General features: G+C 38.2%; 6 protein-coding genes across 21 annotated transcripts; 1 reads left to right on the plus strand and 5 right to left on the minus strand.

Moving 5' to 3' along the window:
* Positions 1 to 4,397: 4,397 nt before the first annotated feature.
* On the minus strand, positions 4,398 to 115,996 carry ARHGEF3 (Rho guanine nucleotide exchange factor 3). 6 transcript variants are annotated; one of them, XM_039734375.1, is made up of 13 exons: positions 115,977 to 115,996; positions 100,220 to 100,315; positions 77,296 to 77,362; positions 55,277 to 55,339; positions 18,446 to 18,553; positions 13,178 to 13,348; positions 11,370 to 11,432; positions 10,981 to 11,077; positions 10,806 to 10,882; positions 9,213 to 9,470; positions 8,875 to 9,045; positions 7,734 to 7,920; positions 4,398 to 6,605 (listed from the first exon to the last, which is right to left on the minus strand). In XM_039734375.1, the coding sequence occupies exons 1-13, from the start codon at positions 115,979 to 115,981 to the stop codon at positions 6,280 to 6,282; spliced, it is 1,689 nt and encodes a 562-aa protein (XP_039590309.1). In that variant the 5' UTR covers positions 115,982 to 115,996; the 3' UTR covers positions 4,398 to 6,279. The 6 variants fall into 6 exon arrangements, with proteins under 6 accessions (XP_039590309.1, XP_039590308.1, XP_039590310.1 ...); XM_039734374.1 differs by lacking the exon at positions 115,977 to 115,996 and adding an exon at positions 111,560 to 111,710; XM_039734376.1 differs by lacking the exon at positions 115,977 to 115,996 and adding an exon at positions 111,278 to 111,382.
* Positions 115,997 to 116,816: 820 nt separating this feature from the next.
* On the minus strand, positions 116,817 to 160,117 carry IL17RD (interleukin 17 receptor D). The gene is made up of 13 exons (XM_039695550.1): positions 159,927 to 160,117; positions 137,285 to 137,342; positions 133,980 to 134,105; positions 132,041 to 132,159; positions 131,259 to 131,379; positions 130,177 to 130,221; positions 129,931 to 130,082; positions 129,483 to 129,548; positions 128,380 to 128,434; positions 127,336 to 127,446; positions 125,509 to 125,693; positions 122,341 to 123,277; positions 116,817 to 120,075 (listed from the first exon to the last, which is right to left on the minus strand). The coding sequence occupies exons 1-13, from the start codon at positions 160,050 to 160,052 to the stop codon at positions 119,960 to 119,962; spliced, it is 2,217 nt and encodes a 738-aa protein (XP_039551484.1). The 5' UTR covers positions 160,053 to 160,117; the 3' UTR covers positions 116,817 to 119,959.
* Positions 160,118 to 172,879: 12,762 nt separating this feature from the next.
* HESX1 (HESX homeobox 1) lies at positions 172,880 to 177,222 on the minus strand. Its single transcript, XM_039695371.1, has 5 exons — positions 177,138 to 177,222; positions 174,658 to 174,916; positions 174,344 to 174,549; positions 173,932 to 174,033; positions 172,880 to 173,052 (listed from the first exon to the last, which is right to left on the minus strand). The coding sequence occupies exons 2-5, from the start codon at positions 174,869 to 174,871 to the stop codon at positions 172,954 to 172,956; spliced, it is 621 nt and encodes a 206-aa protein (XP_039551305.1). The 5' UTR covers positions 174,872 to 174,916; positions 177,138 to 177,222; the 3' UTR covers positions 172,880 to 172,953.
* A 2,071-nt stretch (positions 177,223 to 179,293) lies between these two features.
* Positions 179,294 to 204,704, plus strand: APPL1 (adaptor protein, phosphotyrosine interacting with PH domain and leucine zipper 1). Of its 2 annotated transcripts, XM_039695512.1 has the most exons (22): positions 179,294 to 179,431; positions 183,560 to 183,658; positions 184,134 to 184,193; positions 184,920 to 184,991; positions 185,768 to 185,855; positions 187,403 to 187,444; positions 188,256 to 188,314; positions 188,786 to 188,932; positions 190,297 to 190,379; positions 190,482 to 190,640; positions 191,391 to 191,579; positions 192,066 to 192,108; positions 192,734 to 192,790; positions 193,319 to 193,410; positions 193,973 to 194,155; positions 196,538 to 196,587; positions 196,965 to 197,139; positions 197,243 to 197,279; positions 198,300 to 198,446; positions 198,657 to 198,707; positions 199,050 to 199,139; positions 199,331 to 204,704. In XM_039695512.1, exons 1-22 carry the CDS (start codon positions 179,378 to 179,380, stop codon positions 199,475 to 199,477), a joined length of 2,124 nt encoding a protein of 707 aa, XP_039551446.1. In that variant the 5' UTR covers positions 179,294 to 179,377; the 3' UTR covers positions 199,478 to 204,704. The 2 variants fall into 2 exon arrangements, with proteins under 2 accessions (XP_039551446.1, XP_039551447.1); XM_039695513.1 differs by lacking the exons at positions 179,294 to 179,431; positions 183,560 to 183,658; positions 184,134 to 184,193; positions 184,920 to 184,991; positions 185,768 to 185,855 and adding an exon at positions 186,070 to 186,538 and having other exon boundaries at positions 187,372 to 187,444.
* A 7-nt stretch (positions 204,705 to 204,711) lies between these two features.
* ASB14 (ankyrin repeat and SOCS box containing 14) lies at positions 204,712 to 213,897 on the minus strand. 10 transcript variants are annotated; one of them, XM_039695515.1, is made up of 12 exons: positions 213,793 to 213,897; positions 213,349 to 213,388; positions 213,117 to 213,187; positions 212,447 to 212,587; positions 211,865 to 211,920; positions 211,347 to 211,478; positions 211,092 to 211,250; positions 209,137 to 209,382; positions 208,282 to 208,453; positions 206,813 to 207,356; positions 205,876 to 206,029; positions 205,588 to 205,781 (listed from the first exon to the last, which is right to left on the minus strand). In XM_039695515.1, exons 4-12 carry the CDS (start codon positions 212,572 to 212,574, stop codon positions 205,588 to 205,590), a joined length of 1,785 nt encoding a protein of 594 aa, XP_039551449.1. In that variant the 5' UTR covers positions 212,575 to 212,587; positions 213,117 to 213,187; positions 213,349 to 213,388; positions 213,793 to 213,897. The 10 variants fall into 10 exon arrangements, with proteins under 10 accessions (XP_039551448.1, XP_039551455.1, XP_039551457.1 ...); XM_039695516.1 differs by having other exon boundaries at positions 213,117 to 213,202; positions 213,793 to 213,886; XM_039695514.1 differs by lacking the exon at positions 212,447 to 212,587 and having other exon boundaries at positions 204,712 to 205,781; positions 212,976 to 213,187.
* Positions 213,898 to 213,960: 63 nt separating this feature from the next.
* On the minus strand, positions 213,961 to 274,205 carry DNAH12 (dynein axonemal heavy chain 12). The gene is made up of 75 exons (XM_039695524.1): positions 273,875 to 274,205; positions 273,662 to 273,735; positions 272,508 to 272,674; positions 272,205 to 272,295; positions 271,913 to 271,936; positions 270,787 to 270,976; positions 269,444 to 269,522; positions 268,450 to 268,608; positions 267,582 to 267,777; positions 266,986 to 267,174; positions 266,040 to 266,190; positions 265,840 to 265,931; positions 265,408 to 265,586; positions 264,017 to 264,152; positions 263,135 to 263,260; positions 261,352 to 261,486; positions 260,319 to 260,512; positions 259,257 to 259,467; positions 258,542 to 258,727; positions 257,978 to 258,178; positions 256,743 to 256,937; positions 256,225 to 256,346; positions 255,800 to 256,082; positions 255,060 to 255,179; positions 254,521 to 254,677; positions 254,127 to 254,299; positions 252,666 to 252,818; positions 252,022 to 252,261; positions 251,309 to 251,554; positions 250,879 to 250,998; positions 250,065 to 250,174; positions 249,388 to 249,571; positions 248,483 to 248,623; positions 247,492 to 247,575; positions 247,220 to 247,408; positions 246,461 to 246,580; positions 245,504 to 245,692; positions 244,694 to 244,845; positions 243,851 to 243,989; positions 243,598 to 243,764; positions 242,282 to 242,537; positions 241,796 to 242,095; positions 240,908 to 241,086; positions 239,168 to 239,360; positions 238,886 to 239,047; positions 237,395 to 237,589; positions 236,461 to 236,594; positions 236,076 to 236,238; positions 235,544 to 235,624; positions 234,308 to 234,484; positions 233,805 to 233,936; positions 233,288 to 233,377; positions 232,163 to 232,303; positions 231,788 to 232,029; positions 231,301 to 231,448; positions 230,243 to 230,388; positions 229,627 to 229,841; positions 228,547 to 228,739; positions 227,541 to 227,733; positions 226,933 to 227,105; positions 226,290 to 226,430; positions 225,012 to 225,170; positions 223,869 to 224,013; positions 222,875 to 223,025; positions 222,379 to 222,632; positions 221,691 to 221,831; positions 220,758 to 220,895; positions 219,670 to 219,903; positions 219,083 to 219,268; positions 218,447 to 218,550; positions 217,143 to 217,347; positions 216,829 to 216,966; positions 216,280 to 216,371; positions 215,984 to 216,051; positions 213,961 to 215,135 (listed from the first exon to the last, which is right to left on the minus strand). Exons 3-75 carry the CDS (start codon positions 272,672 to 272,674, stop codon positions 214,945 to 214,947), a joined length of 11,850 nt encoding a protein of 3,949 aa, XP_039551458.1. The 5' UTR covers positions 273,662 to 273,735; positions 273,875 to 274,205; the 3' UTR covers positions 213,961 to 214,944.
* Positions 274,206 to 274,489: the final 284 nt, after the last annotated feature.

Here is a 274,489-nt window from a genome sequence, read left to right on the forward strand (position 1 = left end):
ATACAAATTAAAGCTTTAAGGATGTTGCTGTTTGACAGGAACTTTCTGCTTCCAGCTAAAAATAGTTTTGCAATAATAACCTTTTGAAGTATAATTTTAGAATATTGCTTGTAGTAAGGATCTTTGAAACTATAGCTTTAGAATATATAAGAAGGAAACATGCTTATCTTGATGCCTTAACAAAACAGTGAAAAGCAGCTTAAAAAAGGAAGATGAACTCAAGGACTGATAGTTTTGACCAAGGGAAGCTGGACATCACTGTTATGAGATTTATAGTCCTTGCAATTAAAAGGTGAACCCACATCTGGAATCTGGACCTCACCAGCTGGGAGACCTCTTTCAGAAGCTGGACCCCACCATCTGGGGATACTCCTTTCTGGGATACATCCTGAGAAAAACTAAATCACAATAGTGTATAAAATTGTGACGTAAAAATGTGGAATAGAAACTGCTGAGAACGCTTATGACTACCCCTATAAATATCTGTAAACCTCAACTATCATGTGCAGTTGGAGGAGAGGGAAAATGTCCCCCCGCTGTACCCAGCGCTGTATTGCTCATACTTTACCATATTAATTAATAAATTGATTGCTGCTTGAATATCGGCCTAGTCAAGCTTCTCATTTATAACAGCTTATAATTTGTTTTCTTTGTCAAAAGTATACTAGTGCTGTAGTTGTTGAACAGACACATATACTCATTAGCTACTTAAAGATTTACCTTCCATCTCCATAACTGTAGCTCTTCATATGTCATCTTGAAACCAGACACTGACCTTAAAAATAGGAAGTTTTCGTGCTTTCAGGGTGTGCAAGGAACAGGTAATTTAATCTGGCCCTTTTATTAATCTCTTTTCATATAAACTGTAGATCCAAAAATATAAATAACCTATCAGCTCACAAATGGCCTGGTGCTAGTGGTAGCCTCCAGGGTGTTAAAAGAAGATAAGCTAATAATTATTAGTAGTTCTTAGAAGTATTTGGGGATCCAGCAAGTTTTAAACAGGGTAATTAGTATCTGTAACTGTAATTTACATAAATTACAGAAACATAACACCCAGTATTTATCTAACTGCAGAAACATAATGTTCCATTATCTAGAGGTAATGAACACCACAAATGCAGTGTTCATCCTGTGGATAAATTAGGACTGTTTCCCTGAGAATCTGATGTCTGGGAATTTGATGTCCTACCTCTCTGTGAGGATTCAGTGCTGGTGAAGAGAATATTACAGATGTGTTGGCATATTATTGAAATTATTTTGCTGTGTTTTACATTATTTAAATAGAATTTCCAAATACAAGAAAAAAATGGAAATACCAATCTGGTCCAATTTAAGGCTGTGTTGATCCATTATATAGATCTCCAGTCATGTCAAATTGCTTTATCAATTTTGAATTGGCAGAGCTGTTAAAATCACTTTCAGACTGTGCATGTCTTCAGTACATAAGCAGTTCAGTTGATTGGTGTTTGGACCATACAATCTCTGAAGTCTTGCTTATTTACCAAGCAGCACACAAAGTTCTCCTCATCACTTGCTTTAACAAAATATGTCTTTGCAGTTGTCCAGAATTATTTTTCTGTATTAATTAAGCTAAGTCTGGGAGAGATCATCACAAAAATTACCCAGTACTAATTGATAAATGCTCCAGCAATTCCAGATCACTGCACCACACTGTGCATCTTAAATCCCAATAGATATCAAACAGGTGAAAAGAATTCCAGTTCACAAAACAGCAAAAAACCACCACAGGAAGAGGTTACTTAAATAATCTGAAGTGAAAAACGAGGTTATAAAATCTGTCACCTTACTCTCTCTAGTTTCTGGTTTCTGTGGTTTTTGATACTTGCCAAGCATTCCACCATGACTCCAGGGCTTGCACCAAGTGGTTTTCCACCCCAGTACAAAGATCCCTTTGATTCTGAAATCAGATGACTTTAACACATTAGTAATACAGATTAAGATCAGATTAAGAGCCACAAAGTAAAGAAGGGAGGCTTGCATGCTCAAGGAGCAAACTTGGGTGCTTCCTCCAGACATTACTTCAGTATCCTTTTATGAATGTAAATTTAAGAATTTGAAAACTAAATTAGAAATTTGAAATTAATCAATCTGAGTATATCATTACAATTTAAATAACCACAAATTACTATTTTACTTTCCCTTAGTACTGTAATGATGCAAACCACATCTAATTTCTTCAAAAGCTTAACAGCTAATTTTGTGCCAACTAAATTTCAGGTTCCAGGAGATCAAGAATAGAAGAACCGTATAATTAATCTTTCTTCCTAGACCATGCAAAGAGAAAAATCTTTGGAAAACTCAGAAACAAAACCTAATTTACACACTTGGAAAGAGCTTTAGTATCATTTACCAGCCATGGAGAAAATATGCCAATGATATTAAAAGGTGAGACAAAATGGGGCAGTAGTCGACATGGCTCTGTAAAACCAGGAATTAGTAGCAGAAATTCAATTAGTACTTTCTTTTTTTCCTAACAAATATGTGATCCTCAGGTAAAAGACTGAAAATATCTACTTGTATTTTTTAATACTTTCATTTCATAATTAATACATGTAATATCTTAAAATATTAAAATATTCCTTTAATCAAATCAGCTGTGAACTACATTATTTCCAAGAGATGGCAGCACCAACCTGTAGAACACATTACAGTATTTTAAAATCAGTATTCATTAATAAGCATTAAATATGGAAGAGCTGCCCATCCTGGATCTGAAACCCCCTTTTAAAAGGAAACAAATAATCTTCCATGTATGTGGAACTTGGTTTCAGACTTTGTTGGATCCTGGGAATCAAGATTTGTCTAAGTGCCGGGCAGTGTCACCATAAAACTTCATTTTTATCAAAAAGTGCAATGCATTAAACTGCTATCTGAAAGTTCTGATACAGCTTTCCATTCTGGAAATTCTGTGAAACTTCAAAAGACCTGGTTTCCACTGTCACAGAAGCATCCCAAAGGCAGCAGCCCTGGTTCAGGTGGGTCATGCTAAATAGGAGAAATACTTTTTGTACCCTGCAATTTTGCCCCTAGCCTTACCCAGATTCTAGCAACTGTTCTTGGCACTGAGCTTCATAATCTCAAACTTACTGTTCCTGGTGTCTCATTACAGACCTTCATGTTCCCATCATCATCCTGGCTTTGTTCTTTCCAGTGCTGCAGAGCAAATCTAGGGAAACAAAGGCCACAGACAGTTCAATTTTGTGTTGCACTCTCAGAGGACCCACACAGTTCAGAGTCCCGAGGCCATTCTCTTTGCTTACCTTTCCTTCTCAGTCAAGACAATTTCTGCTTTTACCTTTATTGCTTCTGGTCCATCAGGTGTTGCATAAGCTACAGCTATACTGACTCTCCTCACTGGGAGCAGAAGAGCAAAAGGATTTGCCACAAAGGGATGGATCTGCCCCCTCAGACCACTGACATGCTGCTCTTGAGAGCAGGACAGCTCGTCACTCACCCTTCTCCCCGAGTGGAGGTGCAGAGTGCTCGTGCCTCAGGTTCAGATGAGTGTCTGTGTCCCTCTCCTCATTTTGCCACCTCCTCGTGGTGATCCTGGAAGCACCTGACACCTCAGGCTTTTCACTCACTGCCTCTTGCCTCTTCACTGCTGCAACCTCTCAGACTCTCCCCTCTGGACACCAGAATTACTAACTTTGACATTCACTTGAACATATTTATGTATATGATTCTTCCTCTTCACACTCATAATTTTACATTTCACCCATCCTTTTTGGTACATTTTATAGTCCAAGCCCACCCCTCCACCACCATCCTCCTGCCACAATCAAAAGTCATCCTTTCAAAAGCAGTGGCATTTAAAATGCACTAGAACTAAAACAAGCTTAGCAAATCCAGCATGATATCAGTATTCTTAAACTGGAAAGCTTAATCCTTAGGATCATTTGAGGAGAAAAACCCAACATCATTAGGATTTATTAGATCAATCAGTAGCTAAGTGCTACAAAGCACAACCACAACACTTGCACTCCAGAATGCTGAACAGTGAGTGGGTGGCTAAATTATAGTAAACAAATGTAAATTAATCTTCTGAGATCTCCTAGCTGGTTGGAATACCCCAAAATTAATAATTTTAATTGTGACCCACGAGGAATTATGAGAGAGAAACTGATGACAGGACAGTACATTTTTGTTCCACCTACTTACTAAATTAATTATGCCATACAGAACCTTGGGGAATGTGGTGAATTGAGTCCAGTGACTTGCTTCTGTTACTACTGTGCATTTAGCAAATTAGATCCAAATATGTACCACTTTATAAGAAACAAAATACAAGCTTTGGTCACTTATGTTAAACCCTCACTGCATGTACCACTGAAATCTATTTGTCATCTTTTTCCACAACCAACCAAACCAAATTAAAATCAAAATGGTTTAATGTAATTTATTTGAAATGCTTCCAGAAAAGTTTAAGGCCATTAATAAAAAAAGTCAAAGCACGCATTCCTTTTTTTCTTCTCTACCTGAACATTTTACATGCTTTTTGCTCTTTTTCAACATTTTTGCTTAACAACTTCCCTATGCCTGTTCTTTTGCAGATTTTTCCTTTCATCTTCACTCATTCAGCTCTAAAAATGAAGCAGTTGAAATAAATTACAAAGCCTGAAACAGAAAAGAAAATTGATTTTTTTTGAAAAACTATAAATACAGAAATATGTTCTATAGGGTAAAAATGCCATTTTTTAAAAAATAAAAATACCTTGTTTTATATTGTTTATCATCTCGTCACACTGATTTCTGTAATGCACATCAGCATATATATATGTAAGATAACTAGTAAATTTTATGTAAACTTGTAGAACACAAGAAAAATATTTTTGGCAATAACTTAGCAGTTTTTCTACTTTTGTTGTTACAAGTACTTTGCACAGGTTATCTTGTGTAATACCAAGAATCATTTAAAATTTGTAATATATCATTTTCATAGCTTGCCATACAGCACTGGCATTATTTCTTACAGTAAGAAATAAAATACTACCCAGGGATTCCTGAAAAAGAACAGGATGATCACTACGTGTTTTAGACTGCATTTAAGTGACTCATCTGCTTCTCATCATAATGAGTAGGTTAAACCAGCCACCAGAAAACACAGTAACATTTCCAATTACAGTACGAAATGAAATGCAACAAAAACTTTTAAAACAAAACTTGAGGAAAGTAAAAAGGATGTAATACATCCTAAAGGACAAAAAATTCCCTTTTTGTTTAAACTCTCTCTACATAATCCCACAGGGTGTATATGTAGAGCACCGTTTGTATAAAATCATCACTTAGTTTTAAAAACCAACTACATGTAATTGTAAACAGACATTTACAGAAAATTAAATGTTTTAACATTAGTGGTGCTTAAAACCAACAGTGGAGGTCAGTGGAGTGCAAAATGCTGAAGAGGGCCTATTCACAAGCAAAAGCTCCTTTCCATTCTTACTCTGTTTGAGACAAAATACATATATATATGGCACTGAAAGCAAATTACCAGCTTATTTACAAACATCCAGTATTCTCAGCATTTCATTTAATTCAGTGCTGGCTGTAAAGGTTTGGTTGTGGTTTTTTCAGTTAATTCTTTTTAGCATTACATTCTTTGAAAAAGAAACCATCTTATTATGCTGACCATTTGATATGTCCAGATTTTACTAAGTTTGGCTGCTGCATCTTAGGACAGTGCTTCATTTTGAAAAATAAATCTCTAAAAAGTCCCTGGTTCCATGGCCCGCTGTTTATAGTTCTTGCTGATTTAATACCACAGGAGTTTGGATAGCTTATTGCAAAATAGTTTTCTTTTTTCTTCTAAGAAACTACTTTTTCTTTCCATACCTTTAAGAAAACTTATTATCTTGAAACCCATCCTGAAATTCTACATTAAATCCACATCTTCAGCTGCCCCTTTAAAGGGCAAATAAAGTACTTAAAAATTAGGAAAAGGTATTTATGTAATGCATATATAAACAGTAGTTTAGAGATTCTGTTTACAGCAGGACATTGAGAATAACTGGTCAAGTACCTCTTTCATCCACCTTGGGTGTTTATGGAATATAATCACAGGACATGAGTTGCAAGAGATTCCAGCTTATACAGATGGGCAGTTACAGTACGACACTCACAGGTACAAATACAAGAACTGCATTGACATTGTCACAAAAAGTATTCTAAAAGTGCTTCTCCAAATGGTTCCATGTATGGAATGCAAATACTGTACAGGTAAGAGATAGCCTTTCTTCCACGAGCCGTAAGCTTTTGTCAAACGTTGGTTTCTATTTGCTTTTGGCTCTCACAAGAGTTCGTCTGCTCCATGCGCTCGCAGTCGGCGCCGAGCTCGCTGGTGTCCATGCTGCAGTCTGACTCGCAGTCCGACTGCTCCATCTGCTCCAGGGCCTCTCCCTGGGGCAGCCTGCAGCCCTGGGGGCCCCGCGCCCCCAGCCCGGCCGGGCCCGCACACGCCGCCTTCTCCTTGGCCTGCCGGATGCAGTTCAGCCACTGCTGCTTGTTGAAGGAGTCGTTGGCTTGGAGAGAGTGAGTCTGGCTTTGGGATCCATTTTTGAAGCTGACTCTAAAGAAGTTTTTGACTGAAAGAAACAATATATATCAAACTCCTGAATGCTTTGGCTGAATGGATTTTATAATCAAAGAGTACATTTAAGTAACAAAATCTGCACAATCTTTGCCTTAAGGTCAGACAAGACCATGTGAGACCAGAGAAAAGAGTCTGGGTATCTTCTTTTTTCTGGGAGTAGACCAAAGAACACCACAACTAGTTACTTCTAGTAACTTCATATTGCTGGATTAAATAATTTTGGCTCTGCCATGCATGAGCTAACCATAAAGCTTAAGGTGAATCAGCAAGATTAAGGCTTCTCCCACACTTTAATGCCTCTCCTCCTACTTCTCTGAAAAGTGAATTTCCAGAACCTTCACTGAATGCAGCATTTTTGTGCCAGCCAAAGACTGCCCCATCTCTTCCTTTCACTTCACTAATACAGTGGATGCATACAAAAACCTCTTGAAGTTTTGACCAGATGAGATTTAAAGGACCCTTGTAATAGAAAAGCATCTTCATAAGATACTTAACTGGAAGGCCCATAAACATGAATAGCTGCAGTCTTGACCCTGAGTACTACAGCATCTGCCAGCTTAAAGAGTTATTCAGTAGCAATCAGCATCTCCAGTACAAGGAAAGGCAAAACAGCTGAAGCTCAAGATTTGAAAAACACTTGCTTATAACTTTGCCTTGCAAAGTTTGCAAAACTGCCACTACAGTCTGTATGTTCTCCCCTTCTCAATTCAGTATAGGGGATTTCAAAATACACTTGTTTATAACTTTGCCTTACAAAGTTTGCAAAACTGCAAAGCTTTGCACTTTTGCCACTCCAGTCTGTATGTTCTCCCCTTCTCAATTCAGTATAGGGGCCGGTGTGTGGAGAAATTCTGTTATCAATATAGTGAGCTTTGAGGAAGAATCAAAAAGAAACAACCTAGAACATAACAAGTCTGAAACAAAATTCACTATATCGGATGGAGACAATGTTAATTTCAGAGACACTATTCTGATGTCACACTGGCAGGTATCTTACAGTTAGGTGGCCCTACGTTGGATGGAGACAATGTTAATTTCAGAGACTATTCTGATGTCACACTGGCAGGTATCTTACAGTTAGGTGGCCCTACAGGAGCAAAGAGAAGAAGCTGTTCCGTACTTCTCTCGTTGTGGCTGAAGGCTCCCCGCAAGGAGCCGCCCAGGCGCACCTCTCCGTCCTGCAGGTCCTCCAGCAGCAGCTCCCTGACGGGAATGGGCTGCCGGTACAGCTGGTAGCACAGCTGCTCGTTGTGCGTCACCGCCCGGGTGATCACCAGCACCTCTTCAAAGAGGAACACGTGCAGCTTCTGTTCAAAGATTCAGAGATTACACAGCATTATTCCTTGATTGGAATATCATTTAATCAAAGGGAATAAATAAAGTTGGCCAGAAAGATGAAAATCACCAGTTTCTTTCCTGGTAGTTTGGTAGTGAGCTGCCTGCCTGACCTTCATCAGGTGAACCAGGAAACAGCACCTGTGTCATCTTTCCCTGTGTGGTGAAACTGGACCCTTCCACTGTAAGCATAACCAAAACAGTTCCAGAGCTGAAAAAATGCTCTGCGTACTTGGTTGCTTTCTAAAATAAATTTTCCCAAAGTTTTATCTACTTCCATAAGTGTCATACTTCCACTAGTGTCAGTAAAGTAAAAAGATCTTTTTTTATTGTTTGTCCATTCAGAAGTTCTATTTAACATTGAGGGGGGAGGAAAGCTAGGAAAGACTGAGTTCTCTTCTACTAACCTAATTTTTTTCCCTTTGTAACTGAAAGCTCAAACTGTGAAACTTATCAGTAGTGCAGTGTCCCAAAGACTGGAATTCAAAGTACCAAATTTCTCTAGTCAATAAATTAACCTTGATCTCAACAAAGACTCAAGTAAAGCATTTTGAATAACCACAGCCTTTGACAAATGTAAAGTCTGTTGGTACATTTTGTGTGTTCTTTATAGACATTAATATCACATCTTTGAGACCAGAAATTTAGGGGTTTTCCCTGCAAGTATTGAAATTGATCAGATTTACAATTTGTCCAGGATACTGTTAGGCTCCATAAGAGACAGAGATATATAATCTTATTATCTCCCTATACAGATACTTAACTACTAACAAAAATATTAGTGTTATATATAAATAACTAATATTTATCAACTTCCTATATATTAGAGAATGATGTTTCTCTATGTGCACTCACAGCTCTTTTAGCTGTAATGCAAAATGAAGATATCTTTTAAAGTTATTTATGACAAAATATTTATTCCTTACCACTCCCCTGTTGTTCTTCAGTTCCCCATGACAACACACAGCACGTGAATTATCAATCAATGAATCCCTTTGGCCTTCTTCGAGATAAATAAGTCTCTCTTTGTAATACTGGCATTCAGATTCACCAGTCTTTACATTGATGTCAGCCACAATGCCCTGAATTATATTTATCTGCAGAAACACAATGAAAACACATGAATTTTAATTACACAGTCCCCTATTCAACTGTTCATATAAATATTTGCACTTTTTTATATTTTATGTAGTTTCCCTTAATTCACTAATAAGGTAAAACTACTATAATCTCCTAAAAAACCCCAAACCCAACAGTAACTCACAGCTTCTTCCAGATGCTGTTGATCTGGATGATCATTTGGTGTGTGTCTTAAAATTTCTCTGAGCAGTAGTGGGTATTTAACCAAACGGCTCCTGGGGATGTCAAGGAAATTCCAGAGGTCCAGCTTGCGGCTGAAGGGAGACTCCAAGCAGCGCTGCAGGAAATCCTGCACTCTGTGATCTTGTTTCTTGTGGTCTAATAAAGCTTTGGCTGCTACTTGATTGCTGCAGTAACTGTCATAGGAGTTCAGGCATGGCAGCTGAGGAAAGAATAAATTATTCTGTAGCAGGATTTCCTGCACTGAAAGGTTCAGGTGATTCAGGACATCAGAATCCCTGCCGAGACTCCTTCAGCTGGAGATTTATCCAGAGTTTATTGATGTAATGTTTCCAACAAATATAACCTCTACAAGGGTCCTCAGACCACCTTGTTCAACATTTAAGTAATTTAGAAGCACTTGCTCATCACTCAGATCCTACAGATCTCTGTTACTATTGCAAAGCATTAAAAATATAAATTTCTTAAGACTGAGCACTATTTAGTGCAGACAACACTTGCACACAGAAGCCTGGCTTTAATTATGAATGGAAATAAAAGCCTAGGAATGAGTACTCCCAAACCTGGCCTTTTTCAGATCAGCAAATTTCTACAATCAAACTTCTATATTGCCCACAGGAACCTTGACCAAACTAAGATGACAAAACTGTACATATATAAATGTGTAATCTAATCTCTGTTGATTAGAGCAATATGTACATTTACAAAATCTGTTGTAGTAACAACCAAATATGCAAAATCTTTAAAAAAGGAAATTAGACTTGAATATATTTGAACCAAGAGAAGTTCACTGATGTTCAACACACATCAGAAAATACATTTTAAATTAATTTATGCAAAGAAAACTGAATTTTTTTATTATTTTTGACATTTAGAAATTATTTATCATTAACTATTTGCATTATATACATTATATAATTCTTCCTTTGTGGACCATAGGCTACACTTTCACATACAGCTGCTAAATATCATTACTTAATTCCTTTAAAATTTCAAGCCTTTTTTACCCTGCTAAATTTCATTACTTACATTTACTTAAAAGCATACTTCTCACATTTATAAAACCAAAAATAACTCTCTGATAACAATGAACAGTTTTATCAACAAAAAAATTTCAGTGTTTATGCTGTTGAATGTTAGTGGACATGAACCTATCTACTTTATCTTTTATGAGGCAGCAACATCTCTCTTGTATCTCTGACTTTCCAAAGAAAGCATAACAGAAAGAGGGGCAGATTCTTAAAGGATCTACATGAGAAAAACTGTAGTCCGACTCTTAATTTTTATTTAAAATATATTAAATAATGCTCAACTCCTGAATAGCAAAAGCTTTAAAGACAATATCCCAGTCTAAATCTTTTCATGGAAAATCCCTGAAAAGAGAAAATACTCTATTTTGTCCCTAAATAGTTGTTTTACCTTTTAAAGGCATTTGAAGAATATATTTTTGACACGTTATAGAAAGGAAATTGTCTGAGAAAAACTACATTACAGCTCCAGACTGAAGTGCCAACATTGGTTACAAACTCTGCCTTACCCAACCCACGAGGATGTGGCCAACATGATCTGTTGATCCATCAGGCTTCCTGACTTCTTGAAGTCGCCTAAGAAGATCTGAGAGTGAATAGAAAAAAAGAGAAACCTCATTTTAATAAACCTGACTGTAAATCTATGTGCTGTAATTATGCAGCCAAAGACTATTTGAGTTTTACCTTCATGGAGAGGAATTAGAGAGTCCAGTGTTCCAAAAATTTGGTTCAACTCTTGCTCTGTCATTATGGAAAGCTTAAGCATTGGGTCATGATAAGCCTGAAATGAAAAACAAACATTTGTGGTTTGGTGGTTGCAAAATTTGTAATAGAATTTAGTGGTCTCTGTAAGCAAGTTTCATAACCATATATTAAACTATCAATTTCATATTTAAAAAAAGGCAGCAGACTTAAGTGTCTCAGAAAGAATAGGAAGATTGAAATATGTTTTGAATTTTTTCCTCTTTTACTATCTTAGCAATTATAAAAAAACAAAGATTGTTTTAAATGTGTTATGAACCAATTAGTATTCTTTGTTGTGGTTTGGTTTTGGTTTTGTTTTTTAAACAGACCTTTTTTGCCAACTTCAGATCTTCTATCAGGTCTTCTTCTCCCTGGGAAAGTTCAAAGATAGCCTATAAAAACAGACACAAATATTAGAAAATATCTTTATTTAATCTATGCTCCACTTCCTGGGTTGATGTTCTATTTTGAACAGCTGCCTTAACACCATGTAATAGCATTTCTCTGCTAAATCTACAGAAATAAAGTAAGGCTTTATTCCATAACTACAGAATCAAGTGCATTGATTTTTAAAACAGTTCATTAAAAGCTTATCTCAAATAGACAAAGAATTTTTTTTCCAAAGGGATGTGTTCCCAGATGTAGGAAACTACCTTATTTTTGTGGTGTTTTGACTTTGACTTAGCCACTTACCCAATTGCTTGCATAGGAGTTTGCTGTGTTCCATTTTAGCACATGCAGTGGCAGAAGTCACAGGGGATTCTACCAAGTAGGAGACAGATCTTACTTAAAGCATTTCATGGTACTGAGCACTTTTATTTTGGTACCAGTTCATTTTTTTGTTACCAAGGCTGAGCTCTAGATAACTGTTGGCTGATGTTAGTTACTCCTCTTAAAGCACATTTGAGACTTTAAAACTGGCAGATTAAAAATAACACCATGGTAATTCACTGGTTTATCAAACCCCCATTGTTATTAACTTTTTGCATGATTTCCTCCTTAAACTGGGGTACAGGAAGGGTTAAGGACATTTTGGGCTAGAATTCCTTGCTTTACAGTCAAAGCTTTCAACCAGTATAAACCATGAAAGCCCATTCCCAGCTGGAGCAGATTCCTGGGGCTCAGAACACCCATTCCTGCCAGGTTTGCCCTAGTGCAGCTCATGGGCAGCAGGTCAGCTGTCCCAGCAAAGCACACAGGATGGGAATAAACACACAGCAGAACCCCCCTGCTACACCAGCTGGGACACAGCTCACTTATTCGGGTTGTACCAAGGATCCTGGCTCCTGCCCCCACACAGCAGTGACTGCTATACACGGTGCAAACAGTTTCTACAGTTTAGTTTTCAGTAAGCTGCCTTTGAAGTTCTCAATTACAAATTTATTTCCTATGAATTCCTGTACAATGTTAAGATTTGCACAAGAAATGCCTGACACTACTGTTGTTTGATTTATGACTCAGTCCCTGAAATATTCTCCGGGAGATTGTTACAAGCTTTGTTGATACTGTTAGAAATTTCTTTAGGAAATAAAAATACCTTGATTCTGAAGGAGCTCTGTGTTGACTATGATATCAACTATTTAGACTTTCTCTTGTCTGACACATTAAAACCCCTGGCACGCTTCTGTTTTGCTTTGGAAGACACATCTTTTGATCAGTGTGTCATCTGTCTAGCACTGGAACCTTCTTCAAACACAGTCTTATCCAAAAGGGAAATGATGGTGCATTTTTGTGTGTCTGTATCACCTGATGAACACCTGTTCCTGGCACAGCATGCTCACCTCACATTACTAGAACAACAAAATGAAACACCAAAATATCAACCATGGCTACAGGAAGTGTCAGACAGAATATGCACACACATGCAGCCAGTCACCAGACATCTCAGTGACTTCGTGTTTGTTAAGGAAATAAGATGAGCTGGATTGAACAAAGAATACATTAATCTAATATAGCCTGGGTCATAAAGACTAGAGGTGGAATTCAGCTTCTAGTGGAGGTGGTGACACATTTGAATTGCAGGACATCATCAAGTGCTACCCCAATGCCTGTGAGCATTCCCAACTCTGCGCTTTAAAGGCGACTTTTGAACATGAAATTTATGGTTAAAAAAACATATCCATATCTATATCTGTACCTCTTGCCTCTTGATTTCCTTGGATGTAAGCATGTGATTGACACAGACATCGAAGGTCTCGCTCCAGAGTTTGCTGTCTCTCCTCTTGGTGTTGGCAGGGGGCACATTGCGAGCCCACGGCCGCGGGCTGAGCAGGTCGGGGCGGCTCTCGCTGCGGAAACTGATGGAGCGCTGGCAAGAGACAATTGGGCTCCTGTTACATCAGCTGCACGCCACACCCTCACTCTGCTCATTTCTAAGGTTCAGTACAACAAACAAATGTTCTCTGATCAGTTTTTACTTTGAACTTCATAGCAACGTTTAGTACCAGGAATGTATGAGAAATTATTTCAATATGTCCTCATGGAAGGGCAGGGCCTCCATTCCTGCAGTGAACTCTGTCCGTGTCCTGCCCTCAACATGTACAAAACTTCTGCAATGCATTCCCATACAGCAAGCACCAAGAGTGCACTACAGGGACAATGCAGAATGGTGCAGCACACTGAACTAACAGAACTGACCAAATACAGGGTTTCAGTTCAGTGGACAGGAATTACTCGTACATTTCACTTCTGCTTCACCAAAAATTTAGAATTAATGCAAATATTAGACACTCTATCAAATACAGGGTTTCAGTTCAGTGAACAGGCAGGAATTACTCGTACATTTCACTTCTGCTTCACCAAAAATTTAGAATTAATGCAAATATTAGACACTCTACCAGGGTGTACCAGCATTTCTGTATCTATTATGTGGTCTGGTCCTAAACTTCAATAAAACCAATTTCAAGTTTAGGAGAGACTTGAGAGTTTTAATTGCCTGTAAACTCTTAGAAGAACTTCAGGCTAAGGATGGATACTTTATGCTCTTACTATTCTATTTTGAAAAGGTTTCTTCTTTGCTTCATTAGAATGAGAGGCTTCTTTTTGAGGTCATACCTCTGAAATGCTTAAACTCTCTCACATAGCTGAAATACTCTACATTTTTATTGTTATTTAAAACCTGCCTTACATAACAAAATCATCTTTCAATTGCCTTGGGTAAGAATATTTAAAACAAAATAAATTCTCTCAATTTCCAGGTTGAAAGCAGCATATACAAAGGACAATGTTTGGAATTCTTCTCTTAAGAAGAGCCCATGAAATGCAAACAGAGCCTACAAATACCATGTTTTTACCACAGCAGAAGATATTATATAAATAAAAAACCTGTCCTTTAGCAGAGGCCATTCTGAGCTGTACTTGGAATTGACAAAGACCTTAACAATAAACACACATCACCCCCCACTTCCCCTTCCAAAACTTTGCAAGTCAGGTGCTAGTAATCCTTCAAGAGTTAAGAAGATACAGAAACACATGTGAAATTACATACTTAACTTACACTTGCTATAATGAGGAATCATGGAGCAAACTCAAATTAGGCAGCATTTTGGGAAAAGTGACCTTTCACAGGCAGTGACAGAATGTTCCTCCCTGCTGCAGGAGAACACTCCATACAATCCTCCCCAGCCCTGAACTGTCCTCATTGGGCAGAAGGGGCACAGAGGGGCTAAAAGACTCAGAATAAAACCAAAATCCCCAAATCCTGCTTGCTTATATGCTTAGCATCCTTGCTACTTAGACACAATGAGTATATATTCAATTGATTTCTCTCATCCATCAGCCTTTCCATGAACCATACAAAGTGTACCTTGCTTAATAAGGGACACAGAACTGAGGTTATTTATTATTGGAATACAGCCCTAAACTGAAGTTCTACCAAACAATTCTAAAAACAATCTTGAAGATACTCTGATGCTATCTTCGCTTTGTATTTGTCAAGAAGGAAAAATTTTAAACAAGCCACAAAATAATCAGTCAGGTAATAGAATCCCATGAAGGAACTGCAGTAATGTCAAAAGAGCATTTCTAGATCTCCAGTCTTTTAAAATATTTTCCTATAAGGAAGTTTCTGGCTTCCTTAAAAAGCATGTCCCACACACTGTTTAAAAATTATGGCCTTGTGGGATGATTAAAATTTTCATATAATTCCAAAAACTAAAGGAGCTGGGGAAAAATTCAGCCACAACCTCTCGTTTTGTTTACCATATTTCTCTGGTGGCAACAAACATCCCTGGCTGTTATAAGACTGTTTCTTGAAGGGTCTGTGTGTTACCAATCAATGCAATTAAGAACCCTTAATTAGAGCTGCACTAAAGCAAACAACTTCATATACTGGGCAAAGGCCACTACTGATGAAAGCTGTGGCATTCAGAACTGATATTAAAAACAATTTTCTTCTTGGGGATTTTTAGAAGTGTTTGGTGTCCTAAGACAGAAAAAAGTAATTTGGACTCCCTACTTAAATTCAAGACACACTGATTAAAATGGAAGTTGCAGAGGAAGCCAGGCAGACTCCAATTTCTTTCTTCAGCATCAGCTGGAGTTCTTTTTCTGATCCTATTTTCTGCTTTAAGCCAAACAGCACAGCTGTGAACAAGACCAGGCAGATCATCACAATCATCAGTGTGGCTTGATGGAGACTGGAAATACAGCTGAAATAAACTGGCTTCCCAGGTGGATTAACAAGTAAGAATACCTGCTTGGCACTGGGAATCCTGCAGCTGCACAGACACAGTGTGGCTGGCAGAGATGAAGCTAACAGCATTTTATTATATATATATATATATTTTATATACAGCTCAGCTGCTATACACTGCCCTGCATGACAGGACAGAGTGACTACAAATAGCCAGTAACAAAAACAAACCAGCAAACCAAACAAAGAAAAAACAAGAAAGAAGGCCCAGAAAAAAAAAAACTGAAAGAATTCAAATATTTTTTACTTGGAATCCTTATGGAAAAAAGTACTGAAAATAAGTGGAAAGTTGGAATAAAGTGAAGTAGACACAAAAAAAATCAAATACTTCTGTAATCAATAAAATATGCAAAACATAAAAAGTAGCTAAGAATGTATCTTATAAAAAAAAACTACACAAATCCCAGGCAGAAATTTTTCTCCTCATGCTGCACACTGAAAGTCCATTAATGTTAAGTGGAAGTCACATGTACAGAGGTAAGGAAAATTATACACAGTAAGTTGGTTTGGTTTTTTTTTACTCTTACATGTATTTTCCATTTAGAAGAATATCTAAGAAGGTTTGTTTGAAATGCCATAAAGGAATCTCAGAATTTTCTAACTCATTTTACTGATGCTGTTGGAGTGGTCTTTTTAGATGGATGTTCTGTTGACTTTGTTTTGTTTTCTTCCAGGGGAAGAAGTTGTTTGTTCTGCATGTTGTGGTGATGACAGTAGTTTTCTTCATTTTACAGACACAGAACATCTAGCAGCAATGCAAGAAGAAACATGGGGTTTGATTTAAATAACCATGAAGATACATAAAAGTTCACTCAGTAAGAAAAACCAACTTTTTTTTTTCTTTTTTACAGGAGATCACATGATGAAAAGAAACCTATACTGTTCTCAAGACACAGTGACAGCTATCTCAAAACATAATCAAGTGAAATAGCTATATGTACTTCCCAGAATGTTTCTAAGTAATTCCAAGTGGGACACCTGAGCACAAGGTCAGTCTTTTTTGTCCCTGCTCTATAGTTATTAAGAAAATCAGATAAGACATCAATTTACAGCTGGGACATCACCAGCAGGATCTGGAGAACATAGAAGCTGATTTCTCATTCCAGCTCCTTCAAGCACATAGTTAGAGGGGATGGTATAAATAACATCACTGTTTCATCTGCTAATTAAAGTATATTCTTATGGGCAGTATGAACAGAGCAAAAGAGAAATGCTTGCAACAGTAGGACTTGCAACAAAGCTGTTCTTTTCCCTCCTATTTTTGTCAAAAATTATCCACATTAATATAGTTATCATTTTGGGAAACTGCTACTGCATACATGAAAGGAGAGATGTTTTGGTTAGTTTGAAACAACTTTATTAAATACAATATTGTCCTGGGCACTGCATTGTGCAGTCCCAGAGGCTTTCACTGCAGAACAATAGCACAGGTACCTAAATGAGGCCAACAGCTGCCTAAGGCTGTGGAAAGGGAAGCACCCTGCTCAGCAGCAGTTTGACCAAAAATTAAATCCTTTTCCACACTCCTCATGACTGGAACTGAAGTGGCCCTTCCAGAGCTGGGCCAGTTTCCCCTGGAGGCAGACTGGCAGATCTGCAGGAGACTCACAGAGCCCAGGGGATTCAGGGAGCTCTGCTCGAGTCACGCAGACCTCACCTGCACCGAGCCTGGCAGGGGTGCAGACATTGGGCTGATCCTCCAAGCCTGTGCAGAAATCTGCACTTTCAACATCACAGGAACCAAAGACAGGAAAAACAATGTCAGAAAACCCTGTAATATCAATTTTCTAGGTAATTACAACTACAGAAAAATGGAGTTCTTTCCCATGACTTTTTATTTCTCAATAGACTCTGAAGTTTTATTTCTTTCCTTCTTAATAGGTAACTTCAGTAAAGTTCTAATTTAGGTAATTTTGATTAAGGAATATGTCTAACACATTCAAGTTCCTTTTACAATTCCTCTCGAAGAAATTAAGCTTGTTAAATAATTATCTTTAAATCTTGGACATGCCTTCTTACATAAACTCTTCTAAAGAGGAAACAGTGGCTTTCTGGGCCAGACCCAGAGCAGTGCTGCAGCTCCCAGCTGTCACTGCAATTAGGATTGAGCACCCCAATACCTTGCCATCTCTAGGTCTAGGTCTGAAGGCACAAATGCTTTATAAACTAAAATTTCATTAGTCTCCAAGTATGTACAATATTACATTCTTAATCTCTAACATAGAAACTGCATTTAAAATTTGTCAGCCCTTTATTAATTTTCATCGTCACCTTCAGAAAATGAGTGGAAATTTCCGATTGCTCACTAACTCTTTTGTTTAGCTATGGTCAAAATTCACGCCACAAGAGGAAATTTAGGAGTCCTGCCTGACCAACTATACCAAAAATAACACTTTCAAAGAAACCAACCAACATTAAGAAAAAGCATTATGGAATATTCTCTTCATCAAATTTTAAAAGCAACTGTAATCCTTTAGTGAACTATTTTTATATGCTACAGATGCAACAGTTTTCTTCCTGGTAAGTGAAAAACATTAAACAGAGAAGTGCTTTTTTTGAGGTGAGAGTTGAGAGTTTTAAGCTGAGCGACCTTGTGCTGACAAGGTGCCTAAGCCTGTTTGGCACAGTGCAGTGGTGGGTGTCCGTGAGCATCCCTGCTGCAGGAAGGAGCTGCAGCTGATGCAGCAGCAGCAGCAGGAGTGCTGCCCTTACCTGCAGGGTCTGGCTGAAGCGCTTCAGCGGAGTGGCTCGCACTGGGGGGATGAGGCTGGCCAGGGACGTGACTCTGGAAAGAGGCTTGACCCGTTTGTTACTGGGCTCCTGCAGCACAGGGAGGAGGAGGGAAAGGAAAAAAAGTCAGCAGAGGGTGGGCATAATCAGGTGAAGATTGCTAACAGTTCTGCTGATTTTCCTAAGAAAGCATTTGTAGCAAGAGTGTTTGCAAACCTGGTCTATCTAATGACAGTAAAATAAACAAAAGCAGTTTCAAACGCTGACAGTGACAGATTGCTCTTGGCTGGGACATACAGGTCCTGGAAACTGCTGAAAATGTAATGATGGAGAAGCTGTCATGACCAGGAACAGGGGAAGGGAGGCAAAGAAAGAGAAAATAATTTGATTATTTTTACTCATTCTTAGCAGAAAAATTTTCAGCAGTGCTCTGCAGCTAATGCACATTATGATAATCTCACTGAAAGGAATGCTTTCAAATATAAACAATTCTCTGTGTGCCTTTGCTTCTGGCACTGTCAGCATGTGACTCTATTCAGTTAAATGTATTTTCTTTCAGAATATATAATTTAGACAGAAATCTTTAACTCTTATTGTCTCTGAATGCAGGTTCTTATGAAAATACTCATATACAGAAAAGCACATTAACAACATGCTTACTTACACCTATTTTTTTGCATTAAATATAAAGGAATATTAACAAAATCTACCATAAAGCACTCAATTCAACGTTGTCCTTCTCATATGTATTTTAACAGCACAACAGCACCCAAAGTAATGTGTAACCAAAACAGTATGCCAATTGTCCTGCAGATATATATTTTAAAAAAAAAAAAAAAAAACCAGAAATTTTAACACAGAAAAAAGTGATTATAAATACATAAAAATAGAACAGTTACCCTTGGCTTCCTAACCTCCATCTGACATTTAATGGATCTCGAACAGCACATGCAAAAGGCAACAGAAAAAGAGCCAAACCTTCCAAGTGAAGTTAAAAACCCCATCCAACAACATATTTCAAGGACATCTTAATGCAGTTCATCTTTCTTTTTCAGCCATGCTTATAAAGTTTGTGTAGGTTTGCTATGCCTCCAATTGTCTGGACATAGCTTTAAGAAAATGAAGCATGCCTATTATCCTTTTCTTCAGAAATATAAATCCTTCTGGAAATAATGCAGATCTGTCATCCTTCTTGATACCAAATAATAAATCTCAGCAGCAATGACCACCATCTGTATTACTGGCAAGAAAAATTCTCTTCCATTAGTGCAGCAACAGAGGAAAGGTGAGAAGCAGCTACATATTTAATTTACTTCTCAGCAGGCAGACCTGGAAATCCATAAAAGCCAGCTGAGATGAATGACAAAGTGTTTAACCCTCTAGCAAAAATAATGTATTCCATCACACATGACACCTGGCATTAAAGAACTGTAGCAGTCTAAAGCGAGTTAAATCCTTATCTTCATCACTGCACTGTTATTCATAACCCTTCCTTTTCAGCAACCATGTCTTCGAGGCAGGTTTCAGAAGGAGCATTTTTGACGTCATTGCAGCACTCGCATATTTACACACTCACATTCTTCCCTCCAGCAGCAGCATGCCAAACCCTCCCCAAAACAGAGGGAAATCTTTGAGATTCCAGTGCAGTTCTCCTCTAACTGGTGGCACAAGCATGAGGTGACTGTGACTGTCTGAGTGCTGGTGGCCGCAGCAGAGCCCTGGCAGGGCCAGCTGGTCAGGAAGGTGCTGCAGTGCAGGGGCACGGAGCCCCGGGCAGTGCCAGCAGCACAGCCTGTGCCAGCAGCTCTGCCTCAGCAGCACCAGCACCCAGCCTGGCAATGAACACTGTATGCACTTCCCAGGAGACAGGGAGAGGAGCATTAGGATTAATAGAAATTATTACTCCTTCTTTATGCTCTATCCCTTCTGGTAGCCATTGCCCCTACCCATTTCAAGGAGAAAAGTGCCAAGACATTATAATTTTTACTAATGTTCATGTTGCAAAACCTCACTGAAAACAGAAACCGATTTTAAAGACAAGCTCCAAGCAGACTTTCAGCCACCACCAAACACCATTAAGATCTTGTGGAACCTCTTGCTGTGAGCCACTAGAGGCCAGCCGTTCCCCCAGCAGGCAAAGCCAGGTCAGATAACTGCAGTCCTGCCCTTCTGTGCCAGCACACCACCTGGAATTCCTGCTGCAATCTAGGGTGTTCTGATTTCACATGGAAAATTCTGACCAGAATTCAGAACAGTCAAATATCCAGTCCAAATACAGAATTCAATTTTAGGGAAAGAAATCAGCATTATTACAGGAGTCTATCAAATAACATTACTACAGACAACTTCAGAAGCCTGAGACTTTACACCTTTACCAATGAGTTCTGAAAGAAAAATCTTGTTAATCCTAAATTCTTAAGTATGAGGGCAAGCCTTTCTGAATACTTACAGCATGATTTTCCCCTTCATTAGAAACTGTGTCTTAGGTTAAGATACTGAGCTGGAAGTGAAAACTCATCATCTTATTGTTCCAGGTGTCACTTTATCCAGAGAATAATTTTGTCTCACAACAAAAGCCATCAGCCCTGTGTCACCCTTTCTACTGTAGCAAAATGAAGTTGGTAAAAATAAGGCTTTGACTGTGCATTGAAAATATAGCAGTACCAGAACAATTCTGAAACTGCCAGACATTAATACTGAAACTGCTGCACATCTGATCACAGGATTTCTGCTGTACTGTCTCCATCCCTTCTGCCTCCCCTCTCATCAGCACCCTCATTCTCAAGCTGTGCCACCTCTCCAGACCAGCACTGCAGAGAAGCTGAACAAACTACTGAGACCGACAATCTGGAGAGGGGAAATTCCACAGTCAAGGGCAAGTTCTGAACAGGTGGGTGTTTTTCGCACCAAGGACTCTGTTCATCACAGCCAGCAACACAAATGGAAAGAGGGGACTGCATGAACTGTTCTGCTTTACCCAGAGATACAGACCAGAATCTGCACTTGCACATTAGTCAAACATGTTCATTATTTCACTAATTTGCCAATGAAGACTCTCCCAATTTTGCAGTTAACCAGAAGCCCCACAACCATAAAACCCTTTGGGGTCTGAATCTTGATGGGTGTCTGCCCAGCACAAGGAGGCTCTGTGAGGACACACTGCACTGGGGAAATGAACACCAGATCCAGGCTGTCCCCAGAGCTGCCAAAGTCATCACTGCTCCTCCTCCTGCCTCCCCACTCACAGCTCCGGGACCTTAGAGGGGATCAAGAGAGAGGATTTAGGGGCTGGATCCCTTGCAACCACCATCACCTGTCCAGACTGGGAAGCAGGCCAAGTTACAACAAAAAATTCAGGAGTTACAACGTGCTGCCTGACCTTTTAAAGCCATTATGATTGGTATTTTTTTTTAAAAACGTATTTCAGAATTGTGAAATTATTGCATGTTAGACTGTATTTTCAGAGTTATGAAGGCTTGCCAAAGCAATACGGGAAGTAAGTTACAAAAAAAAAAAATACCAGACTACAGTTTGGCAGAGTTTCCAAAATGTGGAGCTGGTATATGTGAATAAGTAACATTAATCTGACAGGGCTTTAAATTTGATATAAGGCTAAGTAAAGCTGAGGGAAACATGAGTGCAGGAACTTCAAAGGCTGAACAGTCAAGTGAAGTCAAATTAATACCTGACTAGGCTAGAACAATGAGCAGATGGCTTTTGGAGGGAGCTGTATATTTGAACTCAAGATGACTTCAGGAACATTTGAATGCAGGGACAAAGAAAATTCAGGCTGCAAATACCATGAATGCAGCCTTAGGAAGAACTTGAAACTGGTGAAAGGAGCAAATCTGTGTCCAAAACATAGACAGCTCTGAAAACCTGAAAATGAGCATTTCAAACACCTACTATGTCCTTCTTTGTACATTTTTCTAATATACTTTTCTGAAGAATTAGTAGGAAGAAAGACTAGTCACCATAGCATAATCAGTGATTATCACCAATTTAAGATGGGAAGCTATCAAACAACAAGTTTCAATGGTGCCATGCCTCTAATTAGGCATGAAGGACAAATTGCTTCTTCATTCTAAGTTACTCTTTATGCATGGGTACAATTGTGTCTCCAGTATCTTCTATATATTAAACTCTAACCCAATGGTTCAGAGTACTGAGTAAGCAAGGAAAGCTCTGTCTTTCTGATTTCTCTTCTGCTGTGGGACAGCAGGAAAATGCAGCACTCGGCTCCAACCAGAGCACCACTGGGAAGCCACACTGAGAGGACTAACAGCTGCCAGCTCCCTTTTCAGTAAAATTTAAGTCTTTTTGCCTTGCAGAACAGAGTGGCTAAGTTCATGCTATTTCTGCTTCTTCATTAGTGAAACTGGCACCTAATAATTGGTTATATTGTATCCAAGAACACACTACACAGATATGAAAGTTTCTAGAAGGCTATTTAGGGGAAGATGGTAATACTTCGGTGCCCTTCATCAGCAAAATTAAAAAAAAACAAACAAACAAACAAAAAAAAAGCCACAAAAAAACCACCAACTCTTTTACTAGTATATGTAAAGAATAGAATATTCCCAAAGTTCAAAGCAGTGAGCTAGAGCAGTGAGTTAAAGCCATTTAACTGTATCAATTTTCGATACCTTATTGTTCAAGACCACAACAGCTTAATTATCAACCTTTGGTGGATAAATTAGTCTAGCAAAAGACTGCTTTTCATTTCCTAACAAACAGAAAGAAAGGAAACAAAAAGAATGAGGCCAGATGCCCTCTATATTGCCCTAAGAACATCAGAAGCAATGACCTGGATAACACACGCTGAATAGCAGTCTAGGTGCCATATAAAAGGTCTTCACTTGCTCCAGTACCTCACTTCAAAATTCTTCCACTCTGTGCCCCTCAAGGGCTAAGCCACTGATTTCCTGCCAGTGAAGAGCCAATTATGTTCACTGCTGCTATGATTGTTTTTCCACCTGACTCCCATCTCTTATCAGCAGCTTCAAACACGGTCTCCATGTCGGAGCACTGGTGCTGAATCCCACAAACAAGGGAAAATGTTCCCCCGAGGGGCCATTATTCTTGTGTCTGCTGCACTACTGTGACCAGGATATTGTGTTGATTTTTCTGATTGTATTTAAAACCAAACTCAACAAAAGGAAATTACAGAGGTTTTTACCCAGCACAGAAAATAAGTGCTGAAATAAGTACCAGTGTGAAAACTGTACAGAAACTTAGCATTTTAGAATAGTAGAATTTATCCTGCTACCTTTAACCTTCAAAGGCCAACTGAACCCACACACAAAGTGGCTGAAATTGCCAATGCCTGTTAGAATCTCAGCTTACTGGAGTTCATCAAGTTCTGAGACATTTACAGCAGTAATTCTGGATTTAAGGTAGCTACTTTGCTTAACATTTTATAAAAGTCATGCTGGTTAACTTTTTTCCATTTTTGATGTGAATCTGGACAAGCAGACATCCAAAGCATTCATTCTGTGCTATGGGAGCATTCATTAGGGAAAAAACTTTTAACTTAAATTAGTCTCAAGAGTGTTAAGAGTGTAATAAATAGAAGACACTATAAATTGAAACAGTACAGTAACCTTTGTTTCATACCTAATTCACAAGCAGTGCCAGTAAACTCAAACAGAACCACTCTGTTTCAGATTTCAAGTAACTGGCTCTATTTCCATATGCCTTAAAGGTTTCCATACTTTAAAGGTTATTAGTTTTTAGTCAACTTTATAAGGGTAAGTCAACATTTGTCATGGCAGGAAGCCCAACAATATTATTTTTGTTAGTCTGCTACTAGTTAAATTGGCCTCGGATTAAACAGCTCTAATAAATGCCCCTGAAACTTGGAGTTTAATAAAAAAAAATACCACATTCAAGATCTGTTCCACAGGATGTTATCTGTATTTAACCTTCAGCAGGATAAAAAGCAAAAAAAAAAAGGTTAAAATAGAAAAAACAACCTACGTTACAACAATCCTTAACACAGCAAACACTTAAATCTAAAAATAAATTAAACCAAGCATCTCAAGCTTTATGTACCTTCAGAACAAAGCAAGTCTAAAACCAGAACAACATTCTCAATTGATTTTGGCACTAAAAAGACTAGAGTTTTATACTGAAACAGCAGAGAATTTGCCTTTGCTTCATAGTATCTTAGAAAGATTCTTATTGGAAAATCATAGAACAGTGCTTCTTCTAGAGCTGAGGTGTACGGTCAAGAAAAACAAAGTAGGTGACTCTAAAGTAGTTCTAAATATAGTTCAGTGTTGTACAAAGGTAACTAAATCATCCACATGAGTCCATACTAAAATCTGGGAGAGGCATCCCTCTACCAAAACTGCCAGCATCTCAAGGAGAATTTAATAAGCAATTTCAGTGAACTGACACAAAGGCAACGTGATCATAAAATTGTGTGCATTGGTGATACAACTTTCCCTGAAATCCATAAGGTCCCATGCACCACCTGCACTCCCTGATGGTAGCAGGACGAGGTTTGTTGTTCCTCCTCTGTCAAGTCTCCTCAAAACCAGCAAGCAAACAAAGGAAAATCCAGAGACATTTTGTTTTAATCACAGCATTACAAAGATGAGAACCTGAAATGATAACTGGGGTACAATGAAGAGCCATTTAGGGAAGTGGTGAAATATTGAAAAGACAACAGTGAAGTTTTCATGATTCTATCCCACCAGGTGTTAATCAAAGATTGGCTCCTGGCTGCACACAGGCTGCCCTCGCTGCTCACCACCCTTAGAGCCCCAGATTTCATTTGCCACAGGCAGGGCAGAGCCACTCAAGTGTCAGCAGCAGAGCACAAGCTGCATCCAGCAATCTGGACTGATCATTTATCTCCAATATCCAGAAATCAATACATCTGTTAGGAGTTAGGAAATGAAGGCAAATTAACAGAAAAACCTCACATTGAGGTGAATTAACACAAGCAACAGAAACCCTGAAAAACCCAGACAGCTAATGTAGAGTTGATTAAATTCTGCATTTCCTCTCATTACAAGCTGCTTGTACAGGCAACCTAAGAAAGACATTTTCCATTCTGGGACTGACTAGATATTAACCTGGACTGCCAATTAACCAGCAGATATCATACAGTGGATGGAAAAATAAAGACAAGCTGTTTGTTTCACACTGCCATTAAGCAGAACAGATCAGCAATTCCAAATACAGAGATTTGACAGCTACACTGCACATGAACTTACCTGAAATATGTCAAAACTGCAACTTACTAATATTTCATTAACATGAAATACATACATTTAGGAAGATCAAAGAAAATTCATGACTTAGAGTTTATCTCCTAATCTTTTGGCCCCTCTCCCTCTGGCTCCACGCCTGGTTCCCTGTTAATGATGTGCCATGGCCTAGAGACCTGCAGGCTCCCCTTCATATTCCCCATCCCAAATAAATACCCTCCCCAGATAAACACTATCCCAAGCACCAGGCAGCCCAGAGCTCCTGCACCGGTGCTGGGAGGATGGCAGGAGACAACAAAAACCAGGCTGCAAACAGCCCTGGCTCCGAGGTCTCAGTTCTGCACTGCAGGGGCTGTAAGCAGACATACAATATACTGAACACACAGAGGAATTCTATGCGCCTGTTGTAGTTTTCAGAGCCTAAATCCAGGTATTGTTGGATCCTGTATGGCAGAACAGGACATCCTTACTCTGAGGAGTTCGGGAGTCCCTTGCCATGACTTCACATTCAAACCTTTAAACCTCAGTCTGTGGCTGTGAATGCTCCTTCTCACCTGCTGCCCACCCAGGCTGGGTGTTGGCTTTAGAAGGTGAAAAATGGGAAATAGTGTTTCTCATCGGGAAAGGTGTGGGCTTGTTATAACTAGAGTAAGCAAGTTTCAAATGTTACTAATTGTTTCTATTTTTGAATTGTAAAAAAAGTTGGGAAGAACCCAACGCCTCTGTACTGCTCACACCTAGAATTGTACTACAGGACTTTATGTGGGGCAGGTAATGGTTCAAGTAAAGACCTTGCAGTGTTTGCCATATTAACTCAGGTACTGCAGTCTTTTGCTGCCCTTAAATTGCACTTTAAAAGAACTATGATGACTTGGACTAGAACAACAGTTTTTTATCAGAATGCAGATTTTAGTGTTTACATATATTTTGGAAATTTCATTTGTCATTGTTTTGTGACTGTGCAACTTTCCACAGAGTTTACGCCAAGAGAGCTGGCACAGCTGAAAGAAAGAGCCGGAAGCAGAAATCCTGAGTTCTCTTTTCTGCCCCTGACCTGTTCCTCAAAACACCTACAGAGCAGAAAATCTGTTCTAATCCAAATATACCAACATTCATGCACAATTTGAGTTACTAAAAAAAACAAAACAACTTCACATGGCAATAATTAGAAGGAAACTGGCGTTTGCGAAGGCAGAAACGCCCAGCCCAGACACGGGAGCGCTCTGCTGCAGTAACACCCAGCTGTGGTAGAAGGCGCCCAGCAGCTTTAATTCCCCTTGCAAATACTAAAAACTGAAAGAACAGCTTAATGTTACAGCTTAAGGATTTTTCCCCCGTACAGATTTCAAAGAAACAGGCTGCATACATCAGTCCTCATAATGCTTTTCCCAAAGAGTAGCTTTTATTTCTGCTTTATAAATTAGTATTTTGGAGTGGTGGGTGGTCTTACCCTCTTAGGACATTTGAAAGTTTCTTTTCAGAACGCTGGAATCCCATCCTACTCCCAGAAAACAGCTCGAAAGCAGAAGGATGCATTTTCTTGTTCGTATAAAACACAAGCTGTTTTCACGTTGTAATTTTGATTGATCACATCTGTTACTCAATACTTCCTCATGCTCTCAGCTTTCACTGAGTCTTTTTCTTTGGAATTTGATTACAATCGAGCTTCCTAACTGTAATAGAGCAACACTCCAATTCTTCAGATCTGACAGTTCTATTAATTCACCAAAAATCCCTTCATGCAGTAAAGGTTAAAATAATGATTCTTTAATACTATCGTTAATATAATGAGTACCCTTGAGAAGAACATTTGGTACCTAACAGCTTGTGTTTTCCATAGATGGATATACACACTTAGGGTGTTAATTTTTCAAAAACACATAGCTGAAAAGAATCCCACTTCCCTTAACCTCAATGATTAAGTCTCTGTATGCAAAAGTACACTGGAAAGCAACAGTGCAGCATCATCTCAGTTCTTCGCTTCAGCATCATGATTAAATAAGGTCACTGGGCTTATGTTACTTTTGCTTTAGATCTATTCAAGTGGGGAGGTAATTAATCTTTGATAGAGATGCATTAAATGAACCCAACTTAATAAGCCATCTTCAAGTTACTCAGCAAACAGATTAATAAAGAAACTATATATTTAAGTAATAAAACTTTCATATAAATGTTTTGCCTTCCTCCAGAGCAGTCACAACCTTTAATGTCACTGTTTTTTTCCTAAACAAAAACCAACATTAACTTAAAGTATAAAATATTTAAGTTTTTCACCAACATTGCTGAATTTGAGTTAGCGAACAAGATTTTTAATGTTACTTGAAAGGCTTCCATGCCTTTTAAGAAACAGAGAAGTCAATCTGCTGATAGGGCAGGATTTTCAGTTAACTGCACATCAGATTAATTTTTTGTTTATTGTGATGAGGAAAAGACAGTTAATGTAAATGCTGTCTTAAAGTTCATGCTTTAAGACACCATTTTATTGATTCCCTTCCAGCTCCTACATAAGTTTAACAACGTGTAAGTAATGCTTAGTCCTGGAATAAAATACAACTAAATCTCTTTAAGCTACTTATGTAAAACAGGTATGTCTCAATCAGCTATTTTAAAGATTAATTTTCCTAAAGTGACAGATGACCAAAAAAAAAAAAATCTAGATTCTGTTTCTGGCTTTATTCCAAAAGAAAGGTGCATACCTAGAGAAGGCAGTAAAGGATGCCTGAACAAAACGGGTATCCATACACTGCAGCCTGTTCTCAAACCACGTTACTTTCCCCCAGAACAATGCAGGTCACACAATAAAGAAAAATAAAGTTGCAACCGTGTCAGCAGTACCTCGGTCTCTTTAGCTGGGCTGGTCACCGTCTGCGCTTCCAAGGCGAAATTCGCCCTCTTGTTGGACAGGTAGAAGGGATAATCCTTGGCCACCATGCTGGCTGCCGGAGCGGCGCTCCCGGGGCTCGGCGCCGGCCCGGGGGGAGCGGCGGGCGGGAGGCGCCGGCCGTGCCNGGGCGGGGCCCGGGCCCCACACGCGCGGGGCCCGCCCGCTGTGGCTGCGGGCGGAACCAGCTCGTTCCTTGGGCCCCGCCGTGCCTCGCGTTCCCCTGCTCGCCGCCGCAGCGCTGAGAGCTTGCGGGTACAGGGGCACAGTGACCGAGAGCTGCCCGCAGGATGGCCGCTCCGGCAGGAGGGCAGGACTGACAGCGCTCGCCACTGGCACAGACCCCAATCCAGACTGGCAGACTACACACGGCAGCGGCACCGACATTCAGAGCGCTGTGCGCCCGCTGATCTGAGCGGAGCCTGCATCACGGCCCTGAGGATGTCACGGTGCCACAACACACAGCATTGCTTTTACTCCTTCCCCAGCACACTTTTTTTTTTTTTTTTTTTCCCCTAGCCGTATTACTGTTTTTTTCCTGTCTGGCAAGCTGTAGTTCGTTTCTGGTGTTTTCAAAGTTCCACTTTTGTTCCTCTTGTTCAGCCAAATTGCTCCCCTGCTGGGATCTCTCATTGTACCGAGCTGAGAAAGTGGAAAAACACCTCTGCCTAAGGAATCTCACAGGGCATTTCAGTGTCTGTGCAGCCAGGCAAATGCTGTTTGAGGACCACCATAAAACAAAGGTAGTGAAAATTTCCTGAAAAGACAGGGGAAGCATTAGGGGCCCTGTTTGCAACACAGGATCAGTCGGACAGAGACATTAATACGGGAAACAAGGAAAAGGAAATTGAGGAGGGAAGAATATTTTCAGCCACACGGAAGCAGCCCAAACAAGAATAACTTCACAGACCTTAAAAATAACTGATTTTAAAAGGAGATCATGTGATGGATGTGGCTTTACAAGCATCTATTTTTCTAAAGGCTGTTAATCAGATAATGATGACTTTGGAATAGGATTAGTCAAATGGCAAATCTAGTCCTCATTTGGACTCTTTCCTTTGACTTCACCAATACCCAAACATACAATAAGCTCTCACACTTACCCTCCTAGGCCTTTTGAGGAGCAGCTGCAGTACAACCAGAGATGCACTCCTGTGCCTGTCAGGCACATCTCTATTTTATGGTACTTAAAACAAAAACCCCACTAGCTTCCCAACCCTGAAATTCCTGCAAAATCACTAGAACAGTTATCAGTACTTCTAGATGTGCAACGATTCTAGAACAAAATGTGACATTGAAACATTTGGATGTTCTGTGCCTCCTCATCTGCATCACAGTAGGGCAAGACAAGGTTGACCGAAAGTGAAAGTGCTGACAAGAGGCACAGAACAGCTTTCATGCAGATAATGGTTAAGCAGATAGGACATACAGAAATGAGAGAGATTAGAGCAGATGTGATAAAGACCTACAAGACAAATTGACAGAGGAAGCAAATATGGAATTATTTTTTACTGCGATCAACTACAGGGGAAAAAAAATGGTGCATCAGATTAAATCAGATGGTGGCAGATTCAGAGCAAAGAAAAAGAAGCTAATTCTTCATATTATATACAACTTTTGTGTTTTACACAGTGGAACTATCTCCTAAGAAACATCCTCAGACACAACTTCTTGACTGTTGGGGCAATATTTTGGAAAACACCATGACTGGCTATTTCTGTTTTGAACTCTTCTCTAAGCATCTACTTCTCATCAGGATTTCTGAAGCTATGAACAGTTACTTCAGTCACATGAATGTACACTCACTTCTGCAAGTCTTCTTCCATGTGATGTTCAGAGGACACAGCTCTGAGCACAACCTGACAATGCTGGGCAGTTTATCCTCACATTTCAATCCCGTTAAAATACCACTACACACAAATTGTAAAAAATGGTCAATATCCTCCATGAGAACACTGCAGCTGCTGTGTAACCATTGAAACCCAGGCAGCCTTGATTTCAAATACCATCTGTGTATGTTTGTTTACGAAGGTGTATGTTAAACACCATTTCAAAAATCAGCTTCACTTAAATCATTTAGACAAAATACCTTCAGGGCATGTTCTCAAAGCAATCTAATCCTGTAACATGCTTCATGGCATGAACAGCACTTCACACAGGACAGGAGTGTACTGGTTTGGAGATTAAAATAATGAACTTGAGTTTATACACAAAAAAATATGCCAAGAAAGCGATTCTGTCATTTCTCCATTAATCAGGCCAGTGCATTTCAGCTTGATTAAGCATTCTTAAGAAACACATGAAAAACTAATTTTAAGAGGAATATGATTGTTAATAGGCAGGACCTTCAGGTCAGTAAGTTTCAGAGCATCTTGTACCTACAAGATATGGACAGTAGGATTCATTAGACTCCATGGACATTTGTTTACTCCACCAGAGAAACGTAAATACAGTTTTAGAAATGACATTTGGACCCCAAGTTCATTGATGAATGACACTGAACTTTAAGTATAATATTATCTGATGGAATAACAAATGCAAACAGCTCTCAGAGAGCATGAATGTCTGTAGAATGCTACATGCTTTTATAAACAAAGAATTATGATTACAGTTTAGTCATGGTATTGAATCCCCTCTGAACTGTGTATCAAACACTTGGAGTCCCTTCTGAAAGATCTTACAAACTTAGTGTGATTTACATTTCATTTCTACATGAATTCAGATTGCACAGTGGCTGCCCATCAGTAGTCACTGCACTGTGCACGTGGGCCCAGGCAGAGCCAAACACCAGTTCATAAACCTCTGGCTGAAAGACTCCCTGGAGAACTCCAGCTGTACAGCTGGAGAAACAAAGGTTTCAGTGATTCCACTAAGTGAGCAACCCAGGAGTCCACTCTTTCCTAAAGTTATAGTTAGACTACAAGTCTACACTAACACTATAAAAATTCTGAATCTGAATTGTAAGGTACTTTCAAAAAAACAACTAGTATTTCAGATAAAATGATGGTAGTAACTAGATTGCAAAGCAGGCCAGTGCATCAGTTTTGCCATTTCTGGAACACATTTTTTGTGGGTTTATCTCAGTGGGGGAGTTGTAGGAGGATTTTTTAAATTTATTTAGGCTAACAAAGAATTTACTTTCCTGTCAGGGAAAAGTAAGGAAGGTATTTGGTAAGTCTGGAAAGCCCAGCTCAGAGATGCCTACCTCTGCTGACCTGGTTGAGGTCTGAAGTTCACTGACAGGCCTGTTCTGTGGTCATGGTGTTCACTCCTACGCCTTTAGTTCATTTCCTCACAGATTCAAAATTTAACACAGAAGTAACTCTTGCAAAAGCATCTGTCAGCACGGAAAAGCCCTTTGAGATGTGTTCAGGTTCAAACTTTAAAAAAGCCTTAAATTAAGCAGAAATATTGCATACACATTTCAAGGGAAAAAACCCCAGTAGTTTGCAGTTTATGGAATATCTCTCATATAATCTATGCACATTTCCTATGATTTAAATTGAAAGAAGGTAGATTTAGATTATACATTGAGAAAAAAATTTTTTCACTGTGAGGGTTTTGAGACCCTGGCACAGGTTCCTAGAGAAGTGGTGGGTGCCCCATCCCTGGAAGTGTCCAGGGCCAGGTTGGATGGGCTCTCACTACCCTGGCTAGTGGACGGTGCCGCTGCCATTGCAGGGGGTTGGAATGAGATGAGCTTTAAGGTCCCTTCAAATCAAACCATTCTGTCATTCCATGTATGTGGTTTCACAACAAAAAAACCAACCAATAAACCAGAAGCTAGCACCTAGGAGAGGTGCTATTCACTGCTAGCAATACTCAAAGCAAAGCTACTATTCCTCCCATTCTGAAATGACCAGTGAAAGTCAGGCTAATGCTGCACATACTGAGTATCTCTAAAGCCTCTCTCCAACATGCTCCAATCATTAGGAAGCTTTCCTTTCAAAAAAACAAAGACAAACTAGCAACCACCACCACCACTGAAACCACATTCAAACAATCCAAAGAACTTTTGAAGCAGTCTTTTTAACCAAACTTTAAGAATTTCAATCTTCTCAGAAGATGGAATGCAGAACCACTGATCGTGTTGAGTGAGAAGCCAGAAATCACATAAACTGCTAAAAAAAGAGCATTTATCAGGCAGTTACCCAGCTGTTCAAGAAACTGCAATTTCCTCATTGCAAATACAGATTGTTGACATGGTAATGAGTTACAATGTACTAGGTAATAAATATTAGGAAGACACTGCTTGATTCAACACTTTGGTGCTGAGAAATTCCAATAAAAATATTAGAGAATAAGCAATTATCATTAAAAATGTGCTCTCAAAAACCACACCTGTAATTTTTCCAGGTAGAGTCCTAATCATGGAAAGATCGGTGCAGAAAAATGAAACACATTTCAATGTAACACAGTGAAACTCTGTGGAACATGTGACATCACAAAACTGAAACCCAAATTCCTATTCTGTCTAGATTCTCCATTTGAAGAACTTTCATGTTTTCATTATTTGTGCCACGTGTGGAGCAATATGAGAAGGAGGAAGTTAGGTTTTCTCACTCTTATTGTGGGCTGTGCTTTGGGATTTGCAGCCAAGATGTCCTGAACTATTCCCCAATTTTTCAGTCAGTAGCAGGGGTCTCTCTCATCTCCCACTATGAATGAGGGCTATTTCAAAACACCACCTCTACCCTGAAGTACACTCATGTCAAAGTGATGGTGAGCCATGATTCTCACGCCAACCATCACAAATGGTTTATTGTATAAACACACAGCCAGATCAGGCTGCAGGCTTTCAAACTCACACAGTGTTTCTTCATTCAAATGCCACTGGTAGAACAATTCTGCACTGGAAGAGAAACAGATCAAACAACCTGCCAAGTTGTTTTGATTTGTTTTTATTTTGCTAAATTCATGTAACTTTTGATTACCACAGGAAATACTGAACAGTTAAAGGGTGCCTTGTAACAATCACTTTCACACTGAGGTAGAAGCACTCCTTTCATGAGCTTCTCTAGGGATAAATAACAGCCCATTTTGAAATCTGCCTCAGATTCATATACAAAAATCATTTTGGTGACTGGCCTGCAGCTCAGTGCTGAGGTTGGCTGGCCTGGAGACACTGGGGAGGGTTCACACTTCTCCACCCACTACCACACCCAGCAGAGCACAGCACTTGGAGGTCCCTGAGGAGGGAATCACAGGGTGGGGTGAGGCTGGCCAAAATGATCCTCCACGAGTCACACTCATAAACAAAGAAGTTGGTTGAGTTTGTCTGAGTACACTTCCCTGGGGAGAGCAGAAAGGAGGAGGAGGGGAGGACAGGGCTGATTTATTCACATGGACTTTAAACAGCTGCTCAAATTCTGTAGAGGGTGAATTGATCACCCTATGTGGAGCATCCTCTCCTGAATCTTTCCTTGAAAGGCATTCTAGGGAGAGGAATTACTGGAAACACTTGTATGATGTTCAAATGAGATTAAATGCAATTAAAATACTTTTGTTTAAGTTACAGGCAGTGGGGGATCAGGAATTTCTCTCTAGAGCACTTATGCTGACTGGAAAATTAAGTAACAAATTTCTTTATGAGAAATCATTATCCCTAATACAAAATATTCAGCAAGACACCACAGTAATGGTTTATTTTTTGTTTTGACTAAATTTCATTACAAAAACATTTATATTACATGAGTAACTGTAAAATTCGTCCTCAGAGTGGATAGTACTTTGTAATTTTCTGCTGTTTGTATGCATGTATGTTTTACTTATATATGTATGTGTGCCCAGATAAGACCAAGAAGAAAATTCTGTTCAGAAGCAACAGGAATTTCCCCTCTCTATAACTGATCTCACAATACTGGCCAAATGCCACTTGGTTTGACCTTCCAACCATCCCCTCCAAGTGCAATATGTAAAGCAAAGTTTGGGGTTTCTAGGGTTTATTAGGCAAATCACATAACTGTGGGGGGAAAAAAAATCCAAACCAAAGCCTACAAAAAACCTCAAACAAAAATAAGTAAACAAAAACCCTAAAAAACCAACCAAACAAACAGCAGAAAAAGAGCTTTCAGCTACAGAGGTCCTTTTCAGGTCAGAAATAAAACAAGCAAAAAAGGATATGACTTGGGTCTTTTGAGTTGTCTTTTCCTATTCAGCCCTTTACCTCACCATACAAACTTCAATCCTTATTACACATTTATTTGTGTTCAGCTTATGTGCTGCACTCAGAGTCCCAAGCGCTGACCAAGAATAGGATTTTACAGCATAGCTGAGGTGAACTGACAATTCGCCACGTGCAGTAAAAACCACATTTCCCTCTCTACGCAAATTCCTCTTCCTGCTCTTCCTCTGGCACTGTACCCTCTCTCTGTGCAGCCCTTCCCTGCCACCTTATTGCAGCTCTAACATTCAGCATCTCACACAGGTAAGTCAGCAGTCCAAAGACCCCAAACCACTTTCTTTTTCCAGATCTTGTCTGCTGACAAGTTTTTGTGAACAAGTTACTGTGGCATGAGAAAAGCACCAGAACTCACTGCAGATAAATGGTGAAAAAGCTCACAGGTACAAATACGGACAGGACAGGAAAAAGGCTGGGTTTTCTCCTCCTAGTAGCTCTAAACTGTTACCTCAGCTTGTTTCATTAAGTCATACCCAAAGAATATTGTCAATTTCATTTTTTTTGGATGAGAGATTTGGATCAGGAGCCTTATTTATTTATTTTTAAAAACAAACCCACCTATTAATTTCCATAACAACTGTGCACTCTTACTCATCTAGTTGGTCACTTTTGCCAATTTGACTATCTTAAAATTAAAACATTTGTGCTTCTTGAATAAACATTTAGAACACAAACCTTGAGACTGATTTCATGTTCTCCTGAGCAATAGAATTAAGGTTGGAAAAGACCTTTAAGATCATCACTTCCAGCTGTTAACCCAGCATGACCCACCACAATAACTTAATTGCAAAAGACATTCAGAAAATCTAAAATTTGTAAATTAAGATTACCATGCAACAGCAGAAGCTTAGAGGTAACGTGTCTCATGAAAGTCTAACAATTTTAGGAAATGAAATCAGAAGCATGAAAATTACAATTCATGTACCCTGTGCCAGCAGTGTTTCTAGACCCAAAGGTAAGCAAATAAAAATTGTTTCACACGGATTACAAGACATCCATGAGAAAGAGTGGTGAAAGTCAAGCAAAATAGTGAGACTACTAAGTGCTTTACAAACAGAAACAAGAGTCTGACATCTCCACTACAGTGAAGCAGCCTTGAACCTGAGAGGTTTTTGGTTTTTTTTCCACACTGCAGTACTGATGATCACCCAGTACAGAAAACCTCCACGTTTGGTCCTGAACAGAATTCCCTGGATCACCCAATGCCTTACAATCCAGATTGTTACAGTGATTATGCAAATTACAATATTCCACTGTAGTGGTCCACGAATATCTTCAGAAATGTTCAATTCCTGTCTGCAGTGACCTACTGTACAACACCGCAGACAAAAATGAACACAAGAAACTAAATCATCTTTCTGTTACCCACATCCTCCCCCTAAGAGCAGGCAGAAAAACCACGTTATAACTTCAAAAAGAAGTGTCCTTGCAAAAACTGGTAATGCTTCAACAACTGATAGAACTACTCTATTCCCAGTAGAACTGCACTGCAGACCTCTATCCTTAAAGATGAAGAAACAATGTGACTAATCTTCAAAAGAGAGCTGAAATGGGACATAACATCTTCAAACAGACAACAACAACTTACACTGAGACAGAACTCCTTTGTTCATATCCCTTTATCAAGGATTAGGGAATCGAGAAACCATTGCCGGGAATAAAAAAAATGTTTTTATTTAAAGTTACAAAATAACTGTCTTCCCAAGTGTTAATATAATGATGTAATCCCATCCCATGGTACAGAAGTTACTAAAACAAGCTTTAATTGACACAGAAATATAAATAAGAAACAGTTTTCCTGAATACTTTCCTGACTTAAGAAAGCCAGCTGTAATTTCTGAATGCTACCCCCTCTCTGGTCAAGCTGTTAACCACAAACTGCTCTCCAGCACTGACCAAGTTCATCCTGCTTTTTATGGGATAATTATCAAATCTCCAACCACAACACACTACAACTGTTCTGTTTCCATTCACATTCAACTATGAATTTTGGACAGGTGACTAATGATCCCAGTTAATTTAGTTCCCAAGACAGCAGAGAAAGTCAATAGTTGGAAAAATGTCTGAAAGTAATTGCAACCATCACAGAGAAAATATTGTTTACAACTTTAAAAGCTAAGAAAACTCACAACTGCATCAGAACATACTTTTTGTATCTAATAATCTTGGAAACATAACAATTGACTGAACACAAAGGCAAGATGTTTTAGCAAACATTCTGATTTTGTTATATAATTGGGATTGGTGTTAAATTACATGGATATCAAATAGTGTACCTTCAAATCCCCACAAAAACATAAACTCTTAATAAAACTCCTACACTAGTAAACAGTGAAGTGTTAATATAAATGATGGTAGAACAACATGAGGAGACTTAAATATCAACTACAGCCCTAAAATGACTTTGTTCTAAGAATGCATGTTAAACAGGGAGAATAGTGGGGGAACAGAGAAGCCATATTCTTTCAGTGCAAGGCACTGCTCTCAGGGCTAAAGAACATTAACAGCTGACAAGTTTGTTCCAGCCAACATGAAACTTTTGGGAAGGATTCTACTGATAGCATGGGGATGTATAGCAGGAGAAAAGCACACAGATTAAATAAATAAATAAACAAATAAAAAGCAAGTTGAGCATGAAGGCTGTTATTCTAGACCAGACAGGAACAGGAGTGAACAACCTGAATGGCCGCTTTGTGGGATTTGTGGGATTGGGATAAATAATTTATCTATCCTTTCAAAAGTCTTTGTAGTTTCTGTTTGATGCACAGCAGAAGTCATTAGTGCAGTGCAATGAGGAGCACAGAACAATCAAAGTGATTATCTAGGAAAATGGCAAATAATATACAAAATCAGATAAAGGGTATATAAAAGGCCCAACTTCTCAGGTGAGTTTGATGCCATTCAAGAACACAGCAAAAGAATTTTAGAAGAGAAGGCATTGTTACATTAAATGAATTCTGGTATTATGTGAGGCAATATGTGTTCCATAATTGAGGGGTAGAACAAATTTAGTGTTGAAGGCTCTGTACCACGAATACCCCACTGGCAAGCCACACACTGCACTGCCCAGCATGAAATTCCCAGAGACAGTCCTTTTGCTTAACATGACCTTCAACCCCTCACACAAGCAGCAGTTTAAGTAGACATGCAAGCTATCTTGAATTTCTTTAAAAAACCCCTCCCAAGGAATCTTATTTCACTCTTCAGATGTCAAACCCTGAGTTTGTGTACGAGTTCTAGGCTGCTACAGAAGAAAACAAGGTTACATAACACTTCTTGGTAACTAAATTAGCTGTAGGAAATGGGCTTGCAAGCACTTTAAGAACTGTCTTCCATAATAAAAAACAGAATACAACTTGTAATCATCCAGAACTCCTAATTTTGATTGAAGCAAAAATATTTTGTCACCTATAAAAGTTGAAAGAGGAAAAGGAAATTAAAATGTTCAATGGGAGTAAAGCCCATGTTTTTCCAGGCTGCAGGATTCTGCACTTTCATTTTGATTAATAATTATCCATTAGAAACATGATAACATTTCACTGCCTGTATACTTGTACTATTCTAAACCAAGTAGCCACGTGTAACCCAAACAAGTGGGACAAAAAAAGCAAGCAGACTGCTGGCATGTGAACACGTTGCAATAAAGCAGAAGGCAAAATGTTAATCCTTGTGTTGTACTTCAAGCACATTGTCACCTATGCTACAGGTGTTCTCTGTGTGCTCTGCCAGCTCCCCTTGAATTCACTACTCCATTCCTCCCTAAAACAAAACAGGACCCAGGAAGAGAGAGCACACACTGAGTATACAAGACTACCTAAGGGAGTTGCAATGATAATCCACAAGGAAAAAGGGTTAAGTCCTATGAAATGTCCAGCCATTGCACTGATGAATCCAAACTGAAAGGCTGAAAGGACAGCTTCATAAAAGCATAGCTGTACAATAAAGATTGGAATGCACCTCATATCTGCAGTAGAAACACAGGTATGTTATTACATACTGTTCTCTGGAATTTGGTGGATTTGTTTTTGTACAAACACTTAGAGACTACCTGCTCCTGTTCCTAATTGCTTCCTGTAGATCTGGTATTTTTATTAAACTAAAGGATATCTATCCAAATGATTGCAGTTTTGCTACAGTAAGAATCATCTATTTTGTTAGTTCAGGAAGTGCCATTTGTTTCAGTACGTGCTATCTAACAGCAGATGTGCATTAAAACGTGTCATTGCAGGATACATTAACCATAGCACATGAATAAGCCAAACAGCTGAAATAAGAAGCTACAAAGACCTTTTTGAACATGAGCAGCCTCCCTGATCTCTATGAAACTAAATCACTAGGCTGATATTGCTTGCACATATGGGAAAGATACAATAACTGGCAACAGATCTTATGGAAGGCACAGTCTAATGCTTTGCACTTGTTTTACAATTGCTACCTACCCTACTAGCACCTCTTTTTTTGTCCTGAGTTAGACATTTACATACCTACGGTGTATCTGCAATAGAGTTTTGATTCAGGTATTATTTGCCCAATATACAATAGCTCAAGGAAGGAAAGTTGCTTTGTTTGTGGTGTACAGTTTGGATTTTTTTAATCATTGCCTTGCTCTCACGTTCTTTCTCAACATCTGTAGCATTTGATCAGGAAAAATCTCTAAATCAATCAGCTACTGACCCAATATTTCTGTTAGAATTATAATATCCCCCCATCCTCTGCAAGGTCCAAGGCAATCAACAATCCTGTTAGCCAATTTTTACATTTGTACCCACATTATGAGAAAGAAGCTTTGAGTGAGATACTGCAATTTTTCAAAAATAATACATTCTTTCCATATGTAAATGAATTCCAATACCTAAGACCACAGTTTCTTTCCTACTGTATTCAGTTCTTATAGGGTGAGGATTATGTCTTGTTTGTGAAACTGGCTGGAAGTTTCTAATGCTTCTTTTCAGGAAGCATGCATCTGTTTTCCAAACCTGTTCCTTCCTAAACTTGCTAAAGCTGGCCCCAAAAATGTATCAGGAAATAACCAGAGGATGAGGGGGATGGGGAAGGAACTTCAAAGACACCTTTTCTTAATTAAATCTCGAAGTGTTACTTCTTCCTGTGGAACTGAGTCACGCAGGGCTTTCGCTGTCACACCTGACAGGGGGAGGGGAGGTTTCTCTCAGCACGGAGAAGAGGTTTGTATTTCAGCTGCCTCCTGTAATTGGCAGCCTGGAATTAATTAATGAAGTGGAACCAGCACACACTTGAGTGCAGCACACAATTAAGCATGGCAAGGAGTATCGAAAAACACTGCTGCTTGCTTTAATACTCTTTTATTGCTACAGAACATGGAGAAGTAAAACAGGAAAGGCAAATGTCAATTAACAGAGACACAAGGGTGCCTCTGGCAGTCACTGGTACCATCTGGGTCTCAGTCTGCTGCTAAGCTTTACCTGAACAAGCAGTAAGAATAGTTATCCTACCTAATAAACAATAGCTTTTTCTATTTTTAGTCTTTTTTTGGTCTCAGAATTATTTAAAATATTCTGTCTAAACCCATATGATTCATGTGGCTGCTCCAAGTAGTCTCAGCTGGAATCTCTCAGTACACTGTATCAGCATTTCAGCTACTAATTCAGCTGGAAAGCCAGGGTCAGGAATGTGTCAACTCCATGGATTCATCGACTCATGACAGGAATGTCACTTCTGTAACCTTTCTCCTTGATCAGGTCTTAGTGCTCAGCACAACCCACCTTCCCATAGATGAGACCAGATATTTAACTTCTGTATTTTAAAGAACAGTCTTCAGAGGGGTATAGAGAAAAAAAATCCCCAATTATTTTTGGAGCATTTCCTTCCATTTATTTTTGTTGTTAAGTAACAGCAGATTTTACACGTTTATTTTTAGTAGTGGCTTCTGCTTTAACTGCCCTGACAGAGTATTGCAAAGCAGCAGCTGATTTCTCCACAAATGATGTACCTAAACAAATCAGCACAAGTGACTTTGGTAACTTTACAGCTACATTACATCAATACCTACCAGAACCCAGGAGTGCCAGTGACTGCTGCTCACAGAGTAACTTGCACCCATTTGCAGCTTCACAGAGTTGCTGTTGATTCAGTTCTGCTGTACATAAGCATCAATTCAAGTAATTATTAATCCTATAAAGGAGAAAGAAGCCATTGAAGCTGTTTTCAGGTGATGCCATTCCAAACTCACAAGTGCAAGCTTGGCTGGCTCAAACCGCTTCCATATCAGGAAATGACAGCAATCTGAGAACAATAAAGGGTTCCTTCATTAGCTGTTGTAATCCCCAAGGAAAAGACCTACTTTTTCCATATAGAAGCTTCCACATGGAAGAGCTATAACATTTCAGCTTTTCTGATGATTCTCTAACAGACAAAAGATATTAATGTTGCCACTAACAATTTGTTCCTTCTTCCATTTCCTCTTTCTTTGCACAATGGGAAATTTCAACCCATTTTTTTTGAGTTACTTCTAAGAAGTGGAAAGTGATGCAAGGCAAAATGAAATCTGTAATAGCTTCATTACCAGTGTAGCTGTACCTACATATACCATAGCAACTGTTCCATAAAGGCTTTATCAACTCTCCCACTCGCATATAGGTTTACTTTTTGGAATGACCTCACACATCAGGTTACAAGAAAAAAACCTGAATGCTGCTGAATGCACCAATTCTTTGATTCTTAAACTAAGGTCACTAAAAGGAAACTATAAGATGAGAGCTTTACCAATAAATTCATCCAGCACTTGTATATCTACCACTTTGTGGTCTGTTTAATGTTAAGAATTACTTTATAATATGTCCTAATCTGCATCTCTCACTTGTAGAGAGTTTTTAGCCTACTTAAGTGAACACCACAAAGAGGAAGTTATTTTTAAAGAGCACTAAGAAGTGACAAATGTGAGAAATTATATCCAGCAAGAGATACATTGTTACTTAACTAATGGATGAAAAGTTATTAATATGTTGACATTATGAATGTTTTCTGCCACTAAAAGATGACAACAGTAAGAATCAGAGTATAACTCTACTATTGGTGCTAAAGAAATTACTTTGGAAACAAGGCAAATCTCATTTGATGGAAGGGAACATTCATTCATATCATGTCTTGTCATTTCCCCAGACAAAGGAAAGAAGTCGTCTCCATGCCAGGATGCCAGAGGAAAAACTATTTTTCCTGAGACAAACTATTTTAACTTCCTGAGGAGTTAGGCAAAAGCTGCCAGTTAGGCACCTAATCCTACCCATGACCCAAGATTCCAGTTAGAAAAATATCCCCAGACAAGAAGAAGTCTCCCTGCCAGGATGGCAGAAGAAAAACTATTTTTCCTGAGAAGTTAGGCAAAAGCTGCCAGTTAGGCACCTAATCCTACCCATGACCCAAGATTCCAGTTAGAAAAATCACTGAATTAAAAAGTACATGGTAGAGGAATGATGAATGACAAAGGCAACAAATGGGCAACAAATATTAGCTGTCTCTGACCAGGTAGTGTATTTTGGAACTTCTGTAAATGACATTTTTAAAGCCTGTGTGCAGAACAGAGAATTTGATACAGGTGCTGGCTAGAAAGTATTCTGGCAGAGAACAGTCCATTTAGCTGTGCTCCAAGGGCTCTTATAATTTTGGCTTTTGGGGTTTTTCTTTTCCTTCTTATGCTCTGCATTGACTTCATGCAGTAAAGTGATTGTAACAAATTTTTACTGAAGTACTTCCTGGCACTGTCTTTGCTTATTCCACAGCTATGCATCCTGCATCAAAAGACTCTCTCAACCACAGCAGGTCCTGAAATTCTGCACCCAGACCAAGCTCAACTACGTCATAAATAAATACAAGAATAGTAGTTTCCATTTCAGTAACGTTTCCGTATTCCTTTAGGTTTGATGAATAAATTTTCTTAGTACCACTAAGGAAAAATAAGCTCATCAGCATTTCATAACCAACAAAACCAAGCCAGAGAATATGTAAGTGACAGATGAAGTTCATGAGAAATATGTTCTGTAACCACAAACACACTTTTAACTTCAGGCAATGTCAAACCCAGCCTCCACATCACTTCCTTGGCAAATTCCACATAGCTATGGGCAGCAAGTTCATTACCATTATCATAAGTGTTAAAAACTTCATATGAGCAGAAAAGGGCATAAAAATCTGTTTATTCAGACAAGAGGTTAAAAAAGCAAAAATGTCTTCAAACATCAAAACACTCAAACTGCTTGAATTCAGAGCCCATTTCATACAGAGTGCAGGAAGTCACTGTGCTATTCTGAGTGATGGTACAAAAGAAAAAAAAAGCCACAAAAGAAGCACAAAAAACATGCAGTAAGCAAGAAACACCAGAATATAAAACAAAAAATCTCCCAGAAACAACACGATGCATACAATGAATAACATAATGTAAACAACATATTCCAATACAATAATGCTCTGACAACTCTCAGCTTTATAGCCTCAAAGTTGACTCATTTGTCTTAATTAAGAAGAAACTATGGAGCTTTCATAAAAGAGGCAAGAAACTTCATCCAACTACTCTGTACTACCTATAAATACCTTCAGAACTTTAATTAATGGTTAATTAGTAAATAGTATAAGAAACACTTGTGTAGCCTCTCCAAGAATGCTTTTGCTCTCATGACAAACCCACTTGACACAGTTTGCCTCTTCCAAATTCTTATCCTGTGTTCCCATCCAATCACATCCACATCCCTGATCACCTCTGGATCCAACAATAGATACAAATTAGACAAAAAATATCTGGTTTAGAAGATGGAAGATCTGATACAAAGATATCTATAAGCAACAAATAAGACCATATGCCCATTCAAACTTGTAACTTGTCCTTGTTAATATTTTCACACAATCTGGGTTCCTACTCCTTAGATGAAATCAGTAGTTTCTGGAAGTAATTTCATTAATTTCACAGGGAGAAGAAATTTACTGCCAGCTTCTTCCCCTCCAGCTAAGGGCTTACATTTGTTTTGTTCATTATTGAAGTTCTGGAAGTGTACATTTAGTTTAATTTATTTTGAAAGGTCTTCACTAACCTTTGCAGAAGAGTAACTGTTACGACAAGAACACAAAAGATCTTGACCAATCTTATCTCTTTAAGCTTCAACTATCCTACCTTGCCACTGCCTGTCTCGTAATTGAAACCTACAACAAAGCCAGTGAGATCTCTTGAAAGATGGAGGATTCATTCAAGGCCCAATAACACACAGCCAGTTTTTACATTTCATTGAAGAAGTCACCTTGAACACAGAAAAGGAAAACCACGGAATCAGAACTTGGGCCTTAAGCAGGTGAATTGTCATTCTAGCCTCTGGACGCTCTCTGTAATTACCAGGGTCCCTACACCAGCTACACCAGCAGGAACACATTCTTGTGTCATGAGAAATGAATTATTTAAAGCTTTAATAATCAGTTGTTTATCCACAGAATTGTAAAGCTAAACCATCATATATTGGAAACTTATTTCAGTAAGAGGCATCTGATATAGGATAAACTTAATATTCACAACAGCACTATAATGCTTGGTTTTACTTTATCAAGTAGATAAGTCACTCAGGCTGTCGATGCCTCACCAGCTAAGTGTTCTGCATATATTAAGACCAAGTTTATTCTGAAGACAAGGATGACAAATTTACATTTCTTTACATACATGATTCATTACAGTAAAGTAATTTGGAACGGAAAAATCTCAAATTATAAGTTTCAAGAGGAAATACACAAAAATTCATTAAATGTTTTAATCAACATGCTAAAGAAAAGCCAGATGTGTGGACCGTTGCTGTCCTCTGAATTACATTTTTAGAAAATCAAATCAAAAGTCAATTACATTCTCACACTGAGTTAAAATTGAGTAGAGTCATTAAGCACACAGCAACAGATATTTAAATATATTGAGTTATGTACAGTAAGGTTTGGAAATTAAATGCTTCAGCACCTTTGACAATTCTATGCAGATTAATGCATTCATCACTACCAAAACATCTTTAAAAAAGCCTGGCATAAAATTCTAAGTAATGCAAAGGAATACCTCTGGCAGCTGAACTGCCTGCATTCCAGGAAGGAGAGCTTTAAAAGATTGTGGTTTTCTTTCCAATTCTATCAAATGTTCACTAAAGAAGCCAGTTGACTGAGATAAATCAAGTGAATCCCTCCTCCATGAAGGGATTAAGCTCTTAGAAGCAAACAAAACTCAAAGGGCAACCTCTACCACAAGTACAAAGCAAATATATACCGTTTAAATAATGTATTTTATGTACAAAAATAGTAGATGATAGTCTGAATATTTCCCAAGACAAAGTCAAATCCTTTCAGTATTGGTTTCTTTTAGAACAGTGGTAAAAAATATCAGCTAGATTGTTACAAACATTGCTTTAAGAATTAACAGATCAATTTAAAAATTGACTTTTTAATCCAATTAATGGCTGATATCAGAGATAAGACAGAGGAGAATACAGAGGAAGTAAATGAAAAATCCTCTAATATAGCAGCAGATTTACATTTTTTTCCTGCAAATGCAGAACTGTGTGAATGAACCTTGCAGGTTTACAGCAATTTTTTTGCTGACTAATTTTTGTAGTCATGTAAATGAAGAAGTTAAATAAATGTAAATATCGTATAAATTACCACTAGAGAGGGTGTGTCCTCACCCAGGTGGGATGACTTCACAATTACTAATGTTCAGTCTTCTGTATGTTAGTGGGTATATCTAAACCACCAGAGTATGACTCTGCAAGTTTTAGTTCTCTTTTTTCTGCAGTTTTTTTCAGCAGCAGCAGAGGTGACACGCTAATATACTGTTGACAAACACATTCATACACTTGTAAAAAACACCTTTATGTTTTTTTGTAAAATGCTCTTAGAGCATTTTAAAACACTTGTTAAGCTTCTACTTGCTGGAGGCTCTCCCCTCCTGGCGCTTCCCAGAGCATGGAAAGGGAGCAGGGTGCAGGTGTGTAACAGAGGCAGCAGCTGTAAGCAGATACCCTTCAGCTGTCCTGATTACAGAGTTACAGTGATAACAGAATGAGAGAAAAAACAATAAAAATTTTTCCCTAAGAGATAAGAGGACCTAAAGGCTACCAAATGAATTGAAAAATCACTGCTATGCAGAGATAATTTTCTAGGATTATTGTGGCATTACCACAGCATTCTAAGATTATATGAAACTTTTATGACAAATCATGTTACACTTCTCTGTTGTAAGATTCACCTGCTTATGTCTGCCTACACTGCCCTGCACTGGAGTGGCCTTGGCTGGCAGCCTGCATTGGGATGTACCCTTGCAATTGCAGTAAAGAACACTCCCCCAGGAATTTCTGTGCTTTGGTCTCAAAGCAGGTCAGGAAAACCAACACAGATTTGTTGCATTTTTCAGATAAGGATCTGATCAAGAGAGAAGTCCAATGATCCACTGAAGGGTACACAGAAAACTTAATGCTTGTGAGGGAATAAAAACAAGCCAAATAGACCATGTAACCACAAATGTCTGAGTGAAACTTCTTATCTCTTTTTTTTTAAACTACTTTCACCAGCTAAAATTAGGAAGTACCTACTAGAAAATTTTTAACAGTAAGCTTGCCTTTGTTTTCCTTGTTGCTAAGCTCTTGCTGAAGAAGTCATTTGATAATGACTTTCCTGCTAAGATGCAGCCTGTTTTAAAAAACACAAAGCCTAATATTACAGGTTTCGTCAAAAGATGGAAGCAGATGTTATCTGTTATTTAATGAAAATCACCTCAACATATTGATAAAATTACTTTAGCTTCACATTAGCTGACAAAAATACCTCCTGTGACCTACCTAAGGAAAATACTTCATCTGAAAGAACTGATTATCTGTAGGTCCTGGCTACAGTAAAAGTACCACACAGGATCCCCTGCCCATACCTGCTCAGGGGATTTTATACTGATCTGAATGCTCACATGTGGTGTAAGACAGTGCCTCAAACTGGTTTGTGACTAGGAAACCTTGCTAACAATAGACTGAGAAGCTCTGGGCTGGACTGCCTGCAGGAGTAGTAGAGGCTTCTAAAAAAGACCATGCAAAACTATCTGTAATGAATAATTTAATTATCATTTAATTCAACCACCAGGAGATGGATGGGACAATGCCCTTACAAGGCCTGTCCTGATGCTGTGATGTAGAGAGGTATCCTGCTGTATTTATGTACCAACTTCATTTCTTGTCATGGTTGGTCACTTCTAGAAGCACAGCCAAAATGTAGCTGGCATTGCAAAAATTCATGGACTTCAACTATACAGCCATGCTGATTCAATGAATCCTGGCTTGGCTTCCACTCCAGACTTCAGTAAGCACTGGACTATGTCAGGCACTCCCAGTGGATATGATTTGAGGATGAATGGGGAATCCTTTCCTTCTTCCATAGAATATAGGTAGACTGCTTCAGTCAAAAGTTTAACATAACTTGAAAAACCTCAACTCTTTGGCTTCAGGCCACACACAGCACATTGCTTATATGTGCCTTCATTTTTTTTTACAAATTATGTCTGCACAGTCCATATTACAAATTCAATATAAAATACAGTTACCAATAATGATGTATAAAACTTAATTTTAGAAAATGTATGGCATTACATGTTATTTATCTCTATAGAACTAATATCAGGGTTTATTTTGACCTCTAAATAAACCAAATTACAGTTACTCATTACTTTATTCAATTTCATTATGAAAACCTCCTCTGCAAGCCTTCATCAAACCAACCACCACACACAGTGCTTAACAGATATCCAACTTCATAGCTGCCAATAACATCTGGCTAATTTCAGTTCACAAATGCTCCCAATTTGCCATGTAGAAAATAAGCAAATGTCAAGCCTGTTTCTGTAACCCAAAATAATTTAAACTGAATTAATTAAGATACAGAACATTAAAGAATTCAAACTTCAGTTGCCATTTTCTCTTATGTAGAATACCATAAATTACAGTTATTACTATGCAAACCAATTCTTTGAAATAGAGCACAGACTTAGGTACACCACTTTTGACTGAATCAGAAAGATAAACTGTGGTACATGCAAATGTCATAAGAATCATAAAATCATCTTATTTCTGAATATAAATTTATTTTCCATCTCATATATTTCTCACTGAGGTAATTTGCTGCTATTGAGAGCTAAGTCCACAGACTGAGTGGATGTTTTTGATGAAACCTTTCTGCTTTGGAGGCAAAACCTTAGATCCTTTTCTTCTCTTTTGTCAGTATAGCCAAGGGAAGAAAAAATTGGCACCTCACCCAAGAATTGTTATAACCTATTTCCAGATTTTTATCAGAAGCCTTCCACAGTTCCCAAGACTTTATTATCTAAGATTTGATCAATAACTAAACTGCATGGCAAAAGTATAACAGACAGCTTGCAGTGTCTGAAAACCATCAGGTTTGGGGTTTTACCACATCTTTCTTGCTCCACAGTGATACACATTTCAGTTTCAGAACAGTAACACTGAGCATGCCTCATCAGGAAAAAAAATTTGAAGAAAAATAATTTTCTAGGAACCAACAAGTTCCCCAACAAAATTTCCCCAAGAAGTTCCCCAACAAAACCATTTTATGGCTTTACTTCCCCCTCCGAGACTGCAGAATGCCAAGAACTGTATAAATACAGAATTTCAAAGGAAAGGAAACTGTATATAAAACAAATTTATGATGTTGTATCAAATAATGCCTTGCACATGAATTTAAATAGGAGCAGACAAATAGATGCTAGCAAGTCACAATAAGATAGTGTTATAATTTGAGCTAAACCATTAAAAAAAGTTCGTTTTAATGATCATACTTCATTTAAGGTATCTATAGACCAGCTTTAATTTCTAGAAACTGCGTGAATACATACAAGAGATACATTTTCTTACTCAATTCCCAAGTATGTTGCAAGAATGTTTGGTGTGTGTTTCCAATGGTTTGGCATATTAGTACAGGCAGGTTGGCACTGAAGATGTTCATCACAAAGTTCATCACACATTTGCTGTCTTCACCAAAATAATCCTTGAGATTTGGAAGAATTAGCCAAATTCTGAGTTGTTCACATAAATAAAGAGTAATTGTATAACTACACAGGAACTCTGAGACCATACTAGAATGCAGAGGGGGAAAGATGCAGCCTGACCAGCAACTTACACATTTTTCCAATAGAGCATTGTATGCCTCATCTAATGAGAAATAGCAAGAGAATAACAAAACACAGCCTTAAGATACAGAACATTACTCCAAATAATGCCAGCAGCAGAGGGTGTAGTCTATGACAATCACATGAGGGATTAATAATGGATTAAGAGTAGTCACAGTATAATAAAGTCTGAATCCAGATGAGCACTGACCACCCTGCTGCAGAGCAATATTCAAAGGTTATGAATAATTCAAACATATTGTATATGTCTTACTGGGCAAGCTGAACACCTTTTATACTATGAACATGCAACAGACCACAGTTAAGAGAAATAAAAGACCCAGATACAATATATATTTTAATTATCTTGACTCTGATAAGCTGATGTGGAAGTAATCCTCTCTAAGCTTATAAAGCTAGCTTGCTATACCTTAGCAATCAAATATAATTGAATTTATAATTAAGTTTAATTAGGTCAAATAATGTTTCAGCTATATTGACTATTAAATACATAATAAATGATCACTTTGCACTAAAAGCAATCAAAATTAATGAACTCTGGTCTAGTGTATGCAAATGTAGCTTAAGTCTGGGTATCTTTTAGTTTGTATTTTATAATGGGACATATTTTATTAACGTGCAAGTAGACAGATGAGCAATAAGACATTTCCAGTTCACTCAATGCTAAGTGACTATTTGGCAGAGCTTAATTTTCAGTAATGATAACTGTGCCATATAACAAAAATAAATAGCTCTTCTTTATGAACGGGTTTTACATGTCTAGTTCATCATGTATTTGTTGTATGTTCCTTCTCAATATAACAACAAGAGCAACTTCCATGAGTTCACAACAAATCTGCATACAACCAGCTGCAGAGGAGAACTGCACACCACTGCCCTGAATCTTTTTCTGGATGGAATTTTGCTCAAGTACCATTTTATTCCGAAAAGTCCAAATTTTGTAGTAGGTTTTGCCAGCTTTTTGTTCTGGAAATCTCCTGAATTATGATTTTAGAGTTCAGACATATGAGGCACACAGGATCATCACTATTCCAAGATTTCAACTGTGCAGTTACCCCCTTAGAACAGCCATTAAAAATGCAGTGCTGTTAAGCACCTTGCTGAGTGCTCTGTGCAATAATCTCCAGATAACAATGTTCACCACCACTTTGCTCAGTGGGATATATTAACTCCATTTAATAGCTATGGAATACAAGAAAGAACCAGCTGCCTGTGCCTGAGTAAGGAGCACAATCCTCCAGTGCTACACCAGGCTCAGGAGAAGGTTGCACTGAAAGAAGAACCACTCTATATTCAAAGCTGGGTTACGAGGAAAGAAAAAAAGTCACAGCAGCAACGAGAAGCAAAAGCACAGGCAGACATAATCCAGAAGCTGCTCAGAATTTAACTAAGGAGAAAATGTTTGCAACAGGAGGAATCTAGAGCAGGACTCATTGAGGTGTTTTAAATACAAAAAATACTTTGCCCTCTATGATCATTAAAGCTGTCTCATTTTACCTGCCCCAATTCCCCAGCCTTTAAAGGGATAGCAATAAAATCTGAAGTTTATGTAAGCCAGGTTAATTACATCATGTCAGTAAACCATTATGCATATGCAGCTCAATAAGCTATCACCATTCTGAGAGCACAAGCATGAAACATCACTGGCTGAGTTAACTGGACAGACTGAAGTCCACTGACCGAGTTGAGCCTCCCAGTGGAGGCCAACATGAACAAAGCCATGTCAGATATTAGACAGATTTCCCTTTAAATAAACTTCTGACCGCTGTGGCCTTGTACATTCATGCACCCAGCCCTCACAGTCTGCTGGCCACATCTGTCACAAGTTATCACCAACTATTTGACATTGAGGAGATTTGCAAATCCACTTATTTAAGCTGGCAATAAAATGAGCCAAGTCCAACCAGTTAGTTTAATAAGCCAGTTTATCAACTCCTGAAGCATCAGTGCCAGTCCAGATCACTAAACAAATACAAAGATCATTTAACATGCTTAGGTTACCAGTCCTTGTCCTGAGTCAGCAAAGCTCCAAGCAGGTTTCCTGTGAAAGGAAATTCTGTCAGTATGACTTACTCCCTTGGAAAAGACAGGTATGTCTGGCAATGGTCACAGAAAAAAAAATCAGTCCTAGAAAAAAAATTTAGATCTATTTTTGTAAAAGGATTGTAGACACATGATGATGTAATTGGCAGGAGACCCATATGGACGTTGCTTTCCAAGGTATGAAGTAATCCAGTCCTTAAATAGTTAATAGCCTCTTTCTTTGCCACCCCCACCCTCTCCTGGACAGAGGTGGCCACCAGATACATTTACACAAACTGCAATAGACAGTAAAGATGGACAGATCTTTCCATTGCCAAGCACAAAAACGAGGTGCATCCCTGAGGTGATGCCTGTGGAACCACCACCAGCTTTTTACATCAGCAGCTCAGGGAGCTGCAGAACTGGCCAGACCAGGAGTCATTTATCTCATGCAAACCAGACAGTGTGCTGCACAGGAGAGCTAATATACTGATTTGTTATATACATACAATATTTAATAAAAAATAACCCGTTTTATTACACAGCTTGAGAGATTTTATTATCTGTAAAAATTTAATGATCTGTCATTATCCCACTGAAAATCTGAGTACATAATAGGGAACAACACATTCAAATTTTCATATTCTTAGGCCTGGAAAATAAATGCATTCATTGAAGATATACATATAAACCATTTGGCACATCTTTTCAGGGCAAAAGAGAGTTGCTAGACAAAAGAATCTGAACATTTAATTATTTACATCATGCTGTAATCCAAACACTCCAATTAAGTAATTTCAAAATTGTTGTTGCTTGGAAGAAAAGAAGGATTGCATTGGCTAATCAACATCTCCTGAGAATGGCCATGACAGGCTAAGGATGGACCTCAGGCCAGCATAATTTCCCTAGCAATAGTGAAAAAAAGCTGTTCATGTGAAAGCAGAGTAAACACCTAGTGACAGACACGTAGTTTGCTCTCCCAGACTCAGAAATATGCAGCTTCAAGAGCTTCTTCAGATGGATGGCTTCACTCAGTCTAATAGCTCTTGACAGTTTTTTCTTCCATGAATTTACCCTATTTGTTTTCTGAACTCCTGCAAAACCTCTGGTATCCACAGCACCCTGTGCCAGAATTGTGCCACTGTGTGGTAGCTGAAATGGCATTACTTTTGTTTTGGTAGGAACCTACAAACAGCTTTATTTTGTGTCCTTAGTCCTAACCAAGAGAAGGAATAACCTTACACAGACCACTTCTCACGGAACTAATCACATGCCAATTTCTTCCCAGGATATTTGATTTCAGTTGATGTAAGTTCCAGTATTTTTGACTGTTTTTTAAACAGAAACTGTTCCAAACTTTTAATTATTCTAGACACTTCTTCTCACTCCTTTCTTCAGCCTCTCTCCATTTTTGGGAATAAGTTACTCTGTATGTGAGGCAACAGAGAAAGGAAAAGTGACCTTGCATAACACCACCACAGCTGGTTTCTGTGAGGTATGAACTGATTATTTTTGACATATTCCTTCTTTTTGAAATTTGCCATCACAAACATGAGAATAAAAGACAGCCAACTTTCTGCCTTGTAACAGAACTCTTGAGTTACCTATAATGTAAGCCATGGCTCTCTAAAATCAAAACCCAAAACATAAAAAGAGACATCTCTTCTCAACATAAATAGCATTTAATGACACACAGAGAACAAAATGCTTTTCCAGGTAAGTGTTCAGCCATGGACGGCCAGATTTCAGCCATCCCTTTTGTGCCACAACATTCCACAGTGCAATTAGAAGACCCTCCAATGTTTCCCAAAAACACGAGACATTTGGTATTCAGTCTAGTTGCATTCTCAGCACTTTTATCATTAATCACAAGAAAAATATGACATGAAAGGAAGAATAAAGGTTCATTTGCCATGTCTAGGAGGCTCACAAAGGTGACAGTCCTCCTTTACCTGGGGGGCTGATAATCTAATGGGCAGGAACACAAGCCATGAGAAAATGTAAACTCTTCCTGCCCAACTTGTTTTAATGTCAACAGCACCTGGTTTTGATGGGCACGCTTGAACCATTACCTGAAGTTTAAAAACCTGAGGGTGTTGTTCTAAATTCACATGCCAGGCTCATTTCTTAGCCAAAGGCACCTACCCTCTCCAAGTCAGTCACCATGACAGTTTAAGTCTCCTGTCACAGCCAGAAGCAAACTGGCCTTAACAGCAAATCCTGTCAGTGGGGAGGGCACAGTATGTACCCCATGCTGAACAGGAACCTGCAGTATTGCAGTGTGCAAGAGCTCAGGGCAAAGAAATCCTCAGACATAAGACACAATATAGTCTGTACAGCATAAACCAATCAGCACTTTTTGGTAACAGAAAAAAGGAGTGACAAGCTTGAAGTTATCTCAAGCAGAAAAAGATAAATCAACTAGTGTTTAGATAAATTGTACATTTAAATAAACTGATCATTCTTCAAGATACAATGCATACCTTTTATATTCTCATGGGATATTCCCCACCCTGTTGACCTGAGTGATTGTGAAGCACTGTAAGGAAAGATTCAACTTCTTCACCCATTCATCTCTCACCCCTATTTTCTAATACAGACTCCAGCATGCATTTACATTTAAACAGTGAAATTCTGCCTTGATGACAGTGGGAAGAGTTTTCTTAACAGGCCTTCACACATTTTATTGAAAAGATCCCTCTAAATAGGGATTTACACATCTTTTAATGAAAATCTAAATTCAATGGTTTTTTCTAGTCATTGTCTTACAGATCAATGTTTAGTGAATTACTTTATCTCTTCTCAGGTTCATGTTTTGGCAATAATAATGGTTACACAGAAAAACAATACCAAGAAAATAATATTTTATAAGTTTTAAGTGTTATTTAATAACTGCAAATGAAGGACATTGCTATTGTTATTGCTGTATCTATTGCTCATCAGAAAACCACAAACCTCACTTTGCTCAGTGCTCTGTCTGTATTTCTGTGGAGCAAACTCAGAGCTAAGATTAGATCACATTAGAACACCCTCCTCCAGGAACTCTATGAGCAGAAATTGTCCTCTTCAAGCAGAATTTAAATCTTTAGCTATTAGGCAAAGAAGAAGTTATATTCATCCAAGTATTTCTACTGCAGTGGAACAGATTCTACGCAAGGAAATTTTACATAATTGTCTTAATCACCGAAGATTAAAATACACACTTTTTCTAGAAACAAAAATAGTTAAACCCAGCATTTTCCATCCCATATCAGAGTTAAGTATGTAAAAATTATCAATTTGTCCAAAATAATAATAAATAGTCAACAATTCCTTTCGAACGCCTTTAAATAAATAACAATTCCTTTGAAGTTGGGCCCAGTGTAAGGTCTGATGGGATGAACTAACATTAAAGTATTAGTTCACAGACAAGGTCTGGCTACTGTGGGTTTATGATTTCCAGAATAGTGCTGGATTCTACCCAGCTCACTTGAAGTGCCTGCAAGAGATTGTGTTTGTCTGCAGCCATCCAGGCAGGTGAGCCCTTAAATGTAATTAATGCTTCAAAGAACAGGTACACTTCAAACCAAAATTAACATCTGATCATTAAATAAACCACAGCACTAGGTTTGACACTTGGTTAAAAAAAAAAAAAAAAACCCTGTTAAAACAAGTAGTGTTTTTTCTCTATTTTTCCCACAATTTTTTCTGTCTGTACTACGTGAGAGGTGTGCAGAAAAGGAAAACTGGTTCAACAGCTGACTGTAAACAGAACACTGAAGAAATATTGATGGAAACACTGGACAGAAGGAATGGCAATTTTTTCTACGTCTATTTTAGTTCCATGGATTTGAAACTATAACTTCAAGCGTACCTTTATGACACAAGTTTACAGGAAAAACAACACACATTGCTGTTTACTGCATAATTACCCTCATTAATACTTTGATTCAACATCCACCATAATCAACAGAAAGAGTTTGCTTCTTACAGCTTGCATTAACCAGCACTGACAACTGAAACGGAATTTCTCGTACACCCATTCAACAGCATAAAAGGTCTATATTTAAATCCTGCATTCACAAAGTCCTTTTATCATGTTAATTATTTACTAATAAGAGATTCAATGCTTTACAATAAACTGTCATTATGACATCATTTTCCTTTTAAAGGTTTAATACAGAAAATGAGAGGAGTAATTAGCAAACTTTTTTTCATAACAAGCAGAACAAGTTATTCATGCTATGTATGAAAACAATACAGCTAAGAAGATGGAACAGGTTTATTTCAGAATACTCCTAACAGCCATATTTTAGTTTTGGGGGTAGAGAGGGTGGGCAAAAAAGAAAATTAAATTACTCACACTTGTATCCAGGCTGCAGATACTGATTGTGTCTTCATCTTGAGTACTCTGTTTCCGTTTTTTCTATAAAGCAAAATGAAAAGAAAGCTCAGTTTTGATAAGCAGTACCAACTGCCTTTGGCTTGATTCCGAGACAAGCATACATCATGATGTCATACACATATATTTATGTGTATATATATTTAACTTACTCTTATTATCATTATAATATCTATGTATGTGAATATAAACTCTCTTTTCACGAGTTGAAAAGCTACCTATTAGCACATAGTGAATTAAATGCTGTTCCTTTTCTGCTCACATAGGTTCACTTCAGTTAAGAAACTTACTTCTAACTAAAAGCATAAGTAATTATTCCATGTTAGAATGTACTTTGGCACTTGATATGAACTTTTGTATCTAATAAGACTGTCAGGAAGAGAAACTCATATTTTGTGCTGAAAGCCTATACTTAAGATTTTTCAAAGGCTACCTTCAGCAATCAAGTCCTACCTGCAGACAGTCAATATAAAAGGTGAGATGTACTGCAGGAATCCCACTAGTGTATGTCAGGGTTTCACTCTCCACATCAGTGATTGCATTCTGCTCCATATTCAGGTTTTGGGTTTGCAAATGGCAAGCCCTCCCTTGTGTCACTTCACAGGTTCACCACAAGATTAATCTTCATGCACTTCAAATAAGTGTGAAATGTCATTTAACAGAGCTCTAGGTTGTCTACCAGGCCAGGAAGCTTCAGGAAACAAGAGAAGTCACAGAATGCATGGCTCTTATTTATCCAGCTGTGTTGTCTTCCAGAGTCAACCAGAGATAAGCAATAACACATAATTATAGCTGGGATTTAGTTTCCAGTCTACAGAAGTCAAAGATGAGCAATTTAGAAACCAAAAACCCCAGAGAGATGGCATACAGAGTTCATAGCTTATGGGATATCAAAAGCTCAGCTAAAAGGTAGAAGCTGCACACAATGAAGGTATTTCTTATTAAAAAAAAAACAAAGGTAGAAAAATTGTATCCCCCCCATCCCCAGTGTCCATGCCCCCAGCTCTTGTGAAGCCAGTGAAACAATTTCAAATCTACAAGGTCAAGCATATGGTTTCTGAGAACTTTCTTTGACAAGAAAAGATAAGGAATATTTATCACAAAATCCAGAAGTTTTTATTTCATACTCTTTTAAAACTAAACCCTTGGTGTTGAAATCTTTTATGTTTATTCACTGGTTTTCAGCAGATCTTTGACTCATTTAAATACAATTTTGCTTATTTTTCAGAAAATAACTTCTGACACTTTTTTTTTAAACAATAATTTCAAAGTCAGAAACAGCTGTGTTTTAATATCATTATTGCCCAGAAACTGGACCATAAGTTCTGTCACCACATAACACAGTGAGAAATGTTTTATGAAGGCAATTCTTCACCCTCAGACTAAGCACAATCAAATCGCTTTTACTGCTACAGTATGGACTATTAGCAACAAGTTAAAGGACTGACTAGAACACAAATTTCTGGACCAGACCACACTGAGCTATGAATAGAAATATCTGAAATAATACTGACTATGTTTGCTTATCCTGTATCAGTCTTTTATAAGGTTTGTTTTTTGCCCACAGGATGAGCTAACTTGAATTACTATTCTAGGGTTAGCAAATGTGAATTCATTGTGCAAAACACAAACCAGGGATGAGATCTGTCAGGTCAGTACTTTGCCCAGAGAGTAACATCTCCAAAGATTCTAGCTGCAGACTAGAACATGTTGCAGACTGTTCTTCAAACCTAATTAGAATTCTGGGGCCCAAATGCATGCATCATTCATTTATACTCACAAAATCATATATTGATTCTACTCAAGTCTACACCGAGTCTTTACTTCACAAAAAGAAATTATAAAACTGAAAAGTAACAGCCTTCCATCAGTGGACACAAGTTAACTAAAAATGAAGGGCATTTGGATTTGGAATACAGCTTTCTACAAGAGAAGGATAAATTAAAATTGTGCATGGACCTGGTGTACCTGAGTCTACACTAAATGATGCTTCCAGTGCATGGATGCACAAGATGCAACTGCATCCACAGCTTGGATGGTGTTGCTTTAGGTCTGACATCTGACACTTGATTTCTCTGCTAATGGAGTGTGACAAATGACCACACACACAACAAATGGGCAGTTCTTTTGTTAAACAACCAACTATGAGATTCTTGCTGCAGTCACATGGCTACAGATTAACACAGAAGGTGGCACTTCCAACACTGGCCAACACTAAGGAAAGCAGATTGACTATAAATTACATAATATGAAGAAATAGGCAAGGCTACAGGATTAAAGGAAACTTGAATGTCTAAGAAAAGCGGATTGAGAATATAAATTACATAACATGAAGAAATAGGCAAGGCTACAGGATTAAAGGAAACTTGAATGAGCTAAGAGATGGTTTTACTGCAGAGGGAAGGTTACACAACTGTGTGGGCTCTAACTGCTGCTTTCAAAGCACATTTCTGGGTCCAAAACACAGAGGCATCATGGCCAAAGGACAAGCATCCATGGCAAGGCTATTCAGGTAAAGCACAGCACAAAATGGAGTCAGCAGGAATTAAAATATTAGCATCTTATTTAGAGGCAACCTTTTTGGTTACATAACTAAACATCAATATACTCCTGAGGAACAAATCAGTATCAACTGTGATGTACAGACCAAAAGCAGTGAAAAGATAAAAGTGTAGGAAAAGCAATTACATATTGAGTAAGTCTGGGACCGCCTCCACAAAATAGATCTCTTGCTCTACCTCATACTTCACTGTGCTAATCAAAGGATCATTCCTCACTATTTCAGATCTTCTACTTACTGAAAAGTACTACACACTTAATATAAAAACGACTGAATATGAAATTTTATCTGGAAGCTTGCAAATATTATACTTGTTATGTTCTCTGTGAGCCTCAGTGGTTATGCAACACCAGTCATTTCAAATAGAAATTGTTAAATATTAACCACTGCAGGCAAGATTAATGATTTAATATTTCTGAGAGTTTCAAGGGCTATTATCATTGTGTAAGTGGGAGGCAGAACTCTATGGCCAAAAAAAATCCAATAATTGAGCTACTAGACCATAGATAAATTTCTTTGCCCATAATAAGTGGATTAGAAGCAAAGATTGCAGTGGATATTGTGCAGGGAGCATAAGGTGCTCATTAAATTAATCCCTGCTCTTTGTGAAGATCTTTTCCCCACAGGGGTTACAAGTCCTGTCTCAGCTGTCATAGCACAATGCAACTGACCCCTGAATCTGCCTGTCCCACAGAATCCCTCCTTGATTCTTGCTCTCCATTTCATGTTTTAACTCACACAGCACATGAAGCAACACAAAGCTCTCACCACAGCAGCCCAGAAGCTCAGCTGGGTGCAGCAGGCTCTGGCAGAGCCCAGGGCTGGGTGAGGAAGCACAGCAGTGTCCCAGCAAGACAGGCTCTGTCCTCACCCCAGCCCTGCTCCCTCCCCATCCCCAGCACACTCTGACAGGAGTGTCCCACTGCAGCAGGGTGTGACACACTGACCACAGGACACCCTCTGACATGAGTGTCCCACTGCAGCAGGGTGTGACACACTGACCACAGCATGCCCTGCTAACTCCACACTGGGCCATGAGCAATGGGCAAATGCCATCTCACCACAGAGCATCTCTTTATTAGAATTTGTACGTACATGAACCAAACTAAATTGAAAAATGTTATGATGCTGTTTGCCTTGCTGGGAAAACAGAAAAGCTTGCAACACTTTGATAACTTTCTTTTGCACAGTGTTTAGAGGCCTTAAAAACGGGCACACACCTGCATGAAAATAGTAGCAGTAACATGAGCTGGTGAGAAATTTATCTGTGTTCTCTGACTGACCACACAGGTGCATTACTTGCATCTGAACACACACCTCTGGGCTGAAAAAGCTTTTTCTATCATAAATTCAAATCCTAGTGTTTGTGATACTGTTGCCCAAAAGGCTGTGCTTACATCCACAGTTACAGAGACAGGACTTCCTGGCCTTAACACAGCAGGAAAGAGTTGCTTTCCATAATTATCTCACAGGAGATGAGAAGGTAAGATATCAAATTATATATTAAAGTATTGATTTCATTAAAGGAATTAGAGCAATAAGACATTATTCCTTATTGTTATAAGGAAGGCTGGATTAACATAGTCTCCATCACAGGGTTTTAATTATCAATACCACAGATTTATGCTTTACCACCTGGGAGATGAAATGCAAAGATGCACAAAAATAGCTTGACAAACCCCATCCTGTAATAGGGAAGGAAATGCTTTTCAGAAGAGCTGCTGACTTTTGCTAAATCATCTTTCCATTCTAAATGCTCAGAAATATGTTTGCACACAGATTGGTATCAAAACAAATAACAGTTCAAGATAATGTATTTGCATAGGCACATCATACCCTTAGACCTTCTTAGTCAGAGACAGTCTCATTTCAAAACCAAACACTAAAAAGCTTTAATCCTTTTTTCATACAGAAATCCATTCTAATGAAACAGACTTTTCCTATGTCCCCAAATCAAAAAGTCCAAACCAAAGAAAAATTAGAAGCCATTCAATTAGTCTGCATTTCAGATTGCTTTCATATGAAAATGTTTTTTAAAACAGTCTTTCCAGAATATACACCTGAACACACTTCAATACTACTAATTGGAACAAAATAACTCTTCAAAATAATAGTTTTATGATTTAAACAAATGCAAGTAAGTTGAAATGCATGTATATACTACACACACAAAAATATATACATTATTTTATGTATACATACAAGTGTATACAACATATACATATAACAAGAGTATATACATATATATACATTTTCAATAATACAGAAAAGGGAATACCATTTAGCTAACAGTTTTGTATCATTTTTACTGTTGAGAAAAAGGCAGGAAGGAATTCACTGCTCTGGGCTTTATTTTCCTCTCTAGTTTATGGTATACTTTTATCAGGTTCAGTATCTGTATCAGACTAAATTAAAAAACAAAACTACCCAAAGACAAACAATTTGAAGAGATCAGGTAGAGCAAAAATAAAATCAAAAGGGATCAATGTGGAAGGACAGGAGGAAACTGATACAAATACTTAATAAAAAGTCAAATATCACGGTCCAGGTTTAAACCACGCTCCAAGGGGTGGATTATGTCTGCATGAAAAGCAGCATTATTACACGATTTTTTTTCCTTTTAATTTTAGAAAGCAATCAGTATCTCCTGAGCCAGCTGAGAACACCTCTACATCTACAAGGAACCTTCCCACCCAATGCCTGATGATGGCTTGATGCCCTAGGAATCACAGCTGGTGTTGAAGCAGCTCAGAATAAGGCAGAAGCACATAATTTCTTTATAGAAAGACATCAAATCACAACAATAATCCAGACTTCCATGTGAATTTCTAGTCACGCTGTTTTTATACAACTTTTTTTTTAAATCCAGTTAGCCTATAAATTCTCTTGATGTGTAAGTAACTTTTTATCAGCAACATCCACATGTATATACTCAAATATAGATGTGCACTTGTAAGCACCCTTCTATTTCTTAAATCTCTAACATGTACAGAAGCTGGTAAGTTCAAAAGAATATTCAGACATTACAATTGTCATTCTTTTTCCTCTGTACTTTGTCAGTGCATCCACACCCATCCAACCAACACATGGATCTCTCTTCAAAAATCCCTGAAAAGTACCACTTGCTAAGACCATATTTATTCTTCTAATGACTCCAAAATTCCATCTGCTGGTGCTCCTGTGTCATAAGATCTGTTTCAAGTTTTCACTGCTTCCATCTCAAATCACATTAAAATGATCTCAAAATCATCAAGCTCCCAGTTAGTTACACCAGAGTGTGGAGGACTCAATCAGGACAGAGCCCAGTGATGAGTCACAAATAGTACAAAACAGATGTTAACAGGAATGTAAAAAGGGAGGTAGGACGATAGAGAAAACTACAAACTGGACTGCTTCAATGTTTCAATTCTCCTGGCTAATTTAAAATGTTTCCAAACATTTAACAGATGACACAACCAGAAAACAGAAAAGTAAAACATTTCAGTTTAGTCTTCCTAATACGAGAGGAATGCCTCAAAAACCAACATTTTTCTTACCTGGTGTTATTACTCAGTTAATGAAATATGCCTTGGATCCAGCTTAATTACTAAGCAAGAGATTAATAACCTCTGTTAATGTTAGTTGAATAATCACAAATTTAACATTTCCTGCCACAGGTGATGGGCTATAATCCCACCAAGCAGAGTTCAGAAGAGAACTAGAAGAGACAGCAGTGGTGTTGCACTACCCAGCCTCAAGCCAGAATGATACTGAAAAAACAAGTAAGCCTCATGTGGGATTAGACACTTTCCATCAAATCACACTCCTGCTGCACTGACATTAAAACATCTAAAATTAAATAAAGGCAGAGAAGACACCAAAAAAAAAAAAAAAAAAAAAGAAAGAAAGAAAAAGAAAAAAGAAAAAGCTTGAGCCTGGCTGATATAATGCACAATTCTAGAAAGTCTGCATAGCAGGAGAATGCGACATATTAATCACACAAACAGATCAGTGTGCAATCCCCAGCAAAAATATCTGCATTTCCTGTTGAATATGGGGCTTGGTTCTGAGATAACCAATCACAATTTCACAAAAAAGAGACAACTCATTCCCTAGAATTGAAGCCCTTTCAGAAAGAGATGGATCTTCCACCACCTCTAAAGGTCAGCCCTGGTGGCTTTCACCACAGCCTGTCACTCACCTTCATGCCAATACCTGTGAGCCTCCCTGTTCATCTCCCACTTCCGTGGCTGTACCACTGACAAGAGTTTGAGGGATGAGGAGACAAAAACGTCTTAAAACAAGTTTTCCCAGAGCATGATGCCTTTTTAGCTGAATAATGCATCATATATGCCTTTGGAGACCATAGTGAATTCTGACACAAAATTTTTTGAAGTCCAGAACCTGCTACCCTGCATTCCAGTATCACAGGTCTTTGTGTTATATTGGCAAAAGGAACTTGCAATCAAAAATTCTTTAGTTTTATAATAAAACTGGCTTCCATGTATATTTCCATAGCCCTCTCCTGTCTGGAATACCAGAGACAATCCAGGTTTCATTTTCTCAAGAGTGACACAAAATCCTTAAACCTTATTGCTTTTAAGGAGAAATGGCCAGAGATGACCTGACTGCACAGTCTGCACTGAGCCTGGGACACAGCGTGGACAGTCCAGCGTCCCACCCTGCACACGCTCAGCTGGCAGGAGCCCTGGATACCAGTGTTAGGAACAGGACTTGCTTGTTCCTGATATTGCAAAGAAAACAAACAAATGAAAAAACAGACTCTGCTCTGTTACAGCACAGCAAAAACTGCAATGGAGGTGAGGTGATCTCTGCCACTGATGACTTTGACACTTTTCAGTACTCCCAGGAGTCATCACATCTCTGCTGGCCACAATGGCAGCTCCTTGGCAGCCTCCTCTCACCACAGCCAGAGCTCTGCCTCTGCACTGCTTGTTGTGATGGATTGGAGATTTTCCGGTCAATGTAATGTAAAAGGAACACTGAAGTGAACAATGAAATGAAAGTTATATTCAATGTGTTTAACATTAACAACAGGAAATGGGTGTGCATGTACGGGATGCTGTAAGGACAAGGATTAGCACAGCTTTGTTTGAGGACTGGTATTTACTTTGTCTTTATTTAACCTTCTTCCTTCCCCTTTTTGGAAGATGAGGGAGAGGACCAGTAACTGGAATCTAGAACAGTTAAATACACTGAAACTTCTGCAAACTTTACGGTAAAGTCCAAACCAAATTCAGTTAAAGAAGGCACATTTATTTCTTGTCCACAGGAGTTTTTTGTTACATGATAATCCTTTCTCAGCCAGAAACTGAACACTCTTACATAAATTATGCTTCTAATTAACACAATCAATATCTAATGATTTTAAACTCACCTAGTATATAAATAAAAAATAAGATGCAAGGTAAAAGAGTCCATACACTACTTAGATTCAGCTTCTGTTCTTCTTTCAAACACTTTTCAGCTGGGATCTGCCAGATCCAGTTCTGTATGTCTCCAAGTAATATAACCAGTCAGCATGCAAACAGTCCCTGGATTCCTTAGTCTTCGGCAAGCTGAGGTGATGAATTTGCAGCTCCTGGCCTTGTATGTTTGTGCTGAGGGAGTTTAGCATAGGATTGGTTGTAAAAGCAAGAATAATCAAAGTTGGGGTGTTTAAATGCTCTAACTCTAGCCTTAAAGGTTTTGTGTACTTGCAGGGCTCTTGAACATCAAGTCACAGAATCCCTTAGGTTGGAAAATCCCTCTAAGATCACCAAGTCCAACCATTAACTCAGCACTGCCAAGCTGCCACTAACTCATGTCCCTCAGTGCCACAGCTACACGGCTTTTAAACACCTCTGGGGATGGTGATTCCACCACTGACCTAGGCAGCCCATGCTGGTGCTTGACAGTGCTTTTGGTGAAGAAAGTTTCCTTAATAACCAACCTAAGCCTTCCTAGGTGCAACTCGAGGCTCTTTCCTCTTGTCCTGTCACTTGTTCCACCTGGGAGAAGAGGCTGACCCCACCTGGCTACAATCTCCTTTCAGGTGCTGTACAGCCATAAGGTTTCCATATCCCTGATTTGCCTTGCACTACAGCCCCCCACCTCGATCACATATTTCTGATAACTTCAAAGTAAAGTTTTAGTCAACATATACGCAAATATTTTGAAATAACTTGGATTCCTAAATGAGAGGATTTTTTCAAGTTTTTCAAGGAAGGATGCTGTAAACTGGGGCTGGAGCTGCAAAATTTGAAATCACATCTGTTCACTGGTGTCCCTAATGGGCTACTCTCATTCACATATTAACAGTCCGAAATCAAAGCTCAACACAAATCATTAAGAACAACCAAGTACTAAATGCTAACCACTGCAATATGTAAGACAGGGAAGTTTTCATACAGCAGTTCGAAATGACAGTTTTTAACTCTATATTTTATCCTACTCTTGATGAACATGACAATCGAAGCATTTATCCCCAAAATATCTAACCTGAATCTCTCTTGCCATGACAAAAGCTCATTTATTCCCATGCTGCAATTGGCAAATACAGAGAACTAGTGCCCACTTTGCAATTGTTCACACACACTCAGATAAACCTATACTCACATCTTATATCATCTTGTTTTTCTATACACAATATGCACCGAGTATTTTAAACCTCCCTCAAAGGCTGTATTTTCTACAGTTATTATCAACCTTGCTACTTTTCTGTCCACATCTCTCCCAACTGCAGTGTCCATAACCCAGTTTTCCAGATGACAACATCCACATGCTACAGAGCAGAATCGTCCTGCAGTGTAAATACAGGGTAAGTAGGATGTGTTACAGCTTTCACTTTGACAATGAAGACAACAATGCATCTTGCTATAAATATTCCTCTTTAAGCCCTAGCATTAGCTAAAATTCACATTTTCAGGCTAGGAGACTGAGGCAGAGATGTTTACATGGGTATGACACATAAGCAGAAGCAAAGACCTAAACCCATCACCCTGCAGGAACAAACGACCAATACAGAGAGAAAAATAAACCGTCCTCCATCCCATTGGGAATACCTCAACCTTTACCAAATTTCTTCCCTTACACAAGGAAACATTCCTGCCAAGCAACATTTTTGTTTAATCAATAACCAATCTTAAATCCTGGCATGCTTGGAAGGAGTATCTGTGCAATTCCAACTCACACACAAACAATAAAAAGTTCCACGATCCCGACTGACGCTTACCTGATGATGCACAAATAAGCAGCACCACACCATGAGTTATTTTGTATTGTGCTCAGTTTTCAGCAGGTTTCTCAGTTTTCAGCGTGACAGTGGAAAGCCTTTGCTACAAAGGAGTCCCTGTGTCTGTCCCTCAGTTTTCGGCAGGAACTCCTCCCCATGCAGCCACAGTTTGCTCTCGCTTCCTGTCATGCAGTGCACTGCGAGTGTCAGAAGCTGCTCTGCACTGCTGTGTCTATCTCTGGCGTGGTTTTTCTCTCACACACCAGTTCACAATAGTATTTTAAACAGACAAAAGTGTTTTACAAACAGCCAATAAGTGAACAGCGCCCGTATGGTGAAGGTAAAGATATCACTAAGAGGTTTCTAAAATAACAGGTAGGTGTTTGGGAACTTTGAGCCACAGTAACTGAAACAGTCCATCTCCACCTGTGCAATTCTTCCACAGCAGCAATGGGCTTTAAACTCAAGGGCAGACAACTATCTCCAAATGCAGATGTCTCAGCACACAAAACAGCTGGTAGATACTGGGCAGAACTTTTAAATATCTCTTTTACAAATTTTTTTTCAGCATTTGAGAAGTTGTGGGATGTATGTAGGAGAAGTTCTTAAATTGACATCATGGTAAAAATTAAGAACAGATTGTTTTAGAATCAGCCTAGAATAAAGGATTGAAGATAAGCATGGCAAAGCACCCCAATTTTGTGTGTAAGGACAAGTGCAGACTTTGATTTTATCCCTAGAAATTCAATATAATTAGAAAGAAAGAATTACACCTCACTCCTTATCTGCCCCTATCCTGTTTAGTCTTCTGTGACTTGCTCAGACCTACAAACACAGAGCTGGTTTTGCTATCAGCAAAATTCAGCATTCTTCCAGTGGGCAAGAATGTTAAAAAAATATTAATTTGGGTAGCAAGATAACAGCAATTCAAACTTCATCTAACAAGTCCTTAGTGAGCTGGTGCAATCTTTCTTCAGAATAAAAAATTTCTGCTGAGCTTGGAAGAAGATAAAAGGCGAAACTGATACCAATGAGCAACCAGTTCCTTTGAGAAGAGGAGCCTTGACACCTCTGCAGACAGAAAATACTGACTGAAAGACCTTTCAGAAAGCAGACATTTTAGGCCAAGACTTAAAAAATTACTGAAGTACATCACTCTTGGTGGATGCTATTGGCCTGTCTTCTCTGCCCAAAAGTGAGGCAAACCCCAACCTAGCCATCTTCTTTTCAGACCCTTCCAGCAGAATAGAGTGTATTTTTCCAAGGAAATACATAGAAATGCTATATCTAAGCCTGCAATATTTTACAAGAATTATTTAGTCTCTCTTTATTAACTTAGATTAAAATTATTTCTTAAATAATCTTTTATCCCATACAGTAATCCTCTGCTATCAGAATTTGATAACACCTGACCCAGAATCAAATACAGGAGTGCAATGTTTTGAAGTATTATGATATCTATAGGTCTTTAACTGCACCAAAGATGAAGATAGGTAGGCAGGCATTTTTCAATCTGATTTCCTGGTAACATTTGGATTTCTGTATTCCACTTCCTGGAAACAACACGTAAAGACTTCAATTTGCTATGCTTCTTTATATTTGCACTTGCACTATTCCTTAGGCTCCCTATAAGCACCTGCCCCAACAGCTATCAGAATTTAAGAAGCCTAAAGGCAGATACCACCAATTCCAGCTTTCTGTCAGGCTTTCTCTCATCAATCTAATAAACAATAAATAAAGCCTTCTGGCACCCTGCCTATATCAATCAACATGATTGTTGATATATCATCATGAATTAAAGGGATGGCAAAACCTGCTTTCTAAGGTCTGAGGGAAGGAAACACTATCTGTGATTTTCCCTGCAGTTGCACAAGAATCGCCTCTGAGTTACTCTGCATTTTGTTAACAGCAGCATCAAGGGTGTCCACCTGAAAGAAAGTGCATCTTGAACTTATATTCTAGACAGCCACACATGCACCAAGGAAGGAAATCTAAGATACCCTGTCTAGATCCCAGACAGCAGCTTCACCCCAAGAATGAGGTCCAGAAATCAGACCTGACAAACTCTAAATATGTAAATACATGAAAGCTGCTCCTTTGGTCCCTGTGCAGTTACAGCAGTTCTGCCCAGTCCAACAAAACATGAAAAGAAACAAGACAGCACCATGAACACAGGATCAAATAAACAGCCAAAAATCCACAAAACTGAATAAAGGAAATTAAATATTGCTCTAACTATAGTTTTCAAGAACAAAGAATGAAAGAATGAACACTAGCTATTATTTTTTCCTTTTTTCCTTTTTTTTAATCAAAACAAATAAATCTGACAAAATTGTATTTCAGAAAGTTTCCTGTCTTAGCATTCTCATTTGAGAAATGCCCAAAGCATTGTGGTGGCATAAGGCTGAAGCCTGTCAAATGTCTGTAACCAGCAGCACATGACAAGTCTTTATTCAGACACCACACAGACAGTTTCCAGTTGCTGTGTCAAAAAGCACAGCAAAATGGAAGCAAAGCTACCTAAGCAGATTCACAGTTGCTTTCTTCTCCAGAGTTCTCAAAATTACAGATATTACAAATAGGAAAATAAATACATATAATCCTTCTTCCAGGGCAGTGTCCTACTGCTGCAACCAGGCATTTTACTGCACAAAGAGGAACATACACATCTCAAGTGCTGTGAAGCTTGATCTGCCTCTTTTCCAAGAGCTGGGAGAGACACTCAGCAGTAGCAAATTCTCTGCAAGACATCCAAATTTGCCCATCCCATCTCCCATAGCACAAACCACTGAGTTTGTAGTTTCTCATGTATTCTCCCAGAGATAAAGATTGGGAACACTCAGATAATGCTTCCCAGAATGTGAAAAAGATTGCTATGATTTTTAACAGACATTCAGAAGAGAATAATTTTTATTTTTGCTCCTAGGACCGTAGTAGTCCAGAAGCAAGTGCCACACCAAACTGCACCAGCCACTGCCCAACTGAGGATCCTCAGGAAGCCCTGCACTCCCTCCCAGTATCCTTGCAGTCAGGACATGCAATCTAATCTTCATAGGATCAGCACAACTGCCCTCATCTTGTGACCTCTGCACGAGGCTACAGCTCTGCTTTGGACTTTTGGAAGGGTCTGGGAGGACACGGTTTGTTGAAACTTATGACTGCTACTTCTGAGAACATTTAAGGTTGTGAACTACTGAAAACAGTGCTTGGAAAATAGCTAAGTTTTGCAAATTCAGTGGGGAGCCTACTGGCACAGAGACTGAAACTTTTCTCATTGTGCATTATGAGTGTTTTAAGAATGCTAAATTTAACTCTGAAAAGCTTTACAAGTAACCACAATCTAGAAAGAGACAGAAACAACTTGTGTATAAATTTTGCATCAAAAATAATGTAACAAATATTTTAAGTGTGCATTTTACATATCCTGAGAACATTGCCTCAAATCACGTTAAGATCATATTATATATACTGAATATATAGACAGTATATATATATATATATTATATTCATCATCCATTAGAATGGGGTATCCCATTTTAGAATCTGTAACAGAACCCAGGAATTACAAAGATATGCCATCATGAATGAAATTTAAGAGATTTAACTGATCTGAATTTACTTCAAAAATTTAATTTAGTATTATTAAAGAAACATTACAGCATGTTCCTATACATGCTTAGATTGTAAATTCTTTAGAGAAATAATCGTTTATTACTATGTTTGTGTAATATCCAGCAAAATGAAGACCTTATTTTCTGGTTGCTACTGTAATAACAAAATTTGTTTCCAGGCTGCAATAAATAGAAGGCACCATCGTATTGTTCTTACTAAGCATTTGTGTCAGATTTTAAAAGATAGCCATCATTTTGAACTGCTGTGTACATTCCAACCACAGCATTAGCTTTCAAGAAAATCTTGCTCTTATGTTTAGAAATAATTAGGATTCATTCTACAACTGAAATGTTTGACCAAATCTGGTTGTGAAAGCACCTGTGTGCTTGGAATGAAGGGGAGTCCTCATGGAGAAAACAACCAACCCCCTCAAAATGCTTCCTCCAAATTGAGAACTCAAACTTTCTTTTCTTTTCCTATCAGCTTCAAGGCTGTTTATAAGTTTTTTCAGAAGTTCAGAACTTTTCAGGAGATTTTTCTTCTCTCCTGCTCCTCAAAAGGATTTTGTTTAGCTTTAGGTCACAAGCACATCTTGACAAACTAAATTAGAACCTGTGGGACTGCAGAGGGACTGGAAATGGAGAGGAAGATGCTAGAATAAAACCTCCAGTATGGAGGATTTCCCAGCTGTCTTTGGAGATACTTTTGAAACCTTTTCCAAATATGTAGTCCACCTATTTAGTTTTTTTAACATTTAATCCACAGTTTTAAATAAAAATACCTAAGCACAACCTAATTGAAAGCTTTTACAATCAACTTAGAATGAACAGTGAGTTTTTACAGTATATGCACTAGGAGATTAGACAACAAAACATCAAAACAATTTGGGGAAAATGGAAAGTCACATTAATAATGTATCTTTGTAACAGGTTGTGATAACACCAAGTTCTCCTGCAAGCACCACAATTAGTAAAACCAAACATAAACTAGACAATTGAAAATAAAATTGCTAATATGAAACAGTGTAGCATCAATAAAATATCAATGTATAGTTCAAAATTGTTTCTAAAATGTTGGTTTTCTCAGACTGGACAAGAGCATCACTCAGTTAACCATGAAATGTTTCTGAAACAAACTCATAGGAAATAGTAATTTCACATCACGTGTTCTCAAAGAGCAGCCACTGGTGGAGTGGGGGGAAACAAAGACAAAGAAATGGGCAGAGTTTGGTTTGAGTTAAAGTGAACAGGGGTCAAGTTCATCTGCTGCTGAACAAAGAAAAGAACAGTAAATGACAGCAGGAGTACAAGGTAACACCCAGTCTATGATTAAAGACAGGAAATCTGCTCTATAACAGAACATCCAACTTAGCATAAGAGAATCACAATTGGACCTATCTGCTTTATCACATGCTGCTTCTAGCTCAGTATTGTTTGTATGTGCAAAATAGCTGGCATGGAGGGCTTATAGCATATACAGAATATTTCTACTATAAATAACAAACCACACCCGGAGCAAAAATAAACTTGTTACAAAGCACTTACAAAGATCCATAAAACAAAACCCTACAGCAGTAGCAGAATGACTGTATGAAGTATTTTTTAAAAAAATCCACTCTTTGAAAAGACAAAATGAAATTATACAAAATCCCTCCAAATGGGAGATATCACAATATTTTCATTATCAGAAAAAATCAAGGTATTAATTGAATAACTGAGCTTCGGTAAGTAGAATATCTACCCTTTACAACAAAAGTCATGGGTGAAAAGTCTTGCAGATGTCAAAGTCAGTGAAGGTCTTTTCAGGAATGCCTCAGCCAAGTGCTCTAGAAGGGCCTCAATACTCCTCCCCCAAGAAACACAGAATCTAAACACACTGCCATGTAATCAACTTGGAAGCATCTCTATAAGCTAGGTGGACAGTTTAATGGCTATGTACTTAATTCACAGATGACTGCAGATGTAAAAGCTCTGAAAGTTTAATAAAACAGCTACTGAATTGAGTTTAAAAAGTCAGTGTAAACCCCTAAGCAGTACAGCACTCCCTAGGTAGCATGAGCAGTAACAGCTCATAAAACATGCACAGGTTTGTCTACCTCAGTCCCCAATTATTGGAATCTTGGAATGTCAAAGTCTAAAGGCCAGCCAGCATCATTCTCCTTTGTAACTAACTATAAACAACTCTCAGCTGTCACTCCAGCCCATTCATGCTGTCACACTACTGTATGCAGAGGACCTTGTAACTTACAGTACCCATTGACCCTATAAATAAATATGGCCATTTATTACAGGCCTAAGAATCCCACACATCAACAAACCAGGTTTGGCTAGAATTTCAAATAAAACATTTTAGTGTGACATGGCTAATCTTGCATCACACACTGTGGGTAGAAGTTATGGTGATTAAGCCATGCTGACTTAGCACATGGCTTTGGAATAACACATTTTTTAATTTGAAGAATTTGTCTAACTGGTCACTCTGAATACCTTTCTGAATTCACCGTATACATTAAGAATATGACAATTCTGATGTGTTTTGAAACTGCAGATGGAACTGACTGCTATCCAGTTACGCAAATGCCACACAATGAATTTCTGATAGCATCTCTATTTGTGTGCCAATATAAACCTTGCTGTTCCAAGAGAAATTAGTCTTGTGACTAATCAACTATAGTTCCAGTGGTTTGTTCAAAACCAAAACCAATAACAAGCTAAACCATGTAAAACTCCGCCCACAGATAAAGCAGGGAGACACCAAACCCAACTCTTTTACAAACAAAAATCCATGTCCAGTGTGAATATTTGCTACCATTTATAAGCTCCTGCCTTCTGAACCACAAACTGGGTATCATGGGAGGATATTCTTAATGCTCTGTACATTGCTGCTATCAATGGTGTGAAGTAAAGTTTCCCTGCTCCTGTAGTGCTCCCAAGAAAGAGCTGCAAGAACAGACTTACAGAATAGCTTCTTACTATTTCTGGTGTCAGGTATCAGGGCCATCCTGGCCCAGGAAAGGTCAGTGCTGGACAGCAGCACAACAGCTCCTCCACAGAGGCGACTAAAAGCAAGTCTGAGCAGAGCCAGGTAGAAAAAAGAGAGGGGCTGAGACAAACTCTGAAACAGAAGAGCTTGAACCCACTGTTAGAAGACAGAGGAAGAGATCTAAAAGGAGTGAGTGGCACACAGGAATTCACCATCTGTTGGAAAGCGGAAAAGGAATATGGAATTCTTCTGTTCAAAGACAAAGAGGGAGGAGACAGGTCAGGGATTAAACATCCATGTATTTTTAACCTGCTGCAGGTTAGAAGTCATGGGACTCTCTGCAAAGGCAAAGGGAGGAGAGCAGCCATGGGCAGCAGGGATCCCAGCTGGACTCCCCTGCTCAGAGTCTCTCTATTGTATGGGAAGGAACTGACTGCTATGTCACAACAGATACAATTATTCCACTCCCAGCTATGCTGTCAGTATACAAAATAATCACTTATAAAAACATGCTGTCAATGACAAAGTAACCATCCCCCTCTGAGGAAGCTGCTTGAATTATGCATAGGGTAAACTGAACTAACTAAAAAAACACATGTGTTTTTTAATGCATATGATACCTTGTGTTTTAAAATCATACTGGACATACCAAGATATTATGGTATGTAAGCACATTTGATTTAGAGACAGTAGTGCACAACATTGTTTCAACAAGTATGAAAAAAGGCCTGTGTGATACCACTTCTAATAAGTTTGTTATAGGTAACATCATTGCTTAGGCAAACAACTATCACTGGACACAGAAATTAAGTAAAACCAGGCAGAATCCAGGAGAGGTACAGAGGTTCTTTCTATGGTAGCAAATAATCATATAAATTTATCCAATTATTCATCACCTTAGAGCCAGGATAAAACTTTTCTCTCTTAAAAATTTTTATCTTGTTGAGATTTGTGCACCCTGAATAGGATAACTAGAGTGTGCCAGTCTGCACAAAAAAATACTGGTTTCCAAATACTGTCTGAAAAGTGTGGTATGTTTCTCATTTGGCATGACAGACATCTTTCCCCCCACAAACACATGTGCAGTAAAACTAGCACAGAAACCACTTAAATGTCTAAAATTGACTTTCAGCATATTTAACACTTTTTTATGACAGGTTTCTCATAAATTAGATCAGCCTTCCTCACAGGTGACCACATCTGCAGCTCAGTTAGATGCTTTTAAAAACTAGAAAGGAAACAAGAAAGGAGGAAATAGGAAGAAGCAACATTGCAATAAATTATCTTCAATCTTCAGGCAACTACGCATTAAACACATGCCTCAAAACTATTTCAAATACAAAATGTTGGTTTAGGTTTCCCTGTTTATTTTCAGCACTGAATATCTTCAGCCCAATCTGCTGTGTGTGGCAGGGAGGAAATAAAGAAACTATCATAATGGTTCAGATGTTTGCTTAAAGCATGCAGGAAATTATGCTCTCTCAGCGGAACAGTGGAGAGGCATACCAGAGACAAGTGCAGACAAAAGCAGCATCCTCTTCAGTTCTGCCTACAGCCCAATATTCTTCACTAATCAGGTAATTGCTTTTCTTTTGATCGACTGGCAGTTTCTTCAGTCACCTCAAATGCCATCGTAGCACACTGTGTACCACTACTTCTGTAAATTTACCTTTTTTTTCTTTTTTTTTAGAAAATCAATCATTTGAAGACTTCCATTTGCATATCTAACTGTAGAAGTTTATCCTGCTGGCATAAACAAAAACAAAGTGGGTGCTTTTAAAGGAGCAGGAAGGGAGACAGAAAAAGCAGCTGAAATCTCAAACTCTCAAGAGATTCTTATTCTTCTTGAATTCAGAACTTCCTTGTTTATAAAACTGACTGCTCTTAGTGTGGTGGAAAATAGCATACAAACATATAACTCAAGACTGTATCATAACTACCAAAAAACCACAGAAGCTTTAATCCTCACATTTTCTAATGTGTGTGGATGACTGTACATGTAATCCTCATTTGATGGAATGCTTTGTGAAATGAAGTTGTTTCCCACTCTACATAGCAACATAACACATTATTTCCACAGCCACTCAGAGCAGCACGTTGACTTGCTCTCTCTTACTTACAAGCACCAAACAGTGATGCAGAGGAAAGCTACTTATCTGCATCAAGGTTTTAAGGGAAGGGTGGCATGGAGATGGGAAGGACAGTGAGAGTTAATGGTAATCAGAAGATAAAGCAAAAATAGAATTAACAGTATTTTCTGTGTCAAGATCTGTGCTGCTGTTTTCTTTATATTCATTATTGACCTGCCTCTGAACTGCTCTATCCCTTCAGATATTTGTGCTTCTTCTCCTTACCAAGTCCCAGCCACAATTTGCTCCCCATTGACATCATCTTATCATCTCAGGGTCAGCACTTCCAAGGCTGAACTGATAAACCTGCAGTGCTCTACAGATTTCTGCCTCCACTTTGTACTTCCATCTCTCTGCTTTTATACTCACTAGCTTTCCTCCATTTCTGTACTCTATTCATTTCTACTCTCTCTCTCACAATTCTTTCACAGCTCTTTGCTTTCTCCACCCTGATTATCCCTTTTTCCAAGTTGCAGATTGCTCCTCTTTCCTTCTTCAACCCTATAGTCAAGATAGGATTTTGCTTTTATTCCTTTTCTATATTCTGTATTTTATATTCCTTTGCTTCATTCCTTTTCTATTTTAAGTACCACATCCAACACCTAATCTCCTACATTCTGGTGTTTCCTCCAGTATGGGATATTCTTATCTCCACAGGGTCTCTGTTTCTTCCTCTGGAATGACAGTTGTCACTATAAGTACTTTCCCTTTATAATACTCTATTTTCTAGATACCTGACTATAAAAATCTCTTCAAACCCCAAATCAACCTGATGCTTTCTGTGTATGCAGAAGGAGCTTACAGCAAGAAGATTTCACTGCTCTGTAACATCAAGTCTAAATTTTATCTCAACCAGGTTTGGTTAATTCAGTTTAAAAAAATTCATTAACTCCTTTCTCCCAGATATCTAAACACTGCCCAAAATTCTTGAAGTCACTGCTACCACTATATAAAAATGACAGAAACATGATGTCATTTTGACATGAAAATCCCCATTGAGAGAGTTGAACATGATCTCTAACCATGGAACTCAAAAGAGCTGCTCAAGATGGAAATCAGCTTCTTCTGATAAATTTAAGTAAGGAAAAGAAGTGCAGAGGAGTTTCTTTGGTAAATGTGTCACATCCGGGCCTTCCTTATCTTACTCTGAGGTTTACCTTGGTGTATTTTCCAGGTTTCTTTAACATGTCCTTTTATCAGCATGATACTGAGACATTTCAACTGAGTGAACTGACTGCAAAGCACGGACAGGGAGATGCACACAATGTTGCAATTCTGTGCTAATCACTTTATGCTTTATTATTATTTGTGACTGTTGAAATGATCCTGTATTACAGTCTGTAATAATAGAAAGGGAAGTTAAAAAAAAACAGCCATGAATAAGTCAGCTCCAGAGTTGTGTTTGTTATACTCAGCTGTGGCGCTGCTCCACTGTCAACATTAACCTAGTTATTTTAGCCAGTAAGGTTTTAGTCCTGTGTGAAAGAAGACATCAAAGCCAACCTATTATCTATCACCATCTCTATGAAAACCTGTGTGACTTCAAGTCTGCTCACTGGGCTTTTCATAACACAATTTTTCCATCCATCAAAATAAAATTAATGCTCACACAATGCAAATATCAACAGACACTTAGCTCTCTCTTTTCCAGCGCTCAGCTATCTTGGCTTCAGCATCCAATCAGACCAAGTGAACAACTCAAACAGGTTCTTCCCTTGATGCAGCCATTTATGTCTAACAATTAACTGCAGTTGCCTACTATGCACTGTATGAAATATTGCAGCTGTAGAACTTGATATCTGTGTTGCTATCTCGTAAGTCTCCTTAAAAATAAGGTGGCAGCCACCTGCCACAGATCATTTCTACACATGAAGGAAGGAGTCTGAAGATCCATTAACTTGTTGCCTGTTTCCTCTCTTAATACTACTATTCCTATCTGCTTCCAGGTTCTTGATTCTGAAGGATCTCACTCCCCAGTTTTCCATTCTTTGTGCACAGCTCACTCCACCTGCAGACCTCACAGTGCCACTGTGAAACCAGCCCTATGCCTTCACTTCAGTGAGCTACTGCTCTCAACTTGGCATCACTGTTTCTTCAGCTACAACTCATACTTATAGTACTCTTCCCACTATTTTCATACCCACATTCTTCTACAATTACTTTTCCAGCATAGCTAGGAGAGAACTGAGGGAAACACTAGAGTAAATTTTATTTTTATACTGGCTCTGAATTAATATACAGCTTAGAGGTTGTTGGTATTTTGCCTACATTCTTGACCATGCCATTGTGAGGGAACCATTTTCTCAGTATCACCGACAATTTCACCCTGGTGTGACACAAGAAACAGTGACAATAAAAAGCTCACAGTAAACAGTAGAGGATGCTCTACTTAAAACACCAAATAAGAATGCAGAAGTCAGTGAAAAATAGTTTTTGTTTTATTGAAGTTTACCATATTATGAACAACACAGATCAGTAAATCCATCAATGCTATTTACTCTTTCAGCAAAGCATTATTTTGTCTACTTAATTATTTTGTTGGAAGAAGCTCAGAGGAAACAAATTTATATGGTCTCCCAAATACAAGTCAGTCCACATTACTGGCAATGGTAATTTAGTGTTTGTTATACTAAAAGAAGTCTGCAAGGCAGAGAAGCCTTTTCTTTAACCAAAAGATTAGCACGACTTAGATATGAAATGCAGTGACTTCTCCTGGACTGTGTCCCAGGCTCCAGCACTTACACACATGGCAAACACACCACTGCCACAACACCACCATCACGTGAAGTTTTACACCAATGGTGCAGAAGGGCTCACAGGCCATATGGGACAGAGAGGGGATGACAAGGCTGACTCTGAACAAATTAACCTACGAAGAAGCCACCTCTGAAACCTGAAGAGGACAAGAAGAAAGTTCCTGATACCACCAGCAAATATAAAGATTTTTAAGTGATTTTTACTTGCATTGCTTTTTTATGTATCGTTTCAATTAGTTTCATTGGGAAAACACACAAACTTCCACATTTTCATATTCAGCCAAGCAAATAGAAATAAAACCAATTCCCTTCCGCCTTGTAAGAGATCCACATAATTTTTGTTATGATTTAATTGTACTTCTGCAAAATTCACATATGCAAACTTTCAATAACTTTACAAATATCTACATTAGAATTAAACAGTATCAGTCCAGTTTTCATTATTTATGTTCAGATATGAAAACACACCATATTTTTTTTTAATTTAAAGTAGGTTAATGTACAGTATGATTATGTCCTGCACCCCTCAGAATAATATAATCAAACACATTAAAAAAAGCTGACATTTTTATAAAACCTTTTAGGGAGAGTACAAAATTAAAAGTTCTAGTCGAATTGTTGGCCATGATTTTAGTCCTAACAGATCATGGTTTAACTACAAAGTTACACTGCAATGGAATGCAGCAGGAGGGAATGTCATACCCTGAGCAAAACAATATGAAACTTACCCCTCTGAAATTCCAGCCCTTGGTGGAAGAAAACAAGGAAAAATTATTCTGTTGCTGCTGTTTCGGCCTGCAAGATGAGACAAAGAAAAGTGTTTACGTTTTCAACTGCCATATTTTCTATCTCAGTAACAGAATAACAATAGAGGGAGAAAAGAAAAACACATGCTTCAAGTACTAAGAGACTTAAACATCCTTGGCTGTACCTCTGACAGGTTTCTGTCTTCAGTGCAGTTACATGTTTTAATTCAAATTGAGCACTAAGAGACATGGCAGTCTTTCAAGCGTTCAGAGATGCTCTGACTTGACGCCTGACAGCAACTTATTCCTCCCACTGATTTTCAGCAGAGACAACCCTGACCCAAACAGTCTGTGAAGCTGCAATTACGGCACGTGATGCAAGATGGTGCAGCTGGACTGGAGGGGGACATTTCAGAGCCTTTCATCCTGACAGTGGAGCCACACAAAGCCGTAAAACAGCAAGCTAGCCTCTTGTGTGACGCTAAAAACTAGAAGCTGACTTCTGCTTTTACTCCTTCCAACATTCTTTATCCTACCCTATAATTAACAGCGGACAATTATTTCTGAAAAGTAACCATAACATGTCCCACTTCTCTCCTAATGAGTGCTTTTTACCAGTAAGATCCTCAATTAGTTCACAAAGGTAGGCAAACATTGCTGAGATTTTACACATGAAGTCAGATCAAAGCTCGAGGGACCTGCTGAAGCTGACCAGACCCACACATGGTTTGGCAGCAGGACCCAAGTGCTGAGCACACTGCGACTCCAACCTTGCAATTAGACACGTTACAGAAGCGACCACAAATAGTAACAGGAACACAAAAACTTGGTTAAAAACCAGCAAATTAAATGGCTGCTTGTCAAATCTCACCATCCAACAATAACACAATGTTAAAGCACTGAACTAACACACAAGTTCTTCCTGCTGCTTATAGTTCCTGAAGGACTCCAACACACCATATTTTTTTTCATATGGTGTTTTCATATCAATCAGGATAGCAATGGTTTCCACTGTCTTTTTTTTCTGTCTATTTTTTTGGTGTAAAATATTTGGTGTATGAACATTTTTGTTTTCATGTTGATTAAAACACAATAGAATTGTGATCACAGTAAACATTTTTAGATGCCAGCATAATTCAAACAATTATCATCATGACAATTAAATTTTGTAACATCAAAGGTTGAGATGTAAATCATCTTAGTTTTTTGCTGTACCAGCCTGCCAACAGATAAAATATTAATATTGAAGTGCACTGGCAAAGTCATTAAAAAGCACAAGGCAGCACACACGAGAGACTTTAGTGTTAAAAACTGTCCCATTAATAAATCCTCCACTACAGCTTTCCAAGTTAAAATATTGTGAAATTGAATTTCCAACATAAAAGCCTCACCGAAACAGTAAGTGCATGATAAAAAGAGAAGAATGTGATAAACAAGAGCAAGTTACACAGATTATTAATTGTCCTAATGGTGTTGTGCACCTTTTCATTCACAGGTGATCTCACACTGGAAACCAGTCAGGTTTTTCAGAAAATACTGTGAGCTTTCTATAAAGTTGTGTTCCTTAATGATTTTTAAAAAGATATATGTTTGAACTTACATGTCATAATTTTTATCTTATACTTCAATGCTGTCTGTGCATTTACTGTCCCACTTTGTTAAGAACTGCACTAGTTCTAGACTAACTAAGATGAATGCAGAGGAAGCAAAAGACATTTCCACTTCAGTTTATGACAGTTTAGACAATATCTCAAGGGAAATTAATTACTTCATTAAAAATTATCTAACCCACCAATCATTCTGTAATAAGAATTGAGAACTCTGTAATAAGCAATAAATTTGTCACATCATCCATCTACACTCAACTGAAGTCCATCCATCAGAAGAAGGATGACTAAGCAATTGTTATCATCAATCTGTAACTTTGCCATTCACTGACAGCAACCCAGACTACACAAAAACAGACAGTCTTTATAAAGAGCAAACACATCAAATTTACATTTTGCAATAGGCATCCTCTTCCCTCTTATCAATCAAGAGCCTTACTTCATTTTGATGAGAATGAATCTCCCCATCATTCACAATGACCTGTTAACTCTTGCTTTTAATGCTACTGTGGCATTATTAAAGGGCCTTAAACGTAGCAGCCTAATCAAACAACATAGTTTTACCAAAAGGAGCTAATTAAAAAGTCAGAGAAGCATATGGAGGTTACTGTATGCTCCTCCATCACCTGCTGACCCAATCTGATATCAGGGTACAACAAAATTTCCACAAAATATTTTTTTTCCACCCAGTGTGTGCAGCACTCTTCTAAACCCAGACTGAAGCATTCCCTATCTTCTACTCTATCAGAGGCATTTGAAGTCTGGAGCACAGTGAATGTTCCAAGTCTCCTTTCCCAGTACAAACAAGCACTTCATAAGCCCATTTCAAACACACCGAGCTATTAGAACTGCAGAAGAACTATCCCGCCATCTTCCTGAAAAACTGTTTCAGAAAGCTCACTGTTCCCATAACTAGGGATGACCTAGATTAAACATATTTGCAAATTGTTTACTATCACCATTCTGAACCAACATTTTCCAGCCCAACACACCCCTAAATGAAAATGAACTATCATAAATCTTCTGATTCTCAAATGCGGCTCAAGTGACAAAATCTAGTTCTATCAAAAGCAAGACCTCATTTACAGTTTTCAGTTTGGTCCTTCACTGTCTCAAAGTTATTTTGATCACTTGGTCTTCCCACTGCCAACATCAATGAAAACTGTACTGAAAAAGAAATAAAGTATTGCAGCCTTTTCAAACACATTTTAAATTAATGTTTTGCTCTTTTTTTTCCTACTAATGCATTACTACTGTTACCTCAGATCATTCTGTTTACTTTCTGAAGTGCAGCAGAATATGAGCTAATTAAGAAACAGCTTGTGTTATACGCATTACTACTGTTACCTTAGATCATTCTGTTTACTGAATAAATCCTTTCTGAAGTGCAGCAGAATATGAGCTAATTAAGAAACAGCTTGTGTTATAACACTATTAAAATGCTAAAGAGCTATTTGATATTTTAAATACAAAACTGGCAGAGAACTCTATTTTTGCAACAGCCAGTACATACTACACTTTGGTAGTAGGGATACTGGTCCAATCGTGTATTAGATGTACTTAGTTTTGTAACAAAATAATTTACAAGACAAATAATAAAAATCATCACTGGCATAAGTAGGTAGCAGATAGAACAAAATAAAACATTAGCTTGAAAAAAAAAAAGCAGCTGTTAATGGGCATTAAAAACAATGAGCAGACCTGACTTTTTAGGCACATAAATCCAAATTAAATTATTCAGATACCATAGTAAGGATTTTTCAAATGTCAAGGGAGAGGTTCCTATAACTGAATGCACTGTGATTAACATCTTGAAATGCACCAAATGCGTTATCACAGACCAAATCCTGGTGAGATCACAGAGACAGAGAGGAGGAGTTCCTCCCTAAAGTTACTTTCTATGAGAGTCTCAGAGCTGCAATTGCTAACATTTGACCTTTCTTACACGTGGATCTCTTTTCATTTAGCTAAAAGGCACCAAAATATTTTCTCCTGGGCAGCACAGTGTTAAGAAGGAAAGAATTAAAGGTGGGGATATAAAGGAACTCTTCAGACAGTGGGAGGAAGGGGCCACCAAACCCTGCATCTAAGCTTGGCTTGGTGATGGCTATGGGGAGTTTACCTTGGGAATAAAACCTGAAACCAAGTCCCTCCACTGTGAGGAAAGTACAAGTGGGGTCTGAGCCTTGGAGAGGCAGCCCTGGAGAAACTAAGCATTGAGCCCATCCCTCTGTGAGAGTGTCAAACTGCTCCTCCTCATCAGCACAAGTTTTAATTGCATATCCTCCATTTCACCTTTCAGCTCCAGCACCAGCAAGGTAAGCCAGGAAATGGCAGCTTCACTCCTTAGCAACACAAATGTATCTTAGACCCCTTGAAACATTTAACAGGGAATGACTGACTTGCTTACCTGCTAATATCTAGTGATCCTGCAGTTCAGTAAGAATAATCTAGAATTTTGCCAAACAAAACTTTTATTACTGCAGGAACTTCTTATACTGATAATACCCTCTGTGCTCTGGCACTTGCTTTGACCAAGGTGCTTCTACCACTGTTTTGTAGCCTAGGGAATAAAATACTTTTGTCCTTAAGATGTACAGGGTTTTCTGTTTAAGTTCCATCACACACTATGCATATATTGTAAAAATATTTTTACACACTAAATTAACACACCTCTCAGAATAAATTAGTGGAGCTTTTTTCTGCAACCTTTACTTTGCTGTAGGTTAGTTATATGACAACTGGTAGGTAAAAGTGTATAAAGGATTCCAAAAACTAAAATAGAGACTGACTATTTAAAAGTTTCTATTACAGTTACTAACAAAATGTTTTATCTGCCTTGAAGCATGATGATAAGTTCAGTGAACAGTTTATGGCAGTTTATATTATGCTCACGCAACTTTTACATCTTCATCTAATCTTCCAGTCTATCTGCACACAGAATCACTGACTACAAGAGTATTTCTAAGATATGAATATCCAAACTGTGCATGTTTTGTTTAAAATATTCAGCTGCTACATCCGTTCAAAGATAAAAGCTCATTTTTCAAATCTACATGAGTACTCAGATAATGAAAGCTCAAACCACTTGAAGACAAACTGTGCTAACTAAAACTTCTTTTCAATCTGCAGAAATAAAGGCTGTTACTACAGCTGTGAATATTTTACAAAGATACTGTTAAATAATAAATAGTACTTACTGCTCAGATCCGGTCTGTGCAATGTCATCTACTCTACCTATCAAATATGTACACTAAAACACTGGTTAGAAAGCACATTTATTTTTATTTTCATACATTGGGATAGTTGTGATACTAAATTCCACACACAAAAAATGTCAAAGTGGTTTACCTGGTGAAGCCTGAGATGTGCAAGAAGATTTTAGCTATGAACAGTAGTTTTGAGTACGGATTTTCTCGGATATTTAAATAACAGATAATAATGCACCTTTGGTACTGATTTTAAAAGCAGGAAAAAAGCCCATGCTTTGACCTACTTAATAAAAAACATTCAATCATCCACTTGTAATCTCAAACACTATTTCTCTTTTATACTAAGCCTGTGCATTTTGGCACCAAACTGAGATTGTGGAAAATTCCATTTATTTTCCAGAAGTGTAAAGCAAATCTAACACAACAGAATTTGACTGAGAAAATATTTAAGTTCATACAGAGACTTTATTTGATGGGTTTTTCGTGCTAAAGACAAAGTCACTAGGACTGGGTGCATGTTTGATTTGCCAGGGCCCCATCCTGCAGACAGAAGCTCATCACAAGTGGGTAACTGGGGGTGGGGAGGCTACTCAGCACAGCAAGACTGAACACTTCATGTCTTGAGAGAAACAAAAATACCAAGGAAAAGAACTGATGACTGATTTTCAGGTGCTGTGCTGACTTCCTGAATGTGAATATAATCTTTTACTGTCCTACTCTCATGAACTGGCATAAATGCATTAAGAAAGAAAAACAGCCCCTGTGAATGTGGCTGCAGAGACAAAGCAGGTACATGTAGCAGTGAGCTGTCACACACCTACTCTTTTCCCATGCTTTCTGCAGAACATGTTTATTTATACTGTGAATCAATGCATCCTACCATAAAATAGCCCTAACAAAACCCCAAGAAGCTACAAAATACTTTTTTTCATTTCTGTATTTGATTCATTTCCTGCAAAAATTAAAAACATCCTTATGAAAGATGAAAAAAAGAAATCTGAAGGCCAACTGAAGAGCAAATTTCCAATCTATAACTCATCTATTCCACATGATGTAACATTTCACCTTCTGAAGACTAACAAGCTTGATTTAAAGCTTTGAAGAAATAATACATTCTTTCTTAATTTCTAATTATTGCAGGTTGATGCAATAAATACCATCAATTTACAGGACTATAAAAGCATCCTCCTTGATATACATGAACTCTGGTCACATCTGAGAGAGAAATCCCTGGTTCTGGCCTACAGGAGGACCCGGATTTTTCTGCTGTTACACAAAGGTACAGCTGTTATGTTTATGTTTCTATTAAAAAATATCACTGTTTCATGAATATTATAAAAGGCTGAGATGAGAGAGATAATTCACACCTTTACTTTGACTATGCAGCCTAAAAATATTCCTGTATTGTTTCAATTATATTTGGAAGAAAAAACAGCAATAATGCTTGTTAATTTTTAGTCATTACCTCAGCCCGCTTGTGTATCTCAGAGTATCTCACACTGAATTTTTTACAGGGAGTACAACTGCTCATTCAAAAGAAATGTTTGCTTATTTCCACCCAACAGCCAGAGAGGATCCTCTGGTCCATGGAAAAACAAGATCTGATGGTAAGGTTTAACTGCCCCCATCATCAGAGTCAGAAAAAGCCAAGCCCCGGGGCAAAAGCCTCACAACACTCATGCTCAAGGAAAGACAACAAGTCTTTTACAAACAAAACAATGCTGTTTTGTTTTCAAACTAGAACCTAACGCTGGGAAATCCACTTAGGTTAGCAAGACTGGATATTTGCTGGTTAGGTAAAAAAAAAGGTTTCCACACAGAGAAATCAAACAAGGGATTTCTTGGCTGTTCAAAACCCACCCAAACAGCATTTTCATCTCTACCATAGAGAACCTACCAACACCGTCAAAATCCATCCAAGTACCACCACATCATGTTCTTGATAAAGGAAATGGGTGTGTTCTGAAAGCCTTTTCTGTTTGGATGTATCTCATCTGGCTCTTTCTGAAGGTAAACTTGAGTTCCTGTGGAGCTGTGATTCACTAACAGGCATTCAGAGAGATCAGAAGCACTGAAAAAAGCAGGCAACAGTATTTAAAACAAGTAGCATCTGGAGGCAAGCCAATCCTATACACAATTTTGAAACTTTTGTACTGCTGGTTCCTTATCCTTCATTTGCAACTTGATATTTTTCTGCACTACAGCTTGCGTTTCACCTGAACGGGCAAAAAATGTAGGTTTGTAACTGAAACGTTGTATAGGATCGTTATAGTCAATTTAGAGACTTTTCTGTGTCGAAAAGTAAAACATTTCTACATACCTTTTCAAGAGAGCTGTGTGATCCTTTCACACCTTGCTCTCAAGGATATGGCACTAAGCCAGTCAGACAAGGAAAGAAATCTGTTTTTATTAAATGTGATCAGCTATAGAGGACTAACTTTCAGCATAATGGTTCACTGAGCGAGACTGTTCTTGCTTGAAGGGTTTCACACTGAGTGACAAGAACCACTCCTGCAATCTCTATGCAGACAGACCAGAACATCTTATCTTGAGATTGTAAAAGGCCTGTCACCACCAAAGCTAATAAACTAAACTTTTCCAAGTGGATGCAGCCATGCCAATGACTTATCTTCAGTATTCAGTAACTACCTCTCTTGAAAAGTCAAATTACACCACAATTTTCTGTCTCCATTAGTTCTACCCTCCAGCATGCCTAAAGGATTGGAGGCTGACATGGCAAATTCCACTCAGCTACTTTGTCACACACAGGTCAATCACTTGGACATAAAAATCTCACCAAAAATTAAATTCTGCAGCATCCTGGGGCCCTGCTCAGAATACAAGCAAGTATTTTATGATGGCGTAACTACAACTTGGACAGCAGAAATTCTCCCACACATTGTCAGTTAAATAAAGAACAGAATATTAAGAAGTGGGGGGGAAAGTCAGAAATTAATGGAATAATAAAGTCATTAAAGCTGCAAAATACCTCCAAGATCATCAAGTCCAGCCTTTCACTGACCACCACGTGTCAATCAAACCACAGCACTGTCACATCCAGCCGTTTCCTGAGCTCCTGAAGGGATGGTGACTCCACCCCATCCCTGGGCAGCCCCTTCCAATGCTGATTACCCTTTCAGTGAAGAAATCCTTCCTGATGTCTAATCTGAACCTCCCTTGATGCAGCCTGAGGTAATTTCCTCTTGTCCTCATCACATTATCAATAACAAAACCTCTCATGGGATGTTGCAATATTTACATCAAGCCTAAGGGATAAAGCTTCAATGTTTTCAACCTTTTGCCATTTCTAGAAATTTTACTTAGAATTTTTTTTTTAATCCCAAATCATGATACTTTATCTTTTTCCCTTTGAGTGATGTTTTAAGGACAAGCATCCAACAAAACCTGGGAGAGAACACCTACGATCTATCAGATGACCAAAACCAGTAAGTACAATAAATGCAACAAAATATTTAAGAGACTCACAGTTGAAATATCTGTAATGCACGTGATATCAGCATGTGATATATAGATACAAGTCATCAAGATCAAACTATGAAGCTTTTAGACTTACAAAGACATTTTTCCTTATAAGACTTTCACCTGCATTACTAGCAGATTGTACACCACAGGGGCCCAAATAAATAGTGATTTCACCTCTATTTCCTCACATTTCCATCTGCACAGTAATTCCTATTAAGTTGCATAAATAACTCTAAGAGCAACTATCAGCCGCCAGGGCTTAGAAAACTCCTTTCTCCTCATATTTAACAAAGTGCTCTTCATTCATATACAGCTTTAACATATTTTTGTAGATCTCAAAAATAATTTCCAGAGTCTTGTCAATATTTACTAGTTCCCCTTTTTTATACATATAACTCGTTAGAACTTTTCTCTGAGGCCACAAATCCCCAGAGTACCAAACGTATTTTGTGTTACTCCATGACAGTGAAGCTACCAAATCAAGCCCCGAAATGCTTTCAAGTTTCAAAGTTTATTCATATCATAAACACCAGACTGGCTTCCCCTTTGTTCTCAATGAAAGTGAAATAAATATGAACAAGGCAATTGTATGCAAAAAGGCCAGTTTACAAGTACAAGAGCAGCTAGATTTAACAATAAACAGTTTCAGGATATTTAACACTGAAAAATTTATTTCTGAAAAAAGCAGAAGAGTTTTTGAAGGAAATTTATAAATAGACACTGAAGTCAACAAATACTGACCTCTACCGTGTGACTTGGGTGATCCTGACCTTTACTGCACAGGGAGGTCAGAAAGCTACTAAGACAGTGTTTATTAACAGTATTTGTCATATGTAAATGATTTACATAATTCTTCAAGATAAAACTAAGTTTTAGTTCCTGAGCAGATTTTATACTACAAACTTGGCTGAAGAAGTTTCTTTACAACATAGAACATTTGAAGCCAGTGCCAAATTTTCCACCTTACATTTGTAACACTTTTCATTGGTCTTTGGGATACTTCAGCAATACACTGAAAAGGTGTTTCTACTCTGAAAGGAGACACACCTGTCAACATATGTGGGGTTTATGCAAGAGGATTACTTCCTATTAAGTAAGCAATCCCCCCATACTTTCACTAAAGGGACATTTAACACGAAATGCAAAAGCAAAATGTTTTCAGTTAGTTATTATTCACAGCTGGGTTCCCGTGGGAACATTTTCTGCATCACTGTTGCCATAGTAATTACTATAGAAACCCTGAATGCAATGGACTCAGACCTGCTCAAACTGTGGTACCATTAAAGCTCCATTCAAAATATCCACTTAGGACAAAACATGTTCACTTATACCTACTTTTTTCAGCAACAAGTTAGGTTTTCTACTCTCTTCAATATGAATACATTAATTACATTAATTTCAGTCCAAGACCATTTTATGAGAGCATACAGGAATACCTTGTTAAAATAATTTTCTTACCAGAATCCTATATTTTAAATAACATTACACCAGTGATGGCTCTTAAATTGTTGATATGTTTTGTCCCAGGTCAAAGAACATTCCTTAAAAAGTGCATTTTTACGGTAGGAGATATCTGGAGTTAGGTTTTTTTCCAAGATGCATATATAAGTATATATTTTTTAAAAATTATTTCTATGGATACATACACTCCTATGTTTTTTTCCTTTCCTTCTTGATTACAATCCCTGCAAAACCAGGCATTAACACATGAAGTGAGGCACAAAATGGGATTTTGTTGTAAAGCAGAACAGTGATGAGGAAATTAGTAGCGGTTGCACATCTGCACACACAGTTTTGTTCTTTATTTCCATCATCTTTTGGGGTTTTTTTCCCGACACTCTGCTGTTATGTTTCCTCTGAAACTTTTAATGCCATGCCTTTAAAATAGAGCACATTTATCTTGGTTTTTATTTAGCTAATGTATTTGGGTTTCAACGAGGTACATTAGAGGCACGCACTGAAATATTTCATTATGAAAACTGAAAAGGTCCCAGTCACAAACACAAAAGAACAGGCTTTTTCAGTCTCTATGCAGAAAGCACTGGAACACAAAGACAATATCCCCAGTCATTACAGCAGCTGAAGTAAGAGTCAAACCACAGGGGAAGAAATCAAACAGATGTTGATTTGATCAACAATGACGCAAAAGTATTTAACGCTTCCTTTATGGTCATGGATACCAGAACTACTGTTGGTAGCCTAAGTGAGTGATCCTACTCTTCTTCAATAGCTCAAGTATGTTTCTGGAGCCAAGCTGTTGGAATTTTTCCAATCACTTACATTATATCTCTTGATTAATAAAACACTATCTGTGCTTTCAGGAAGGCATTTTTCATTTCCAAATGCATCAAAAGCAATGTTTTATGAACAACTGATGTGAAAAGAGTTCACTTCAGCTGATACTCTCCCCACCTCCCACTGAAGAGGGGGTCACACATCAAGGATTTCAGGCTGCTGCAGGATGCACTGAGAATGTTATCCTAGAGCCCTCCAGGCAGATCCCCCAACCCTGACAACTTCAAACCCAGAAAGAAGAGACACGAGACAATCACTCAGGAGAAGTGGCACAGTAAGAAGGACAAGTTTGCAATTCTGATGTTACACTAAGGGCTCTTTGTTCAGGGTAAAGATTGAAGATAAAAGCTGCTTTCTTACTGCCAAGAGACCGAGGTGGCACCAGAATGAGGTGAAGCAGCACTCCCACAGCACAGGGTGAGATGTGACCTCATGGTCACAGCCAGAGCTGAAGATCAGAGGTTTGGCACTGAGCACGCACGGTGACAGCAGAACCCCACATCCTGCTGCAGGCAGACTGTGCTGGGGCAGCTGAGGAATGTCCTTCCAGCAGCAGCAGCCCCAGGTTGTGTCCCACACCTCAGCATGACCACCTCCGTGACCCCTGCCACGACAGGGCAGCGCTTGTGCTGCTGCTCTGCACCGAGGACGCGAATGGCCACGCTCTGTGGGGCCGCCCTCACCAGCACCTCTCACCTCAGCCACACACTTCTGCTAAAACTGGAGCTCATTTGCTCTGGCATTTTTTGTATCTTCTAAAAAATAAAACTAGGCAATGAGTTCCAAAGTTGCTGGCAAGACTAAGAGCACAGTCACGTGTCATTTCCTGAGGAAACCAGGCTCTCTTCAAACCACACACATGCACCTTTCTGCTGAGCTACCTCAAAAAACAAAGAAAATGGTTTCAGAACTCTAAGCTGCTATGTCCCTTGGTGTTCTACTGAGAAAGATAAAGGTTTGGGGAGTTACTTGGTTGGAACTTAAAATCAAAATGTGTCATAACTTTTATTCTTCAAGTAAATCTATGGAATAGGGGGGAAAAAGCTTGTTGTTTAAATTAGCATAATGAATCAACCACCCTACCTAGGGAGAAATGAAATTATTTTTTGTCCAAGTTTGTAAAATTGGGTGGCTCTTCTCAAGAGAGAAACATTAAAAATTACTAGCAAGTGAAAAATATAAAATATTAAATCTTACCCACAAAGACAAACATTAACATTGTGTCTGATATGTAACAAAGAGCTTTAAGATTATCACTAAACTGAACTGCACTGTGAAAAAAGATGCAGAAAAGAAGCATTACAGTATTGTTATGTAATCTTTAAATGGAAACCAGATCAAAGCAGTTACATCTTTGCTTTAGTGGAATATAAACAGAGTTGCAGTGCACTTGTAATGGAGTTCTACCGTGAGCAAAAGCCTCAGTTAACAAAAAAAAAAATTGCCCTATAGAGCATTTGAGATGTAACTGATTGCTAAAAGGCTATTAAGGCATTAAATTACCACAGCAGACATTTATTGTAAGCATGCTCTGGTATCAGGAGTGTCAATCTTTGCACACCAATTACAAAGCCTAATAGACAATTAACACATAATAAAAAGTGGGTGTAACTACATTTTTACAACAGCTTCACACAAAAACCTTTCTCTTCTTACAGAAATCTCAAAACATGTACAAAGTACTGTGTAAAGAACCTGAAATTTTAGATATTTCACTTTCAAATAAATACAGGCACTGGAATAACTTAGCTTGTTTTCCTACACAACTCAGCACCATAAACAAAAGAAATTCACGTACTTTGTTAAAATTTCCTCTTGACTAAGTCTGTAACAAAGCAAGGCAGCCAGCATCCATACTGATCCCAAATCTTGCTCTGCAGCACCACGGTGTTGTTCACCTGAGCAATTTCTAAACTACTGGGTTAGGCTGAGAAAGCAGCTCAGCGTTCTCAGTGGAAACACAGCTTTTGCTTCCCAAGGCTACAAACTGCCCTCATCTATTCACCTAGCCGATGCAAAGTCCTAAATCAACGGTGGCCTCATGATGGATTAGACAGTTTTGGAGGCTACCAATATCTTGGCAAGAGAGACACAGATTTCTGACTGGACAAAAAATAGTATTTTAATCATCAATTAAAACAGTTTGACTTGAATTTGGCAAGGAAATACTACTCAGGAACTTTGAGGGGATTTAACACAAGACCATTTCCTATAAATAAGGGCACCAGAGATTCAGAACCCAAACCAAGTTTTTGCCAGTATCAAGTCTTTGGTCAATCTTCCTACCTGCCCTTGGTGACAATTATGGGTTTCTGTAGGTAGCAGTCAGTTGCTGAAAGGCCTGAGGCAGGAGCATGGTAAGAGAAAATCATGATCCCATCCTACCTTTATGAGAAAAACAAACAGCTGAACATTCACAGCCTGTGTTCCTCAGGGAGACAGGGACAGCTGCTTCAGTTACATGAAATTACCCATTAGCAGAGGAACATAAGAAATCACTATTTTGTTTATGACTACAAAATTAGCATATACCATTTTTCCAAACTAAGTGTACAGAGTCAGGGGACATTTCACAGTTGTCTTCTTGCAAAACAAACCTGCTGAACCTGATGGGAGAAAGTCCTGCAAAGCACACCTACAGACCTGAAGGACACCGCTGGTCAGAAAAGTCCAGCCCTACCCATACAGCACACACACACAACCTTCAGAGAGGAAATGCAGAAATGGCTCTGGTGCTAAAGAACTGACCTTTTCAACACCTTGATACACTAAAACATCGCCACAAAAACAAGTATTGTAATATCAAGTCCTTCAAAACAACAGACAAACACCAGCAGGTGGGAGAAGTTTGGCTACAGCTTAAATGGCATTCAAACATGACACATTTACTAAAGGAAAAGCCCGAGGTGGGCTGGTCCCTCACCAGGGCACAAGCACGGTCAGCAGCAACTCTGCTATGCCCAGCACTGCTCTCCTGCTCCAGCACACAGAGAATGAAAAGATCACATTCCAGCAGAGTGAAGGTAAGAGCTGGAGGAGTTGATTCCCATTTTGTTATTTCAGGAATAATAAACCAGCAGATTATTAATAAATTTCAATGGTTAATGATAAACTAATTTAACGGTCTAAATCCTATTTATTCTCTCCGCTTTCTTCTTCATTTGTATGGAGATTAGTGGGTATTTCCCACCATTTTCTGTTTTGTTATGCAGTGCCCCCATGTCAACACAGCACGGGAAGAAGATGAAAGAGCTCTTTGGGTCAGTTGCTAATTTAGATAAAGGAGGATATCCAGGGGAAGGAAAAAATCTCCAAACTTATGAAATCTGATGGATGGCTCAGAGAAGGTGCTATATACCAGGGTAGATGCAATAAAAGCATATCATGACCTTCCCTGTCTGCACTTTGCTACAAATCCCTTACTGATCTGTAGCTGACTTATCGTGATTCCCTCCCTGCACTGAGTTAGGGAACAGCAGATCTGAGAGGGTGGGAAACGTGCTTAAGCATGCCCAGGTACAACCTGCCAGATCTAGCTCTGTGCAGTAATAAATAATGATTATAAAGTGTCAGATGTGAATGTATCTAAAGAAATTGCTAATGATAAACTAATTTAACGGTCTAAATCCTATTTATTCTCTCCGCTTTCTTCTTCATTTGTATGGAGATCAGTGGGTATTTCCCACCATTTTCCGTTTTGTTATGCACACAGCACAGAGGAAGAAGATGAAAGAGCTCTTTGGGTCAGTTGCTAATTTAGATAAAGGAGGATATCCAGGGGAAGGAAAAAAATCTCCAAACTTATGAAATGTGATGGATGGCTCAGAGAAGGTGCTATATACCAGGGTAGATGCAATAAAAGCATATCATGACCTTCCCTGTCTGCACTTTGCTACAAATCCCTTACTGATCTGTAGCTGACTTATCGTGATTCCCTCCCTGCACTGAGTTAGGGAACAGCAGATCTGAGAGGGTGGGAAACGTGCTTAAGCATGCCCAGGTACAACCTGCCAGATCTAGCTCTGTGCAGTAATAAATAATGATTATAAAGTGTCAGATGTGAATGTATCTAAAGAAATTGCAAAGAGACAAGAGGTTTTTTTTTTTAATTGAGTGCAACTTGACTCCTTTTTTAAATCTATCTAGTCACCTACAACTTGCACTTAATCTGTGGAATATAAACACATTATATAGCTTTCAAAATAGAGTCACATTTATCTTACTGTTCTGTACAGAGTGGGGCTGGAGAGACTCAAGAGAGAAAAACTGAGAGTTCCTCTTTTTTGGTGCAATTTGCAGCAATTAGCAAGTCTTTGAAACACAATCTTCTCTACACTCAGAAGCATAGTAGTAATTGAATTCACTGTTTTAAAAACAACTATAGAATCCATTTTTTTAAAATGAAGACATTACTAACTGGACAGCTCATAAAACACAGTCAGCTCGTGGCCCTCACCACTGAGTACAAAGCCTGACAGAAGATGACAACAAACCACCTCTATTCCTACCAACACTTTTGGTTGATTTTTAATTTATGCTTCTGAAAATAATTAAGTTCAAAGTCAGGAAAGAAAAACATGAGTTCTTCATACTAACACAAGAGGATAGTCTGAAATATTGGCAGGTAGTTTTTTGTCATATATTTTTAGTGAGTTTCTGTTCATAATGACCTTAATATTCCTATTCACACAGGTTTTCTCTTTCCACATCAAAAGAAACGAGACTGCTGAGGAATTTCCTTGTATAGTTTTAAGGCAATGGAATGACAACCTAATACAGAAAAGCTGTCTTTTGTGTGACGCAGATTTGCAGGTGACCAAATGTATTCAGCTTGAAAGAGATATATTCAAATCATTGTCTCTTACAACACTTAGCTTTTCAGGGCCCCACAGGAAAACGCAGTCAATTTAATCAGTTCACATACCCTCCAGCCTTCCTTCCCCCACGAAGGAAAGATCAAATTACAAATCACCCATTGTTTCTGATCTTCTGTTTCCAAATACTGCAAGGTGTAAATATTCCTAAAGAAACACCGTTTGTGTTCCTTAAAAACTTTACCACCAGCTCCCTCTACAGCCAGAGAATAACTAAATATATGTAAGAAGTACTTTTTTTGGGAGTGGGAGGCAAGGAGAAGTGTCTTCCTATCAGTATTAGAGTATTAACTAAAAACTCAGCTGTAATAGATTCTGAAGAAGTGTATAAAACAAAACACACTGTTTATAAGAACAGATTTTGGAGTCTTAGTGAAAAGGAATCATGACCAAGGACAAGAATCTTTAGAAAGAGAAGTAGGGTAAGCATACAGGAAACAGATGGTTACCAGTGGTAGATCACTGGGTTTTGGGGGTTTTTTACATTAAAAAAAAGTCATACTTCATATGGACACATTCACCCACACAGAGAATCAAGATGTTTTAAAGAGATTAGCAGAAACTCACACTCACTGTCCCCTGCTCTGCACAGGAAGGGATGCAGGTGGTCAGGGCAGCTGAGCTGGCCACAGGGACACTGCAGAGCCAGGAGCCATGGCCAGTGAAGAGGGAGCTGCAGGGGCAGAGGGCTGCGTGGGGATGGACATCGGTCAGTGACGGGTGGGCAGCCTCCTGTGCATGGCTGCTTCTCTGTCCCTTCAACTGCAGTTACTGCTATTGCTGGAAAAAGCAAAATTGTATCAAATAGCCTTTAAGCCTTGTGAATTCCTTTAGTGCTAACTAAAGCAGGACAGTGCTGTAGAAATGTGTGCAAGTGGTTCCTGCAGCTTTAAAGACCGTGGGCCTGAGTAACGTTGATAAGAAGCTGCACCTCGGCCAGACCATGCTGGGGTGCACTCAAAGAAAAGGTACTTTAGTGGCCTGTGACCAAAGTAGGATGATTTGAGGAATGGAATGTTCACCAAATGACCACCAGAGACCCTCTAAAGATGCCTACTCTAAGTTCCAAGAAGTGATTTGAATATGCAAAAGAATTTGTGTGAATGTTCAGCATGTATGTATGAGTCTTGGGAAATGTAATGAATATGTATTAGCTACACAGATTTAAACTAGTGTGTTAGGCAGAAATATCCCCCTCACCTAAAATCTGACCTAAAATAAAAGTGATGCCTCGTCCTAATACTGAAATTACACTGCTATTTCTGACTTTTTCTGACACTATCATTGTCATCAGTTGGGGGTTAAGCCATGAGAACTATGAAGGAGGGAAGGCAGTATTTTCCTTTACTTGGCTTATTAACATGTTTCATATTTTTCAACAAGAAATTTTTACTATTTCTGCAATTTTTGTGGGTTTTTTTCAGAAGATAATAGAGAAGGAAAAGAAAATGCATCAAGATGCTGCATATCTGAATGAGAAAATGAGGCTCTATAGCATGAATAAGAACTAAGACAGATGACAAATTTCATCCTTGTTCTAAACTACACAAACTCATTTACTTTATATTTGCAAGATAGCACTGAAGGAGATGTTTTCATCCTCTATAATCATAATTTCAACTTACAAATGACCAAAACCTGAGTTAGGGATGGTGAGGTCTCCTTCCATAGTGTATTAGTTACTAACATTGGTGATCCAAGCCCAATCACCTGTGTTATTTATCACCCTGTTAGTATGCACTCTCTAATTCATGGAGGGGGGTGGGGAGGGGAAAATGAAAGGAAGTTTAAAAAATTTCACATACCAAAATGTGAAAGCCTGGCTCCTTATTTAAAGCTATATAGATTCAGCTTCTCAGTACCAGTGATTCCTCTTCCAGCCAAGTGAGCTACTCACACAGTCCAAAGCGACATTTTCTATTTAACTTATTTTTTAGATTTCACCAGGATAGCCCATAAGGCAGAATACAACAAGACACTTTTAAAAAGCAGATGGACTGGTAGATTTTTACATTCCTTTCCTACATCAAAGTAAGTAAAAGTTACAGTTTTCAAACATTGTGCAGCTCTTTAATAAAGAAATATATTTCACTCTCTCTATACACTCCCTATACACAATCTATTTGTCAGAGTACAAAAGCCTTGTCATCACTCCATGCACTAACACACATTCATAAACAAAATACCATTGAGGGTAGCCTAAAGATGTCATTACCTTTTACTTGGATAAAAATTTCTTGACATTCAACTGGAACCAATCAGCTATTTCAGAAATGTTTATTGTAACTCGCTCCCTCAACTAACAGCTATAATAGACATGTAACACTAAAAAAGCAGGTAGGACCCAATAGAGTCATAAAACATTTGCTGAATACTTAAGAGACACACTATCAACAAAAATTATTTGCAGTATGACCTAGAGACAATGTAATCACATGTACAAAATACAGATTACAGCTTTAGCCAGGAATCTAGTGAGTGATGATCTCCCACAAAAAAAAAAAAAAAAAAAAAAAAAAAAAACCACCAAGCAGTAGCCTTAGCTTAGAAAGGTGTTTTTTAAACAAGCAGCTAGTACCTCACCTCTGCTCTATGTCCTTATGTGATCCCAGACAAAAAGCCAATGGTGGGGTGGGAAGGGGGAAGGAGAACAAGCGGAGAGGGAGTGGGCACAGCCCCTCATCCGAACCAAGGCTGCCACCTCGTGGGCTTGGGCCGGGACCGCCCCAGCGCTTTTCTTTCTCAAGGCAAAATCAAGAGGTTTTTGATCCCATCCCGGATGAGGAAATGCAATCCATACTTAGTTTTGCAAGACACGATGAGTGAACATATGTTTAAACTTGTATTTGCCTCTGGGGCGTATTTTCTGTAGCTACAAAGCCCATTTCATGTATGCATGAGGCAAAGTCAGCAGTTGGTGAGTGCACTTACTTTAACCATTTCAGCACATTGTCATTTCTCACTGTTTGTGGGTGTGCTGCAGAGCCTCATGAGTCACCCTCTCCATGTCCTACGTCACTCCTGGATCTTCATCCACTTCCTTTAAGGGACTGGTCTAAGGCTGCAAGTCCCAATGCAAGTGATTCCCTTGTAACAATTTTCAATTCTACTACTCCTTTTATGGGCAGAGAAGTACTTTAAATAAACTAGGAAAGTTAGGTAAGATAGAAGTGATTTTATATACATATACAGTAAGTATTTATCTGCTTTATTAAAAGTGGTTGGTGATGACTGTTATGTTATGCTAACTCTGCTGAATATATTTTGGCTTCCAAGAAATGCATTTTCTCTCTTTGTAATAAGACATACTAGAAAGCAAATAATTCAAGGCCTCTTGCAGATAAGATTAATTTTATCCAGCTATCTGGAATGTTAATCTGTAATTTATGGGGCTTCCTTTTTGCGCACACTGTAACCTTGTATTCCCTGAACATGCGTGTGCCTTTTGTAATCAAACATCTGCAGTTAAATTGCATTTGACTAGAGCCAGTTTAATTCAGTTCTTCAGCATGACTCATTTCTACTGATTAAACAAGGATATAGGAGAAAGAGGAAAAGTTGTGAAACTTGTTTCTCTTCTTACTGTAATTCCAGACACATAATTCTTCCTTCATCAACTGGCAGCTGGCAAAAGCTGCAACAGAGCCACGATGATTTATTGTCACGAAACCTGACTTCCCACACAGGCTACAAGTCAGCTTGTGCACTTGTCTGAGGTACAGAACGCAGCAATTCAGCTGCTCCCTTCTGATCCTGAGGAAGAAGGGCTGTGTGATTAAAACCACAGGCATCAAGGTAAGGTCTATGTGGTATCTGCATTGTTCCTTATTAAGTGAAGATGTGGATTTTCAGCTGCTCACCAGTGCTTTCCTTCTTGCTTTCACCCAGTTATGGGATGTCAGCTCAAGTATTGTTTTCATCTCAGTTGACTCTTATTTCTTTTTTTGTTATTGAACAGATGAACTTTAAAAAAAAAAAAAAACCAAGTTATTGAACAGATGAACTTATTTAAAAAAAAAAAAAAAAAAAAAAACCCACTTCAAATACAGGTTGTACAATACGCCAGAATAATTACTTTTTCTATACCAGTTTCCAGACATCTGCACACTAAGGTATGACAATAAGCTGTTCTTTTTCAATGTATGCAATGATGGAGCTGGGTTTAAAGTTAGTTTTTGCATTATCTAAATTCAGCATTGAAGCATGTTGTCTTTCTCGCTCTGTGGACTGGAGTTTCAATAGCTTCCCTTCCCCACAAAGTCACCAGTCTCAGATTAGAAAAGCAAGCTGAAACAAAAACAGTCTGTTTCAGCATAAAACAAAAACAAACAGACGTTACAAAGTTTCTGTCCTCAAACTCCGTTTAACCCAAGTCATAAGTACAGAGTCAGAATGCACTAGAGTCCACATATAACAGTGCTTGCTTGGTTAGTTCTAAGATTTATAGATTTATTGAATCAAAACATGGGCAGTTTTCAGGGAAATTTTGTCTAAAAGTGATTAAAACTCTATTATAGAAATAGCAGAACACTGCATACTTCATAAGGAACATGGCAGAGTATTTGGAGACAGAAATAGAAAGCCAAGGCACCATTGCTGTCCTGAGACATCCAGAATTCAAATTTCCATTATTAGTTTTAAAAGGATTAAATACTTCCCGACTTAATCCTAAGTAACATGATGGAGTGACTAGCAAGATTTCATCCAGCCTAGAAGAAGCATGTTATAAAATCCACACACAATAACAACACCTGGAAAATTTCCAATTCTCCCACACATTTGTTTTGAAAAAACAATGTGCCAGGCAGCTACTTTCACAGAAAGCCTGGATGAATTGACACAGTTCCCACTTGCTCCCTAATCTTTAGTTCCTTTCTTACAATTTTCAACATTAAGACACCGAGAATCTGCCAAATCAGGAGCAATTTCAAGGCTCTCAAGCCTTGATTGTTCAACACCCTTGCTCACCAGCTCAGACAGCTGATATTGTTGATATTATGACCATCCACCGAGTTCCTTCACCCTCCTGCTCATCAAGAGCAGCTTAATTTGGTTTGCACATGAACTGTGCCACAATACCCTGCAGTTATCAGACATTCACAGCAGTCACACTTCTGCTACTACCAGCATTCTTCTGCTGCTGTAATCTTGTTTATGTATGTTGGGAGGGAAAAAAGCAACAGAACCAAGTGAAGCATTGCAAGTTTGAGAATTCAATTCTTTTTTCAGCTGGTAGATGCACAAACTATGCAGATGCAAAACACTGATAAACCAGAATGGCAGACTTGGTAAATGGCTGTACAAGGTAACTGGGGTTCAGTAATTTATTTAGTCTCCCCTCTGTTTCTAGGGGGCCTTATGTAACATCAAAGCCTTTTACAAGCATCCTAAATGATGTTTAAATGCTAGCTAAGGTCTTGGTCAGGGCTTTTCTCTGTGGATGCTTTTGACTTAATTGAATATATTACCCTGTCACTGCATATGTTTAATAGACATTTCTAATCTTCCTGTGACTAACACGAGTCCGTACCAATACTCACATTTTCATGAAAATAAACCCAGAACCATCAGAATGTAAATAAGTTCCAAGAATCAGACAATGAATAAACAGCAATAAAAGAACAATGCAGTCAGGCAGTGCACCATTGCACTTTATTAGGCTGAGAAAAATAATGTTCATTCAGCTGTAGTATTCGCAGAAGCCCAGAATGAAAATAGTATTTCAGAAACCTAACCAGACATGCACCACACTGCTATTGATGAAGTCCTCCCTGGGCTTCCTTATCTCCAAGTTAAAACAATATCAATTCCCTCAGCTGCTCCTCAGCCCCTTGCCCAGCTCCCCTGCCCTTCTCTGGACACACTCCAGCACCCCAAAGTCTTTGTGTAGGGAGGGGCCCAAAACTGAACCCAGCATTGGAGCTGTGGCCTCAGCAGTGCCCAGCACAGGGGGACAATCCCTGCCCTGGTCCTGCTGGCCACAGCATTGCTGACACAGCCAGGATGCCACTGGCCTTCTTGGCCACCTGGGCTCACATCCAGCTGCTGTCAAGCAGCACCCCCAGATCTTTTCCTGCCAGGCAGCTTTCCAGCCACTCGCCCCCAGCCTGGAGATGCAGGGGGTTGCTGTGACCCAAAGGCAGGATCCATCTTTACCTTGTTGAACCTCACACCACTGGCCTTGGCCCATGGATCCAGCCTGTCCAGATCCTTCTGCAGAGCCCTGCTACCCTCCAGCAGATCAACACTCCCACCCAGCTTGGGGTGCAACCTGCAAATTTACTGAGGGTGCCCTCCATCCCCTCATGCAGATCATTGATAAAGATATTAACCAGAACTGTCCCCAGATCAATACCACAAGCAGACAAAAACGAGCAAAAGACATCAAATGAATAAAGTGTGTCAATTTCCCACCCCTCAGTAGATTTCTGAGTCCAGAGGGAAGTCCACAGTTCTTCCTCATCCTGCCTTTTTATCCAAAGATTTTGTTGAGAATATGCCAGAAGAAATGTTTAACAAAAACTACTTTCAGGTACTATGATGTTGTTAGTTTAATATTACATTAAAACAAAAGAAAAGAAAAAAAAAAAAAGATTATTTGATTTCCTGACAGCATACAACAGCAAACACAACATTCATTTGCTAATATTTCTTTAATTCTTTAGCTTTTCAAGAGTATTTCTCAGATAACAAAAAAACCGTAAGGTAGGTTTTTGTCCATATGAGTGTCATGCTTCCTGTCATGAATTTAGAAGTTGTTTGTCACATGGTAAATACATGATGTAAAAAACCCCTAGCAAACAACAGCAAGTAAAAACCAGCAGGCTCTCAAGAAAAGGCTCATTAACCCAGATGGAATAGTCTCAAAGCCTTTTCAACACCCTGCTCCCTTCATGAAAACAAACCAGGTGCTAGAAATTGCATGGTCTGTGGCACTTTTCATCAAAAAATTGTTACGAAGTGTAAGCATTTTTCCACATCTACCCTTTAACATTGCAATTGCTTTTTTCCTCCAGCACAGAGTAAATTTTTTTCTATACACAAAGTAGAAACTACGAAGTAGTAATGTCTCCCTGGGCAGGAATCGTGGGAGCCTCAGAGCACTGAAGGTCCTGGTACCAGCATGGCCCAGCATCCCAGCAGCACTGGGAGATTAAAACATTTGCCATATGTGAAAGATTCCCTGAGCACAACTGCTGCACTGCTGAAATGAACAGGAGTTTTTCCACAGCCCATCCCCCATGACACCCTGTACCATGTCATCTGCTAAAACCTCAAAAGCAAAATAAAAAATTTTCCTTTTTCCTTCTCTGTTGTTAAATAATGCAGACTTAATGCATCAGTTAAAACAAATAATTATTTTACTTAATTTTCAAACTACATCTCCCAATACTGCTGCCTACTAACCTCTTAGAAAATGAGAAGTAAAGCTTACCAAATTTTTTCTTGTTCCATTCCTCCTCTGGCACACTGGTTTATTACAGCAGGACTACTCATGGTAAGGGCTGAGCTTTCAGAATTCATTTTTTTTCTACAAAAGAACATTAAAAAACAAGATAAAATGCTATTTAAGTAAATATTGTGGTTACTAATTAAGTAGAAAATGGAAACTTTAAGACAAGAACTTTTAAAAACCAAATACAGTATGTTTTAATCATTTAAGTAAATGTCCTACATCAATGTGATTAATTGGATGAATACACTGAGAAGGATTTGGCAGTTTTATGGACTTGCTAGTTATGCCAAATCCAACACTGATTGTCTTCTGTTTACTTTTTTGAGCACATGCCAAGAGAGTTGATGTCAGCAAGCCTGTAACCAGGGCTGTGCATCACGGCAGCTCTGTTAATTCAGAGCAGCAGCCACAGCCAGCACTGCTGTGTGATCCACACACACAACATGGGGGAGAAAACTTCCATTTCTAACACGTAGAGATTTACAGAAGCCTTTCAGTATATTTAGTAACTTAAGATCATGCTTTGCAGAAAATAACCATTCATGGTTGAAGTCTCTCTCTAAAACAGCACAGACATACCAGTTGCAATAGCAATTCCCAAGTTACAGCACCTACAAAAGGTCTATGTGGTCAAATAAGTTCCCAGTAAATGACGTGCCTGGCAAGAACAAATGAAGACTCTACTTAATACAAGTTAATTCCACCATGAAACACTAATCATTTTTTAGTAACAGGATCCACAATATTAACCTGAAACTTCTGAGTCCTATAGCTTCCCTACCCACTCCCACTTTCTTTTAAGGGGGGAGGATATTTTTAGCTATCAGTCATCTTATTCAACTTGATTTGACATCTAGTTTGTATTATGATCAGTACAAGACCTGACTGATTAACAGAAATCAGGCTCAACTGTACATGAATTAAAACCTACTAGTATATAACCAGAAAATAAGCTGTGCTTGTCAAGATAATAATCCCTTACTTTTTTCAAGTACAAAGAATCATTAAAAAGCTGGTTTAACCTGTGTGAGACCTGGGTCAAAATCTGACTTGACAGATTTCAGGGACAGCATGAGAAGCTGAAAACAGGGCACACGTCCCATCACTGGCAGGTAGAGAAGGCCAACCTGCACAAACTAAACACTCTGAAGAGAATGCCCATCTTGGTTTCAAAAGTCTCCCCAAGCAGGAGTGGATAAACAGCCCTGTCAAAGCCCCTCTGTGAGGCAGGAACAGAGACTCGGCCATCTAACCTCTTTTTGGATCAGTACTTGACCTCACATTTACTCCTGATTCTCAAGTGGATCATCAGAAGAAATTAAAAGTAAGAGCAAACAAACAAAAATGCCACAAATTAAAAAAAAAAAAATCACCAACACAAAAACCCCACCAAACAAATCCACATAAAAAACCTTTTATTTCTAGAAGTGCCTCAGCAGCAACACGTGTTGAAAACTAAATTATTACCTGCCTCTCTAGTCTATAATAGCACAGGAAGAAAAGACTTTTCCTTAAATACATGTTAAAGCAATATTGCAAGAGTCCATACTTAACATCTTCGGCAGAGTTCCCCTTTTTGAGGCAGCAATTTCCTAACCTCCGAAAAGCCCAGATCCTTCAATGCTCACAAAAGTTATGGCAACAAGAGTTTTACCTCTTCTTGCAGTCACCTGTACCAGTAAGATGAAAGGTCCAGGGCAAGATTAGGAGGAGTCCATTAACTCTCAAAGTTTGAAGGTCAAAGATTCAGATTACAAAACCACAAGGTTGCCATTCCAGCAAAAAGGTACAACTTCCACACTCCAACTACAGCAAAAGCAGAGGCCAGAAGTGATAAAAGCTACTGTTTAAAAGATATTCTTTTCTATGAACAAATGGTGATAAAGGTTGACACAGATCTAACAGAAAATAAATGAAATATGGCATTAAACTAATTTATGCTCTGAGATGCTCTGCAAAAGGAAACCACAAAGTAATACAGAGAGGAATCCATCTTGTCAAACTCCCCAGCTCCCCCACATTCCCAGCCTGATATCTGGGAACAACAGCACACTCTGCACCTTGAGTGACTTTTGTAGCTGCTGTCCACATCAGCTCCTTCCAAATGACACTCCTGGGCTCCTGTCTGGGGAGATGGAGGGCACTGCCAGGGTTTGGAGGCACTGCCAGGGTTTGGAGGCACTGCCAGGGTTTGGAGGCCACCTCGGGACTGCCACCCAGCAGCTCTCCCCAGCCACACCTGGGAGGTGGGACAGCAGGGAGTCAGAGAAGCTTCGGGGACACACGTTTGTCACACTGCTCCTCAACAGGTCTGCACAGGTCCTTGTTCACTCTGCCAGGAGCAACAGGTAATTAAACAGCTGATCCCCACAATACTGACAAGTTTTATGGCCTTGTCAAAACACCAAAGGTTTTTTATTTTCTAAATGGCAAACAGAAAATTGGTATCTGCCAAAACTTTACTAAGCCAGGGATACCAAGTATTACCACTACTCCTCTTACTTGAAAATCATTTCAGACAAAGATTCTCAGCCTGTAGATTCTCTCCTTACTCATGTGCCATGGAGTTCCCTTAAGACCCTTTCTTGAGAATAAGTATTTTTTTAATTTAGAAAAAAATTATTTCAATATGTACAAGGGGAATATATTTTTTCAAGCATTAAGAATATTTTATGGACATATTTCCAGTGAACACATACTGCTTCAGTAGGTCTAAAATTAAACTGATTTTTTATTTTTGTGAAAAGAAAATTGTAAGGCTTATACTCTCTGAAAAATATTGTTCATGTTCAAATGAGCCACACAAAATGAAAGCTAAAACTAGCAAAGGAAAATTTTGTATATGTTTAAAAATATATATGCACACAATCAGAATATTGCCATTATCATCAGAAATCAGCCTCCAGTAACAAAAATATCTTAGAAAATGAAATGCAACTCAAGAAGCAAAAGAACAATGTTCAGAAAAAGATACAGAAAGAGACACCTGTGAACAGTGTATCACCATCCAACTCCTGTTTGGACTTGAAGTTTACAGCACAGGCAAGGCTCATGATGAAACTTGAAGGAGGAAAATAAATCTATCATCATCTTCCCTCTTAATAACTTGAAGCCAGATGCCAAGACAAGTCAATGAATATTAATTTAAGAGACTGCTCAAACACATTCTGTTCCTCAGCCCCTGCACAGTGAACCTTGCCTGCTCCAGGTAAGGGACACGCTCTTGGATTAGGTGCTGTCCTGGAGATCGTGCTGTGCTGTAATAGCAGGAAGTGGGCAAAACACAACTGCAGAACAAACACGGCAAAACAATGCCAGAGAGTTTATTTATAGCAACAAGTTTATCACTACTCTCTCTGTCTTACTTGAAGAAACATCCTTGCTTGTTTTGATGAGACATCAGAAATTCAGGATACTCAGTCTTCTATGACCAAATATAGGTTGCTTAACACTAGAGTCCCCAGAGGAAAACATGAACCCTAAAATTCTTTTATGTTATCTCTTTTGTGCTTCATTAAAAGTATTAACTCTGTTTATCTGAAGTCTTATCAGCCCACCTGCCTTAGAATAGATTCTTACTTCGCATAATGGCAGAGAAAAGCCTAGCAGTGGTGAGCCACTAGCTCAAATACTGACAAGTGTGTTATATTTATTTTATTCATTTGTATTTAGTTTTGGGAGTTCTGCAATTGCCCTTAAGGGGACAAAAACAAAGATGGGGAAAAGGCTCTAGTGTAGCATAGCACTGAAGGCCCTGAATACCTGCACAGAACAGCACTGCAGGATCTCTTGAACAGAAAAACATGAGAAGGTTTAAGAGATGTACTGAAGTCACAACACCCCACAGGCTCAAACCTGACACATATCTGTACAAATGGGGTACGTATTAGCCAATCTCATTTAAACTAATTGCCTATACAAAGCCCATTTTCTCCTTCACCTTTTTCCCCCTCCTCCCCTTGTGTTACCAAGTGTAGATACACTTTGATCCTCAGGCTAAAAATATTTTTTGCCTTTCCCTCCACACCCTATTTGTATCTCTAGACAAGATATTCACAGTAGCCGTAGTTAAAAAATAACATATCATTCAACAGCTGTTCACTACAGTTAAAAATAATTAATATCTTCTGATGAAACATGTTCCCACAGTTCCTCAGCCTCACTAAAATGCTTTGCATTGTTGAAATAGTATCTTCTTATACTTGATAGGGAAACCGTGAGGAAAAAAAATATTTTCTGAACTCTAAGAACCCTCAATGAAGACACTATTATTCGTTTTAATGAAAAAGAAAGCAGTAGCAGCACTATGTAATGGGCAAAAATGTGCATCTACCACAAGGAAAAAGATGTGTTACCCACCATCACTCTCTGAAGCAAATGTCCTTATGCTCCCACAGCCTGAAGAGCTGGTTACCAGTTAGCAGGTTTAGTGTAACCTCTCTGAAGGGGCCATTCTCATTTCCTCACTACCTGCCTGAAATCTGCTGTTTGTAGTCAATGACCATGTTTACCCTCGCATTGCTGTCTGCAAAGCCACCTTTCCACACCCAAAGTCAGCAAACACAAGTATCTCCCCTCTCGAAAGCACTCAGCTCCCAGCCGGCTGCCGCCTTAGGCAAACACTTTGCTAAAGGGCACATTTCAACTTCAAACCAAACTTCACTATTTAACTGCATAATAACAAATTCTAAAAACAGTATTTTCTTCAAATTGTTTTCCTAAGACTCTCAGACACGGCAGTTGCAAAACACTTTTATACCACTACAGCAACACTCCAGTGAAACCAGGTGAAAACTCAAGAAGCTCTTGAATATTTCAAAGTAGCAGCCGGTGCTGAGAATTCCATTCGTATGACCACTTCAATCCAAGCCATCCATGCAGCATGCCATGAACTTGGTTCCACACACACCATGGTTATTTCAAGTTTTGACCTCAGTGAACACATGTGGCATATTATTACTGACTCTTGGAGTCTTTAAAAATGCACCTGATGCTCTAAAGAATCATGTTTTGGAGGACCTTTTCAAATGCCTATTTTTAAGAGTTTTTATTCCTGTTCTGAAGGCATCCTATTAAAAATATATGCCTTCTGTCCTCTTCAGAAGGAGTTAAATTGTACACAGGTACTTTACAGAAGCATATATACAAAGATATTTGGAGGCAGCAGTTCAGAGAACCACAGATGCTGCACATTTTGGTGAACCTGTCAGATCTCCTCAAGGTGACAGAGAAGCAGCTTTAAAGTAATGGAATGATCCTGCTTCACAGCAAGTGTTGAGTTTGGCTCCCTCTCCCATAGACACACCGTTGCTATAGACAAGACAGTCCATCCAGCATATAGAAAAGACCATATATTTAGTTTTGAGATAGCATAAATGTACTTATTCTCAATGCAAAGTACATTAAAAGGTAAAAGACAACTATTAAATAAATAAATTCCAGGCTAAAGCTAGAGCACTGACATGAAAGAGGGCTCCATGCTGGAGAAATACAACCCAATATGAGACAAACTGTCACTAGAACCAGTCCTTTGGCCAACTGAGCCTTAGCTCTTTTCCCTAAAAAATACCAAAAGAAATGGAAGGCAACCAATTCCATTGGTAATCCAGCTAAGATTACCATCAGTGCAAGCCCCTGGAGAAGGTTCCCAGCATCAAAGAGAGGACAGGGTTACATCTCAGACAGCTTTCAGAACCATGGTAAGAAAGAACAAGGAATAATCAAGAATGCTGGTTTAGTCTGTCTTGCACACCAGCATATTAAATAATACTGTCCATCACTGCCATGAATAGAGGAACAAGGACTCATCCACACTTTCCAACCTGCAGTTACCAGGAGCTGCCAGTGGCTTTGAGTCAAACTCGAGCAGTGCAGGGCACAGTAGGGAATGTCTGTGAGCTTTTTTGTCACTTTTATGCACAGCAGTTGATTGCCATATCAGTTTTTAAAAATTTAGGGCTTCAGTACTCTTGTATCTTAAAACATGTAACCAAACCACTCATCTGATTAGGACAAAATTGAACATTATAAAACACTTTTAAAGACTTAACAAAGCATTTTAAAGAGAAGGTTTAAAATGCAGAAGGATACACATACAAAATGAAATACACTGTTTAAGCAGAATACAGAGAACAGTAAGTACTGTACTCTATTTAACACACACAGGTATAAATTTTTTTGTCATTGATGTTGAAATTACATATGCCATCCTAAGACAAATCTGTTTCTCTCAGGACTAAAAGATGCAGATGTTCCTATTTCAAGTCTCTGGCTTCAGCACCAGACAGCAAACAAAACAACCCATCCCTTCCATCAGCATGCAGGCAGATTTCTCCTGCACTGCCCATTGCTCTACCCTTTACCCCCCTCCAAGTTTTTATTTCTTTTCAGCAAAGCAAGCAAACAAAACACATCAGTATGATAATGCAGGTTTCACTGGAGACTTAATGCTAGCCTTTGGTCAGTTTCCCATGCAAAAGGTTATCTGACTTTTATCATAAACTATGATTTCAAATGCAAATACAACTACTTTTAAGCTAAACATATTGTATTGTGTTTTGCAGTTGACACTGTGCAGGAAAACAATGTTGAGAGGTCCTTTCCAAAGAATATGAGTATTTATGTTCTCAATTTAGTGACTCATACAAGCAGCAATTTGAGATTTATTTAACTCTATCCTCCTCAAACTTCTGCATTTGAAAGCAAGCACCAAGTTTCTATTCAGAAGTTGTAACAATAAAACACAAAGATTTTTTTTTTAAATCCAGATTTTTTTCTAGAGGAAAACTACTTCCATAAATATCTTTTTTGTTGTTTCTGTGAAGAATATTAAAAGCGGTATACAAAGCTATGTCAAAAATACACATTTTCTGAAACTAGCACTGAAATTAAACCTTTTTCATGGTAAAGGCAGACTCAGAAAAACAGAAGAAAAATGAGATACAGCATGCATGCCCAGTATAAAGTTAATGCAACCAACTATCCCTTTCTTCATATTCTTCTCATCCCTTCTGCATATTCCTGCTTCCCTCATAATAACGAGGTTTATCTTCAACAAAAATATATTAAGAACAAATTAAAACCAAGAGAAATACCACCACATTTTCCCCTTTATCAGAATCATCACTACCAGGAAAAGGCAGCAGGTTAAAATTTTATCTGCTTGGAAGGGTATCATATTTTCTGCCTAAAATTAAAATCATGATGCTTTTAGCCTACTGTGTTAATCAGAATTATTTTATTCAAGATTATTGCACAGTTCAATACAATTCAAGTTTTTCAAGTTTGCCTTGCATTTATATTCTTGGTTATTTAACAGACTGAAAGGCAGACAAAGAGTTGTATTGCTCTAAAATTAAATATTTACAGTTTTTCACCTGCAATTGCTAAGCACAGTCAGAATCCAAACCTACACGGGAAAGTTTGCAAGACTACCCGTCCATACAACAATCAACTCACTTGAGAGAGTTTTTTTCTTGGCTATTAATTACTTATCTATAGAGCATCAAAAAATGTTAATTTTGACAGCACCTACTTCTGTAGACAATGCATTTTAGGGCTCATCCTCACCTAAGAACCTCACTGTCCTCAGGGGGATGTCAGGCCTGGGATCAGACCCTCATCACTGCACATGTACACACAAACATGCTGCTGCTCCTGCAATTCCCATCTGCCTTTTCTAACCTCTCCAAGTAAAGGCCACACATGAGCAGAAGGAGTCAGTCACCCCAAAAATGCACGTTGTCCAAAGAGCTGGCTGTCATCTTCAGGACATAGATGATAGTCCTGACAAAACCTTCTGAAGGAACACTACATGGGCACGCTGTTGTAATTAAAATAAAACCAGCAGGACTCCTGATACAGTACACACAGTGTAATGGACATACTCTTCTCCTCATTATTATACTGAAAATCAATTTAGAAGAAATGTTAAAATGTTTAAAATAAATTTTAAAAAGCTGCATTTTGACAACTGAAATGTCTGAGAGATGATACCAGCAGAGCAGCTGTTCTTAGTTCTACAGAAACCACACAAGTCCAGATAATTCTTGCCAACTTTCCAAGTTTATGTAAGCTTCAGCAGTGTAAAAGCCAATAAGCTTTTCTGAATGCAAGTTGTACCTCACATCGATTACACCTGCAGAGCTATGAGGGCAACTAGAGGATTGTGAGGGTAATTAACTCTGCAGAAAAGGGAAAAGTAAGAACAATAGTATGGGGCACCTTTCTAGTTACATTTCTGATTGCATATATAATGATTTAACACAAGAGGCCAAAACCCCCTCTCATTGCCAAGAACGTAAAGCTTCTACTTCTTGTCCATTTCAAACAATTTTTTGGAGGAATTGCTACATTTTGCTGCTGGCCATGCCTTCAGTGACTGCCCTCAGCAGAGGTAAGACACACGCTACTGCAAAGCCCTCCCGGGCCAGGCAGCAGCCTCCCCTCGAGCAGCAGTGATTAGGAAGAAATCAATGCACACAGCCGTGTTCAGGTATTAACAGCCTGATCCTTCGGCCGGGAGCGCTCTCAGCTGATCCCGGGCTGTGCCGAGCCCCGAGTTAATCATTGCCCGCATTTCGGTACCTGGAGCACACCCTGCACGTCGGGGGGGAGAGCAGCCTGTGTGTGCCGTACATCCCCCGAGTCACCCCTGGGGCGGAGAGCACCGCAGCCACATCCTGAACAACCACTTGTTTCACAGTAGTTACTTTATGGCTGTTATAAGAAAAGCAGGAGGTGCGTGTTAATCGCACATTAATGGAGCGTACCTACCAAGTCCTTTATTTTCCAATTTTTTTAGATACTACACTACAGTAATTTTACACACTCTTAAAGACTCATGCAAGACCTCAGCCATTTGTTAATTCCAGATTTCATATGTCCTGGAATCCACAGCACATCCCCACAAGCTGAGAGGCACACTTTGGTAACAAAGCAAAGACACATAAAGAGGCTGATTGAGTTAAACAAAACAGTCTCCCACAAACACATCATTGGTCAATTGCCCTCCATATTTCACAGGAATCAAATGGCAACAAATTATTTCTCCAAATGCAGCTCTCAGTGGTACACTGTAGATAAGTTGTCTTCAATAAAATACAGCACCTACAGGGAGAATTCCAAAAGGATTCTAAATGCATTCATTACAGCATTTTGTAGCAGCAGGCAGATGCTCTCACAAAAAAAAAAAAACACAAACAAACAAACAAAAAAAACCAAAAAAACCAAAAAAACCAAAAAAACCAAAAAAACCAAAAAAACCAAAAAAACCAAAAAAACCAAAAAAACCAAAAAAACCAAAAAAACCAAAAAAACCAAAAAAACCAAAAAAAACAAAAAAAACAAAACCCCCAAAAAAAAAACCAGAAAATTTCTTTCATCAAAGGAGATGGTTCAAAAACCCAAACCACTGAAACACACAAATAAAACACCAGAATAAACAAAATTTAAGAGGTCAGGTTAATTTTTCTTTAACACTTAAAGCAAAATATTTAAGATAGGAAAAAAAAACCACTCAGGAGCTTTTAAACAGTGGAAAAAAGCTCCTGAGTCAATATGAAGGTGTTACACATAAACTCCCGAGCAGAAGCGGGTGTCACCCACTTCAATTCATGAGCAGCAAAACAAAACAGTTTTGTTTAAGGCCACGTGGTCTCACTTGCCACTTGCTGGAAGCAACTCCACATAATGCACCTCCAAATTATTGCACATACGACTCCCACAGCTTGGAATCACGCCAGAACAACTGTCTGCACACAAACAGTCCTGAGAAGAAGCGAGCTATTCAAAACAGAGCGGAGGTCTGCGAGGATGTGCAGGGAATGATACCGAGTGTCACAGTGTCCTCACGGGTCACGAGGCCTTGTCACACTGCTAACCCCTGCACACCGCTCCGATGGGAAAGTGAATGGCACCTCTGTTCAAAACAATGACATTTTATTTACTGACACTGCCTCAGAAAATTTACTGAGAACAGGTATCATATTACACCTACGAAAAATTTAAATAGAAGGACTCAATCCACTAAATGACAAGCCAGGGATATACCCGTGCATTCCCTTACTTCATCTGCACCAGGGCAGCTCCATTTCATGCATCACCTACATTCTGCAAGCACTATTCTTCCGCAATAAATATTTAGCTCCATTCGTTTCCAAATCCCATGGGTTCTCCTATTCTGAACTCAAATTCTGTACAGATACAACATCCATCTCACAGCTTGTTGCACTCAGCAGACCTCCGTACATGCTGCAGAATTAAGTATACAACCAAAGCAATGCTATAGCAAGGTCTGAGGATGAGGGAATTTCCTCTGCCCTTTAGCTGTCAAAACGTACTAAAGGATAACACTTAACTAGAGATTGCATTAGTAAATGTAGGTATACACGGAAAAAGTACACAAGAACGTTTATACAGTCCTAAGAACTATATAAACCTTAATTTAAAAAATTAAATTCGTGGAAAAAAATTACGAGAGTTTGATTTCTTGCATGAACGTAAATGGCTCCGGAGTAAATCCCAGCTCCTGGCCGCTGCCAGCACCGAGATGAGCAGGCGCGCAGGCAGCACGGACCGCACCGCGCTCACCTGCGGACCGCAGAGCGCGGCTGCGGCTCCGGCCCCCGCGCTGCCTCCCACCGCAGCCCGCTGTGCACTCCCCAAGTGTAACTCACTGCTCTCCCTGCTTGTTTTTTTCCACTTTCCTTTCGGCCCGAGCCTCCCCCACCTCCTCCCCCGAGGAGGAAGGGCCGAGAGCCGGCTCCGGGCCCCGCCGAGGCGAACAGCAGCGGGGCACGGCCGGCCCGTCACAAGCACCGGGGCTCAGAGCGGGCGGCCGGCTCCGGGCACCGCGGCCCTTCCCTCGAAGCCGACGCTCGCGTAAGATTCACCACTAAACAAGCGCTGAAAGTTCTTCAAAAGCATAAACTAATAAAGGCACCCGAGAGGGAGCGGGTCGGGCGCCCGCGGGCCCCGGAGCCGCCCCCTCAGGGCCCCTCACGGGGCACGAGCGGAGCCCGCGCGTCCCGCACCGACCTGGGCAGCGCGGAGCTGCGGCCTCCCCTGCACGGGGCATCGCGGAGCGGGGCGAGGAGCTGGAGCAGGACCAGCCCCGTTCCACCCAGCCGGAGCTGGCGGGAGTCCCCTCCGGACCCGCCGCTATCGCTCCGAGCCGATCCCGTAAGGCGCGGCGGGTCCCCCCGGAGCGACCTCCGCTCAGCTCCGCCACTGCCGCCTCCGGCTGCCCCAGGAGAGTCGAGCCCGTCCAAGCTCCGCTGGGCAGCGCCCACCTGCCCAGCCCCGAGGGACAGCACTCACCTTGCACCGTCCTGCTCCTGCTCCGCTCCGGGCATGCGGCCGGCGGAGCTGCTGGCCCGGCGGGTGGGCACGGGGAGCCGGCGGCAGTGGGCGGGACGCGGTCCCGGGGGCTCGGGGCGCTGTCACGGCAGGCGGAGGCGGGGGATGTGCCTCGGTGTGCGCGCCCGCCTCGCCCCTCCGCCCGCCCCTCTCCGCCAGCCCCGCCCGCCTCTCCGCCCTGCGCGCTCCGGGCCCTTTCCCGGCTCCAAGCTGCTCCTCGGCTGTCCCGTCCTTCCTTTCCGCTCCGGGTCTCGGCTGCACGGCTCGTCCCGGCTGCTCGGGCCCACAGCAGCAATCTGCCGGGGCTCCGGGCTGCGCTGCCCAGGGAGGCGGAGGAAGCCAAGCCGGGGTTGGGAACGGCTAAGGAGGCAAACCGACCTTAGAAAGGCAAAGGACATCGCTAAGAGTCTCAAACGATATTAAGAGCCAGCGACCAGGAGTAGGTCCCGTTAGGTTAAAAACTTACAGAAAGTAGCAACAAATGTACAGGTGGTAACAGGCCACGTGTGTTCTGGACAAAATAGTAGTATGGAAATACACTCAAAAGCCCTATTGACCTGGAAAAACCATATGGAAAACCATAGGGGTGTGAAGGTGGAGGTAGATGGTGAGCACTTTAGATGAGGGATTCTTTCTAGTCTATGTTTGTACTGTGCCTGGTAAAGATCATGTCATTTTCCTTGACTGAAGTCAAGTATAATAATAGTAAATACTAACAATTACATCACTTAAATGCAAATGACATGTAGGTGGTAGGTCTCTCACAGGAGTAGCATTGCCAATATAAAACAGCCAATGGAAAAACAATAATAAAGGAACTCATCCCATTTTGTAGCCCAGACACCAGAAACACTTCACAGCAGAATAACTAATAATTAACAATGGTTTGGCCATATTGTCTAAACCAACATCTTGTGAGGAGATTTAATCTCTCAGTTGTTTCTAATTGCTGAGGATAGGAGTGTGGTATGGAAGAGACAGACATATGGACACAGACCTTGCTTTAAGTAAAGGTCTCTAATTCCATGTCATTTCTGCAGGTTGGAATACTAAAGTAATCTCTAAACTCCACACTGTATAAAACCATTCTGGAATTAATATAATATTTAATGATACTGGTTTGTAAGGTGAATTATTTTTAAACTAAGGACAATTCAACTGGATAATAGCCATCAAGATGTCATAGTAGTTTTACATAATAGTTTACAGCTGGAGTTTTTTTCTGCTCTTAAAGTAGCAATTCACATAAATTACACAGGTGTGTGGAGACTGGGCACTTCTCTTGCCCTATGGCAAAGTCAGGATTTATGTTTTAAGCAACACCAGGTTATGGGCAAAACCTGGGCTCCCAGCAGCATTGATAAAATTAGCAGAATGGAGAAATCTCTGAGGTTGCTCAATCTGATAATTTCTGATGGGTTCCTGAAACACTGACCCTTTGTCACAGCTGCAGCCAGGATAAGTGGGAAGCAGACATCCCACCCCCTCCTCGCTCTGGCAGTGCCTGTTACGACAGCAGAGATGCACAGGCTGTAAGTGCACATCCATTTTTCATCCAGGACCTACCATGCCTGTCATGGAAAGCAGCAGTTCCAGATCACTGATTTAAAGCTTAATTTGATATTCATTATCAGGAAATGGGAAGAGATGGTCTGTTTAGAGACCTTTAACTTTTAGAGTACTTTATGTGTCCACAAAATTTCCACTTACCTATGCACACAGGGAAGGAATAATTAGTTGATGTAACATTTATAATTATATAACAAAGTAGAATCTGCTCAAGTACATCAACTAAAAGCATTGTCCAGGGAGACTGAACACTTTTGAGTAATTACTAATTTGTATTTCCTGGGTTTAAAGACAATATAGTATATAATGTATTTTGTAATTGTTGTTTGTTCAGCATTTTAAAATCATAGCAAGCATGGAATTTTCTTTAGTATGCAAAATATAAAACTCAACTGTTAAATGTATTATTACTTCAGTCCAAAGCATTATCTTAAAAACACAGTGATATCTGACTGTTATACTTTTAAAAAAAATGTTTATTAAGCCAATTGAAGGGTAAAAACATGAATATTCAAATTAACGTAGTGGTATTTCTCAGGTTTGGAGGCAGTCTAAGCAAAGAGGGGGAAAACACAAATCCTGCCCTGTTTCCTGATTCACTGTCACTGCTATTCCCACTCCACCCTCAGTAGCTGAGCATTGTCCAACTGTTCAGCAAAGAGATGGTGACTTCCTTCCTAACACCTAAACACACCTTGGCATGTTTGCAAAAGCTACAGAACAGAGCAGACAGTTTCCTTTCTGTTGATGACTCACAGCTTTTATGGGTACATCCCCTCTATTACACATTGCTAAAGACGAGGAGGTCTAATTCTAGTCTCACTTTTAATTATTTTGAAATAAGTATGATGTAACTGACAGCAATTAAATCACTCCAGATTTTCATCAAAATTATAAAGGAGTCATTCTTGCAAACCAGGTTCTCATCAGGCAATGCACTTCCAGAAGAAGCACCAAGGAGCTCCAGGGCTGAAACAGGCTCCTGCAGAGTCTGCCCCGAGGCACCTCACACTCAGAGGTGTCTGTGGGGTGTCATAAGGGAAATAAAACATTGCTTCATATCCGCCCCAAATCTACCTCTTCCTGCTGCAGTTCTTGCTGTGCCTCTGTTCCCCATCATGCTCCATCAGTAGATGATTTGCTGCAGTGGTGCTGCAGCTCTCTGAGACACAAACCAAGGGTTTGTGCCCTGCGGTTCCATCACACAACTTATTGCAAAATGCCAAAGGTGCAACAATAATCTCTGACCAAATACACTGACTGCTGACAGAATCACCATTATGGCTCACACCAAGACATGAAGCCCTGTGCTCTGCCTTCAGCTGACACCAGCCCACCTCCATTCCCAAGGGATCTGTTTCCTAGACTTTATCTAGGTCCTGCCCAGCTCTCATGTAACATGAGGACAGTAACACTTGCTCATGGCCTGTATGTGACCACTTGTGCAGTTGTAAAGAAAAATCTGTCTCATCTATGTCCCACTCCCATCATTAGTATCTGATTTCATAACCAGACCCATTGAGATTGGTTGAATCACCTGAGAAATAAAGCATTACTAAAAAGGGTGTGGCCACTGCCTTCCAGAAAGGCATGAAGAATTGCCAAAAATCACTTCTATATTGTGATTATATTCTATAATTTGCACCAGAAATTATTTTCACCAGACAGTAACTTGCTGCCCTGAAAATATTCCTGGCACTGGTTTCCTCAATGTAACATCCTTTTGGGAATTTTTTTTCTTTAAAACACAGTTTAGTTTGGCAAGTGTGTGAAAAATAAACAAGCCCATTCTCCAAGTGTTTAGTCCCCTTTTACTATGCAAGGCATTCAATTTGACAAGTTTAAGCCTCTGTAATTGGGTTAGAAATAATTTTTTTTAACCATGAAGAACGTGACTTCTGTTTTTAGGTTTGATCTGTAGTTTTACTGTACTGGCAAAGGTAATGAAGAACATTATCTAGTCCTGGTTTGCAGTTATTGGAAGTAGTCATATTCCAATGAAAGACAGCCTCTAAAGGTTAATTTAGTTTAAAATGGAAAAAAGACTGAGTCAGTTTCCCAAGCCCTTGGTATAATCCAGGGTTCTACAGCTGTTAAGAAATGCAATATTGAAGAAATGGAAAAAATGTTGTATTCCCAGGAAAATTAATTACAATTATCAATAGCAAGTATTTTAGGTTGAGTAAAATCTCTTCATAAACCTATTACAAAAACTCAGGGTAAGTTTTGTATGCAATTTGATGCTGATTTACAGTTAAAGGGTTAATACAGAACTTACACGGGGAGCAGATGTGTTAGAGAGTTTAGAATTACATGAAACCACAGACACACGCTTCCCCTGAGGAGAAAAAAAGCCAAAATTATGGCCTGCCACAAAACACACTTACCTGACTCATATAATCAACAAGACTGCCTCTTTTCAAGCAGATCTTGTTGCACACCAGTAGCAACTAAATAGTTAGAATTCCAACTAAATCAGCAGCCCAACAGGAGAGCATTCCATACACTCACTCACAGTAGTTCAACCTGCCATCTATTGCCAAGGCCTGTGACCCTACCAGGAGAGCCTGGAAAAAAGTTTGATTTTTGTGAATTGGCCTTGACTGCTACAGCTTTAAGTATTTTATCACCTGATGAAGAAAATTCTCCAAATGTTGATTTCTTCTTGCATGAATTTTTACTATTATAGCTATGAAGTCTATTACATTATAAATTATCATAAGTCACAGTTGAGATAGCCACAACACAGAGTATCACCACACAATTTCAGAAGGCTTTAAGCATCCACCCATACACAGTAACACCACACCTCATTAGAAGGCTTCAGGCATCTGCCCATGCAGAATAACATCATGGCACTTCAGGAGGCTGCAAGCATCTGCCTTTTCTTGTTCTTCAGCCAACCTTTTATCCCCTCACGTTGATGCATTGCCCCTGTGTGCCCTCTGCTCCCTTTGGAGGTTGGTCAGTGCCCCTGGGCACTCCCTGGCTCATTGCTGTCAGTGCTGCTCACAGCTGTGCCCACTGGGGATGGGGCTGGGCCAGCCCCACTCCAGTCACCACAAACTGTGTATCTACAGTTATATCTAACATTATGTAACTAGATTACCTTCATTTACTCCAGCAACAAAACGAATCAGAGTGGTTTCAAGGCTTACCCCTAAAATTACAGTTTGCAGGGTTCACTGACTGGAACAGAGCTTTGAAATCAGCTGGATGAAAAAAACCCACATATAAATCTTAGGTATTTATCACATCCTCTTTGACAAAATTAATTCAGGTCATTACAGTTTTGTGGATGTGGATAGGTTTCACTTGGCATGCAGAACAAGAATGTACTGCTAGGAGACCTTCAGGGAAGATAGAGGAAAAAATTACATAGAATCATATTAATGCAATTTTATTAAAAAATAAAATCTGACCCAGTCCATCCCATACAGAAGTTTTAGAAGTTAATATTTCTTAGAGTTGCTCAACTATAATAAACACCCATCAAAACAGCTGCCTCTCTCCCAGCTGTAGGGCATGAACAGCAGCTAGCAGGTCTGGCTGCTTGTGTGTTGTGTGGAACTGCACTCCAAGTGTGCAGGATAAAACCACTGCACTTTTAAGCCATTTCTTTTCAATAGCATAAGAAAAGCCCAACAAATGAAATAGAACAAAAATATTTTATTTTGGTATTTAACTTCTAAATTAAAGTATGACAAAACATTATTTCTGAAAATGTCAGGTGCAGTCTATTTTCAACAGTTGATGTATCCATGGACAGGTACAAATTATGGCAACAACTATATTCCCATTCAAAATGCTGAACACACTGTCACATCTTGAGCCTTCAGCTTTCCAATGCTTTTTCACCCTCCCAGAAAATACACTATGAAATATCCAATGTCCACACACCTGAGTGTAGCAGAAGTTAAAGGGATCCTTTCACCATTAACATGATGTTTAGAATTTATTAATGCTTGAAAACAGTAGTAAGCTAACTTCTAGTATGTGTGTTAACATATCTTTAAAAAAATAATTTTTACAAGGATTTTTGCTGCTATTCCCAGCATGAAGAACTCTTGTCAATTCAGTACTATGTCCTTTCAGCAACTCTATACACAATATCTAAAGTTTTAGGAACTGTGGCTTTGTAAAAAAGCTATACTATTTTAGATTAAGTATTACTTCTCTTACTTTTGTAAACTTTAGGTGTGGGCCATCCTAATCTATATTTTCACTTAATTATATTGTCTTTCTTCTGAGTACATAAAATATGCTGCTTCCACCTTAAGCTAAGAAGGAATAAAGGAATTTTTCTTCCCTCTCACCCCTAGATGTGACTGTCATCTGCATAGACTTTTCATAATTAACAAATAAGTTTTGCAAGATTGTACAGCAAATTTTGAACAAATAAAAAAAAAATTAATGACAAGCGATTCTTTGTGCAACTGCCTTCATCCCTTTGCAACACTCAGCTTTCTTAGAGCTCAAAATGAAAACTTAATTTCATTTCATAATACTGAGTTTGCCACAGTACTTAACAGAACAAGGAAATCTTCCCAATCTTTAGCCCAGCATTAAGTAACACTAAGTGAGCTGGGACTTCCCATGGATGAAAGCAGCATTACCTTCACCAGCTCACTGCTAAGAAATGGCCTCGTCCTCCTCCTCCTCCTCCTCCTGTTGTGCAGCTTTGGCATTTCCATGCACAGCACATCTTCAGCACAGGGGTTGTGTCACCTTTCTGTCTTGGCTTATTCAATCCAAACCCTTTCTTCAGTAAAATAACAAGAACTGCACCAAATCCATGTCCCTCATAGCTGGATTTAGTGGAGGAGCATTTATCTCTAAATGATTCTGCCTAGTCTGACCTTCAAGCAATGGGAAAACATGGAGTATTTTGCCTTCAATAAGGCTCAAGGCACAGCCTTAAAAAAATCATCAAAGGCACAGATGATTCACTATGTGTGTAAAATTACCTAGACTTAAATATTGCAAGTTTTGAAGTTTTCCAGGTAGTGTCCTCTGAAATTCAGAAAGCAAAAAGAATAAGGAGCATTTCATTACTGGACAAAGCCCTCCAGATCTAACACATGCTGATCCAAATGATCACAGAATTCTGTATTACAATTGCAAGGCATGTCAGAGTTCTGCCATTAATTGTTATACACAAATAATTGTTACAGCACTTTCTTACTCCATCTGTGATAACAATCTCAAGAGTCCTTTGTTTGGAAATTCCAATGATTCAATATAAACTGACACAAAGAAACCCAAAACAAAACAAAAACAACCCAAGAAAACAACCCGTGAGCTTTACAGCTACTCAGCCAAAATCATCACTTAATAGTTCTATCTCATGCTATTAAAATGGATAATAAAATGTAACAGGTATCAATGTCTAATTCTCATCTATTAAAACTAAGAGAATATTTGAGGTATTTGAGTTCTCCCTTAATTCTCTTTAAGGTAACTTCCTGATAGTGGAATGTGAATACAGGTTAAATGAGCCAGAATTTGACTGTGCCCAGAATGAGCAAAGGCACATTGGTGAGGTGTCCTTCAGTATTTGCTGCTCCCATGCAGCAAATACTGTAACAGTGCCTGGAATTGCAGTTACAGAGATGCATTTAATTTCAGAAAAGTTGCTTCTGGCAAACAGGAGGGACATATTGGATGAAGATTTACCCACCTGGTCACTGCAGGAAACAGGACGTGTGTGCTCTGTGTCAGCAGATAAAAATGGCCAGTGGTAGTTTTTGCATTTTTCCTTAATATAACACCAGTGACAGCACACAATCTTAATCACTAAGTGATGATAAATAGTGTAAACTGCAAAACAACTCACTGGCTTCTGTTCACTGCTTGGCTCAAGACAAAGTATTCCTGCCTGTTAACTGCCAGTCTTGGCTTGTTTTAGCCCAGGTGGTTTTGTAGCACCATGTCCTTGGATGATGATGTGAACCCCCATAAAGCACACATGGCTGAACAAACCTAGAATATCTTCAATATGAGATATGGTCTTCCTTCTCCCATCTCTTTATTCTTTATATTAGCCCTTCAGGAAGAAACAGGAAGCTTTGTTTCCATGGTCCCATTCAGCATATGGAGGACCTGTATTTTTGTCTGTTATGTGATCCTGAGCCTCAGAAAGGTGCTGCTTGTGAGTCACCAGAGCCAGACTGCAGAGGAGACACAGGAGATTGATGCAGAGCAGGGAGACATGCACTGGACTTAAATACTGAGACACATCAGCATCTGGGAAAAGGAGGCTGAGGAAGAGAGCTCAAAGATTTTGAAAAGAAAATTATTTCTTCTGACGGAGAATTTCTTGATGTCACCTTTGGCATTTTATCTTACTTCTGAAAAAAATCCTGTTCTCATTGACTACAACACTCCTGCCATCAAGTACATCAGCACTTAAAACTAGAGGCTGGACTACAAAATTTACTAAGGCTTAATGATCCAAGCTATTTTATGACCAGTTGCAAAGTTATTCCTAGCAAAAATAGTAAATTTTGATTATGGCATCTGTAAACAGTGTAATATAATGATATTTAAATTACAACAGGAATCATTTTAAATGTATGCTCTTCTGTTTTTCATGCTACATTTTTCAAATCATTAGAGTTTTTATAAAAATATCAACAGATTCAAGTTTACTGGCCACAAAAAACGGAGTAACAGATCTTCTTTGGGGGCTGTTTGTTCCTTCAAGTAGATTTGGTGCTGAGACAGTGTGGTAGTTAAAGCACAAACAGAGGCTGTTGATAAAGTGGCAATGCATAACAATGTTGTAATGTGTTATAAGGGAGCAATTGCCTGCAGTTCATCAGCGTGGATGTGGCAATGAAGTTCTGCTTTACATATTCCAGGCACTAAGAACTTTGTAGCAGTCATTACAGGAGGTTCTTCTTCCCCTATAAAAGGGAAAAAAAAAAAAAAAAAAAAGTGAAGTTCATTAATTGAAACAGTGATTTTGTACTCAGTCAATATTTCAGAAACAATGCCAAGAAAACTTATGAAATGCCTCTGCACCACCTTGTCATGCACTCCTGAGGCTGAACTAGCAAAACGTTATCTAGAGTTACAATACTGATTTTCTTCCCAGGCAGGACTTCTTAGGGAAGACCTTATTAGTGAATGGACCTAGTAAAGGTTTGGTTCATCAAAATTAAACTGGTTTGAACTCCAGTTGAGGATGCCAAATATGATGATGTCTTTGAGAATCTTTACTTTGCAGACCAGCAGTCTGCTCAGGAACCTGCACTGAAAAATAGAAAGGATTATAAATTAGGTGATTTATGATTTTTATTCAAAAGATTATATAAAACTGGCTTTTAAAGGAAGAAAGGAAAGATCTTTTGAGATGCTAAATGTCAGAGCTATTCACATCTGTTCTGACCAAGTAACAGGTAAAATAAGTAAAAAAATGAAATGTAGGGTGAATTCAGAGCAATAACTTGGATGTGTCTATCTCTCAGAACAATAAAAGCTAAAAAATTCTATTTACTCCTCTCATTAGCTCACAAAAAATGTTTTGTATGTCTGGGACACTAAAGAAATGTAATGGGTTGCACTCTAAAAGGCAGATGATGCTTTTAGAGTCAGTTCCAGTGCTGTCTCCTTTGTACCCTGTACCTCATTTGGGTGAGGGAGGTTTGGGGGACAGTCAGTCAGGGTGGTGCTTTTGGATGAGGACAGTAAATGGGAAAATGGCAGAAACTGTGGTTTCCTGAGAAATTGGAATATCAGTGCTAAGATCCAGCTCTATCAGCAAGAGCTCTAACGTTTAACCTCTACAGCTGAAGCGTGTTAACAAGGGGGTATGTGACTTGAGAATTAATTACTGGGAAGACTGCCCCTTTCTTCCTGTGCTCCTTGCAGCTGGGACAGGCAGCTGACAGCTCAGCCATTGAATCAGGAGGGGGACACTGGGAAAGCATTCTTACACAGAGCCCATACATTTTAAACCAGCATCCTACTTTCACTAGAACCTTCACAGAGATCATCTGTACTTTTTCCCACAAATATGAGAAAAGACTAAGTTAGAAGATGGTAGGAAAGTAAAAAATATAATTTTAATTTTGAAAACAGAGTAATTGTTGCTTAATTAATTAAAACAGTAAATCTGTATTTTTTTCCACCTGAATTTTTTTCAGATTTTAACTATTTAGTCACATTGATAGGTGCTGTATCTGTAAATCAGCATTTGTATTCCCTTCCTCCAAGATAATTCTGGCACCAAACAGTAGTTATGAATTATCTAAATAAGAATAAAAAATTCATTTATCCAACAGAAAAGTCTAGTTAACACACTGTTAACACTCATTCCAGAACAGCATACAACCATCAAAATGCAATATTCACCTGTTGTAGCTGCTTAAGGAAAATCTCAGCAGAGCACTTTTATCATACCAGTACAATTGCTGGAACACTCCACACTGAGGCAGTTGTGATGCCAGTTCAATATCCTGGAACTAGTAAGGTTAGATCAGGTTTTTTATACAGCCTGAGGCAAAATTCACACCTTCTAACTGGAGGTATCTGAGCTGGGTATCTATTCTGGAGAATGTCTTCCAAGCATTTAAATTCCTCCACTGAAAGCCATTTGTTCATTCCCCAGCCCTGTGTCTGGTGAGAAGCCTGATGTCATTCTGAAACTTGAGTTAACCACAGTGCAGATGACACCCCTAAAGCATCCAGGATGTGCTGGAGCAATGTCAGGTTTAGACTGATGGCTGTCTGTGAGAATGCTTCACCATATCACCCTCTTGATCACACCACACAGCTGTCAGCTGAAATCCCAGCTGCCAAGGAGTCCCTGGAAGGAAGAAGCTATCTCTCCAAGAATAGGTCAATTAATGAGCAGTGACTTATTAATAGAATTTTAGTGAAATCTTACCTAGCTAAATTTCCTCCACACACTGTAAGTTTAGAAAAAAAAATATTTCCAAAGTTACTCTACCTATTTTTATTTTTATAGTCTATTTTTTATTTTATTATTTTTATTTTATGTATTATTTTTCTTTTTAATTTTGTGTTTATTTTTACCATCTTTATACAATGTTTACCTTTCTCTGCAGCCTTTTATATGGCTCCTCACATATTACCTTACCTATTTGGAGATGGCAGAAATATGCACAGTAACTGAATGTAAGTTTTTATATACTACTGTGTCTTACCTAAACCTGATGAGGAAGAAACACTTCCTGTAATGGAAGAGGTTTCCATTTGGTCTGTCAGTAGTCCTTCCATTAAAGGTAAAGATAATTCAGATGAAGGGACAGATGAATCATAGATTCCAGAATCTCGAGGCATGTCTTTCAGATTTGAAGCTTTAACAACATGTAACAGTGGCTGAAAGACAGAGCTGCCACCACCTTGAATGTCCTGAGTTTCTATATCTTCTCCAAGGTTTAAGTGCTGAATTATACAGTGAGAGTCTGAATTCCCCACTGAAATGTTTAGATCTGTTTTCAGGTAAAAATCACCATCCATCACCTGCTTATTCACCAAGTCATTTAAAACCAAGCCTGAATCAAATTTTTCCATGACAGGCTCTGAGTAGTGTAAAGAAGGTGGAGGGAAGGGAATGAATTGTTTCTCAAACCAGTCTGGTTCCTGATCAATGAACTGATGCATGTTGCAAATAGCAACATAAAGAGACCTCCCAGATTTGCTCCTGAAATAATTCCTTTTACTGATGTTAGCAGGAAACACCTCTGAATCCTGTGCACTAGGATCTCTGGAGTGTAAGTGTGAATAGAGCTGGGGGAGATTGTCCATGAGTTTGTATTTTGTGCTCAGATCCAGAATAGCAGGGATGTCTCCCTCACAGGAGTAGTCAAAGTAGACTGCAATGAACTTGCAGAGGTCAGCTGAATTCTGCTTTGCCTGACGAAGCTTCTCTGCAACAGTCAGCACAGCAAAGAGAAAGGGTTCTGCTTTTCCTGCATCTTTGGTTACTCCTCTGTGCTTCCAGTTCTTTTTTTCAACAAAGTATTTCATTCCTTTGGAACACACAATGATGATAAACTGCGACTCATTTATTTTTTTAATAAGCCACTCCTTCTGATCTTCTTTACAGTTTTTCAGATCTTCCCACAAATCTAAAGCCACCTAGAAAAAGGAAAAAAAATGATCTGGTTAAGTTTTATGTATATAAACCCAAGTAGTTCCTTAAATGAAAACCACTGTGGATTTGATACATGGCAATATTTCTTGGGAAATAAAAAGAACATAGAAAATGTGGCTGGATGAAGTAAATTACAATTAACTTATGTAATCAAGTTGGTATTATCAATCTACAAGAAACAATTGTGCTTGCCTCAAACAATTTACCATTGTATGTCTGGGTCCATAATGTGCTGAATGTAATGGAAGTAACAGAATCACAGGATTGCTCAGATTGAAAAAAGACCTTTAAGGTCAAGCCCAACCATTCACCCAGCCCTGCCAAGTCTACCACTAAACTGTGCCCCTAAGTGCAACATTCACTTATCATCCTTGCATATTAATGAAGTGTGATGCCAAGAATTTTCATATCTAGATAGAAACATAATTAATGCCAATAATATCAAGATCTTCCAGTTAGGATGCAAAACAATTTTATCTGATGAGAAAGGTCTGAAAATTTTATTCTAGTAGTTATTTTATTTTGTACTTTGTAAAGCTTTCTAACCATTCTACGTGATCTGAAATGCTTGTGTACACCAAGATGAGGGACACAATGCTTCATGTCACAGGAGGAATGAGTAGTAGGATGAGAGAAAAAACAGATGTAAAAAACTTGCATAATAGACACACATCAAAACCACTTATAAAATCTTCTTTGAAGCATTTTTCTACAGAACAACAATTTTTGCTCTGCTGTCTCACCCACAGCAGAGCGGAAAAGTTTGGCATCTGGTGGATGCCCAGAACACAAGGACTCCTGAAAACTGCTGCCACACAGTTTGCTACAGGAAGAAAGTGATGCTGCCTAAGTGCTGTTCAGTTGGACTGGAAGATCACTGTCAGCTCCTTCCAAACACACAGCTCTAGCCTGTGCATGGGGAAGAGAGGTCATTTTACTGCTGCTTGGGAAATTCAGATAGTTTGGTGTCTGGTTTTGATTCTGTTCTTCAAACTCCTGTGTGTCCTGCTATCTGTGAGAAAGGATTTTTATTATGGACAAGCTATTATTTTAAATGGCTATTAAACGCCACTGTTTTTATCCTTTGAGAAAACATTCCAATTCCACATGAAATATACTTGTGCAACTCTTGTGTTATGCATTAAGCATCACTTTTTTTATTAAACTCCACAGCTTTAATAACGTGTATCATTTCTTCACATAGGTTCCATCAATATTTTGTTATATAAATTTTGTATGCTGCCCGAGACCATATATTCCATGCTTAGAGCAGTAAGAGCTCATCTCAACACTATTGCAAAGAGGAGCAGTGTGGTAGGGCTAAAGTACATCTCTATAAAGGGTTTCAAGTAAGTTAGTTATAAAACAGCTTATGCTGAACTATTTTAAGCAGAACAAAAAGCTGTGACCATCCCCAGCAAACACACGAGGCCTCGGCTGTGTTGCAGTGTTTGGTCACCAGAGAGCAGAGTTGCTGTAATGAACCCCAGCTCCAGCTCATCCCAGCCATAGCCCGGGGCTGGGGGAAAAATGCAGCACAGAGAACAGCAACTGTCCTGCCTTTTTCCAGATGAAAAGTGAAAAACTGGTCACATATTGATTCAATTTCTGACAGCAGTATGAGATTCTAAGCCTGCTCAATCGAAGTAGCAATTCAAATGTCTCTCTCATACCATTTAAATAAAAACAACAAAAAAAATAGCTGCTGATTTCACAGTATTAATGGAACACAAAGAAAGCAAAAAAATAAAAATCACCTAATAAGTACATACAAGTAATCCTAATAATGCAGTTTTTGCTCTATGAGTAGAAGTCTTGATAGATTCAACTTCTTTTAAATTACAATACAAAACACACTTTAGGAATACCAAAGTATATCAGGTAGACAACAAAGCTTTTGCTGCTGATTACAAAGATGTAAGACCTCCTGAACAGAAAAAGCACTTAATTCAAAGCAAGCTAAACATGGCTGAATGAAAGTCCTGAAATCATGATCTTCCACTATTCTGTTGGTTTGGATTGTTTTGGTTTTTCTACACTGGATAAGATCTCTTCATTTCCCCAAGTAATGAAAATTTATACAACCTACATTTAGAAAAATAACAAAAGTTATCTCTGTGGAAAGGAGTGACTGAAATACCTACTTTTCAAGCACAGAATTTTGGGAGTGCTGTTTCAATTAAGGAAAAGTTGTTTACATATGAAATGAGTTTACCTCACAGCCACAAAAGTCCTGAAGAAAATAAGCAAAGCACTGGATGACATTAATGTGTTTCTGGCAGTCTTTACTGGAATAGCAGATGAACACTTTTGGCCGGGGTCGAAGTCTTTCCACATGGAGACCTGCAGCATATGCTGAAGATTCTGAGCTCTCCTCATCTAGATGGGAATATATATTTTCTAAAGTGCAAGAGAAAAGAGAGTTCACACTATAAAGCTTGATTTTGTTTTGAGTTTTTATTACTTTTGTAGGCTCTCTACTAATGCATACAATATAATACAATCTTTAGGGTTTTTTCCTAAAGATTTTCCTCTCCTTTCCATCCTGAAAGAGAAAAGTTGTACACACTCTATTTATCCAGCTTAAGATTTGCTGCATGTGGAATACACTTGCAAAGTTAAATGTGCAGTTATTTCTGCCCAACTCAGAAAATACAAGGGAGATTTATTTTACAGATAGAATCAAGTTGTTTTACCTTTATTCAATCTCAACAATCTTCACATCTCTGTTCAAACACTATAATCCTAAAAGATTCATCATCTTCAAGAGTTTCCTGTCTAACAAAGTCTCTTGTTAAAAAAACCCAAACCACAACATAAGCCAGGTAAGAATATTAAACTCCAGCTCCCCAGACCCTTTCAGGATACCCTACAAGATTTCTCTAGTGTATATATACACACCCGTGTCTGGACATTAATTTGACAATAATTTGAATTAACACATGATTAATTTAAACCAAAATAGCTATTAATATTTATTTCCTTGCACAGATCCTTTTATGCAGGAACATAAAAGTCTGGCCTTATGCCAGACCAATTTAATCTAGTTTTACAGCTGATTAAGCTAATTTGGAATAAAGTATGAGTATTTCAAAATACAAATATCCATCCAGGGATTCAATTCGGAACAATTCATCAGGAATAACTATTCTTGAACAACACTCTCCGTAGACAAATCCTCAGTGATTTGTCTGGGTTTTTTGTTGGAACTGTGCTAGCTGTGAGCAAAGGGGATAAGTACAGAAGACCAGAAGGTAAAAGGATTTAACTCAGCTGGCATATAGCACTTGCAGTATATCTCAGTGCCAAAATTCAGGTGGATAACACAGTCTGTGAGGTTTGGAGAAGTAATCTCTTTTTCCATTATTCATGAAACCACATGATTCTTTAAATTCTATATAAAAAGCCAATGTATTTTTAACATTTAAATGTATTAAGTGTTGCTTGCCAGCTCCTGGATACAGAGAAGAAGTCAGCAAGGAGGAATGGAATCTAAAAACATCTGCAAGCAGAGCTTACAGTAAATTTAGGAAGATGGCTTAAAATGAAAGGTAAAGGCAACTTCCAGGAAAGTGAGCAAATCTGGAATAGCAGCTGCAGATAGTATTCCAGACAGCACTGTGAATTGTATTGGATCACACAGCTTTACTTTCCTTCTGATTTAAAATAAATATGAATTAGGTATTTCTGAGTAAAATAAGGGAATGTTTAAAACACACCCATTTACAAATCTGTTTGTAATCTACACGGTCACATGGTACTTTCTCAAAGAAACATGAAATAAAAAGTATTTTCCAATATTGCTTTTGCTCTCTCCTTTCTACAGTGAAGTCTTGATCTGTCTAGGCAACCAATTACCATCAAGCACTGATTAAGAATTTGCTACAGGTTTCGGCACACAAAAAAATGAGGGGAAGAAGGGTAGAGAAATAGAAAAACAAGCTTTTCAGATAAAGGTATTTCTGGAGTCAGCCTAAGTGAAGACTGTTTTGGTTGCAAAAGCACATCTTGAAGTGGCACTGCACTGAGTGAAGCCTCCTACCTTGCTGTTTCTTGCGGCACATCACAGTGAAGAGTGTGGCAAAGGCAGAGATGACAACCAAAGGGACTGTGATGGCAATGGCCCTGATGGGGCCAGCCCACGGGGAGTGCACTTGGAAAGACAAAGCACAATTAGCCACATGCAAATGAGCTGCATTATTATATAATTACCTGAACAAATCTTCACACTGGGAATGCAAAACTGCTGCAGCAATCCATTACCAGGTAATTGTCCAAGATACAATATATCAAATATGCTCAAACATCATGTTCTGCTCCATTTCAATTAGGTTTTATGGTGGTTGCCCCACTGCCACAGCACCAGAGTGACTCATAAGTAACAAGAGCTGCAACTCACACCAGCCCCAGGAGAACAGCCCTGTGGCAAATGGTTTGGATGAGATATGCAGTGGTCATTTGGACCTAACATTTTGGTTCCAGGGTGCTGAACTTGCCCCTTAGAAAGAACTGCAGAGATCACCCTTAGCAATGTGCACTAGGATTTAGTGCATTTTATCCACTGCCTCCACCTGGGGCTGTTTTGAGGCTGCAGTTGCACTCTGAAATCCCTGTTTAGCTTCTCAAAGCCAGCTCTGATGCATAGGCATGTGAAGCATTCACCTGACGGGCTCTCCAGACCACTGGGTTTGGTACCAGGGCTGAAGGACACAGGTGATGGCTTCAGGCTGCTCCCACACTTTCATTGCAGTATTTCCACACTATTGCAACTCTCTGTTGTATGCAATTAAAGTTATCATTCCTCATATCCACATATAGAACAAAAGCCACTTTCCCACAAAGATTTCCAAAGATGGATTGATCTAAACTCCACTAAATATAAATGCAGAGATGCACATGTGTATGCTCAAGTGTGCATCTCTACTCTTTTTTCATTAGGTCAAACAAGCACAGCACAATTCTCTCAATAGCCTAGATTTTGGCAAACAGACAAAGGTAAAACAGAGATTTATTCTCAACATAATTAAAACTGAATCTAAATTAATACAGTAAATATAGTATATTGTTTAAAAAACAGAATTCATACCTGGTTTTAGTGCATAGTGCATTGTTTTCCTTGTTGTATTAGTGTCATCAACCAGCTTGGAAAAGTAAAAGATTAATTTTATTTTCTGCAACATGAAAATAACTGTAACAGCTTTTATGACTAAAGTGAAGAAAGTTACTGTTCAAATAGTTAAAACTAAAGAGCAGCACAAACTAGTATAATAAAAATTGACCAAGAAAGAGAATTCCAATTAAAAAAATAAAAATCAAAGTCCAGGAATTATGCAGGCCCACAACTTCGGTTTAAGGCACAAAGTGCTGTGTACTCATGGAAGCAAAGCTATGAAAAGGTCAAGAACATTGTGATGCCTTAAGATTCTAGCCTTTGTATTTTTCTAATCCTGTACCACATTAGTGCATAACTCTAAACTCCATATAAAGTGCTAGTTAACTGTCCTCACATTTTGGTTAGACACAACAATCCCTCTGGGTCCATGATCCAAGGATACCCTACAGCCTCAGGCCCTGAGAAGTATAAACAAAAGAGGATTGGGGGAGAGCAAACTGGGGGAATTGGACTTCATTACCTGGCGCTGTAATTGGAGGATTAACCCCTGATATGTAAATGGACCAAACTCATATCTGAAAAACTCCTGTCCATCACCCATTTTGGGTGTAGCCCCCTGGGGAGGCTTCATCCACCCTTAATGCACCAGAAGGCTCCTCATTAAATATCTCTGCTTTATTCTTCTAACTTTGTCTGGCCTCTGTTTCTAGGTAAGCCTGGCGCTGTAATTGGAGGATTAACCCCTGATATGTAAATGGACCAAACTCATATCTGAAAAACTCCTGTCCATCACCCATTTTGGGTGTAGCCCCCTGGGGAGGCTTCATCCACCCTTAATACACCAAAAGGCTCCTCATTAAATATCTCTGCTTTATTCTTCTAACTTTGTCTGGCCTCTGTTTCTAGGTAAGCCCAAAAAATGCATCATTCTAGAAAACTTACTTGCCCAAGTTACTTCAGTAGGGATACTTGGAGTTCAATTCTACCAGCGTGATTTGAAATATTTTGATTTTACTCCATTTTCCCATTAACATGTTCACTTAGGTGTTGTACAGAAGACTGTTTAGCAATGTTACCTCAATGATATAATCCCCTGGAGACACGTTCTGAAGAACACAACTTGTAGTGTCCGTGTTCTGCTCCTACATAAAGAAAGAATATTTGCAAGCAATTCACATGCTTTGAAAACCTAATAAAGAATTCACATTGATTTAGAAATAGGCAGTGCACTCTTGTATTAACACACCTTAGGCCAGCAGAACTAAGTCTGTACATTCACTTATGCAATTGTCTGCCTGCAGAGCTGACTTGTGTCATCCAGGTCCAAAGGAGTCCCCAAGCCTGGCTTTGACTGATGAGTGCTATCACAGCACAGTTGCTATTTACATCAATAGCTCCAAATAGTTTTACAATTTTAAAACTGACACTATTGTATATTAAGTTTTTAAAGTTTCTACAAGACCTTAGAACACCTCATGTTAGTAGGTTTTGTGCTTTTAAGAGCTGCAAAACTCAGCCACATACCTGTCTGCAGGTCTTCTGCTTAAACAGCCCTTCATGCTTCAGTTTGTAGTGGAGAAAGTAGTACCTAAACCCAAAGTTGTGAGGTGCATGATCAAAGGACACTTGCATGTTAAAACCTTGCTGGGTAACATTCACATTCCTTGGCTTCCAATCTGTCAGAGGAGATATTAATTAATTGCAAAATGACTCTTCAAGTACAGAAACTTTTTCTAAGATTAATATATAGAAGTATTACATTTTACTTACAAGGTTTGCAGATAAGGTTTTCTGGCTGTAGCAACAATTCACATGCTACAAATATAGAGAAAAAATATTAATTATACAGTATCAAACTGCTATGCTATTTAAGCAGAAAAATACCAAGGGCCAAAGTAGGGACTTCATAATTTTTAATACCTTCACTTCTTTCCCAGACTCTAATATGCCTGGACTAAATGCATTTTGCAAACTCAACTCCTTTGTTATGATTTCAAGTCCCTTCTCATCTTTATATGAGAAACAGAGATCTATTAATTTGAATATCACATTTCTTAGTGAGACAAAAGGGATAACACCAGGCACAGCACATCAGGAGAGGAAGTTAAAGCTAGTCTTAAATATATTTACTCAGAATAAGTAAGTATGCTGAGCACTACTCCAATGGTGCAGCAGTCTGTGTTAACAGGCAGACTTGAAAATACCTTAAGCAAGTTTTATAGGGAAAAAAGCCCTTAGCAGGACAAATATCAACAGTTCACCTCAAAGGGTACTTGCAGTTTCTCACCATACTGTGTGAGCACTGAGGAGCTCATTCAAATTTCTTGTCTCCACCTCCAATGAGAATTGCTAAGTAATTGCAGAAATTCAACTTGATGTGCTGCTATCTAATTTTAGATGTCCTCCTCTACATCTGTCTTTAGATAACTGTTTTTAAATTGTAATGTCAAAGGCAAAAAACAATCTGCCCTTCTTCACAATGTCCAGAGAGAAGCAAACCATCTTCAAGAGTTAACTGAGAACCACAGGAATGATCCTTCTCTAGGCAAACCTGAGATAATCTCAGGCCTATCTGAGACTTTTCTTCGGGTTGCTGCCTAACACTTATGATCACACACCACAGATTTATCTATGGCATGCAAATTCTTTCTGCTTAACACCCAGATCTTCCTTCCACAACAGTGTCAGTAGCTACTTAACCCAGACTCATCCAACTCCCTCACCCACTCCATTCCTCTGCTGCAAAAACCAAAACATTGAGGGGAGGGAGGCCCACTGAAGAGATGACAGGCAATACTACACAAAATGCAATACTACAGTAGATGCAACACCATATTATATGCAATACTTACATCTAGTTCGGAAGAAAAATGGGTGATAATTACTTTCATTTTTAATGGAAGGAAAAGGAACAATCTTTACAAAGTAATCTGTTTCAAACTTCAAGTTTACAAAGGGCTGGGATTCCATTCCCTACAAAAAAGACGAGATTGGAACATAGTTTAAAATCAACAATCATAGCTGAAAGTATTTTTCAAAACAATCCCACAATTTTGCAATCAAAGGCTGAAATTAATATATTAAGAATCCTTTCTCTACCCCTGTATTCCAAACTGACATGAGCAATCTCAATTCATAGCTGGATGTAGACTATTACAGATATGCATTTGTACTCTAGTCACCAAAATGACAGTTTCCAGCTTCAGGAAAGTTTCTATCAAAAGGAACAAGATCTGTCTGTAAAGCAACAACTATCATTAATTTCACCAATAATACTTTTGGGAACCAACAACTCTTTTACAAGGGCATGGAGCAATAGGACAAGAGGGAATGGCTTCAATCTGAAAGAGGGAAGGGTTCATTAGATATTGGGAAGAAGTTCTTCAGTGTGGAGGAAGTGAGGCCCTGGCACAGGCTGTCCAGAGAAGCTGTGAATGCTCCATCCCTCCAAGTGTTCCAGGCCAGGCTGGATGGGGTTTGGAGCAACCTGGGACAGTGGGAGCTGTCCCTGCCCATGGCAGGGGGTTGGAACTGGATGATCTTTAATGACCCAAACCATTTTAGGATGATAAACACCTTCAAGACTACTCACAGTCAAACAACACTGAAACTTTTCTTGAAACAAAGCACTTACTGTTCGTTTAAAACTGGGGCTGAGCTGCTTTGGATCTTTTAAAACCATCTGCTGGCATTGTCTTCCCTCTGATTTTAACTCCTCAAGTATTACTCGAAATCCCTTCAAGTATTCAATCCCTACAAACAGCAGGGCATTTAAACAGGAGATTAATATTTCAAAATGCATAGTGTCGTATTTTATGTAATTTGAATATATTTCATTTGTCTTTAAGAATAAAACTTATCAGTAATATGAAATGTTTGTATTTCATAGCTGCTGCTGTATGTCAGTTCTGCATATTCCATCTTGCCTATCTAGAATTCAGTCTTTGGCAAAGACTACAATCACTGCACAGTTGTGTAGTGCTTGGAACAGAGGGGCCCATGTCTCATCAGGGGCTTCCAAATTACCACTGCAATGTAAGGTACCAGTACCTTCTTCACCTTCAGAAATACTTCATAGTAACTTCACATTTCCATTTTAACAAGCAACTATAACATTTTGCTAGCAAATTATAGAAATAGTCCTTTATAAATTTTACTATCATCTCTGAGACTACCAGATTAAAATAATAACAATTGTTACAACTTATTTAGCTCTAGTACAGTAAGGGCTAACAGAAAACTTTACTTAAATGGAATGGAATTTATTCCAGTGCATGTATACTTCCAGTTATTCATAACTGCTGCCAGAACTACACCCATTTTGTTCAAGTTACTCTACTGCAACTTAGCACAGTGTCTTTACAATGTTCTCATCACAGAATTACTTCATGATATGACTAAACTGAGTCACAGTGATGTGAATATCCCAGGAAAATGCCAATGTTACCCTGTGACAGTTGTGTGGCTCAGGTATCAAAGGCACTGCACAGCTCTTTAACTCTCCCTACTCCATCTAACTGCATCTCTTCAACAGCATTACACATATTGATCAATGGCACAGACACAGCTTTTGTAAGCTAAATGCTACATAAATCAAAATGGACTAATTTCAATTTATGCTATGCTTGTCAACCCAAAAACTAAAATTCCAAATGTATCATTTTCCACCACCTCCTCTGGTTCACTGAGTTTTCATTGCTTTGTGTATTTTGATTAATGTTTTATAATTTTGTAAACGATAAAGCGTTGCCAAACATGTTCTTAGCATTCAGGGAACAAAAGCACTATTTTTCCTTACACAAAGACCCTGAAAGTGCCCAGTTCCCACATTACCCAAGATTCCTGAACAGCAGTTCTATCCTCAAGCTGTCCAAAGGATTTACCTCTGGTGATCACAAGGAAGAGCACTGGGCTTTGTTTCCCATGGATGTTTGATTCATCCAGTCTGCAGCTGAGGATTACCAAATGCACAGTTCTGCAGAATTCAGTGGAATTTTCACATATTCTTTTAAAGACCAGAAATAAGTTTCTCAGTGAAAAAGGATTTCTGCACATCCTCAATTTTGGACACTACAGTTCTAGTGGACAACAAGGTACTTCCAGTGACACTGGAGCAATTGGGGAATACTCTTAATCACCAGGCCTGGCCAGGAAACACATTAAAGTCTGTACAGCTGTGATTAGGTAATGTTTTCCACCTGTAAGACAATCTGCATCTTAAAGAACCTTTAAGTGGATCAGGAACTAAACTCAATCACTGCCACTGAAATGCACCAAAGCCTTAGGGCAGAAAATGAAACCAGGGACAGTTGCACAGTTCTGAAGAGCAGGAATTCACTAAACTGGGACAGTAAAAAGCAGTGCATGACTGCAGAGAACATCCTTGTTTTAAGGGTGTTTTTGAAGCAAGCCAGAAAAAATAGGAACTTTGCAAAGGTGTTAAGAATTCCTTTCTCTGTAGGCAGTTTGCATCATGGATTCCAAGCATAAATTAATTATTTTACTTAATACCTATGAGCATGAAGTTATTACCAAACCCGTGATCAATGAGTCCATTTCCCTCTAGAACTTACCAATGGCATTTGCTGTCCAAAGGATCATCACAGCCACCTGTTCCTGGCATGCAAACTGACTGATAGTGATGTTCTGCACATCTCCAATCACGTGTCTTCCCACTGAACTCAGGTAAGGAGTGCAGTCTGAAAATATGGACAAATAAACACTGTAAGAAAAACATTCTAGCTGACATAGATTCCCTAACATGTCTTCAAGACTGAGCAAAGTAAAAGTACCAGTGAAGTATTTTCTATAGGACTACACAGCAAATGTAGATGAAGATTTTGTCTCAAGACCCAAAAGCCCACAAAAGTTCACAAATCATTGAGCACAACCCTTTCACTGGTTGCCAACCCACAGTTCACAGCACTCCCAAGGATGTTACCAGTTTATATCACCAGTGTAACCTGTCTCCCATGATGTGTACTGGGACTCCCAAAAGAGAACAACTTCTCCTTGTGGCTGTTCAAAACAATATAAAGGCTGGCATTCATTTTGTTCATGTACAGCGCTCAAAGCAAGAGAATGCTGGCCAATATGAGAACAATAAACCATGTGAAGCTTGAGAACTGCTCAAGAAGTGCTTTTAACCATGATACTGCTTGATCCTGACCACAAAGAACCTGCTGCTTAAATCCATCTCCTCTCTGCCTTCCATCCTGCAGCCACATCCCTACAGACTACTTAACTGGCACTGGCCCCACTCAGGACTGCTTTTGTCTTGCTGTCCTCACAAAATACAGTGTACGACCCAAAATTACAGTGCCACAGCTTTAGCTTTAATCAAGAAAACAAAATATAAACAAAAGATTCCTGAGTTTGTTGTTGAACTTGTTCTTTTTAAAAGAAGAAAACAACCCCAAATTTTGTTGCTTTTAAAGCTTTACAATATTTAGGCTCATATTTTGTGGCAGGAAGAGAAGTAGCAAGCAGGGAATTCACCAGTTCTGGAGCACAATATACATGAAGATGGGTGTGCATAAACAAACATTCTGTTTCTGAACTAGTGAAACTAACAAAATCCAGAAGAAACTGATCAGTAGATTGTATATTACTGACTGATGATTAATTTTTAAAAAACCGAGATAATTTATATGCTATATATTCATCTACAGGGAGCTTGTAGAAAAGAAACATGAAAAATCAAGTGCTATGATACGCCAGTACAGGAAATTTGAATTTAATTCAGAGGTGTGATCTTAAAGGCAAGGAAAGAAAAAATATTAGCTGTAAAGGAGATTTAGAAACTGGCTTTTTACTGTGAATGACCATGGCAAGGGATCTTTTCTCTAACTTTCACAGACATAAGAATAGAACACTCTACAACACTGCCCTTTACCAAAGCTGGGTGCTTGGTGCTGGCTGCACTGTTTGTAGAGCTCAGTTGCTATGAGTGAACTCAGTGACAGCATGAACTTCCTCTGAGCAGGATAGAGGATCTCTTTCAATGGAAAGTTTGAAGTAACTGGTTTTTGCTAGGTCTGGATCTAATTAATAGCAAGCCCAAGTTTTTGGATCCTGGTTACCAGAATTTTATAGTCAAATGACAATTTGCCAAAATGGAATATAGCACAAATGCCTGAAGTTTTACTGCAAGTTACTGATTCACAGTTATAAAGAACAACAGTTTTAGGAAGAAAACAGCATGGAAAAATCACACTTTTTAGGAAACCACTTAATTTACTTGAATACAAGTGCATACTAAAAATACAGACATTTCTTTTTCACCCCAATAAATAATCTAACTAAGTAATTTAGCATCATAAAACACAGTTTCTTATTTTGCTCAGCAGCAAAATAAGACCCTTTAAACCACAGCCAACAAGCCAAGTTTTCTTTTGTGCTGGCTTATTAAAGGTAAATACATATTTCCATACCATGTGAGCTCTTTAGTCTTCATATCTGCAAACTCTTTTCCTAGTCCTGCAGAACTCAAATAACTCCTTTGTCCAGGAAGCACACAGTGCCAGCAGAATTGTGAATTAATACTTCTCATTGGTTAAACACAGTTTCTAGTGCCAGAATTAATGGAAAAAACATGACACATACTGGGATTTAAACAGACTCATTGTGTTAACCAAATGTGGGGATTCCTGTTCCAACTGGTACCATTTCCTAGTTTGTGCTATCTAGATTGAAAAAAACCCAAACATACTTCTGTAGTGACCACCTACATCTTGTACAATCTGACACACTTAAATTTTGCTCATTTTAAGTATTAAGATCAAATTAAATTTTAAAAAAATCACAGTAAAGGGTTGCAAACTCAGGAATTAACATAAAAATAGAGGAGCAAAAGGATGATCAGAATGAAACAAATCACTATTGTTAGGTTTCCTGATACATGCTCTCAATGACGAAACTTTACCTACATTCCACATCTGAGGTAATTTCTTTGGGTAGGCAGAAAAAAAACCCTATGACTTGCACTGGCATTAAAACAAACACTGTTTTAATGTAAATTAAGACCTTGTCTTGACTGTACATTGAGTTTATACATGATGGCCACTAGCTGCCCACATAAGGATCAATTCTTAATGTAGTTAGCAGTCCTGCTTTGACAACTAGACAGCAAAGATGATAAAACATCTAAAATACCCCCCAACAATAAGATACAGCCATTTAGCAGATGTTTGAAGAGGTCTGAAGTGTTACTGCTGAACCTGTTTATCACTGTTACCATGCCAGAAATTACTTTATTCTCAGTTCAGCTGCAAACCCCACCACAGCTGCTGCAGCTCTAAAGCACCTGTCTGCACTGCAAATGTAGAGAGCAGTCCTGCACTGGCCCTTGAACACTGCAGCTACTGAAAGGTTCCCACTGATTCAACTAAATGACAAGAAGCTATTCAATATTCATATTAATCCTTGCAAAGACAATTTTTAAAATACATTACCTGTCTACAAATACAAAGGAACATATTTTCTACCTCAAGACACACATTATGCCATTCTCACCCAAAATTACACATCAGAGAAAAGCTGCATAAAGCTCAAAATAATCCTTTCCTATGTCCTTGTGTGTACTGAACCTTTCACTAACTAAAATAATTTTCTATAATGCTCCAGTCAAATACCAGACAAATTATGTAAAAGAGAAACTTCTACAGATTTTTAGATAGTTTCATTATCAGTGAGACACAGGAGAACATCTACCAGACCCAGCAGACACAAATTTTCTAGATTTTAAAATTATGTCAGTATTTTGACATTATTTTGCTTATGCCATTCTTAGAGCCATTTTAAGAGACACGTCGCTATATATTGACAACTGTGATGGAGTCCTTGATTTCTGTGAACATAGTGCAGATTTTCAACTTACTGTCATATTTAAAGGTGATGTTGAGTAGTCCATTGTTCTTCGTGACTGATGACAGCCCCTGTAGAGGAAAAACAAAGATATGGAAAGTCTGAATTTTGTATTTGCATGGAGACCTGAAATTGTGGCTGAAGCAGTATGATCTGCCCAGTAGATGGGAATCATAGAAGCTTATTTTTGGGAGAAAATGATGTGATATTCTCAACTTCCACCATCTAGGTGAATTGTGTATGTACAAAAACCATACCTTTAATCAAAGTTTAATGACAAACCAAACTGGGGGTTTAATGGGAAACAGGGAGGAGAGGAGAGAGGCCAAAGAGCTGTTTTCCACTCACAGCCATGAAAAAGAGCATCAGAACTTCCAAGAGAATGACACTGCAGAAACTCATCATGCTACCTCAGACACTCTTTTATCAAATTCTGTCAAAGCCAATACTGCAAACTGAAGACCAACCAGAGAACTGCTCTGCCAGGGAGAAACCCAGGTTGATGAGTCTGCTGTCTCTTCTCTACTTAGAGAAAAGAACTTTGGCCCTCAGATATGAAATACCTTCCCCCTCAGAAAGCACTGAAATTGTTTTGAAACACAAAATGTAGCATCACCCTCACAAGACACCAAACTGAAAACTGGAATACTGATTCTTATGATACAATATCATTCCCTGAAAGGCAAAATACATAATATTTACCATTAGCTTAAAAAAAATACCACCTATTTATATAGAATTGTATCTGGGTTCAGTGCTACAATGCAAAGAGCAAAACTCATCAGCAGAAAAGGCCAGCAGCAGGAATTAGAAGTTGTCAGGATCATGTCTGAGCACTCCCTGTGTCTCTCCACAGTCAGACCCAGGCATGTACAAAGGACAACAAGGTAGGAGTTGTCAAGTTTAAAAAAACCCTTAAAACAGCTCCTAAAGGATGAAAGCAATTCAAACTTTGATAGTACTGTTACAAGTTAAATTTGTAATCTCCCTTTCTTCTTAGGTAGCTTTTAATTGTTTAAGTTTGATTTAGTTTGGCACTGAACCAGCTGTTATACAAAAAAGCTTCCTGAAACAGGAAGGAGTCTTTCTTTTCAGTTGTAACTTTTCTATTAATACCTGTTCTAGTCTGACTCATTTTCTGCTTCTCTAATCTTTATTAAATGTCATTTAACTTACAGCAAAACAAAGACATGATTTATTTGATTTAAAAATCACAAAAAAGTAACTACTGACTTTTATATAAAGGGAGATAAACCATCAAATCAATTGTTACTTGTCTTCTTTTTGTCCTAGAGCTGAAGATTTGGGAGACACAAATTTTACTAAACTCCACAGAAAATTATCACATGTATTTTTATTCATTAGATAGGATTTTTATATGCTATATTAAAATAAAGAGGCAACACTTCTCCCTTAATTGCATTGCTGCTGGGATTATGGTGACATAACAAAATATGTAACAGTATAAGCATAAACAAATATACCACAAGCACTGATAATTTAGATGCAGACAGACATAACAGAAGCCAAACTCTGCTGAACTTATGCAGCACATAAGACTCACTAGTGGCAAAAATTTACTCTCAAGTGTAGAAAAGGTACAAAAAGGCTGCAGTAATTAGTGAGAGAATTAGGGTCACCCCAAAGTATTGAATTAAATAATTGTTATTTTAGTTAGAAGTTAAAACATGTAAGCTACTCAGACAATTTCATCGTGCTGAACTGCAGTATTCACCCCTCAAGGACTTACTTTGTGAGTTTAAAAATATATTCTTCCAGGAAGCATTCCCTTGGTTTTGAATTAAAGTAATTGTGCTATTTAGGTGGCTTATAGCTAGGAGAACTTGTTTAGAGCATTTACTTCAAAACTATAAATACTAATGTTATGGCCTCAGGGCTCTGAATTCTTAGCTAATTGTCCCTGCCGTGGGAGGGGGGTTGGAATTAGAGAATCTTGAAAGTTCCTTCCAACCCAAACCATTCTGTGATTCTATCATTAATTAACCAAGAACATTTGTTGAATTTCCATTTGTTTAATTTAATTTATTTTGAACTTTACTAGAAAACAAGTCTCTGTGTCCTGGAGCTTTTCCTACAAAATCGCTGTGGTCTACATACATCTATACATGTGGACTGAGAAGACATACATAGGAAAGAAAACAGCCAAAACATCTTTTCTGAAGAATTCTAGACCATTGATCTTTGAACAGATAATCAAAGTTGAAATGCACACATATTAAATTACAAATAACCTTATTTGTCAAAAAGGTGGGGGAGCAGAGGAGGCATTAGCCACATTAAATCTCACATTATGAGAGCTCAAAGCACAGAACTCCACAGAAAACATGATAAGCTAAAATCCAAATCTTGTATCTATACTGGCCAAGCAAGCCAGGAAGAATTTCCATCACACACCTCAAATCACAGAGATCAATGCTGGATCTGTTCCTCAATCTGTATAAACAGCCTGAGTAATTAAGGTTAAGATCCCCAGATATCCCAAGCCAGCACAGATCTAAGTGAGAGCAATACACATCATCTCCTGAAGAATGAATAGCTCATTTGGGTGTTCAAGGCATGTACAGGCATTTCATTTTATTTAAACATCCATCTTTCAACATGAAAGAGCACAAGTATTAAAAAAAACAAAGACTATTATATGAAGTCTTAACCTCTATTCTTGTTTGTTTATATTTTTCTAATACCCAGCCCTCATTTACAGTAACAGCTCAGTAATGAAATGCACTTATGACAACTCTTTCACCCATTACTAGGCCAGAGAGAAACAAAGTTAGGATTACATATCCAGAAATAAAGCTAAAATGAAATTTGTAACCACAGGAACTAATTGTGCCTCCAAGAGAAGTTAAATTTAACTCATGTCTGCTGCCAGAGGCATAAATTAAATACAGTTGAATGAAATGAAATTAAAACTCTGTTTGATTTTACTGAACTTTTCCCTCCTCTTTTTAACCTAGAACATATAGTGTTTCATATTTGAAAGAAACATCTATTTTTCATATCTGGCAATCCCTGCCAGAGATGGCATTGGTGACAGAAACGGATGGGTGATTTCAGAATAGCTCTATAACTAATCTTTATTACAAACAATATTGAAATATCCTCCAACATTCTTCGTTTGAGCAAACACTCTTTCATTCAAAAAAGCCAATTTATGTGTGTGGCTAGATACTGTCAGGCAGCTACTTGAACATACAGGGAAACAGAGAGGGATGCTAGCACTAATTACAGCAATCTGCTGGAGGAGGTAGGAAATCACAACCCCTCAAGCACAGCCCTGTGCAGCAGACCAAAACAGTAATCATGATTCATCTTTCACATGTTGTTCATCAACACACACATGGTCCTAATTTCACACTCCCATGAGGCAAACTGAAGGGACAATTGTTTTTGAACTTTAGCATCAAGATGAATAATCAATGTTTATCATGCTCATTGCTCAGTAAAATAAGGGCTTTATATTTGACATCTGCTCTTCTTCTTTCAAAGCTTTATTGATGCTTTCAACCAAGTAAAATATTTTCTATTTCTAGAGTCATCAGTAAAATGATGAATTATCTGTATTATTTAGATGTTTGCATTTTGAATTGCTTTCAAGAGAATATAAAAAAATGCATAATCCATGTTGATGTTTGCTATGCAAGTTGTGTGTACTCCACTGACTGCAGAATGAATTCTAAGCCCTGGGTGGATAAGTTTGTATTGTTATTACTTATAAACTTGGTGTGACTGACAACTGCAACCAGGAATTTTGTTCAGATTTACCTCTTTATATATATACATATATATTCCTGCACTGCATGCACAAATTATGGGAATAGCATTTTAAAACACCTCTCAGTGACACTGTAGAAATAAGTTTTAATTTAAGTGAATTGAAGTGAATTAATGCATCAGACTTCTTGGTGTCTATTTAATATTTTAAAGAGGAACCTAGACTCTTCTAAATAGGTTGCTTTTAACTTCTTTTACTAAGTTGGCATAGTTTGTATTTGTTCTTATACAAGCAGCATCATTTACAAGAAGCTCACAGATTTTGGTTGGTTCTCTGTTGGTGGCTATTTAGTGTTCCACTGCTTCATCCAGAGCCACTGCACACAAGTTCAGCTGCAGAGGAGCTGAATGTGTCTCCAGAGCACCTGAGACACCAAAGGCAAAGCACTGCTTTTACTTCACTGTAAATAATACATTGGCTGGGAGAGAAAACCATCACTTGTGAGCATGATGGAACATCTTAGAATAATAGAAGCATTTAGGCTGGAAAATACTTTTAGATCACTGAGCCCAACCACCAGTGATGGTTTTATGGTTGACTTCCTACATTTTGTAACTACATTTTGTCTGAACAATCCTTCTGCCATTTTGACTAGATATGGTTTTCTCAATGTCCTCCTATCAAGAAAAAATATTGAATTGAACAGCTGCTGGCTTAAATCCCACCAGGGGAGGAGTGGTCCTGAAAGGTATTCATGGATACTCATTTCATGGGGTCTTTGGGAATTTTTGAGGTGCAGTATGCTGGCTGAAGAGCACGAGCCACAGCATATCCCATCTGAACAAAAGAAAACAGAAAACCTACCAAACCAAACCAGTAAAAACGCCTTTCCATTATGCCCATTCATGCCTGGCTTGGTTTCTATCTTCAGAAGGCAGTGGAAGGTTGTCTTACACTGCTCTGTCTGACAGAGCAGTGAGAAACCTTTGCAAGGAGAAACACAAGAAGTATTTACAGCACAGCTCTTCAGATGCAGCACGGCTCCGTGCAGCTGTTCACTGAGATGATGTGAGCTGGTTTCTTTAAGGAACAGGCAGCTATCAGGGCACAACAACAAAGGAAGCAAGTTTAATCTATACTGCTCACCACCTACCGTGAAAATCTTAAATCTCTGAGTCACACTCAGGAATTTAATGCAGCAAAGCATGGCACAGAATGGGCAGTATCAGCTCTGATTTCTCTCATGCAATTGGAAAGTTTGCCTAAGAAGTTTTCTATTGTTTGCACTGACACAGTTTATTTTTTCCAACATTCTTGTGCAAATTATGTTTGGTAAATTAAAGCCTTCTCAAAACAACCAAAAAGCCTCCAGAAGTTAATAAATATTTTCAAATACAGCCCGTTTCCCACAAACAATACTGAAATGTGCTGGTCTCAAGATATTTGGACAAAAGCCAAAAGTCTGTAGCCAAAGCAGTGTTCTCTTAACTGTGGGACCTGACCCCTGGCAGCAGAATTCCAAGAAAAGACGAGGTGTTTGGGAAGGGGGAGAAAAAGCAATGCCAAGACAGGTGCAGGAGAGGTGATGATGAGTGGGAAGGAAAGGGGCTACAAATGGTAAAGCTGCTTTTAGAGGGACCCAAGACAAATTAGTCTGAGAAACACTGACTTGTGCTCTAAACAACAAACAGAATAACGTATCTGAAATAATGGTGAAGACATTAATGAGACCTGTAGTGGATGTTTACTGCTTAAGACACTGCACAGCACACTGTCAAATCAAGCTGACTATTCCACTCATAGAGGGTCTTTCTTCTCCTGTAGGAAATTATCCACAACCTCAGTAAGCCCACAGGGTTCCTCACACTTACTGGAATGATTGCATGAGCACTGAATTTTAGCTTATGCCCAAGCACTTCTAAACTAACCTGTCCATGAAAAAATTAAACAGTCTCTTTTCATTCATTTTATTGGCTGTGCACTTACTGTGCACACAGAGCCATGGGCTGAGGCAGTCTTTGTCGCATAAAGATGTTGAAACACAGAAGACAAACAAGAAAATATTTCAAGAAGTGACTGAAGCATGATAGATCAGTGGATATGTGTTATTTATATTAACATATATATAACATATATAGGTATGTTCATTCATTCCTTTTGCTTACCACATTAAGAAATTATGTAGCTTTCAGAGGACAGGGAACATCAGGGAAAAAAGCAAACAAAAATACTTCAGAGTTACAAATTGTATCTTTCAAGATTTTATGCACATAAAGGTTTGCTGCTTCTCCTAAATAAGTACTTCCAAGTGAGACAGATCCAAAAAGAAAGTCTTTGCCTTTAAGGCTGAACAAACGCAGTGGCACCTGGAAAACAACTAAAGGAGCTTATTTCCAAAATCATAAACGGTTCCCTAACAATTTTTTGCTGCCAAATTCCTACCTTTCAATCTGGAAACTCCTAGCACAAGCTCTTAGTTTGATTTCAATTTCATCCAAAGGAAAAGAAAATCTGTAAAAGTAACTAGCACTGACTTCATAGGTTCAGTTTTAAGCTTCAGCCAGAACACAATTCACAATTATGACTAATTCAGGGTGGGTTTTTCACTCTTCATTTTTCAATATAATGCCAAAGTGCACATACACACACACACACAAAATCACTTGCGGAAACTGTCATCAAATGTGGATTTGTGGATTTATTCATAACTGCTTGACCTATAGAAAATTCTAATCTGAAATTTACTGCATTGTTGGACATTTTCATTGCAAACAACCTCACAGCAAGGAGACTACAAATACTCTATTTGCAGTACAGGGTGAGTTTATCCAATTTGTAACTTCTGAAAATGCTAAAAACAGCTGCTTTCAAGGAAATCTTTAAAGCAGAAGATCACATAAAGGCTGGAATGTGAAAAATTTGACATAGCACATCTATTTCGTTTTGGTGTATTCAGACTGTTTCCTCACAGATATTTCTCCTGTACTATTTGAAAGTCACTGAAATTCTTTGTGAGTTTGCCATCAGAAAATATGAAATGCATGTTCTTAGAAAGTTCACTTTAGTTCTTACTTACATGAATGAAACACACAGGCACAAGTACAGAAAGTATTACATATTCATAAGAGACCATGACTGCAAAGAATATTAATGTACATTGGTTTTGTAGGACCAACATATAAATAAACCAAAGCCTTGGCTCAGGAGGATGTGGTGCCTAGGTAATTTAACAATAACTGCACTGATTAAAGTGCCACAGAACTCATAAAACTTTTTAAGTAGATAGGATTTGGGATTCTTCCATCTTAATCCCTCCCTTTGAAATAACACAATTATTTTGGACATAAAAACCTTTTCTTAGGGATTTAGAAACACACAATTGTTTAGAAACACACACTCATCCATGAGATTTAAAAACTGAATTCATAAGCAGTATGGTTCTAGTCCAGGAATAACCTTACTTGCCAAACCCCCATGTTCTAGCTTTAAAGAATCATTTGCCACTCCACCAATAGTGTTTTTAATACTTCACATGAAACTTGTTTTTACAGGAGATGAAGCAAAAAACCAACTTTCCTTAACGCAACACAAGGATCTCCTCCCAAAGTTCCCATCTTTGTGAGCTACAGAACTCAAAAAGCTTTGGGCAATGAGAAGGACTTGAAATGTGACAGGCACTACTCAGTGGCAATGAACAGGAGCCTTTGGCACTAAGTTCACTGTCAGGGGGGACACAACAAGTGCTACATTTATTCCATACACAGCCATGCTTTACATTTTAGTCATCAGAAGTGAGGGGCAGCTTGCTGCTGTCTCAGAACACACCAGCATGATGACTGCTCCAGACATTTGTGGATGAGCAGAAAAAATAAGCCAGAAAAATGGAGGGGCCACCATGTCAAACACAATGACCAAAACCACTTTTGGGTTAGAAGTAAATGTTCTTGTACATCAACTGTTCCCTTTTCCTACAAATCCTAGGAAGAAATCAAGTACTGCTCCCTTTCTTCTCTGCCCTCAGGTAATGGAGAAGCTGCAGGCAGGCTCAAGCCTCAGCTGTGCTGCCTTTCCCTCAGCTGTGTTATGGAGACAGGCTTGGGTTCTGCTGCTGCTCCACTTTTTTACTCCCACCTCCCAAAATCTCTGCCAAGAGAGATTCTTACTGCTGAATGATGCACTTTTAGGAAATAATTCCTTCTCAAAGCCTCTGTCTAGTCCAGGTCCACAGAGAAGATGGAAATTGCTCCAAGCTTAAGCAGTAATACATTGAACAGAGAGGATTAGAAGGTCCAGTGCTTGCTGCGTGCTGATGTACATGGCTGAACTTCAGAGACACAGGCAGATACATTTGGTGGCTGCAGATTTAAAGCTTTGGCTGCCAGGGAATTTTTACACCCCTGGTTCCCCTCTACAGAGTACAGCCATCATATCTGCAGCCAAAAAAATTCCATTTGGAAGTGTCAGAAACAGACACAAAGCTGCACAAACACTTCTTGCTCACCTGAAGGATACTTGGAAGAAATAGTAGTAAAATATTCCAATTTTCCAACTATACCTGTCTCTGCAGGCAAACTGGAGCTCCCCCACTTACAGACAAACAGGAAAAGCTCCACCAAATAATCAACACCAGGAATTTGAACACAACAAAATAAAACTATCAAAACACAGTTTTCTGAGGAAACATTTGTGAGAATGTTTCTGAGAATTGCCAACCTTGAATAAAGTTCACCTTGTGATTCAACCACTCCTTCACACTGAATAGTTTCTGCCATCAGGATTCTTGAGGCTTTTCACAATGTATTCTGACTTTTCTTCATGCTTTTTTTCATTCAAATTTTCCTGTGTGCTCATCTATCTTCAGTTCTTGAATTAAAAAAGCATTAAGTATTGCTAAATTTTACTGTTTGGAAAAAAAATCAGGGCAATATGTGTGTTTTAAATATATCTGTACTGGCAAACTCTTAAGGCATTCTGTGCTATCAAGTCCCTTGCAGTTTTTAACTACTAAAAAAGGGAATTTAGACACAATATTTGAAAGAGAGCTTTAAGGTTTGAAATGGAACTGAAACTCCAGTCTGACTGCATTCAGTTTCCACTGCTGAAAGTCACACCCTTTGGATAACCCACTTCATAATACACTTGATCAAGCTAAACACTTCAGGAGATCCATTTTTTCCTGAGTATTTCATGTTAAGTGCTTTTGGAAGTTGGCCAAAGCAAAGGTTACACATCCTATCTGTATGGTACATGGCCAGTTCATAACTGCCCTTCTCATACTAATTAATACAGTACTTGACATGAAATGTGATATCTGCTAAAGCACTGACACAACCTGTACCACAACCTGCCTGGGCTTTAAATTATTTCACTGGTGCCATTTGCTTAACTACTATTTATCTCTTGCAAGATTTCCATTCTAAATCTTTTTCTAGAACCTTGGAACACTTTTTGTTCTTTTATTATTGATTAAAATTGAATTATCTGACTAAAAAAAAAACAACCAAAAACCTAGAAAACCCAAACAAATAAACAAACAAAAACCCATGGCAAAGAAAATCTGTATCTTGAGAACATTGAATTTTTTAGTCAAATCAAATTTTTTTAAATTAAAAATTTCAATACTCACTAATAAATAATAATAGGAAATCGTACTGTGGGAAAAATTACATGAACATCAAAATCAAATGTTTGAGGTACAAATGCAGGCTTGGCATATGGATCTGTTCTGTCATGGCCTACTCTGACAAGATGCAGGAAAGGTACAAAGTCAATTTAGCCTCAGGAAAAATACCCCTGCTGTGCTGCACTAAAGAAATACCTCTGGCTTCCACACAAGCAGCACCAATAAGATCCAGACCATTCCATACTGTCCTTAAAAGCCAGAGGAACCTGCAAGGAGGGTACCCTAAACTGTCATTTCACCCATCTCACTAAAATTACAAAAACACACAAATTTTTAAAAAATCCTTTTAGAATCCCACATCAAGCAATGAGCTGCTCAAGCAAGCACAGCACACGAGAGGCAGGTTTCAGCTCATGTCCTTGCATGAGGCTCACAGTAAATAACAGGTTCCACAACGAATCCTTTGATCAAACTTTTTTTATCTTCAAAAGGTAGAAGTGCTTTGTTTTTACATACAGACTTAATTAATTAATTTTTAGCCTACACCTCAGATAATAAAACTTTTCCATACTGCCCAAATTAAGTAATAAATCTTCACCCTATTAAGGCTTGTTTCCTATTTTGTGTTCCTGCACAGTTGAAAAAAATTCCACACACCTGAATAACTTACTTGATGTAGGGTTGAGTATTTCAGGATACATTAATACATGATAAAGATGGTTTGTTGGTTTTCATGTTCCCTGGACAAACATGTCCATTTAAAATGTAGTTAATTGAAATGCTTTAAATACTTCAAAACACAGACCACTTAACACAATACGAAATTTCTGCTGTTTCAAGTTTCCATTAATAAAGTTACAGTCCATGGATCTCACACTTTATAATACATTTGAAGAGGAGGCAACCTGAAGAAATGCACTGAGCTGGCAGAACCCAACCAACACACAGGAATTCACACTCTTCAAAACCCAACCAATTACAAACACAAAGCTCTGAGACTTTGAAGCAGTTTGGCCACTGCACAGCAACTCATCAAATTGCTGCTTACTTGGCACACAGAGGTACCTGAGTACACATTTCTACTATTCCTTCTGCCTTGAAAAGGTTAAGGGATCAAGAGTGAAATAAAGAAAATATATGACATTAATAGGTAGTATCTGCCCATAAAATACTATAAAGCAAAAAAACATTTGAAAGAGCCTATACTCTTCTTAAATATTTCTATTACATGGATAAGTAGTATCTACCCATAAAACACTATAAAGCAAAAAAACATATTTGAAAGAGCCTATACTCTTCTTAAATATTTCTATTACATGGATATTCACAGTGATTTTCCTGAAATCAGACACTTTCACTCTAGACCATAGACTGAAGTGATTTGAAATGGAAATATTTCCTGTCCACTCACTGCCAGTTTCTGTTCCCAGAGTGATATAACAGATGACATCCAGTACAATATATTCTTTTATTAACCATAAATTTGAGCCTGCTTTAGGGATTTGAAGTGTTCAGTTTCATGCTGAAAAAATGTAACGTTATCCACAGACCATCAGCATGTGTAACAAAAACAGAGCCACAGGTTATGTGACTTTGATCAAATTATGACAAAATTTCATCTGAATTTTAAAATGCTTGGAAAAGCATTTACACTAATTGTTTGACCTTTTATTTTGAAAGATCCACACACACTATCTGATCTTCTTCTGCAGGAAGTAGTCACTGTCACTTCTAAGAAATGAAGTCTCTTTACAGAATGACAACGAACAAGTTGTCTTCTGGCATTCATCTTATTTAAGAAGCCAGAATGCAACGTAAGTTTTAAGACAGCAGTTAAATACACAGATTAAAAAGTTAAATTGAACCTGTGTTTCTCACAAACTTTCACTTGATTCCTTTCTATCAACATTAAGCTGAACATATACATAGCTAATCCTAAAACACCGAACAGGAAGATATAAAATACAATCACATTATTGTAGTAAACCGAGAAGTAGATCCAAAGATCATCAAGTTTCACTTCCAGTAGAAATTATAGCTTTTAACAGGAGTATTACTTGGATATAATTTTAAGATATATACATGGAAACAAATATTTTTTTTGTTGCAGTGAAACCTAACCACAGGGGGAGGAGAGGGAGGAATCACACCTAGAAATCCAAGTCAGCTTGCCACAGACAAGCACACAGATAAACTACTGGAGTCTGCATACTGGAGCTTCAATGGTCTAATGAAATATAATAAACAATAAATAAAAGATGTAAACCAAATGCAATGTGGTTACACTGAGCAATCATCATCCACAGCTACCAGCATTGCTAGACAATACTGGATGTTATTCTATCACTTATTCGGGACTTTGATTCCTACATTTACTGCCAGAAGGTAATAAAAAGAAACTTCTGTTGTTGTAGCTCATTCTTTGGTGAGCTGAATGTCCCATTTTCAAACCTCTGCATGACATTTCACGGCCAGTGGTCCTTAATGAAAAAGAACCCCAAAAGTGAATGGCATGATTACTGAATTACTCTTACAAATGCAACTATAAGGAGAAACCTAAGCTATCCTAACTTGCATTATTCCTAGCTAATGAATAAAAGATAAAGGTTTTGTTTCCTTTGATGTTCTGAAGAAGCATGGAAAAATAACTTTTCACCTGTTAAGGGTCTGACTGAGTTAGGTGTTTGTTTTTTCTTTTTGTTTCTTACTTTAACACTTTTTGTACTTAAGCTATTCCTCCTGTCAGAAGCTGATTATTAAACACCACCAACATAAGTTGTCCAAAACAGAAAATTAAACAATAAAGCAAAGTTGTAACTATGCAATAAATCATTTTACTGGTTCTTTGAAAAGTATCTTAGCTAAACTTTTTGTAGTCAACAACAGAAAAAGCAAAACCCTAGATATTCTTTCATAACTAAAGCATAATTTGTGAAGCAGTACCAGAAGTCCTCAGATAAAATTTTGACAGAGTAAACAAAATGAGAGCTCCTTACAATAGAGAATAATCCTCAACTGTACTCCCTAACTGCACAAATTTGCTCATAGACACAGTGTTAATAAGAGATGCTGTCTTTAGAGCAAGGTATGAAAAAGAGAGTTAGTAAGACCCACTGGGTCATTCTGTAATTTTAGTGGCAAGCTGACCAAATTCCATTCACAAGCTATAGGCTGGCTGGTGAAGTGCCCCCCTTGGGTTACAAATGAATACACTGCTCTTCATTTCCTGGCAGGAAGGGCTGTATAGCGTTACCGTGAGCTCTCTATTGCACCACGGAGCTGGCTGCATTTCAACAGATGCTGAAGCGATTTCTGAAACATTATCATCTTCTTGCTTGTGAAAAACTCACTGTTAAAAACACTCCTATGAAAAATGTTGAATAATTTATATGCTCATTATACTAACCTCAAACTCTTTTGATGAGATACCTTTAACAGAGTACCTAAATTAACACAGCTTAAGGGTGGGAATGTTAAAAACATCTGAATAGCTACATGGAACACTGGGCCTAATCACAAAAATAGCCTGGGGATTTCCTGACTCCCCTGTCCAGTTCCTCTGCCTCCATGCTGTAGTTCACCAATTCTGAACATATACTTAACATAAATTCATGGGGACCTCATTTTATCCATGTCATTCAAATTACTCCAGTTGTGAAAAGGGGGAAAAACAAACAAAACAAAAAAAGCAGGGATACTTTAAATTCAAGTTGCTTTAAAAATGTGATTTACATTGCAGCTCACAAATAGGTACATTAAAGCAGGTGGGGAGGGAAAGGCAAACACCAACACCAAAGTGGGAGGAAAAGATGGGAGTGAGAATTTCACTAAGCAGCTTCACTGCTGAGTCAATATAAAACATATCTACACCCCTGAGCCACAAAAGAGATAAACTCCATTGAAAGTTAACAGGAGTTAGGGCACTCCATTCTTTTCCAGAATCCCACTCCAAGCTTTTAAGGGTCTGCTCTCACTTATAGGCTGAAGCTTAAATCACCCATTTACACCCTGCGTCTCTCAAACTCCAAGGCACAAGCACAAGCTTGAAAACTTTGACAAAAAGGTTTGTGATTCAGCAACATCCCCTTTCCACACTGTATTTAAAGTTCATCCAGACAGAGCACCCTTTATGCTAGGCAAAAATTGCATAATTTGCCAGTTTCAACTTCATCCTCATTTTGTTACCACTGCCTACAAGTGGGGGCAAGCCCAGACAGGAAGATAAAACTGATTCCCATAGAAGCTGGAGGAATAGGAAGCAGGCAGGCTTTACAAGGGCTGTGAGACAAGACACAGACTGGCACCTTAATAGCTCAGACAGAGGAAAAGAATGGAATTCTTCACTGGATGGGCAGCTGTAACCAAAGTTACTCTGGTACCTTTGAGGGGGAAAAAACCCACAGAATCATTAAGGGTGGAATCAAGGAAGTTTTTTCCTGTGGAATAAACAAAGACACAACTTCACAGCGCACTCCCCACTTCACAAGAACACACTACATGGGCTGCTCCAGGATACCCCAAAGCAACAGTGAGACTGACAGCAATTATCAACAAAGCCTAAGCAGCAGCCCCTGCCCAGCTGTGGGCCAGCTGTGCCCCCAGTCCTGCTCCTGCTGTTCAGCTCCCTGGCTGCACTTCAGGGTGGCTCTGCAGCACTGCCCCTGCTGAGGACAGCACCCAACCCCTCCCCATGTGATGTGCACTGTGAACTCGTGACCTCTGCCACCAGGCAGTGGCATCCCCAGGGCCACCAGGCAGTGGCATCCCCAGGGCCACCAGGCAGTGGCATCCCCAGGGCCACCAGGCAGCAGCCACAGGAGAGGCTTGCACCACCCAGCAGCTCCGTGCCAGGCAGCCCCACAGCCACTTGCAGTATGAAGGAAAACCCCATCAAAGCAAAAGTCAAAGTTGCCACTGATTTTAATAGGTAGGGGTTTAGCTCTTTAAGCAAAACAGCCAAATAAAACCAGAAGGAAATCCCTCAGTTTTCCATGTTTGAAAGGAAAACAGACTGGGGTGTTGTTTCTACAAGCAGAGGACAGAGGCCTGCTTGGAGTTTGCTTAAACCACTGTCTAATATAAAAAGATCATGTGACTGTTGTAAGTTTCTAAATTGTGGGTTTTTTGATGCTTTCTGGCTCCAGACCAGTCACACCTGGAATTACATATGTTTAACTGATAACTTATGCAGCTGATAACTTTTAATTTTAACAATTTAGAAGATTAACTGTTTGGATCTAAACATTCTCATATTATGCTTTCTATGAGCTACACTTATTTCACATATAACTTTAACCTGCCTTATTTGGAAAAAAAAATCTCTTTTAGCCTGCAAAATTAAGGTTTTACAAAGGGGACTTTCACAAATCAGATTACTCTTCAGTATTTTATATACAAACAGCTGAAACTTCAGCATAGATAAGCAAACACAGAACAAATTATCTTTCATAAATACCAGAATTCAGCCTAGCAGACTCCTCATCTTGGAATTCCATAACTTTTAAAGAAAATGTTAGAAAACATATGGAAATATTATGCTATAATTACAAAACTCAGGAAAATAAATTTTCTAAAGGTAGGGTGAACTTTAAGCATCAGTATGAGTTTGGGATTTAGTTTGGAGAACTAAAATCCTCTATTTGAAAATACAAAGCAAAGTTAATTAGAAAACACAGTTTGAGCAAGGAGGGCTCTTGCAAAGAGTTCTTAGAAAGGATCACCTTGAATGTGTTTGATGCTGAGGCGACACCATAACTTTTCTTCACACAAAAGCAGTCATCTACAGAGCACAACCAGATGTTAAGTTTTCTTTTCTTAGTTTCTGTAAACCTCTGTGACCTCTCTCAAATTAAAAAAGGGAATAGCATTTTTAAAGCCACAGGAGCTATAATTAGTGAAGCATTCTAAGGATTTTCATTAATTCATAGCCAGCCAACCAGGAATTTTCCCACAGCCGTATACAAAAAAAAAGTCAGGGAAGTCATTGATTGCTTGGTTGGATTTGAATGTAGTCAGAAGTAAGATCAGAAATACCTAGTCACTCCCACTGATACAAGAGTGAAGAACATAGGCAAGGTCAGAAATTAAAATCCAAGTCTGCCCACCAACCATGAGGAAAATCCAGCAGGGCCATATAGCAGGGGGTATAGGAATGGTTATTACACACAGTTTTGTGAGATAAAGGATCACACGGCCAGATCATTACAAATCCATCACTTGGAAGCCCAAAGCCCAGGAGGTGCAGCTCCAAGCAGATCTGGGGGCCCTCACGTCCTTCAAGCAGCCTCGGAGCTGACCGAGGCCGTGCAGTTGTTGTAGCGCTCACGGCCCTCACACACAGCCATGGAGCCCTTTGAACTCCACACGCTCCCAACAGCCCCTCATGGTTCCCGTGAGCCCAGAGCAGCACAGAGCCCGAACCTCCCGCGGGAGACGCTCCCAACGCAAAGGCTGGAGGAAGCAGAAGGGCAGACTGCAGAGCAGTGCCCTCCGAGAGCCCGCAGGGCAGCTCCGCCATGGAGGAGGGCCGGGCCAGCAGGGAGGGACAGGGCCGCGGGCAGGAGGGACAGACAGGGCCCCGGGCAGGAGGGACAGACAGATCCAAGGACAGGATGGAGGGACAGACTCCCGGGCAGGAGGAAGGGACAGACCGGCGGACAGGGGCAGGAGAGACAGACCCCCGGGCAGAGGCAGGAGGAAGGGACAATCCTGTGGGCAGGAGGAAGGGAGAGACCCGCGGACAGGAGGCACAGACCCGCGGACAGGGGCAGCAAGGAGGGACAGACCCACGGACAGGCGGGACGAGGAGGCACAGACCCGCGGACGGGGGCAGCAAGGAGGGACAGACCCACGGACAGGAGGGACAGACCCGCGGACAGGGGCAGCAAGGAGGGACAGACCCGCGGACAGGCGGGACAGACGCACGGACAGGCGGGACAGACGCACGGACAGGCGGGACAGACCGCCGCTGTATCGCTCATCCCGCGCTGCCGCCCGAGGCCGCATCAGCTCCGCAGGCACGGCCAGGGCTGGCACAGCACCAGGAGGAACAGATTTGACTCGGATCGGCCACAGACACAGCTCTGGCTCTCCCGAATCAGAACGCACGTCTCAGAGTTTATGCTTTCAGCTGTGATAGCTGATGTAGCATGGAGTCTCCTAGGATGAAGCTACCTCTCACATTTATTTGGGCTCATTGGAATTTGTCTGATGCACCCCAAAAGCAGATTTACTGTCTTGCTGAATAACAGCCCAAGGAGGAAAAATAAAAATAGAATGTCTGGAACAATTCTTCATAGCCAATAGTGACATAATATTGTAATAGCCTTCAAGTGAGAGAATTTCAGAGAATACAATAGCTCCTGGAACATGTGCTGATGCCTGATAAAACTCTAATCCAAGCTTTAATTATTTTTAATAACCAAATCAAACTTTGGGAGAACAAATCCCAACATGCACATCTGACTTTCCTCACACTCCTGGAATCTCCCATGCAGAGATGAGAGGTGACAGGAGAACAATGTACCTTTAAAATCCATAAATGGTGTCTTGGACATGACACTCAAAGTACAATTTACTAAGAAAAACAAGTTGGGGCATGTTAAAACACACATTTATACCCTGGTTTGGCTGGCAGAATTTTGGCTAACCAGAGCGACAATACCTGTGTTTCTGTTGTATGAATATTGCAATGAACCTATCCATTACTGGCATATGCCTGTATTCACTACTGTACTAAGTATATATCTGGTCAAAGTTTTTATGATAAAATCCCATAGAAATAGTGGGTGTCAGGATGTGCCACTCCTTTTGAGGAGAGCTGGGGAGGACAGTGAAACAATTATTAAGTACTATATGCATGAGAGGATAAAATCCTTTTTCAAGTCTGCACTTAAATTCTGACCCTTAAATAAAGTCTCACATTACCATAACCTAAATCCTAAAGTACTTCAGATGTACTAACCTAACATCATTTTAGGTTACTGTAACTTAAACTTCCATTCAATCCTTTTTTATAATTCATATAGAGATAAGGATATAAAAATAAGCATTCATGTATCTCATACTACTTTTATGTGGTTTTTCCTTGGTGTGATGTATTAATGCATAATATTCATTTTTAAATATAAAAAAAAAGGTAAAAACTGCTATAGGAACATCAGCACTAACCTAAACTTTCAGAAAAATTGTATTTCAGATCCACCTCATTATACTGGTAGCAATAAATAAAAAATCAAAGCAATATATTTAAAAAAAATTACTTTTAAAAACTAAAAATGTCATTCAAACTTAACAGCTCTGCAGGAATACTTCACACTCCTCTTGTTTGCTTCTAAAAACACATGGTAAATTTATGGGTAAAATTCAGCCTTTGAGCATAATTAAGCAGGCAAGCTCACATCAAAGCTTTGTTTCATCATCTTTAGAGTGATCTGCTGGACAGCCGGTCCTTATTAAACACCCTTTAAATGTTGCAGTTTTAAGTAAGTAACATCCATGTTATATTAACATTACCAAGTAATTAACTAAAGAAAAGCTAGTATCATCTAATCATGACAGCTTAACATCCTTTCTCCCGTGGACTATAAAGTATTAATGTGTTAAAGCAGAACTTGCTCTTAAATAAATGTCTCAAGAGTTTAAATTAACAATCTGCTCCAGCAGTTTCTATACTTGTACTTACTGAAAAGCAGATTTGGAGGGGGGAGTGGAGTTCAGCATCCAAAGTAAGGGACACATTCTAGAGAGGAAATCAATCAAATCTCTAACAGTCCCAAGTGACTTCAACTGCAGAAACCCTGATAAGTCAACAGCTGATGAATTATCATCATATTCAGATTGCCCAGTTTTATGCAAACACATAAGGAAATACACAATTGTGTTGGAAATACACAATTTCATTGTTAATACAGAGAGTTAGTTTCAATTACATAAACATATGTTTCCATACTTTTTCCTCTAGGTCATGCATTTGAATGCTCATTCTGAAAACACAGCATTGAACTTAGAGCCTCACAGTTCCTGAGAAGTCATCTGTGACTTTAAACATGAACATATTTATGCTACTTTGTGCATTTTTAAAATCATTTAAATAGGCAGATTGTCATCAACACTTTTTGACACTAGAGTAGGAATGAGGTCTCAATTCTCTGCTACATTATTCAATAAATGAAATGCAAAAGAAAACCCCAAAACAAACCCTGGAGGGACCCTGAAGGCAAACTGATTTAAACAAAAGTGATACAGATGCCTACCTGCATGACTGACCATGCCTGCAAAGCCTTGCACTCAACATGTTGCATTGTATCTAATCACAGAACACGGGAAGCTTTAAGTGACACATTTCATCAATTCTGAAATGCTATCACATTGTTCTGGATGCCAGGGAGAGAAATCTATTGATTCTATAAATTCCCAAAAAATGGCAGACAGGGAACTGCTGGCATCTGGTGTGCAGAGCTTTAAAGCAGCTCTGGAACTGTCCACAGATTAAAGAACAGCCTGATGGCAAACATTAACACCTTCCACCATGCTCCATCTTAGGTCTGCCTTCTGCCTAATACCTTTTAAAAATTTTTAATACTCTGCAAGAGTATTTAAATCTGGGTTTTTTAACTGTTGGAAAATAACATGAAATAGAAGGGAGAAATTTAAACTTCGGTAATTTCTTACCATTTTACAGGGTGTTTTTCCTCCAAAATAAATTTCCCAAAACATGTCCTCAGATGGGAAAAGTATTTCTGTATGACCTAGCTCTGCTTGGTAGAGTCCTAACTGTGGAGAAGTAGAAGTCTACTTTGGTATGCTTGAGGAGATAAATGTAGGGACACAGCAGCATGAGCCTAAAGAATAATGAGGCAGGCAGAGCTCCCAAGAGTGGAACAGTAGGAAATCTTCAGTGTCTCTGCTCTGAAGTGAAAAGGAAATAGAAAGTTCCTTACATAAAGAGCATAGGAGGGGACACAGGGAGTTTCAGGGAGAATGCACAGGAACAGAGCCCTCCAGTCTGAGCAGCTTTGCTTAGCAGAGCAAAGGAAGGTACAACTCTCTGCTAACAAGGAGGGGAGGGCTGGTAAAACGCTGGGTTATTTATTCTTCCTCATCATACAGTCACATTAAATTTAAATTTTATACTGAACATAATTTAATGCCAGGATTTTCAGAAGAATTAAACATATGCAAAAAATTACTCACGTGTGTAGTCCCATTAGAATCTACAAAACAACTTGAGAGTAAAGTTGCTCACGTGTTTAACACCAAATAAATGAATCTGAATATATTCAAATCATCCTCAGATCACACATCTGTCTTCTCTGTGCACCTCGTGGTTTGTTTATAGCATGAGAAAAATTCAGGGTCTACTTTTCCAGAATAGCTCCCCATGTGGACACACTCTAGATTAAAACAGGCCCTTCTCTGAACTACTTTTATTCTGGATAAAGGTATGCACATGAGATCCTAGGATCATCTATATGGAAAACTACTTTGCAATACTATTCTACTTTAAACGTCTACCATAATGTGAAATAATATTATGTGTTGGAATACATCAAAATTCCTACTAAACATCAGTGAAAGGAATCCTACACCAAGCAAAGTGAATCCAAATTCTACAGTCCTGCACCCACTGAAATCTGATAATTCTTAGCCACAGTAATGTTAATTTACTTGTCCTGATATTAATTGCTTTCCTGCTACACACATATAGAGTTTGTAAGACAAATGCCAGTGTATTACCAGAGAAGATGTATAATACAGGTTATAAATATATTTTGTGATGGAAGATGTAAAACAAACAAAAAATCACATCTAGAATGTGATTTATTTTTAGTTTTGAAAACATTAGATATTAATAGTTTCAGGAGCTATAAACAAAGCCAACAAATACTTCCTCATCAAGTCCTTTTAATCATAGTCCAGAAATATGCTCTCATTAAGTCAGTTTTTTACTGCTACAAAATATTGAGGATACTTAAAACTGTGTTTTGTACAGTGAAAGAAACTTATGCATTACTTGTGCATGTATGTAAATTAACTGTGTTTATATGGAGAAAAATGGATCACAGATTCTCAAAAATCTGTGATGAAAAAAAGATTTACCATAGGAAATTGCAACCCACATTTACAATTTTAGCAGAAGAAAATACCCAATGTGCGTATATCTAAATACACATACAAACCCAGCCAGCTACATTTTATTTCTCCTTGAACAACCATTAAAAGTTAAATTATATACTTTTAGATTATTTATGCCCTTAAGAATTACCTCAATTCAACCACTTCATTTAATGCAAACTAGACGTTTTTACTTTCTCTATATAAAATGTTAAGATTTATTCATGCCCTTAACATACATTAATTAGACACTACTTATAAATAACCTGCAATAGGAATAACTATTTGAATAGGATACAATTACTTAGGGCTTGTGTCTTTTCAATCAGTCAGTGTCCCTGCAGTGTTTAGAGTGGCAGAGGGGAAGTGGCCTGTGGTTAAACAGAGGAAATACCAAGGAATTTTAATAGAGCAAATAGTCTCTTTACTTCCTACAGGGTACTACTTCAAAGGCAGCCCTGCTCCGGAGCAGACAATGTGTTAGAGGGGCCATCAGTCATTTAATAGCATGTCAAGTCTACTCAAAACTTACATGCAGCCCAAGATAAATACCACACAACTGAGACAATGGGTACCATCCTGCAGTCATTACTCTAATAAATGCTGCCCTGCCTGCAGTACGGAGGCAATCATGTGCAAGGGTGGTGTTGCAAAACCAGACCACAAAATTATAACTACACAATCAGACAAGGTATCTAATAAATTGGCTAGGGAAGTCTGAACTTGAAGCTGAAAATACAATAAAACCAGAAACTAGTACAAATATTTTGAAAGCTAAAATGGTACATTAGATGTGAGCAATAAAGACAAGGGGTGGGGGGGAGTTTATGCTAAGTGGAAAGAATCTAAGTTTTGCTGATTTAAAAGTCTGTCAAAATCATTGTAGCAAAATAATTACATTGTGATAGATTCCTGTTTGACACACACAATGACATTATGCAAGCAAAAAAAAAAAATCCAGAACAAACTGCATCTGCATATATCTATAAACGTCAATATACATTAATTCAAATGTATTGCAAGTTAAGTACTATGATTTGTAATAGTGATAATTTACTTAATAGAAGATGCAAAACTTGACACAAATATACAGTGACACAAATATACTCGACACAAATATATGAGGCTGTTGAGTACCCTGCCCATGTCTGGTGAAACAATAGGCATAATGAGCCAAAACATTTTATTGCTAATTCTGCTAAAAAGACCAAACAGGGGAGTCTAAACCTGAAACTGTTCCATCAAACACAAAGGTTTAGATCTTAAGCTTTATCAGGGTTTGAAGTTTGTTTTTTCACACTCTCCTTTTACATATTTCCTGATGCTTTCGCCTTTCTAAACTATGCCCTACAAACTTCTGAACTCTGTGTTGCAGCAACGTTCTCAAAGGATCTGATTTGAAACCAAGAAAATCCTTAGTGACAGTCTAACAAAAAGGAAAAGCAATGAAAGTCAGTTGTGTTCCCTCCAGTGTTCCCGGATCACCACGCTCCAACTAAACCTGCAACCAGCCATCAGGAGGAAGGAAAGGAACGAACCAAAACACACAACTCAGAAGTGATTAAAAGTATATGTAAAAAATTTTAAAAAGAAAAATAATTAATAAGAAAATAAATCGAGAAAAGTCTGACAGCAAAACACGCCAGAAACGGGAACAAAAGGCAAAGACCAGTAACAAAACGTTTATCACCTTCCTCCCCTCTCCCCCCTCCCGTAAATTTCCTACATCCTCTGTATAATGATCAGGCCCGGAGCTAAGACCCCAAGCCGGCCTCGAATCATTAAAATAACAAAGCCCCAGCGATCGCTTTTATCCAGGTCGGCTCGGGGAAGTGCCGAGCGCTGGTGGTAAAGGACCTGTTGAGTGACTTCTTCACACTCGCCGGCTACGAGCTGCCTCTCCTCTCGCCGAGAAACCCATAAATATCCCGAGCCGGGAAATGCCACCCTCTCTCCCGGCCGCAATTAACTTCCAGATGCAGAGCCCCGGGGCAGCGTTATTTGTTGCAGAAGTGTCCCCAGGGCAGCCGCTCCCTCTCTGCCTCCCTCCCTCCTTCCCGCACGGCCGGAGCGGCTGCAGAGCCCCGCGGAACCCCGCGGAACCCCGCGGAACCCCGCGCCGTGCCCGCCGCGCTGCCCGTGAGGGGAGCCGGCAGCTCCGCTCCGCTCCGCTCCACTCACCCTCCCCGCGCACGCATCGGCCGCCGGGCCCCTCCTGCCGCCGGCCGCTCCTGCAGCGAGCCGGGCACCGCCGAGGTAGGCGGCGAGGGCGAGGAGGAAGGAGCCGAGCTGCAGCCCCGGTGCCATGGTCCGCAGCGAGCCCGGCGGGGCGGGGGCGGCGCTGCTGCCGCCGGTGTGTCGGTGTGTCGGTGTGTCCGGCTGTCTGACTCCGCGTCTGGCGCTGCGGCGGTGTGTGCATGCGCGCCCGGCCCGGGGGCGGGGGGTGCGCCCGAGCCCCGGCCCCGCCGCCCCCGCGCCGCACGGTCCTTGCGAGCGGCAACAATGGGAGGGAGCAGGATCCCTTCCCTTCCCTTCCCTTCCCTTCCCTTCCCGGGGAGCCCCCCCGGGACACCGGCGGGCTGCTGCTGCCTTGCAGCCAGTAGCGGGCCGGATTCCCAACTTTGTTCCGTGCTGCGGTACCACATTCCTGAGCCACCCGCTACATTGCAAGGAACACAGGTACCAAGGAAGATCAGACATAGATCATTATTTCATCCATTGCAGAATCAATTAGGTTGGAAAACACCTCTGAGATCATCAAGTGCCATGTCCAATCTTTCCTTAAAACTTTCAAGGGACAGTGACTCTTCCATCTCCCAGGGCAGTCCTTTCCGCAGTCACCGTTACTGGGAAGAAATTCCTCCCAATGTCCAACCTCACCTCCCCTGGCACAGTTTAAGGCTGTGTCCTTCTTGTCCTGTTACTGCCTGGGAGAAGAGACCCCACAGGCTACAACCTCCTTTCAGGTACCTGTAGAGGGTGATAAGGTCACCTTTAAGCCTCTTCCAGGCTAAACACCAGCTCCCACAGCTACTCTTTAATTCCTCTTTAATTAAGGAAGACAAGCTGGAAGAATATACTGTCATAAAATTTTCAATTGCTGAAAATGCAAAGGAAGTCATACCTGGCAATACATATTTCAGTTGGGTTAATGAAATTGGGGTACCAGGAAATGAATTAACCCAAATGAAACCATTTATTGGGGTTACTTCTGGTATTACATGCTTTGATGAAAACACTTTTCTTTAAAATAAAATAAATCACATTTCTGATAAATATCAAATGCAAGGTGGTCTAATACATCAGTAAATTACATCAATTTCCTCCCCTTTGCCTCAAAGTCGTATAAGAGACAGAGCAGCCCAAGGCTCCTCCAAGGCACAGGATGATTCAGCTTGGAAGAGACCTCAGGGGTCACTAAGCCTAACCCTAACTTCAGTTTTAGATGAGACAGCCCAGGGCCTTGTCACACATCACTTTTACATATCACTTAACTCCAGTTATTTTGAAAACCTTGATTTTAGTGCATTCTGTTTGCTATGATTGAGCTTGGACAAAACCATCATCCTAATGGAATAGACAAACCCATCAGTATTTTATAAAAGACATTGCAGTTTGGATTAAAATAGTATGTAAAACCACCACTAAGGCAATCAGTTGAAAGGAAACGTGACCAGCTGGTAGTTTTTAACTACTATTGCTTTTACACCTATCATAGGTTTTCCATCCTTTGGTAGTGAAAATAATAGGATAAATCTTTGTTAAATTGTTTAAGTTGAGGGATCACAGCCCTGCACTCAGAGTTACCTTTGAAAACAGGTTTGTGACTTTAGGATAGCTATTGCTTTCCATTGTGACATGAACAGAAATTACTTTTTTTATATTAAACATTTTTTTAGCAAAAATTGGAGATTAGGCCATAGTTCTTTGCTGCTCTAGGATCAAAAGGTTCTTACTTTTGATCTCCAGTGCCCCTGCAGGCTGGAATTCTGAAAAAGAATATTAAGTCTCTAGGTGGAATTCCACTGTTTTTGATGGTCAGGTACATCCAGGTCAGAATGGAAGTTTAGCACCTTTTCTCACTGTACACCACACACTTCTGTCTGGGTATTCCTGCTTTACTTTCTCCTTGCATTACTCAGAAGTGATCTAACAAGCTTCAAAACTATATGACCATTTTTATTTTTAATCAAGTCGGGCTGCATAAAACCTGTATATAACTCGTCCTTTTATGTTTGAATGAATTACAAAGGACATAAAATACCACAGCATCATGGCTAAAGAAAGGAAGGCATATGTACAGTTCATTTACAGGTCAGTAAATAACCACCCATGACAAGCAAGGATTCCTGCTGAACATAATGCCATAGGTCTGCAATTAAATCTTCTAAACCATGGGGAAAACTGTTTGGCTGTTTCTGTCAACTGAGATCTAGACTGCTGGAGAAGCTGTAATTTTTAAGTGAAGACAAAATTAGCATTATCTGAGCTACTGATGCATTAGCCTATGATGTTTTTAACAAGGACACACAACAATTAGTGCCACTGCCTTGCTAACAGAACAACTGAAGAACTCACAGCTGCCACTGGTTACACTGGCAGTAACCAAAAATAATTGGTCATATTTACTGACAGCTCAAACCTAGCAGCACAAAGCAAAGATGCCATTGACAAAACCAGCATTGAGACTTCCTTCCCAACAGTTCAGCCTAAGCTAATAACAAAATGACACATCTGAAAAACAATTCCTCCATGCTGCCACCATGTCCAACCCATCTTGTGAGTACACTGGCTGTATACAGAAGTATGGCATTGCTTTGGATCCATTTATAATAATTTCCACTGAATTCTTTGGTGGAAAAACAGTAGTGCAGAGACAGGAATCAAATGGCTGCAGTTAATGTTTCTAACTGCAGTCTCCAAACTGCTGCAAGCTCATGGAAGGGCAAAAGTGGCTGTGGGGACTCTGCTTGTCTGTAGGTTCTTTTGTCCTTTTTACAACAGTCTCTTGTTTCTGAGTAGTATAGAATGCATAATATCCAAAAGTCATGGATATCAATATCCTGCATTCTACAGCTGCTTTTGGTTGCCACTCTCCCGTCTTGCTTAAAGCTAAAAATCTGGGGTTTTTTTACCTTCTCCTTTCCGACCAGCTGTTCCCAGATGGAGGAGACAGTGAGAACTCAGCAATTCCTATAAAAACATGAAAACTCATGGACCAAAAATTTTCAGTAATATGGTTAAAAATTCCCTACAGAATCTTTCTATTGCTCAGAGAAAATTCATTTTTGGACTTATGCTCCATCCATAGTTCATATTTCTAGAAATTAATGCTCTCCCAAGAGAGACTGACCTTAACTGCAAAAGAAATCATTCAAACACCTCCCTTTGAGGCAAAAAGCATGCATCATTCTTGCAGAATATTCATCTAAGTCAGACAATATTACTATTGCAATATCACAGTGTTGCAATTAGTCAATAACTCCTGTTACAGACAGACACTGCCCACTGTCAGGAAAGGAGCACCAGATGCAGTGAACCAAGCAGACAATGTGCTAAAACAGAAATCCCTCAATGTGAGGGTCTTCTGGAACTTCATCCAGCAGTTCCCTGAAGATAGAAAGTCAGATGTTTTGAAAGTACACATTTACATGAAATTGTCCCACTTCCATGGGGATGGTTTATCTATGGGATGAGCATGGAGCATAAAATAGAGGAAGAACCATCCTCCAGGATCAAAGCTTAAGAACAAAACTAACAAGTGTGAAATGGATGTGGACACTTCTAGCAAGGGCATGAAAATTTCCACCTGTGTCAGGGGTCACAAAAATTCTGTTTCCATGGAATTGTCTATATTATAGCATGCCATAGTTTCAAATGATCTGGCCAGGCTCAAGTGAAAGGTTATCAACTGATAGGAAAACAATGTTAAGCCATAAAATTGAACTGAAATTTGAATCAAATCTATCAGTTGTTTGAATACCAATCTTGTTCAAGGCAACTGTTAAATCATTGTGCCTTGAGAAATGTGACAAGAATTCATGAAACACAGAGTTCTCAAAGAAAAATCTGTATTACCAGTCTGATTTTATAGATGGGGAAACTAAAGCACCAAGTCATAAAGATGCCTGCTTTTATGTCTTGCACACATGCTCTGGGCTAAACCAATAATTAGATTTGGAGTCAGGAAAGACCCTGTGCCTCAGTAAGACAGGAAAAGACCCCTGTGTGTAGCATTCTTTGGTTTTAATTTGCTGCTTTCTGTAGAGACATACTCCACTTGCTAAGGTCACCCAGGCAGCACCAGAGGGTGAGAGCCTCCAGAACAACTCCACTCCAGTGGCTGCTTCTCTCTCAGGAGTGGCAAAGAGCACCCAGCAGGCTGTCCTGGCAGCAGCTGCCTCCCACCCTGGCCACACATTTATTGACACTTCTGGAGTAGCTGCTGCTGTGTCCAGATGGGAAAATGGAATTGGATGCATGAATTCTACTTTGACACTGCCAGCCATTTCTATATCCAGCTGCTTTGCAACAGGTCCTGAAACTGAGCATCCAGTCCTCCCTGCTGCCTAAGCCAGACCTTCCAGAATCCCACAGACTGTACCAGCAGGGATGTTTCACTCCTGCTCACCTTTTTTGTCACAGTGTCATGTTTGAGATTTTTCTCAAAAATCTCCAGTCTGTCTGCAGATATTTAGGGATGTTTTGAGGCTTATAGAGTTCAGAGAGAAGGGAGTGAATGGTCTTGTGACCTTTCTGGATGACTTAATCTCTTCTACAGGAAATTACACTTAATGACCAGAGAAGTTTAAGTCCTATATTCCTAGAGGCTCAAGTCAGCATCAGATGTAGGAGTATGTTATGGTGAAAAGGAAATGACTGAACTAAACCAAACAGCTATTATATGAAAATTACTTCTGATCACCATCAAATGAACAATTTGTCAGTGATCCATGGATGCAAATCTTCATATAACATTACCCCTCTCCAGACCTCACAGTTCCTGGTATTGTATAGATGCCTCCTTCTTCTACTGTCAGAAAACGTTTGTAGTCAAATGTCTACTTTCAGTATTTCTGTTTAGTTTTGTATCTGTTTATACACATGAATATAATAAAGTTCTCTAAGATTATTCAACTTAGTGATGTGCTTAGTGGAGCACACTGCTCCCTGCTCCAAAAGCACACCAAAGTGACTCACCCTGTGGCCACATGTTGTTTCTGAGGGAGCAAGGCAGGACTGCATCTTTCAGCAGCAGTCTTCTGTTACACAGGATTAGGGGTAATATGAAACTGCACTTTTAAAGAAGAGTAGATTTATGATGCAAAGAAAATTAAAAATTGAATGGATGAGTCATTTCTCAAGAAAAATTCTGTTGAACTGAAATTATTCTGAACCAACAACTGTATTCCCAAAGTTATCTATGTTTTATTCTTTAACAACAAGTGAATAATTTGTAAGGTTCAATTTTAAAATAATGTATTTCTGTAATATAGAAATCTTATCTCAAACAGCTATTAAAAATGCAAACAAGATCCTCACAATGCAGTTTGAATAAATGCCAGAAATTATAATGAAGTGATGTCTTTACAAAAGTTTCCAGTTTTAATTCTACTCTCAACCCTTTCTCATTGCAGCACAATGCTTCCCATGCAGACAGCCTGTCATTTTCCTTCTGCAGGGAAATACGGGGGAGGGAGGTGGGGTGGGAGAACAACCCTAACCTGATTTAATAGTCCATTGTGCAATTCAACAGCATCCTGTGGCAATGTCTGCAAAATTAATCCTAGCACACTAAGGGACCCCTCACTGAGCATAACCTGCCTTAAACCCTTTCCCATTTAACTGAGGGAGAGCTATTTGCTCAGGCACTTTGGGATGACATCATTTGTTATTTGAGGCCAAAAGCTAAGGGTAATTAAGGCTAAAGAAAATGTTCTGAAATTTTTTGCAATTAAAATGCATAGAGACACTTGTAACAGATCCCACTGCAGAAGAATAGAAACATGAGTGGAAGAATTTTAAAAAGTCTGACTATTGTGCAACCAGTGTGGAAGAAGATTGGAAAGCCCTTTGTCAATAGCACATCAATCTACTCCCACAAGGGCAAATACACAAGCAAGAGAAAATACAAAGGCTGGAGGCATATGGAAATTGCCTTTTTTGTTGTTGTTGTTTATAGGATAAATATTCCCCAAAATATTCCAGTGTAATTTTAGAACACTTTATAACAGATTTACAAAAGAATGCACAGCAATTCTTCATGACTGGGCTGAAAAAAAACAGAGGAAGGGCCCTATTAGGAATGACAATTGTTGCTGGCAGCTCTACCTCTCCAACAAACAAACTCATGGTTCTTTTTCTCTACAGTCTGGCATATTATTTTAAAACACAAATTTGAAGCAGTTGGATATCAGGATTGAGTTAGCTGCTTATTTTTGGAAAGAATAAGATAAATATGCAGATAATAACAGACTGAAATGCAGTGAACAAGATTTGTTAAGACTCCATGGAAAGTTAAAGCCTGTTAATATGGTGAACTACAATAGATGAATACTATTTCTTTCTAATTAGATTATAATAGTAGCAACCAGTGAAAACACCAGTCCTCCTAAACCACAAATTTTGATCAAAGTAACTGCCCAGGATTGTATATTTACAGAGGAAAAAAGGAAAAGGTTGGATCAGGTTGTGGGTTTTTTTTTTTAATTTAAACAAAAACATCCCCAAGAAAAGATTTTCCATGTAACCAACTTAAATTTTACAGAAGTCTCAGCATTCTAAGGGCAATGCTGATGCTTCCTGAGAATGCTTCCCTCTGACTTCTTTCTCTGCCAAAAGAATTAGAGCAAACTACAGGAATGTTGTCAGATTGGCACATCCCATAGCACACAATGTGATGCTACTCTGAACTTAGAGAATCCTACTAATATTTTAATAGTGACAGATGGATAATATCATATTTTAAAATATTTTTTAATATTTTGCTCTGACTGAATGCTTTGAAAAGCAATAGGAATGGTTAAGTGCAGAGCCACAAAGTAATTTCTTGTCCTACTAATGTGATGAAACAATGAAAACTGAAAACCTGGTGGTAATAAGTTTTTTTCTTGGCAAATATTTGCATTGACAACACTGTATTTATTATCACAGAAGAATTATATTAGTGGATATTGTACCAGAAGTCGTTCTAAGTTTTACACCATAATGAGTGGAATTATTCTAGAACTGCAGAATAATTTCTCAAAAGCTCTCACAGAATCATTTAGCTTAGAAAAGACCTCTAAGACCGAGTTGAGCCTTTGACCAACCATCACACTCTGAAGCAGACCACTGCCACATCCAGTGGTTTCTTGAGCATGTCCAGGGATGGCAATTCCAGCATTTCCTTGGGCAGCCTGTCCCGATGCTTAACAACCCTTTCTGTGAAGAAACTTTTCCTGAGAATTCTTTTCTGGAATTTGAAAATACTCTCCTACCATAAACTGACAATGCTGGGCAGTCTTATAGACACAGAGTCCCAACAACAGCCTAAATTCATTTCGAGGTAAGATTTTAAAAGGTTCGCTGTTCAGAGCATCAAAAATATTAAGCACCCACCCGTCACTAAGTTCTGTTCAATACTGAGCACTCAGAGCTTTGGAAAATCAGGCCTTGTACGTGTGCAGAACAGAAATTCGGTCACAAATATTGTGTAATTGGCAGGATCAGTCAATCCCCTGCGGGCATCCCCGGCCCCGGCCCGGCTGCAGAGCGCGAATTAAATCCCCACAGCACGGGGGGCTGTCATTACTAAATCCAGCCTCTAGAGGACAGAAGCAGCCCAGCACTTTTTTAGGCAGCTCAAATACAGACTAAAACCGTTTCAAAATGTAGGACTTTAAAGCCTGAATTTATATGGAAAAGCCAAATAAACAGTCAGTGATTTTTAGTGCAGAATACTTTATCTGCTATCTTCTTAATTTCCTCAATATGGCATCATTCATAGAAACTGAATCCCAAGACATTTTGGAGTATTAGTATGATCCATACAATAAAATTCTAAAGATCAAAAGTATGAAATCAATCAATAAAGTATATTTTTTCATTTTCATTTTATAAAACATAATTTGGTTATATAGACAAGACAATGCCCCAGAATCTAGAAATTGTTGTCAGGCCCTTAAAACCTTGGAAGTAAAATGTCATGGACTGGTCAAGTAAAAACTTGGTTCTAAGAGAGCAAGAAAGGATCAGAGAAAAAACAAGGTACAATAACTGAGTTGATGCAAGGTTATGGATTTTTTTTAAAGGTCACAATGAGGTAACAAGTCTGAAACACATGCAATTTAAAAATTGCAAAGTCCCAGAATTTCATAGTGATTAATAACAAGACTAATGACACAGATAATTTTTAATGAAGGGGACTATCTCCTACCACCTGCCTTCTTCTGTCCTTTTACCTCCAAATTGCACAAGATTAAGGAAGAGAGTGTTCTCATGGTGTTCTCAGGCCATCCTAGTGACAGAAGCAAACCTGGCTTAGGAGCTAGGAGAAAAAAATCCTCGAACATAAATTCAGAAAAAGGAATATTTCTCTTTCAGTCTAGGTGTTGTATCAATTTTCCTGGTCACACATAAACATCTTTACAACATCCCAAGCCACATGACCCTGCTTGAAACTTAATATCAAGAGCACTACCTGCACCTGTGATTCCTCAATATACTCTGTTTGCTCAAGATGCTGGACTTCACACCTAGTGATGCACAACATGGATCAAAACACACTTGCAAAATCTATCCTTTCACTGCTTTTTGTTCTCTTTTTTTCCTTTTATTTTTTTAAGGCACAAGCAATGCAGTACTAATTCTGTCACTGTAATACCAGCCCCACAGCACATCAAATATAACTCATATAACCAGGGGTGTGAAAGTCATTGGCAATCACACCCAGCTACACCAAAGCCCAGATATCCCTAAGCATTTCTGAGCATGTTCTTATCTTACTTGCTTAATAAACAGTGTCCTGCAAAAAAACAGGTATTAAAAGAAATCCAGTTTATTGCTGTTTCTACTCTCAACAAGTACATGATTAATTTTCTAATTTGCTAGTTAATCTAAGAAAGCAAAACTCCATTGGTAACACTGGGCCATGCAAGGCAACACTTCACTCTTCCTGGGATTCTCCTGAAAATGCTGCTGGCCACCACTATCAACTTTGGGTGCCCAAAATAGACAGGCTGGTTTCCAGATTTTCTGTGTAGCCCTCTCCCCTCATGTCACACAAGTGCAGGCACTACTCCTCCACAAAGGAATCTAGAACTGAAGGCTGTTCAGCAGCCCTGGATTCCTCTCCCTCACCAACAGTCCTGTTTGCCCACTGTGACCACAAGAGCTCCCCTTGTGAAGCAATCAGAGGGATCCTTATGCCCCCCAAGAGGTTGAACAGCCCCAGCTCCCCCCCATATAATGATTATTATACTTTGTCTTTTTACTCTTTCATTACCAAATACATACATAAGATATTATAAATAGTTCATGTAAAATAACAGAATGGGATTTTGACTCAACATGAATCCATTACACAAATAACAGTTCATGAAATAATAATTCATGTCAATCACTATAGCTCCAAAGTATTTTTTAAAATAAAATACCTTATATTTCCCATCCAATTATGTACGTCCTTTAAAATAAAGTGACAAAGATCATCAACCTAACAATTAATACAGAAACTAAATCAATTTAGGAAGCCTTAATTTTATGATTGTTAGTTAAACCTGAGAGCTGATCTCAATCGTTTAGGATAAACTTCTTTTCATGTTCGATAAACTGAAGGCATTTGCAAATTATTTCACACTGCTTTTATACAAGGCTTCTGTTAAAATCCAGTCACATAAAAAATGCTGGATTATTTTTGAAGTCACACTTCCTTCTAATAACACTTTGAGCACAATGTTAATCTTCTTACATACAACTATAGAACTCACAGGTTTAAACTATTCAGAAGTATCTCCAATAAAAACTTTGAACAAGTAGAAAATTAGGTGTAGATGTATCCACACACCAGAAAAATCATAACATGTAGTTTGCTGGTGTGCTAACTAGCTATTTGTAAGCACAGACTTGACAAATTAAATAATTGCAAATTCAAAGTGTTAAATGACAATTTCATGAATGCTATTTCAGTCTGGGCTTTTGATGCTAACATTGAAGTTTAAACTATGCTTTTATGCATGCTTCAAGTAAATTCACAACAGAACTTTGGGAACATTGACTCTTTGGTATAAATTACTGTGAATCTGCTTTTGGACCACAGACATGGCTCAGCTTTTTTGGACAACACTGGGCATTGCTGAAATTTGTAGTTAGAGAAAATTTAATATGGAGACAGTAATTAAGAGAAGAACATCAATTCAAAACAAACTATTATGCAGCCCAGCATCCCAGTTAGGATCACAGGTACTGGACCTATCTCAGAAAAACACTACAAGAATATTTAGGCCACACTACAGTCAGAGACAGAGACCCAGTATCAACCTGACAGAGCCTATATTGTACCTGCTCATGGCTGTTGACATGACAGCTTGAGTGAGAGAGTTCTTTGCTAGAACAGTTTTTCACCATCTTAGTTAATGTATCAGTTTATCACAAGGGTCAAAATGATCACTGGAGGCAAAGCAAGGCAACATGGCTGGAAGCAAAGTTTGTGGTTTCATGAGCTTAAGCCAGAACTAGAACAAAAAAGACTGAGATTTTCCATGTTCTGAAGGGCAGAGAGACAAGCAGAAACACTGGAAGGCAAAGCATGCAAAACTGGAGCAGGGCTGGATTCCAGCATGCAGGGTGGCCGCTGCTCACAGCCTCCCCCACTGCAGTTCCTGCACAGGGCACACAACTGTCACATCCATTGCCAAGGGAGCCCTGCATATTGCCACGGCAAGACAAAGACCCTGTGAGGTCCAGACTAATACTTTGCATGGTAGAAAAAAAAACAGCTGTATTTGAGAAATTTAAATCCATCCTGGCCAAAGTAGGTATAAATGTAAAGAGAGAGGCACCAGCTGTATTTGAGAAAGTGATGGGCACAATTTAAACCCATGCTGGCCAAAGTAGGTATAAATGTAAAGAGAGAGGCTCTTTTTTGACTTGCTGATTCCTTTACTCTGGGAAGGACAAGCTAAGCCAAATGAAGGAAATAATGCAACTCTGCTTTTAAATTCTTTTCCCCTTAGCACTGTGTGGGACACTCCTTGTACCTCACACTAAAGATCCTGCTGGTAACTTTTGCTAATGGAGAGCAGGATAGCAGGGCTGGTGCTATTATTATTCTGCTACTATTCTACTGCTTCTCTTAAATTGCTTTGTCAGACTTCCGTCACTTGAGACAAGTTCCATTAGAGCAGACTTTAGGTGTATTTAGGTATTTGCCAGATAATAGAGTAAGGTTCTTAAGCAATCAATCTGTACAGATTAGTCTAATCTGTTGCTGCTGGAAACTTTGTTTCCAGAAGCAAAGCAGACAATAGTTTCAGATTACCTGCAATAAGGTTAAGCTATGGGCAATATACGTTTTGAGGTGTGAAGAAAAACAAAATAAAAGAATGCATTCCTAATAGTGTCTTTGCCTTTACCAGATCAGGCAGGTAGCTGAATTGAGATTTCAGCTTCTCTAAGAACTATTCCTAAAGGATCTGTCTCAATTTAAATTGCTTTACTAGTGGTTCTCTTAAGTATTTTGGAATGCAGGATACAACAGAATTCAGTTAGGAATGTTATTTCCCAAATCCAATAAAGCACAAAAAATAATGTTTCAATATCAGATAAAAGTTTGTTATTTCCGTATTAAAATAAGATTTCCAGGAGCAAAGCCAAACAATTAAAGATTCTTAGGATTCTGCATAGAAGTGAAGGCAATGAGCTAATGAAGATAAAAACATGGAAGGGCCAATATCTGTCACCCAGTTCTAAAGTAATGCAGTTTTTCAGTGATATTCTTCAGAAAATAAAGAAGTTTTCTATTTAATCTCTTCTAGCTCAAACTATAGTTCAAAATACTAAGTAAGGACTGTCAGATCATCCCTCCCTTTAGCTTTTCCTAGTATGAGACTACATAAAATGATTTTTTCTATCACCCTATTTTATCAACTTACCTTTCATCCTATTGGACAACAGCTATGGATACAAGCATGAAGAAAGGAAGAGCAATACTCTCTGTTCATGAGATAATGTAGAACTTATGTCGAGCAGGAAACACAGGCTGGAGTCTCACTGAAGGTCACCAGCACATGAGGCAAGTGCTTAGAGCTCTGCTGAACAAAGAGCAGCATCAGCCTGTACTCACAAAGTTTCCCTACACTGTGCCCATGAAGAAAGATTCGAGGGGTTTTTTTTCATATATGGCTCTCCTTGACTTCAAGTTCAATATCAAATACGAGGATAATTAACTTTCATGAACTGTTTGATAAAAATGAATTAAACACCCTAAAATTAATGGCAATGATCTGGATATCTGGTCTGGCCCCACTGATCTGATCCCCTGAAATGCTAAATTTTGTCATTAAAAGATAATAGGGCAACTTCCATAACTAGAACAGTTATACTGACAAGGGAGGAGATAACCAAGTTAGAGAATCAAATAGGCAAAGAACCTAAATTAATTAAAATCACATAAAAAGATGATAACTGTCAGCTTCTTTTAACTGAGCAATTGTTAAAACTGAAGGCAGTTGAATATTAGTCCTTCCACTGGAGACACTTTTTTCTAAAAATTATCTTCTTTATGAAAACTATAATATTTTTTTACAAATAAGCTTTTTAAACTGCAATGCAACAAAGTGTTTCCTGTAGCAAAATCTATTTTGCATACAGTTTATTTCAGACTTGAAACAGACTTTTTCTAAAACCATAAAGCTTCTCAAGTCATCTGCAGTAATTCATAGAAGCTGAAATTCTTGTGCAACCTAGGGTTTGCGTTGTTTTAAGCTGCAAAAATATCTCAAAAAATCTCTGAAAATACTTACTCAAATATATATAGGAACAATTCACTTTTTCCACAAAAAGTAGATTAGAATAATACTTCAAGTATTTACAGTTTATTTGAATGAAAATTATAATAAACTTTCAAATCTGGGCATAAAATCATAATTACTATTTCATTACTTAATACAGGTTTTGAATAATTCTTCATTTTCTGTAGCAGTACTGTAACAGCAAGCCATCCTTCCTTCTACTCCAGCAGGCTGGAGGTGAAAGTATTTTTCACCATTAGAAACTGAGATTCTCTGTGTGATCTTTTCAGCTTTGCACGACGGTTCTGAAACCAGATCTAAAATGGAAAGAGAAGGGATGCTTTTCAGAAACACAGCAGTGGAAGCAAAATAATATTTGAAACTTAAAAGTATTCACACAGTATGACAATATTTTGTGTAACAACAGCAGTTTGCAAGTTCAATATAAATTCAAAATCTGCTGTAATTTTATCACCACAAGAAAATAATATCTCCAGGTTACCTGGAAAATGAGATCAGCTTCACTGTAATATAAAAACAGGTGTTAAATTCAGTGACAGAATCAGATCCTGGAAGATCCTGAACATCTGGAATTCACACATGTCTTATGGTGCTGCTTAACTATTTGCAGCATCAAGTTTCTCATCAAGCCAAATATAATACTTGCAACAAAATAGCCTGATAAACAACAAAATGAAGCCCAAATTCTTATGTGTACTTATCACACTGAATTACCTGGAAATCAATAATTAACATCCCTGAATTGATTTTGCTTTTGGCCAGATAAAGACAGAGGTTCAAACACTGGTTTAACACATCCATGTTCTGCTGGTGGTCTCACAAATTATGTCCGTACCTGTTTCAAATTTATTTTTCAAATATGGTGACAAGCAAAACATTAAAAAAATTAAAGGAAATTATCAAGTTCTGCACATAATAACTAGAGATTAACAGAGCAGATATTGTGGAAATATTATGGTGATGAATACCTCGTTGGTGCTATAGAAGGCTTTCGATTTCAGAAGGAATTCAGTGGTTTCCATTTCACAAATCATTGAAGACATGTTTCATGTATATACATTGGTTTAAATTGAGAGTATTAACATTCTCATTACTGCTGTCAAACTACTTATGTACATAAGCAGAGAGTACATATAGCTGGAATTACAGAAAAATTCAAATAAATCTTTAATTACCTGGATCCTGTCTTCATCTAAATCTAATTTGCGAGCTAACTCTTCTCTAATATCAATGCCAGGGTAGGAGTTCATTTTAAAAACATTTTCCAAGACTTCAATCTGAGGAGATTAAAATACACTTGTTGAATAGTTAACACTATGTTCATAGCAGTAATACATAAAATAAATAAAATAACAGCTTAGTTTGTTCAACAGAAGACTTCTGATCAGTGTTTGCACAACTCTGATTCCATGCATAAACACACATCTGCTGAAATTAGCAACATTCCTGTTAATTTACTCTAGTTCCTGATTACATTTCTCTCTGCAGAGGTACATCACAGTGAACTTATCAGCTGTTAGAGGTTTCTTCCAACATTTTACTAAACTATATTGTTACTCATTTGTTAAATGGTAAGGAAAGCCCTACCTGGTTTCTAGTGAATGCAGTTCTTGGTCTTCTACCCCTATACCAGCTCAATTCTCGTTTGAAAGACAGCCTTTCAGTGACTGAAAAATATTTTTCACATTTCAAAACGTTTTCCTCCTGCACTGGATCACTTCTAGCATGAAATAATGGATTTTCATAGCAAACAACAGGGATTTGCAGGTGGGGATTACTGTCATCACCTAAAACTAGAAAGAGCAAGAAAAGCAGAGCTTCAATTTACTGCTTTGTAGTAGAAACATGCCAGTATTATTAAAGGGTAAAAGCTTAAGAGGTTACAAAACAGACTGACTTACCCAAGCTGGTGCATGCATCCATCCAGGGTCTGTGAGGTTTCCCAGATGGAATGCCATCTTTTTTCTGCTCCAGTCCCAATATACTCTCGATGGAAAAGGAGCAGTGTGTGGTTTTACTCTCTCCAAAGCCGGGCACCTTGTGCGGGTCCGGAGAGGCCGCCGAGGCGGCAGCACACAGCGAGGGACCGGCCATGCCTTCGCCCTCAGCCAGCATCGCCCGGCTACTGTACTTGCATTTCTCCACAAGTCCTCCTTATAGCTGTGTTGACAAGGGGGTTGGATTTGTAACGTCATTAATTAAAATCTTTTATTAGAAAGTTTTAGCATGTCAATGAAAACTCTCCCACCAAGAGGCACGAGGAGTTAATTGTTTATTTGTTTGCAAGTAATTAGCAACTAATGGTGACACTAGGGGGGCCACCAAGGGGGACAAAAAGTGTTATCTCTCCTAACCAGAGCATCGACTTCACTTTCTCAAAAGAAGCTGTGCACAAATATAGTACTTCTCTTTTATTTGAAATCATTAATGTATAAAATCAGTTTTTAAAAAAACTTTATACTCTAATGGACTCCACTTACCTAAACATAGAAGCATGATAGGAAACCAGTCAAGTAATAAGTAATCTCATTTAAGTGAATTTCCTTCCAAGGAAATTTAAAAAATAATCTCTTAATGCTATTAGGGTAATCCCGATGAAAATGCCTCTGTTTTTTCATATGCATATGTAATGGTGAACGTGGTCAATAAAACAACAATAGCTTTTGGCATAAGGCGCTGTGCAGTGGGTTGGCAGTGTTGTCAAAGCTCAGTGTAATTGCCTTCCAAGTGCCTGGATTAGTTAATAGGAACAGTTGCACCAACTATTTTAAATAATTCATGCATTCATTTTTCTTATTAAAATAACTTTGTTGCAGCCTTTTTGAAACACACCAGATGTGAAATTTCCTGATAATTCTTCACTACATAAAAGCAAAACTTCAAGTAATAGAAGTAGTACACTCAAATTTACAGGTTTAAAAGCATCCTTTTTCTCATATATGTCTCTCCCTCCTTGTAGTTTATGGCAAACAAAAGTATATTTAAATCCTACAGATCCAACATTTTAAATCACCAAAAAAATTATGAGTAATGGGAAGAAAGGAGATAAAGGCTTTGTAATAAAGTCTGACAGAATTCTGATTTCATCCATTATAATTAAATACAGACTATAACATTTTTATATTCAAGCTCATCTGTCAGTCACACAGCATTTTACATCACATGCTCAAAACCAGCTTTTGGTTCAGGACAAGAAAAGGAGAAATTTCTGTAGAGACACTACAAAATCAAGATTTGTCCAAAACTAACAGGCAAACATGAACGCAATATTTTTATTTCAGGAGGAAAAGTTACCTCTCCTTCTGGCCTGACTCTGTGTTGTGCAGTAAGATTGCTGTCAAACCAAACTATTCAAAGAGTGACAATTCCAGAAGTGATCTTACCAAGGACACTTCTCACACATATCAATGTTCACTTGCAAGATGAGCTCCAGTCACCATTTTTGGACCTTAAGCCTTCTCTTGAAAACTGTATTTCATTGTTTTGGCCCATTAGCATTGACCAATACTACCTTGCAACCCATTTGAAATCACCTAGAGACTTTTAACTAAATACCTTGGTAGGGGTAATTAGAGCCACACAGCAAACATTAAGTTGGGAATCCTAAGTAATCAATAATAGGAAAACTCACTGCTCCTTGGATATGCAAATCCAATCCCCTTACAGCGTCACATACTTGATTAGGCAAGAAACTAATCTCCCTTTCAGACTTTGCAGCACCGGTTTTTGCCCAGGGACAGTGGAGTTCATCTCTTTAGGAGAAGGAGATGGAGCTCTCCTTCTCCAGAATGGGAATCCTCCACCGGCTGTTTGCAGCAGCTGAGGAGCCCACAGCGAGAGCTCTTGGGGGCTTTGCTCTGAAGTTCTTACTCCTGCTGCCTTTTGCTCTTCTCACCCACTGCTGGGTCACCTTTCACTAGAGCCTGGGCAACATTTTCAGCTTTTTAAAAGAGTATAAATGGTATATATTGTCTTTCTTCATTACTTATCACACTCCAAAAGTTCATCTTTCACCTCACCTTTCCCACAACCTCTTTACACAGTATTTCACCACCTTTTCAGAAGTTATTTCACCAACATTTCAGAAGTTATGCTGCATAAAGCTCTCTTTCAAATACTTTTTAAACATTAATAACAAGTATTATATTCAAAGCCAACTTCAGAATTCCCAAGTTTTGTTAAAGCGAGAATACCTCAAAATGGTAACACCAATTTTCACAGAACAAAAGCAGTTAGCTATTTCTTGGTTGAAGTAAAAGCTATTTTGACACAGGGAGATTAAGTGAATGCAGGTAAATTCAAGGTTAATCCAAGGTTGCCTCTAACAAAAGTATGAGAAAGAATGTGCTAAAAACTGGGAAATAGTGCAAATAAAGCCTACCTTATCCACACAGCTACTTCCACCCTCCAGCAGAGGGAAAATGTGCTCTCCTTCAGGGCACACATCTGGAATCCTCTGAAGAGTGTTCACTGCTCCTCCCTGTTGACAAAGTGCCAAGTGTTATTTCCCCACATTTTTAAGGCTTCTTAGCAGATATTTTGCAGAAACAACAACAAAACATAACATACAAAAACCAACAACGCCCCCCCCAAAAAACCCCAAACTAAACAAAAAACCCAACCCCACAAATCAAAAAGCCCAAAAGACAACAAAAATCCCCTCACACCTTAACAAAAGGTCTACAACCCTGAAAACAGTGTAACACTAAAATCACAATTAGAGGATGCAGAGGGATTCTTCAATTCATTACTATTACATTTGTTGCAGTCAAATTTAGCTCAAGTAAGACTTTTGGATGGCACTTACAGCTGTAAAGACACAAAGCTAACTAAACCAAATCCAGTTAAAGTTACTACCTTCCTGAATTCCACTGGGAAATGATCTTTGTACAAAACAAAGTAATTTCTTACTGCTGTAAAGCTTGGTCACAAGTTAACTGTCTCAAAACCAGAAAGCACGTATATTTATAGGTCGTGAACCACTGTTAATGTCCTGTCACATGCTGCAGAGACAAGTCTCAGTCTTTAAAACACCTTGTAAGACAACCCTGAATTATTACCCTTATTGACAGGGAAAGGGAGAGGTGCTGTGACTTGCTTCAGTCAGGTGAGTCACCAGTTGAGCTGGTAAATTAATTGACTGAACAGTATTAACTTGGAAATTTCTTCACCACTCCCTACAGGGAAAACCAAAACAACACAACAGAAAAAAAACCAAAAAAACCCCATCTATCACCCACCAAAAAACCCAAACCAACAAACAAAACAAAAGCCACCTCAAAAATCTTTAATTGTTTGCAATTTAACACACCACTCCTGTCCTTTATCTGCTTTTAATGGTAAATCATAACCTGATACAACATAAAGAATGAATGGTCTCATAGCAAGACTGCACACTCATTACTCATTTGTTCTGCTGAATGACTTCATGTACTTTCTAATCTGGTCTTAATCTAAGTTCACCTGGTCCCAAAATGGCAAAACCAACAAGAAAATAGGTTTTTTCTTCCCAGCTAAAAATTATAATCAAGTCCTGCTCTCTAAAACTACCTGAACGGAGGTTGTAGCCAGGTGGGGTCAGTCTCTTCTCCCAGGTAACAAGTGACAGGACCAGAGGAAACAGCCTCAAGCTGTGCCAGGAAATGTTTAGATTGGATATTGGGAAAAGTTTCTCCATGGGCAGGGTGGCACTGACAATCCCCTGGCAGTGTTCAGATGTGAGGATGTGGCACTTGGGCACAGGGTTAGTGGTGAACACGGGCTGCTGGATTAATGGTTGGACTCTATGATTTTAGAGGTCTTTTCTAATTTTAGGGATTCACAATTCTAAATAATTTCAGAGCCGAACCAGTTCACAAGTCCAACCAATAATCTGTTTTGATTTCAGTGAGCCCTCACAGTAGTTTTAAGCATTTAAAATTTGCCACCAACCTATGGCACCACAATTATTCAGTCTAAGAGAGCAGAGATACTATTTTTTAATATGTAATCAGAATTTCTCCTGTCTCAGCTTAAGACCTCTTTGTCGTCTCACTGCAAGCACAGTAGAAGTGTCTGGTCTCCACTTGGGGCCCATAAACATGTCAGGGATAAGAGACTTGCCAAAAGGGATGCTCCAGATAACGGGGCAAGAGTGCCGAGGGTGCTCCAGAACGGCCGGGACCCAGCAGCGCTCCCTTGCTGTGGAGCGGCCCTCAAGGTAATTGTCTGTGAGGAGACGACAACAACGCCCGCAGCACAGACAGACAGGGCTGGGAGGACACTTTGCTGACAGCCGTGACCAGCCCTGCCGGGCAGCCGTGACCAGCCCTGCCGGGCAGCCGCCTCAGCGGGGACGCGGCCCCGGCGCTCCCCACACGGGGCCGCTCCCCGGACACCGCCGAGCGCCTCAGCCCCGCCCCTGCGCGGGAACGGGCAGGCCCGCCAGCCAATGGGCAGCCGGGTGAGAGGAGAGAGCGGGCCAATGGGAAAGCCGGGCGGGCCCATGGGGAGGCCGGGCGGACCAATGGGGCAGCGGGGCGCGCGGGGGGCGGGACGTCCGGCGCGCGGCGGGCGGGGGTCGGGTCCGGCCGGGCCGGCGCGGGGGCAGCGGAGCCGCGGGGGCTCAGCGCGGTCGCCGCCATGCCCGGCATCGACAAACTGCCCATCGAGGAGACGCTGGAGGACAGCCCGCAGGTGAGACGGGCCCGGCGGAGGCCGCAGCGGGCCCAGCTCCTGCTGGCGGGCCCAGCGCTGCTTCCCTGTCGTTGCCGGCCCCGGGAGAGCCGCGGCGGGGCCGGAGGAAGGGTGACGCCCCAGCAGCGCGGCGGGGACGCTGCCTGCTCGGCCCCGCGGGGCTCCGGCAGGCTCGGCTCGGGCTCTCCGCCCCGGCCGGGCCCTGCCAAGGCCCGCTCGGAGCTCCCGGGAGCTGCGGGAGCTGCGGCCCCTCGGGCAGGGCAGTGCCGGCACCGGCACGGGCTCTCTGCTCCCGCCCCCGCCTTCGCACTCAGGATCCATGCTGGACACCGCGTGCCCACAAACCCCGCGCTGCCTTCTCCAGAGGCTTTTCCTCGTTGTTTCTCTCTGAGGCGCGTTGCGGGTCAGCGGAGCCGTGCGGGGCGGCTGCTGGGTGCGCTCAGTGCGCAGCGGGGCGGGCACACGGGGCCCCGAGGCCGCTCCGTGCTCCGACTCTTCCCGGGCATTGCTGCTGCCCGACGTGTGTCAGCGATGCTCTGGAGTTTCTTTCTGAAGTAGGAAATGCTTTATTCGGTGTCTCTGGTTTCTCTTGTTGCTGGCAGCAGCAAGAGCAAGTCCTTGTACTGTATTTCTTAGATGCTGGAGAAAGTTTGCAATGTGTTTTCTTTTACGGCAGCCTTTTGAGTTAAGATCCTTGTTCTGGTGCATGGTTTGTATAGTGAGCACTTTGTCCTATATTGCCATAGCATGTGCATTTGTAGTTTTAATTCCTTAGTTACAGGAGGAGAAACTTTCACTTGCTAAAAAGCAGAATACAACCCCTAATATGACAGTTATTTTAACAATTCTGTATCAGGTGGAAGGATGACTTTAAAAAGGCAAGAGAAGGCCATACAGAACAAGAATACTTGATTTCCTAAGGACAGTGCCCCAGACAGCTCAAATGCTGAATGTGAGATGAGATCTGGGCTCTAATCTGGGTTCTGGTCCAGGGGCCAAACCTGCTGTCATCTCATGAAGAGGAAAACATTCTGAAAGTCTTTTACTGATTAAAAAAAAAAATCTCCTGAAGGTCTTTTCTTAGTATAAGGAAGGCAGAACTATTCGTATTTATAGGAAATGTCAAATGTGACGTGAACTTAGGACCACCTGAAGACATTTGGGAAGCACTTCAAAAAATGTTACTTATTGGAATGCAATTGTAATTCTAGAATCTTCCGTGTGAGGTTAGCTGTGATACAGACAAGCAAAGACTGATTCAGCCCGATGTGTTTGAGATGCTTAAGTAATTGGATTTGTCAGTATTGTCTTTTGTTTTAGGTAGAAAATTTACATAATTCAGTCAATTTAGTATTTCAGGTGAATTCCAGGACCCAGGTTCTCTAGGAAGGACTCAGTGTTCTGTTAGGTTAGTCCATTTGTTACATTCGTTCATTTCTGTTACTTTGAAATCAGTGCAGCAAATGTGGCTTGGAAGAAGCAGAAGGCTCTCTCTGGAGGAGTTGCCATGACTTGGATACATTCATGGTGAATCCTGCACAGCCCCTCAGCCTGGGTGCTTGTTCAGTGCTGCACCATGGCCTGCAGTTCGTGTTTCAGACACTGACTGTAGGTATATAATCTTCACATCAAACTTATTCTGTGTCTGAGGAAGGAAAGGCTTTTCAAAAATGTCCAAACCCATTCATTTCCTGTTGTCACAGGATCAAAACCTAACCACTGTGCTTGTCAGGCCTAACCAAACACCAGGTTTACATAGTCTTTTCCTATGCAAAACAGAGCAATTTAGTTATTAACCTAGGACATCTATTACACACACTCCCTGTGTGTTTGGAGAGTTTCTGCTCACACTGATTTGCATTCCCAAAGCATTGCACAACAAAAAGCCAAGAGACTGGCAGCACAGGCTCTGTCTCCTGTCACCTGCAGTGCCCTCCATCTGATGGCATGGACGGCTTAGCACTCACTTCTGACAAGGGCTTTCTTTGTGCAGCTTCTCCCTGGTCCTTTGCTCTTACACGGATTGAAAGAATCCTAAAGAAAATGCAAAATGATGCAGAGTTTTACTAGGAACATAAGTAAACAAATGCTCTCATTTTCTGCTAAGCAGAAGTCTGCCATAACTTGTTTACAGTTTCAGGTTAATTTCTTTCCATTGGTATCATATGATGTTATTTTGATGGTTAAACATCAATAACAGACATTTTTAACGTAAAACATACCATATTTTTTTCCATGTTCAGTTTTAAAGAGTTAGTATAATCCAGAAACCTGACATAATACTCCTTTAAAATTACAATCTCAGGTTTATTTATGTTCAGGTTTAAAGGTCATGAGTATATAATTCAATGGTTATTGTACCATGTAATTTTTTCTTTTGCATTCTTTCGTGTATGTCTCCCTTAATGGGAGAGTCAAGGCTGTTAGGATGACACATGTTGCCACACCTGGCAAAGATTTGACTTCTCCTCCACCTCTTTCCACTTGTTTTATAAAATAAAACCAGCATTAAAGCTATTTTTGTGCTGATTATGCTGTTTGATTATATCTTTTAGGCATTATATAGTATGACAGTAGTTGTGATACAGCCAGGCTTCTAATGCAACTTAGATAAAAGAATCTTATATCAAAAGGAATCATTAACTAATATACTTTGTGTGAGTTTAATATGTACTCTTTGATTATCATTAAAAGCAAAAAATCAGAAATAGCTGAAAAAGACCTTCATACTTCAAGGAGGGATGGACTAAAGACTTCAGTAGTTGCAAGACAGCCTAGGGTAGACTAAGAAACAGAATTTCCACTTTCAAGTGTTTAACAATCATAGTTTGGGGAAAAAAATCCAATAATGTGCTTATGATTCTTTTAATTTTCTGCCTGGACATTAATTTTAGTGCAAATCTAGAAACAAAGCATGGTCCTTTTGCTAAAACATTGCCAGAGTATTTCCTTTGTGACTCTTGCAAGTGCTGCTCCCTCTTCTACAGCCAAGCATCCCAAGAAATGTTTTAAGAGAAGCCAGTGTGGCCTGTGCAGAGTTACTGGGACATCTTCTGCTCTTCCCCCTTTGGGATTTTTGGTGGAAGGAAGCCATTCAAAATCCTCACAGCGAGGAGGAATAACCTTGCTTCCAAGTGCAACAAGGATGCAAGAACATGCAGTCAGCATCTCATTTAAGGTTACAGGAAAATTACACCTGAGCAACCTGAGTCAGCCCTTTGGGCAGGAGGGAGAGCAGGGGATGTCAGTCACCCTGGCTGTGCAAGGGCTCTGACACGCTCTGGCAGCATTCTTCTGGTCAAAAGGGAGAGGCGTGGGCTGTGGCCTGAGTGGAAAAGCTGGCTGGGTAGTTGGGCTTAGAGATGGAGATCAATGTTTAAGTCTAATAGGTGGCCAGTGATAAATGAGGTTGGTTTTTGAGATGGAGGTTGTTAAGCACCATCAGAGATGCAAGCACTGCAGCTGGACACAGGAGGTATCAGGCTTGTGGGTGACACCAGCTACAGAACTGACAGACTGACAAGCTGTGGTGAGGACAGATCTTTTCACTCCTTTTCAGTGGTGAGAAACATCTATGTTGAGGACAGTCAGATGCAGGTTGTATTGTTTGTTTTGGTTTGGTGTAGGTCCTCAACCTTTTGATCACAGAATTGATGGTTATTCCACAGATAAATTATAGTTCCAAGCACAACCACTAACTGTGTGTTCAGGTTGGACAGTATGAGACAGTCACAGCCTTTATTTGGATATCACCACAGAGGAAATATGTATACCTGGCAAGCTGTTTAATACCAGTAATCTTTACCCCTCTCCTTAGGGATGTACCATAGTGAGCCCAGTAGTTGCCCAGAGTTTCAACATTTAACAGTTGTCCATCTCCCTTGGCCCTTTCCTTTCTGAAAATGTATTAACCTGGAGAGAGGCTGACAGTGGGAGGAAGGCTGAGCTTGGCTAGCTGTAAGATTCTTTGGCATGCAACAGGTATCATTCCTTTAAACAGTATTAAGGGTTTATAAAATTTTATTACTAAAATCTGAAATAATGGTATTTAAGTCTGAAATTCCATTATATTTAAATTCTTCTCTTCTAACTTGTCATGTTCTTGTTTTGGCTGTTTGTTTATTACAGACCCGCTCGTTGCTGGGAGTATTTGAAGAAGATGCTGCTGCAATATCCAATTACATCAATCAGTTGTTTCAAGCCATGCACAGAATATATGATGCTCAGGTAGTGTTAATGAAATTCTTGAAAGCATTATAAAGTTTTGGAACTGCATTGCATGTTTCTTTAACTTCCAGATGCTTTAAATGCAGAAGTGAAATAACGTAAAAATTAATGATTGCTTTTCTGTATGTTAGGGCATGGTAAAGATAAATTCTTGTGATTATTTTTCGAGATTTCTTATGACAAGTGAAATTATGTTCTCTGTTCTCCAAGCAGCTCTGTGGTATTTCCCAAGTGTTTCTAAAATGTTGCACACACTAAGGTGTGTATAATAGTATGTATCAAGTGGGAGGTTATTTTTTACCCACAATATATTCAAGTTTTGCTCATCTAGAAATATCTCCATTTTTATGCCAGAAACAGAATCTATTTTGTATGTTTTTCTAAAAATTTGAGTTTATGTCTGTATTTGTAATTTAGATATGCTTTACCTGTTTGACTTTTTATTGATTTTCATGTTTCCCTTTTTTTAAATCAGAATGAATTAAGTGCAGCAACTCATCTGACTTCAAAGCTTCTGAAGGAATATGAGAAACAGGTACTGCATAAATCATGTTGTCTGTGTGTGGTCAGATACTGTGGTCAGAATACTGTGTATTTTTGTATTGTTTTATCTCCCAGAGCGCAGTGTACAATGTATTTAGGTTTGGTCCAGATAAAAGGAACTACTGTGGCTTGGTTTAAGTTGTTGCCAAAGGAATCTACTGCTTTATTTTAGTTCTTCCAGCTAAACCAGAATGAAGTTCCTCTTACCATGAAGGATATTAATAACTTCTGAAATATTTTTCTTTTGGATTAGTTTTTTTGAGAATTGCTTAGGGTAGTTCTGTTTTGGTTTTACTTTATAAACCTTTTACCCTTAAGTGCTTAAATATCAATAGTCCCAAAGAGAAGAGATTGCATTGCAATCTCCAAATTACAACCATAATTTCCTCTGTGAGCATAATTCCATCTCTGAAAGCACAGACTGTGGAATCCATAACTTTCTTCCCTCATAACCTGCACTATGAAGGGTTCTTTGCAGCTTTGCTGCTGGGTCCCCTTTGCTGGGGTTAAAAATGTTTAAAACAAAAATTTGCTTCTTTTAAGAGGCTGCTGCTCCCTATCCTCCATTTCCACCTAATGAGATGAACTGCTTCAGTATATCTTAACTGTGTAATATTTTAAAATAATGGAATACCTGATATACTCATAGAGATGATTAATCCAGTTTTGTGAATGACACAAAACACTGCAAACGACATAACTCTTTTTGCTTTCTCAGCGTTTTCCACTCGGGGGAGATGATGAAGTCATGACTTCCACTCTGCAGCAATTTGCAAAAGTGATTGATGAGGTAAGTCCTTGTATGTGCTTTGCTAATGCTGTCAGGTACAGACTTTAACTGCCTAATTACTCCTTTTTTAAGCCAGAAAGTACAGAAATGGCATTCATTTGTCAACAAGGTAACAATTAATTGTATATTGCAGCATCTATTTAAAGTTACATAACCTTAGGATAAAGAGCAAATTCAGGAAAATAAGGGTACATTGCTGAAAAAACTGTAGTTTACCATTAGAGATAGAGCCAGAACCATTACACAGTGGCAGTTAGCAGCTTGTACACGAGGGTCTCTGTGTTGCCTGATTCCAGGTACCTGACTGACAGAGGACCCTCCTGCTGTCTCTCTTAGATACTGACTCATAGGACACACAACTGAGCACCATTAAGAGCTGAATCAGGATTTTTGTTGTGATTCCTCTCCTCACTTAAGCAGCATTTTAGGAGGAGGATCACATTTTGCTCTACCTCTGTGAGCTGTGAAAGATGGGCTGTGATTTAGCTAGAGGGAAACTGGGGAATAAATGGAATAGTCAGGATGGATGAGGCCATTTTTGGACATGATCCAGTTGCTTCGAAAAATTCAGAGAAAAACTAAACTCCAAAGGTTTTCTGTAAAAAAACTGATGGTGAGATCTGGAACCTAGAAAAAAGTAGCAGCAAAGAAAGGAACATGCAAAAATGTGTTTGAGTTGTTCAGGTTGTCTTTGAGTGACATTGATGTCCACCTATTGTGACTTGATTTGGTTTCAGCACTGCTTCCCTAAGATTTTCTTCTTTTGTCTTTTTCAGCTCAGCTCTTGTCATGCAGTACTTTCAACTCAGCTTGCAGATGCAATGATGTTTCCTATTACCCAGTTTAAAGAAAGGGATCTAAAAGGTAGAGGACTTGACCAAATACTGTTTTTTCAACAGCAGCAACAATAAAAACATAGCATTTAATCTTCATAGCTCTTGTTTCACTAAATAGAATACACCCCTTATTTTTCAGCTCTCAAAAGTATGCATCTCCCCATTTAAAAAGCAAAGTAAGTTATTTCTATCCATGAGAGTATTACAGTTGAACTTAACATTATTGTTGCAACAAAAATATTACTTATGTTAGGGAAGCACTTATCTTCTATTCAAGATGCACAATTAGCAGCTACTCAAAAACATTAGGAAAGAATAATTTTCAGATAATTTGCATTTTCAGGAAAGATTTGTATATCAGATCATGACATCTGTGTAATTGCTGGACTAAGCTCAAAAGGCAAAGTGCCAAAGTTGTAGTACTTACTGTATTGAGATTTAGTAATGTGGTTATTCAACTCTGCTAGTAGTACAGGTGACTTCTTATGTACAGACATAAGGTGCTTCCATCGTCTTATTTTTGCAATAATTGTATCTTGTGCCTGGTTTAAAATAACATCTAATGTGTGTGATGATGATAGATTTTACTCAAGATACTGGAGGGAACAGACTGCTGTGGCAAATGGGCTTCCAAGTAGAAATTTCAAGAGTTAAACTCCAAGTAACTTAAATATCCCTATTGTGAACATTCTAGAGTGGGTATGCCTAAGATATGAAGATCTGAAATCTAAGTTGAAATAAAAATTACAAGTCTTTCATAGGTCTTCTAACTCTTCATCAGTCTTGGAAAATACTTCTTTGGCAACAGTTCACAGCAAAATTATGGATTGAAAATATTATGGTTTGGTTGGGTTTTTTTTTTTTTTGAGCAAGGGATCATGACTATTCCAAGGCTGATATTGCTTCTCAGGACCTGAAAACTCTCCTGTTAGTACTTACTGAAGAGGCATCCCTGAGGCAGTGATTCCAAATGACATTTTCCCACTGCAAGATGTAGCCACCAGCTGGTGTAGTTTGTATTAACCCTACACTTCTTAATGGGCTTCGTAGGCACTTCCTGGAAAGTTTTGTTGTTCTTGCTTTACCATAAAGTTGATTATGGCTGGTTTGTATTGTAATGTGGCACAAACCACAGCCAAGATCAGAACAGGTGTAAGGCTTTGTACTGGTTCCAGTTCCTGGCACAGGGAGGCAATAACCAGCTTGAACTCAGCTTATTTTAGCTAGGAGGAGTCCCACTGTGGTTTGGGCTTTGATACTGCCCATCTCCCATGCTTGCATGTCCCCAGCTCAAACCAGAGCCCAGACTGGAACTACAGGTGACACATTTGCATTGATGATGACTTGCAAAGACTTCTGAAAAGAAATTCCTCCTTTTTTTTTGGTAAGCCCAGAAATGATCCTCAGGCCCCAGGCAGGAGCAGACTTCCCTGGCCATGTAGTAGCTTGCCTGTGCTGGTAGCTCAGTATGGTACCTTCAATTGCTCACTAGTGAAACATTACATGAGAAACTGTAATACATGAATGTTACATTAATAAGAACTTACTTAAATTGTGATATGTTGTTTTTTTTAGAGATATTAACTCTAAAAGAAGTTTTCCAAATTGCAAGCAATGGTAAGTGTAAAGTACTTAGTCTTATCAATATTACAAGACAACAGTATTATTGTAGATTATTATTTGTCCTTAACTAGTGGAGTTAAGCCTGTAGCCTTTAAGTAATTAATTAAGGTGTAATTTTTCTGAGTGATACTTAGGCACTCAGCTTTCCTTGGTTCACCTGTAAATCTCTGCTCTGTGTACTGAAGTATTAAGGCAAATTGAAAGAGTTTTTGTACAAAACCTTAAATGTATGTATGATTATTAAACAATGTAGGATTATGCCACCAAAATTACAAAAAGAATAAGATGCTAGTTTGCTTCTTAAAGACAGGACCAGATCAATTTAAAAAAATTACCTTTCTAGAATGAATTTCATAGTTCTCTTCCCTATTTTCAGAAGTTTTTTTTTTTAGCTGCCTCTAATATATCCATGTAAAGAACTTATTTAAAGAAGAACCTAATATTTAAATAAATTCTACTTCTCTGAAAATTATTTAATTGTTTTAGAAGCAAAAAAGATTAGATACAGGTTTTTGTCATGTAAAGTTTCTCTACATAATGGACAGTTCTTCTTTGAAAAATAGTGGATGTTTAGGGAACTTTGTAACAATTTGGCAACATTTGCATCTGGTTAGAATTTTCCTTCAGCCCAAGTATTTGTTGCAGCGAAGTGATTATAAACAGACAAGAACTATTCCTCAAGGTGCTAATATGACAACTTTGCATTCAGCTCTCTGTGTAACATTGTAATATAAAAGGTTTTCTGCTCTGTTTCATAAGTCATTAATTCGTGAAAATGATCATAAATTCTCTCTTGATTGCTTAGACCATGATGCTGCCATTACCAGATACAGTCGGTTGTCAAAAAGAAAGGAAAATGAAAAGGTTTGTAAAACAAAATCTTAATATAAAGATTTTTAATGAAGATAAGAAATAATTTTCATCTTACATATATATATATATATATGTATATTTATGATGGAAGACAGTGTGTGGCAGATTCTGTGTGACATTTGATAGCTTTTAGCAGTCTAGACAGAAAAGCAGGTTTCTCCAATACATGCTGTCCTGTAACACTGACAGTGCTTTAGGAGTAATACTGTGATGTCATATTCAGTTTGTTTTTGTGAAGAAATAATCACAGTTTCCAGGTAGAAAAGAATGCTGTATTTGTTTTTCACATATCTCATGTTTAAATTAGAGAAGCAGAATAGTAAAATATGCAGTAGCTGGTGATAGAGGGTAGAACATGACTGGGTTTTTCCATGCTGACTATAAAGCTGTCCAGAAGGCATGTGATCAATGCCAATCTCAAACATTCCTTTTTTTCCCCTCCCCTTGTCTGTGTCTCTTCAGATCAAGGCTGAAGTTACAGAAGATGTATATACTTCAAGGAAAAAACAGCATCAGACTATGATGCATTATTTCTGTGCATTAAATACTCTCCAATACAAAAAGAAGATTTCTCTGCTAGAACCCTTGCTAGGATACATGCAAGCTCAGGTAATTTCAGGTTCTGAAAGCTGTAGGTCTGAAAGAAGAAATAAAAGTACGTCATGAAGTTTGATGTACTGAAATCCATTGCAAGCCCTCTTCTGCAGTCCAAGGAAGGAAATGGAGACCAAGAGCCACCCATGCAGTTCTCTGGGCTGCCACAGCTGCTGCCCTGGTGGTGCTGTTAGCACTGCTCAGTGCCCACTCACTGCAGCAATCTCTGCACGAGATGCCCTCACTGCCATACAGAGTCTTTTAGCAAAGTCTGGGTGATAAATATAATGGTTCATTTCCCCCAAAACTCAGGTGGTTGGATGTGATGTCATGCCTAGATTTTCACTGCTGGGCAGTTGGTTCCACTAAATTGAAGAGGTGATTAGAGTTTTCATGCAAGTGCACATGAACCTTCTCAGCAAATAACATGGAGACAGTTAAACTCATTCCTATGGCAGCTGTTCTGAAATGAGATACTCATCAAAAGCCACAAAACTGCTGTTGTCAGTCAAGGCTGTGGAAGAGCCAGAATGCTAAAAAACATTCTGTTTTGGTTTTGCTTAATATTAATAAGTTCATGATTGGTTTACTTGAGGATGGGTGCAACAGAAAATACAACCATGATAAAGTTATTTGGACAGACTCAATTTGTATTTTGGGAAGTATGTTATTAAGCATGAGCTTTGGGTTTTTTTGCAAGCCAAGCTTTCCAGCATCTGGCACTACTACAGTGACCTGAGTAGAAATCAACTTCTGAACACTGTCTGAAAGCTTTCCAAAGGCAAGAACTCTTGCTTTCTTTTGAAACTTTGCAGCTTGTATTTAAGAGCCAAGTTCTGGATGTTTGTGCAGTAAAGTAAGTGCAAACTTGCTTAGGTGGAGCTTTTTGCTGAATCTAAGAAACAGATGGGCAGGGCCATGTCCCAGGGCTTCCTGTTCTAACCTCAATTTAGCTGGGCAGATTTTCTGGCCCATTATGGAGTACCTTGTGCTTAAAATACATATTGGTAGTTCCCTATGGATGGCCCTGGACAGATCCTCACAGGTTCTCTCCTATGTGCCCCAAAGAACCCCCCATAACAACAGTCAGCAGAATGGTGGCACTGAAAAAGGACAGAGAGGCCCTGGGAGTGTTTCCTGTGTGTTTCTGTATTTCCTCCAGGCAGCTCTGTTCACATCCTTGTGACACAAGTGCCACTGCAGTGCACCAGCAGCCTTCAAACACACATTCTGCTGCTTTTAGTAAGAGGCTTAGGTAGGAATGAGGGATGAAATAGATTTCTCTGAGAAACTTTAACCTCCTATGACTCCATCTGTTAATTGTTAATGTAGTTTTATTAATGACTAAATTCTCCCTTTTTCTCCTTTATTCTTTAAAGATAAGCTTTTTTAAAATGGGTTCAGAAAATCTTACTGAGCAACTGGAAGAATTTTTGACCAATATTGGCACAAGTGTACAGAAGTAAGTTGGCATTGTTGAATTTTGAACTGTTATGAAGATTATTTTTTTATGTTTCTACTTATTAACAAATTATCTTTGTTAATAACACATTTTTTATCTCAGTGTTCGCAGGGAGATGGATTGTGAAGTAGAAAACATGCAACAAACTATAGAGGACTTGGAAGTAGCCAGTGATCCTCTGTATTTGCCTGATCCTGATCCTGCCAAATTTCCTGCCCATAGGAATCTAACACGGAAAGCTGGCTATCTCAATGCAAGAAAGTAAGAGTAACTTGTTATTTAAAATTCCACAGTATTTAATTTTGGGAAAGGAAAGCTAAAGAAGCTGGAAATTTTTCTTAGATGTTAGCTATGCTGATTTTATACATTTAGTTGAGTAAGTCACATAAGAGCTGTTTTATTTCTTTCTTTGGACTTCTTCACCTAGTTAATATTAAATTATCATTGTTACACTGATATAATGTCATTCAGGTGCAAAGCATAATTATCCTGATTTTAGTCAAAATTTTCCTGAATTTTCACTGTTTAAAAAAAAATGGGTTGAGAGTATAATTTCTCTGCATCCTAATTGGGAAGTAACAAGATTCTATCGATCAGGATTGTTCTGGAAGTGTCTGTTAAAGCTTTGGGATTCAAATTACTAATAAAACATTGTAATTTTGATCTAAACAAGGCAAAACACTCTGTTAGCCAAAATACCCTTGGAAGGAGCTTCTGGATTCCATGCAGCAGTGGCTCATTGTCCAGAGGAGGGAGCTGTGCCTCTAAGGAAGTCACACTGCTGTTTTCAGAGCTATTAAAAATAAGTTGTAACATTTAAAATTTTTTACTGTCATTTACACAGTAAGCTCCAAGGAATTTTGAAAAAAAAGATTGATTACTTTGACAACAACAGTTAAAATACTTACTGAATGAGGCATTAATTTCTGTATTAGAACACAATTGCAGCACTAAAGTTACAGAGTCTGAGCAAAAAGGAAGACAAACTGAAGACTTCTTTTTCTCTTTTAGTAAGACAGGGCTGGTGTCTTCCAGTTGGGAGAGACAGTTTTACTTCACTCAGGGTGGAAATCTGATGAGCCAGGCAAGAGGAGATGTGGCTGGGGGACTTGTCATGGACATAGACAATTGCTCTGTGATGGCTGTGGACTGTGAGGACAGACGGTACTGCTTTCAGATCACATCTTTTGATGGCAAAAAGTGAGTGCTCTTACACTGCTGGTTCTTGTAAGAAACACTGGACTCATTAATTAAGAAAAGAAAGATGGTCTGCCTTTGACCAGATGTTAACTTGATATATTCTGTGGATATTTAGAAGCAAAATCTGGGATATCCTTTTAACTGTGTTAACTGGACTTTTGTTTATAAGCTCTATAATGTAGCAGAGTAGTATCTCAAAATAAGATCATGGTAATTAGTTGACAATCACATATTACTGCATTTTGTGAATACTTAAGTATTACATGGACACAATTAGAATTGTGTTCCTTTTCTGATTCCTGTTGAAAGGAAAGCATAGGTTCCTCCCCATCCTAATTAAATGTTGACTGCACTCAGCACAAACAATCTTCAGCATTTCATAAATTGTTGTTTGAAGTGTAAATATGAAAATGTAATTTCTTGGCTGACTGTATTTGTGAGGCATTTTACATACACAAAACTGTGTTTTCTATTCTCCTTTTTCAGGTCTTCGATCTTACAGGCAGAAAGTAAAAAAGATTATGAAGAGGTAAGCATATAGGAGGTGTGCATGGAGCCCAGTGATTTTCTGCTCCACAGAAAGAATACATTCCTAACCATAGCTGGATACCGCATTTTTTTTTTCTGTTTTTACTTACTAATAAATTGTCTTTGTAACACCTTGTTTATCTTAGTGTTCCTCTTAGCTTCCTCCTTCAAATAAAAATTGAAAAGTCAGGAACAGGAGCAAATGGTTTTCCAGAGCAGAGAGAGAAAGCAGATTCTAGCTTGCAGATGCAAGAAATGAGCAAATTCCACAAAAGCCAAATTGAATTTTTATAATGTTGTGAGGAAACAATGTCATCTGCAGTACAGAATAAAGAAGAACAGAGAATCCTGATGAGTTTTTTTTTTAAATTCCTTAAAGTTGTAAGTTAAGCTTTCTTTAGTTTTAGTATGACTAAAATAATTTTTGTGAGTAAAATCTTAAAGTGTAGGGTGCAGTATGCAGGTGGCAGTGAATTGAATGACAAGTTTGGTGTGCAGAATATTTGGCTCCCTGAATTTACACAGAAAGTAAAAAAAGTGCTGAAACAGCAGCTCAGGTATTCAATCAAGATTGTTTAGAAAACACAACAGATTAATTTGTTTTCTTTTTTCTTCCTCTTTTTCAGTGGATATGCACCATAAACAACATATCTAAGCAGATATATCTAAGTGAAAACCCTGAGGTAACTCTACTAAAATTTATGGTTATGAGTAATATGTTAACATTTATATTTATAGAGTAAGTTTATATTGGTACAAACTTACATAATGATTTCTGCTTAATAAATTAGGGAAATTGGCCCAATAAAAACTGTTTTATAACAGAACATATATCTATATATGAAGTGTGTCTTCATGGGTTTTAGTTCAAAGTTGAGGGCTGCATTTCTTAAATGAGATTTTTTTCTTTTCCTGGCTACATTTTCTTATTTTGCCAGAGTTATCATTGGAGCTTTTCTCTATTGCTTCCTTTTATTAACATTGACAGTATTTTATAAAAGGCCAATGTGTTCATTTAAATTGGGAAAGTTAACATCAGGTTATGTTTTGAAGAAAAGTTGGAAGAAAATGCTGCAGATGTGTTGGTGAAAATTTAAAAATGCAAGATTCTCGTGAAGGGTTGAGTTTATAACTTTTCCCAGTTGAAGATAAAGAAAATCTGAAAGGTTATTTTGAGAAAAATGTTTCCAGTTATCCCATCTCTGCTGCAGGAGATTGCTGCCCGTGTGAACCAGTCAGCTCTGGAGGCTGTCACTCCTTCTCCTTCCTTCCAGCAGAGGCACGAGAGCATGAGGCCAGCTGTGTAAGTGAAGCAGCCAGAGGGCACTTGAGGTGCACATATATAAAGAAAATCCTGGGTAAAGTTCCAGGGGGAAAAAAAAGCCTAACAAACCTACAAATATTTTTGTGATCAGAACTAAATTTTTGATAGGCCAGAGAAAAATTTGCTGAACACACCTTTCACTGCTGAAGCACTGCTGAGCATCCATTGTTACAAGTAATCCCAATGCCAGCTGGTGCACACTTTGCTTGGTTTCATCATGTCTGTTTTGTTGTTGTGTGATTTCATTTTTCCTCATGTGTCCAATTCCTGGAGGCAGACCTCAGATGGTATTATACTTAATATGTGATTATATACTGATGTTAAATCAATCTGATGCAATTATTAATGGAAGTAGTAACTTTAACTTAAATGTGACTAGGTACATAGATTTGTTTGCTATACCCCGAGCTTCAGTTTTTTAGTTTTTGTTTTGTTTTACATCGAAGGTTTGGAATATTGTATTGGTGTCCCCTGTGGTTTAATTCATTATCAACCCCCCTGAAGTCACATAGCCTAATTTACCTTTTTGGTTTTGTTGTAGGCAATCTCGTCCTCCTGCAGCTCGCACCAGCAGCACAGGGTCACTGGGGTCTGACTCAACAGCTCTCTCTGCACTGTCCTTGGATTCCCTTGTTGCCCCTGACACTCCCATCCAATTTGACATAATATCTCCAGTCAGTGAAGATCTGCCTGGCCAAGCAAAGTCATCAGGGCAATCGGGCAGGTAGGAAATGTAGGGAGAAGGAAAGAAATCCCTAAAGTTAATGTTACTGATTCAAAAAGCAATGAACAAGAACACCACATTTAAGATGCAGCTCCAGCACACACATTGCCTTTTTCCTGACTGATGTCACAAATTTTGCAGTGGCCAGTGGAGCAAAACAATTTGTTAAACTGTTAGATGGAATTGTAAAAAAAAGGCTTAATTACATCACTAGAGTCAAGGTGTAGTTTTCTATTTTGCAGCAACTTTTCTTGCTTTAACAGCCAATGATTTTATTTACTGATTTATTTTAAACTTTTGGTTTCACAAGTATTTTCCTTTCCTATTGCTTGCTCACCCAGCAGCTTGGGTTATTTCCTCTTGGAAACTCAAGAGAAATTTGGTAGCCCTGCCTCCAGGTGATGATGGCATACGATGACACTCCTCTTAAGCTGAAAGGTGAGTGAAAATGGTCTAGGCTTCTAGAGTAATTTCACATACAGCCAAGTTAAAATCATCTGAAGAGTTCATCCAAAACATTAAAGCATTTTCTCCTACTTGTTATTATATTTGAGTGGGAGATGTACTAAAAACCAAAGACCTGTAAGTCATCACTGCATTTCTAGAGCTATAGCTATAGAATTCAGATATGAACAAAATGTATTTGCAGATCCAGCTGCTTTTAACAACAAAGACAGCCAAAGAGATGAAAACTAATTTATGTGATTCTTGTCACAAAAATGTTATATCCCCCTGCCTTTAGGAAAATATTTGAATTTTGAATTGCATCTCACAGATGTCAGAGTTGAAATATACATACTACTATTTTTTCCTTTTTTTCCACAGTTTTCTTTTCATTGTTGCTTGGTATAGCAGGATAAGCAGGTAGCCAACTAGATCCTTCAGGATACACTGATTTAAAACAGACTTGAACTGTATTGCAGGAAGTGGAAAGTTTAAGCCTTAGCTGAGCTCCTGTGGTAGCCTGGTGTAGCTCAGTTGGTCAGAGCAGGGTGCCAGTAACACCAAGGCTGTGGATTCAATCCCTGTGTGGGCCATGCACTGGAGAGTTGGACTCAGTGATCCTTGGGGGTCCCTTCCAACTCGGAATATTCTGTGATGTCATCAGTTATAATGTTTTTCATAGCAGAAATGATAGAGTTGAGCTCAGTATTTTCAATTAGCCGTGGCCTTCAATAAAGAACTGCAGTGTTTGTAGAGATAGGTAACGTTTGATATTGAAAAAAGAAGTACTTTCTTGGTTTCTGATACTGATGACACATATTTAAATTTTATTTTTGCCTTTTGAGAGATCCTGTGAGATTCTGCATTTACTGTTCCAATTAATATTAAACAACAAGAAAAATCGGAGCAATAGAAGAGGCTGGTAGAAAGAATTTGCTTTTACTATAATTACACAGGTCAGCCTTTAATGAGATGGTTCTTGATTGAGTCCACATTATCTAAACATTGTAGCAATGCCATCTCGGCTTCAATCGAGAGAAAATTTATTACTTTAAACTAGATATCTCTTAGTTAAAACATTTCTGATAATTAATAAAATAAACTGGCAATCAGGATGTGTAACTGAACAATTTTTTTTTCTCATAGTCCTCAAATTTGTTTTTAGAACACTAACTATCAAGGTAACACTTTAATTAATCCCATAAAAAACTTAATTTGAACTATATTGAACCCTTGCCAATAGCTTTTCAACTACCAATCAGCCAGAGAGAATGGGTAATTTCCTGTACAAATTTTAAATGAAATGTTCCCATTTCCTGTGCTTATTCCTTTACTCTTTTTGAAAAATGCAGACTTGGAAGCCTAGAGTATTTTCACTTTTCTTTGTAACTGATAGTAATTCTGTCTCTGAGAGCCAGAAATAGCCACATTTCTCTTGAATCTCTAGGAGTAAAACCCCAGTGATGTTTTGAGAAAGCTGCATTTGAAACAAACCCAGGGGCTTCTCTTGAGTAAGTAATTCAACACCTTGACAGTGATGAGAAGTGGGTGCTCTAATGGAGTACTGAAAGGGCCTGGTTTTTGGCTGTGCTTCCCAAAGCTGTACTGTGAAATTTCACCCCCTAAAACTATTCCTTTTCAAACATTACCGAGGTTTTGGTTTGGGCTTAATTTAAATATTAAAAAAAAATAAAATGTGAGCAAAACTTTCTATGGCAGTAATAGGACAATAATATCTGGTATTCTCCATAGTGTGGGCCCTCAAATACAGCAAGTACAGAATTGCTTCTCCTTATGGTTCATGATACATTACTCCTCCAGATGACAAGTTTGTGAACTCACTACATGTTGGTATTTGGCACAGCATGAGACTATTGCACTATCCATGAATGGTTCCTGTAATCTGACTCCTGCTTTAATGTTTTCATTTTTTGATAGACGCACAAATCCTTTTGGTGAATCTGGAGGCTCAAAACCTGAAACAGAAGGTAAAACAAAATTTCACTTCAATGCAAAATAAAAATAAGTTTTGACAATTATAGTTGTTTTCATCTCTAGCTTCTCTCTTCTAATTTAACACCAGTTTTAAAATGCTTAATTACATTGCAAGCTATTTGATAAGTTAAATCAAACTGCTGTCTGAAAATCTGCTTTAATAATGATTCATTGCATCTTTTGTATTCTCATTAACGAAATGCAAAGATGTGTGGTGTGCTGTGCAGTAACTGCACCTCTAATTGCTAAGTAGGAGCAATCTCTTTCCAAGTTAAGAGCTTGGAGTTTTCCTGACTGCAGTCCACCTTTGGTTTTGAATGGGAAACACAAAATGGAGTTTGTTTTTTTCAATACCTTTCTTTTTTCTTAGATTCAATTCTTCATCAGTTATTTATTGTAAGATTTCTTGGCTCCATGGAAGTGAGGTCTGATGAAAGCCCAGATGTTGTTTATGAAACAATGCGTCAGATACTCGCAGCTCGCGCCATCCACAACGTTTTCAGGATGACAGAGTCACACTTGTTAGTCACTTGTGACTGTTTAAAGTAAGTTTGCTTCCTGATTTCTACTGATGATTATTTACAGAATGATCTTCTTTCACTTTGGTAAAATTTACTTTCTGGTTTGTCTTTAAAAACAAATTTTTAGGTTAATTGATCCACAGACACAAGTTACAAGACTACGAGTAAGTAACTTTCCATTTTAAGATAAATACCCAGAATGTAATTATTTTACTTTAAAAATATTATTATTAGATGTTAGCAAAAATCACTGATAGCATGGGATTGCCAGCCAAATTTCCAGTGCTATTAGGAAACCAATGCAGACATTAGAAACACCTGCAAATCAGGTTTAGGGGAGTGATTTCAATAGGTCAAATTGGCTTTTGAGATTCCCTTCTCCCTGTGATCTGAAAGGATAAAATAGTAAAGAGAGAACATTAATGATGGAGTCACATTAGTGCTGAAGTCCAAGAGGCTATGTTTGCTGTTTGGCTTCTCTGTTTTCTTTTTAATGTTTTGACATTAAGTTCAAAAATGCTCCAAAGCTGTCACCTTTTGCAAGTGAGGCACATCAACTGAGGGTATGTCCCCTATACTAAATGCACACATCTAATTCCAGGAAAACTCATCCTTTCAGTTCACAGCAGCTGTGGTGGGGACTCTCAGAATTTTTAAGTTTATTGTTTGATGAGTCTTAAAAAGATAATTTGAAGTCCAACCTCTTTTAGGAATAAGAATGCAAAACAGTTTTTCTTGTAACAAACTAATGAGGGTATGTGGTTTGTATGGGTTGAGGTTTTTTTTTCTTGCTTATATAATTAGGCGAACTGAGCTAATTGCAGTAAAGGTTTTTGAATAGTAGTGCCTTTATATGGAACTAAATATTGAAAGCTTAGTCACAAATGTAACTATAATGAATGATTAAAACAAAATAAAACAGGGGTGTATACACTTTTAGGAAGGTGACTGACTCACACTGCAAATGTAGTCCTTTTTCTTACATGGAGTGTGTTTTTTGACATTTGCTTGTCTTTGGAATAATTTAGTCCTTGCTGTCTAATCTGTTTGTGTTTCATAATTACATTTGGTCGGTAACTTCTTGTGCTGTGGTTGTGCATTAATTAATGTGCAGTGTATTGAAACCTCATGTGGCAAAAATTTGGAATCAGTTTTAATCTCTGCCTGTCTGATCCTTTTGGCAGTTCCCTTTGCCCAGTGTAGTGCTGTATGCTACACACCAGGAGAATAAGCGCCTGTTTGGATTTGTGCTCAGAACCTCAGGAGGGAGAGTGGAGAGCCGCCAGACTTCCATCTGCTATATATTTGAGTCAAATAATGAAGGGGAAAAGGTATTGGTGATGGTTGTGACTTGTATCAGTTGTGAATATGGGGTCCAAGATGCTAGATTCATTCAAGCTAAGGCCTTTTTTAGGTACTGAAAAAGTTAAACCTGTCATTTTAAGTACCTGCAAATGCTTTAATGTGCTGTTGTATTTAATTTGGGATTCTGGCTTAAATTTAAAAGCATTTTTAATTATTTTCATCTGTTTTGTGTTTAGATTTGTGACTCTGTTGGATTGGCCAAACAGATAGCTTTACATGCAGAACTGGTAAGAACCTTTTTGGGGCAAAGGATGATGGGGAATGAAAGGAAGGGGATATATTTAAATATGTGTAATAGACTGTATTCTGCAAGATGCCTCTAGATGCAGCAATACTGTTGTATATTTTAAGGGACTTTTTTCCTAGGATTTAAGACTGACCAATATCTACTATAGAACAATATTGAATATAGGGTTCATTTTGCTACTTTTAACAACCATACCAGTCCTTTAAAAGCAGAATATTCCAAACAGTGAAATCACAGTCTTGAGCAAGCTCATGTCAGTCAGTAGTGTCTCAAAACATCTCAGGCTGTTGTTACTGACTTTATTTGCATTTTTGCTCTTTAGGATCGAAAAGCCTCAGAAAAGCAGAAGGAAATAGATAGAGTCAAAGAGAAACAGCAAAAAGAACTGAATAAACAAAAGCAAATTGAGAAGGTACCTTTCGTCATTATTTCTTAATATCAGGTTTTTTCTACTTACTTTCTTTTGCAGTTTTGTCCAAAGCTGTCCACTGATAGTATTGATAGATCATTTAGAAATCGTAATAATGGTATCCTGTGTCCATTGCAGATGGCTTTAAGGGTAATACTCTTTTTCTGATTTCCCAACCCCCCTTCTGAACTTAGGACTTGGAGGAGCAGAGCCGGTTGATAGCAGCTTCCAGCAGATCCAACCAGAGCAGCACAGAAGGACAGTTTGTAGTCCTTAGCAGCAGCCAGTCAGAAGACAGTGATTTAGGAGAAGATGGAAAGAAGAGAGAATCTGAAGCCTAAGGTTGCCTGCTTCATTAAAATTGGAATCATTAATATATCTGGTGAAATGGCACAAGTTCTACAAGAGGTGAAATGTAGGTGGAGGGTCTGTCATATTATAGAAAAGACTTCACAATATATAGACCCTATTATGCCTTGATTTTTCTTTCTCAATTAAGTGATTTCTGTTTCCTGCCAGTATAATTTCTCTTGTATGCCAGACGGAGCACAGTGATGCTGCCAGTTATTACAAACATATGTTTTCTCAAGGCTTCTCTGCAGTATGGGAAAAATGTGGGCGTTTTCCCCACTTACCTCTGTGCAATTGACTGCTTTGGAAGCAAAACTGAAAACCCAAAAACCAAAAAAACCCAAACATTGAAATTTGTTCTTTACACTGCAGTAGGGAAAACACCTTGCTGGAAACAAAAGTGAGATGTCCAAATAAGACAGTGCTAAGCTTTACCCAGTTTGTTGTACATAGCTGTTCTTAGATTTAGAAAGAAGGATCTCCTTTAACATCAGAGAGATGTGCAATAGTTCGAACAGAAGGATCTTTTTTTCTTTCATTTTGCGCAGTATGATACTGTCTTGATTTCCTTTCTAATTTTTTTTGGTGAATACAATGCCAAAAAAAACTTGTTTCAACAGGAGAAAAAGATACTGTCAGACCTAGATAAGAGCTGATGAGATGCAGTTGAACTTTGTTGCATGAGGAAGAGCATTCCTCATCAAATGATAAGAGTCGTGTATATAGCCTTGTAGCACAAGTGCCATGTTCTTGGTTTTTCCCCAGTACTTGGAATAAAAAGCTGTAAACCTTTGAGTTCAATTTTATAAAACATGCTTAGAGTTGCAGGAACATCTTGAATTCCGTCATATCAAAATCTTCTGCATATGTAAATGCCTTGCTGCTAGTACACTGCGTCTACTGGAAATGAGTTGAGGCTCTTCATTGTTTTTATGATTTTGCAAACAGAATTTAGTAGTTCTGAAGTAAGAGATGATACCAATCCTACATCATAGAGTCAGTTCTGGAAAGCATTTTTCAAAGTGGTGTCTGTTTACAGCTTGTAATCTGCACTCCATATTCCATACCCTGTGTAATATTTATTTTGTATAGTATTAGATGTGCATTCACCTTTTGAACCAGAAGAGAAATCTTGTTTGAAGAGAAATATTTATTTTTGCACTAATTACTATAAATATTAAAATCCAGAGGAACAGAAGATAGCTCTCTAATAGTGGCATGAAAATAACAGGATATGTAGAGAGAAGAGAATATACTTATATTCCAAGTTATAATATAACAGTTATGAGTGATTTACAGTTCATTGCAGGGCATTTCTGGTGTTCAGGAATGGAAGCAATTTTCAGAGTATCTCCTCAGCAGCTGGTGGTGGCCCAGCCCTTCCTAGCTGGAGCTGTTCAGTGCTGATAAAGTAAGTGAGGAATCTCAGGTTGTGTTTTCTGGATGGCTGTAGGTGCACAGAGGGCTCTTCTAACTCCTGGGAGTGCCTGCATTGGCCAAAGCCTCCTGCCCATGCTGCTGGAGATGTGACTTTGTGTGCAAGAGTTGGTGGCCTCAGCTCCTGTGACAGGGCAGCAGTGCCTGGGCAGGAGCAGAGGCAGCTGGAGCTGCAGAAGCTCTGGGCACAGGTTTTACACCACAGCAGAGGTTTTACACCACAGGGGCTTGAGCAGCCACCAAAGAGCTCTGCCTTGAAAACGGAGGGGAGGAGGCTGGGGAGCAGAGAGCCACCAGGTTCTCTTCCTGAATTGGTTACCAGATCCTCTTCCAGTGTGATTTTCATCCCCAGAGTAGCCAGTCACTTGTAGAAATATCTGCTTTTGCTGTTGCCCAGTTGGTCACATAGTATTGCCCTGTGGCTGGATTTAGCTGGCACAATGCCACATGGACCACACCAACCTGAGGCTTCTTGTAAAAGACAGTGGCATTTTTATTTCATATCTAGGCTTCCATTTTCAGCTCCCATTTTTAAGAGACTATTTTTATTCTTGCCAACAAAAATTACAGAGATGCGCCAAATTCATTTTTTTCCCTTTTTGTGCTTAAATCAAGGCTTACAGAGAGTGGCAAGGCAGTTTGTCTCTGCACATTATTCCAATTCATGTTTGTTTGTGTTTGTTTGTTTACTGATATTTTCTATAAATCATATCACAGGGTAGCTCAAGGTTACTGTGTCTTAATTGTATTTTTCTCAAGTATGTACTAAGGATGAAGCAGTTTGGAAACAGCACAGGGAGCCTATGAAATCAGTGATCTCTAGTGTCGAGAACCCAGTCCTCAGCTTGTCAGAGAAGGACTAATTGTGTTAAGCACTGGAGCTGCAGTAGCCCAGGCTCCAGAGGGAGGACAAAGAATAGACAAGCACTCAGAAAGAGCATTTCTGATGTGCAGCCTGTTTTGCATTAGCCTTATTGAAGAAATGTCAGAAAATGGGATTACTGTATTTTTTGCAAAACCTATCATTACTCATATAGCTATAAATCTGCAAAGATGAGGAAGAAAGCTAATAAAGTTGGCAGGTGAATTTACTGTCAAGTAGGATTTTTTGGATTTATCAGTAAATACTGGAATTACTCCATTTGCTTTTCAAGCTTTCCATATATGCCATTAAATGTAGCTTTCTAAAACAGACAGATTAGGAATGAAATACATTTCACTTACGTTGGATGATTTTCATCTTAAACACTAAAAGATTGATGTGCATGAGTGAAATGTAGGGGTTGTTTGGTTATTTAGGGGAATTTCACCAGTGTAAAATGAGCAAGAAAGTATAAAAGCATCTGGGGTAATGATGAAAGCTGCAAGAGCAAAGGGCATGTCAGCAGGGCTGGGGGAAGTCAGGAATGGTGACTGAGTTAGCAGGGTGAGAATGACTGAGCTTTGCCTAGGGAGGATCACACAGGTTGTAATTAGAACTAGCTCAAGGCAAAAACACCTGCTGAGGTTTCATACATGACCTTTTTTCCTATCAGGTTTAGAACTACTTAATTAGAAAACAGTTTTGTTGAAAAAAAAAATCAGAATGATGCTTGGTATTTTCCATGAGAGTATGTAACTTATAGTAGGAACACCTCATGGTCTGCTGGGAACTGCTGTGGTAGAATTTCACCACCAGAATATTTTATTATTGTAACTAAACTACTAAATGGTTTCCTTTCCTAGTTTACAGGAGATTAAATAAACGCTCCTGTTTATTATTTTGTACTGCCTTTTGTTCACAAACTGATCTTTCAAACACCTTTGGCTGAAGCTGTAGTTTGCTTCATGTGCATCTACTTTACTTCAGTCACTCCTGAAAATATTCTTTCAAGTCCATGATTTTGAAGTGACTTCATGTAGGTACTGAATTGGCAGTGTTGGTCAGGACTAACTTGTTGTGTTGCTAACTGCATCCTCATAATTACTGCCAAACTTTTATCCCTTAGATAAGAGGATATGAAGCTTGTTACACTGTGTAGATCTACACACTGCAGACCAAGCCAGCCTTGCTGTCAGCTGCTTCAAGCTACATACATTCTTTGTGTATGTAATGGCATGAATATACAAATATATCAGGTGTGCTTATGGGTATACATTTTATTGCATTACAGATGATAGCTGGCACTCCTCTGTGGTCACTGCTAGATTTGGCCAAGTCCAAAGCAGAGGACAAGGTCAAAGTCATGTACTACTAAACATATCTAACTGGATATGATCAGGTTGTGAAAAGTCAGTTGCATGTCACAGTCTCACTTCCTTAATCTGTTTGAGTTTGAAATTGTATCAGGACAATTTACTGTCTAACAGTAATATTCCAGAGTTAAGAAACATTTCCCTTCTAAAGGGCTGTCAGATTTCCTCTTTATGTGGATGTAAACCTAGAGCTGAAAATTGTGAAACAGCTGATGCCATTTATGAAGCTGTAATTGACATACATGGATATAAAGAAATAAATTTGACTGTTTATGGTAAATTCTGTCAATGCTTAAGGTAAATACTGATTAATTAGTTGCACAGCATTTGGGACAAGCTAATGGTGAAAGCTATGCTAAAATATAGTCTCTTATTATTTAGGAAATAGTTCACCTAGAGAAAGAAAACTGCCACTGCTTATTGAATTTAGATATTGTCTAATGTAACAGCAAAAGCTGATACTTTATATTCTTCCTCTTGCTCTATATTACAAAAATTCTTGCAAGGTAATTAGTCCCCAAGGCTTCTTGTTTTAATTAAGCACTAAGTTGGCATTTTTTTCTCTGCCACAGTGGTATCTCAGTTGTCATGACAAGAATAAGTCAGTGTATCATTGTGAATGCACTTGTATTCCTAATGAAGTTTATATTGCAAGCTGAGAATTTTGTACAACCTTTCTGGTCATTTTTATAATAGAGTGGAGTGGTCAAATTCTTATGATGGTGTTCTGGATTGGTCCTGTTCTGGTGAAGTGTAAGTGATTTTTGCAGTGTTTGAGACTGACTTGCACATTTTCCCTGAATAGCTGTATTAAGAACAACCAATGGCATATTTATGTCAACTCTAATTGTTGTGTCTTAATCTTGGAAACATGGATAGTAACCTTCTGCTCCAGGCAGCATTTTATATTTTAAATAAAAGCTTAACTATAGTAACTTTCTGGGTGAGACTTGTACTGATGCAAAAGCCTCCTGCATTCTTCATCATACTGACTTTCCATTACTGGTACCATTACTGGTGACAGGATGTGTTCCCTTCCATTGAAATTAGTTCTGACATGCAGGTATAGCCCTCCATTGTCAAGTGTAGCTCAGTTCTCTTAATTTTTATAGTAATAGCCAGATAACCTCAGAGGAAGTTGTTACACTTGGGAATGGTCTTAACTTATTTTTGCAACAATCAGAGACTGAAGGTGAGCAGGAGCTGTGGCAGCTGGCTGGGCAGGGCCTGTGGTGGGGCAGTGACAGGGCTCTGAGGGCTCTGTGGAACAAGCCAAGTGCAGAGGCTCTACCAGCACAACCATTACCATGGGCATTGGACATATCTTCACAGGCTGAGTTAGTTTATTATGGGATAAACACCATGTAAAATACCATGGGCCATAACCACATTATGGTTAAATTTGTATTTTATAAGGTTTGTAGATTTTTCTGGGGAAAAGCAGACTTTTGAATTCTGTAACTTCTGTGATAAAGATGCATGTATAACTAGAAAAAAAAATCTATGCTTACTTGATTATGAAGGAATAAATACTACTAATGCCAAATGTGTGGATGAACTTATATTTTTTTTTCTAAAATAGGAACTGATATTTGCAGTATTTTTAGAAGGAACAGGCATGCTCTAGGTCTTTCTAAGACTCCTGTAAGACTTCCTAAAATGACAGTACTCCAAAAGTTTAAGCTCCAACTCTATAGAGAGAAACCAAAAATTGCAAGCATGACTTCGGACAGCACTGTGTAAGGAGAACCCAGTTCTAGAGAAAATAGTCCAGGTTCATGGTGGATGTGACATACCAGTACCTGAGAAGGAGCTGCAGAACTAACACAGCTTTTAGCAGTGCCACCTTGATGAAACATTGGTATGTCACAAGACCTGCAGTGATAAGCAGAGGTTTCTCAAGCTTAATCCCATTTGATTGACTAGAATGGGAGTTTGCTTTATTGGGTGAAGAAAAGAATTACTGAAGTTGCTCTTCAGAACTTCACTGTAGGACTTCACAAATAAAAACTATTTATTGTCAAGAGAAAGGAAGCAGTACAAGAGAGAAAAAACTGTGTCCCTTCCTGGAGTCAAATCCCTGACCTTTAACTAAACCCTGAGTTTAATCCTGGAATGAGGGTAGTGGTATCTGGTACGACAAGCCTTAACTTGGCCACAACACAAGGCTTGCAGCCCTGTATTGTACACTTCCTTGTCACACCAGGCATTAAAATACTGTTGCCGTAACTTGCAGATAGGTCATAGTCCAGGAGATCTTTAGAATGGGATCACCAGTACTTACATTTTGGGGGGTCTCACTATTTTCTTCAGGGGGTGAGGGGAGACCGCTGGCATTCCTTAATATACAGAGGAGAGAAAATCCCCAAAGAAAAAAGCACAACAGTCTTATCCACATTAAATTCCCTTCAGAGTACAGGACAAATACTTATGCACAGTTGAGGTTGTAGATCCCTGTGTAGTTTTCCTGTCCATAAAGATCATATTCCTTGTACAGGATGTAATCTTTCAAGCAGTTTGGCAGTGGAAGGAAGGACATGAAGACAGGACAGCGGAGGCGCAGCCGGCCCATGCACGCCCGGATCTTCAGACGGCAAAGGTGCTTCAGAGAGCGGGGATTTGCTAGAAAGGAGAAGCAAAATTTAAATGCTACCAAGCAAAAAGGCCCCAGTGCCAAACCAGCTTGTTTTCATTAAAAACATAAACAGATACTTACTTAAAATGAAATGGATGTCTGGCCAGAGTTCCTGTTCTTTGAGAACTGCTTCGAGCTTCCAGCAAATCTTAACATGATCAACGTAATCTAACATGACTCGCACCACTTTCCCAGACACGTGCTTCAGCCAGGACAAGGTTATCACTTCACAGAACTGATAGGAATGAAACATTTAATAGGGTAATAATTGATACTGCAGTAAATTACTTCTGTCTCTGAGGACAAGAACAGTTACTTGAGCAGAGTTTTAGAGGTTGCCACAGGTTGCCTAAGCTTTACTAGTAGGATCTAAAAATCTGAGAGACAGTTATTTTGTACTGGATCCAAAAATAAACTTAAGCAGCAGTATATTTGGGGACTTGATGCTTAAAAAGAAGTGGTACTGCTCTTAAGTGGAATTTAGACTTGTGTCCCAGGTGCTTAATAGGAGGATCCACCAGCCCAGTGCATGCATTATCCCCTTATCTTTCGGTTAAAGAAGGGTTTATTAGGTTCAAATGGACTTTACAAACTGTGAAACAATGACACTGATGAGTGTCTCCAGGAAGCTCTTTAGGTTTGCTAATTTCTGCTCAGTGCTCATCCCACCAGCTCCAGGGGTCCTTTCAACACACTTCCAGTCTTGGTGTTCTGGTCCAGGACAATGCAGAGAGCCAGCCTGCAAATCTCTGCTTTCACAGCATGGACAGCACTGCCCTGGAGAGCCAGTTCCTTACTGATCATTAGCATATCATCAGCTATGTTTTCATAATTCAAAATTACTGTTTACAACATTTACGGTCATGAATAACAACATCTTGTTAATATTAAACTATTCCTCTCTATGTGTAAACTGTCTTCAAAACTTCTTTTTCTGACGGTGCATTGAGCCCCTTTCCGTTTAGTTTTGGGAAGGCCACAGGCGGTAGGACAGCTCTGGCAGCCGTGTGCCACTCACCATGGTGTCTTTGATGACGGTGGAGGTCCAGCCGTCCGTCACGTACTGGGAGTGCTGGCCGCTGCCCCGCGGGCAGTCGAAGCAGCGGTGCACGTCGTAGCCGTAGTTCAGCAGCATCCTCAGCATCACCTCATCCTTGAGGGCGTACTGCAGGGCTGAGGGGAAGTGCGTGGTGTTCACGCGGCAGAAGTAGTTGACGTTGGCCCCGTGGCGGAGCAGCAGGTTCATTAACTCGTAGTTGCCCATTCTCAAGGCTATTTGGAGGCAGTTGATGGGGTCTTGGTTTGTCAGGGCTCCGGCGTTGAGCAGCAGCTGCGTTGAGCAGATATCCCCGTTGGAAACTGCGAAATACAGCGCTGATTTGCGGTGGTCGTCGTAGCCTTTGCGAACTCTCTGAGCCAGCATAAAATTGGCGTCAAAACCCGACTGCAGGAGAAACTCAAGGCACTGGGGATGTGCTCCTGCTGCTGCTGAGTGAACGGGGCTTATCCCACTTTCTTTAATGGCAGAAAAATCAGTCACTGGAACTAAATATTTTAGAGCTCTGAAAAATTAAAACCAGAAGCATCTCAGAATCTTAAACATTTTGTTTCACCTAACTCATCTTCGAATTTCTCTGTGTTGTTGGGCTTCAGAATGCATCATGACTGTTAGAATAGTCTTAATATACCAAATCAGTACCATGGCATGCATTGACTTGAATTGCTAACAATAGAATTGTTAGCCAGCAATGGATACTGACTTTACATGTACTACACACAAAATACTATTTTATTATACTATTATCCATGAACAACCCCTTCCTTGCTATAGGAATGAAAGATTCCTTTTCAATATAAATTTTTCGTGAATGTTGAAAACACAGTGTTATTGCTTAACCTATAGGGATTAGGGAATTAATAGAATATGCATTATAACATGAATACATACAATTTATAATGTAATATATACATCTAAGTTTAAATATAACAATATAATAATATATAATAATATACAGAAAATATTAATACAGAAATGAAGAATACTCAGGTGCCTGTTTCTCATTTGTTAGTTATGATTTCAGCATAAATGCCTTGCAGTAGTCTTACTTTCTTTAAAATAGGGATAACCCTTACTCTCTATTGGTCTATTTAGTATATTCACCATTCACATTTCTCTGATGGGTGGAGAAGAGACATTGACCCAAAGAGAGTGACAATGTTCCAAGAACCTCAGCATCAGACTGGACAGTTTTACTACTTGTGACAAATGGGGAAATGCCAGAGGGATTAAGATGTGCATCCCAAAATCATGAAGATTTTATCCTAACTGGTCTCCTACATTCAGACACAGAACAGACATATTTACACAGTCAAAAAAAAAGCCTCATACAAAGCTACAGATTTTCTGTCTGCTTTGAATAAGGTAAAATTAGTAAAATTAATATTTCTGGTGTCACTATTATTTGATTTTTAAGTATATTAACTCACAGAAAGTGTCCTCTATATGCAGCTCTGTGGATTGGCAAATGACCCGAGTGCTTTGGTACATTGGCATCAGCCCCATATTCTAGTAAAAGACTCACAGAGTCTGGATTTCCTCCTCCTGCTGCTTCAAACAATATAGAAGCACAGTCCATTGCCTGTGAAAGAACATCTGCACCTGGGGAGAAGCAGCAAGGATTTTCACAGTAGTCAACGTTAATATTCATCTGCAATTAATATCTCCAACCCCCAGTGATATGGTATTTTGAATTCTATTCTCCACTAAACAAACCACTGTGGGCATAAATCTTCATATCAGATCCTTGATTTTAGATGTGTTCATGTAATCCTTAGAATAAGAAGGTCCAAATTGCTTTGAACACAGTAAGAATTGTTCCTAGAATTGCACCAGCAAAATGTTTGGTTCTTATTCATCAAAATAATTGCTTTTGGTTTACAAATAATGCATTTCAATTATTTTACTTTACAAAGAACAGACAGGTGTAACTAAACATAAGAGCACCCAGTATCCAAGAGTTCATGCAATCCAGTTCCAATGCTGCTGAGCCTTCATGTAAAATTCTCCACAATAAATATCTTGTCAAGTATGTCCTAGGGTGATTTATCTATGTGAGAAAATAATAGAACACTTAAAAACAATTATAAGTACTCACTAAAATATTAATATATTATTTTAATATTATACAAATTGGTATTTAGGAGGCTTTCACTACATCACAACAACCCTCAGTGCAGATGACATTTAATTTTCTCTAGTAAGGTGAGCTACTTCTGCTGCTGTTTATGAAGGCATATCTGAAGCGTTTTCTTCCTATAAGGTCCTATATAATAAAGCCTCACCTTTTTGCAGTAAGAGCTCCATAATTTCTGTATGTCCCATCTGTGCAGCCAGTGCTAGAGGTGTGAGCCCATATCCACTGCGGGGGTCAGGATCTGCCCCAGACTCCAGGAGCAGCTGAACCAGATCCTTCCTGCCCAGTCTGGCTGCCTCGTGCAGAGCAGTTCTCTCATGGACACAGCGCAAATTCACTCTGGCACCAGATCGCAACAGCAAGGAGGCAATGTCATAGGAATCAAGTTTAATTGCTGTAGGACAGCAAGGAAAGCATCAGACAAAGCATCAGAATTGTTATTCAGTGCAGTTCTGTGCACTCTGGCTGCTGTTATGTGAGTGCTCACTGTTCCTGGCAGTGCCATTAATGCAATGAGAAATGCCACCCAACATTGAAAGGTTTAACTCATCAACAGCCTGTTCTTTGCTTCCAGGACAGCACTAAGTATGCAAGGAATCCTTTCTTGGTAATCTCTCTTTATTCCTGTAGATTTTTATTTTTGTTGCATTTGGTAATGGAACAGAACACAGCTTTCCTCGCCACTAGATGGAGACCACACCCAGGGCCCTGGTGCTCAGAAGCTGCCACCAGAGCTCTGTCTGATCTCCACAAGCAGTTACCACAATATGAAACAAAGCTTATAATGGCTCTTTCATATGCCTTCTTAGTTTAATAAGCCTGAACTCTGAAGTCAGGGAGGATCTTAAAGAGAAATTTGCATTAGCTCCAGTGGATGGAATGATTAGGCAACACCCTTCCCTCCTCCTCTCTTTGATCTTCCAGGCTGTGCAGGATAGCGAGTGTCCTTCAGCAGGACAGACTGAGCTGAGCAGCCTCATGTGCCACAACTGCTCGAACACCAGTGACAGCATTCTGTGACAGAAACTCATGTCCCATTATCTGTAACCTACATGGCTGCTTTAGATAACTCCCGTGCATCCCCTTCTTGGGGGATGGTGCATTTTAATGCCATGCACTTCAAAAGTATCTAGGAGTTCTGTACAATTTTTTAAAGCAGATGGCCCTGACCTGAAACTGCAGCCATTTTAAAAGGATGGGCTGAGGGTCCTACACATGATTGGTAGGCCTTTTTCTCTTCCTTTAACAATAGTTTTGAAAAAGAAACCGCCGCTCCAATACAGAAAAATGTATGGAAAGAAACTTAAGACTGCTCCTTTAGAATTAGGTAATAAGACACTTTGCTTTTTTTGGGTAGGATTCAGTGAGAATGAAGGAATCATAGCCCAGAATGAGGGAAGCAAAGAACATGAACACAGAATTCTTTTGAAAAACATTTTGGCAAAATATAGTTCTTTAGAAATCATGATTTACAATCCTTGTGCAGGATCAAATTAAAGTGGTATTCACACAAAGAATGTGGGTATGAGACTATACTAGGACTAGGTATGGGACCTTATTCCTAAATTACAAAATATGAAAGAGAAGTGAACTGAGAATGTCAGCCTGTCTTCTTCACTGGTCATCCTTGGACTAATACTGGCAATGTCTAAATATGGACAAACACTGCTTTGCACCCTACATACTGCAGATAAATCAGTCTGGTTTGCTATAATTTTGGATAATTAAAACCAATTATAATGGGTTTTTGAGAAAAAAAGGCTGATGCAATGAAGGAGATACCATATGGGCAGAGAATATGAATGTTCTATGCCTGCAGACATGAAAGGCACTAATAGCATGAAGAAGCAGAAGTGGCACCATTGCAGAAATAATGCCAAGGAAAGTAGAGGATGGCACTCTACACTTCATGGAGAAAGCTCTTTGTCATCTGAGAAAAACAGACAGAGACAGACTTATTCAATGCTGAGGTTAACATTTTTTTTCTCCTTATAGCAAAATATTTTATGCATTGAAGTCAAATATGTCACCTTAAAACCTAAAATGTATAACTATATCCTCACCTCATTCCCTCACCTCTCCACCCCTAAAAATGGTATTCACCTATAACTAAAGGAGAATCTCCCTCTTCATTTTTAACATTGGGATTGCAGCCATTGAGCAGGAGAAAGTGGACATTGTCCACAAAACAATTCCTTACTGCCACCAAGAGAGGTGTTTCCCCTTTTAGAGTGGACTGTTCCCACGTAATGTCACGGGAGGCTGAAATACAGAAAAGCAGAACACATTTGAGGTTGGATGATTCATCAAACTTTACTTTGTAAAACTTTTTGGTGGAAAACTAGAAGGACTTTTTACCTTTTAAAGTTATTTCAAGGATGTTCTTATTTAGCTGTGCTGCAGCTTCATGCACAGGAAGCCAGCCTTGCTGATCTGCTTCTTCAAAAGCAGAACTGTGCCTCACCAGCTTCTTCAAGGCCTCCTCTTGGCCTGTGATATTTTAGCATAGATACATATCCCATTACACATCCTAAGACAAAATTCAGGCAACTAATACACTGAGTGCCATTTATCCCACCAATGTATCTTGCTCATTATGAAAGAAAGGCCTGGAGTTTTCCTCTAATTTTAGGAGATGAAACACTGGAATTTTTGAAAGGGGTGACACTTGAGCCCATCCCACTTCCATCATCCTATCTAATAAAATGTCACTATCTAATAAGCAAGCTTTTGGATGTCTTGTTTTTAGTTTCCTTACTTCTCCCAAGACTATATCAAGGAAAGCTGCACTTAAAACAGGTGATCAAACCCCCAAAGTGTAGGCACTGCCCAGCCATTCCCAGGGGGTAGCCTTGGTGTGGTGTATTTGTACTTAACTGTCCGAATCGCTGCAATGATCTGCCCATGTTCTTTACTTGCAGTATACTGGAAACTGCACAAACAGAACAAGAATAAAATGAGAAATAGAAATTCATGTGAAGCTAAGGATATGATTATACCTTACTTCAAATACTCCAATTTAGACAAGTTAGGTTTTTCTAAGTTACATTGGTTTTGTGAGGTCTTAGCACATTGAAACACTATTTTTGTTGGTCTTTCCCTGACACTGTAAATACTGATAATTTCACACTAAAGCCAACAATTAAATGGATAAAGAAGGGCAGTTCCCATATCAATCTACTTCTACATCACCTACTTATCTTCTTCACAAAGCCTTATACTCATTAACATACTGATGTAAAACATCACCTGAAAGTTTCATATGTTTCATGTTTTCCAAGAAACAGGCACACTTTTTCAGGGAGAACTCCGAACAACTGAGCTACCAGTGCTTTCCAGTATCCCTGGGACAAGGTCAGCACAAGACAACTTAGGAAGTTAAAAAAGAAAAATAAAGTCTACTAAATGTTTACAGTAATGCCAAGAAAACACCCAAAGTAGAAATAATAACTTATTACCTTTCAATCTCTGTTGCACTGCCATTTGTTTCAAATTTATGCCTATCTTGTAAGCTTTCCTGAATAGCTCTCTGGGTAGAGATTTCCTCATCAGAATCACCATCAACCATATACACAGAATTATTCATGGCAAATCAGCACCACATGAATCACTTCTGTAGGGAAACACTGCTTTTTTTTTTCACACAAAGGCACATTAAATTAACATTAACATTAAATGGATAAAGAGGGGCCGTTCCCATATCAATCTACTTCTACATCACCTACTTATCTTCTTCACAAAGCCTTATACTCATTAACATACTGATGTAAAACATCACCTGAAAGTTTCATATGTTTCATGTTTTCCAAGAAACAGGCACACTTTTTCAGGGAGAACTCCGAACAACTGAGCTACCAGTGCTTTCCAGTATCCCTGGGACAAGGTCAGCACAAGACAACTTAGGAAGTTAAAAAAGAAAAATAAAGTCTACTAAATATTTACAGTAATGCCAAGAAAACACCCAAAGTAGAAATAATAACTTATTACCTTTCAATCTCTGTTGCACTGCCACTTGTTTCAAATTTATGCCTATCTTGTAAGCTTTCCTGAATAGCTCTCTGGGTAGAGATTTCCTCATCAGAATCACCATCAACCATATACACAGAATTATTCATGGCAAATCAGCACCACATGAATCACTTCTGTAGGGAAACACTGCTTTTTTAACTAGAAGCAGATATTAAATCTTCAGGTTAGATCTGGAGCAATAGAAACTGCAAACACCGTGTCAGGATCAAGAGAAATGAAACACAGTTTAAAATAAATGACTACACTGTTATATGATTAAGCAGTCACGCTGTTCTTGGCAGATTCAAGACCTCAGCTGCTCTGTTAGGCTCAAACCTCTCTTGTGTTTTACCTTATCAAAACTTCCACTTCTGTCTTTCAAGAGAGCTGGCCTGAAAAAACAAAACAAAACAAAACTACAGGGCAAGGTAAAATAAAATAAATAAATAAAATTGAAAGTTAATAAATAACTTGGCAAAATGAATGAGCAGAGGAAATTTAAGGAAGTTGTCAACAAGCCAACTACAAAGCTTGGAATAATTCTAGAAACATCTTAAAGTTTGACAGCAGCAATTCATAGCAAATCTGTATAATTTAATTTGCTACCTGGTCCACCTAATGTGTGATTGTAAGACCTTGCACATATAGCAAAAAAGAAAAATATATTAACACATATACAGCAAGAAACTGTTAGTAATTGATTTTACTGTGGCTCAATGAGTACATAAACTACTTTTTTTCCTAAACATACTACTAATTTTCCTATGAATTGAGAAAATATACTGTGTTTCCTCACCTTTTGAAAGAGGGAAAATCTCTGCCTTTGAAGAAGCGATTATTGAGTCGAAAGTGACATTTTCAGGATTGTAAACAATCTCTGCAGAGCCCATGTCCATGAATAGCTCACTATAAATACCCTATCATAAGATACTCTGGGACTTTCTCCACGTTTCTTTCACACACGTCAGTTATGTTTAATAATCTGACCTGATAAGAGGTGCCAACAAAAGCAGGAACTAAAAGTCCAGTTTCCTTGTAAAAATACTTTTGAGTTTTGGAATTTCAGACCTATAGCAGACAGTGTTACACTGTAAAAAGAAAATTCTTTAGTGCTGTCCTAGAAGGGCAAACTAAAGGTGGTCTTGGGAGCTTGCTTAAGAGTGAGACAGCAGGAAAAAAACCCTTGAAACAATAAAACAAAACCAAGCAATTAATCAAGCAAAACCTCTTCTTTTGTTTTCTTAATTAAAAAAAAAAAAGAAATTACATGTTCCTCACTGTTTAATCATAATTCACATTAATATAAATAAAAAAGCAATTGAGAAATAGAATTTTTAAAGGGAAAAGCAGTTTCAGAAAGACAGACTTACACTGGCTCAACACCCAATAAGCAGGGACACAGACACCCAGTTGTAATAGTGATGGTAGAATGGAGCAAGACCTTTACGTGCTCAGTTATTCCTACTGTATTTTTGGAGGGATCCATACACAGAAGAGATGATGGCTGTATCTGAATGCAAGGTGGAAACAATTCTTTGCTAGATGAGGCATAGAAAGAATGCTTGAATAATGCTTTTTAATTATTTTTAAAGGAAAAAAAAGTGCAGAATCAAGTTTATTACCTAAAATATTTGTCTCAGAAAGCGCAGACTACTCTCATTTCCCGTGAAAATATATTTTGTGATATTCAACTAATGCACAAAAGAGATGTTCACATTTTAATAATATCACCAAGGGCTAAAATCCTAGTTGTATTGCTTACAGATTGTAAAGACGGTCATCATCATAATAATAAAAATACATAATACAAAAGCTTGAGGGTCAGAAAGTATTTGTACGCCCTCTCACAATACAACCTCCAGATGGTTCTTTTCCACACTAAGTTCCACCTGCTCTGTAAGCCAGCAGAGAGCAGAGGGTGTTGTGCAGGCTGGCTGTGACTGTGCCATCAGTCATCCAGCTGGCACAGCAGGGCCACCCCTCTCTTGATCCAGTGCTGCACGGGCTGGTCCGTGTTGAGCCTCAGCGCGATGACGAAGTTCGTGGAGTGCCCAGTTGTGGACAGGACCCCTTTGCGCTCGCTCGTCTTGTACAGTGGGCAAACATAGGCATTGGACTTCTTTATGTCTGACTTCACATCTTCAAAAAAACCCCAAAATAATGCATTACGTTCAGTAGATCTATTGGGAGGAGCATAATCTACATGCAAATGTTAAGTATTTACAGTAACATCTTTAAAGGTCAGTAAAAATGCAAAATTGTTTTGTGAGCAACAGAATAAAATTATCTGGCTTTTTCTTGTTGTGTTTTCTTGAGTGGTTTGTTTTGTTCTTAAACCCAACTAATTTAGCTAAAATGTATTTTCAGGACTTGATGCTCTCCTGTGTTCCTACCAGCTTTGTAATACTCAAAGACACATTAAAATCTGAATAGTTACCTAGTTAATACATAGCTTATACATGAGTTTTTCACAGCTCTACAAGAATTCTTGTCTAGTTGCCAGAGAACCTAACTGCAATTCAAGTCATCTGAGAACCAAGGACAGAACTCTGCAGGAACACTTTGTATGCCCAGACTGCTTGCATGGAACTTGTGCAAAGCATAAAATTGTGCAGGTCTGAATAAATTCATCCAACCTCAAGAGAAAGCACAAGCAGAGAAAGTGGCAAATTTTAATACTGCCTATTTGCTAACACTTAAGTTGCAGAAGTTGCAGTAGTAAGTCCTGTTTTTGTGCATAAATAAAAACAGGGACGTATTCCTCTCCACCAAAGAAAACAAGAGTTGTGAAAAGTACCTTACTAGTAGGAAAGACAGCTATCACAGAGCTCAAAATAACCTGAGCAAACCCTGCTAAATCATAGGAGATAAACCACTCAGTTTCTGTAAATCTGTGAAAAGTTCTCCTCAGTGATCTTCAGTAAAAAAGGAAACCACTGTTGCAATTTCTCATTGAATAGCTCACAAATCAGAGAAATCATACTCACTTGGCTTTATCCAAATGATTGGCATGGCATCAAAGAGCACCTTGGGATACTGCTCAGTTAGCATTCCCCTGGAGAGAGACAGCAATAAAGTAATTGTTTGTGGCTTGAGGGGTTTGGTGGGGGGTGGATTTTTTGCTTGTTACTTGTTTATTTCCCCATTTTCCATGCATGAAAGAGTATTTAATTTGGTGTATTATATCAATAATATGAAAGTATCACTTAAATTATTTAAACCAGTCTTGCTTGAGCACTGAAAAAAGCTTTCCAGAACCAGAGTAAAACATTTGGCTACTGACTTGGTCCTGTCCCAGCGAGCTCCATCTAAAAATAATCCGTGGATGTAAACACCGTCCTCTGGTGCAGTATCAGCAGTGTCCTGAGGAATAACCTGCAGGAAATAAGTGTTCCAAGTCATTAAACTCTCACAGCTTTCTGCTTTTTGAGCTATTATGCCAGTTTTTAGACCAAACCAAACTGAAAATAATATAGTAACCCCTCCTATTCAATGCTACTTTTATATATATCTGTAGAGACAGCAGACTTCTCTGGGTTTGTTAATTACCTTTCTTGTAGGTTACAAAATGACACAGAAATCACACAGAAAAATATATACTGGATAGGCTGTTTTCTTGAGTGGAGTTCTGGGTCCAGTGATAGAATTGCTTTTAATCACTTTGAGAATACCTCTTCTACAGAGGTTATTTAGCCTGCCAGTCTGACCAAATATACATCTTCAGACTGCAGTCAGTTGCAAAATGAGCCTTCCAGTTAGGATTAATTTACTACATCTTACCACAACATGAGGACTCAAAATAATAAAATATTAATTTCTAGTTTATCCATACCTCAAATTCATATCCTAGAAGGTCAATAGGAATCTTGTGCTTCCTGGCATAGTTTTGCATGGCTCCAGTTAGGAAAGCTTGAGTAAAATAGAATCCTGATAGCCAAAACACAGCAGGCTTCCCTAATTCATACCAATCCTGGAGAGAGGAAAGCAATACATTGAACAACCACAGAGAATCCCATACTCTTTGACTATTTTCTACATAATTGTACTCAGAAAATCTAAACAAAGCCTATCACACTTTTCCCAATAAAGACAAACTATATGGCAAAGTAGATTGAACAATTGGCAGCACTGCCACTTGTACATTACCTGTAAAAACTTCAGCCTTGCTAGCAAATCAACAATGTAGCTCCCTAATGGTTTTAGACTTGGGTATGAATGCTGTGCCCACTTCTCAGGAACTTTTCCAATAAGGAGACTGCCAGACAGAGCCTCCAGGTCAGCATCCATAACAACCAGTCCTTTAATGGCTTTCTTCAGGTTAATGAGTGTAATGCGAATATTTCGGATTAAACTAGAATTAAAAAATAAACAATTCTCTCACATTCTGTATGATTTATTAAACATGACTATGTCATTGGAAAAAAAGTAAAATAAGTGGATTATGGAGGCATCTCTAGAACATTTATAGCTTTTTAAATCTATATATCTATATAGATATCTGCACAATAAGCCATGTCAGTAAAGTCACGGATTTGTGCATTAGTGCAGATTAATTTAAGACAAGGAACAGTAATAAATTCTTTTGTTATCTCCAATATCCTGATTTTTTTTGTAAGAGGATAAATTTGAAACTCCAAATGTTTCTATATAACTATATTATAGACAAAGGAAAAAGGTTTAGATTGCAAAAGAAGAGGGTGTGCAATCAGGATAACTTGGAGACTAAGGCCAGAGAGCATTCGGGAGAATATTAAGCAGGAGACATGAAAAGAAAAATAGAAAAGAAGGAAAACAGAGAAAAACCAGAAAGAAGGAATGGACAGGCAGGTGAAGATAAAAAAGAAAATTAGGAAACAATGTCAAAAAAAGAGATTGAGGACCCAAGGAGAAAAATAAATTCAATTCTAGGTTTGTAGTTTTAGAAGAATAACTGAAAATTAGGCATAGGGGAAAAAAAGCATTGGAAAAAGGGGGAAAAATTCAAACAGAAGCACAAGAGAAAATTAAGAAACAAAATATCTCCATTACAGAAAACATTTCATGAACTATAACTGTGCATCCAGAGTTTCTAATTCCTTTACCTTACAGGTCAGAAATATGAGGAAAACAAAATAAAATTAAGGTAATGATGGTGAAAGAGAAAGTGAAGTTAAAAATATATATCTATATATTGTTTGAATTCTCTTTTCCCAGTACTTCCTCATACTCCCTTCTTTTCTCTTTCAGTTAATTTTGCCTGACATCTTGCCTATTATTTTTCCTGACATCTATCCTACACTCTGATTCTCCACAAGGAGCAAGGGTGTTTGGACTGCAGGTATCACTGCAGGCAATTAGAACAAAAAAAGATATTTCACACATAACAGGGCTTACAGAATATGATTTGCACAAAATATTTTCCTGCTAATGGAATGATTTCTGGTAAATTTCATAAAATAGAACATTCTTACTGGTTAAATCTTTCCATTTCTTGCACCAGCACAGTGTTCATACTTTCTTCATATCTCACAGGATATTTTGTTAGGCAACTTTCAATGTCAAAATCCTTTGGAAGCTGTAAATGACAACACATTTGGAAATCATTCCATATATCATTATGATTTTCCAGTAAAGGTGTGCAAATGTGAAAATTTGCAGAGCGATAGAAACCACTAAACTTTCTGATTAGTATCTTAGCAATACAGGATTCAGTAGTTCAATCTAAATAAAAATTTGTGGGATTTTAAAGTTTATTTTTTAAAAAAACACCTGGAATTTTTAATATAATGAAAATTTATTAGTATGTTTCTATTTATTACTTTTAAATTTGTTCATGTGAATGAATCAACTGTTCTTTCAAGTTCTCTTTGTTCTGCTTTCTCTCTTTCTACTGTCTTCTGCCTATTTAATAAAACTAATAAAATTTCTTTCAACTGAAATATAGCTGTGGTCTGTAACAGCCACACAAGTTCTTACTTTCACATCGCACTAAGTTCCTTTCAAAATGCTTTTCTTTCAACATGAAATCTACTTTACACTGAAGATTCTAGTTAAGGAATTTCTGCTTTGTAAAAAGATAAATTGAAGTAATTTGTATAGTACAGTACCTTGCTAAGAATATCATCTGCAATTGCATAAAGAGTGCTGTCACCACCCCCAGAAGTTCCCTGAGAACCTCCTCCTTGTGTTAAAATCAAAGATTCAAAGAGGGTCTTAGTTTGCTGAAGATCTTTTGCAATATCCACATTTTCATGCAAGCCAAACACCTCTGGGTGCTGAGTAAAGGGAAGATTCTAGGACAAAATAAAAAAAAAATGTCTTGGTGACATAAAGCAGGAGGAATCTTATCCTAAGTTTAAGAAGTCAAGTGAAAAACTACCACTGACTAAACTGCAACTGCAGGTGGCCCTTAGTGGCAGGTACTTGCAGACAGAATTACTGGTGATAGAGCCACCACCTCTCACACAGAAAGGAATTTCCAAAGAATTCTCAATTATCTATATTACACATCCCCCTATCTACTTACTGATTCCCTCTCCAAAACATTTGAAATCGTGGCAAGGATCATACAAAGATGCTGCCAAGAACCTGAGCACACAATTAATTGTGCTGCAAAACTACCCCTTTAAGCCTTTCAGGATTGCTTTCTTAGCACATCATTGTAACAGTGCAAAGCCTTGTTGCTACTTTTTACCTTAATAAACTCAATGTACTCCTCATATGTGCCTTTGGGTGGAGCATAGTAGTTGCCACTGGGAGAAAAAGTGTATCGAGGGTTTTCGATGATGTCTGGGTTATAGAAGTCATCCAGCATTGTCAGCAGCAAACGCCTGTCCCAGTCATCTGTCACTCGACCTCCATAGTTACACTCACCAGTCAGGTAAGAGACAGCTTCAAAGGGAACATGGCTGTACTCATTGATGAAGAGCTGAAACAGAAATAAGAGCACTTTAGAGACTTGCAGTATCTGCTAAACAACAGTGTGACCCAACAGACTAAAAGGCTGGAAGCTATAGCATGTGTAAGCTGCAGTTTATGGAGTTTTCTTCCTAGGTGCTGGAAACCCAAATTCTGAAATCGTATTTTCAGGTAAAAATTATTGTTTAAAATCAAGATGAGTTAAGAGCAAAAGCCTGTTATGAATATCAAAATTACTTAGTCATCCAAGTCATTCTTCAATTATTTACAAGTGGATGGTTTCTCCAGTTCAGATGGGCACTTTTCTGAATCAGAAATAAACATGTGTTTATCTTTTAATTTATCTTTTAATCTTCCTCCAATCTCATTCATTAACTTCTTGGTAACTTCGTGAAATCTTCAGCCTCAACTTCTGTAATTCAGTTTTAATTCTCCTGACTTTTATAAAGAGTGCCTATAAAAGGCTCAAGGTCGAGTAGTATTCACCATTTCATCTTGGGGAAGGAGAATAGTCTGAGGTTCTGTTAACTACCAGTATACATGTAAACAAAATGTCCTCCTACTATCCACCCTAATAGGTGACTGTCATTGACATGTGCTACCTCAAGAACAGTGAGCTCTTGTACATGACAAATTTAACTTTTATGATACTCATATATATTCATTATATTCCATAAGTCTGTAGGAATCAAAACTTTTTATGTAATTTGTAATTTTGAAAATATTTATGATTGATATCCCTTGCCCTTACAGCTGAAGTCCTGAATATCTATAAACATTTAAGGTAACTTCAGTGTACTGCTCCTTGTGACTCCCAGCTGTGTTTTACAAGGTCAGAGTTCAGGAGATAATCAATGATTTTACCTGCAGCTGTCTGATACTGATTCTCAAGTCAGATTCATTAAATCCATAGGGTATATTCCAACCAAGGGGCCCAAACTTCCTTCTCTCCTGAACAAGAGCATGGAAGAAACAAACTCCAAAGAGTAGTTTCTCCCATACCTTTGAGAAAAGCAAAAGAAAAATGCATTATTAACTAGTCTGTAAGTTCATGGTAGTGTGCAACTTGTGTAGTGAGCATCCTTGGATTACCACTCTCCACCCAGGTGTAAATCCAGGCCACCATTAAGTACCTTGTGGGTTTTGCCCAGGGAACAAGTGCAACACAGTGTCACGTATGCAAGCACATTTAGCCAGTTCCTCAAGTACCATGACATTCTTTAATGTATAGGGCAACTGACTTCATAAGAATTCCAATTGCACCAGATATTTATTTTTAAGGTTCATTAGATAAACAAAAAATACAAATGCCTTTTTAAAGCAAGTCCTTAGGTGCAGTCACAGCTATGTATGTTGATAACTCATATCTCTGATCCCACTGTTTTTCACTTCCTTCACAGGTAATGATTAGCTAAGTTGTTCACCAGGTACCAATAAGATATATGGGCACTGCAGAACTTGGTCCCTGGTAGCAAGAAAAGGTCTCCTCAGTGCTGATCATCTCAATAACAACAGACATGCCTGTCTAATCAATGTTCAGAGTCCATGTACATTGTGTACTACGTGTGTGTAGCATGTAAGTGATTTAATAAAGCCTAAGAAACCATTTAAAATATTGCTATATGAAATTACCTGGCAGAGGTAATTCTTAACTAATTATCTTTATCACTGCAAAACCTAAATTCACAACCACAGTAATAATTTTATCTTGTAATTATTCACTGGACAGAAATCAATATATCTGTGGATAAAAAAACCCCCAAAATACAAAAGCTTCTCAAAAGACAGGCACATTACCAGCTCCTTTCCAGGGCATCCAGCAAAGAATTCAGGATCAGAAATAGGATCAGAAAGAAATGACTGAAGTAGGTTTAACCGGAGACCAGTAGGAGGCTCATTTGTCATCTTCACGCCATTCTGCAGAATGGTTACTGGAAACTAGAAATAAAAAATAGCAAAACTGCATTCAGAAAGTGTGGAACAGATTCTATATTAACAATATACTACTATTCTGTGTTTTTTACATTAACAACTGTCTGCAAGAAATTACATTTTAAAGGTCAAGAGCTTATAAAAAATTCTCCAAGGCATCAAGAAAGTAAGACTCTGCTGTAAATAACAAATCTGTATATTAAAATGTTTTCTTGGTATTCAACACTTCACAGATAAAATGCAAGACTAATTTTTTAATTTATGTGAGAGCAAAAATACCTTCTTAATCATATATGCTGACAGATTGGAGTTTCATTGAGTAGTACACAAAATATTGCAAATCACAGCATCAAAATATTACAAAGGAAGCTTGATATTATCATGTTTATAATTATTTTTTAAAAGTCCTTTCTTGGGTAAATTATCTCTTCAAAGGCTCATTGCATTTCAGAGAAGTTTTGTATTATCAGCTCATTCAGGTATACAAAAATTCCCTAAAAATGCCATCAACTTTCCCTTTCCCTAAACAGAGATTACAGGGCCATGCATATACCTTTGGTGAAGGGTAACTTGTAAGCCAAAGTCTGAATTCTGGGTGACATGTTTCACTGTCAAGCTCCTCACATATTTTCTCCAGCATTGGCATCCAGGAGACAGCTAAATGACAATTTTGTAAACAAACCCATGTTCCTTCTTCCATTCCCGTTTGAATCATTTTTGTAGCTATTGGTCCTTGTCCTTGTCCTAATGAGATGGACTGAAACTTATCTCCTACCATCTCTCTGTCATTTGCCAATTTCATAAGGCCTTGAACAGAAAGCATAAGATTTTAGCACTCATATATTAAAAAGAAATTATGTCAGAAAAAAAATAATTAAAAACTTCTATTACTATTCTGTTTACATGTACATACAAATTAGCATTTTTAAGGGGCACAAAATTCTACCAGTCTGACACAATGCACTCAAATCTACTTGCAGAAAATGGAAAATAATCCTCACTGTGTATTGAAGGGGAATTTGAGGTCCCTACTTTCTGTGTATACTTACTAGACATGGGATCTGCTCCTGGAGATAGCACAAATATTAAAGGGACTGTAGCAGTTGAATCTAAGTAACTTTTTGCTAGATCAAAAGGCGGTGGCTCTACAAATTTCTTCCCCAGTTTTTCAGTAACAAATGTTGTTATAGCTGGACCAATCTGGTAACAAAAAGCAAATACAAACCATTAGCATAGACATAACTGCAGATCTGACAATGTCTTTTATGCCAAATTCCCAAGCCTGCAGACACTTCTCTGATTTGCAGAGATTTGAGACCAGTCTTGCAGAGTGATCCAAAGGCAAAGGTTTCACCTCTTGTTGACAACTCCCTCCTTATTTTTTCCTTACAAGGGGAATAATAATGTTTTTAGAAAGTTAAGAATAACATACCTTGTATAAATAATATTAAATAATATTAAGACCTTGAGTTAGGCTTTTCCTGATGCAGAGGACAAGCACATTCTTCCTTAGGATATATTAATGTAATTATTTTTAATTAATTCAAGGGAGCAATTTTAATATGCCTTAAATTCTAACATTGATAGTTCCTAAAGAAAATGCAATACAATTTGGTAAGAGCACCAAAGGCAGAATTTGCTGAAAGTTCATCTTGGTCATTCGAATCAACACATTTTATCTCTTTTTGCCTTAAATATCATTTGCATGAAAGCACATGGTATTACATAACCTGTGTATTTTTTTCAGGCTATTATGTCCTGTTCTTGAGTATATTGAGTGTACCAGGAAACAGCCTAGGCATGAAAAAATATTTCATGTGAGTTAGAGCAATGAGAATCCTCCAAAAGATTAATTAAATCACGTCAGAAAGAAAGATTTCAGCTGATGCTTTAGGTGTTTGTATTGGTCACTTGAAAAATAAGAACAGCATTTACTTTCTTAATAAATATGATGAAGAACAAATTAATTACTGCAACAGGCAGGGAAAACTATGCTACAAGGTATGGCACAGTCTACAAACACTCTATAACAGATCATTTTACCTTGTCTGGTCTTAAGCACCGAAGAACTATCATCTTCTGTAATTCAGTTAATGTATTATTAAACTCTTCTGGTAATGGAAAGTTGTGAGGCTCTTTGCTATCATACATTTTTTGCCATTCACTTATATTTTCAGAGACATGACTCCTAGAGAAAAAAACCACAAGTACTATAAATACCTGGAGTCTTTTTTTTAATGTTTATCAAAGGCAAATTACATTGCATTGTCATTTAAGACACTTCATATCTACATCAGAAAAGAATCCTACAGTTGAGTTTCTTCATGCTGAATGGTGAAAAATCTCTTTCCACCATGCTGCTGAGGAGAGATCCACCTGAAAGGTTCCAAGATGACAATAAGTTCAGTCTGTTCTTCCAGCCAGCACTGCTTGCACCTTCATAGGTCCGGGTGAATTTTCTGCCTCCACTAGTTCAGGAAAACACCACACTTTAACTGAAGAAAATTACCAGGAAATTCAACTAGGAAACCTATTTTCCTTCACACAACATGCAGAGTATGTCCTTGGCAATGGGACAACTCTCAGATTGTTTAAAGGCCAGATCATCATCCACATTGCTACTTAAACTCCAAAGGGGCTGAAACACAAAACAACCTCAAAGAACTTCTAAGAGAGCAGTGTAACTGCATTCAGATCAAAACGCTCCAAATATTTGCACTCAGTCAGCTAATTTATGGAAGTCTTGTACAGCCATGTTGTCTCCAGAATTTAGTGTTAAATTCTACTTAAACCAGGGTGAAATTGTACAGAGTTCAGGAGAATAGAGATTACTAGAAAACGTCCTTTCCCAGAACTGTAGTGGAATTCTGCTACATCTACTATCTCTGGCTTCCACTGAACCCTTAAAACATTGTTTCTCTACTATGAAGACACTTCAGAAGAAAAGTTCCTTTAGGCAACACATCAAATAATTTAGAACAAATAGTTTTATTATGTAATATTATAACTAGTGATCTGACTAATTGGAGTAAGTGACGCAAACATGAAATGAAAAAACGGGGCTGGTTTCACCCCATTTGCATTCTGGCACTGATTTGGAAAACACAGCAAACATTTCTTTCAGCATGTTATGTATGTATTGGTCAAAACCAATTCAGGCCAATTCCCATCAGTATTTTACCATACCTCAGCCTTTCCAAAGCTGGGAATTCACTGGCACGACATAATTCATCCCAGCTCTTATCTGATAGCCAAGATGGGTCTGGATTCTTGTGCTCATTCTTGAGACCCACACCTCCAGTTAGTAAGAACATAAACTCTTGATGTTCTATTTCTTTATTAGCCCTATATATGTAAATAAAAAAACAACAAACAGTAATTGAGATATAATTTTACATATTATAAACAGTGGTTTTAAACTAATTACATTTCACTGTCCTTTAGGAATGTTTCTACTTCAGTAAGAGCTGAGATCAGATCTCAATATGCTATATTATTAAAAATTTCATGGTGAAAATGTCTGATTAATACTAAAGTAAGGGTTTCAAGAGGTAAATCTTAGAATCAATGAATTGTTTAGGTTGGAAAAGACCTTTAAGATCAAGTCCATTAACCCAGCACTGCCAAGCTATCACTAACCCCTGTCCTTCACTGCCTCATCTATACAGCTTTTAAATGCCTCCGGGGATGATGATTCTACACTGCCCTGAGCAGCCTGTTCCAGTGCTTGACAATGCTTTTGGTGAAGAACTTATTCCTAATATCTGCCTTTCTTTTTTTTAAAGTGCAATTATTCCTGGTTTTTAAAGGCTATGCAGAAAATAATGTGTTCTACGATTACAGTACCCTTACAGATTGGCCCAGGAAGAACATGCATGTAGAGATGAGCAGACACTACAATTAATTAAGTATGCACATTACGGTTGTGCAATTTTGAACATACTACTCCTTTCATAATTTATTCACACAAAATTAGGAAAAGAAAACTAAAAAGCTGGTGGAAAGGAGAAGACTGCATCTGAGATCACATGATATGTAAATGCAAAAGGGTAACAGAAAGAGAAGAGAAAAAATTAAAGACAAAGACCTGGAAGTTGTTTGCATTATACATTATGCCTAAGTTTTCTTTCTAAAATGTCTTTTTAAATAACAGAAATTATTTTTGACATAAATAATGTCGAAATGTATGTAACACTACCCAGATCCTTTAAAGACAGATTTATCATTCACAAAACCACTGACAAATGGGCACACTTTTTTTTTCATAACATGTCCTGTAGTAGTGATACGTGCACTCACACACTCTTCCATTTTTTATTACACATCTTAGAAAGCCCAAAGTGTTTATGACCTTACTCCAAAGGCATTATTATGTGCACAAGAACATTCCATCTCCTCAGTACCTGCTCCCAGGATAAAATCACTAGTTTCTGTTAATAACAGACTTCACAAAAATGAACTTACAGGAGCAGATTACAGCACAATAGAAATGAGAAGAGCAGCTTGTCTGTTTCAAACAGTGAACGACAGACTTGGCAGTACAGATTGTAGGTGAAGTGGTCATTTAGATACTGAAGTCGCTTCTTCAAAACTTTGGATTTATTACTAAAAAGAAAAGAAGTGATAAACTGAGACTTCAAATTGAATAAAATATACAATCCATTAAGAAATCTCATCTATTTAGGGTTGTGGAGGATTTATATCAGATCCACAGGCTCCAGAAGGGACTTAGGTGGCAGTTTCCCCAAAATTTCAACTATACTCCCTGTATTTTTAAAAGATTGTAGCACTTTTCGAAGTCCCAAGTAAAATAATAAGCTGAAATCAACTTGCCACAGTTCAGTGGTGGCACTCAGTCATCAAAATGGAGCCTATTTCAGAACCTGATTTCACACTAAGTCACATTTTTGAAATACTTAAATATAGCACATCCTTACAGTTCATAATTTGTTTTAACAGTAACTAAAATGATAAATTAATTCATTAATAAACCCTATTTTCCTTCAAAATCCTGCATTTAATGAGGCAAACTGTTTCCAAATGGAGAAAACTATTGATAACAAGAGAATTGAAACCCCCTTATTCTCTGCAGACAGCCCCTCTTTACCTGTCATGAATGGAGCTGATGTAGAGGCTGACAAACCAGCTGAGGGAGTACTGGTACATGGGGTCGATGTTGGCCAGGTCAGCGATGCTGAAGAAGAGCACGGCCGAGTGCTGCGCCACGGGCCGGTACGCCTCCCGCGACTCCGCGATCTTCAGCTCCGTCTTCTCTGCAATCTGCACACCAGCAGCAGGGGAGAAACAACAGCTCCTAATATAGGCTTAATACTCTTCATGTTCTACGAAAATATTACTACTTAATAGCATTTCCAAAATAGTGCCATACAGCACTGCAGCACCAGAGTAATGCTGTAACTTTTCTGCTCCAGAAGGCACCACCCCAGTAGGTGAAACGAGCACTTGGCCCTACCCCAGCACTGCCTGATCTATTTACCTGCACTACAGACACACACACTTTAAAACATTTTACAGACTGAATAAACTACCAGTGAAGATTCTAGAACAAATCCAATTTAATTTCTTTTTCCATTTCACTAGCACAGAATTTGATCCTTGTGCTATGCATCCAAATCAGAGACCTTCTGCTGGCTGCAAATTTTAACATTTAATTTCTCAGTATTATTGAGGGAAGCACACATACACACTCCTTACCTGCTGTTTTCTGGTGATCTCATTAGCCATGACTTTGGCAGAATCTAAGATCTGGATGGCAGTCTCATCTTCCAGAATATCACCTTCAGATGACTCTAAAGTTTCTAAAATTTTCTTCTCAATTTCTTGTAGATTCTTTTTATTGGCTGCGGACTGAACAATGAGAGCATTTCTTTCCTCTTCTAAATCTGGCCTAAGGAAGAAAAACACAAAAACCAAAATGAGTCAATGCTCATCTTGCACTCGCTGCAAAAAAAGCCCATGAAAATTACTCCCTCTTCCTACAGGAAGTTATTTGTGAATATTCTTTTCAGTTCAAGGAGGTTTTTTGTTATTAACATCTATTTATACTGGGGAGTATAGATTTCTTCGCATTACTTCTACTCAGTATTTGGAAATGATGGCCTAATCTTTAACATCTTAGCATTTTGAAAATGGCAGTGCATCCTACTTTTCTCTTACTGTATTGCTGCTGCCTGAAAAAAACCCACCAAGTGATACACAGAGCCAGTTTACTGCTGGAAACACTTCTGTTAGCACACAGTTTACCCCAGGTACAAGACATGCCTGCCCAACCCAGATACTGTTTCTCTGTGCCTCTGTGAGGGCTCAGATATGATCCATAATCAGTTTCAGAGGTACTTTGCATTTATTTCATACAAAATTAAAATGATACCCTCTACGCCTTTGTCTATGCTTTGTCACACTGAAAAAATAACAGTAATGATTCAAATAATATTTACAAAGTTTTCTAACATTCAAGGAATATTTCAGGAGAAAATTGCCATGAAAAACAATGATTTCACATCTGCTATTTTAATTAACTTGTGGACACTTATCCCTAACAAATTTTTTTTTTTAATAATAAAATTTTAATTTAAAGCTGTTACTGAGCAAACTTTATACCACGTAACATCCATTCTTCTATACAGTAAATTAATTTCCCTTTCATGGGAATTATGCCATAAAAACCTTTAATGGCTGTTTACCACAAAGAGAGACTTACCTCTCTTCTGCTACAACAATACCTAGCAGCTGGTCTTCAAGTCCTTCTGGTGTGATCATAAAATTGAGTAATAAAACTTTTGTAGCAAGTTCAGGCATATAGTGTGGATTTCTTAGTTTTGTGGTAATAAAAAACTTGAAATCACTGGAATACTCAATAATGCTCTCACCGAGCCTGATACAATCCATACCTCCTGAAGTTAAGAAGAGAAACAGTAAGAAAATTTATTCATAGGAAAAAAATCTTCTGTCATTAAATAAAGGCAAACTTCTCATCAATGACAAATTTCCAGAGAAGTAAATTTAGTAAACATATCTGATAGTGTGAAAAATTCTCACAGACTTCAATGAGGCCATTTATCACTCTCAGCAGATGAAATCAAGTCAATTCTATCACCACTGTACTTCCAATTTGCTTATACAAAAACTAGAGATGGAAACAGAGAGCTGTGGAATTATTCTCAAATATTCTATTCTTAGAGACTATTCTTTCATTGAATTACTTGTCTGAAAGCCACAAAGAAAAAAAAAAAAGTATTTGAGCTTTACTTTCCTTTTGTTTTTAATTCTGAACATGAAAACCAATAAAGACAAACTAGGTAGGAAGGAAGGGAAAAAATATTTTTCTTTATGTGCACTTTTCTGTCATCTAACAGGAGGAAAAGCAGAAAACCAAATTCCTAGCTACTTGCTAAGTACAGTTAAAACTATGCCTGAAGCAAAATGTCCTGACAGCTTTATTTGCTTTGTTCATGCAAAATTTAGCAAATATTATCATTAGACTAAAAAATATGAAAATGAACAAGCCAAACAATTTCACTGACAATGTTTTCTTCACAGAACTTCTTTAGTCCCCTATAGTGATCTGGTAAAGGTTTTCACATAAAACCATTTTCATGATAGGCAGGAATAACATTTATTAAAAAGCAAAACTTCAGGCTGCTGTGCAATTACCCTTCTCTTACCAGAGGCAGAATTAAGGCAAGAAGAGAGCAATATGAAAAACATCAGGTGGTGCCAGAGACTAGAAACTGAACATTAATGTTCTCTCCTTCAGGGTTCTAAATTAATTCTGCTGTACCTTGTTTAAATGTCTGCTTAAGCAGCAAAGGTTCAAGAGATGGGTCTAATTCTTCCCCAACATTTTCGAGCAGCAGTGGAGTCCCAAACTGAATGCAGTTCTCCACAGTCCTCATGTAGTCCGTGTCACTGATCTTGATAACATTCAGACGGTTGTCCTTCTCAAAATTCTTGATCCATTTATTTGCTTGACCTTGAGGATCAATCATTAATGGCCTAGAAAACACAGGACAGTTTCCTCAGTGCTTGCAGGCATATTCCAAAATTGTAAACCATTTTACATGTTTCTGTATTAGACTGTCGAGAAGAAGTGATACAATTTAATTTTGTTATTTTAAGATATCAGTGAATAATGGATGCATAGGTGTTTTACAATAATTTGAAAAGTAATAGCAGAAATAGCTGTAAAAGTTGCAAAAAATTTGAACAATCTTCACAAAATAACCAGAATACAGAATTATTGTAAAATATTCTTCTACCTCCACCCGGAATATAAAGATTCCACTTCTTTTTAAATTATATTGCTCTACAGAAGCTACACCACTATTTCTAGATATATTATCTTTTTTTAAGTGGGAACTTGCTTGGATTTGAAATGAAACCTTTTTGTCACCTACCAACGTCTTGAATTGTCAACAATGACCCCATTGTCTACAGAAAATACATCAGTTGGCAAACCAGCAATATTCCAGGCTCTTATTTTTACTGGGTCACCAAGATTCTTGCTCAAAGAGAAGTTCTCAGAACAAGGGATTTCTTTCTCCTGAAAAAGAAGAGGGAAAACCCAATAAAAGAAATGTTTTTCTTTATTCTGGGTTTCTTTATATCTTTATTAAATACCAATTCAAGCCAAAAATACAATATGCATTTTGTTTTAAGAAACTGAAATAGGTCATGTATAAGTAAAAATCCTGGGGAAAATAAAATTATAATTTCGATAATTAACTACATTTTCCCACTAAATATTTATTCTTTCATCAAATTTTGTAAGATTTGTCCAGTTTTTGGCACATTCATAATGTGGGAGGTTTGTTACATAAAGTTATGACTTAAGAAATACATACAAGTTGGAAATATCTAATTATATCTTCCATTAAATCAGTACAGCAATACAGTGCCGATTTGTTACTGCTTCATGCATTTTTAAGTGCTTCCATATCACTTGATTTGTCAATTATTTATTAATTTATTTGATTTATGAATTATGGCATTCATATGCCATTAGGATTAGAGTTAGGGTTAGGTTTGGGTTAGGGTCCCTATGTTGGAAGTGTCCCCTTGCAAACCACACAATTAACCATCTAATTAACATACAAATACTTGATGGCGTAAATTACAGAATGTTTTACATTACACATAACTACATTTTAAATTTATTTATTTTATTTAAAGGCAAAAATATAGAAAACAATGAGATTTTACTTTAGTAACAATCAAGCCTTACAAAATCAGTGATGGTCTCTTGTTTCTGATATGCTATTGTGGAGTAAATTATAAGTGCATAATTAATCCATTATTTAATTAAATTCAAATCTACAAAATATTGGATCAGCAGAATTGATCCTAAGAGGTCTACTAGGCTAATATTAGGTAAATTACAAGGGATTTTTGAAGCCTTTTTACTGTAGTCTCAAAAAACCAAAACATTTATTTAACTCTAAGACATCCTTCTAACCTCGCACAGTTTGCTCCAATCTTTGGTACATTCTTGTCGAAATCCAGCAGTAAAAGCTCCCAGATATGCTATTACACCAGCTGATATCAGAATATCACCTGTCAGATTATCATATTCCTCTTGAAGATCACATGCAGCTTGATTCCATCTATGAAAAGCAGAAAAAAGTCATACTGAAACCTCCACACTAATGATATTGATGTCAAAAATCAACTTGGTTTTGTTGATCTTAGGTAATAATAGTGAAAAATATTAAAACCTCATTCATGTGGTCTATTCTCATTTTGAAGAGATTTCTGCTACAATTCTCCCAATGTTGCTGCCCACATTTTTATGCTAAAAACAACTAGGAAAATTTCAAGGTGCCAGACATTCTTTAGTGTTACAGTCCTCAGACACAAACACAGCATTAAAGGCTTAGAGAACGTGATTTCAATTTCTATTTCTAAAGTGGTTGTTTTATCTGACATTCGAACTTTAAACTGACCTTGTTTTCTCTCCACCAAGGCCTCCAATCAACTTCTCTGCTCGTTCCAGTTTTTTAGCACACAGATCAACCTGGAATTCCAAACGAGCCTTTTCTTCTGTCTTTTCAGCAAAGGTTTGTTCCAGAGCAGCCAAACGGCCTTCAACTTCTGCAAGTTCTCCTCTCTTCTGATTCAACAGTTCCATTGTCACTGCCAAGGACTCCTCTGCCACTTTTAAATGTTCTTTTTTGGGTTCAATCTCCTATTCAATTACAACCAATCCACAAATGCTTTAGTACATTTTTGTAATTTTATTATTAACTACAATGCTTAGGGTGAATACACGGAGCAAAGGACGATTCTACAGCACCAAAGGGCAAGGATCAAAACCACACCTTTGATACCCTGTGAAAGACTTCCATTCCCTTAATCCATTTGCATAAACCCTCTGCTGCTGAGGAAGCTTTAGCCACCACTTGTGGATCAAACTCTGGATTAGTCAGGTATTCAGTCCGAATTTTCTGCATGACAGCCTCCTGGGTAAGAAAAGCATTATAGCCCATCAGATTTCACAGCTGACACCTCAAAACTGAACTGATTCATTGCCATTTCTCTACACAATGAAATAAGAAAGAACTATTCCATAATAATTGTTGTAGAAATCACTGCTCATTTGATTGTTTTGATGTTCTTATCATGTTTCATAGTCTTTCCCTGTTTTCATTCTAATCCTGTGCTTACGCTTTCTAATCATGCATTTGCTGTATCTTCCAAGTGGTAGCTCCATAAGTTCTAAGAGATTACAGTCACAGAGAAGCCTTACTTTACACTGCCCTTTATGCAAAACACATCAATTCCATTATTTGCTATCTTTTTCTCAATACGCAACTTTGGGGACACTATAAAAATGCATTTTTCCTAATGTAATACAGAATGTAATTGCTTGTGCCTACTTTTGGGGATCAGTTTTATAAAGGGCAAAGCATATTCCACTTCCAATTAATTCAGCCAAGGGCAAGAATCACATTCTTGGATAATAAGACTTTTGGGAGAAAAGATCATATTTGAAAGGTTATATAGCTAGTGCATTTTTGCATTTATTGTATATCTGCCAAAATAATTAACAAAATATTACCCATTGTGTCATCATTCATTCATTTAATAAAAAATAATACAATTAGAAAAATATGTTAAGAAAGGCAGCAATGGACAGTCAATTATAAAAAGAAGTTTATAATGCTGAATGGTTGATCTAGTAAAACCAACAAAAAAAAAAAAAAAGGCATAGGAAGACTGGACATGGATCAAATGTCCATTGGTTCCACTGAAAATCCCCAGCAATTCCCAAAACAGAATATGTGAAATGAGGCTATAATGAGTTCATTTCATAACAAAAAGGACACAGGCTCAGAAGAAACTGATTGATTTGGACAAATGATGCCTGCAATAAAGTATTTTCTCATTTTATTGCTTTTTCCCTGCAAGAAAGTGTGTGGTAAAAATTACTGAAAAAGCCTTACCGGAATGGGTTTCTCAGAACAGGCTTTCAATTCCTTTAAGAAATTTATGTTGCCAAGCATTTTCTGGCTTACACCCCAATAATCCAAAATCTACAAAACATAGTAGGAAATACCTTTTCAGGATTTAAAACAAATACACATACAAACAATTACAAACCTCATTTAATTAAAATTCATGAATATTTAATACTGATTATCAGGTATCTCCCTGAGAGGCCAATAAAGCAGAAAGTCTGTCAGATCAAACATTTCCTTCCAATCATACTTTAGTCAAAAAGTAAACAGTGTCACATGGAAGTTATGCATTATCTACTCTCAAGAAATGTGTAAAGAAAATTAAATCTTAATTAAAAAATTAAATCACATTAAAAAATTTGGAAAGTTTTCAGTAAAATCCTGGGTGGAGGCTATAAGTATTTACCTATTTGAATGGACCATGGGTTATCTTGCTTATTGGATAAGCGTTGGAAAGAACATGAATTACATTTTTATTTCAGACTATCATCTGCTGTTTTACCTTGCCTCCAGATCCTGAAGGATCTGTAATTCTTTCAGGTTTTTTTTCTCTTATGACACAGACAGCAGCCATGACAAGTTTGACACCAGATGGAGGATTTTTCATTGTTTTGACAACTGCTATATCAGAAGGCTAAGAAAAATAAAATAAATATATGAAGTATTATATCTTTTTCAGCACTCAGTAGATGAAGTGATAGAAAAAAAGAGGAATTATAACACTGTTACCAATGAACGTAAGTGGTAACAGAGGACTTTTAGAAGGGATGATACAATGTTACCATCATGATTAACAATATCCACCACTATCCTCTATGCAGAGGAAAAAAAAAATTAAATTAATGCTAATAAACTGTAAACTAATGATTAAATAAAATTATGCTTTAAAAATTCCAGGTCAGAATATTTTTTATACACTTTTGTGTCATCTCTTATTCTTCTAAATTCCTACTTCATTATAGGGCTACATAACACTTTCAAATGCTGAGATTTAGATCAGCTTGCCTTCAAAGTGTCAAGAGCACCAATTGCAGCCTCCATGACAGGTAGTGCCTCTGCCAGGTCACTCTCACATTCATTTTTCAGTGCCTGAGCTTCTTCAGCTTTTGCTGTAGCAATTTCTTCATCCACTTTAACAATTTTTCTTTTTTCTTCTACTTCTGCAGATTCTACTTCTATAATCTAAAGAAAAACCATGAGTGGGCTTTATTTATATCGTGCCGTGAGTGATCAAATAAACTGAAATTATCTACTACAGAACTTACAGAATACTGTAAAATATAAAGGGAACACAGAAATTTTTAATATGTTAACATAATTTCAATTTATGTTAAGGGAATGATTTTTTAACATATTGCAACATCCAAATGGAGTTTTAGCAGTAGATAAACTGCATAATATTAAATTACTCTCAAAAAAAGCTATTTAAAATACGTTTGAAGTTCAGGAGCAGCTCCTCATGTTTGCACATCACACTGTAACTAAAAGGGATGAGCTTTCACAGGGAGTTTTAGCTTCATAGTCTGTAACACTGACTATTGAAATTTATTTTCTTTTCAGGGATAAGTCAAGCCTTTATCCAACTCCCTTTGCAGTTCTAGGGAAGTGACATTCAGTTTACTTAGAGGCAGAAGAGATATCACTGTACCTGTAAAAACACTTAGCAATCAGAAACAAGTGTATAACATGCCAATTAAATCATGCTTTTTTGGTGATGGAACAGTCACATCCTGGATAAGTATGTGTGCATTTTCATATACTGGAATTTTCAAAACACCCAAGATTTTTGATCTTAAATCCCACTAAATTCCCAGGATCCTTTTTTAAATCAATCATATAATCCCTGTGCCTGCAAAGACAGACCACACAAAACTGTTCTGATTTGTTTCATCATATCTGGTCACATGGTAAAACTATCTGAGATTTTCATAATGTTTGTGAATCAACTTGGGAAACCTGATTCACTCACTATTAGCATCAAAGTTCCTCTAACATCCTGCAGCATGGAGCTCAGGCAATGACTGTATATCCAGAGAATGTATTTTATATAAAGAATGAAATTTTATTTCTGTTCTAAGGCTATAAACATAAAAAACCAGTTTCAGAATACTGTAAACCTCTGTAAACAAGGAGTGAGCTCAAAAACCTCAATTCAACTCCTACTTTCTGGAAGTCACCCATCAGTGAAATAAGACACATGCTTACATTAAAAGCCACAAAGCTGTATTTGTATAACTCTACCTTCATCATGCTTGCATTTTCCACTTTAGCCGCTTCCAGTTTGGGCTGCAGCTCAATTAATTCTATTTTCATCCTACCAACCTATGCAAATACAAAAGAATCAGGTGGGGTCCAGAAGGGTCAAGCACAATTTCCAGCAATTTCTTTAAGACCTAGATTTTATCTAATGACTACTTTATTGATAGAAGGATGTAACATTCAGTTCCAAATCAAAACATTCCCAAGACTTATTTTTCTCTCCTACATACAATGTCTAATTTTTAGAACTAGGATCATTTATAGTCACCTGTTAACCACCAAGGAAATGACAGCTCTGGTCATACACTACTTAACAATATATGCTTAGAGATCTATGGCTTTAGCACAAGTTCTGTGATTGCAGAAAAGAAAAGGCAAAATTCATTTGTTAGTTTTACTGTTAAAGATTGAGCTAAACAAAATCTGAAGTAACATTTTTGACTGACTTCTCCAAAAAAAGATTTGCATTTGACAAACATTTCCTAATTTCAGTTCCGTATTTGTGGTAACTCACCTGTGACTCAGCAAAAGCTAGTTTATCTAGCCCATTCACATATTTCTTCTTGGCTTTCATTACACTGTCTCGTTTCTCAGTAAGAAGTTTCTGAAATGCAGCAATAAGCTCAAGATAAGAAGTAGGAGTAACATAATTATGGCGTCCCAGACTTTGTAAAAATCTATTTAAAAAGTAAAAAAAAGAAAGAGTAACTTAAATTTTTATTTATTTTTTAGTTTATCACTAGCAAAGTTATGTAACTGTTTGATAAGAATTAACAACTTCAGTGATTTTATAAAATTTTTATGAAGGCAAATAGTTGTTAATTTTAATATATAAATGAGTAGCATTGAAACTCAGTCACCTAATACTTTATGATTGTTTGCAAAAGCCATAGACTGACCTTTCAGAGAGTGCCAAAACTGAAGTATGAAAGTATTTACAGATGGGTACAACTGCCTGACGCTCAGTGTCTGTGAGCTGAAGTGTCTCCAGGAACTTACTAGCCACACGTTCAAGGGCATCTTCAGGCCATGGCTGAGGGAGAAGTGAGGAAGAAAGAATTTGTAAAATCCAACTGTTAGCAGTCTTCAAATGTTAAAATCAAGTTTTACCATCCAAACCACCAGAATGAGACACATTAGTCCCAGCTGTGTCTCAAGAACAATGAATTGATAAAAGGGTTGTTTAGCTCAGGCAGCAAGGTCACCACCCATGCAATCTTTTCTGGCAACTCCTGGTTGATCTGCTAGCTCAAAGCTACACAGAAACACTCCATCCAAACAGTTCTGTGTCTATTCAACATTTGGCAGAAAAATTAATTGACATCAGCACTGAGCCAAGCTATAGTGCTAACTGTGCTTTACTGAGAGCAATACTGCTTACAGTGATACTATTTCTCCAAGTTTTATTCTGCTATAAAAGATCTACTGCTAAGCACCAGGATTTGTATTTGCTAATCGTTCCTACAATGGATGACCTACTTAATAGGCAGCCACAATTAGGATAATTTTACAGTCACAATGAAATGGTTTCTCTTGTCCTTTAAAACATACACATTATGTAATAAAATTGCAAATTTCCATCATCAAACTAAGACTATTTATACTTCAGAAATGTGTAGCAACAAAATTTAACTTTATTTGGATGTAGAAATGTTGAGATCACAAATCAAAGAGCTCCCAAAATATTATAGAAAAGGCTTATGCAATTTTAAAATTTTGAAAAACAAGGAGTACTTCTGCAAGACAAAAGAAAATCTAATGGCACTTAAAAATACAAAGTGCTAGAGAGCTGAAGCAGATTTTTGAGGAAATAATATAAATATTTTCCCATACCTGGAACCAATCAATAGTACAGCAGTTGATGAGTGAGGGAAACTGTCTCAGACGATTGCGGAAAGCATCTCCAATTGGGCTGAATGCCACCACAATGTGGAGATTTTCTTTGCAGAAGTTCACAAAAAGGGCATACAAGGCCAAGGGACTGAGTTCTTCACCTTTATCACGAGCCTGAACTGCTGCACGAACACCCTTAGGAATAAAAAATATTACATAAATTCTCATTAAGCACATCTGAAGTCCTATAGCAATCCTATTAATGGTAGCACCACCAGGAAATTAAATTTTTTAGTGGAAAGGAAATGGGCAAAATAAAGTAGAAAACCAGAACAAGTAATAAATACTGTCTGAGAACAGGATTGCACTATTTATCTGTGACTCTTTCAGCATTTGAAAGTGTTCCAGAAATGATCATCTGCTGCTCTGAGCAACAGAGAGTAGATCATAACAACAGAGTAAAAGAAAAATTCTTTGGAGGGAGCAGATTTAAATGAATAAAAACGAACTTTGCTCCAGCTGGCACATTGTGGATAGCTACCAAGTTCCAGCATATACCCTCTGAATATGTTCACACAAACTGCAAAATTGGAAAAGAGCCATATTATTTTAATATTGCCACTATATACCTGGTAAGAATGAAATAGTAACAGAAGAAGATCACAAGAATTATAATCTAACTTCTTTGAAAGATAAATTATGGAGCATGTTGGATTCATGTAAGTGCAAGAAAAACCAGTAGTAACATCTATCAAGTGATATAGAGATTGTAATACAGAACATTTGTGTGTGTACTAAGAACCACTTTGAAAATCAACTAGAAGCATACCTGCTTAACTTAGTAAAAACATCACAGAGACAGGGAGACAGCACAGCATGCAGTCCCAAATATTGTTTTCTAACATTAAGTTTCCAACTTGATGTATACAAAGATTGATGCCTCTCCCTCCCAAACTGTGACTGCCATTGAAAATCCAAGCCTGATTTTAGTTAATTTTGATTTTAATTTGCCTGAGTACATCCTTACTTATGAGCCTAAAGTCATGGAGCACCTTTGCCCACCTTGTCTGTTCAGGACTATGAAATTCTGTCTAACAATGCTCTAGTGCTCCAGAGAGAAAGAGTCTATTGAGAAAGGTAGACCATGTGTTCCAATAAAAATGTCACCTCTTTGCACTTCACTGATCAATGAAAACATTATGATGCACAATCTTGTCCTACACAATACACTACAAAAATAACTACAGCCACGGGGTATTCATAACAAAGCAAGTTCTCTATATGCACAACTTGATGTGTTTGTGAACAGAGCACTAGGTCAGAATTAAAGCTTGCAGTTGGCATAAACTACCCCATAAGTTCACTAAGTTGATTAATCTAAAGTCTCAAAAAGAAGTCACAGAAGTGCAAATGTCCAAAATCCACATTTCACACTGAACTGACCAAGTAGATTAAAAGAGAGGTGAAATGAAAGAGAGTTTCTAAAGATACCTCTATAATTTCTTGTTTTTCATCTGCTGCAAAAAGATTGGGAACCTCTCCTGTGTTGAGGACACTGTCAATGTCTTCTAAAAAACTTTCTTCTTTAATTTGTGTGTCTGTGATTAGAAATACAGTTTTCAAGCCTTTAACACCTGCACTCCTCAGAAGTCTCTGAAAAAGCAACAAAAGTTAAAACTGTACATTCCAAAACAAAATGGTGTGTTACAAAACAAAATTGTACATTCCTTCCTCAAAATGAAGTCAAAACGTAGACAGACTATTAATACTCACTTTCAGATCTTCTCTCCACTCATTTGTACCATAGGTCTTAGAAATCTCTGGTTGGAAAACACACATTCTTGCCATGAAGGCTGCCAGGCGGGTCAGAGACTGCCGCCCGCTTCCTCCCATTCCGACCAGCAGCGCGTTCCCCCCGGACTGCTTCAGGATGCGGCTCAGCCGGGACAGATGCTCCAACATGTACCTGCAGCAGGAACATGCTGATCACACAAAGAGCACAAACACAGGGGTATCCTTGCACCCACAAATCTGGGAACAAATCAAAGAGTAGCATCTCCAAAACAAATTTCTGAATGCAGGGTGAGGTGGGGTAGAGAGGAAGAAAGAGTGGGCATGAACCACAAAATAAAGTAAAACTTATAATTCTTCTATTATACAAATACCAGTATGTAGCTAAATTACTACAAATTGCTAGAAAGAACATGCAGAGGTAAGAAAAGGAGCACTATAAGGATAAACGTGTTAAAGGAAATGACAAACATTAATTCTCTGTTTCAAAATAACAGCAGTATCACCAATTTTAACTTTCTTGAAGAGTAGCAATTTCAGTATCTTTTTAAAGTAATCACTGGGGGAACATGGTTCATATCAACAAACATTTCCCTTTCCTCTACCTCTGACAGTGTTTTATAACTTTTATGTGGAATTGACATTGGAACATCCTCAGGAAGCAGTATCTGCATGTCACTGAGAGTCCTTGTCAAAACTCAGGCATCATTTATCTCAGAATATGAAGCAAGGCCTATAGGAGATCCCCTGCTTAAGCACAGGGCATGGGGTAATTAAAGCAAGCTGAGCAGCTATTAAAAGCAGACTCAAAAAAACTTTCAAACATTTAAAAAAATATAAATTCTTGTTTATTTTTCCTGGTTAGAAAAATAAAATAAACAAATTCAGATGCTATCTATGAGACTGAACTCTAAGGCTGCAGTCAAATATGCCCTCCTGGCTGCTGTTCAGTGAGGTCACTGGAATATTGCTTTTACACCCAGGAAGACGTCTTTGATCAGAGGCTGCCAGCTCTTCAAACTGAGAGCCTAGCTGTACATACTGGCTCTCAGAAATCCAGCTTGGCAAAATGACCCAGACTAAAATAAGCTGCTAGTAGAACTGTTTGAAGTAACCCTAATCACCTTCACGAAGTATCTACGTGTCAAGTTTCCCTGGCAAATATGAAGAGGTGGTAATCTCTAGCAGCAGGGAGGAAGAAGGAGTTTGACCTCCTAATCTCTCTCATGCATGATCACAAGTTAAGGTAACAATAAGGGCTTGCAGAGTCTAAAATTTCACAGGATTAGCTGCAGCACCAGCTGGGTGCATGGCTGTGCTGCATAACACCAGAGCAGACAGACAGCTATGATTGTGAACATCTCCCTCTTGGGATGCTTGTCCTTGGGGAATGAAAGTCCAGTGACATCTGTCTTCACTGGTGACAGAGGCCCAGGAGAAGTACAGCACCTACCTGATTCACTGCACAATGTTTCCGTAACAACTAAGGAAAATATTCAAAGCCCCTTAGGAGAAAAGCTTCTCATTATTTACTTTCAGATAGAAAAAGGAGAAGCATAAAGAAAAAATCAGTTTACTTCCATTCATAAAGGTGTAACACCATGAACACTATAAAGGATGCATAAAGGGGAGGAGATATAGAGAAAACCACAATCCACAAAATTGAATATACTGAATTATCAACTACAGCTTAAAGCTCTTAATAAAACAGATCATAAACACCTGAAAACAACAAGGTTCATTCTTGTTTTCTGGGTTTGATTATATTCATCCAGACACTGCTCCACAACATCACCGAACTCCTCAATGCTTGGAATCTCAACATAAAGTCTTTCATCTCCCTCAAGTTCTGGATCCATGTAGTCACCAAAACACAAACTTCTCATGTTTTCTTCTGTTACCTATGGCAAATATTCAACAAATTATGTGGTCAAGTTTAATATTTAATGAATATATTACTCAATGTAATTTTGGAAAACAAGGGAGAATTTAGACATACCCCAGATACAAAAATAAGCACACCAAAATATTTAGACTCACAGACAACACCCCCCTCAATATTATGCTTCCTGCATTGAGCTATACACTTATTCTTAATTTGTTCTTGGAAAGCAATTGGCTCAAATAGCCACTAACAGTCTCATAATCATGACCTTCAGATTACACTAAATTCATGCAGATGTATACTATGAAATGGATAACTGAGACCACAAAGTTATTTCTTCTATACATGAAAGCAACTACAAAGGACATACAAAATACAAACAACAAAAAAAATATGAAGACAGGGCATAACACACAACACAACTACACAGCATTTTAGATATTAAAATGTAGTAACAATCACAGGATGCAGATGTACAAATTTCTTTTAAGGAAAAGTAGCACATTTTAAATGTAATATTTTTTTTAAAATAATGCTCATGTACAACTGCTAAACCCTCCCAAACAATTTTAATTTCTACATTTTTTTCCTTGTGAAGACATTTGGCCAAATTCAACTCAAACTTCCATGTGCATTTGAATCAAAATTTCACCTACGCTTAACTCTCATGTCCTAAATTTGAAAAAAACCCAATTATTTTGCCACAGGTTAATCATGATACTCACAGATGATTTTCCTTCCTTCAGGTGTGCAAAAACTCTATCGAATGTTTCTTTGAAATGGTCTTTCACAATGTCTTTCACTAGATTGAACAACCAGGTTCTGTCATCATCTTCCACCAGACGGTCATAGAAGACACGAAACACCTCGTGTACAAACAGCCGAATCATCACGTGTTTGTTTTGAACTGAGCTTTTCTTAATGAGCAAACAGCCATGGATAACCCGTGAAAAGTCACGCAGGTTGAAAGTGTAATGAGATTTGGCTGGTGTGGGCAAAAGATTTTTGATGGCTTTCTTATACACCTTCAGATAACAATAGAGAACAACAAAATCAAAAAAGTAACACTGACTGCATTGTTATCATAATTCTCAAATGCCTTCTGAAATGTTATTTCTCAAAAAAACCCCTTTCACACTACATTATTGTAAAGGCACAGCAACTTCAATGAACAAATTGAAGGAAATCTCCAGGAAGTATTTGCCTCTTACCTCTAAAGTGGCAGTGACAATTTGATTTCCAATTGTGGAGAAGTCAGGAGGAAATTCATTCATCTTGAGGTAAAGAGCTACTACAGTAGAGAAGATGCGGATCATTGTCTCATCACTGAAAGAGTTGATGCTGCAGATGTTGAAGTGGCGCAGGAACCGAGGGGTGACAGGATTCCTCCCACCCCCTGGAGGCCCCATGGCAGCCAGCAACTGGACGTCAACAAGGGTGATTTTAGAGGTGTCCTTAAAATCATACCTTCAAAATAAAATGCCACGTGACACTTAAATACAGACATAATACATTTGTTACACTTTAGATGCATCTATATGACAGACCAGCCCCTGCATGCATTAAAAAAGTATTAAAAAAAATATATAAACATAGTAGGCATTACGTAATATAATATATATTTCTATATATTTTATCTTTTTAAGAACAAACAACCCCTCCTCCCCAAAAAACAACCAAAAAAACTAACTAGTCCTTTAACTGTGTGCCAGTTAATCTCAACATATCATTTTATGGCCCAAAAGAAAGACTATTTGTTTAAACTGTGTTCTGTAAATCCAGGTATGAAATTTTGAGTATTAAAGCTGTAATGTATCAAGGTATATATCTATTCAAGAGCAACAGATATTTGAGCAGTGCCTGGAATCACAAGGGCAGCTGTATTTGAGAAGTGCCTGGAATTGTAGAAAGATCCAGACTCAGGAAAACACCTGTTCCAATCTTCCAATATAAGCAAAGCCAAAAACCTCAAAAGCAGGAAGACTTTCAACTTCTTTTATTTCATGCCTATTATCAGACCTGATTTCACTGTGAATTTAAAAAAAATAAATTTGAGATCTTGTTAAAGAAAAATTTGACTGATAAAAACATGGATAATAGGGAAACCTATATAAGAAATAAAATCAGAAGTTTTATATAACTGCATATATATAGATATGTACAGAAAACTGCCAACTCATTCTAAGGAGAAAGAGAAAGAAAAAGAACAAGGAACTACACTGGAAAAGAAAAAGTTAAAATAATCAAGATGTAAATGAATAATTTTATTTAACATATACTGACTCTGCTGCTCAGCACTAGAACATTCTAAAACACTCAAAATTAATTTGATCATGAACTTCCTAAACTGAGAAGTCCTTAGTAAAATAGAAATTGCTTCAACTTTAAATAATTTTTATATATACTAAATTTACATTAACATTTACAAACCACTTTGAAAAGTTTTGAAAATAAAATTCAAGGGAACAAATAAGCGTAACAGCAAATACATCAACAAAAAATTTTCAGTTGTATTTCAAATAATTACCAAAATCCATGGTCAAAGAACTGTCTTAGAAGTTCTATAGGAGGCTGTGCTCCATACTTCTCCAAAGCTGGCATATTCATATCATCTACAAAAACAATGCACTTTTTTCCCATTGGAGGGCCAAAAACTCCTTTGCGCCTCTTGTCTAGCCTGGCCATAATAATGTTCTGCAATGCAAAGAGGATCACTCAGAACACAGATTACACATTCATGTCCACAATCTCTTGAGACCAAAATAATCTGTTCTACCAACCTGAGTCTGATTGGCACTGGTTCGAGCTGAAAAATTAATGAAGAACGGGAAGTAGCGCTCCTTTTCCAAGTTGTTCATTAACTTGTCCTTGACATACACAGATTTCCCAGTTCCTGTTGGTCCCACTAGAAGCAGTGGTCTTCACAAAGAAATAAAGCACAGAGACTGCAGAAACCTAACATTGTAAACTAAAAGCAGCTAGAAGTTAAAGGTTTTACTAACTTGCCCTTCTTCTTCTACCTCTAAAAACATTACTTGCCTAAAGAAGAAACTGAAGTGTTCTAAGACATTCATTAAACCCTCCCATAATTTTAGTTTGCTTCCACCATCAAGAAAATGGGAGGATAAATAAACATTTTAATTCCCTCATTCTATTGGTGTTGGGAGTATATGAACACACAGGGGAGGTAAATTTCTCTTGATAGGTCTTTCATTAATTCAAACTTTATAAAGCTTTCAGCCTTGGAACCTGAGGCTCATTTTTATTTTATTCTCTTATATGATCTGACCATGACTAATATAAATTATTTTCATAGGATTAATCAAAGAAAAATATCCTAAAATATGTATTTAATTGCCAAAGTAGAAAGAGGGTGCAACAATTTTTGGGCTGTCCTAAGCACATCATCAGACTTCAAATACTAAAGTTAGACTGTAATAAGGTTTCACAAAAAAACTAAAATCAGACTTTTGGACAATTTTTTTTGTTTCTAGTAAATGTCTGTTTTAAAAGGCCAAATAAACTGAGGGTTTGATAAAAACAATGAACTCAAAGGAAAGAATAAGAGGTATTTCTGCCTATGATCAAATTTCACTTCAGAAATTTGTAGTGAAGCAACTTACCTTCCATGGGTAATGAACAGGTCTAGCAAATAGGTATAGCGAACTGTATCCATGGTTGGGACTATAATATCTTGAATCTTCACATTTTTATCACTGTAACTAATTTGTTCAATAAATTCATTCCAGTGAGCCCAACCTACTTTGCCTTTGAGCTAGGAAAAAACACAGATGTAGAACAAATTGGTGTTATACATATGAAGGGTTTTCTCGACTACTTCATTTCTGAAAAATTAAAGTAATGGATTTTAAGAAATTAATGAATATTTGATGTTTCAAAAGTTCACATATTTAGTTTGCTTTACCTCACTAACAAAGAATCAAAGAACATACCTAAACTTAGACTCCTTTGTTTTCTTAAAAACTTTGTTCAGTGAAAACAAACAAAAAAGATACACACATACAGAAAACTACAACAAAAAAACAAAAGAAAGCAGTCTAATAGGCACTATAAACAAAAATTGCAAGGCAAACTACCTATGGGCTTAATATTCTGCTTTCCTTCTGAACAGTCCACATTATTCCTTCTAAACAAAATCAGATTTGAATCTGCCAACTGAGCTTGGGTTACAGAAGAAATATGCAGTGGCAGTATTACAAATATAACTGAAATGTACATTTTAGTATTTTATTAAAAAATTGGTCAGTACACTGGTATTTGAAAAAGAAATGAAAAATGTACTGTGGGATTTAATTCAACCAATACTCTACAACATCCAACAGGCTTTGTACAGTTAAAAAACCCACCTGGCTGCATTTTCCTTCTATTAGGACTGTAAGAATCTGTTAAGTGGATGCAGAAGCCAATCCTACCTGATACACGTAGTCATAGACCAAGCCTTTCTCTTCTAAGGGACACTCCCACGTTCCCAAATTCTCTGGTACAGGATTTGTTTCAGATTCCCCAGACAAAGTTTCCCTCAAGAAATTATCAAAAATTGTCCTGCTGTCACCATCACAAATTCCACCAATGGACCAGATTATGGCAAAAGCAAAACAACCCTGCAAAGGCAAAAAGTTAGTAACTGTACCATAAGTTGACACAATACATGAACCTTGTACAGTCTGATTAACAAACATACCTCCAAAAAATATTGTTAAGCAGAGAAACGTTAGCAATTGCCCTTGAATACCCCTGGCCTAAAGAGATTTAGAAATCTGACTGTAGACAGAGGACACAAATAATCTTACTCAAGGAGAGAAAGAGAGAGAGAACAAAAAATAAAGGCCGCTGACCACAGCAGTATGTCAGATAAAAAAGCCTGAGAAGAGTTCTAACAACAAACCAGGATCTAGGAATTTTGTAATTTAATTTTAAATAACTACTTTCACATTCTGTTTTCTTTGGTTTTTCATAAGAATAATCACATAAGGTCAGACACAGGATCCAACTAATACAACTGTCAGAAAACCCTCTTACATAGAAATTTTTTCTCAAGCCAATCAGTGTTGCACAAATATTTATTTCCTTTAAGAGAAAGAAGACTCTTTGCTTTTGCTAACTTCTTGGTTACTTAAAAAGGAAATTTAATAAAAGCACTATCCTATTTAATTGGAAAAAGAGTAACATTTTTAATCATATTTGTCACTTGTAAGACTTCCATCTCATCTAGGTACCTCCAGAGTATGGGGAGAGAGAGCCAGGAGGTAGCAGAATTGTTTCACATGTCTCGTATTCACAAATTAAAGTTACTTGGATTAGTAAAATTGTTTTGAAAACCAGGATATAGAGAAACAAATACACATTTCACTCCATGTTAAAAAACCAACCATAATCCAGGCACGGATGCTTTTGTTGGTGGGATCTTCTTGCACAGCTGGACAAATCAACATTTCAAAAATCCGTGTGAGAGCTACTACAACATTGATCTCACTCGTGGGTACCAGTTCCTAAAAGATTCAAAAAGTTGGATGTCATATTTACATACTTTTAGTTAATTTATCTTTCGGAGATAAAATACTAAAACAATTAGATCACTGGCTAATTCTAAACACACCCTAGAAGGCAAGGTTTACACTGATTTCTACTCAAAAGATCATTTGCCCTCCTCAGTCACTGAAATGCCAAGATCTTTAGCTTGTTAACCCTGTTCATGGCTACCATGTGAACACTGCAATTAAACATCCTAACCAAAACAAAACCCACAGAAGTAACTACAGCAAAACATGAGCAAAATTCTGAGCATGTCACACTGAGCTTGCAAGGAACTACACATTTCCTCTAAAACTTAAAAAAGTACTTCCTTATGCAACATGATATCTTTAAAGAAAACAAGTGTACAAAATTGTCTTGGGAAAACTTTTTAATCAGTGTTTTAAATACTTACTTTACTTTTTAAAATAAGAAGATGAAAACTATGAGCAGGTTTCAAGTCTGAGCTGACATTCTCATTTTATCTCTTCACACTGGTCCCAAGAGCCACATATTCATTCTAACTGTGCTTGTCATGAGAGAACAGTCACCTCCTACCAAGGGTAACAGAATGGAAATGGCCACTAGCTGTTTCAGGAAAAAATGACAAAAAATACCTTGCACTGTCTCTGACGGACTCTTAATGCTGGTGGCACCAACCAATCAAAGAGTCCCTGCAGAAGACCTTGATGTTCCTCTGAATTCAGAGGTTCAGGCAGTTTATTCAGCCACGAGGTAACAATTGGCCTCCAGCCCAGCTGAGAAGGTTCCAAATAAATCATGCCACAACGACTGACCGTAGCAGGCTAAGGAAAAACAGTAAACTCATTTTATTGTGCATTGAATAGACTAAATTTTGCTTTATATTTTCATTAAATACAAAACTTACTGATGCCTGGGAAAGATCCATAGTTTCAAAAATGAGAGTCATCTGAGGGGACATTTGGATGACTTCCCCACTCATCAAACAAAGCTTGAAAGATAAAAAGTAACATGCAAAATCAGAAAAAACAATTGGTATCAAAATACACTTCCTATCACAGGGGAGTTCTATATGAAAATTGGCAAAAACAAGTAAAATCAAAGGTAAGATCGACTACTTAAAATGTTTAACTACTTGTATCAATAGATTCTTATCAAGTTTTTGCTAAATTCTTCACTCATAGTAAGCTACCAGTAGGCTCATTACAATCAAACTTGCATATGAGAAGAAGAAAGGACAAAAGATATCTGCAGCTATTATTGCTAATACTGAAGCATTCCAGCTGGAGACACACTACCCTTTTGTACTAAAGTAAGAGTCCACTTTGAGTATTTTGACACATTATCATACAGAACTTAAAAGTTAAATGTTGTGTCCAATTTTTAATTTTGCTTTGGAATTCCTAGGGCCCATTTACAAAAGTGGTGTAACAATTTTGACTTCAGAAGCCATTATTTTGAAAGTGCAACCCTTTGTGTCTTGAGATTATCTTGAAATATAAGTGTCTAAGCTTGTGCAGTCTTTGAAATAATGGGGTTTATAATACAGAATTAATTTCAATTTCTAACATTGAAATTTCAATAATTTATGTCACAAATTACATCATGGCATTAAGGACATACTACATAATTCATGTCTTTCAGCAATGAGTTGATATTGTGATTATGATTCCAATACAAACCAAACAAAACAAAACCAAAACAAACAAACAAAAAAAACCCAATCAAAAACCACAAAAAAACCCCAAAACCAAAGCTCATGACTTGTCACCAGCACCATCTTGCACTTGCTCTTCTCAAAAGTCAGGCACTGCAGTTTGTATTTGTGGTTTTATATGTAGAAGAATATTTTCGAAGCATCACAAAATATCCTTCAGGCATTTTTTCACTGACTATACCTTTTTGTTGTCATCCAGAACCGTGTTCATGCTCTCTATCCACAGAGTATCGATGGGGCCATCGAAGATGACCCACTTGCGCTCGGGGGTCTCGGACAACGCAAACTCCCTGAAGGTTGTAGCCACAACCCCGTCTGTCCACTGCCAGGGGTGGATGTGCCAGTGGGGAGTGAGACAAAACAGAGTTCAACCTGAGCTGCCAGCTACAGAAACCCTTCTCTGGGCTTTCCATTACCCCTCACTTTTAACTCTTGTGCTGCAGAGAGCAGCACCTAACTTTGGAGTTTCAACAAGGGTCTTAAAACAATAGCAAATAAAAAAAAAAAATCCACTTGAAAAAATACTTTAAGAAAGAGGACCAGCAATTCAATTTATGTAAACTTAGAAATGTTTCTGCCCTGTCTTGCACCTGTTTCTTTCCAGAATCACTCTAATTCTCTCCAGAGTCACTATTTCACATTTACTGCTTCATATTGTTCCTCCTCCAAACCTAAGATTCACACTTGGGAACCCATGAATTCATGGATTTTTCTAGAGTGTTTTTACATTACTTTGATTAAACAAGTTAAGAACAGACAGAAAAATGAATACAGTTATGTTTGATACGATTTCCTAGCATGGATGCAATATAAGAGGACAATGCCCTTCAAAATGGTATTGCCTTTTTTTTGCATATTTAAACCTATATAACAGCATGCACACTGCATACATACATACTGCATTTTTTATATCCTGATTAAAAACAGGCCACAAAAGAATTAGTTAAAATAAAATTTACAATTGTGTTCTTATCTGTGTATAAAATCATAAAATTATGAATTCAAGAGTTTACTCTCCATATAATATATGGAGAGTATAATAATAACATAATATACAGGAAACATCACTTTTGAAATATGCATTACCTCATGGGATATCAGATCAAACTGCCCAAAAAGCTGGCCCATAGTGATTGATTTTGGATTTACAGTTCTATAAATGACTTTTTCTTCTTCACCATAACCACGATTTTTCATAAGAGACAGCGTATCTGCCAACACGTGTAGAACTTTGGTCTTCCCAGAAAATGGCTCCCCCACCAGCATGAAGCTGTTAGATGGAACAAAAATCCTACTATTAATAAATTTGCCTTGAAATTTAGACTTTCACAGATCACATGAAGGCACAATCTTACAGAGATTCATTGATGAGCTGAATATCAACCATCATATAGCTCATGTCATATTTCCTCCAGTTACTATTCTGTAATAAAAGCTAGGAATAAAATGGCACAGATCTGACAATTAATATTTTAATACAAATAAGCTTTTACAGTCCTAAATTTTCACCACACTGATATCAGCACCTAAAATCATTATACATGTGCAAGTGCTTCTGATATCAGGAAGAGTACAATTCCTCTGACATACATCCTCAAGAATTTTGGGACATGCAAAAGCAGTATGAGCAATCAGCTGTTCCAAAGCTGATTGGAACAAAGAGGAATATTATGCCACCCTCAAAACCTTGTATAACTTCATACACATAACTGCTACAGTGTAAGTCAGAATTACAAAAGATAGTGCAGTGATGAGAACCTTACCCATGTCTAACAATCATCATTTCATATGTCTGTATCATTTTCTGCATAAAAGTTTGTACAGGTTGGACATTATGTTGAGTGCAACATTCATTGGCACATTCCAGAAAATCCTAAAATCCAAACAAATAATAATCTTAGTCCTGCTACAATTTAAATTACTATCCTGCATGACAACACAGGAGTTTATGCTCACCACAAAGGGTTTCAAATTAATTAATAATTGAAATAGTATTAATCAGAACACAGCAAACTTCCTGGAGGAAAAAATTCCCACTTCTGTACTTCATGTGCTAGAACAGGATTTAACTACAGTTTTTATCTTGAGAAGGCATACCACCCTTAGGAAACCAGCATTGTGCTTCAGAACCACATACTTTTTTCAAGATCGTAGTATCTACTGAAAACTTAAAAAGTTAATCAAATTTGGTTTTTCCAACATACTCATCCTTTTCAACCACTCTCCTACAAAGATTGCTTCAAGTGTTGCTAAAAATAAAACACAAGCACAAACCTTTATCTCACTTAATTATGTCCAGCAATTGGGAAAGGAATCAGAAAGCCTAAAACATGGTAAATCTGCAGATCAGTTCCCAATCTGTAATGTACAACCCTTCTGAATGTAAGGGAACTCAGATGTGGATTGTATTCAGCACACATAAAATAATTCCCTTTGCTACAAAGTTGCACTGCAAACATTCAACAATTTTGTTCATCTTGAAATACCTCACTGCATTAATTGCACCTGGTTACAAAGCAAATCACCACAGAACTATCAACAATGATCATACCAAGGAAAAAACAGAAGAGTACTTACATTGTAGTCTGCCTCGGGAAGCTTGATTCCAGGAAATAAATCACTGGTTATACCCATGAACAAAGGTATATCATGTGACAAAAATTTGGGCTCATTCACATCTTTAATTGATCTAAGAAGCTAGAAGAAACAAATATGCATTTTGCCGTTCTTATTAAGAGACAGAGCATAAGGTGTTCAGCAATTAAAATAACCTAGTATGTAACAAAGATTAAAAGATTAATTCATTAAATGGGGCCTTTGATAAGAAGCCCAAACATGCAATCATCAGAACAGCCCAGGAAAACACAGCATGTATTTTGTTATCTTAATTTTGCAAACTTTAAAACACGGACCATTGATGAGACAAGATATGCTGGAACTGCCTTCAGAATTCAGAACTGCATGTATCTATGAAACTCCTTAAACAAATACTCACTCAGGAACTCACCAATATATCTTCATCTTCTGCGGGAAATTTTAACTTCAGATTCCCCGCAGCCACCAGCACAGCTTTGACTGCCCGCATGCCATAGTCATAGTGATACTGAGAGGAAAGCTGCTCTGAACAAAGCCTGTAGGTCATGACTATCTTCACTGACAGTGACTTAGCATTCAAAAATCCATATGAATAGAGGGAAATTTCTGCTATCAGAGCATAGTTTGGAACCATCATGGCTACCGTTCGGAAAAGAACCTGGAATACATACCCAAAGAAATATCTTCAAATAATTAATTTAGGAATGGAAATAAATTCAGAACTTTTACAGTATTCAGCCCACCATAAAACAGTATTATCAATATCTGCAGCTTAAGTCTCCCTAGGAAATTAACCTAACTCAGTTACTACCAATATCCATCTTAATGTACAATGCAGTACATTAATAAAATACACTGTGACCCCAGCTCTTTTCCCTCAGCACTGTCTCAAGAAGGCAAGAATGCAATTTGCCCCTTGCACAGCTACATCCAGCAGTAAGGAAGGAAAATGTGTCCATGGCAGGTGAGAGAATGCACTTTCTTTCTTTCAGCAATCTGCAGCTGGTGTGCTCCTCATGCTGCACTATCTCTGCTTTCAGTTAGCAAAGCCTCCTCATGGAAAGATCTTACCTGGACAAAACAATCATCACAAAGGTCACAGATGCATCTATCTTATTACTTTACCTTCAGATTATCTGGAAGTTCAGAACGTCCTGCATAACCTGGATTCATAGTAATTGCTATAAAACAGTTGGGGTTAAGCTTCAGCTCAGTTCCTTCAAAATTAAATGTTTCTAGCTTCATCTGTATGGCTCTTTGGATGCAAAGGATCTGCTGTGCCACTACAGACAGCACTTCCAGTTCAATGCGATTGAATTCATCAAAACATGCCCAGGCACCTGATGAAGCCAAACCTTTGAAAAACTGCAAATGAAGAAAGAAACCAACAATATTGCTAACAGAAAATATTCAAAAGAGACTAAGAATATAATGTTGGAAGTTTAATTAGATTTAAAAAATACAATTACAATAATAATGCTTAAACTTGTTTAGATCATAGATCAGTGATGTACTTAAGAACAAAGCTTTTGACTCTAAAGTAAGCTAAATCAGAAGATCCCAATAACATCAAGTCTTGTTTGTTTCATGCTTTAATTAGCAACTTAATAGGCTTTCATAGAGCACAGAAAATTAAACATGTAGAGAACAGCATATAGCATCCAAGGGCAGCAGACCACAGGTGCCACATTTATTTGTGGCTGCAAAAGAGGGACCCTAAAATATTCATGCTAAAAATAAAATACAACATATATTTATTTTCCATTTACCTTTCCCATTGCCAGGTAATCAAGGCCATCAGAGCAGTTAAAGACAACACACTGAACAGCAAGAGCTTTAGCCAAATCTTTGGTGGTCTCTGTTTTACCAGTTCCTGCTGGACCCTCTGGGGCACCACCAAGGTTTAAATAAAATGCTCCAATCTAAAGCACAGAAATAGTTCATGGAAATTATTTGTAGTTCATCCACATGAAATGCTTCTGCATGAAAATGGTAAAATTAAATTGCATTTGCTAGTTTCATACACTTATTTTGTCTGACATAAACAGTATGGTTTTCCTAATTAAAAAGAATCTGAAATGTACTTACAGCTGGGAAAAAAAGGCAAGAGAATTTAATTTTGATCCTAACAGAGGGTTTAGTTTTGTTATCATCATGACCTTGACTGGTTATTCAAACTTTGTTATACCCAATCTTTCAGTTCTCGTTTAGATACACCTTTCAAGTTAAATTTGTTGCTTGTTGCTACTCTTCTCTCTCCATCTGTCCTTTAATATATTTTTTCCTTTTTTCTTTTTCTTTCCCACACCATCCCCCTTTGATGCTTGTGCCTTCCACTGACCATTCCATATCCTCTCCTATATTCCACTGAAGTAGAAGGAAATCTGACAGAAAACAAAGAAGTTGCAGACTTTAAACAAACAGTCCAATCCACAGTTACAGGGCCACATCTGTATTGACAAACAAATTCTGGGAATACTTTATTAAGACCTTGGTGGGTAAGGGACAAGACTTCCATTTGCCAGAATGCCACACTTCCACCTGTGGTGCTCTGATTCAAGGCTTGTGAGCCTAAAACCAAAACAGACTACCAACTGCATCACTCTCTCACACCAAGGCACCTTGATGTTTTGACAAACGGATACCAAGCATCAGCTACAGCCACACCATGTGTGCCTAGCAAAACTTGAAATCATAATCCAGCAAAGAGACTGCAGTCACTGATAATGAGAAAAGCTGTATCTGCGAAATCTGAGATGGCTTTCAGTTGTCAGGTTAGCTGAGGATAAACAAGTACAATAATAAACACCTCTGCCAAGAGCAGGGATACTAAAAAGTTGCCAAACCTGGACTAGTCTTAGGAACAGTGTGATCACAAGCGAATCCTTCTTCATTTAATTCAGCAGCCCCAGAACACCAGAAAAGCACTTTGCATCCTCACAATCTTTACAGTAATCGAATATTGTCTTTTCTTCCTGTGTGTTTTAAAAAAGCACAACCACAACAGAAGAACACACTAATGCTTCAGTCAGGTTGGTGAGCTGTTCAGATTTGTGATTATGAGTGATTTTCACGTTTAATATTCTGTAAAAATTACAAATCTCATTCCAGCAGAAATAGCAGAGTCTGACAATAACCCTAAGCCCCAAAAGGATGGCTGCACTGAATGGTATAAGCAATACTAGAGCACAGTAACCCCAGTTTGCAGTACCCCAGGAGGAAGCTCGTACCAGGGTGCGGTAGCACCTGTCTGTGAGAGGAGTGATCACCAGGCGGGGGGAGTTGCCCAGGTACTCGTAGGCGTATTTCACATTGCAGTTGATGATGCACACACGAACGTTCTCATTCTGCCAGTAATAGCGCAGCTGTGCAAGCCACTGAAAGTCTGTTTCACTCTGCACACCTGACAAACAGAGTTGACAGCAATCATAAAAGATGTTGTAGATAGCTGGATTTTCTATTACGGTTAAATTTAAAACAGCTTTGAAATTATTAATGTTGATGCTTGTAGACAAACACTCACAAACCCATTTTAGTGCTGTACTGTTTTAGGCAGTAAAATCTGATTGGTTAATGATTTTTCATTAACTATGTGTTAAGAAAAATGTCTTCAAATATAATTACCACTTCCAATCATTTCCTTGATGACATCTCTAGCATGAACATCAAGAGTAACCAAGGCACCCAGGGTAGTCCTTGTTTGCTTTGACAGTTTTCCTCTCACCAGCTCTACAATATCATTAAGTTGAAGCTGAAGTGTATCATAATAACCCTTTAAGCCCTAGGAGAAAAAAGGTAAATTTGCAACTGGTTATATCACAGTTTCAAGTGTTCCAGATTTCTTCATGTTGACTAGATATCTTAACAGAAGTTGCTTATTGAGCTACTGTTTTATATTGTCGTGGTTTTGATGGTTTTTCTCTCTTACCCACAGTTATGCATTTATGTTGCAAAGCTACATTTTAAACTATGATTGCACTAAATAAGAATACTAAAGTACCTGAATGAAAGGTATAAGTCACTGTACATAAATTCATGTATGTCAAACACACATGCTCATAATTTTTCAAATTTTATTTTAATTGTAAAAAACTGTTTGATTAAGCAAAATACATCAGCTGAAATGAAACACTAAGAAAGATTTTTTTTAAATTACACAGTACCTTGGGCCCATCGTGAAGAACTTCATGTACCTCACTTGTCCAGTACATTTGAGACACACAGAGCACTACTTGGCCAGGCCACTCCAGAACCCAGCGCTTTCTCTCAGTCTCTAGATAAGCCTGAAAGAGTTACATACATCATACACACACAGTGTCTGGGAATAACTACCACAATGTAATACAGAAGCTTATAATGTAATCCTATTAATATTCCTTGCTGAAGAATACTATTTTCCTATTTGCAATGTCCAAATGGAGCTTTAAATGCTCTTTTCCCCTTAGGTTCACAATTTTTTTTACCGAATAATTTTAAATATTCTTAGAATTATCTTTCCATACTACAGAAATATTCACAATTTGTTAACTTCATACAAAGAAATATTTTCTGTCTAATAATTTTCTTTTAGGAGGAAGCAAGCATATTACAAGTGTTCTATTTCTAATTCATAAGAAACCTGAACTATTACATCAGATGATATATCCTGTGAAATAGTACTGCTGTGAAACTTTTAGAAGAATTTATATCCACTGTAATAGGAAAACTACGTGCATCTTAATCAAACTAAACTCTAATGTATATTACTGGCCTATTAAATACTTGTCATGTTAACTCATGTTAACTTGGTCCTGGCCACATGACTTCATCAACTCCTGTGTTGAGGAAGAATTTTAGAAAGCCAAGAGACAGCCACAAAACAAAGATAGGTGCTACAGTTCTAAAATTGTCATAAACCCCATACCACTCTTGATCTGGCAATGACATCACGCACAGTCTTCAGCATAACATCTTCTACTTGAATTAACCACTTCTCCACTGCACCTCGAGCTTCAGAAGTAGAAATGTTTGAAACCAGTGGCACACGCTCGCCTTCAGAACTGCACATTCCTTTAATATCCAAATTGCGAAGGAAGTCCAGCTTAGCAATGCCTTCAAAACACTTCTTCAGGTGAGGCTGAACTCTAAGAGGATCCTTAGTCTCTGATAGGATCTCCAACATTTCATCATTAGACAAGAAAAAGAAGCTAAAAAATTAGAAAAAAATTAGAAAAAAAATACAACTGCATTATCAAGCTATTTTTGAAGCTTGATCAAGACTGATCTTATTCACAATAAAAAAGCCCCATTCAGATTCTGTGGGTTTTAAATAACCAAAGCTCATCATACCGGGGAAAGAAGAGACGTTTTTTTTCAAGGTAAGCATTAAGCCCTTTCATGATTTTGTCAAGAAGTTCATTACAGGTCTGAAGCTTCTCTGTTAATCCTGGCAAGGAAGTAGCAGCAAGAACCTGTAACAACAAACATGTGCAAACTGTCAGCTATAAATGAAGTACTTCAAACAGTATTTCAAACAGAAATGAATCAAATAAGGAACAACATAACTTTGTTTCTACAAAGCCTAGGGAACTGAAATTGTAGTTCACTGTATATATTCTGAAAACAAAGCATCCCCTCCCTGCCCCTCCTCCAAAAAAAAAAAAAAGGCAAGAGAAGCTACTGCTTTCTGTCAGTAATGGATATTTCCCTTACCTTTGGGTCTTCAGCACAAAACTGCATAATCTCTCTCCACAGTCTATCCACAGTCTGAAACTGCCGTCCCTCTTCTGGCATCTGTTGCATAATATCCTCAGAAGAGAAGATGGGTTCCAAATACAGCTTCTGTCAGTAATGGATATTTCTCTTACCTTTGGGTCTTCAGCACAAAACTGCATAATCTCTCTCCACAGTCTATCCACAGTCTGAAACTGCCGTCCCTCTTCTGGCATCTGTTGCATAATATCCTCAGAAGAGAAGATGGGTTCCAAATACAGCCACTGTGCCTGCACTTTCAGCCAGTCATCAATATTCTCCTGAATTTTAATCAAGCGGCTTTCCCATTCCTTAATAAATGTTTAAAGAATGTTAACTTGACATTTCCAATCAAATAATGTTAGAGACAACAAATTCAGGAAAGGTAGACATTGTGGTATTCCAGCTCCCAAAGAGAAAAAAAAAAGCCTACCAATAAACAAAATGAAAGAAAAATATTTAGGAGCATAAGTTCTTCCACATATACAGATGGCCAAAGGAGCTCAGAAATTTTTACTTAGTTGGAAATTAATTTTCCAAAATACATTTATCACTTTATTTAACAACTTAATTGTTAAGCAGTAGCCAGGAGGCTACCAGTGATAAATTCTATTTCAACTCCCCACAGCAAAGGCTCTTTTAGCTGAATGGCAGCAGGGACAGAATACCAGAAAAGCCACCTCAGCTCACAGGAGAGATCCAGCAAGTCAGGATAATAGCAGATACACCAGAGCAGGCTGCCTGTAAAGTGTAACTATGTTCACTGAGCCTGCTTGAGCCCGAACATTTCCCACATAAACCAACAATGAACTAGGAGGGAAACTGCAAAGCAATTCCACCAGCTTCTGTCCTGTCAATGGCCACGGTGTTAGCACCACAAAGACCACTCTAGCTCTGAAATTCAAAAGCAAGTGTAAAGCACTGCCATCATTGTTCTGAGGCCTGATTAAAAAACACTCTCCCAGCCATCAAGAACTACCTTTGCCCTGACGAAAACATTGTAGTTCAAAATTTGAGTCCAAAATTCAAAAAATAAAGAAATGTTCTTATTAGCAATAATAGAAACATTATTTCCAGTTATTAAGAAGTAAGGCTAATGGAAATATTGATTTAGCAAAATATTAGAAAAAATAATCATGTTCCCTTGGTTACATTTGAATTTGAATGGAAGAGAGAATTCCAAAGCAGAAATAAGATAAGTATGACTCATATGAACTCAAAAGATTCTTGCTGAAAAAATGAATGAAAGCATTTCATTAACAACTCAAACAAGAAAGTTGTAATACAATCAGTATACTATTGCACTACAGTTCTCCCACAAATAAAATGGTTGAAAAAGTACTCATTGTACCCTTATTTCATTTTCAAACGGTTTAATGAAAGGTGATCCTCTCATTGTCTGAGTTTTCATAATCTGATCATCAAGAAGAGCCTGAATTTCATCCACTGAAGACAGAATATGAATACCAGTCTCACGATACACATTTGTGGTGAAGGAAATTGAATCCCAGGTTTCCTTCATGGTATGCAGTGCTTTCTCCAAGGAAAATTCCTATTTAAAAAAGAAAGTAGCTTGGTCTAGTCACTGAATTGCTTTTTTCCAACTCTCTAATTCAATATGTAAGCACATCTAGCTGAATAAACTATTTTGCTCTAGCAGCACAAATTAACTACCTATTATTATTTTTCCTCAGTATATCCTTTTCTTGCACACAGAAAGCAGCACACTTGGGAAATATGGATGATGTCACATGAGATACAAATCCTTACACTCATTATTAACATCTAATGGACCAAAGTCTCACCAAATCTCTACTGTTGCATAATGGCAGAGACAAATAATGCTGGTAAGTCATAAAAGTATTCACTAAGAGACCTGATGTCATATTTGTCACTATCAAAACTCTGTGCTTACCTTGCTTGCAGCTACGCTTATTGTTGTAAACGGTTCCAAGTAAGAAGATAAATTCTGCTTTAAAACTTTTCTCAGGGTAGTTCCAGCATCTGGTGTTATATCATACCCTACTATATCTGACATCTGCCGCCAGTGACGTTCTCTCATGCCAGGATTACAAAAGACAACCACAGTGGGAATATGCTCCTAAATCAGAAAAAACATTTATAAAGTTAAAATTGTCATATATGTTATTTCTTAATTTTTTAACAATCTTTCGTGTGCATTTAAAATTCTGCTACAGTTGCTGAAGACCTGAAAATCTTTTCCAAAAAGTGCAGATGGCTGCACTTAGTTTTCCATTCAATTTCTAAATAATTATATCAACTACTGAAGAAGAAATAAAAAAACCTAGTAGCATAATTTTTCAGTGATGCTAAATTTTGCTTCTATTAACATAACAGAGTCCCATTTCAAAATTCCCAACTACATCCTTACATGTTTTTCTGCATCCAAAAATGACTTTTCTCCCATATGTGTGCACTTGTTACAATTCCAGAAACTTAAAAAAAAAAAAATCCAATGTTATTAAAATGAATGGGACAGTAAAATCTGTAAAGGGGGATTCAGAACAGCCTCACTCTATCTCTGACTCTGCATCATCTACATGCACTGAGCCATGAATTTAGCATTTGTCCCTCAGTATCAGATATTAATATCCCTCACATTTTCTTACCTTAAATTCTTTAATCTGATCCAGAACTGAAGAACACATGGTAAGAGTTGGATTATCCCTCCCAGTTCGCACTGCCTTTTTCTTCTCTGTTGCTGCTTTCTTCAGCTTTTGTTGGAAGAGTCTTAACAGTTTGTACATCTCTCTATAAAATTCATCAATCTCAGACTCCATGCTTTCCCCATCTAGTTCCAAAAAGGTCCCATCCATCCATCTAAGAAAAAAACATAAGGTTACAAAACAGAATAACAAATGTAGCCCACAAAAAATTATCTTTGCTTTGCAACACATGAATAGCTATTTAAATTAAAGCAAAGATCTTCTTCCATATTATTGTTATTCTTTGCAAAATTCTAAAGGCCAGCCAAAAGTGGCTCAATCACTTTCTTCTGTGTATTTGTGTAGTTGTCTTAAGTCAGACACATACTGAAACTGAGTAATTGCATGAATTAACAAATAATTAAGTTAAACTCTAGACAGAAATTGACATATGACATTTAAAAATACACTAGGTCTTGTATTTTCAAACCCCCTGTACTTTCAGCCATAGCACATTAAAACTTCTGAAGAATGCATGAAATAATAAACAATTTCCCTTAATTTATACACAGAGTACAGTTTTGTGGTAGGATGTAACCACCAAAGAGCAACATAATCGTTTGAACCCACCATTTTGGACAGCTGCTAGGTTAAAACCAGTTTTGGTTACAACCAGATGATGAGCTCTCTGGTTGAGCTCACATGTGTGATTCATGGTGTGATTCTTGGGGCTATCCTGTGCAATGCCAGGACTTGACTTCATGGTCTTTGTGGGTCCCTTCCAGCTTAGGAAATCTGATGATTCTATGATTCCATGATTCCATTTTAAAAATAAAAACAAATCAACATTTTTTTCTAGCTAAATTAAAAATAGCAAGCCTGATATGTATGTTATATTACCCTTTTACTTTGCTTTCCAATAACATGTTAACAAGAAAACAAATCCATATTCTACATCTGACATGAAAGAGACCAGGACAAGCATTTTTCTCATTCTCCCTCTTACAGCATTTAGAGCTGAATTACCTTCTTTCTGTTCGCTGCCATTTCAGTATAAGATTAAAGAGTTTCTGGTATGGTTCTATCTCAGCTCTTAAGTTGTTGAGGAGTGGGAATTCACTTGGTTTCCATCCAAGCAGACTCTCTTCTTTATTAAGAGCAGCTACTGTTTCATCAGTGTCCTGTATTGTTTTCTGTAAAGTCCTCAGGTCAGTCACATACTGAAATAAAATAACAGTATGTTTTGAGAAATAACCAAATTGTGCTCTGAGCAGCTTATATCAAAATATGAACTTTCACATTAAAATTAGAAAACAAGATTTAAAAACTTGTCTGCTTATTGGTGAGTATATAAACTGTGAAGACACCAGATGAACATTATGAAAAATAAAATTGGTTCTCATTACTGCATTTTAGAGTATTTTCAAAATGTATGGGCTTTAGAACTTACTGTTCCAGGAGGCAGGCACAGAATTTTTTATGTACGTGGCATATCATATTGGTAACTGGGATTTATTAGCTTAGGATTTCTGGTTTGTGCTTTGAAGTGTTTTGTTTTTTAAAAAGCCAAAATTTCTTACTATGTAGTATCTTCCAATTAAAGCACACGACATGCTCTGAAAATTAAAAAATACTGCTAGAAATTAATGAAACTTTGGAGCAGTGGTCTGCTCTTCACTAGCATAACAATTAAGTTTTGAGGTTTGTAGGAAAAAAGTATCAAATTGCTACCTGTGCTGGTTTTGCATTACTTGATTTGTGGTGAAGAGGGAAAATAAATAAATTATTTTCGTGGGTGCACACAATCTTTCTGAACTTCTATGATTGGTACCTATCAGCTAATTCGAGCTTTGTAGCAAACTTTCCCCTAAATAAAATGTTAAATGCCAGTAATAAACAAAAATGGGAGGGGGACTGAGCTTGATAACTGTGGCAAGAGGATAATAAGTGTTTTAGTTCACATTTGTTGCACTGATTCCTTTTAATTACAATTTTTTCCATGATCCCTGTGTATTAAGCACATAAAACATTTCTACTGATTGTATGCTATTAATCAAACCTGTTGCATGCGATCCAGTTGTGAGTGTTCTTCTAATTCTGTCACAGATTTATAAAGCTTGTCTAATTCAACGTGCACGTTATCACATTTCTGTTGCACCTCTTGTTCTCGTTCAGCTTTAGACTGCTGGATCAGCTACAAAAGAATTTTTTTTCCATTACAAAGGTGATTTTAAGTCCTTTCAATAATTAATATACACACCACCATCTAAACATTTAATGCAAACAGACAAAAAACTAACAATACAGATCAATTATCCTCCTTGCAACAGCTGAATTTTTTTTCTCCTATGTCCCACTTCAGTGTGTGCAACCTCTATATGCTAGCATGGAAGCCTCATCTCAATAATCAGAGCAGTTAGAATTTCTCAAAGGCCTCCTTCAGGAATCAGGAAACAGAAAGTAAAAGCATTACAGAAAGAAATAGATATACTCTTTTTGGGATTCAGTATTTTCCTGCCAAAAAGGACACCTACAGTTGTTGAAAGCCAATGCTATCGCACAGGTACCTGTGGCTGTAAAAGCCAGAGACCACCTTAAAGCACTGGGTCTGCACACTCAAGGGTTTGTTTTAGGGTACCAAACAAAAAATCAAAGAGAGAGGAGACTTCCTAAGACAAGGACACCTACTGCCATGCAAAAATTGTGAAGCAGACAAACAGAATTCCACCAAAGGAGGAACCAATCTTTTAATTTTGCACTAGAATACAACAGACTCATATCTGAAGGGATACAATGCAAATATTCAAACTCCTGAAAATTATGTGAAACTGTTCTTGTCCTCAACCTCTAGCACTATGCAAGTCACTTGATGGCCAGCTACAGGGTCCCACTGCTGAGGGATTCTCACTAAGTAGTGAGATTCACTCTGTACTACCATTTTCATTAAAAGGAGTTAGAACAAACATCATGGACCCTCGTTGTAGAAGTAGAAAATTAATTTTACTGATTTTTTGGGGGGATTAAAAGAAAAATTTGCTAGCATGGGGATAACATGCAAACAATGTCTATAACATTTTATAGACATAGTAGTCTCCCAAGCTGGGTATCTTTTCAGCCAGAGGCATAATTATTACCCTTGGACACATGCCTTAGTATCTAAACAAAAATTATTAAAGGAGAAATCCTTACTTGTAATATTTAAAAGATATAGATTTTTTAAAATGTTGATTTTTAATTCTTTAAAAATCTTAGAAGAAATTATTAAATCTATGCTAAATTACTACAGAGAGGCAAGAGAACAAGAAAAGGCTTGACTTACTGTGTCACAGACAGAGACAAAGCATGCTAAGATGAATACAGGTGGTGGAAGAAAAGTAATCTACAGTCACACAGAGAAAATGAGATGTCCCATATTTTCTCTTAATGATTGCTAGAAAACATTGTTCCCCCTGTTCTTTAACAGAATAAAATACCATTTTAAGTAAATGACTCCCTGTCCAAACACTCAGTCTTATTAAGGGCCTGACAGTTACATTTTCAGTACTAGACAAGTAGTGTAGTGAATTTTCACCTGCCTGTGTCTTACCTAGTACTGACCACGAGCATATTAGGATAATAAGACTTGCTGAAGCTTTTAAGTTACAGTGACAGTTTTAAAATTTAGCCACAAAAAACCCACTTTTGTTACAAAAGTCTGGAAATATGGTATTCATGCATGTCTAAATTAGTATGGTTCATGTTATACGTGTATGTACATTTAGCCTGCTGAGGAAATAATAGCTCAAGTAAAGTGAGAAGTCTAACAAGCCAAAATATACCATAAACTAAGAAAATGCTCTTACAATATCATGCTCTTTAAAAATGAGGTTAATCTTCTTTGGCCAAAATATAGCTGTTGAATTTAGTTCAAGGTCTTCAGGAGTAAATGGATAAACATCTATCAAGTAACTCATTTGCCGACAGCACTCCTACAAAGAGAGAGTTCACAAAACTTTAGGTATGATAGGTCTGTTTAAAATATAGGTCAGGACAATATTATCTACAAAGATAAAATAAAAATCTACATTTAATGAACTTTTCAGAATTCAGAGCTCCTTCAGCCAATTGAATATTAACATTTAAAATATATGTGTAATGTTTTTCAAGTCCTTGCCCTGATCATGAGCTTGTTTTTCTAAATACAACTCCTGTGTTCTGTAAATCTATATGCAGAAATTCTAATGTTATTAAGAATACACATAATTTCTGCAGATATAAACATAACATATTTATAGACCTCTTACCATATACAAATCTGATACATATTCACACACACATGCAAAAACTACTCCTAATGTAACATCATCTATATTCTGATCAAAGAGTAAATTGCTTCTTGTGTGTTCAAAGTCTGTTGACTGTTTTTACACATAAAACGTTCTTTATACTGTCTGTTACATTTTCACAAATAGATTTTTAAGCAGTCCTGAAGTAAGTCTCCAAGTACAAAAAATAAACTGAGCGATTTATTAAAAGCTGCATGTCCTCAAAGATGTACAGAACGGGAACGGGAATAAGAAGCGAATGCATATGGCAAATAATAAACTGGACTTCCCACTTCTGTCTGAAGTAACACTGAGTTTATTCACACAGGCAGAAAAAAGTCTTCACTCTGGAATGAATTCTTTATTTGTATAGGTCAGCATGTCTAATAAAAAATCAAGAATTAAAGGATAGTCATTTACCTTACTCCTTCGCACCAGGTCCTGAAAATCTTTGGTTTTGATTTTCTTCATGTATTCCATTATTTCTACCATTTCTTCTGTTGACTCAGGAACTTTTAATGCATTTTCCTTAATGGCTTCACATTCGCTGCATATCCTATAGTTTTATTTTACATAAATTACCAGCATTTTAAGATATTAGTTTGACTGGTATCAAGCTCAGCCTTAATGCAATTAAAAATTCAAATTACTTTAAGTATTCTCCCCTCACAAATTCCGTTATTTATGAAACTAGAAGGGGAATATGTCCAAGTCAGTCTAGACAAATACTGGTTTTTAACTGGAAATAATTGCTTTGTTTGGATTTTGGGGTATTCTTCTGAAATAAATGTTTTAGTAATCTGTTGTTACTAAAAGAACTTCAATAAACTATCATTAGTGTACACACAAACACTTTCCTAGTAAATATTGTCTCATTTTAGTTATGTGGAATCACTATAAAACTTGGCCATAATTGTTCATTTTAACTAAAAAATGTAGTAAGAGTTTCCCCATTATTTAATCCATACCAGCAAATTAACCTCCTGCTTAACTAAACTGATATCCTGTCAGTTCACCCAAATAGAAGATAAAGGGGAGGTGGTAGATATAATTTTCCTCAGTTTTAATAAGGCTTTTGATACTGTCCTTCATAGAATCCTTCTAGATAAGTTGTCAAGGTGTGGGATGGGTGTTTTCATGGAGTGCTGGGTGAAGAACTGGTGAAGTGCAGAGCTCAAAGGGTTGTAGCAAAGAGGCTGGCGACTGTTACCAGCAGTGTTCCTCAGGATTCACTGCTGGGCAGGTCAGTTCAATGCATTTATCACTCATTTTGATGCAAGAGTTGGATGCAGAATCAGCAAGTTGCTCATCATACAACCGTGAGGTGTTGCTGAGTCCCTTGAAGGATGGGACACTTTGCAGAATTAAACATTTTGACTATGATTAAGAGGATGCAAGGCAGTGAGTTGAAATGCCAGATTCCCCACCCATGATGGAGTAACACTCAGTACAAACACAAGTGGGGAGGAATGGCTTGAGAGCAGCCCTGCTGAGGTATCTATCAGGTAATAAGAGAGTCTAAATTTGACAGTGCAGTGATACTGTAATTCATACATGAATCCAGAACAATAATAAAGTCCTTGGATCTTCAATCTTAGATCTTTTAGCTCCTCCATTATCTAAATCTATGTTCTACCTTTTTTTGAGACTAAAACAGCAGAAAAAATACAACAGCCTGTGCAAACTGCATTAGATCGTTAGGTAGCCAAGAACCTTCAGTAAACAAAATATGGTATATTTGCATTTCTTCTACATGTTTCTGCTATGCATTTAACACATAGAGCATTCATAAGCAGAAAAAATCTACTTACCTTTCATTTTCCTCTCTGTAATTTGTAAATATTTTGTCCATTAGCATTTTTGCGAAGTTGTTTGCACAATTAGCCAAACCTTGCTTTAAATCCTCACAATTCAAACAGACCATAGGGAAATAAATCACCTCTGGCAAACTCATTATTTCCTTCTTGAGGGTGAAAAATTCATCTATGAACTTCAGAAAAACATTAGACTTTACACTTCAGAGCTGTTGTTTAAATACTTGGCTACATGAGTAAGTATTAGACACTGAAGAAAGTAAGTAATATTTTCTTCTATTTGCCATAAATTTTTAGGGAAAAAAACAGTTACATTGTAGGTAGTCCATATTTTTAGCTAAAGGTAAGCACCTGTTACCCTCTGTTACCTTCTCATTATTGCTGCATGTATAGTAAAGATTATTTCTAAAGTATAGAATTAAAACTTACAGCAGTGTATTCATCAAAACTGGGTTGTTCTGCTATAAATCTGTTTATCCGTTCCTCTGCAGTTCCATCTGCAAGCCAGCCATAATTTTCAACTACAATTAATTACAATGTATTTATATTAATAAAATGCATTTGCCACACAGCAAGCTACTTATTACAAAGAAGTGACACAGCTAGTTACACACTCTTCCATCACTCACCATAGCCATTAAAATGTTGCTTTGGGCCTTCTAAGTTGTCTCTGATAGATTTTTTCAGAGTGGATTTGGCCCATTGTACGGTGTGAGCAGGAAGCTCAGCATCCAGAGTTGCAGTGCCACCCGTTAGCCAAGCATGTACTGTTTGAAAGTTCTAAGAGCAGTGCAAGTGTTGATTATTTAAATTTTAAAAAGCAGCACAAGGTTACATATACTTTAAAAGTAAGTTGCAATCTGCAGAAGACACAATCACAAAAGTATAAGACCCTAACCACGACCAAGTTCACATGCTTTATACACATATAGAATGACTTTTCCTGAAGCAAAGAGTTGAACATGAAATATGTAAAGGAAAACAAAAACTTATCTAACTTCGCATAAAATTAAATTATATAATATATGCAAATACAGAAAACCAACCCTAAAACACTTGTCTGAAAGTACCACCACATGTAACCAATGACCAATACTCAGTTCACATCTAAAGCCCCCAGAAAGGCTCTCTTCCCTAGAACCATAGACAGGTTCTTTTGATGTTGTATATAATAGTTTTTAGAGATTTGGGTATTTTCTTTTTCTTAGAAAGAAAAACATTATCAACTCTAATTTTCCTTGTGTTTCTCTGGAGATCTTAACTTTAATGAAAATTTATTGTAAATCATCACACGTATAATAAAGATGTTATTATAATTGGAGACCCAAAGAGCAAACTAAAACAATCAATAGCAAGTGCACCAAGTTTTTATAAGCAAAGAGTTACAAAATTACTTCAGAGCCTGGAGTGCCACTGGATATCAAGATTCATGATGTGGCCTGTAGAATCATTGTGGAAAATAAATACAAGTTGCATTCTGATCCCACTGCCAGGGTAGTCAGACTCCTAAATCACAAGTATTTTCATATACTGAACATCTTAACAATTACATCATTAAATAAAACAAAAGCACACCTGAAGAGTCTGTCCTATACAATCTACTACAAACAGAATTGCTTCTTCTAAGTCTTGCAAGCTTGGATAAAACTCCATTCTATTTTCATCCAAAGTCAAGTCCATCTTAAATATAGGCAGACGTCTTTTGTCTTCAGGATCAAAAAGTTTCACATAAAATTCAGTTGTTCTTTGCAGTAATTCTTTCAGCTAGGTAATAATATAGATCATCTATTAGTTCACATAAAAAGGGCTCAACCCATTTTCCACCCATCCAGTAAGCCAGGATTTCCATTCATTTTAGCACTTCTGGCCTGATTTGCAGATAATTGAAGCAGTGTGAATTTTTCTAATAATTCTAATTAGAAATAAGTTCTAGTTTTTCTAGTGGTTATTAGTCCCAACCCTTAAATGAAAACTGATGAACAAGTAAACATTTCAGTAAAGTCCATGCATCTATTTTTGCTTCAAAAGTAAGCCTATTACTAATAAATATATGTAGAAAAGAAATATCTTGAAAGCATTTTCCTTTGATTAGACTATTGTTCCATTATTTTTCTACAGTGCGAGTAATGTTTTAATCCCATTAAGTTTATCACGGGAGGAAAGATATTTACCTGATTAGACAAAAGCACAGCCACACAGTTATAAAAAGACTCAAGCTGATCCAACTTTACACCATCCAAGGCTTCTGACTGAGTAAAGAGACCAATAACTCTTTGGTACCATGTACTCATTATCTTGTCTTCTGCTTTAGAACAACTTAGAGATGCATCAGTTTTAAAAGTTTTACAGTCAACTGGTCCTTTCAATCTAGAAAATAAAGTTACAGCCAACTTTATAAACAAAAGTTAAACCAAACATGGAGTAAGGTAACAATACAAACTTTTGTATTACAAACCTAGTCTTTAGCAGGAAGCACAGTGGGAACTTACACATTGCTTCAGTAGACTAAAAGGAAACAAAAAGCCTGCCTCAAACTCCAGGATTTGCAGAACAATTACCAGAAAAAATAGCAAGGAAAAATATTTTTTAAATTACCTTTTTGAAAACTATGAAAATTTGAAGTTCCAAGATTAAACAGAAAATTCAACTTCTGAAAACGAGCAAGAAGTCTGATCTTCAAGGTTAGCACAGAATTTTCTACAGATGATAATACTACTAGAAGTTGATTTTTCAAATACTAATTTAAACAGATTTTATGGAAATTAAGCATTAAGAATAAGTGAATAATGGGGAGAACATTACAAAATTAAATACAAAATACAAATAAAAAGGTCTGATATTACCAACACCTTGAACAACAATAAAATACGTAACACAGAGAAGAAAAGTCACATGTCATAACACAGAATAACTTAATCACAGTACATTAAAATGGTGCATCAAAGCAATTTTCTACAGTAAATAGTAAAACTGAACAAGCTCATCTTTGCCAGCTTCAAAAACCTATATGGGTCAATAATTCAGCAGAACAGACTTTACCTGGAACTAGAGAAATCCACTACAAGGAAGTTAAAGAATGCTGTATAACCAAAATCCAGTAGTGTTTTCATTGTGGGGTGAAGAATACGTAAGGTGGAAATTATTTGGTTTTTTGCTTTGATATAATTGTTATGCCACGTACTAGAAAAGTCCAGGCCTCTAAAAAAGAAAAACCATTAAAAAAAGCAACCAAAACAAATAAGCAAACAAAAATTAAGAGATCAAGCACTACTTGAATAAAGTACTGATACATAAAAGATAGTATTCAAAAGATTATTCCCTAGTGTGAATACTTAATTAAATGCCACACACATGTCCTCACTACCATGCAGTGGAAATCATACAGATTCTCTGATGCTTTGTCATCCATGGTATTTTCAGATCACCTCCTCTTCCAGAAGTCCATTCAATATAAAATCCTAACTTCACCAACTACTATCAGGAAGCATTTATCAACAGATTTTGATAGCACACACTCTGATGCATCAGCCAATTGTGCAATTTGGGTATTTCTATTTTATCTACCTAAATTCCTCTTTCATGATGGGAGGGCATAATGGATTTGCCTTCAGTCTCAAGGTTTCATCTCATAAAACCAAAACCACACAAAACCTTGGTATTATATGCAGTTTTAGGATGTCAAAGTACTGCACAATGCTGCTATCTGCCAGAAAACTGCCCCATACACACACAGCTTGTTCTAGAGGCAGCTGCATTGTGACTTCAGTGTCTGAGCACTCAGAGCCAGGTTTAATTTGCAGTCATGAGTGCTGCTCTACATAACTATAACAGTAATAAAATACTGTCAATGCTAAAACTTTGTAGAGCATTCAGATAAGGGATGTTCAAATGCAAAATCCTCTATAGAGATTTAAAAATATCCCAGTAAGGGGCTCCAGAATTAATCTTGTACCATAAGTCTGTCCCCGCAGCTCAACAAGAATGTCCCTCATGTGTTTTGCCAGTGAGTTATTTGCTAACTTAATCCACTCACAGAGGTAATAAAGGCAAAGGTGCCTCCTCTTCCAACTTATCAAGTTCTTTTAAGTCTGGTCTAACAAGAGCTCTTCTCACTAAAAAAAAACCAAACAAACAAAAAACCAAAACATGAACAGCAGAAGAAAATTAGGCCATATTCAATAGTCACTGTACTTCCTTGAACCAAGCACATAGCAGAATGAAGTAATTGTGTCACCCCAGTCTACAAAACACATTCTCCCAAAGGTAACTGAAAATCAACAGCTTCTGCTGAATTTTTATACAGATTTGGGTGCCTTGATTCCAATTCTGGCTCCTGCTGCTGAAGGTTTTCAGATGGGTTTGCATTTAAATAAGTGAATACTTATGCAATTTCTTTGCTGAGGGGATGGTCAGTGACAGCAACAGGCTCCCCAGGGTGTGGTCACAGCACCAGTCCTGCCAAAATGCAAGGAGCACCTGGACAGTTGTACGGTTGAGTTTCAGAGAGCCCTGCTGGACTCTAATCCTTTTGGACCCCTTCTAACTTGATATAATCTATGATTGCAAGAATTTATGGCAACTTTGTTACATAATTACAATGAGGTATTATAATTATGCCACTGATGACATTACAAAGAAGTTAGTCCAATGTTAAATTGTTTATTTTTTAATATACATTTTTAAAAGATCAGCCATTCACTAAAATAGTAACAAAACTGGGCCAAATTTCAGATTCCGTTTAATACAAATGCAGATAAATTAATACATGATTTCAAGGGAAAACACTTCCAAAATTCCAGTTCATTACTTTTTTTAAAAGGTTTTAAAATTGAAGTGAGTTGTATCAGTGATATCTAAAACAGTAATTATCTTTGCAGATTTTTATTGTGAGCTTCCTCCTGCAACAAAAGCACCATCAGAAAACTCATGAAAGTGTTTGTGAATAAACAGCTTAAAAAAGCTACTGTTCCTGAAGAGGTAGAAAGAATGACTAGTACATTAAAAGTTTCTCCTTTCTTTAACAGTAAACAGCAATACATTCTTGCTTCAAATTAACTAAACAGGTTAAAGACATAATGAAAAAACTTCATTAGCAATCGTCCTTTTTGACATGAGGTCTGCAGCTTTCTCTTTGGTTGAACTGTACTTTCAGCTGGTTAACTTTTTACTGGTTCAAATAAAATAACCAAGTTTTGCCTTAAACATTATGGCCAACACACATTTAATAAGGCAGGAAAAGCTAAATCAGCAGGTGATTACAAAGATCCCACCTGGCTGAAAGAACAAACCAGAAAAATCATTTTACGCACGAGAACATGGAGTTTATAATACATATACTAACACTAATATAAGTGCTGAGTAATCTGTAGTACTTACACACACATCTTTGCATGCTTTTTTCATAATCCCTTACTATCTCCTTTAAAAGGTCTTCAGTGAGCAGCTGTCTGTCTTTGCCCTCCATAAGTGATGGTGGAACCATGGCAAGCATGGACCTCAGCCACTGCTGCTGGATGGGAACCATTGGATTACTCTGCACACAATTCTTCAAAAAGAGGTACTCTGCCTGGAAGGACAAGATTTTCAAGGTCTAATACCTACCTATGTATGTATTTTTGTGTTAGGCTTGGCAAAAGTCTCTTTTCATTAATAATTTCTTAATTTCAAAATTTCTTCATTTCCTGAAAGGCAGGGTGTTTAATCTTTTCAGTATTCACTGACTACTACCCTAAAAACTGCTTTGTGGTTGGTAACATGGTCTCTCTGTCTTAATGTTTAAATATAAAATATTGTACTTGTCAGTATGGCATTTTCCTTGGTCCTCTGCTGAAGTTTATGGTTAACAATAAAATAGTTGAAGGTTAAGGTTATTGTTCTTTGGACAAACATTTATCTGGCAAAAAGTGTGGACAAACATCCTCCATAAGGGAAGTTGATCTTGGCCAAAGAAATAGGTATTTCTGCTTTTAATTGACAGTTTTGTTATAAAATCTCTACTCAAATAATGAGTTTGCCTAACAACAGCTAGGCAAAGCTGGTGTTACCCTAGGCTACTTAATATAAATATTTCAATACTAATTTGAGTTTCAGTGGCTCTCAGAGATGAAGTCTTACTTCAAAAGCTATACACAATTTGAAGTTTAGTGCATGTTCTTCAAATTCAGGGAACGATGGCAAAGATTACCTTTTGTACAGGCTAAGGTACAATCTATGACTTCAACTGACAAAAGATCCTGAAGCCTGCTAGGTTTTTTCCCTAAATAATGATCTGTAACTAAGGTTAAATTAGTTATTGATAGATGCTCTTTCTAAAACAGAAAAATACTTTCCCTCTACAGGACCAAGAGACAAGATTCCTATTTTGCTCCTATTCCATTTTCCCCCACCAAAACTACTTCTTCTTGTTTAATAATAATAATTCTGCATTACATGCTCAACTGCTCTTAATAGGGGCCATTCACTCTTCGTCGCCAAAAAAAGGAAATGAAAGAATTTAACTCACCCTTAGCTGGCTTTCATCGTCCATCTGTATAAAAAGAAATGGAAAATTGTTATATATGAAGAATATACAAACAAAAATACTGGAAATATAAAATTTAGCAAATATTATTCCCAAACAAAGACTATTCTACAGATATACAGGCATACATTTCAATTGGATTACCAGAGTATATAAATACATTTATGAATTACTGAGGAGCAAAACAAGCATCTTGAAGTAAATTCTAAGAAGGAAAATAAATGTCCCAATAACAAAGAACTAAATAGGAAACAATAAAGAAATACTTTCTCACAGTGGAAGGCAGTTCTGTGATAGGAGGTGCAGCATCTCTCTCATCTCTTTCATCCATGTTACTGTAATAGACTTCAAGAGCTCGATCAATTCTAAAGTAAACAAGAGCATCAGAAATGCAGAAAAACTACAAATAATACAATGAAAATAATGCTAGCACTTTAATTGATGCAACCTATTTTTTCATCTTGATCACTAAATCTCACTATAATTATATGAAACAAACACTATTATTTGTCAAATATCAAATGTGTAATGTCTCTTTCACTTGAATTTCACACGTCTTGAATTACATGAAACTCACAGTATCTGATTAATCATCTTTTGCTGCTCCTTGCCTTTGTGATATGCCAACAGTTTCTTCTGTGATGGTGACTTTTCAGGTATCACTGGTGTAGGTAAACCAGGGGGGCGAAACAAAGTTCTCAAAGTCCGTTTACTGGAAGTTGCTTCATCATCTGAGTCCTCCATCTAAAATCATAAGAAAACCAAAATTCTAGAACACAATCCTGTCCAGAAAGGAGTTTAACACATGCATCTATTAAGGCATAAAGAGGCATAAGGCATAAAATGAGGTCACCTCAGGGATCTCCACAGTTTAGGTAAAATAGTTGTTTCAAAAAAGAGAGCAATAGTTTATATTATAAAATGGCAAAGTTCAAGGGAAAGTGTGTACATACAAAGCCTGTCATAAGAAGGAAAAAAAAAAAAAAAAAAAAAGGAAAAAAAAAAAGGAAAAAACCCTAAAGAAATTATTTTAGAATGTACATAAAGCATAAAATGAGGTCACCTCAGGGATCTCCACAGTTTAGGTAAAATAGTTGTTTCAAAAAAAGAGAGCAATAGTTTATATTATAAAATGGCAAAGTTCAAGGGAAAGTGTGTACATACAGAGCCTGTCATAAGAAGGAAAAAATAAAGAGAAAGGAAGAAAGAAAGAAAAAAACCCCCAACAAATTTGTGTTCTGCGACTGAGCTAAAGTTCAGCTAAAAGATCACTCTTCTATGGAGGCTTAATCACCTGAGTGGGGCTATTCCAAAGACTGATGGTCGGGTTCCCCTGGAAACACGATGCACAAACTCACCACTGCATTTCAACAGCTTCCCACAGGGGAGCAGAAAGATAAAGCTACCTCCTAAATCAGTGCTTATGTCCTAAAACCGCACCAAGCCGGGGATGGCGGATGCACCAAAGGACACAAAGGACTCAGCCACGGCCGGCCGGGACACCGCCCGTTCCCGGGGCGGGACACCGCCCGTTCCCGGGGTCCCTCAGCCCCGCCGCCCTCACCTCTCCCGGCGCCGCGGCCCCGCCTCGGACAACAGCGCGGTTGCCCCGGAGCCGAGGGCGGGCCCGGCCCGTGAGGGGTGCTCGGGGCTCTCCCTGGCCGAGAGCAGCGCCTCTCGTGATGAAAAAGAGAAAAAAAGAAAAGAAAAAGAAACTTAGTAAAAGCTTACCTTGACCGTCCCGGTCCTCCACAGGGTTGGCGCAGCCCGAGCGAGTCAGAAAGGCCCTCTGCTCCAGCCTCTGCCTGCGGCAAGCAGATCACAGCAAGAATGCTTGAGAAAATAGAAATATACCCTCAAGCATCAGGTGGCTGTTGCTAAGCTTTTGCTTTTTGTACGTTTATAAATGGAAATTTTAAGGAACTTCACAGATTTGCTACCTACCTGCCCACACTTGACAAAAGAGGCTTTAAAACCCTAATTTTTTGTCTGTGTGGGCAGAGCCCCACGCGCAGAGGCTGAGGGAGCAGCGGGAGGAAATTTTATGGCTGTTTTACGAAGTCCTGGACACCTTCCTAGCGTGGCTCTCACTGCCCGGACTGTTCCGCATGAGGTTTCAACCCAGACACGAAATGTTTTCTCACAAACAGAACAAAACCCAAACTCTTGACGTTAAAGCATTTAACCACAGGCAATTAGCATCGGGGCGTTATGAGGGAGACCCGCCCACGCCTCGAACGTCTGTTGGCCGGGAAGCCGCGCCGAGTAGAGGGGGTTTCGCTGCTGAGGGAGCAGCACACGCTGGTTCTCCTCTCGGCCCGACTCACGCCGTGCCGGCGGGTTAACGGCGGGGCACGGGCACGGGCACGGGCACGGGCACGGGCACGGGCACGGGCACGGGAGCGAGAGGACGGCCCGGAGCGGGTCGCGGGACACCAGCAGGGGGCGCTGCCTCACGGCCAGCGGCACGAGCCCGCCCCCTTGCCGCCTCCCGCGCGGCCCCGCCCCCTTGCCGCGCGCGCTGACGGCAGCGGCAGGCTCTTAATAGGGGCCATTCAC

This window comes from Passer montanus, unplaced genomic scaffold, assembly GCF_014805655.1.
Source record: "Passer montanus isolate IOZ18808 unplaced genomic scaffold, ASM1480565v1 scaffold9, whole genome shotgun sequence".
Lineage (NCBI taxonomy): Eukaryota > Metazoa > Chordata > Aves > Passeriformes > Passeridae > Passer > Passer montanus.

Excerpts from the sequence above, each read along its gene's own strand:
- APPL1 (XM_039695512.1), top strand. The coding sequence starts at position 179,378 with ATGCCCGGCATCGACAAACTGCCCATCGAGGAGACGCTGGAGGACAGC. Across the intron at positions 196,588-196,964 it reads CTCAAAACCTGAAACAGAAG|ATTCAATTCTTCATCAGTTA; the intron begins GTAAAACAAAAT and ends CTTTTTTCTTAG. Across the intron at positions 198,447-198,656 it reads CAAATAATGAAGGGGAAAAG|ATTTGTGACTCTGTTGGATT; the intron begins GTATTGGTGATG and ends TTTTGTGTTTAG.
- HESX1 (XM_039695371.1), bottom strand. The coding sequence starts at position 174,871 with ATGCTGGCTGAGGGCGAAGGCATGGCCGGTCCCTCGCTGTGTGCTGCC. Across the intron at positions 174,550-174,657 it reads GGATGCATGCACCAGCTTGG|TTTTAGGTGATGACAGTAAT; the intron begins GTAAGTCAGTCT and ends TGCTCTTTCTAG. Across the intron at positions 173,053-173,931 it reads TAGATGAAGACAGGATCCAG|ATCTGGTTTCAGAACCGTCG; the intron begins GTAATTAAAGAT and ends TTTCCATTTTAG.
- ASB14 (XM_039695514.1), bottom strand. The coding sequence starts at position 213,103 with ATGAATAATTCTGTGTATATGGTTGATGGTGATTCTGATGAGGAAATC. Across the intron at positions 211,479-211,864 it reads CATTGCAGCGATTCGGACAG|GCCAAGAGGAGGCCTTGAAG; the intron begins TTAAGTACAAAT and ends AAAATATCACAG. Across the intron at positions 206,030-206,812 it reads CCGTCATCAAAGACACCATG|TTCTGTGAAGTGATAACCTT; the intron begins GTGAGTGGCACA and ends CATTCCTATCAG.
- ARHGEF3 (XM_039734374.1), bottom strand. The coding sequence starts at position 111,594 with ATGCCCGGAGCGGAGCAGGAGCAGGACGGTGCAAG. Across the intron at positions 100,316-111,559 it reads CAGGAGCAGGACGGTGCAAG|AAAAAAAATGAATTCTGAAA; the intron begins GTGAGTGCTGTC and ends GTTCTTTTGTAG. Across the intron at positions 9,471-10,805 it reads GCCACATCCTCGTGGGTTGG|CTGCCATGCCTGAACTCCTA; the intron begins GTAAGGCAGAGT and ends TTCTTTCCTCAG.
- DNAH12 (XM_039695524.1), bottom strand. The coding sequence starts at position 272,674 with ATGGAGGACTCAGATGATGAAGCAACTTCCAGTAAACGGACTTTGAGA. Across the intron at positions 263,261-264,016 it reads ACCTGGTGCGAAGGAGTAAG|GAGTGCTGTCGGCAAATGAG; the intron begins GTAAATGACTAT and ends CTCTCTTTGTAG. Across the intron at positions 252,819-254,126 it reads ACAGGTGCTACCGCACCCTG|ATTGGAGCATTTTATTTAAA; the intron begins GTACGAGCTTCC and ends TCTGTGCTTTAG.
- IL17RD (XM_039695550.1), bottom strand. The coding sequence starts at position 160,052 with ATGGCACCGGGGCTGCAGCTCGGCTCCTTCCTCCTCGCCCTCGCCGCC. Across the intron at positions 132,160-133,979 it reads TTGGACAGCAAATGCCATTG|GGATTGAATACTTGAAGGGA; the intron begins GTAAGTTCTAGA and ends TGCTGTTTGTAG. Across the intron at positions 128,435-129,482 it reads CAGGGGATTATATCATTGAG|CTGGTTGATGACACTAATAC; the intron begins GTAACATTGCTA and ends TACTTTTCCAAG.